The following is a 288358-nucleotide window of genomic DNA, read 5'->3' on the forward strand; positions in this document are numbered from 1 at the left end:
AATGGGTGTCGTGTCCAAACAGGCTGTTTAAAAATACGTGTACAAACTTTTAACAAATACCAATGTAAATAATTCATAAAATCTCAATTTATTTTCTTGAAATATATACCCATTACACCAAATCTTACTTGCTTCATTTTGAAATCTGTGGGTTAATAAGATGCTTTGTGCAGATTGGCTGCAGGTGTCCAGATGTTGTGTTATCACAATTACAGTCAACTCATAACACCAGCCTCTGGTAGGTAAGGAACTAGAGCTGTTTTTTAATTATTTAATGGCATAAGAAATGGGAGTTATATAGGAGCTGGAGAAGATCATACCACACTTGAACATGTTTTTCCATGATATAATGTCTGACCACCTATCTCAACTATACTTTACCATACCATCTCCTTTGACTCCCTCAGTGTCCAAAATCTGTTGGCCTAGGTTTAGAATATGCTCAACTTTGATCAATTGCACAGGAAATTCCAAAGATTCACAACCCTCAAATGTGTATAAGTTGTATCTCATCTCTGTCCTAAATTGTCAAACTTTTAACCTGACTCTACAGGTCAGATGTTCACGACTGAGGTGAATAAATTGAGTTAGGCAATTACCTAATATGGCAGACCCTCCTTGACGTGAAGGGCCCCAACCCACACAACTTTCACTGCAGAGATTCAGAATTAATTTGGACATGTTGCTCCTGGAGGCAGTTCAGGGGTCTAGGCCCGAAACGTCAGCTTTTGTGCTCCTGAGATGCTGCTTGGTCTGCTGTGTTCATCCAGCTCCACACTTTGTTATCTTGGATTCTCCAGCATCTGCAGTTCCCATTATCACAAGTTCTGAGGTGGGCTGGATAGCAGGCTTGTTCTGGTTCTCTGAAACTGTGGACTTGGTCTTTTGAAAGGTTGTTAGGCTCTTGTTCTCCTTCAACCTTATGCCTTCAACCTTACGCCCAGCCTACTCACCCAACAACTACCCCCTCATATCCCTCTCATGCCACTTTATTTCCTAGTGATACTTCCATGTCAACAAATTTCTCTGTGCTTTTTCCATGCCATGTATTTTTTAACCCATGCCCTTTCCCTTACCACTCATCCAGTATCCAGCAGGTCACAGAAGTCAGGGAAAAATACTCTACCACTCCAGTTGAGTTCTCAGCCAAAAACACTTCACACACACATAAAAAACTCTCACTCATGAAACTCTCCAACAATTTTATACCCCCTCATGTGGTTCATCTGTTATAAAACAATTAACCGAAGTTCTGTTCAGTAACCACATCAAAGACAGCTAATTATTTAATATTCTTTCAAAACTGTGAATCAAAAGTTGAGTTCAGCCTCCCTGCTCAGACAAACCAAGAATTCATTATGAGCTCAGGCATAGTAACAGCACATGAGATATGTTAACAATGAACTGCAGAGAAAGATGGGAATTTTTTTAAAGCTATACCAGACAGTTTGTCAATCAGTGCAGTACCTGCTTGTACTTTAATCAAACTGTCAGTGCAACTTTAACAAAGTGTGGAGCTGGATGAACACAGCAGGCCAAGCAGCATCTCAGGAGCACAAAAGCTGACGTTTCGGGCCTAGACCCTTCATCAGAGAACAATTCGGGTCTAGGCCTGAAACGTCAGCATTTGTGCTCCTGAGATGCTGCTCAGCCTGCTGTGTTCATCCAGCTCCACACTTTGTTATCTTGGATTTTCCAGCATCTGTTGTTCCCATTATCTCTGTCAGTGCAACTTAGTGTTTTTATTGTTTTTAAAGGACTGGGAATTTAAATAACTTCAGACTACAACAATTAACAGACCTTATCTAACCTTCAAGGGAATTCATGTGTCCTCCGTAGGTTTGTGGCTCCTGCATTTTTGGTAATGGGGTCTGTTTATACTCAGCACCAGTTTCATGTTTCACACTCTGCAATTCATGTTTCACCCATTTACTGCTACTAGCAAAAATATTATAACCTGGAAATAGGTTGCTGATCTGGTTCCAGCCCACCGTTCTTATGGTCTCCAGAGTTATCTCAAATCTGCAAAAATGTTGCCCTATGATGCCTAGTTATAGACTCTTCAATCAGGGGAAACCGTCTGTCAGCAAGCAACCTACCAAAAATGTCATATATTTCAAGGAGATCATTTCTCATTCTTCTAAACTCCAGAGAATATAGACTAATCCTATTCAATCTCACTGAATTAATGCACTTTCTCATCACAGGGACCAATCTAATAAACATTTGTTAAACTCCCTCAAAGGCAATCTTTCCTTCAGTAGGAAGACTAAAATCGTCCACTGTATTCCAGGTGTGCTATCATCAATGCCTTGCACAATTACATTAAGACTCGCTTTCCATGTACCTCAATCTCTTTAAAGGAAGGGTAACATACCATTGTCTTTCCTTGCTGAGCTTGCCTGTTAATTTTCTATTGTTTGGGTGTAAAGGTCTCCCCAATATCTTTGCATCCCAACAGTAGATAGATAGAATTTTGAAACCTCTTGGCATCCACTACTTCTCCCCATGGATGCCACAAACAAGTTGTTTCTTCCTTGATGTAAGCAACCAAACATGCTTTCAAATCCATTTCCAGGGGAATGAAACAAGAAATGAACTAACACAAGATAACAAAGTGTGAAGCTGGATGAGCACAGCAGGCCAAGCAGCATCTCAGGAGCACAAAAGCTGACATTTCGGGCCTTGACCCTTCATCAGCCCGAAACATCAGCTTTTGTGCTCCTGAGATGCTGCTTGGCCTGCTGTGTTCATCCAGCTTCACACTTTGTTACCTTGGATTCTCCAGCATCTGCAGTTCCCATTATCCCTGATCAAAATGAACCAATACATTTGTCTCTAGGTAAGATATGTGAGTGAGGAGATAAGGGATTTTTAATGGTCCCTTTCCTTGCTAAGAAGCATTCACTAGGCAGAGGAAAGAGCTATGGAAACTCAGGGCACTTAATGTCTTTGCTGATTTACTTTACAGAATGGTCTTGAGCAGGTAACAAACACTTCCAAGCAAAACTGGCAGACTTTTTTTTAAATTCTGGAAATGGAACTCCAATGCCTTTATGGGTTTTAGGATCCTGGTGTCAAACATCTGGGAATAATTGTGAAATTAAATAGAAATGCTAACCTCAGATTTCAGAATAAAGGACTTAAAGGGACAGCTGATGACTGCTTTGGAAAGATGAGACTTTTCTTTATTTTGTCTATGTCTTGTTGTGGACACATCCAGGAGCAACATTGATTCTACTTTTCCCTCATTGTCTCTTGGCAATATTATTGTGTTACTGCCCCTCAGTTCCACAAGTACAAGTTATTAGCTCTCTTTAGTGATTACTCTTCATGAATGAGGCTAGGTAGTGAATTATGTATCAGAGATAATGGGAACTGCAGATGCTGGAGAATCCAAGATAACAAAGTGTGGAGCTGGATGAACACAGCAGGCCCTCCCTACCTCCTCACCTATACTCTCCTCTCTACCTATCTTGTTTTCTCTCCATCTTCGGTCTGCCTCCCCCTCTCTCCCTATTTATTCCAGTTCCCTCTCCCCATCCCCCGCTCAGATGAAGCGTCTAGGCCCGAAATGTCAGCTTTTGTGCTCCTGAGATGCTGCTTGGCCTGCTGTGTTCATCCAGCTCCACACTTTGCTATCTAGGTAGTGAATTATATCTGGTTTTTGGATTGTAGAGAACCTCATAGAACAGCCAAGTCCACTTTCACTTTCAAATCACATCTCTCTGGGTAGTATCTCGGGCCAACTCCAAACAATTTCCCTTGCCCTTGCCTAACAGTTGGTAAAGTTTCGTTGATTTCAGTTAATGCAAAAGTCAACAAGGGCTGTATATCTGGAAACTTGCCATCTGTAGGATATATTCATTTCCCCTTCCCATTTAAAGTCCATTCTGTATCGGAGTGAGAACTATTTCCATGTTGTATTATTAGTTACATTGTAATTCTTGTTATGATGTCGCCCAGGAAGAAAAACATCCCTGCTAGCTATCAGGCACCTCCTTTCCTTCTTGATCTTGTCCCATCAACATACCTCCCTATTCCTTTCTCCCTCAGGTACTTTTGTCAAAAGGTGAGTGTAATAACAATGAGCAAAATGCACACAAAGACCAGAGGCAATCAGTTCTGAAGCCTCTATCTAAGTTGAAAAGAAGGTGACAGAAGATGAATTTATAAGAATCTCCTTCAGGGAGCTTCCTGGGGAAGACTTGACACAAATGTGAAGCTGAAACAAAACCTACCAAATGCTTAACTTCAACAGGGTGTTTTGAATGCCGGTTATGCTTGTCATGTTGCAAAGACTGTCATCTTCCTGCTTTCCATTCACAACTTTTAGCGTATTTCAGCATACCCATTGCAGAATCTTCCAGCAACTCATATTGTGGATTTCAAGCAAATTCTTAATGTCCTAACCAGAAATTACTTTGTTTTAATGATAATCTTAGGTAGGTTAATTAATACTTCTGTTAAAATATTACTGCCCTCCAATAGTGATGCATACGGGTGATCTGATATCAAACAATGAGTTCTTTGAACAGCATCTGGCAAAGACCTGTTCTTTAATCCTGCTATGAGCACTTTGGTTGAAATCGAGCCGTAATCTAAGACAATGATATCCACTTTCCCTGTAATACTTTCCCCTCTTCATGTATTGGTAACGTTATAGCTAGACTTTAGGAGATGGAATACTTTTCATTTTAGTATGCATTGTTAGTATCTTCCACATGAATGGAACAGCAAAGCCCTGGATAAACATTCCTACATTTGGTTCTCTGCCAGCGAGGTTGATCTCCCTCATCACTGGAGAGAATCCAACTCTGTAACTCATGTGGGACTTGTCCATCCAAAGCTTATTCTCACCGGGGGAAAACGATGATTAAATGAAATTAAAATAGCACACTGGTATTTTTGATAAGTTAGGTATTAAGAAGAATCTAAATGGAAATTTCTCTGCATTGTATGATTAAGCATTTTATGGCCAACTCTCGGCTGGTGTAAGATGTTTGCTCATCTTCGAACCAATTTCTTTTAACTCTGCTTCAAAGGATTACTACTATCTAAGTGATGTGTAAAGTTCCCATCAACCATCCTTATGGAGTTTGCCAGCTTATGTTAAACCACTGGCAATTTTGCACAATGAACTTGCAGTTCCTCTGAATCTGGTTGACAATGTCCCAAACACAGCATACCTAAGGCACTTATAACTATTTGAAAAGGGAATCCTTTTAATATTTTCATTGGGTATTGATCAGAAATCGGTAATGGGTAGCTTGTTGACTCATGGCACCACCAGGTTCTGTTTATGTACTAAATCAGGATTATAATAACCCAAATGGGATGGAAGGTAGAGAGTTGGTGAAATGGTGGCAGAAAGAATCTCATTTGCCAAAGGATATTCCCAGAAGTAGGGATGCCACCAACTGGAGGTGGATAGATCAATAAACCAATTAACATTTCTTTCTAAGATAACAAAGTGTGGAGCTGGATGAACACAGCAGGCCCAGCAGCATCCCAGGAGCACAAAAGCTGATGTTTCGGGCTTAGACCCTTCATCAGAGAGGGGGATGGGGAGAGGGAACTGGAATAAATAGGGAGAGAGGGGGAGACGGACCGAAGATGGAGAGTAAAGAAGATAGGTGGAGAGGAGAGTGTAGGTGGGGAAGTAGGGAGGGGATAAGTCAGTCCAGGGAACATGGGCAGGTCAAGGAGGCGGGATGAGGTGGTAGGTAGGAAATGGAGGTGCGGCTTGAGGTGGGAGGAAGGGATGGGTGAGAGGAAGAACAGGTTAGGGAAGCGGAGACAGGCTGGGCTGGTTTTTGGATGCAGTGCGGGGAGGGGACGAACTGGGCTGGTTTTGGGATGCAGTGGGGGAAGGGGAGATTTTGAAGCTGGTGAAGTCCACATTGATACCATTGGGCTGCAGGGTTCTCAAGCGGAATATGAGTTGCTGTTCCTACAACCTTCAGGTGGTTTCCTTGTGGCACTGCAGGAGGCCCTTGATGGACATGTCTTCTGAAGAATGGGAGCAGAGTTAAAATGGTTTGCGACTGGGAGGTGCAGTTGTTTATTGCAAAACGAGCGGAGGTGTTCTGTGAAGCGGTCCCCAAGCCTCTGCTTGGTTTCCCCAATGTAGAGGAAGCCACACCGGGTACAATGGATACAGTATACCACATTGGCAGATGTGCAGGTGAACCTCTGCTTAATGTGGAAAGTCATCTTGGGGCCTGGGATGGGGGTGAGGGAGGAGGTGTGGGGGCAAGTGTAGCACTCCCTATGGTTGCAGGGGAAGGTGCCGGGTGTGGTGGGGTTGGAGGGCAGTGTGGAGCGAACAAGGGAGTCACGGAGAGAGTCGTCTCTCCAGAAGGCAGACAGGGGTGGGGATGGAAAAATGTCTTGGGTGGTGGGGTCGGATTGTAGATGGTGGAAGTGTCGGAGGATGATGCGTTGTATCCGGAAGTTGGTGGGGTGGTGTGTGAGAACAACGGGGTCCTCTTAGGGCGGTTGTGGCAGGGCGGGGTGTGAGGGATGTGTTGCGGGAAATGAGGGAGACGTGGTCAAGGGCGTTCTCGACGACTGTGGGGGGAAAGTTGTGGTCCTTGAAGAACTTGGACATCTGGGATGTGCGGGAGTGGAATGCCTCATCCTGGGAGCAGATGCTGCGGAGGCGGAGGAATTGGGAATAGGGGATGGAATTTCTGCAGGAGGGTGGGTGGGAGGAGGTGTATTCTAGGTAGCTGTGGGAGTTGGTGGGCTTGAAAACCAGCCCAGCTGTCTCTGCCTCCCTAACCTGTTCTTCCTCTCACCCATCCCTTCCTCCCACCTCAAGCCGCACCTCCATTTCCTACCTACCACCTCATCCCACCTCCTTGACCTGTCCGTCTTCCCTGGACTGACCTATCCCCTCCCTACCTCCCCACCTATACTCTCGTCTCCACCTATCTTCTTTTCTCTCCATCTTCGGTCCGCCTCCCCCTCTCTCCCTATTTAGTCCAGTTCCCTCTCCCCATCCCCCTCTCTGATGAAGGGTCTAGGCCCAAAACATTAGCTTTTGTGCTCCTGAGATGCTGCTTGGCCTGCTGTGTTCATCCAGCTCCACACTTTGTTATCTTGGATTCTCCAGCATCTGCAGTTCCCATTATCTCTGATAACATTTTTTTCTGGTCGCTTTGTAGCGCACAGAAGGACCCCAACAATGGCTGCCCTCACAGGAAGGATGGCACAACTGGAGTATTCAAAACCCTCATAGCAAAACCTCAAAATCTCCCCACCCTCTTCCTGTCTCAGCATCAACAAACCTGTCAGCGATATTGTTAAGCTCCAATTATTATTGTTACCATGAGCAAATCCCCTCCAAGGTCTCACCTTTTGCCTGTGCAGGCGAAGGACCCACATTATGTACTGGCAGTGGGACGTACATTTGCCAATAAAATTCCAGTCCTGATTTTCAATAACATTGCATCATAGGCATGGGTTGGCAGAATTCCTCATGGATGATTTTAGTAAACTTTAAACATTGGCCCTGCAGAAGCATAAGATATCCTCGGGATTTTCTTCTGAATTCATTTGTGGACCACGGACATTGCTGGCTGGGACAACACTTATTGCCCATCCCGAGTTGCGCTTGAAAAGTAGGGCCATCTTGAATCGCTGCTGTCCATGTCCTGTAAGTAGGCCCACAATGCCCTGAGGGTGCGAGTTCCAGAATCCTGACCCAGCGACACTGAAAGAAAGGCAATACATTTCCAAGTCAGGATTGTGAGTGGCTTGGAGGGGAACTTGCAGCTGGTGATAATCCCCTACGTCTGCTCCCTTGTCTCTGTAGATGGAAATGGTTGTGGGTTTGGAAGATGCTGTCAGAGGAGCCCTCGGTGCATTTCTGTCGTGCATCTTGTAGATTGTACACACTGCTGCTAACGAGCTTTGGTAGTGGAGGGAATGAATACTGATTGTGATAAATAGGGTACCAATCAAGTATTTCCCACGCCTCCCCCATCTTCCTGAATGTCATGGTAGGCTGAAAAAATGATGTCTTCTAACTGGACCACCAAGGTTAAATCGTGAAGGGTTAATTGGATGTGTCAATGAGCAATTGGAGACAAGCGAAAAATTACTGGCCTAGTATAAGAACAAACTGTTCAACCTGCATAACCCTGATGGCCTGTGGGGAGCCATTTTGTGGTGTTAGAGCCACCTGGGATGATTTTTTTCTGTACAATGGAATGTCTGGGAAACTGCTGAAAGTGCTCAGAATGGTCTTAATATCAGGGACTCTGCTACACTCATTGGGCCTCACCTCAGGCTGCTGCCAGGAACCCAGATCAGCAGAGTCCAGTGGGCAGTAGAGTGTGAGACTCACTGTCATCATATACTTGCTGCTACGAAATGCACTAATTTTGATCACTTAATTGGCAGAGCTGCCATTTTGCAATATCCAACCAGGTCCAATATCAAACTATAATATGTGCCAAGCCCCCTGAGCTGTACACATACAGGCAAGAGAAGGACGTGCCCGCACACTCCTGAACTGTGCCCTGCAGATGGTGAACAGGCAATGTGGGAACAGGAGGCAAATTACCCACCCTGGAATTCCCACTCTCTACCTGCTCCCATTTTCCTAGGTTGAATGAAAAGCTATGAATTTAAATTTAAGTTGATGCCAACTTTTGATAAATTTCTAATAAATGATTCATTATAAAAATGCTGACATTAAAACATCTAATACTATATTCCACTAACACCATTGGTTGGATCAGTAAAAATTTTGTTAAAATGAAATGTTTGCCTACTGAAAGATTTTGCATCTTTCAGTTCTAAAGAATGGAACAGTTTCCACTTTTGACCGGTTGGTGATCAACCCGAGTAAAGGTCACTCTGCACAGCTTCATTAAGTTAGACTAGAGCCAACAAACACTCCCTTGTCAGGGATACCGTGCAGAGTGCTGGCCCCCTTGTTCTGCTACAACCCCCATCCAATATCTCTTCCTGCATCTAATGCAAAGCCAGCCCATATCTGGCAAATACTCTGTAAGGCATTAGCACGGGGCAGCCCTGAATGAGTTTGAAAAGAGGACAAAAAGGTAAAGCGAATGTCTATTGCATGCTAGCGGTAAGTAGAATCCAAAAGGATTTTAGGGACAAAAGGGTAAGTAAGGAGCTGGGTAAACTAGGTAAAAGGTCAGCAGGGCTGTCTATGTGTGGAATTGCAGGAGACTGGGGAGAAATGAGTATTTTGCATCAACGTTTGCTGTACAGAAGGATATGGAAGGTATAAAACAGGGGAAATAGGTAGGGAGATCTTATACAATGTTCATATTACAGAGGAAGAGCTGCTGGACAGCTTAAAAGGCATGAAGGTGGATAAATCCCCAGGACCTGATCAGATGTACCCTAGAACTCTGTAGGAAGTGAGGGAAGTGATTGCCAAGCTCCTTGCTGACATATTTATTTCATTTGCAGCCACTGGTGAAGTGACAGAAGACTGGAGGTTGGCTAACTCGGTGCTACTATTTAAGAAAGGTGGTAAGGAAAAACCAGGAAACTATAGACCGGTGAGCCTGTCATCAGTGGTGAGCAAGTTGTTGGAGGAAATTCTGAGGGACAGGATTTACAAGTATTTGGAAAGGCATGGACTGATTAGGGATAGTCAACATGTCCATGGGAAATCATATTTCACTAACTTGATTGAGTTTTTTGAAGATGTAGTGAAGAGGATTGATGAGGGCAGAGTGGTGGACGTGATCTGCATGGGCTTCAGTAAGGGGTGTGACAAAGTTCCTTGTGGTAGTCTGCTTAGCAAGGTTACATTACATGGAATAGAGGGAGAGCTCGCCATTTGGCTCCATGGTAGAAAATAGAGGGTGTTGGTGGAGAATTGCTTTTCAGACTGAAGGCCTGTGACCTGTGGTGTGCCACAAGGATCGGTGCCGGGTCCACTGCTTTTTGTCATTTATATAAATTATTTAGATGTGGACATTGGAAGTAGGGTTATAGATAATACATTATGGAGCTGGAGGAACACAGCAGATCAGGCAGCATCAGTGGAGCAGGAAAAATGACACTTCAGGTTGGGTCTCTTCTTCAGAAATGAGAAGGGACAAGGGAGCTGGGAAATAAATAGATAGAGGAGGGGTGGGGGTGGGGAAGGTAGGTGGGATGGTGATAGGTAAGTGCAGGTAGGGAGTGGTGGGGATTAGGCAGTGGCTTGGCAGGAGTGGATAGGTGGGAGAGAAGATGGACAGGTTGTGTCAGGTCAAGGAGGTAAGGGTGAGAGGGAGGGTTGGACATGGGCTGTAGGCTCCCAAGGCGGAAGATGAGGTGCTGCTCCTCCAGTTTGAGGGTGGTGCCATTGTGATGCTGGAGGAAGCCCAGGATGGACATGTCACCCAGAGAGTGGGAGGGGGATTTGAAATGGTTCACGGTTGGAAGGCTTTGTCGTTTGTCACGTACAGAGCACAGATCCTCTACAAAACGGTCTCTAAGTCTATGCTTATTCTCTTGATGTAGGTGAGGCCACATCGGGAACAGTGGATACAGGAGACCAGGTTGATGGATGTGCAGGTGAACCTCTGTCTAATGTGGAAGGTTTGCTTTGGGCCTGAATGGAAGTGAGGAGGGAGGTCTCAGGGCAGGTGCAGCACTTTCTGCGGTTGCAGGGAAAGGTGCTGGAGCTGGTGGGTCTAGTGGGGAGTGTGGAGCAGACGAGGGAGCTGCAGAGTGAGTGGTCCCTATGAAAGACAGAAAGGGTGGGGAGGGAAATATATCTTTGGTTGTGGAGTTGCTTTGTAGGTGGCAGAAGTGGCAGAGAATGGTACTTTGAATGTGGATGTTGGTGCAGAGATATGTGAGGACAAGGGGGTTCTGTCTTTATTTTTGTTGAGGGGAGGGGAAGTGAGGGCAGAAGTGCAGGAAATGCAAGAAATATTGTTAAAGGCATTTTCGATCACTGGAGGGACGAATTAATGGTCCTTGAAATAGGAGGGCATCTGGGATGTTCAGGAGTGCAGTGCCCCATCTTGGGAGCAGAAGCAGCGGAGGTGGAGGAATTGGGAGTAGACAATTGCATTCTTACAGGAAAGTGGGTGAGAGGAGGTGCAGCTGTGGAAGTTGGTGGGCTTGAAATAGATGTCAGTTTGGAGCCAATCACCAGAGATGAAAGCAGAGCCATCTAGGAAGGAGAGGGAGATATCAGAGATGGTCCAAATGAATTTGAGGCTGGAGTGAAAGGTGTCAGTAAAGTTGATGAACTGTTCAAGCTCCTCGTGGGAGCGCAAGACAGCGCCGATGACATTGGAGGCGTAGTGGACAGTGAAGAAAGTTACCTCAGAATACAACAGGTTCTTGATTGGATAGGCCAATGGGTCATGGGCTAGAAGATGGAGTTTAATTTAGATAAATGTGACATGCTGCATTTTGGAAAGGCCAATTGGGGCAGGAATCATGCACTTAATGGTAAGGTCCCTGGACAGTGTTGCTGAACAAAGAGTTCTTGGAGTGTAGGTTTATAGTTCCTTGAGAGTGGAGCCGCAAGTAGATAGGATCATGAAGATGGCACTCGGTATGCTTGTCTTTATTGGATAGTGCACTAAGTATAGGAGTTGGGAAGTCATGTTACAGCTGAACAGGATATTGGTTAGACCACTTTTGACTTACTGTGTGCAACTCTGGTTACCATGCTATAGAAGAATGTTGTGAAACTTGAAAGGGTTGAGAACATATTTACGAGAATGTTGGCAGGGTTGGAAAGTTTGAGCTATGGGGAGGGGCTGAGTAGGCTGGGGCTATTATCCCTAGAGTGTCAGAGGCTGAAGAATGACCTTGTGGAGGTTTATAAAATCATGTGAGACATGGATAGGGTAATTAGGCAAGGTCTTTTTCCCCATGGTGGGGGAATCAAAAACTTGAGGCCATAGGTTTAAGGCGAGAGGGGAAAGATTTAAAAGTGACCTAAGGGGTAACTTTTTCACGCAGAGGGTGGTGCATGTATGGAACTGCCAGAGGAAGTGGTGGAGGCTGGTACAATTACAACATCTGAAAGACATCTGGATGGTTAGATGAATAGGAAGGGTTGAGGGGAATATGGGTCAAATGCTGGCAAATGGGACTAAATTTATCTAGGATATCTAGTCAGCATGGATGAGTTAGACTGAAGGGCTTGTTTTCGTGCTGTACAGCTCTATGATTCTATGTTGCTACTCTCCTGCAACAGTGCAGACATGATGGCCTGAATGGCATCTTTCTCAACTGTACAATTTTGATGGTTCAAGCGTTTTGTTGTCATAGCAGGAGACTGTAGAATTGTGTTTGTGGTTGTGTCTCTGATTTTGTTAATTGCCATGGAAAGGAGAACACCAGGACAACAAATTCTGGCTTGTTACTGGCACTTTATTTCACAATTTAATATAGTTTGATGACTTGTCTTTAATCTTCATCGCTGTCTGGGATGACGGTGTTGCAGGAATTCTGAACGTTGCTCCTGGTCCATATTGTAGAAATGGTAAACAGCAGATTCAGATGTTGATCCTGGGATTTACAAATAAAAGCTTGGTGTTATCGTGTGAAGTTATTGAAACAAACTTCCAGGAACTCCCTACCCACGTCCGTGACACCGCCCCACGCCCTCCACCTCCTCCAGAATTCCAATTCCCTGGTCCTGAACACCTCATTTTTACAATGGGCATCCAGTCTCTATACACCTGCATTCCCCATGCAGATGGCCTAAAGGCCCTGTTTCTTCCTGTCACGCAGGTCTGACCAGTCCCCCTCCACTGACATCCTCACCGACTTAGCCAAACTCCTCCTCACCACCAACAACTTCTCTTTCATTTCCTACAGACAAAGGGGGTGGCCATGGGCACCAACATGGGCCCAAGCTATGCCTGCCTCTTTGTAGGTTACGTGGAACAATCCCTCTTCTGTACCTACACTGGCACTAAACCCCATCTCTTCCTCCTTTACATTGATAACTGTATTGGCGCCGCCTCGTGCTCCCACAAGGAGCTCGAACAGTTCATCCACTTCACCAACACCTTCCACCCCAACCTTAAATTCACCTGGACTCTCTCTAACACCTCCCTCACCTTCCTGGACCTTTCTGTCTCCATCTCAGGCAACCACCTAGAAACCGATATCCATTTCAAGCCCACCAACTCCCACAGCTACACTTCCTTCCCACCTGTCTTCCTGCAAAAATGTCATCCCCTATTCCCAATTCCTTTGTCTCTGCCGTATCTGCTCCCAGGATGAGGCATTCCACTCCTGTACATCTCAGATGTCCTCGTTTTTCAAGGACCACAAATACCCCACCGCAGTGGTCGAGAACACCCTCGACCATGTCTCCTGCATTTCCTGCAACTCATCCCTCACACCCCGTCCCCGCAATAACAACCAAAAAAGAATCCCCCTCGTCCTCACATACCACCCCACCAAACCTGCCAGATCCAACACATCATCCTCCAACACTTCCGCCATCTGCAATCCAACCCCAGTACCAAAGACATTTTTCCATCCCCATCCTTGTCTGCTTTCCGGAGGGACCACTCTCTCCATGACTTCCTTGTCCGCTCCATACTCCCCTCCAGCTCCACTACACCCGGCACTTTTCCCTGCAACCGCAGGAAGTGCTACACTTGCCCCCACACCTCCTCCCTCACCCCCATCCCAGGCCCCAAGAAGACTTTTCACATCAAGTAGATGTTCACCTGCACATCTGCCAATGTGGTATACTGCAGCCGCTGTACCCGTTGTGGCTTCCTCTACATTGGGGAAACCAAGCAGAGGCTTGGGGACTGCTTTGCAGAACACCTCCACTCAGTTCACAATAACCAACTGCACATCTCAGTCACAAACCATTTTAACTATCCATCCCATTCCTCAGACGACATGTCCATCCTGGGCCTCCTGTAGTGCCACAATGATGCCACCCAAAGGTTGCAGGAACAGAAACTCATATTCCGTTGGGAACCCTACGGCCCAATAGTATCATTGTGGATTTCACAAGCTTCAAAATTCCCCTACCTCATCCCAAAACCAGCCCAGCTCATCCCCGCCTCCCTAACCTGTTCTTCTTCTCACCTATCCCCTCCTTCCACCTCAAGCCGCACCCCCATTTCCTACCTACTAACCTCATCCCGCCCCTTGACCTGTCCGTCCTCCCTGGACTGACCTATTCTCTCCCTACCTTCCCACCTACACTCACCTTTACTGGCTCCATCCCCGCCTCTTTAACTTGTCTGTCTTTTCTCCACCTATCCATCTTTGATCCACCTCCCCCTCTCTCCCAATTTATTTCAGAACCCTCTTCCCATTTCCTATTTCTGATGAAGAGTCTAGGCCCGAAACATCAGCTTTCCTGCTCCTAAGGTGCTGCTTGGCCTGCTGTGTTCATCCAGTTCCACACCTTGTTTTCACATAGAAAATACTAGCTAATTTCCAAATATGTACACACAGCTGCATGTGCGCCTTTCATGTAACAAAATGTCCCATACCACTTCACAGGAGCACTACCTAATCCAATTTCACTCTCCGCCAAATAACGATATATTTGGTAAAGTGACCAAAGGTTGGTCAAAAAGGGAAGGTTTAAGGCAACATTTTAAAGGAAGAGAGAAGTAAAACATTTGGGAGGGTTTGTGAGTGAAATCCAGCTAGGCAGCCGAGGGCGTAGTGACCATTGACAGAATGAGCAAAAATTGGGTGTTTGCAAGTTGGACACATTCTGGATTCCTGGATAGTTGTAGTAGTGGAGAAAATCACAAAGATAGGAAGGCGTGAAATCCTGGAGGGATAAGAGTTTGTGAATGGAGGCTTTACTTAACTCAAAGTCAGGAAACATGGAGTTACAGAAGAAAGTGAGTGCAAATTAGGATGTGTGTATGCAATCATGGGTACAAAAAACACACACAGATATACGTATCTAGCCCAATGCAAAAGAGAGACTTTCATCTTAATAGGACATTAGGTGACCAACAAGCTTTGTGAAGTTCTTTACAGCTAATTTGCTGTAATTTTGAAAGCAATTTTGAAGCACAGACACAATTGTAATGTAGGAAACAAGGCAACTAATTTGCACACAGCAAGCTCCTACATGTAGCGGTGTGCTAATGGCCAGGTAATCTGCTGTTTTGTGGTATGAATTGAGGAATAAACTTTGGTCAGGAGACAGAGGGTAACTTCACTGAAGTAGTACAATGACATGTTTTAAGCCCATCTGAAAGGGCAGGCAGGACCCTGAAAGATGGTACCTTTGAAGGTTCAGCACTCCCCAGTATTGTATTGGAGTATCACGATCAGTGTCAGACTACAGCACTTACATCAGTAGTTTACTAAACCAGGCTTTCTGAGGTGATCCTGCAACCAAGCGCGACATTTCTCTGGGTGAAACATGAGATGTCTCTATTAATGAATAATGGTTTAAGAGACTGCTTATTTCACAGAGATCAGTTACGGCATTTGTAACTGCCACATCTGACCTTGCGTCACACTATACAGTCATTCCTTTATAAATACTCACTGGTGTTTCTAATCATTGCCAAATGGAGAGGTTATTTCTGTCTGTGAATGTTGATGGCATGACTTCCCAGAAATTTCAACAAAATTCTGTTAAAATATTTAGTTCATAATCAGCAAACTACATGTCAGGCACAGATGTGATGTTGGTAATTGACTTCTTTCATTTTTGCTGAAAGCAACATGAAGGCTACTTAATGTAATATAAATAATGGCAGAATTGGCAACCAAAGTTCCTGGGCTCCACAAACAGCAGTGAATATCACTCCCCATGACCTAGGGAGCCACTTTTTCACACAAATGATGATGTGTGTATGGAATGAGCTGCCAGAGGAAGTGGTGGAGGCTGGTACAATTACAACATTTAAAAGGCATCCAGATGGGTATATGAATGGGAAGGCTTTGAGGGATTATGGGCCAAATGCTGGCAAATGGGACCAGATTAATTTAGGATATCTGGTTGAAGTGCACGATTTGGATCAAAGGGTCTGTTTCTGTGCTTTACAGCTGTATGACTCAATGACTTCTGCTGCCTTACTGAGCTTAACTGAGTCTGAGAGTCCTAGATTTAATTCCTCTAGATTGTGCAGAGGTAGCTCACCTTACTCGGGATATTCTAAGGGGAGCTACAAAGAAGATATGATGTTCCTGGGCTAGAAGCCAAAAGAACAAAATTCAGCCAGGATTCATGCTGCTAATTTTCTCCATTCTATAACTCATTCCCAGATATCTGATACTCTCCATAAACTCCTACATCCCTTGTCTAGATTCTGGTCTGTAATTCATTCCTGGATATCTGTTATTCTACAGTTCACAATCTTCTTGAATTCCTCAATTCATCTCCAGGCCAAAATTCATTCCCTGGATTTGGTCATTCAAAATAAACTCACTGAGCCTCTCAATTAAATTTCAGTCTGTAACTCACTTGGAAGTATTTTTGTTCCATTATTGAAATTGCAAGGGCGCTTTTTCAACTTGAGTTGGATTCACTTCAGCCCCAGTCATTGAAAACGCCTGTGATATTGTTGGCCAGTATAATTCTCACTCTAAAATATTTGGTGCTCTCCATTTGAAACAAACTGTGACCTTACCACCATGGTGCTCATGCCCTGCCAAATCAGGTGGCCCTTCCATAACAGCAACAACAACAACAGCTTGTATTTAGACAACATCTCTAACGAAGCAAGTTGATTCTGGACAGGGTGAGGCCTTGGAGCAAGGATGTTAAAATGGCAGTGTGGTGCAGGAGTGGGAGTCAATATGGAAGTCGTTAAGTATGGGCATTGGGTGAATGAGATTTGGTGTGAGGCAGCAGAAATTTGGATGAGTTGATGTTTAAGGAGGTTGGCGGGTGGGATGCTGGCCGGGTGAGTGTTGGGATATTTGAGCTGAGCTGTGAGAAAGGACAGAGTTGAGGATTTTGACTTCCGCCGTTACCTGTTTGCAGGGGCTGCGGGCTGAGAGTGAGCACGATTCCCCGCATACCATTCGCTGTGCTCACTGGCTGCCGGACATGAGCAGCACAGGATGCTCCCCCCGAGGACAAGGACACAGGCTGAGCCCCAGCCCAGGAACAGAGCATCTCCCAGATCCGTCTTCATGGACATGGGCACCAGTGGGTTATAGAAGTCAGCCACGATTTTGGCAGCAGTCCAGGAGACGGGAATGAGGACACACATTCCTGCCACGATAAATAAAGTCCCTCCGGCTACAATCAGCGAGGCTTTGAGCCTCTCCTCACCCTTTGCAAACTTGGTGCACTTCAAGCCCCCACTCGACACCAACATGGCTAAAATGCCCAGTGCCACGGCCAGGCACATGAGGGCCCGAGCTGTCTGGAGGTCGGATGGCAGCGCCAGGAGTGAATCATATACATTGCAGCTCAGGAGACCTCCACTATCGTTGATGCAGCTCATCCAGATCCCTTCCCAGCCCTCCTCTACTGTCAGAATCGTACTGCCGCCGAGGCTGTGGATCTTCCACTGCGGCATCACCATAGTAACGCAGGCCATGAACCACCCAAGCACGCAAGTGACAAATCCCACCACTTGGAAGCCAGGACTCGCCATTGAGTCTGTGCAAAACTCCGCAGCAACTTCCTACAAATGCTGACTGCTGTCTCGGCAGCACCTGTCTCCCTTGTTGACCTTCGGAGCCGTCAGGGTCACCAGGTTAAAAGGCCGTAACATCAAAAAGGAAGGTAGGCCCCTGAGTGAAAGGTTCTGACCTCGATCCTCTCTCACCAGCAAAGGCACAAAGGAAGTGATACTGTCGGCAGCTCTCCCTGCACGTCCTAAAGGATGGATTTCTGCGTGGGAGGAGCAGAGACAGAGAATGGAAAAGGACTGATATGTCCAAGAGACGCCAATTAGAACTACAACTGAGTAGCAAAGCTAGTGATCATCAAATGTTTGACAGTGGCTTCAAACAGCTCTAATGTTGTAAATGTTCCGATAACTTGAAACAGTGGAAGTAGTATATGGGGTTTGGACAGAAATTTCCCTTTGGCTGATTTCCTGCAATGTTTTGGCTGCATTAACTAAAAGCATGAAATAAGTAACTAGGAACATAAGAACTAGGGGCAGGAGTACGCCACCCACTTGAGCCTGTTCTGTCATTCAGTGAGAACATGGCTGATCAGCTGCCCTGGGATCCACCACACCATGCCTGGACAGTGAACATTAACTTCAAGGTGTCTGATCTTTCACTGACATATTACACAATCAGGACGAATCATGATGATCTATCTCCACGCCATACAGTCTACTCAGCCTCGGTTATCACAATTGAAAGATGTTTGCCATTCACTTAGTACTTATTTGCCCTCTCCGCTGTGTCCTGTCTCAGCAATGAGCCCCCTCCTGTTTCTGCTCCAGAAAGTTGTGGTTTCAAACCCCACTTCCAATTCTTGAGTCAGAGACTCTAGTGCATGCTGGTTTTGTGCAGGAAATGTTAAAACGTGTCTCTGTCAAAGATTCCACAGCTCTTTGATTGGAGAAGAGCAGGGTTCACCACCGCCCCCCCCCCCCCAACACTTTGATCCCAGAACCCACATTAGGAGAACATTACATGGCTCCTTGTGTGATCTTACTGTGCATACATTAGCTGCTGTACTTACTATATTATAACAACCACTACACTTCCAATGGACTTTATTGACTGTGAGAGCGCTGGATAGCCTGAAGTCATGAAATTCATGGTGTAACATCCGTTTTTCATTTATTCATAAAATCCTTACAGTGCAGATAGAGTCCTTACAGCCCATCAAGTCTGTACCAACTTTCTGAAGAGCATCCCATCAAGGTGCAGTCTGCCACCCGCCACCCTCACGATTCCCATGGCTAATCCACCCAGTCTGCACATCCCTGGACACAATGAGGCAATTTGCCATTGCTGATCCACCCAACCTGCACATCAGAGCACTCAGAGGAAACCCACATGTGGACACTGGCAACACAGATAGCCACCCAAGACTAGAATCAAACCTAGGTCCCTGGAACCGTGAGACAGAAGTGTAAACTGCTCAGCCACCCTGCCACTCTTTTCCTTTGACTCTAAGCCAAAGGATCCCTGGCGCCAGAATATTTTAAATGGCCTGTGTTGATGGCATTTTGTTCTTTTGCTCTCAGAGATGGCCTTGTCACAAGCTTGAGAAATGTGCGACTTCCAAAGATTCAACATGGTCTACCCTGTCTCTCATTTTGAATCAAAAGTAAGGTTCATGGATTCATTGTGGCCCTAATTCAGGGAAATTAGCACCTGCTCTGTTTTTGAACCTCTACCTTCAGAAAACATTCATCCTTTAAGGCAAAAACAGAAATTCTCCAGCAATTTCTGTTTTTGTTTCAGATTTCCAGTGTCCATTGTTCTCTGTTTTGTTTTAATCGTTTAAGGGTCAGTTTGCTTCATTGGTAGCTGTTGACCTCGAAATTGTGAGTTCAAGCCCCAAGCTAGGGCCTCAGTGAAGGGAATGCCGTATTGTCACAGACGTTGTTTTTGGAATAAGATGTTCAACAATAAGATATTTGCACTTCTGAGTGCATCTGAGGCGAGTCTAAAACCAGACAGCATAGTTATAAGGTGAGAGGGGAAAGATTTAAAAGGGACCTAAGGGGCAACTTTTTCACACTGAGGGTGGTGCGTGTATGGAGCGAGCTGCCAGAAGAATTAGTGGAGGCTGGGACAATTACAACATTTAAAAGGCATCTGGGTGGGTATATGAACAGGAAGGTTTAGAGGGATATGGGCTGAATGCTGGCAAACGGGACTAGATTAATTTAGGATATCTGGTCGGTATGGATGAGTTGGGCTGAAGGGTCCGCTTCTGTGCTGAAAATCTCTATGACTCTAAGTGAAGCAGAAAATTTTCCTTTGACCTGATGCGTATTTATTCCCAACTGACATCGGTAGTTACTTAATTGGCCATTAACCTTAATGTCGATTGTGTGATCTTGCTGTGCTCAATCTATTGTTACATTTCTCCACGTTGCAACAAGTCCCTTTCAGCAAAGTGCCTCCTTGACAGTGGACCATTTTGGCAAGTCCCAAGCATGTGACTGGAAATGCAATAGTTTGTCTTAAAGAGCTCCATCTTGTGGCAGAGGTGAGAACCTGTTCTGTCCACACAGGAACCGGCAGTTGGTTTGAGAGGCAGGAAAAGTGACAGAAAGAAGCTAATGGAACAGAAAACAAGCAAATTATTTTTCAAGGAGGCACTTTACAGCCTTCTCAACTGAACATCACATTCAACAAATCACAGAATCGTAGAATTTCTACAGCACAGAAAGAGGCCGTTCAGCCCATTATTATCTGAGAGCTCAATGCAAGAGCAATGAGCTGGTGTCCTTACTCACCAGCCCTTCTCCATTTAACTTCCTACATTATCCCAAGTCAGAAAGTAATTCAGCTTCAGAATTCCTGTTCCCATTTTTCAAAACATAAATTCTGCTGTTGACAATTACAGCTCCATCAGACCCATCTTTTGCTTCTCCATTTGGGCCATCACCAAATTCTTTTTGACTTGCATTGCTCTGCCTTTTCCCAGTTAACCACTCTTCACTTCTATCCCATCAAAGGCATCTTCTTTTGTCCTTTTCTTTACCCCTCCTGCTCCAAATCCCACCCACCTCTTGCCCTTCCTTTGCTTTATTGTCCTGTATGAGCTGGTTCCAGTAAAACCTTCAATCTATTCAACAAACAAAAACTCAATGATCTGAAACATTATTTTGATCATCCTCTACCCAGGTCACACCTGACTTGATTATTATTTATAGCAATTATCCATTTTCATTACGAAACCTTTTTTTTCCTCTCATGACTGATGCATGTTTTTAAATGTTGAAGATTGTTGATGCTGTTGATAGTTTACATTGTGATAAGCGAACTTTCCCCAGATGAAGGTGCAAAAGAAACTGATGCCCTCATCTAACCTGCTTTATGAGGACACACCTATGATTGAGCCTCCACCTCAGCACAATAGACAAGGATTCATACTTTTAGTTAAGAAACACGTAAGATGGTGCATGTTTGGAATGAGCTGCCAGAGGAAGAGGTGGAGGCAGGTCCAATTACAACATGTAACTGTCACCTTGAATAGTCACATGAATAGGCAGAGTTTACAGGGATATGGGCCAAATGTTGGCAAAAAAGACTAGATCAGTTTAGGATATCTGATCAGCAAGGATGAGTTGGACCAAAGGGTTTGTTTCCATACTGTATAACTCTATGACTCTACTCACCTCTCCACCTCAAGAATCCATTTGTTGTCCACTTGTTCTTTTCATTTCCCTAATTACCCTGGCAGGCACTCTATGTTCTGCATTAATGAGTTTATTACTAAGTGTCAATGAGTGCAGGTGGGATCGGGTGATCTTGGATAGTGACCAGAACATGTATGATCCAAACACACCGAAAACCACTGAAGCCACCAGAGAAAGAGAGGGTTTTCATATTGGGTGTTTCATTTCAACTCATACTTTATCGCCTTTTGGTCTCTATGTAGATTCCAATAACTTCAAATCATACAGTCCCTGTCCATTTTGTTTCCTTTCTCTTTCCAGAGCTTGGTGCTAACTCAATTTTCTTGTTTCTGCACTCCACAGACAGCTGTTCATGAATCTGTCATTCAAACCTCCTCATGATATAACTTTTGCTACCTAACCCATCACCACTTCATTGGCCGTGTGATCCCAACTCTTTTCTCACCGTATGCCCTCTGTCTTCCACTATCAAATGTGATCAATTTTATTTTTCTCCCCACCTTCTTTCACTTGTCTTAATGATTTACATTTCTAACTTCTCCCAGTTCCAATGAGAAGTTGTCAACCTGGAGAAGCAGCCTCTAATTTGTTCCAGAATGTGTGGCTTTTATTTCATCTGCTAGTACACAGTCTATTTTGCCTTTCTTAGCTGAGATTGCCTGACTAGAAGAGGAAACTGGGAGCCAAGAAAGAGTTAATGCTCGAGTCAGCCAGGAAGGCTGGCATGATTGAAGTGTAGATAACGAAGTGTGGGGCTGGAAGAACACAGCAAGCCAAGCAGCAGCTTAGGAGCACTAAAGCTGACGTTTTGGGCATAGGTTCTTCATCAGAAAAGGGGAGGATTCTGAAATAAATAGGGAGAGAGGGGGAGGGGGACTGAGGGTGAATCGAGGAGAAGATAGGTGGAGTGGAGAGAATGGGTGGGGAGGTAGGGAGGGGATAGGTCAGTCCAGGGAGGACGGACAGGTCAAGGGGGTGGGATGAGGTTAGTAGGTAGGAAATGGAGGTGCGGCTTGAGTTGGGAGGAGGGGATAGGTGAGAGGAAGAACAGGTTAGGCAGGCGGGGATGAGCTGGGCTGGTTTTGGGATACAGTGGGGGGAGGGGAGATTTTGAAGCTGGTGAAATCCATATTGATACCATTGGGCTGCAGGGTTCCCATGTGGAAAATTAGTTGCTGTTCCTGTAACCTACTGGTGGCATCATTATGGCACTGCAGGAGGCCCAGCATGGACATGTCGTCTAAGGAATGGGAGGGGCAGTTGAAATGGTTTGCAACTGGGAGGTGCAGTTGCTTACTGCGAACCAAGTGTAGGTGTTCTGCAAAGCGGTCCCAAGCCTCCGCTTGGTTTCCCCAATGTAGAGAAAGCCACACGTTGTACAGCAGATGCAGTATACCACATTGGCGATGTGCAGGTGAACATCTGCTTGATGTGGAAAGTCTTCTTGGGGCATGGGATGGGGGTAAGGGAGATGGTGTGAGGCCAGGTGTAGCACGTCCTGCGGTTGCAGGGGAAAGTGCCGGGTGTGGTGGGGTTGGAGGGGAGTGTGGAGGGCACAAGGGAGTCGCGGAGAGAGTGGTCTCTCTGGAAGGCAGACAAAGGTGGGGTGGGAAAAATGTCTTTAGTGGTGGGGTCGGATTGTAGATGGCGGAAGTGTCGGAGGATGATGCGTTGTGTCCGGCGGTTGGTAGGGTGGTATGTGAGGACTAGGGGGATGCTCTTTGGCGGTTATTGCAAGGGCGGGGTGTGAGGGATGAGGTGCAGGAAATGCGGGAGACACAGTTGAGAGCGTTCTCGACCACTGCCAGGGGGAAGTTGCGGCCCTTGAAGAACAAGGACATCTGGGATGTGTGGGAGTGGAATGCCTCATCCTGGGAGCAGATGCGGCGGAGGCGAAGGAATTGGGAATAGGGGATGGAATTTTTGCAGGAAGGTGGGTGGGAGGAGGTGTATTAAATTACCTCCCACACTCATTCTGCTTTCACTAGAATTTGAATATACACTTCCACACGTGGTAATAAATTTTCACCCAATCAAGGCATAGAACTAGTCGTCATCCAATGTACCTGAGGAGGCCATGCCTTTGATTGCTGTCACTCCTTTCATACTGATGCTGTGCTGTTTCCACATAGCTTAATCACTGAATAACCAGAAAATGATTCAGTTTCCATCTTATCATAACATAAGGGACCTGCAAATTGCTTAAGAAAGCAGCAATGACCTAATTGAACATATAGTCACTTAGAATAAACTGTGTTTATGGCCTAATTTTGATTTCATGTCACTATTCAGCGTCAACTTCCTTCTAATTTGCTTCCTTTTCACTCTATGATCATGTGATGTTATGATCTGCTTCAGTAAGCACAAACTACCCAACCTTTGGCAGTATGTGCGAATCCAGTATTGGTCTGTATAGGTAACTCAGCAAACGTACCATGGGAGTGGGAAAGAAGTCATTCTCAACCCTGAAAGACCTGTCCATGAAGAAGTATTACAGGGGCTCAAATCCCACAGTGGAAAGCATTATGCACCTTCAAAGGTGCTGACTTTCTGAGGGACGTTGCTGAATTAAAGCCTGGCCAGTTGCCTCAGCTGCATGTGGCTGGACTTCAAAAAAGAAGAGGGGAATTCTCCCCAGTGTCCAGGCTCATATTTACCTCCTAATCATCAATACTAAAAATGCACTACCTGATTCTTGCCACATTGCTGTTTGTGGGGCAGTCCTACCACTGAAACAGTCAATGCACTGTGAAATATACTTCATTGGTTCGGAACTACTTTGAGATCTCCTGAATTCATGAAGAGCACTTTGTAACTGCAGTTGTTTTCTATCATATTTCATTGTTCTTAAACCGTATTATGCCAAGGAATTTTACAACAAAGATGGGGGCTGATGTTATGGTGAAATGGCCAGCACTTTGCCCTCTGAATACACCAAACTTAGTTCAAGTCTTGGTGGGGCCTTTGTTCTGTCTCTATTTAATTCTTGAAGTGGGTCACTCGGTCCATGAATATCATGCCAGCTCTCTAAAAGCCTTTATTCCAAGATCCTACCTTTTTTGGGCCCATTATTTGTTTCTTTTTCAAATAAACGAATATAAGGGCCGAAACAGGCCTTTCAGCCCATCCAGTATAATTCACCATTCCAGATCATGCCTGATCATCTACCTCAACATCACATTCCCATCCTAGCCCCATATTCCTTGATGTCACCAATAGCTAGGTGCTAAATTTTGCCTGAAAGTGACTAAGTGTCCATTTTGGCAAGGGTCGGGAATAGTTCTGGTGAATTTTCTCATTTTATCTTCTCAAACTCGCCTCATCATCTGTGCACCACGCCATTATGGAGCCCTGCTTATTAGATTCTCCCACTTACTACTGGTGGATGTGCTAGTCACTGTGGGGAGCTTCTGGGATTCCTGGATTGGTGCCACTTTTATAGCCCAGCAATCATCTGGTCAATCGCCAGCAGTCCACAGCTGCCCTGCATGGTACCTGTCAATTGTCCCATACATGTTGGACATACGGGACCCTGGCAACAGGCTTTTCTGACAGGAACCTGGAGACGCATGTGAATCCGGGTGCATGTGTTAGCTGTAAATGGAGTGTGGTCTCAGACATCGGTGCTTGATACCCAAGATAGAGGGCTGGAGGAGCAAGCGGTAAGAGTGAGTCACCAGCTCACTGTTATACCTTTCATGTCAGGAATTGTCAGCGTCTAGTTTCTATCTGATGACAAGGAGAATACGAAAGCTGCATCTCAATGAGGTTCAGATCCAATATTAATAAGGATGTTAACACAATACTCACTGCTCGCTCCTGAGAATCTCATCTCACCATTCAACATTTGGTTGGAAGATGGGACTTTTACTCTTGACATTGAGAATCCCCTTACTGCTGATCTCACGCAATTCTTCCCAACTTTCTCACCATTGCCCACGTCATACTGTGGCTGGATAAATTCAGTTTAAGGCTCTATCAATCTCTGTTTTGAATTTATTTACTGAGTTTCCACAGCCCTCTGGGACAGAGAATTCAAAAGGCTCACCAACCTCTGAGTCAAGGAATTCCTCTCCTAATCTCAGTCCCAAATGGCTTGATGTTGACACTGGCACCTACTTCCAGTCCCACAGCCAAGGGGAAAAAACCTTTTCTTCACTGACTTTGCTTAGCCCTTTAGAATGTTGTGAGTTTCTAGAAGATTGTCTCCCCATCTTGGCCCCCATCTTCTTAATCTCTCCTCATAGGATAGTCCCACAATTCCCATCTCAGTGTGAGCCACACTCTCTCTACAACATTAATCTACCGCCCTTTTACATATTGTAAATTCAGCTTCCATCACAGACAGATTTTAACTGCTACTTTAGGCTTAATTCTATTTAATTTTCCCTTCCTTCTATTAGTGATGGTATTAAGCGGATATTCTGTACTTCACAGCTCATGGGTTGGTGAAGATATATTCCCCATTGCTTACCCTTCTCAAAATGCTTGTAAATTCAATGCATTGATCAGATGAGAAAATATTAAAGATGAGGGTCAAACAGTTGGAGCTTGGAAAAGACAGTGAGTTGGATAATGCAGCAACAAGTTGTCCCACTTTTAATTTTGATCCGTCAGTCACTTTCAAAAACCATTCAAAATTTACACATGTAAATTAAACCCTTAAAGAGTGAAAGAGAAAGAAACAGAGTGATAATGAAATAAAAAAAGAGGTATGCACAAGAAATGCAACAAAGGAGGGATAGATACAGACTGAACATTAAAAACAAAGACTGTCTAAAATTATTCTAAACAAAGAAAAGCAAGGTGTGAAGTCTTTTCAGTCTAACAGTCATGGGATCTGGACCCTGTGTCATGAATTTTATTTTTTTGAATTAGTCCCCTTCCACAGACCATATGCACTCTACAATGACCTACCCATTTAATCACCCTTGTTACAATGCCGATAGAGAATCTGTAAACCAGTGTAACCAACCCTACTAAATAAGTTTCAAATTTACAACAATATTCCACTTTTTATAGCTTTAACACAAATCAGATCCAATGCAAAGTGTATGTGAATTAACCAACAAATGATACTTCAAATGAAAAGGTAGAGTTCACTGCAAATAGTTGATAACACAAAAATGCATCTGAAACAAATACAAAGAATTCTGCAGAAACTCAGCAGGTATCATATTGGACTCAAAATGTTTCTCTCTCCACTGTAGCTGCGACCTGCTAAGTTTCGCCAGCATTCTCTGGATTTCAAATTCTGAGCACCTCCAGTACTTTCCTTTTATTAAAGATGCATTTACTGCAACCCCCAGCACATACAACAGTATTTAGCTGTACAGTACCATCATACATTGGTCTTTATTCATGCCAGGGAGGTTAGTGGCCCTATCTGACAATGGCTTTCACCTTCAAGTTTCAAGCATGTGATTTATGTCAGCAAAGCACACTTCCGCAAATGCTCCCCTCCCCGCCCTTCTCTCCTGTCTCTGTCTCTGTCGGGTCTTAAAAGTCCACATGGTGTACCTTTCCAGAAATCCTTTTCAACCACAAACCTATTAACACATCAGACCAGGGTTTGACAGATTCTAGAAAAACACAGATTTCTTTAGTGTTCCTGAGGTATTCACATAGCTTTCCAGGTTTTAATTCCTCATAGCCAGGTCACCTGGTACCTTCAGGAGCTCCTACTTCTTTTCAGCAAAACAGAAAAATCTGACCATTTCCTGAGTGCTTTACTTCTCCTCACAAGAATTTGATGTCTTCCTCTTTTCTGTCTCAGTCTACTTACTCTTTGCATTTCCAGCTTTACCTTTGCCCTGAGCTTCCCTGTATCTGCAGCTCTCTTTTGTATCCGGCCATATGGCCTCTTAAGTTGTTGGCGCTGCTTCCAGTCAGAGTTATCAGATCACAAGGACAGTTCTTCTTATTTAGGAGAATTACAAAAGATACTTTTACAATTGGTGCTAGCTCTTAAAAATCTCTTGCAACGATTCTTACAAAAAATGACAGGCTCCATAGACTTTTCATAGACGTTACAAACTTTCCTTAGAGAATTGCTTTCAGCTCAGCAGTTGTCACATTTTCCACTGACAAACACAATCTTCCTGAACACAGATTCTGAACATTTATTTCATCTTGTTCCCTAGCCTATGATGTAAAATTCCATGTAAACATTTCAGAGGCAAATCAGGCAGAACTCTAGGATGTTCATCCGATCTCACAAAGTACAGAAAACCTTGAAGGATCACTTTTTTCGGCGATAGTAGGAACCGCAGAATCTGGAGAATCTGAGATAACAAGGTGTAGAGCTGGATGAACACAGCAGGCCAAGCAGCATCAGAGGAGCAGGAAAGCTGACGTTTCAGGCCTAGACCCTTCTTCAGAAATAGGGGAGGGAGAAGGGGATTCTGAAATAAATAGGGAGAGGGGGATGTGGATAGAAAGTGGGTAAAGGAGAAGATAGAGAGAGGAGACAGTTCGGTCAATGAGGCAGGGATACAGCCAGTAAAGGTGAGTGTAGGTGGGGAGGTAGTAAGGAGATAGGTCAGTCCAGGGAGGACAGACAGGACAAGGGAACGGGATGAGGCTAGTAGGTAGGAAATGGGGGTGGGGCTTGAGGTGGGAGAAGGGGATAGGTGGGAGGAAGAACAGGTTAGGGAGGTAGGGACGAGCTGGGCTGGTTTTGAGATGCGGTCGGGGGAGATTTTGAAGCTTGTGAAATCTACATTGATACCATTGGGCTGCAGGGTTCCCAAGCAAAGTATGAGTTGCTGTTCCTGCAACCTTCAGATGGCATCGTTGTGGCACTGGAGGAGGCCCAGGATGGACATGTCGTCTAAGGAATGGAAGGGGGAAGTTGAAATAGTTCACGACTGGGAGGTGCTGGGACTTCACAAGCTTCAAAATCTCCCCTCCCCCGACCACATCCCAAAACCAGCCCAGCTAATCCCTACCTCCCTAACCTGTTCTTCCTCCCACATATCCCCTCTTCCCACCCCTATCTCCTAGCTTCCAGCCTCATCCCACCCCCTTGGCCTGTCCGTCCTCCCTGGACTGACCTATCCCCTTCCTAACTCCCCACCTACGCTCACCTTTACTGGCTCTACCCCCGCCTCTTTGACCTGTCTGTCTTGTCTCCACTTATCTTTTCCTTTATTCATCTTCTATCTGCCTTCCCCTCTCTCCCTATTTATTTCAGAATTGCCTTCACCTCCCCCATTTCTGATGAAGGGTCTAAGCCCAAAATGTCAGCTTTCCTGCTCCTCTGATGCTGCTTGGCCTGCTGTGTTCATCCAGCTCTACACATTGTTATCTAAGTATCATTTTTTTCTGTTTTCCATTGCCATCTAGCAAACTCTGCAACCATTTATAAGATATTTATCCAGTTCCCTTTAAAAGATCCCACTTGCCTGCAGCTTAGGAGATTGGGAAAGCAGGAATTGATATTTCTCTAGTGAATAAAACAATGCAGGGATTCTAAGATTACAAGATTCTATGAAATAGGTAGGACCCTGAGGTGGTGTTTGCAGGTGGTGGCCTGTTTATTCATCATCTTTGAGGTTGTTAACCATTTGAGGAAAATTGCTTGCTGCAAAGCTACCAGCACAATTAGAAAGCCCCTCTGGGGGATTGGAGTTGGTATTCCAGGGTGACCATTGCTGCCAAACTTCCTCTCTATGGTGCCCACATCTACAAAGGGCACCAACTCCTGCAAACCTACTATAGCAGTCTCACTGTATGTAGTTGACACTTCCTGAAACCAGTAAAATGCCAGCAGGTACAGAAGGTATTCCTGAAGTGGGCAATTAATTGTCTCAGGTGGACATCTGCTGGATGTCCGTGCCACGGAAGCTTTCCCTGCTGGATAAATGCCACAGCAACAAGAAAATATCAGGTTCCCCTCCTGTGCCCATCTCCACCATACTACCTGGCCTTCTGACTCTGGGACCAGGTGCAGACAACTTAAAATATCCAATCAACTTCTCAGGCCAGTAACTTAGTTGGAAGTAATAAGCACCAAAAATAATGAGGTCTTGCAAGGTAAATTGACAGACAGTGTCACAACAGATGAAATATAATACTTTTATTTTAGTGCAATTTTTGCATCATTACTTAGTTGCTCGTTGTTGCCATCCTAGTAACGGTGTAATTTTGACTTTTGAATTGAATTATTAATACAGCAATGTTTGTCTGCTGAAGGAGTTAAGCTAACACAGAGAGACTGGAAATTTTCCAGAGCTACTGGCGAAAATCTGGGCTTTTTCTCTTGGGTGAAACATTGAGAGGTGATCTCTGACAATTCCCGAGATTATGACATGCTTCTGGAAAGAAAGAATTAATTGATGAGGTGTGGATTGGCTGACAACTGGCAAAGAAACTTGCCCGTTTGTTAAACAAAAAATAATGATTGATGAGGGAAAGGAGTGTGAGGATGATTCACTGTAATACCATGAATTAAGGTATCATACCATAAGCAATAAAGTGAGCCATTGTAAATCAGGAAACACCATGTAACCTCTAAAGTAGAGTGCTACCAATTATCCAGATAGTCGTGGAATATTAAAAATGTTAATAATTAGTCTGCTGGATGCTGCAACAAGCAAATACCAGGGAGAAATTGAGAAAATAAACCAGAAATCAAAGGATGTTGGTCTAACACTCAACAATCATTAATTTGGGTAACAGAAAGTGTCTGTTGCTCTTCCAATTGGTCATGGGAAGGGCTTTGAGTGAGGGAGAGGAGAGGGCCACAAAAACGGCCATGTCGTGTGGCCAGTCGTGAGAGGTGGCACTCGGACGAGGCAGGAAGTGGTCGTCGAAAGTCGGTAGCCATGTGCTGAATCATCCAGGAACCTATCGACAGCCATACCTAACATGAAGGAGAAATGGCTGTACATCAAAACTAATATAATGTTCAACTTTGAAAGTAAAATACAGTTTGGTTTCTTTCATTGATTTTATTTTTCTTTACAGGCTAGGATGTTGTCATCACTGAGGCACGGATAGTTTATTCTGGTAGAATGAATCCAGAGGTAAAGTATGTTGAACACTATATTAAGGAACAAAACCAGGAACTAGACCCTCACTAACCATTCCACTCACTTATCCTCATGCTCTGCCAGTAATTTAAGAAGCCACCAGTGAGGGCTCTTGTGGTGCAGTGGTAGTATCCAACCTCTAGGCCAGAAGGCCTGGGTTCAAGACTCCACCTGATTCAGATGTCTATCATAACACATCTGAGTGGGTTGATTTAAACAAAAAATCAACAAGCTACTATGTTCCACCCTTTTTCAGTTTTGAAAAACCAATGCTCAACAATCATCACTTTGGGTAACAAGAAGTGTCTGTTGTTTTTCCAAGTGGTCATGGGAAAATAACTTTTTCCCAGTGTTGAAATGTCTCATAGCAGAAGGTATGCATTTAAGTTAAGAGGGGTAAAGTTCAAAGAAGATTTAAGGAGCAAAGAATGCTAGGTGCCTGAAATGCTCCTCCAGGGATAGGCATGGAGGCAAGTATGATTGGGGCATTCAAGAGGCTTTTAGATAAGCACGTGAATATGCAAGGAATTGACCAAGGGCCAGCAGAAGGGATTAGTTTAACTTGACATCATGTTTGGCACAACATTGTGGATGGAAGGACCTGCTCCTGTGCTGTCCTGTTCTATGCTCTAAAAAGAATCATATTGCTGTCAAAGCCTAACACTTGTTTCTCTCTTCACAGATGCTGACAAACCTTGTGAGTTCCTCTAGCATTCCCTGTTTCTGTTTTATACTAGTACACTAGACTCTTGACTATGAATGTACTTTCAATCTATAGACAAGGAGAAGAGAAGGGAAACTAAGGAGAGATCCATGAAGGCTGAAGTTTGAATGCACGGTTAAATCTATGTTTTACTAGTTACTACTGCTGGCTTGGAGCCTTGTTGAATAGGACAGCCACATAAAGAACCAAATGAATAATGACAGACAGTTAAAGAGCCTCTGCTCCATCCAACCTTTTCCCAGACTTTTCATAATACCTTGTGTATCATAATATGGTGAAAGCCTGTTATATCATTGTTCAATATAACATGCGTGAAAAGTCTCAGTTATGAGGAGAGACTGGATAGGCTGAGTTTGCTTTTCTTGGAACAAAGGAGGCTGAGGAGTCACCTGATGTATAAAAACACCACGAATGGTATAGATGGTGTAGATTGTGAGAATCTATTCCCAAGGCAGCCACGTCCATGAGCTGAGAGCATACGTTTAAGCTGAGGCGTAATTGGTTTAGGGGAGATATGAGAAACAGCTTTTCTCCAAGAGGGTAGTAGAAATATAGAACATGTGCCTGAGTTGGTTGGGGAGGCAGATGCTCTCACAAAATTTAAGAAACCTCTGGATTAGTACTTAAAAGGCCAACTATGGACCACGCGCAGGTGGATGTAGTTTGATGTTTGTTGGTGGCATGGACATGGTGGGCTGAAGGACCTGTTTCTATGCATCTATGACTCTGTTCCCAGCATCAAGGTTGAGTGGGCCACATCATCTGCATGTGTGACACAAGAGTTTCAAAACAAGCCTCTACCCCAACTTTTGTCACATCAAACTGTTACCAGGGGGCCAGAGCAAATGCTTCAAGAACATCCTTAGAGTTACCCTGAAAAATTGCAACATTCTTGTGGAATTCTGAGAGTCTTTTGCCTAAAACAACCCAAACTAGCAAAGAAGCATCTCCAGAGATGCCACCATGTTGAGTATATCTGACAGATCCAATGGGAGGCCAAGCGCCAGCAGAGAATATAGAGTGTGGAAACCAGAGTGTCTTTCTTCAAATAAACTCAGCCCCTCCCTTTGGCAGGGCATGTTGATCTAGTATTGGACTGTTTTGATGACCCACCATAATGAAGTGGAAAAAAGTCATCCTCAGTTACAAGGCAATGCCTGAGAGAAAGAAGAAATTCACTTTTACAGGAGGGGTCTCATGGTCATGGCTCTAAAAAAAAGATAAATGTTTATTAAAGTTTTCATTTTGCTAGTGAACAATAGGGAAAACAGAAAGCTCTTATTAACACAGCTATAACGACTCAAATAGGGTTTCACTTTTCGATGTCTAACATTCACATTACAACAGACTACCATTGTGTATACACTCTCCATGCAACCCTGTGGTCTTCTGGAAGAAGTGAAAAACCAGATCAGAAAATCCAAATCCATTTCTATTCTGCCTGAACGAATCTTGAAAACCCTGCTACCTCAACATTTTTGATGAGATGCAGAGCTCCATGCTTCTAACTTGCCAACTAGAACTTAATCATCAAAAAAATTGGGAGGGGGGTGAGAAATGAATGAAGTTGACCCTGATAGTGATTGTTCTCCCATTGAGTGATACACTCCACAGACCTCCTAATCTGTAAAGATTGACTCCATGGTGTTTCCATTTGTCAGAAGACCAAAACTTGTGGTCCTAAAGGTAAAACAGTTGCCATTAAATCCAATTAGAAACAGGAAAAATGTCCTTGTTCAGGGTGTGGAGGGTGTGAAATGCATCACCACACACAGTGACTGAGGAGATTAGTATTGAAGATAATAAAATGTAAGGCTGGATGAACACAGCAGGCCAAGCAGCATCTCAGGAGCATAAAAGCTGACGTTTCGGGCCTGCACCCTTCATCAGAGAGGTTTCAAGGCCGAAGAGATTACAAGAGAGTTGCAATGGGACAGAAATATAGGCAAGCTAGATAAACACACGAAAGAGAAATTTCCAGGAGGATACAATGATGGGTTTAGATGAAGAGGGATAGGAAAAGGCTCATGCAGAGCATATGTAGCTGTACAGGACTGACTCTGTGCTGAAAATTCTATGTTATAAAAGAGCATCATGAGTAGGGGATACAAGAAAATTCATGCCTAACTGTAGTGTGGCCTGTCCTCTAATCACTTTCTATGAGCTCTCTAACCTCACTGCTGCTCCGCTTCTCTCTTGCCTCCTTTAGTGTGCTCCTTAGAACATAACTGTTCGATCAAACCAAAGGCAAAATACTGATTGTTACTCCCTTAGAGTGATTCACCCTGCAGATTTTCATGTACTGGAAACGTCAAATACAAACAGGAAATGCCTGAAATACTGAGGAGGCTGGGCAGTATCGGTGGAAACAGAAACAGAGTTAACATTCTAGCTTAATGACCTTTTGAAAGATCATCTGCTAGAATTAGTAACTTAAATCCTTAAAATAGACAGAATGTAAGGAATGTCACTATGGAGAAGAGATGAGGAGAAGTGATTGAGGGACCAAATTCCAGTGATTTTGATTTAAATGCCCGAATGCACGTCTTGGAACAATGGGAACAAATAAAGTCAAGGTTTTCACAAGAAGTCAAAACTGGGTGAACAAGTTTTTGTGCGGTTTTCTTACGAGAAGAATTAACAGAGATAGCAAGGAACACAGCCATACAGGGATTTAAACACTAGCTTGAGAATTTTGCATTTCTGGCATTTTTGGCCCAGGAGGCAATTTTGGTTGGTGCGCAAAGGGTGGTGATTAGATGGGATGGAAAGCAGAGCCTTGGTTGAGCTGAGGGCAATAGATGTTGAGAGTTCACTAGGACAGCATTGGAATAGTCGATATGAAGATAACAAGTGCATAGGTGGGGATGTTCAGCTGCATATGCGTTGAAGTAGAGTTGGAGACAGGAACCATTAGGAAATAGGTGATGGTAATAGAGAGGATTTGTGATCATAAGCTCATCTCAGTGTTACAGAATATTGAGGTTGTGAACATCGGTTCAATTTCAGACAAGTATCAGGGAGAAGGATAGAATTGTCAGCTAGGAAACAGAGTTTGTGGCAAAGACCAAAGATAATAGCTTCAGTCATAGAGTCAGGGAGACACACAGCATGGAAACAGTCTCTTCAATCCCATTCATCCATGCCGCCTAGATATCCTAAATTAATCTGCCATTTACCAGCATTTCCCCTATATCCTTCTAAACGCTTCCTATTCATATATCCATCCAGATGCCTTTAAAATGCTGTAAATGTACCAGCTTCCACCACCTCCTCTGGAGCTCATTCCATATACGCACCAATCTCTGTGTGAAAAAGTTGCCTCTTCTTAGGTCCCTTTTATATCTTTCCCCTCTCACCTTAAACCTGTGCCTGTAGGTTTGAACTGCCCTACCCTGGGGCGAAGAACTTGACGGTTCATCCTATCCATACCCTCATAAAGTTGTAGAGTTACAGTCATAGAGCACATAAACAGACCTTACGGATTAACCAGTCCATACCGATCATAATCCCAAACTAAACTAGTCCCACCTGCCTGCTCCTGGCCCATATCTATCCAAACCTTTCCTATCCATGTACTTATCCAAATGTCTTTTAAATGTTGTCATTGTACCCACATCCACCATTTCCTCTGGAAGTTCATTCCACACAAAAACCATTGTCTGCATAAAAAATTTGCCCCTCATGACTTTTTAAAATCTCTCTCTTCTCACCATGAAAATGTGCTCCCTAGTCTTGCAACCTCCTATTCTAAGGAAAAGACAACTACCATTAAACCTATCTATACCCCTCATTATTCTATAAAGTACACCTCGCAACCACCTACACGACAGTGAGAAAAGTTCCAGCCCATCCAGCCTTTCTTTATAACGCAAACCTTCCATGCCAAGCAACATCCTGGTAAATCTCTTCTGAACCTTCTCCAGCTTAATAGTGCTTTTTTTATAAGCCTCTATAAGATCACCCCTCAGCCTCTGGTGCTTCAGGAAAAATAGCCTCAGCCTATTCAGCCTCTCCCTAAAGCTCAAACACTTCAGTCCCAGCAACATTCTTGTAAATCTTTTCTGAACCCTCTTAAGTTTCATAACATCTTTCTTATAGCTGACGGACCAGTACTGACTTTCCAAATAATTAATTGGAATAAATTTATACTCATCCAATAATGGATATTGAACAAGTAGTGTGGCAATCAGGTCCACTTGAGAGGTGCAAACATGGTTGCAGTTTATGATCTCATCTGAATGACAGCATCTCCCACAGAGCAGCACACTTTCTCTGAGTGTCAGCCTGAATTGTGAGCTTAGGTATAATGGTAAAAGACCTATAATTGCCACAGGCAGAAATGCTATCATTGAGCCAGAGCTAACACAATGAGTGTTTGCTTCAACTCGACAGGATAAAGGTGACTGTATTTATGTGTTGTTTGCTTTTGATTCAGGGATTTCTGGTATTAGTATAATTTGGAATTTCCCGGAATCAGATACACACATGTGGACTGAAAATTCACGTCACTCTGTTTCAAACAACCTGCTAGGCTTCCAGTGCTCAGAACAATACTTCTGAGAATTATCTTACAATGAATCTAAATGCAAAATGCAGGTATGTTGCCTGCAATAATAGACATACATGTATATATGGGTAGATTTGATAGATCTATTCAAATGGTTTTGATATAGTTAATAAAGAGAAATGGTTTCTAGCGATAGAAAGGTGAGTAACCAGAGAATCCAAAGAGCCAAGGTGATGCAGAGAATATGATCCTAAATGATTAGCAAATGCAAATCCAATAGGCACTTTCAAGAAGGAACTAGTAAATACTCATCCTCCCTGCAATTGCAAAGATTAGGCAGAATTTTACCAACTGTGTCATAACTGTAATGTTTTAATTGGAAGCCTGTGAACAACCGTGTATCACAGGTGTTGAGAACTTTGCTTTTTGTTGTGTACATTAACACTTTTGATGTTAAGGTAAAAGTTGTAATTAGTATGTTTACAGATGACACAAAAATTTGTGCTGTTTTTGATAGTGAGGAGTATTGTCTCAGGCTACTGATATTGATTAACTGATAAACTGGGCTGAACAATGGCAGTTGGAATTTAACACCAATAAATAAAAGGTGATACATTTTGGGAGGTCTAATAAGAGAATGACATACACAATGAATGCTAGGGACCTAGAGAATATTGAGGAACAAAGGGATCTTGGCATACAAGTCCATAGATCTCTGAATGTATCAGTTCTGGTAGACAGCGGGGAGAAGAAGGTAAACAGGATGTTTGTTTGCATTAGCCAGAGTGTAGGATATGGGAGCAAGAAAGTCTTCTTACAACATTATAAAACATTGCTGAGGCCAAAGATGGAATACTGTGTCCAGTTCTGATTGCCACACTATTGCAAGGTTGTGATTGCACTGGAGAGAGTGCAGAGGAGATTCATCAGGATATTGTCTAGGATGAGATGTTTCTTCTTTGAGGACAGACTGAATAAACTGGGCTTGTTTTCATCGGAGCAGAGAATGCTGAGGGGGAATCTGATTAAGGAATACAAAATTATGAGAGCAATAGACACAATAGATCATGAGAATCTCTTCCCAATGGCAGTAATGCCTAAAACCAAAGGGTATAAGTTTAAGGTAAGGAGGATGTGGCTGAGAGGAGATTCAAGGGAAATTTCTTTCACCTAGCAAGTGGTAAATAAGGAATGTGCCGCCTGAGACAGTGGTGGAGGCAGATACTTTCACAACATTTAAGAAGCATCTTAATGAGTACTTGAACTGCCAGGGCATAGTAGGCTATGGACCAAGTGGACCAAGTGGAAGTAAATGAGATTCATGTAGTTTGCTATTTAGTGGTCAGCTTAGACACTATGGACCAAAGGGCCTATGACTCTGACCAACAGTTCCCAACTGCAGAACAGGATGTGGGTGTCATTTCTGCCCTCTTTTTCCTGGTTCTTTACTGATTCCCATGTAATTCTAATTGAAATTTAAAATGCTGGCACCGTGCATGTCTGAGTGAGATCAGCAAACATATGTGGGGAATGGACTCCAGTGCTGAAAACCACTGTCAGCTGACAAAGCATCAGGTACAGCAGGCTTATAAACAGGCTATTCGACTAACAGAGAGGTTTTTCATCATAGCCACAATATCTCTGCCCAACTCCATCTCTGTTAACATCAGACTTATTGACAGCACAACAGGGCACAGTGGTTTTGCATGATAAATCTCCCTTATAAACATTTCACATTTTATTGGTCTCATTTTACTCATGTGTACGTCATTGGTATTTGTTGAGACTAGCTTAGTCAGAGAGTTAAATACACTGGCACGCCTTATGATTGGCACACACTGCTTGTTATCAATGAGTTAGGAACATCTCTTTATTAAAACAATAGAGCACAGGAACAGGCCCTTCAGCCCACTATGTCTGTGTCAGCCATGATGCCATTCTAATGTAATCCCATCTGCCTACACATGGTCATTATCCCTCTATTGCATGCCTGTCACTGAGTCCATCTAAATGTCTCTGAAACATTGCGATCACATCTGCTTCTACCATCTCCCCTGGCAGCTCTCCAGGCACATATTACCTATCTCCTTTAAACTTTCTCCCTCTTACTTTGAACCTATGTCACTCTAATATTTGGCATTTCCAGTCCGGGAAACAGACTACAACCACTCATCCTATCCATGCTTCTCATAATTTTATACAGGATGATAGAGTCATAGGGCTCAGAACACAACAGACCCTTCAGTCCAACTCATTCACGCTGCCAGATATCTTAAACCAATCTAGTCTCATTTGCCAGAGTTTGGCCCATATCACTGTAAAACCATCCTACTCATGTACCCATCCAAATGCTTTTTAAGTGTTGTAACGTACCAGCCTCCATCACTTCATCTGGCAACTCATTCCATACACACACCATGCTCTGCATGAAAAAATGATGAATTGTAAAGGACATGGTATGAGATCACTCTTAATGGGGATAATTGCAATGTTGCAGTTGCACTCAAAGTTTTGTAAGGACACTGCCAGCCAACATCCTGAGATGGGCTCACTTGTGGGCAGTACTGATCCTACATTTGGTCTTTCATTTTCCAACCTTGACTGACGCTCTCCACAACTCGGCCATTCCTGTTTCCAGTCCTCTAGCAATCTGAGCTCCTCCACTTGTGGTCCTCCTCTACTGGTTCACCCTTGCCAGTCTCAAGCCTCCGGTCCACATTCTTTTGTTCCTTTGACCCACAGAATTTAGCAAAGAAAACCACTGACTTCAGACACAATGGCACAAAGCTGACAGGTGCATGCCACCTTTAAATGAACATGAACAATGCGCTGACTTTACCTCGAAGATAGAGTGTAATTTTTAAAACATTCGCACTCATGAATCTTTATGGCATGCGATATATTATAGGTGGGAAACTGCCACAGGATGCTGCGAGACGTAATACTCTACAGACCACTAGCTCCATCTTATCATTGCAAGCCAGTATTAGGCAAAAAAAAAATTCAGCTCCCATCTCATTCAATCATCCCAAAAGCCATATTTTTCATTGTTGCAGGCTTTATAAAATCTCTTCCATTTTCTTCACCTCTATCTACCCAACAGCTGCTGGATCACATATAGCGTTCAGGACACAATTTAGAATGAAAGCCCCAGTTCTGAAAGAGTGCTTCTCTTACAAGCCTGTTCTCTTATTGGGAAATGAACTGCACCATCTTTTCATTTTAAGACTAAGATTCCATTCTAAGGTTTGAGAGAATGTAAATGATCCATAAGTGCTTTTTCCTTCGTGTGCTATCCAATACTTATCTCAATATTGTCAACACAGATTATCAGGCTATTTCACTATTACTAGTTGTGGGAGCTTGCTTTAGATAAATTGGCTGCCAAGGTTTTTTATATTTAACGGTAACTATCTCAAAACCGCTTTATTGATTGTGGAAGGTCCCAAGGTTACATAAGGAACTATATAAATGTAATTTCTTTATTCTCTTAAAATTACTTTTGCAAACAATAATAATTAACAGATGAACCTGCTAAAAGAATTGTCACTGATACCTTTCATCCTCTATAACTTGTGATAAGGAAAGGTCTGACATAAAACACAACAGCAACATCATCAGTTTTCAAGTGTTAACCCTGTGATATTGAAGTTATTGACTCAGGATAGATGAGGGTTCGTATGCAGAAACTGAAACTATGTTAAAGCAGAATAAAGATAATTGGGGCAGTCATAACAGTATCAGTGTGAGTACATACAATGTTGCTGCAAGAATTGTCAGTGTTCAACCATAGCCTGACAGTCATTGAGAATGTTTTTGAAAACAGCAACGATAATCCAATAACTTTTTCAGTATCTTGGCTAAGGGAATTACTTTGCAAAAACAGGAAAAAGAGGAGGAGGTATGGGCTGGGCTAGGACACTGAAACACTTTGTGAATGCTTGCTCTCACAACTAATGTTTACTGCAGTAGGTGAAAGAGGGTGGAGCCCTGTAAGGGTTGGTCAAGCAATATCTCACGGGAATGGATGATTTTCACATAGGTTGCAAGGATGTTAATTCAGATTACACATTGGTTGTTTCCACTCTGCTTAAAGGAGAAATACATGACGACACACTTTTAACAAGGAGACCAATACTTTGCAGAAAATTCCCTTGCAATCAGCGTTCAGTATCGGTTACTTCAAAACTTAACCCTAGTATGTCGCTTGCTCTCCCTTTCACACTCACTCTCATTTTGCTCTGTGTCTTGCTTTCTCTGGTTATCCTGTTATGTCCCTCTATCTGTTCTTCTCTCTACATCTTTGTGTTACTGGCCATCTCTCCATCTCCTTCTCTTTGGGGATATTTTATGAACATGAGAACAGAGGACTTAGGAAGATGAAATGGCTATTTTGTACTTTTGAGCCGACTCCCCAAAAGCTTTGACTGCCCTGTCTATCAAATAATCTATTTAACTCAGTCTTGATTCAATTTAGAGACCCAGCCTCCACCAACATTGTGAGAAGAGAATTCTACACTCTAACGATCTTCTAAAAGAGAAAAATTCTTCCCTTACTGTCTCTCGTTCTTAAACAATGTCACCCACAAAAGTAAATGCCCTCCTTGTATATCACCATCCAGTCCTCTCAAAATATTGTGATAAGTTTATCTCTCATTCTTCTAAACTCCCCTGGACATCGGTTCTACTTTTCCTTTCACCCCAGAAATTAATTGAATGAGCCTCCTCTGAACTGCTTCGAAAGCAATTATATCTTTTCTTCAAATAAGGGTGCCAAATTGTATAGAACACTCCAGGTGTGATTTCATGAACACACTGTACAAATGCTGTAAAATTCCCTTGTTTTATATTCCATTTCCTTTGCAATAAACAGCAATGTTAGATTTGCCTACATGATCAGTCATGGTACCTGTATCATAATTTTATGTGATTCATATACCAATGACACCCAGATCCACTGTATGACTGAGTTCTGTAATTTCTCTCCATTTAAATGACATACTGCTTTTCAATTCTTCCTGCCAAAGTGGACAAGATTATTTACACATGTTATATGCTATCTGCCAATGTTTTTACCCACTCTCTTAACCTTCTATATTACTTTGCAGACACTCCACCTCCTCTTGACAACTTATTTTCCTACCTATCTTTGGTATTTGACAAATTTAGCCCTACCTAAGATTCAAGTCCTATTTCCACACTTATCTTTACCATCTCTCTGCTACCTCACTCCCTTAACTTCCTCTACTATACACATGGTGCTCATGGTCTACCACACTCATGATAGCAAAATCTTCCCTCACTCATTCTTACCCATCCGATCATCCTACACCACAAGCCCTGCATGCCATCTGCATTGCCTATTCATCCCTCAGGACATCTCACCATCTTCATCTTCAGAACCAGCACTAACAGCCATGTCACATAATTTCACCTCAGTCAATCTCACCCTTTCTCATTCCAGGAGAATTAATTATTGCCAGACTGTTTATTCACTCCCACCACCCACTTTTGGAAGCTACCTCTCCAACAAGATATTTTCCTGATTTCTTAACTCCTCCATCTGGAATATTCATTCCTCCTGCTGATCTCTCCTGCCCTCCTGACCACTTTGTCCTGCTCCTCCACTCACCAACTACTCACTTCTTTTCAGATCTAAATAAGACAAGTGCTGGCAAAGCAATGAGCAAACATTAAGTCATAGAGTCATAGAAGTCTACAGCACAGAAAAAAAAGGCCATTGAATCTGTCCTGCTCAAAAACCTAAAATAATCTTCTTCTGTGAACAGCCTAAGAAGGCAGAGCAACTCTGAACAACTAGCTGGCCTGGTAAGTGAGAGCTGAGATTCAACATTGGGCATGTCTCAGGCCAGGCACAAATCCATTTCTAGGTCAAGTACATCTTGTGGGTGCGTTTCCATTCACTAACAACATACTGTCAAGGTCATAGAAGGAGAACGTTCCAGGGTGTTTTCCAGCTTAAGGGCAATATGGGCTGAACAAATAGACTTGGAAAGTGTCCAAAGTGATCAGTCATGTTTTAGTTGATGATACATCATGGTTAATGCTAAAGTGTATAATTACAAAACTTTCCCAGGGAGAATGCCCTTGACACCTCTCTCCTTTCAGCCCACACATGCTTACATCTCCCCACACTATGAGTTTCTTCATTTATACTCACTTTCATTATTTCTAATAAAAGAACTACACCTCTCATATTGCTGCATAGAATACATTTATATATGTGAATACGTCATCCATGGATTTCCTTTCTGTATACCCCACTGGTAGCTATTTTGTACTAATTGCGGATATACCTCCTACATCGATCACTGATAAAAATCTTTTCAAAGTCCTTTATTTCCCAACAGACCTTTCTCTTAGTAATGAATGATAATTCTCAAGTCCATCCAAAATTTGATACTGCCCTGCACCTGGGAGGATTACCAAGAACCTCACCTATAAACCATAATATGAGAAAAATTTGTTCTCCAAACTTGTTTGATTCTTGTTCTATATCAATCTTATCAATAATCAGCCTAATCTATTCATCCCTTTCTGGATCTTTCAAAACTTTTAATCAGCCACCCACTTATGCTTCAATCCACACTCTCAGGCCAGGTCCAATGTGGTAAAGCTATCTCTGTGCTGTCCCAACAAACACTCACGGAGCAAATATACACAGGCAAGATACAGAGTAAAGTTCCTTTGACATTGTCCTATCAAGCACTCCTGTAATAGGTACATGGGTTCAATACAGAATGAGATCTTTACACTGTCTCATCAAATAGTCCCAGGGTAAGCATAGCATGGATGAGATGAGAATAAAGCTCCTTCTACATTGCCCCATTAAACTGTCACAGCCCAGTTACTATATGGATTTGACATGGGTAAATCTCCCTCTATACTATCTCATCAAAAACCTCCAGGTCTGGTACAGTTAGAGTAAAGTTCCCTCTGCATTGTCACATTAGGCGTTCCTGATTTAGGTTCGTGGGTTAGATACTGAATTAAGCTTTTCACACTACTTCATTAAATACTCCCAAGGCAGTATAGAGAGCCATGTGGTCACTATATAGAACATAGAACATTACAGCACAGTACAGGCCCTTTGGCCCTCGATGTTGTGCCGACCTGTCATACCGATCTCAAGCCCATCTAACCTACACTATTCCATGCACGTCCATATGCTTATCCAATGACGACTTAAATGTACCTAAAGTTGGCGAATCTACTACCGTTGCAGGCAAAGCGTTCCATTCCCTTACTACTCTCTGAGTAAAGAAACCACCTCTGACATCTGTCCTATATCTTTCACCACTCAATTTAAAGCTATGCCCCCTCATGCTCGCTGTCACCATCCTAGGAAAAAGGCTCTCCCGATCCACCCTATCTAACCCTCTGATTATTTTATATGTTTCAATTAAGTCACCTCTCAACCTTCTTCTCTCTAATGAAAACAGCCTCAAGTCCCTCAGCCTTTCCTCGTAAGACCTTCCCTCCATACCAGGCAACATCCTAGTAAATCTCCTCTGCACCCTTTCCAAAGCTTCCACATCCTTCTTATAATGTGGTGACCAGGACTGTACACAATACTCCAAGTGCGGCCGCACCAGAGTTTTGTACAGCTTCACCATAACCTCTTGGTTCCGGAACTCAATCCCTCTATTAATAAAAGCTAAAACACTGTATGCCTTCTTAACAGCCCTGTCAACCTGGGTGGCAACTTTCAAGGATCTGTGTACATGGACACCGAGATCTCTCTGCTCATCTACACTACTAAGAATCTTACCATTAGCCCTGTACTTTGCCTTCCGGTTACTTCTACCAAAGTGCATCACCTCACACTCGTCTGCATTAAACTCCATTTGTGACCTCTCAGCCCAGCTCTGCAGCTTATCTATGCCTCTCTGCAACCTACAGCATCCTTCGTCACTATCCACAACTCCACTGACCTTAGTGTCGTCTGCAAATTTACTAACCCATCCTTCTACGCCCTCATCCAGGTCATTTATAAAAATGACAAACAGCAGTGGACCCAACACCAACCCTTGTGGTACACCACTAGTAACTGGTCTCCAGGATGAACATTTCCCATCAACTATCACCCTCTGTCTTCTTTCAGCAAGCTAATTTCCGATCCAATCTTCAAACCTTTTCACAAATCTTCAAATATTCTCAACCTATGTAGTCCTTTTCTAACTTTGTAAAGTGGCCTTGGTTTAGAGTGACCAATATTTAACAGAAAATCAGTCTCTCCCTGTCCACTGATGTTCAGAACAATACGTTCATTAGCATCTAAGGCTTCTGAGCCTTGATTACACCCAATTCCATTGTAGCAGAAGTAAAATACTGCGGGTGCTGGAAATCAGAAATAAGAACCAGAAAAGGTGGAAAACTCAGTGTGTGTGGCAACATCTGCAGGGGAGGAACAGAATTGGATCTTTACTCATGTGATCTGGAAGGTGAGATAGGTCAGGAGTATATGGGGAATCCAAAAGTTGGGATTCCAATGCACCATGTGGTGTTAACTCATTGACAAATGGCTTCCAGTCTGGTGGGGAGTCAACTAGATTAGATTCCCCACAGTGTGGAAACAGGCCTTTCAGCCCACACCGTGCCATGGAACATTCCACCCAGATCCATCCCCCTATAACCCACACACCCCTGAACACTGGGCAATTTAGCATGGCCAATCCATCCAGCTGGCACATCTTTGGACTGTGGGAGGAAACCAGAGCACCGGGAGGAAACCCCGCGCAGACACAGGGAAAAGGTGCAAAATCCGCACAGACAGTCACCCAAGACTGGAATCGGACCCGGGTCCCTGGTGCTGTGAGGCTGCAGTGCTAACCACTGAGCCACTGTGCCATTTTGGTGAATGTCACCAGGTAAATGAGCACTTCCAGTTGGTGAGGTTAGGGAGAAGCCATGCTCAGAGGATGGGGACAATTCCAGGTTTCAGATAGGAGAGAAAATTGTCAGCCTTGGTGGCAGCATGTTGTGCAGTTATGTTGGAGGCCGAAGCTAAAGGCAAGTGGGGTGGGGGTCGGAGGGGGCTGATGGAGACTGTCGGGGGAGGGTCACATGCCTAAGAATGGGATAGGAAGCACCTCAGCGGCAATGCGGACACCTCAGATCCAAGGAAAGGTAGAGGCCTCAATGGGTTGGGGGATTAGGCTGGCATTATCAGAGACTTCTACGTGAGTGTTGGAGGCCTGGGACTGGGTGTTGGAATCCTAGAAGGAGGGCTTTCTAGTGAAGAATATGAATCTTGGATTGATCAGTGGCCTGAATGGGAGGATTTGAGCCCTGGGGCAGATGCCCGATCAGGGGTCATTTCGGAAAACCAGTCTGCCTCCAGGAACATTGGAGTGAAGGCACTTTACTTCCTGAACCGCATCCTCCAAGCGCTCTTCTGCATGTACTCAGGAAACTCTGTCAGCTACAACTAAAGTTGAACAGTAGAATAACAACAGAATTTATAAAAACCAAAAGAACTGTGGATGCTGTAAATCAGGAACATAAACAAAGTTGCTGGAAAAGCTCAATAGGTCTGGCAGCAACTGTGAAGGAGAACACAGTGTTAATGTTTCGGGTCCGGTGACCTTTCCTCAGAACATTTTCAGACCCTTCATAATTTCATTATCATAATTAACTCATGCATTTGGTCACGTGCATGCATTCCCCTCTCAGTTGGAGCAGGTTCAGATCCTGAACTTTAAGATTTTAGGTTCCCTTCTCCCAAATTCCCCCACCAGAATCTGGCTCTAAGTCTTTCTTAGCCTTTCCAGTTGAAGTCCCTTCCCAGTTTCAGGTTGATAATGTTTTATCAGAACGGCAAGCAGCTATAAATGTTACAGTAACTGCTGATATTCACCCCACTGTGCTACTTACACTTCCTTCAGATCCATCTTTTGGGTTTCACTTTGCTCACTTGTGCCCCACCATCCAGTTTGTGCTTTATCTCACCTACCCTCTATTCTGCCACGGACTTCGTTTTTCTTTTCCACTTGTCCTGGCTAATCATATTTCATCATTGCTTTTACTTGGCTCGATATTTGCTTCAAAGCTGTTAAATCTCAATATCCTGCTAGCTAACTTTGATGAGAGCTCTTTGAGATGAAGAGTTAATGCATCCACAGATGCTGTCTGACCAGCTGAGGGTCCTCCTGCATTTTCTGACTGCTCCCATTGCACTATATTCATGCAGAAGGAATTGGGTGCAAAAAGAAAACGAATCAGCAGATGTCACATCTTCCGGACTGGCCCCGTGAGTTCGCACTCTCGATCAATGACGTGCCCAAGTTTAGATCTCTCGGTAAATGATTGCCGTTTAAAACACTTTTCCTTGCCCTTTCCTACCATCGACTCTGACAGCAGCAGAATTACAGTAAGGTGACTTTGCGTAGTTTTGCTTTCTCTACTATATAATGCACTAATATTTTCCATTTTATTGAGTTTTATTTCTCTTGTGGCCCTGAGAGCAGGAAAGCCCCCGATAGCTTGTCTTCGCGAGAAGTTAACCGAGACGCCGCAGAATGTTTCCAGGTGTCCTGGCCTGAGAAATGCGCTCTGTGCTGTTGACAAGAAAGTAACAGTGGTCTTGTGCAAGGATTGAACAGTAAATGACGGAGATTGACGTCAGCTGAGAGAGCACCAAGTTATAGATAAGGGTCATCCGGTGCTAGCCCTACTTCCCCTTTCTTCTGTGTTGTGAGGTTTTTAAAGTCTTACTGTGGTAAACCTGCCATGTGTATGTGTGTGTGTCTGGAGGAAATTGCCAGTTCCTGTTCAATATATAACTTTGTTCCATGAAATTTGATGAGCTTATTAGGAACTGACATTTCTTTGTTCAGCAATGGAACGATAGGGTAATTCTATATGACCCTTTCGAGAAATGCAAAAGGTTCTTTTTTTCTCTCCCTCTCTCTCATTCAGTAGAAATTACAATGATCAGAACTGCATTCTGTGTCAACAGCTCGAGAAGATATAATACTTCCTTTGCAGAGTCAGGTCCCCTTCCTGCACTTCTCAAGTTTATTTTAGTGCCAATTTGGACTGCAAGCACACCCTGCATTTTCTCAAGATCGTCTTTCTGATTCCCCTGAACTAATTTCACTCAGTGAATTAAAATAGGGTCATTTGGGTAAAATATAGTGTGCAGTTACAGTGTAGAAGGAGACGATTAAACCCATTTTATTTGTAAAATAACGATCAAGTCAGTTCCACCCCGACTACTTTTGCTCTAGAAAACTTCTTTTCAAGTGTTCATCATTTTCAAAGTTACTAATTCATCTGCTTCCACCACAGGTCAGGCAGCTCATTTCCAGATCATCATAGCTCTCTGCAAAAAAGTAAAGTGTCACATCTCCCATCTGGCTCTCCATTGAAACATTTTCTCCCTATGGTCTCTATTCAAAACCGTCATAATTTTGCACATCTACTAAATTTCCCTCACAGCCATCCTAAATAGTGCCACCCAGAATCAAGACTCATTACTCCAGCTGAAGCCTAGTCTGTATTTGATAAAGGTTCATTCCAGTTTGGTTGATGCCTACATCAAAACTTTTTCTGACAGCGTTTAAACACCTTTGGTGCACGTTGAAAATCTCATTGAAAACCTGAATTGCCAAGTTCTTGTATCTTTTCTTTAGGCATATTGACTCAGCCTGCTGAGGTCCAACTCCAGGCCAGTGGTATCGTGACGAAACAAGGTTAATGGCAGCAAATGTTGCAGATATGAGTGTAATATGTTTTATTAATAAGACATGTAACAAGTCAATTACAATGAATAATTGCGAACCTCACAACTTACATACAGTATTGTCGAGCCACATTGATCAGTCTCAGTCTAGTCAGACCTGTCACTGAGTCCCTGATTCAATGTTCCTCATTCAAGTGTTGGTCCCAGGATTCTCACTGATGGTCATTCTGAGAGTCCAAACCTCATACCTCTGCCTGTGTGACTTGTCTCCTCTGTATGAAATGACCCTACCTTCTTCTTGCGAACCAACTGTTTCTTGATTCAGTGATCACCTTTTTAAACTCAATAACCCACCAGAACATTCGACGCTTTGTTAACCACAAATTGCAAAGCTGGCTCAATGAATTGAATAAGATTTATATCAAGAACCACAAAACTAATGCCAACTTCATTGGCAACACTACAGATTATAATGTGGCCAAATACACCTTGTGACCTTAACAGCATTGGCAGCTCTCAGTAGAATACATATTGGTCCATTCCTTTTGCCTGTTGCTACAATGAACCTGGCAATTCAGTCTCTTCCCCAAAGATCACTGGTAATTTTTTGATTTGTATCTACCCTGCCTCAGCCAGTGACAGCCTTGTCTCCATTCTAAAAGTTCTGTGGGCTTAAGTTCCACTCCATATTTTGAGCGCTTACTCCAATCTAACTCTGTAGTTTTGGAGGCACCATCTTTCAAATGAGATGATAAAGCAAGGGCGCAGCTTCTCTCACATGTAAATGTGAAACAAAAAATCCCTAGCACTACAGTGAGGAAGAATAGAACCGTTCTCCCCAGTCTTCTCGTCAATAATCATCTCTGAACAAAAAACAGATTATGTGGCCATTATTGTATTGAGTCTATGAGAGTGCACAAATTGGCAGCTAGTTGCCTAAATGACAATAGAGAAACACTTCATTTGTGAATAATAATTATTTTAAAACACAATTCAACATTATAAAGTTATGACATAGACTATAACTTTACAATTACATCAAGATATTATTTCTTCAACTATTGTGCTGGTGTGTGACCCATTAGTCATTGCAATGACTGGAGTGTACTGGAGAATACCCACAGGGCTGAAACACCACGATGACATAAATTTCCTGCTACATTGTCACAGGACTGAAGGATCACTGGGCTGGGATTTTGTAACTGATTGAGATCCCAGGGTTTAGAACATAGAACATAGAACATAGAAAAGTACAGCACAGTACAGGCCCTTCGGCCCACAATGTTGTGCCGTGGAATAATCCTAATCCAAAAATAAAATAACCTAACGTCCATTCCCCTCAATTCACTGCTGTCGATGTGCATGTCCAGCAGTCGCTTAAATGTCACTAATGACTCCACTTCCATGACTATCACTGGCAAACTATTCCATGCGCTCACAACTCTCTGGGTGAAGAACCTCCCTCTGACATCTCCTCTATAGCTTTCTCCTAACACCTTAAAACTATGACCCCTCGTGGCAGTCAATCCTGCCCTGGGGAAAAGTCTCTGGCTATTGACTCTATCCATGCCTCGCATTACCTTGTACACCTCGATCAGGTCACCTCTCTTCCTCCTTCTCTCCAGAGAGAAAAGTCTGAGCTCAGTCAACCTCTCCTCGTAAGACAAGCCCTCCAGCCCAGGCAGCATCCTGGTAAACCTCCTTTGCACCCTCTCCAAAGCCTCCACATCTTTCCTATAATAGGGCGACCAGAACTGGACACAATTACTGCATGCTTTTTGGATTGTCAACATTTCTGCATGAACTGACCTTGCTCAGAACAGGTAACTGAAACCAGAGTGGGCAGCGTCTCCATGCCATGTTGAATAGGACACACAGCAGGATAAAAGAGCATTCATCTTTTGGGCCATTGGAATTCTGAATTGACTGGCAGTAAAAGAACAGGCTCAGGCAATTCAATGTGCTCCAATGAAGAGCCAATGCAGGCATGATGGGCCACATGGCCTCCTTCCAAACTATGCTTTTCTGTGGTTGCATGAAAGCATAACACAAGAAGATTGGCTCAAAGGCAAGTCTTATCAGCTTGTGATTAGCCTCAATGCATTTACCCCTTCACCTTTAATGCTTCACAGTTTCATTCCTGATACTCCTAATTCTTCACCACTACCCAGAACTCTTCAAGTGATATTCAATCTGCAGCTTTCAGTATTTAATTATTTTGTCCATTAAACAAGTAATGGCTTTCAGTGAATGGAAAAAAATTCCTCTATGTGCACACAGATCTGTTTTATCATTTTGTCATGTTCCTGGGTGTTTTGATGTGAAACCAGCTTCATAGATACACACACCCCTTTGCATAAATGTCACAAAGTCGTAGAGTCATAGAGTTGCACAGCACAGAAACAGACCCTTCGGTTCAACTCCTCCGTGCTGACCAGATATCCAAATTTAATCTATTCCCATTAGCCAGCATTTAGTCCATATCCCTTCAAACCCTTCCTATTCATGTACCAATCCAGGTGTTTTTTAAATGTTGTAATTATACCAGCCTCCACCACATCCTTTGGCAGCTCATTCTATACACCCACCACCCTCTGCATGGAAATGTTGCCCCCCCAGTTCCCTTTTAAATCTTTCCCCTCTCACCTTAAATCTATGTTTTCTAGTTTTGGACTCCCCTACTGTGGGGAAACGACCTTGGCTGTTCACCCAATCCATGCCCCTCATGATTTATAAACCTCTATAAGGTCACCCCTCGGCCACCGACACTCCAAGGAAAATAACATCTATCTATTCAACTTCTCCCTATAGCTCAAACCCTCCAACCCTGGCAACAACCTTGTAAATCTTTTCTGAACCCTTTCAAGTTTCACAACATCCTTTCTATAGCAGGGAGACAAGAATTTAATGCAGTATTCCAAAAGTGGCTGAACCAATGTCCTGTACAGCTGCAATATGACCTTGCAACTCCTGTACTCACTGCACTGACCAATAAAGACAAATGCACCGAATGCCTTCTTCACTACCCTGACTACCTGCAACTCCACTTTCAAGGAACTATAAACCTATATCTCAAGGTCTTTTTGTTTTGCAACACTCCCCAGGAACTTACAATTAAGTGTATCAGTCCTGTCCTGATTTGCCTTTCCAAAATGCAGCTCCTCATATATATCTAAATTAAACTCCGTCTGCCATTCCTCGCCTCTTTGGCCAATCTGATCAGGATCCCATTGTACTCTGAGATAATCTTATTTGTTGGTCACTATACCAGTTTTGGTGTCATCTGCAAATTTATTAACCATATCCCCTATATTCACATCCAAATCATTTATATAAATGACAAAAAGCAGTGGACCCAGCACTCAGTCACAGGCCTCCTGTCTGAAAGGGATCTCTTCATCACCACCAGCTGTCTCCTATCTTCAAGCCAATTTTGTTACCAAATGGCTAGCTGTCCATGTATTCCATGTGATTTAATGTTGCTAACCAATCTACCATGTGAAACCTTTTCAAACGCCTTGCTGAAGCCCAGCGTTCTGTCTTCATCAATCTTCTTTGTCACTTCCACCAAAAACTCAATCAAGTTAGTCAGACACGACTTCCCCCGCACAAAGCCATGCTGACTATCCCAAATAAGTCCTTGCCTTTCCAAGTACATGTAAATCCTGTCCCTCAGAATCCCCTCCAACAACTTACCCACCCGTGATGTCAGGCTCACCAATCCATAGTTCCTTGGCTTTTCCTTACTATCTTTCTTAAAGAACGGCATCGCATTAGCTAACCTCCAGTCTTCTAGCACCTCACCTGTGGCCATCGATGATATAAATACCTCAGCAAAGGGCCCTGCAATCACTTTCCTAGCTTGCACAACATTCTAGCATACACCTGATCAGGTCCCAGGGTTTTATCCACCTTTTTGCATTTTAAGACACCCAGAACCACCTCCTCTATAATATGGACACCTTACAAGATATCACTATTATTTCTCAAAGTTCTTTAGCTTCCATATCTTCTCCACAGTAAACACTCACTCGAAATATTTAGTATCTCACCCATCCCCTGTAGTTCCACACTTAGGTAGCCTTGTTGACCTTTAAGGACCCCTTTTCAGTCCCCAGTTACTCTTTTGTCCTTAAAGTATTTGTATAATCTCTTTGGATTCTTCTTAACTCTATTTGCCAAAGCTATCACATGTCCCATTTTTGCCTTCCTGATTTCCCTGTACAGTATATCCCTACTGCCATTATACTGTTCTAGGGATTCACTCAATCCCAGCTGTCTGTACCTGACATATGCCTCCTGTTTTGTGACCAAAGCCTCAATTTCTCTAGTCATCCAGCATTCCCTACATCTCCCAGCTTTGCCCTTCACATCGATAGGAACATATTGTTTTTGGGCTCTCATTGTCTCATTTGTGAAGGGCCCACTTTCCAGACACCTCCTTACCTGTGAATAGCCACCACCAAGCAGCTTTTGAAAGTTCCTGCCTAATATCATCAAAATTGACTTTCATCCAATTTTGAACTTTAACTTTTACATCAGGTCTATCCTTTCCCATAACTATTCTAAAATACATATGATTACGATCACTTAGCCCCAAAGTGCTCCCCCACTGACACTTTAGTCACTTACCCTGACTTATTTCCCAAAAGAAAGCCAAATTTTGCTCCTTCTCTAGTAGGTACATCCACATACTGAATAAGAAAATTTCCTTTTTCACACTGAGCAAATTCCCCTGTATCCATACCGTTAACACTATGCAGTGCCAGTCTATGTTTGGAAGTTAAAATCCCCTACCATCACAACCCTATTATTCTTACATGTAACTGAGATCTCCTTATTAACTTGTTTCTCAATTTCCTGCTGACTATTGTGGGTCCTACAGTAGAATTCCAATAAGGTGGTCATCCACTTCTTATTTCTCAGTTCCACGTAAATAACTTCACTGGACATATTCCCTAGAATATCGTTCCTAAGTACAGCCGTACCAAAAACGGCACTCCTTCTTCCCTCTTGCCCACCTTTCTGTCCTTCCTGTAGCACCTATACCCTGGAACATTAAGCTGCCAGTTGTGTCCATCCCTCAGCCACATTTCTGTAATAGCTATGATATCCCAGTCCCATGTTCCCAACCATGCCCTGAGTCCATCTGCCTTGTTTGTCAGGCCTCTTGCAAAGAAATAAATGCATTTAAATTCATCAATCCTGCCTCACTCTTTCCCTTGCGTCTGCCTGCCTAGTCTATTTGATTTGCTCCTTTTCTCAACTGTACCAGCCTTAGACTGCCCTCCTCTCTCACTATCACTTTTGATCCTACACCACCACTTACTAGTTTACAGCCTCCCGAGTAGCACTAGCAATTCTCCCTGTCAGGATATTGGTCCCCTTCCAATTCAAGTGCAACCTGTGCTTCTTATGCAGGCCACTCCTGCTCCAGATGGGATCCCAGTGATCCAAAAATGTGCATCCTTCTCCCTTGCACCTGCTACTCAACCACACATTCATTTGCTCTGTCGTCCTATTGTTACTCTCACAAGGACATGGCATCAGGTGTAATCTGGATTTTACTGCCCTCAAGGACCTAACTTTTAGTCCTCCTGACTATTTTCTTATATTCTCTCCCCAGAACCACATCCTTTTCTCTTTCTATGTCATTGGTACCTATGTATACAATGGCTGTCCCCTTTGAGAATATTCTGTAACGTCTCCGAGGCATCCTTGGAGGTAATACTCCATTCTGGTGTATTGCTGTGAGCTGCAGAAGCGTCTGTTTGTGCCTCTGACTAGAGAGGCCCCTATCACAGTCAATCACTTGGAAGTTGACATACTCATCATTACATTAGAACGAGTTGCTGTACCAGAAACCTGGCTGTCACTGCTACACCCCCCTGACAGATCATCTCCCCAAAACAGCACGTTTGTTTGAGATGGGGATAGCCACACAAGACTCATGCACTACCTGCCTACCTTTCCTAGAGGTAATCTATCTACCTGACTATCTGATTATCATTTTCTGAAGAAGGTTCCCAAACTGAAAAGTCAGCTTTCCTGCTCCTCTGATGCTGCCTGGCCCTCTGTGCACCTCCAGCTCCACACTGTATTATCTCAGACTCCAGCATTGGCAGTTCTTACTATCTCTGACTATCTGTGTTTTTTTCACCTTCCTGAAACTACCATCCATCACACCCATTGCTCCTGTAAATTTCTCATTGCCTCTAACTGTCTCTCTAACCGATCCATGAAATCCAATAGGATTTGCAACTTAACACACTTCCGGCTGACATAATCATCAGAACATTGAAATTCTCCATAATCTCTCACACCCAATAGAGAGAGGACATCTGTCTACTAATGACCATGTCTCTGCACCTTAACAGTTGACAGACCCGGAGAAAAGCACAGTTTTACTGCTCCAAAAACACTGTAAAAACATAGTATCTATGTGTTACATTAAAAAAAATCAATCAAGAGACAGATCTCAGTAAAATATAAAAAGAGCTTAGTAAAACATAATCATTTGTCTTTCCTTCATGAAAACATAGACGGTTAATTCTGACATCTCGCAAAACCAAAAGAAATTCAACATTTTCTGTACATTGAAATGGTCTAAAATACAAATACGTCTCTGGCATTGCAAAGTCACTAATAACTTCTGTGTTACAGAAAGATTAGACAAAAAATTAGCCTGATAGCGATAGTGCACAATGATAGAATAAATTATCTTAATTTCTTTCAACAACGAAGAGCTGACAGCAAAATGGTTTATAATTAACGGCGAAAACTTGCATCTAGTCTCACTCAATTAGGCTAGCTGTTCAGAGTTTCTAATGCAGATCATCTATATATCTATATATAAAATAATACAGCACATCCCCATTCACTTTGGTGTACCGCTAGAATTGAATATTTTGAGATTGTCGAAGAAATTAGAAAAAATAGACATGTGAATTTAAAAAAATCAACATATGCAAGAGAGCTAAAGGCCTGTGGTTTGATCTCAGGTCACTGGAGGGACAAGTACATGTGTGTCTGATGTGCAGAAGAGATTTTCATGGCGCATCAATATCAAAATAGAAGAATTGCATTTGATAAAGGATCAACATCCATTAAATTACTTTTTCCCATCCTGCTAATTACATGGTACATTGATAACAACATTGTCAACTGGGTATGGCAACCAATCCCTTGCTTTACCACGGCAGTGAGCCTCGTGGTTATGTTACTCGTGCCATGAAACAGAGTCTTCCATTAATATTCCTGAGAACATCGACTGTGTTTGACCTCCTTCCACTAGGGTGAGGGTTGGATCCCATAAAATGAACCACATGGCTTGCCCACTCCCCTGCCCCCTGCCCTCTGCCCTAATTGTTTCCCACATTGTGTGTTAGTGGAAAGCAGTTGGAAGCTGATTTGCCCTTATATCTACCAAGGCCTTTCATTGGCTAACTAATAGTCAATTCTGGGCCTCCACCGTGAGAAGACCCAAGCCAAGCATCTAGTCTGACAAGTTTCACTGAACAAACTGACTTTGGGCATGAAGTTAGAAGGCCCTTGTTTTAGGTTAGGACTGGGGGAGGGTTTGTGTACTCACCAGACCCACAAATCCCACCCTATCCCCATCCAGCATCACACCATATTTGACCCTCCACACCAGCTTCTTAAACTTAACTCATCACCCCATCACTGAGGCCTACCAGCCAACTCTGCCAATTGCATGATCTGACCTTAAGCCAGCTTCCATAACCTCCTTCTCTCTGGGTTTCTCCTGTAGTGCCAGCAGTTATCATCACTCAAACCTGCAAGGATGACAGAACTGCTAGCAAAATGGCTCTCCTTGAATGTTAGTGTTCAATCTGCTTCTGTTATTCTTTGCACATGTTGTGTTTGAGAACACGAGAGCCTCCATATTACAGAATGTTTCCTCACCTCCTTATGATTTATTTTATCAATCATATTAAACATGTGTCCTCTGCTGTCGGACCCTCTGCCACTCAAAACAGTTTGTGCTTATTTAGTCCTGCACAAATTTCAAGGATTTGGACACTGTTATCAAAACCCTTCTTAGCCATCTCTCCTTGAAGAAAACAACTTGTGGCGCTGCAGTTGTTACCACTAGAAAGACAAAGGCTGAGGGGTGACCTGATAGAGGTCTACAAAATAATGGGATGCATAGATAGGGTGGACAGTCAGGGGCTTTTCCCAGGGTGAAAAGGTCAACTACAAGATGGCACAGGTTCAAGGTGAGAGGGGAAATATTTAGGGGAGAAGGGCAGGGAAAATTTTTCACACAGATGGTGGTGAGTGCCTGGAATGCACGACCAGAGGAAGTGGTGGAGGCAAACACATTAGCAATGTTTAAGGTGTATCTTGATAGAGACATGAACGGGAGTTGAACAGAGGGATGGAAACTGAGTGTGGGCAATAAATAGCAGATCTAAATAAGATTCAGCTCAGGCTTGGTGGCTGAAGAGCCCCTGTGCTGTACTGAATTGTCGTGTATTGTATCTGCAGTCTCTCCTGAGAACTGAAACCTCTCGTCCCTGCTACCATTCCAGTAAACCTCAGTCGCTACCTTGACATCTTTCCTAAAGTACAGTTCTCAAAGTTGGCCACAGCACTTCAGCTGGGCTCTACCAAATATTTAATAAACTTTGAGCCTGACTCCCTTGGCACTGCACACTGTGCAATTATGATTAAAACCATAACTGTTCCCACAATGAAAATTCACTCTGGGGCCTGTGCCTCTAACCATTTTCATTATTCGTTCAATTCTTGCATCTTGTTACCTGCACATCATCCTTCCTCTGTCACAAGTGACAGAATCGCCAACACTATGAACTACCCTCAGCAGGGAATAAACTACAATCCCAGGAAGAATTGAGTGAACTGGGACTCTTTTTTTCTCCAGTAGAGAAAAAACTGAGGAATGACCTTGGGGATGACTTAAGAGTGATTTCAGGGTCCGTTCGGTTAGACATTGAGCTGATGTTTCCACTTGTGTTACAGTCAAAGGTAGGGTTTTTTTTAACCAAACAGCATGACTTCCTGGTTATTCACATATAACCTATCCGGCATGTTTTTGCCATTCACCTGTCCTGTCTGAGTCCATCCGAACCCTCATTGTATCTTCTTCATAATTGCATTTCCATGTAGTCTTATGTCATCAGCAATTTAGGAAATATTACAATTGGCCCCCATGTCCAAATCATTTGTGAAGATTATGAACAGCTCTGGACCTTTATGGTATCCACAAGTAACAGTCTGTCATCCTGAGAATGACACATTTATTCCATTTTTCTGCTTTCTGCCTGCTAACGAATTCTGAATTCAGGCTGATACGTTATCCCTTATTTTGCTCATTAACCTCCTGTGTCGGCACCTAATCAAACACCTTCTGAAAACCCAAATACACTACATTTATTGGTTCTCCTTTACTGATGCTGTAAATAACATTTTAGAAAACATGATTCCCTTTCATAAATCTGTGCTAACTCTGCCCAGTGTCACAATTATTATCAAAGTTATCATATCCTTCATAATAGATGCTTATATTTTCCTTAGCTTTGATGTCAAATTGACAGGTGCATGGTTCTCCATTCTCATTCTCCCTTCCATCTTAGATTTACATTGAGCAGGTAACAAGATATTGGGCTTAACTGCCTTAACTAACAGACAATCTCTCTGACAATGCAACACTCAGTTATTATAGTACAGGAGCACGTACCTTGATTCCAACTTTCAGCTTTGAGCTGTCAGTTGAGCTAAGCAAACACTTGAGCTTTCATGAAAATACCAGATCAGGCACCACTAACACTTCTGACATCAAAATTAAAATTAAAATTCAACTTGTAGCCAGATTTGTGAAACAAAGAACATTAAGTAAAGCGTTGCCCCTGTCACTGATCTGAGGAAATTCATGGACATTTCCTATGATCCTGTTCATTTGAGCAAATGTGCAAAATCTGTATAAAATAGATCTTAGCATTTAAAGCTTCAGGATGCCTGAGGTGTTCCTCAACAGCACTCTAGGAGGTTTACAAGTAATTCAAACATTGCTGCTGTCTTTCACTTCTCTCCCAAATTTCTTCAAATCATATCGAGAGATAACACAGTGTGGAGTTGGAGAAACACAGCAGGCCAGGTAGGGACCCTTCTGCGGAAAATGGGCCATTTCTGAAGAAGGGTCCCGACCCGAAACATCAACTTTTCTGCTCCTCTGATGCTGCCTGGCCTGCTGTGTTCCTCCAGCTCCACACTGTGTTAAATCATGAGGACCTAAGATAGGGTGCGTAGCCAAGGTCTTTACCCCAGGGTAGCGGAGTCGAAAACTAGAAAGCATAGTTTTAAGGTGAGAGGGAAAGATATAAAAGGAACCTAAGGGGTAGCATTTTCACACAGAGGGTGGTGAGTATATGGAATGAGCTGCCAGACAAAGTCGTGGAGGCTGGTATGATTACAATTAAGAAGCATCTGGATGGGTATATGAATAAGAATTATTTAGAGGGATATGGGCCAAATGCTGGCAAAAATAGGACTAGATTTATCTGGGATATCTGGTCAGCCTGAAAAAGTTGAACCAAAGGATCTGTTTCCATAATGTAAAGCTCTATGACTCTATGGTTCTAAATCAGTAAAGACACCATGTCACATTCTCAGTATTGCATTCTATTGTCTGATCCACATATAGAAAAATATGCTGTTAGCTTGACTGGAAAAAGATGGGCTGGAGGTGTCTGATTAATTGAGATTCCAAGGTTTCACTGCTTGACTGCTGGATCCATTCAGCATCTGTTCATGAAATGCAATGCCAGCGTTGCTGAGACCAGATCAATACTGAAGGGGCACTGTCTCTTTGATGTGTCTGGATATGACCCACAACAGCAGAATTGTGCTTTCAATTATCTATTGGGCCTTTGGGATCTTAAACAGACATATTGGGCCAATCTTCCCAGCCCCTGAATAATGTGAGTAATGGCGAGAACATTAGAAATATTGGGTGAGATTTCCAGCAAGGTGCTTCTCAACTTTGAGAGAAAGCAATCCCAATTCCCAAATAAGTGTTGAATAGCAAGATGAGTTTCTCACTAAAAAGAGGTGAGAGACCTACTTACATGAATTTTCATGTGTTAACATCTTATCATTACTTAATACCACCTCAATGACGTAGATAGAAAATAGATGCTGAGAGTTCCTGACATGAAAATCAAAGCAGTTGCCTGGCATCTCCAGCTCACTACTTGCTCCTCCACCTTGGAAACATGTCATCAATGTCTCCATGGACAGCGACCACACACGTTCCACATCAACAGACTTTGACACCCAACACACAGCCTCACCACACCAATATGGCGCATCGCCGACCCACTTCCAATATCGTTCTGTACATCAATGCTACGCTTTGGAGTGCACCAGCACTTTTGATTGGATCCTTTGAGGCATTCAAGACAATGTTGGATGATTATTTCAATAAAAATAACGTAGAAGGATATGAAGATAAAGCGGGAGATTGACACTAGGTAATGTTGTTCATTTAAATAAGTAGAGGCAGGACAGGTCCTATGGACTCCTTCTGTGCTGTAACACTTCTGTAATTCTGTGATAATGTTATTGTGATGTTTTGCGTGCGGAACAGGCCCCCATTTGATATAATCAACCAGGCTGCATACTAGGTTTTTGCTCACTGTGTGTCTACTGCAATGCTTACAGTCCCTGCCTTGCCATGCCCTTTGGCTTTTTACTCCCTCAGCTGCACCTTAAACGCTCACAGTATTTCTGGCTTGTTGCAAACACAACACCAGGCAGGATGTCATGGTTGGCAGCAGTCATTGGTTAATGGCGTGGACATGTTGAGGTATGGCTAAGGATTAAGGACCTTTGCCCACACAGGCCCATTGGAAATGTGACCAAGGCATCCAGCCACAGCAGAATGTTATTGTCACTATTGTTGTGATGAAACAAAGATACAGAAAGATGGAAAAGGAACAGCAAACCCAGGACCAGCAGCAACATCCAGTGGCCTCTGAACAACCTTCACATGAAAAGGTCAGAGCGGAAAGATGTGTTAGCATGCTGAGGAGGTAACGAAGTCTCAGAGTCTATCATTCTCAAAGCCATCTTCTTCAGATGGGTGAGGCACGGTGTCACTGAGGATGCCACAGGACACTGTCATTGAATGAAAACATTGACTGGAGTGGGATCTGCAATTTGAAGGAATGGATCACCATCCTATCCCAATGATTGCCAGGGTGACAGCTGCATTGAACTTTTATACAATTGACTGCTTCCAAGGCACCATGGGATCTGTGTGAAATCTCTCAGTTGTCCACCCCACAAATTTATCACGGCTGTTACTGATACAGTTTGAATCAGATTGCGAGCTTCAACTTGTTTCTCCATGATGAGGTCAGCGCTTTAGCCTGGTCAATAGGATTCAGTGACATCACTGGCATTTCCAGGGGTCGGGCATGAGAGTGGAGATAAAGGGGCCCTTCTCAGGATGGCAGTGGTGATGAGTGGTGTTTCACAAAGGTTGGCGCTGGGCACACCATTTTTCACTTTGTACATTAATGACCTAGATGAAGGAACTGTGGGCATTCTGGCTGAGTTTGCAGATGATACAAAAATAAGTGGAGGGACAGATAGTATTAAGGAGGTGGGGAGGCTACCGAAGGACTTGGACAGGTTAGCAGAGTGGGCAAAGAAGTGGCAGATGAAGTCCAACATGGGAAAGTGTGAGGTCATGCACTTTGGTAAGAAGAACAAAAGCATGGACTATTTTCTAAATGGGGAGAAAATTCAGAAGTCTGAAGGGCAGAGACTTGGGAGTTCTAGTCCATGATTCTGTCGAGGTAAACTTGCAGATTGAGCCAGTAGCCAGGACGGCAAATGCAATGTCGGCATTTATTTTGACAGAACTTATATATAAAAGCAGAGATGTACTACTGAGGCTTTATAAGGCTCTCGTCAGGCCACATTTGGAGTATTGTGTGCAATTTTGGGCCCCATATCTCGGGAAGGATGTACTGGCCTTGGAGTGGGTTCAGAGGAAAAGCTTAGCATATGAGGAATGTTTGAGGACTCTGGGACTACACTCATTGGAGTGTAGAAGGATGAGGGGGGTTGTAATCAAAACTTTCAAAATACTGAATGGCCTGGACAAAAAGGATGTTGGGAAGATGCTTCCATTGGTAGGAGAGTCTAGGAGCTGAGGGCACAGCCTTAGAGTAAAGGGAAGGCCTTTTCAAACGGAGGTAAGGAGAAATTTCTACCAGAGAGTGGTGAATCTATGGAATTCACTGCCACAGAAGGCTGTGGAGGCCAGGTCATTGAGTACATTTAAGACTGAGATGGACAGGTTCTTGATTAATTAGGGGATCAAGGGTTATGGGGAAAAAGGAGGAGAATGGAGTTGAGGAACTTATCAGCCATGGTTGAATGGCAGAGAAGACTCAATGGGCTGAATAGCTTAATTTCTGCTGCTATGTCCTTTGGTCTTATGATTGACTGTTCTCACGTCATACTCAGAGGTTCAATTCACGACACAGCCAAGTTAATCAATGGAAGAGGATTCCACTCCATCAACATGTTAGTCATCTGTGATCATCAGTTCCACTTCTCAGATATCTGTTCCAGTTATCCTGGGAGCAGGAACCCTGAGATGCAGTCTGGTTGAAGGTTTTAGATGGGTGCCTGTCCCTGCATGCAAAGTATCCTGGTAGCATCATCGCATGATGCTTATATTATTGAGAACTCTCATGTCCCTGCTGTGTTTGAGAGATCAGATGTTTCAAAAGGATGTTTAGTGAGGGCAAGGCCTACTATCTGCAACTATGCTTGATGACTCCTTTACATACCTCCCTGACTGAGTCCAAGCACTGAGAAAATGCTGCTGAACCTTTGAACTAGGCCATGTTGGAACAGACAATAGGCCTGCAAAAGACGTGACTCTCCTGCTTTTGTCCATCTGGAGGGTCGTAACAGCACAGACCTAACAAAGTCTGCCACAGTATCACAGCATACTGTACTTTGCACAACTGGAGCAGGCAAAAACAGGAGGTGATGGAGGTTGATGGGCAGAGAGAGTGGGAGCAGTGACCCACGCCTGCAAACAAGGATTTTGAGCAGGAGGGACATTACCTCCAATGTGATAGAGTGCTGCAGCAACTGATGCTACAAACCAGACTGGACTTCATTGATACCCAGTTGCAGAAGATGTAAGAGATAATGGGAACTGCAGATGCTGGAGAATTCCAAGATAATAAAATGTGAGGCTGGATGTCCATCATGGGCCTCCTGCACTGCCACAATGATGCCACCCGAAGGTTGCAGGAACAGCAACTCATATTCCGCCTGGGAACCCTGCAGCCATATGGTATCAATGTGGACTTCACCAGTTTCAAAATCTCCCCTTCCCCTACTGCATCCCTAAACCAGCCCAGTTCGTCCCCTCCCCCCACTGCACCACACAACCAGCCCAGCTCTTCCCCCCCACCCACTGCATCCCAAAACCAGTCCAACCTGTCTCTGCCTCCCTAACCGGTTCTTCCTCTCACCCATCCCTTCCTCCCACCCCAAGCCGCACCCCCAGCTACCTACTAACCTCATCCCACCTCCTTGACCTGTCCGTCTTCCCTGGACTGACCTATCCCCTCCCTACCTCCCCACCTATACTCTCTCCACCTATCTTCTTTACTCTCCATCTTCGGTCCGCCTCCCCCTCTCTCCCTATTTATTCCAGTTCCATCTCCTCATCCCCCTCTCTGATGAAGGGTCTAGGCCTGAAACGTCAGCTTTTGTGCTCCTGAGATGCTACTTGGCCTGCTGTGTTCATCCAGCCTCACATTTTATTATCTGCAGAAGATGTAAGCTGGGTTCGGTGATTATTCTTTGGTGGAAATTTGTTGTTGCTCCAAAGGCAAGAAGTCCCTTTCCATTCTGAGGGGCAAATTTGTTTCATTTGCTTACAGGATGAGGATGTTACTGGCTAGGCCAGCATTTATTGCCCAACTCAGAGGCAGTTAAGAGTCAACAACATTACAGTCATATGTAGCAGCTTCCTTCCCCAAAAAACATTAGTAAACCAGATGGGCTTCCCCACAGCAATTCTCAATAGATTCATGGTTATTAGACTCTTAATTCCAGGATTACTTTTTTGCATTGAATTCAAATTCCATCACCTGCTGTGGCGGGATTTGAACACAAGTCCTCAGAACATTACCTATGTCTCTGGATTAATAGTATAAACAACAACACCACTAGGCCATCACTTTCCTATAACTTCTGCTAACTGCAGCTTCTGTTTATTTTCTGGGGAGAGATAGTAGGAACTGCTGATGCTGGAAAATCTGAGATAACAAGGTGTAGAGCTGGATGAGCAGGCCAAGTAGCATCAGAGGGGCAGGAAAACTGATGTTTTGGATCTAGACCCTTCTTCAGAAATGGGGTAGGGAAAGGGGATTCTGAAATAAATAGGCAGAGAGGCAGATAGAAGATAATGTAGAAGAAGATAGGTGGAGAGAAGGCAGACAGGTCAAAGAGGCGGGGTTGGAGCCTGTAAAGGTGAGTGTAGGTGGGGCATTAGCGTGGGGATAGGTCGGTCCAGGGAGGATGTACAGGACAAGGAGGCGGGATAAGGCTAGTAGGTAGGAGATGGAGGTGGAGCTTGAGGTGGGAGGAGAGAATAGGTGGGAGGACAGGTTAGGGAGGCGGGGACAAGCTGGGCTGGTTTTGGGATGCGGCTGGAGGAAGGGAGATTTTGAAACTTGTGATGTCCACTTGATACCATTGGGCTGCAGGTTTCCCAAGCGACCTTCAGGTGGCAATGTTGTGGCACTGCAGGAGGCCCAGGATGGACATGTCATCCAAGGATAGAGAGGGAGAGTTGAAATAGTTCACGACTTGGAGGTGCCGCTATTTGTTGCGAACTGAGCGTAGGTGTTCAACAAAGCAATCCCCAGGCCTCCGCTTGGTTTCCTCGATGTAGAGGAGGCCACAGTGGGAACAGCAGATACAGTATACCACATTAGCAGGTGTGAAGGTGAACTTCTGTTTAATGTGGAAGGCCTTCTTAGGGCCTGGTCTGGGGATGGGGGTGGGGGGAGCGGGCAGGTGTAGCACTTCCTGCGGTTGCAGGGAAAAGTGTCGGGGGTGGTGGGGCTGGTGGGGAGTGTGGAGTGGACAAGGGAGTCACGGAAAGAGTGCTCCCTCAAGAAAGCAGATAAGAGTGGGGAGCGAAAAATGTCTTTGGTGGTGGGGTCGGATTACAGATGGCGGAAGTGTTGGAGGATGATGCCTTGGATTCAGAGGTCAGTGGTGTGGTACGTGAGGACGAGGGGATTCTGTTTTTGTTGTTATTGTGGGGAGGGGGTGTGTGGGATGAGTTGCAGGAAATGCAGGAGGCACAGTCAAGGGCGTTTTTGACCACCGTGGAAGGGAAATTGCGGTCCTTGATAAATGAGGACATCTGGCATGTCTGGGAGTGGAATGTCTCATCTCAGGAGCAGATGCGGTCAAGGTGAACAAATTGGAAAAAGGGGATGGCCTTTTTGCAGGAAGGCGGGTGAGAGGAGGTGTATTCTAGGTTGCTGTGGGAGTCGGGCTTGAAATGGATATTGGTTTCCAGATAGTTGCCAGAGATGGAAACAGAGGGGTCCAGAAAGGAGAGCGTGGTATTAGAGATGGTCCAGGTGAACGTAAGGTTAGTGTGGAAGGTGTTAGTGAAGTGGATGAACTGTTGAAGCTCCCCATGGGAGCACGAGGCGGTGCCGATACAGTCAGCGATGTAACAGAGGAAGAGGTGGAGTTTAGGGCCAGTGTAGTTTCGGAAGAGGGACTGTTCCATGCAACCTACGAAGAGGCAGACATAGCTTGGGGCCATGCGGGTTCCCACGGCCACCCCCTTTGTCTGTCAGAAGTGGGAGGAATTGAAGGAGAAGTTGTTAAGGGTGAGGACAAGTTCAACTAAACGAATGAGGGTGTCAATGGAGGGGGAACTGGTGGGGCCTGTTGGACAGGAAGAAGCAGAGGGCACTTAGGCCGTCTGTATGGGGAATGCAAGTGTCTAGGGACTGGACATCCATGGTAAAGATGAGGTGTTAGGGACCAGGGAATCAGATGTTTTGCAGGAGTTGGATGGCATGGGTGGTATCATGGGATAGGCGTGGATCTCCTGGGCCAAGGGGGAGAAAACAGAGTCAAGATAAGTGAAGATGAGTTCGGTGGGGCAGGAGCAGGTGGAGACAATGGGTCGACCAGGGCAGGTTTGTGGATTTTGCAAAGGAGATAGAAACAGGCGGTGCGGGGTTGGGGATGATGAGGTTTTCTGTTTGTTTTCCCATTGCTAACTAAAGTGAATGACTTGAAGTAATTGAAGGCTTTTCTGTATGTGATGGTCCCATATTGAATCACAGTATGACGCTGGACTATGTTGGGTATTTGGGAAATAGTAGCAATAACTTGGACAAGTTAGTAAGATGGACTGAGGTAAGCTGCGTGGCTTGGTACTTAAATAGTAATAGGTGTAGGTATGTGCCATTTGTATGTGCAATAAAGTGTCACTTATATGCCCTGAGAGCATTGGTCTGCAACTAATTGGCCGCTATGTGGATAATGAAGGGCAACTCTGGATCGCCAACACTTCACCGGGTGCAATGCAGTGTTTCAAAGATGGCACAGGGTTAACGGATCTCAGATAACCCAAGAGAGGCAAGCTCTAATGCCTGTGAAGGGTGGAAGAATAGATAAGTGAGGCACCATCAGGGTGTGGTGCTTAGTTAATGAGGTGAGGTTGGAGAAACAGCACAAGAAAGCACATTGGGTATCACGGAATGAAACTTATTGAAAGTGCCACTGTTTCCGGTAAGGTTCAGTTCATAGTCAGGGAACAAGTTTGTGCGAATAGTTTTGAAAGAATCAGGGCAGGTATGATGGATCAAATGGCCTCTTTTTGAGCCGTAAATTGCTCTGATGCCATGGATAGCACAGTGCAACTACATGTGGCCCAAAGACAAACTTTAATATCATGTGTATGACTTCAGTACATCACTCCTTTCACCTTTAATTTTTCAGGTTCATTCCTGCTGCTATTAGTTCTTCACTATCATGCAGAACTTTGAGTAACCTGTGAGTAATATTCTGTGTACATATTTCAGAAGTTAAATGCTTCACCTGTCCACCAATAACAGCTTTTGGGAATTCAGAAGATTCCTTTTGTGCATGTTTCATAGAGGAGACAGATCTATTCAATCAATTTCGGTGATCTTAGATGTTTTGAGGCCACACAGATAGACTTGCGGTCCTTTGCATAAGAGCCTATTCTGTACCCAAAAGTTAGTCAATCTATTTTCACCTCCCCTTATTCAGTAAAACAAAGAAAAAGAGCTGCGTATTTAAAAGTATCTGCTGTAAAAATATGTCCCTCAAATTCTGAAGGTACTGTAAATTTGTGTATGTGGGGAGGTATGCTGTATCATTAATAGCAGAGTGTGTCTTCGTCACTGTTAGTCTGCGGGAGGACAATAATAATTTTAAGTGGTCGTCACTGCTTTGTCAAATAATGAGCTGACAGACAAATGGTCTATAATTAACAGCAAAAGAGCGAGCCTGCTGTCGCTCGGTCAGGCGAGCTGGTGGAGTTTGTATTGCATGTGGGATCAATTTAATTATATAGCATGTTCCTATGTGCCTTGGTGTACTGATAGAATTAAATATGTATGAGAAATTAGAAACAAATAGAGATGTAGATTTGAGAAAAGCAACCCCACCGAGAGAAATAAAGAGCAGTGGTTTGATCTCGGGTCACCATAGGAGCACGTCTATGTTGTGTCTGATATGCAGAAGAGATTCTGCAGGTACACCAGTATCAAGAACAGAAGATTTTCCGGGATAATAAAAGACTAATTTGCCTTTTACCACTCTGGCAGTCATATGATAGAACAAGAACAGTATTGTTGACTGATCATGAGATCTAATCGAAGGTTCAAGTTAAGTGCTTTGAGCCTGAATGTTCCCCATTTTTGGCAGTGTTTCCTCAAGTGATATTCTTGGCACCTGGGGTGCTTTTGCTCATATTATTGATTTTTCTTGTGCAATCTTCCCTGCTTTAGCTAATTACTGATATAACTCTCTCTGTCTCTCCCTTTGAGCTAAAAATAAATGGAATCCACTATTCTGCAGCCTCCAGGTATATGGAGCGTGAGGGACAACTAAGAAACGAAGCTGAGAGCCATAAGATATATCCTTTGTGAATGCGTGAAATCTTGTTTCTAGGCCTCGAGAATCGGTTATTTTCATTTTTTCAGCCTTTTTCCCAACTTTCTCACCATTGACCCTGCTGCTAAAGCAGTGGAAAATTCCACATGGTGCTCAACTAATTAAGACGACATTCCCAGACTTAGTAGAAAGTGAATGTTACGCTGTTGGATTGTCACTTCCAACTGACAGCATCTGGAGGCAACAATTTACATCAATTTACAGGTAGTTTTCTTTGAAAATGTATCAAACCCAATTTTATGCCAATTTTTAATTCCAATTATACTGATAATGTTTAATTGAGTCAACACCCAGGATTGAAAGAGCAATCATGTAAAATGAGATAAAACAGATTGCTAATAGGATTGTTAATTTACACTGTGCACTAACCTACACTTGGTCTGGAGTTTCTTTCATTTATAGACATGGATGCATAGGAATATAAGAGCAAGAATAGACCATTCAGCCTCTCAAGCTGACACCATTCTAGATCATGGCTGATTATCTACCTCATGCCATTCCCTGTGCTATACCCTGTATCCTTTGATCTCATTAGTAACTAGAAATCCATCAAACTCTGCCTTGAACGTACTTAATGACTGATCTTCCAATACCTTCTGGAGTAGAGAATTCTAAAGATCCACCAATCCTGAGAGAAGAAGTTCCTCATCAGCTCAAACCTAAATGGGGCTTTACCTTTATTCTGAGATTTGTGCTATACCCTAGAGTCAGAATTTGATCAATTTATGTAGATTTATTGTCTCTAGGTAAGGCAACCACTAATGATGTAATAAATTTCCCTGACCACATATTCTCTGAAAGCAAGGAGTTTATTCTGATGAAGGGTCACTGGACCCAAAACGTTAACTCTGATTTCTCTCCACAGATGCTGCCAGATCTGCTGAGTTTTCCAGCAACTTCTGTTTTTGTCTCTGATTTCCAGCATCCACAGTTCTTTGGTTTAGACTTGTTTAGAGTTTGTTCTTGCATTTGATTTCAGTTTTGGTGTGTCTTCACACATGAAACAGGAAGAGATATTTGCTGAGTGTAAACTATTATCTGCCAGCTAATCTGTCTCGAAGCAGCATCCATTGAAGACACTGAGTCCTTGAAAGGGCGCTTAGCTGATCTAGCACATGGATACTGTGGGTTTCTGAATGACTTGTCCAATTTTCACAAGCAGAATGAATATGTGGTCACATTGTGAACCCTTTAGGGTAACCCAGACATACACATCTATAAACCTAACAAATTAGTGTAAATTGTGTCGAAAACAAGCATGACTCTATCAACAAAATGCTTGCCATTCTTAATGACGAGTCCAAATTTGTATCTATTGGACTCTCAGCCCATCATGACTGAGCAGCCTGGCTTCACACAAACTAAAAACATTTAGTAGGCTCTTGTAAGAGCGATGCATTGCCAGATGGTTTATATGAGAGAGTTCATTTTCATGGATCACTGCACCTAGGGGAGGCGATGGCCTAGTGGTATTATCACTGGATTGCTAATCCAGGGACCCAATAACTTTCTGGGGTCCCGGGTTAGAATCTCGCCATGGCAGATGATGGAGTTTGAATTCAATAAACATCTGGAATTAAGAATCTAATGATGACTGTGAATCCATTGTCAATTGTTGGAAAAACACATCTGGTTCACTAATGTCCTTTAGGGAAGGAAACTGCCATCCTTACCTGGTCTGGCCTACATGCGACTCCAGACCCATCGCAATGTGGTTGACTCTTAACTGCCCTATGGACAATTAGGGATAGATAATAAATTCTGTCTAGCCAGCAATGCCCTCAACCTGTGAATGAATAAAGAAAAGAAATGCTGTCCAAGATATACAAAACTGGTGTCTGTCCATTCATGTCTTATCTTATCTATGACCACTTCTACACAATGTGACTTGATCAAATGGTTGGGCAAATTGGTATATTTCAGCAAGTTTTCCACATACACAATGAAGGATTTGTGGGCAGCACAGTGGCACAGCGGTTAGCACTGCTGCCTCACAGCACCAGGGACCCAGGTTTGATTCCAGTCTCAGCTGACTGTGTGGAGTTTGTACATTCTCCCTGTGGGTATCCTCTTGGCGCTCTGGTTTCCTCCCACAGTCCAAAGATGTGCAGGTTAGATGGATCTGCTATACTACATTGCTAAGCAGTGTCCAGGAATGTGCAGGCTGCCAGTGGCGATGTTATGTGAGTTAGCCATGGTAAATGCAGGGGTTACGACTTGGCACTGTGATGATCTTTTAGTTCTTTTACAAAGTCACTAATCTCTTGGGGTTATTTGCGGAAATGTTCATTATAATAAAGTTTGGTTATGATTTTGGGATTTCAGTCAGATTAGTATTATAGCAATTGAAAATGAAAAGGTAAATCTGTAGTAATTATTTTTAATGATGATAATATGAGAGTCGTACCCCCTGACTGGAACACTTCCTGTATTCTCCAGCATTCTAATATTAGAGCATATACTTTCGTAAGGAGCCCAAAAAAAGCACATTATTGATATAGTGAGAGTTTGCAGAGCCCTCACGTGTAAACAATCTGAGTTTCCTAGTGTGAGAATTACAAAAGGCAAAATGCTGGTACAACACCAGTAATTAGAAAAGCTAAAAGAATGTCATTGTTTATTGCAAGGGAAATTGAATTCAAAAGTTGAGAGCTTATACTTCAGTTCCATGCAGACCATATCTTGTATACTGTATACTGTATAGATTTCCTTATTGAAGAAAGAATATAAATGCTTTGGAAGTAGTTCAGAGAAAATATAACAGACTAACACCAGGAATGCATGGGCTATACAGTGAGGAAAGGTTGGACAGATTAGCCTGGCACCTGCTGACATTTAGAAGAACAGGGTGACATGGTGGCTCCCAGGGCCAGGGACCTGGGCTCAGTTTCACCTTTGGGCAACTGTTTGTGTGGAATTTACACATTCTCCCTTTGTCTATGTGGGTTTGCTCTGGTTTCCTCCCATAGTGCAAATAGTGTAGGACAGGTGGATTGGCCATGCTAAAATGTGTCTAAGGATGTTTAGATTAGGTGGATGTGTGGATTAGGTGCTATGGGATGGACCAGGGGTGGGTCTGGGTGGGATGCTTTTCGGAGGGTTGGTATGGGCTGAATAGCCTGCTTCCTCACTGTAGTGATTCTATAATAGGGGATGGCTTAATTGAAACATTTAAGACACGTAGATGTGGAGAAGACATTTCCTTTTATGGAAGAATTTATAATCAGTGGTCAATGCTTAAGAATAAGGGATTGCCCAATGAAAATAGAGATGAGGTGAAAGTTTTTTTCTCACAGGATGTTGAGAGTCTTTGGAGCTCCTTCTGCAAAAAGTGGTGAAAGTGTGTCTTTAAATATTTTGAAGGCAGAGGTGGATATATTCTTGCTAAGTGAGAGGGTGAAAGGCTGTTGGGAGTACATTGAAATATGGACTTGAGGTTACAATCAGATGAGACATGATATTTTTAAGCAGCAGAGTAAGTTTGAAAGGTCAATTGACCTACTGTAGGTACTTGTTTGTAGATTTGTATGCTCTGCATGTAGCAGTGGTTATAAATACCAGCCTTCCATCTCGCAGACTGGACATAAATGTCACCAGATTAATAGGTCAATAGCTGCTCAGGAAATAAGGACTATTGAGGATTAATTTGGCTAGAGTTAACATTCTGAGCATAAGTCCATGCTAAATAATTATATCTAGTTCAAACAAAGGAAAACTGTGTGTTTGTACAGCACCTTTTCAAGATGTCAGGATGCCTGAAAGTTCGAGGAAGCGTACTTTCTGAAGTGTTCTTCCTATTCAAATCTAGAGAACATGGCAGCCAAATTGAGTACACAAAGATCCCACAAACAGCAAGATGATTAAAATCTGCTTTCCCTGTGTTATTTGAATAATAAATGGCAGACATTGAACTCCTGTTTTTCTTTAAAGGAATGCTATAAACTGTTTACATTCAGCTGAGATAGGGTCTCAGCCTAATGTCTCATCCAAGTGATGCTTCTACAGCAAAAGGCACCATAGTTCTTGAGACTGCTCCCTCATTGGTGAGGGGTGACTGCTTGTGAGTTTAATCTGAGACTCAGGAGATGGATGAGGTGAAGATGACAGAACTTTCATCGTGACCTTAACTGGTACAGGAATTGAAACCTCCCCGTTGACATCATTCCGTGTTACAAGCTCGTCAACCAGCAAACTCAGCTAAGTAACCCTAAGGCCTAAACATTTCCTTTCCACTGCACTGGACATATTAACTCAGGTATTTGTGCTTATCTTTCTGGACTTGGTGGGTTCAATGTAATGAAATTGACAATCCCTTTATCAATATATTGTAACTATCAGAATCGTAAAAAGTGAACTGGCTGGATATTGGAGTAAAATGAAAGGATGCCTCACTACAATTGTGTCGAACCTTGGTGAGACCACTCCTGGATTGTTGCATGCATGTTTTGGTTCATTCCTGAAGGAAGAGTATCCTTTCCACAGTGGGTGTACAACAAATGTTCAGCTGAATATGCCCTGGGATGGCTGCAGTATTATGTGTAGACTGGGCTCACGTTCTCTGGAAGTTAGAAGAATGAGAGGTGATTTCATTGAAACCTGTAAAACTCTTAAAGGGTTCAAAGCAGCAGACATGTTTCCCCAAGCCTGGAGTGTCTAGAGGCAGAGCGGCCTATCTCAGAATGAGGATCAAGCAATTTTGGACTGAGAGAAGGAGGAACCTCCTCACATAGAGGCTTGTCAACTTTTGGAATTCTCTACCCAGTGGGAAATGGAAAGTCAGAGGTTCAAGACAGGAGTGGATTGATGATGAGGTAATGAGATTAAGGGATAGTGTAGGAAAATGGTGTTGAGGCCATGATCTAGGAAAGCAGAGCTGGCTCCTGGGGCTGACAGTCCTACTCTTGCTCATAGATTCGGATGTTTATCCTTCTGCAATTTCTACAGTCTTTGATGAACCATCATAATCTCTTCTGCACATCAGACACAACTTGTACATATTCCTTTAGTGACCTGAGACCAAAATTTACTCCTCTTCAGGAGTGTTTTTCATGTCCATGCATCAATTTATGAATGATTCCTTGAGCCTAAATGAAATTTCCAGTTCTGTCAGTACCCCAGGTGAATGGGGCATGCTCTGTATTTGCCTCACAAACTCGAACAGTTTGCCAGAGTGAATAAGAGGAAGCACACTCTTCTGAAGTTAATTATAAACCATTTTCCGTCAGTGCGCTACTTTACAAAGAAGCAAAAGATCGCTTCCTCTATTGTTGTGCATTGTCCTACCTCAGACTATCTGTGCCAAAAGGTGCACTCACTGTTAACAGTACAGCAATCCTTCCTGGCAGTACACAAGTTAACAGCAGATTCCTGGGATAAGCTTGAGTTTATTTGTTGCTTATCCCATGTGGCCTGAGGTGGCGATGGTGAGTCTTTTGAAACACTGCAGACAGAGCGGTTTGTTTAGACAACAGTGTGGAGCTGGAGGAACATAGTAAGCCAGGCAGCATCAGAGGAGCAGGAAAGTTGACATTTTGGGTCACGACCCTTCTTCAGAAATGGAGGAAGGGGAAGGAAACCTCCCCTCCCCATTTCGCATCAACTTTCCTGCTCCTCTGATGATGCCTGGCCTGCCGTGTTCCTCCAGCTCAACACTGTGATGTCTCTGACTCCAGCATCTGCAGTTCTTGCTATCTTCATTTGTTTAGACAACACCGGTTTGAATGAGAATGCGGAGTAACAATAGCCCAGACGGGGCAGCAGATATTCTTTACTAGAAGATATGAGAACCCATTGTGGTTTTGAAATACTTTGGGTTTCGATTTTAAAACCCGTTTTGACCAGACAGCTTGCAATTCCCCCTGGGAAGCCAGCAGGCTTGTTCCCCTGTTCAAGATCAGTGTTGCTGGATCTAAAGTTGGGACTGGGGTGCTGGGCACACAAGCTACAGCTAGCTAATTTATCTATTTGTTATTAAGGCCCAATTAAGGCCGGGTCACTAAACTTATACTAACATATATTGTAGAGTGACAGAGATGTACAGCAAGGAAACAGACCATTTGGTCCAACTCACCCATGCTGACTGGATGTTCCACAGGAATCTAGTCCCATTTGCCAGCATTTGGCCCATATCCCTCTAAACCCCTCTTATTCATGCATCCATCCAGATACCTTTTAAATGTTGTAATTGTATCAATCTGCACTACCTCCTCTGGCTGCTCATTCCATACACGCACCACCCTCAGCATGAGAAAGTTGCCCCTTGGGTCCTTTTTCAATCTTTCCCTTCTCATTTTAAACCTATTTCCTCTAGTTTTGGACTTCCCTTCCCTGGGGAAAAGACCTTGACTATTCACCCCATCCATGCTCCTCATCATTTGATAAGTTTCTATAAGGTCATCCCTCAGCCTCCGACAGTCCAGGAAAAATAGTCACAGACTATTCAGCCTCTCCCGATAGCTCAAGCCCTGCAACCCTGACAACATCTTTGTAAATATTTTCTGAACCCTTCTTCAGAAATGGAGGAAGGGGAAGGAAGCCTCCCCTCCCCATTTCGCATCAACTTCTCTGCTCCTCTGATGATGCCTGGCCTGCCGTGTTCCTCCAGCTCAACACTGATTTTTCTGAATATTTTTTTCACAGCATTATAAGCACTATGAAGTATTTTCAAAGCTGAGATACACAGATAGGTATGTTTTTAATCATGGAATTAAGGGATGGGGAAAAGATCAGGAAAGTGGATTTGAGCATCGTTAGATCAGCCATGATCTGGTTGAAAGGTGCACCCCATTTCAATTGACTAAATGGCATACTTCTGCTTCTACTTCTTATGGCCTAACTACAATTTTCCCTTCAGGTTCCAGATCCTTGCGTAGTATTTGATAGCTCCATTGTTCAGTGTTTGAATTTGTGGACTGGCTTTTACAGAGAACATGGTCCCCCACTCAAACTGCCCAACAAAAAAGTTGAGTTGGAGCCTGTCCACAAGAAAGCTGCTGTGTGGCAACCCCTTTACACCAAAAGGGCTAGGCTGGCTCAAGCCTAGACTTCTGTCATCCACCTGCGAAGGAAGATTCACTGTAGGAGCTGGGAGCTGGTGAGTGTGAGTCTTCAGTGACTTTTTTTTAATCATAAGTTGTTGCTCCTTCAATTCAGCAATTAGCTAAATATTACATTTTAAGAGAAATTTTTAATGCAGCCTTAATTTAGGGGTATACCAGCTCTGAGAGATAGAGTACTTAGTTAATGAGTGATTCGTTTTAACCCTGTACTTGAAGCTTGAGTCAGTAGTTTTCAATAAGTATAAACTGAGGCTGTCTTCACTGTTGCCTGCACTGAATGCTGCTGCTTTGGTTGGAAAACAGGATTTTGGTGAGAATGAGAGAGTTTGGTGAGGGTTAAAGGAAGGTGTTCATTTTTCTTCTGTGGTTTTCAGTCAACTGCAATTGACTCTTACTTTGGTACAGGGGAAGAAGTTAATTAAGTACTGGTAAATGTCTGTACTGTTCTTGTGTTATATCTTACAGCTGTGTGATGTACCTTTAAGGGACATGCTCAGCTTGTCATGTCATAGGTGTGTGACTTATTGATGTAAATCCCTTAGCCTCCATCTTACTGAGTTCTGTGCTTTTGGAGCATGACATGCTGAGGGAAGCTTGCTGCAGTACATTGAATTTCTTAGCTTAAGTTCAGACATGCAAGTTCTTGTGATAGTACTAAAAGGCTATGTACAGGGAACAGAAATAAAAGTTTGTTAAACTTTTCAGTATGACATGACCTACATCTCATGTTTATGTTATGGGAGCTAATTTACATATGACTGCTGAATAAATGAAAATCATCATTGATCATGCCATGATTTTTGTTCAATTCATTCATGGGATGAGGGCATTGCTGACGAGGCAGCATTTGTTGCCCATCACTAATTGTCCAGAGGGCAGTTAAGAGTCAACCACGCTGCTGTGGATCTGGAGTCACATGTAGGCCAGACCAGGTAAAAATGAAGCTTTTTGTGCTCCTAAGATGTTGCTTGGCCTGCTGTGTTCATCCAGCTCCACACTTTGTTATCAGGTAAAGATGGCAGTTTCCTTCCCTAAAGGACATTAGTGAACCAGATGGGTTTTACTGACAATTAGCAATGGATTCATGGTCATCATTAGATTCTTAATTCTAGATATTTATTGGATTCAAATTTCATTATCTGCCATGCCACGATTCAAACCTGGGTCCTCAGAATATTATCTAGGTCTCTGGATTAACAGTCCAGTGATAATACCACGAGGCCATTACCTCCCCATTGTAGCAATTCTTATTGTAAGAATAGTTTTTAAACTACAGGATGGTAGGTCAGCCTGACCAAATGGAATGTACATCCTGCAATATGTGTGTAGTCATGGATGCACCATCTGTCCCAGATAAATACATCTGCAGGAAGTTTCAATGGCTACACAATCTTGAGATCCAGGTTCAAATCTTAAACGACAGTAGGCTTCATTATTGTTCATTCAAAAAGCAGAGGACTACGTGGATATCAAGTTTAGGGAATGTGGTCACACCACAGGTAGCAACTGAACAGGCAGCAAGGGAATGGATGACTGAGAGACAATCTAAGAGAACTAGGCAGTCAATGAAGGAGTTCCCTGAGTCTATAATGCTTGCTTACTGGTATTCTATTTTGCATAGTAATGAGGGTACTGATTCCTCTGGAGAGTGCAGCCAGAGCTAAGTCATATATAGCACCATTGGTGGCTTAGCTATTTGGGATGAGGAAGAATAGAAGTCCAATAGTGATAGAGGATCCCATAAACAACAGATCAGACAGGCGTTCCTGCAGCCATTGGCGTGTCTGCAAAGTGGCATGTTTCCTTCCTGTGCCAGGATAAAGGATGTTACAGACTGACTGCAGGATTGGCCAGAGGTCGTGGTCTACTTGGTACCAATTATTAAGTAGGAATGGGTATGAAGGTTCTTGAAAGGCAAAACCTCTGAAGGTGCATTCTCAAGATTTCTTCCAGTCCCATGTGCAATTGAATATTGAAATAGGCAAACACGAGTGTTTGAGCATGTAGTTGAAAGCTGGTGTAGGAGTGTTGCCATTGGAACAATCTACGCATGAACAGGATCAGGTCACACATCCTTGCATGGAGAATTTGTTAGTGCTTCCAGTAAGGGCTGAAACAAAATTGTTGGGAATGGGAACCTGACAATAAATTTCAAAGCAGGGAGATGGAGGCAGAAACTTTGCAAATAACTCCAGAAAGATAGAGGAAGCAGGGGTTATAGATATATAGCATATAAAATAGGCAGTAGTAGAAGGTATGTATGCATATATGAGGAATATAGTGAATAAAAGCGATGAGTTGAGGCAATAGATAGACACATGGCAGTGTTATATCATTGCCATAACAGGAATTGGCAAAAAGAAAGGGAAGGATGGCAGTTTGCAGGCAGAATAGAGAAGAGGCTCAAAATGTGGCCATATAACATTAAAGACAGACAGCAAAAGTTTCTATAAATATAAAAAAAGTAAAACAGTGGCTAAGGTAAACATTGGTCCTGTAGAGGATGAGAAGGGGGATTTAATAACTGGATGTGAGGAAATAGCTGAGGCATTGAACAGGTATTTTGTGTTGGTCTTTGTAGTGGAAGACGTAAATAACATGCCAGTAATTGATGACGAAGGGACTAAAGTAGGTGAGGACCTACACACTGTCATTATCACAAAAGAGGTAGTGTTGGGCAAGCTATTGGAGCTAAAAGTAGACAATTCTCCTGGCTCTGATGGAATGCATCCCAGGACACTAAAAAAAATGGCAGGAGTAAAAGCAAATGCACTCGTGGTAATTTTCCAAAATTTGCTGGCCTCTGTGGGCAGTTCCAGCAGATTGGAAAACCACCTACATGATACTACTGTTCAAAAAAGGAGGAGACAAAAGATGGCGAACTATAAGGCCAGTTAGCTTAACTTCTGTAGTGTAGAAAATGCTTGAATCTATCATCATGGAAGAAATAGTAAGACATCTAGATAGAGATTGCCCCATTGGGTGGACGCAGCATGGGTTCATAAAAGGCAGGTCATGGTTGATTAATTTGCTGGAATTCTATGAAGACAGTACAAGTGCAGTGGAATGGGGACCCAGTAGATGTGGTGTATCTGGATTTCCAAAAAGCTTTTGACGAGGTGCCGTGCAAAAAGCTGTTGCATAACGTTACATGCAATGTATTGGCATGGATCAACAATTGGTTAACTAACAGGATGCGAAGAGTGGGGATAAATTAATGCTTTTCTGATTGACAAACAGTAACCAGTGGTGTGCCTCAGGGATCAGTGCTGGGACTGTAAATGTTTATAATTTACATAGATGATTTGGAGTTGCAGACCACTTGTAGTGTGTCGAAGTTTGAGGATGACACTATGATGAGTGGTAGAGCAAAGTGTGCAGAGCTTTCTGGAAGTTCGCAAAGGGATATAGATAGTTTAAGAGAGTGGTTGAAAGTCTGGAAGATGGAATTCAATGATGATAAATGTGAAGTCATCCATTTCGGTAGGAAAACAGTAAAAAGGGCTATTACTTTAACAGTGAAAAACTGCAGAATGCTGCTGTACAGAGTGACCTCGGTGTTCTTGTGCAGGAATTGCAGAAGGTTGGTTTGCAGGTGCAACAGGTAATTAGGAAGGCAAATGGAATATTATCCTTCATTGCGAGAGGGATTGAGTTTAAAAGCGGGGAGGTTATGTTGTAGCTGTATACAGTGTTAGTGAGGCCACACCTGGAGTACTGTGTGCAGTTTTGGTCTCCTTACTTGAGAAAGGATGCACCAGCACTGGAGGAGGTGCAGAGGAGATTCACTAGGTTGATTCCAGAGTTGAGAGGATTGCTTTATGAGGAGATGCTGAATAGACTGGGATTATGTTCATTGGAATTTAGAAGAATGAAAGGGTACCTTATAGAAACATATAAAATTATGAAGGGAATAGATAAGATAGAAGCAGGGAGCCTGTTTCCATTGGCCGGTGAAACTAGAACAAGAGGGCATCACCTCAAAATTAATAGGAGCGGATTTTAGGACTGAATTAAGGAGAAACTTCGTCACTAAAAGGGTTGTGAATCTGTGGAATTCCCTGCCCAGTCAAGTAGTTGAGGCTTCCTCATCAAATTTTTTGAAAGCTAAGATAGATAATTTTTTGAATAGTAAAAGAATTAAGGGAATGGTGAGAAGGTGGGTAAGTGAAACTGAGGCTATGAAAAGATCAGCCATGATCTTATTGTATGGTAGAGCGGGCTCGAACGGCCAATGGTCTACTCCTGCTTCTAGTTCTGATGTTCTTGTGCTCTAAAATCAATGAGAGAGGGTACAATCCTAAATTTAGTCTTAGGAATTAGGAAGGGGCAGTGGATCACCGTTTTGGAGGTAATATCATAATTCAGTTAGATTTAGCATCATTTTGGAAAGGGATAAAGATAGAACAGGAGGAAATGTCCTATGTTGAGGGAAGGCAAACTTTTCAAAGCTGAGAGATGGTCTGCCAATGGTTACAGTCAGTTGAAGAGATATCAGTCAGAGGCTTTCAAAAGCAACATTCTGTGGGCGCAGTGTCAACACATCCCCACAAAGAAATATGGTGGCATTGCCAAATCTAAAGTTACCTGTTCATCCTGTAGCATACAGTGTAAGTTAAAGGAAAAGTAGAAGCTTATGACCACCTCAAAAACTAAAATACCAGGAAGCTTAGAGTATAGAAAGTACAGGGGTGAAATGAGGAAAGAACTTAGAAAGCAATGAAAAGAAAAAATATCGGTCAGTAAAATTAAGGAAAATTCAAAGATGTTTATATCAGTGCATTAAGTGCAAGAATACGGTTAAGAAAAACATTGGGCCTATCAGAGATGCAGGTAGGAACTTGGGCATGTGTATGGGCAGACTTCTACATTAATATTTTGTCTTTGATACAGTAATGTCTGATTATGTAATTTTGGGTAAGTGGTGACCCAGCTGTAAATGACTTTTTAAAAAAAGTTTAAATTTGAAAAAGCTCCATTTTCATTTAGGGGCACGCTGTTCCCCTCTTTCTTTGAATGACATCCTGCTGCTATTTTAAAATTGGTGGGTCTCTCCTTGGCCATCCAGCTTCAAGACCAACACATCACCTGTAAATTGAATGGGTGACCCTATACCCTAACCCTCTGGCTCCTAATTGACCAGTTGTAGGGAAATGCACACTGTATTGACTTTTGACCCCATTTGGACCTGACTGTGAGATTCAAAAGCTTGTGGTGAAAATCCTGTCCTTGCCCACTTTTATTTACATTCCCTTCTAAATTTATTTTAAACTGAATTCAAATTCACAGGATACAGTATTAGGTTTTGAGATCTTGTCCATTTTTAGACCATGCTAACCCAGTAACATAACCACAACATTACTGTACTCACTACTGTTAGACAAAACACCAGCACAGAGACAATTGGACAACAGAGAGGAGCATGGGAGACATTAGATGAGTAACTTGGAATATTGGTAAATAGAGGAAACCCAGACTAGGAATCCCTGAGATGCTGCACTCAATGCAATGATCACCTGCCAAACAATCCTGCCCTTCATATTGAGGCAGGCAGAGCGAGAGTACTGAAGACTACCTCAACCAAGAGATTGAAAGCACCAGCAGCTGCTGGAAGACCGGAAGGATTGGTGCACCAACAACAAATTTCATTCATGCAAGGGATGCCTGGGTGATGACATTTTCTGTGCACATTTTCTAAACAAGCTTCCCTAAGCATCACCCGCTGCCCTTCTTACACAGTTCCTCAGCTAACATCAATACTTATCCATTATGAAAGTCTTGCACTATTAAATTCAAGCTCCTGTTCATCAAACCAGGTTCATAATTTTTGCCAGACCCTTTCTGGAATTGACAACAAAATCAGAAATTGCTAGAAAAACTCAGCAGGTATGTCCACTTCTGAAGAAGGGTCACTGGAGCCGAAACGTTAACTCTGATTTCCCACCAGTGACACTGCCAGACGCATTGAGCTTTTTTAGCCATTTCTGTTTTGTTTTAATTTCTAGTATCTGCATTCTTTTTTTATTTTTCCTTTCTGGAATTGCTCATTTGTGACAAGGGATTTTATCACTGTACTTCCCTGAGGTTCCAGTTGCCTGCCACTTCAATGCACCACCATGTTCCCTGGCCAACATCCCTATCTCAGGTTTGCTGCAGTGCTCCTGTGCAGCTCAGTGCAAGCTGGAAGAACAGCACCTCATTTTTCACTCAGAGACTCTATAGCCTTCTGGACTCAGTATTGAGTTCAACAATTTTAGGGCTTGAGGCACTTTCCCACACAATCTTACCCAGACCCCCACACATCAGGCCTTGTTATCATATGTCTGCTATTACACACCACCCATCATTAGCCACTAATAGTTCCAATTCATAGCTATTCATTTTCCCAGACTTACTGTTATCCACTCCTTTTACTGTCCAAAGGTCTTCTCTCTCTCTTGCAGTTCCATTTCCACCTATCATTTACTCTTTACCTCCTCATCCCACCCTATCTTCTGCATACAAACAATTTTTTTCCTAGCTACAATCAGTTCTGACGAAGGATCACGAAATGTTAACTCTGACTTCTCTCCACTGGTGCTGAGCTTTTCCAGCAATTTCCATTTTTGTTTCTTTCCCATTGTGCTTGTGTTTTGCTGACTTCATATGAGGCACATAATCTTCTCCAAGCCATCTCTGAGAGGCACTAGGGGTAACGAGGAAATGTCAGTGTTTAAATTTTCACTAACTTCCTCTCCTAGCTACTTCGGTTTGAGAGTTACAGACTATTTTTGTGTAAAGAAATACTTCCTAATAATTAGGCCTAACCAGTCCAGATCTAAATTTAAAGTTTTACCACTAAATTAAAGCAAAGAACTGTGGATGCTGGAAGTCTGAAACATTCAAAAACAAAAGAAAATTCTGGAGAAACTGAGCAGGCCTGGTGGCATCTGTAGAGACAGAAAAGAATTAACATTCTAAAAACTGAAGAAGGATCAGTGAACTTGAAACATTAATTCTGTTTTCTCTCCACAGATGTTACCAGGCCTGCTGAGTTTCTCCAGCGATATCTGTTTTGTGTGTTGATGCTTTACCACCTTGTTCTTGACATCCCACAAGAGAGACTCATCCAGTCTATCTACCTGACCAATTTCTCTAATTATTTTAAACACCTTATTGAGAACACGCTTTAACCTTCTATACATAAGGGAAAAAGAAACTCGCCTATGCATTCAGTCCTCATAATTCAACTCACACATCTCTGGTTTCAAACTAAGAATGGGTCTGCTGGAAGAAAATATAGTACTAGGGCTTAAATTTAAAAAAAAATGAACATTGGCTTGGCCCACATCATATTCACTTCCATCATGGTCATTTACAATAATCCATGAATAACCCTAGGCATCTCTCTCCCCATTGGGGAATTTGGTTATCAAAATGAGAGAAGGCGATAGGGAAGGTATCCATAAATCACCACAGGATTTCATGTATTGAACCCATGCTGTTGGTATAATTCTGCCCCACATTCTGTGCTAATTAATCCATGATGTTTCAATTTTAAAATTTTTAACCACGTATTCAAATTTCTTCATAACCTCACCCTTATCCTTACCTCTGTATCTCCATCAGTCCTACCAGACCCTGGGATTTCTGTGGTACATCAGTTTTGCCCTGCTGTGTGAGCCAATTTTAATCACTTCACAATCACTTCATGGTTTCAGCTGCCTGGGCCCTAAATCTTTGGAGTTCGCCAACAGTCCTGATTGGGACCCAAATCCTCAAAACTAAGACCTGAAACAGTAAGTGGGAGGGAGAGTTGAAGCATTGACAAGGATTAACAATCATCCCAATGCTTCTGGAATTACCCCATGTAATGTTTTTCAAGTGTTACAGTCAGAAATCTGCAGGTCTAATTACTGTAAATGGATAGGAATCAGTGAGCTCTGTTTTTGTAAATACAAAGCAACTCCTGTAGCAACTGGATCACTTTCAGTATTCCCTGGGTATGACAGGGTATCTCCAGTTCTAGAATGGTGTCAAGACTTATCTTGCTTCCTATTATCGTCGTTGTCTGGCAAGTAATCTGTGTGAGTCAGTAGATAATTTTCTTGTGAAATGCCACAAAATGCTTTATCACATTAGCAGAGCTATATAAAATAAATTAGTTGCTGTTGTACTTATGTGTGCATTTGGTGAGAAATGATAAAGAGGGATAATTAAACAAAGGGCGTTTTTTAAATTCTAGGAGTGGTGTTGGGGTGGAAGGATAGAGATGTGATTTAGAAACTCGCTGACTATCCAGGAATGAGAGGGAAAAACTTTGAAGGGTTTGGAGACCAGCTATAATGGAGCAGTTGAAGGTGATGGGTAGGGAGTCAGGTGGTGAAGAGAGTGGGGAGAAAAACAAGTTGGAGATGAGTCTGTTAAATCCCAACGACTGCTCTAATATGCTGGAATTAATAACAAGATGCCAATAGCTAGACTCTCTCACCTGTGATGGCTGATCACATGGGAAGGGGAGCTGCTGGCCGGATGTTTAATTGAATCTGGTTCCATGTCCATTCCCCCTCATTTCTCACACTGCTGCAGGTTTCTCCGAGGTCCATACACAGTAACGACTTCCAAAATGTGTCCACACACTGCCAGTGAGGGCCAAAGCCTTCAAGGGGCTGCACAGCTTAGAGAAAACATTAATGTCTACCTAATTCCTCTGTTCATTCTGAGTAATGGATAAATGTTCACCTATTTGCATGGTGTCATGTCTGCCAGTCCAAGGCTCCAAGAACCTTTCGTTAATATTTCCACCTAAGGAAAGTGGTGGGAAATCTCGCCCCCTCATCACAGTTGAACGATGGGTTAGTTTGGGGAGTGGTCCCATCATTAGCTGGTGAGTGTGAAGGTGGATTCACAGCAGGAACGACCATCTATTGTGGAGCATGGAGGAACTCTCCTCAGTTTCTTTCGTATTTCACAAGGAAAATAGCAATTTAAAATTGTAGCCTTCAAGATGCCTCCTAGCACCAACTCACTCCCTTGCTGGGCTGGGTGTCTCATGTCACCAAGTTATTGACTCAGATGAACCTTTAGGATATCTTCAGGGCTCAACTTAAGCATGTTACAAATAACACACTTCTGCAATGAAAACCGCAGCCGATCAGTTCCAAGCTCTATCAACCTGGGATTGCAGTCCCAAAACTAGATGTGGCTAGAACCCATTGCAATATTTTGTCATGGTTTAATAAGGAAAGGCAAAAGCCTAGCTCTACACCTTGTTAGCTCAGATTCTCCAGTATCTGCAGTTCCTATTATCTCTGATTCAATTACCCCCAAAAGCCTGACAGTTTGGCATTGAATCAGTTCAAAGAGAATCCAGCTTATCCAGTTGTATTACCATTGGAGCAATACTGTCAGCATGGCCAAGCCAAAATCTAAGGCAAGCACTGAGGAGTTAATGTCTTGATGCAAGTAGCTCTACAGCCCAGGCATGGTTCACTAGCTAGCATCGCAACCACTGACTCAGAAGGTGCCAGTTCAAGTACAATTAAAAAAGTACATACAAAGTTAAATCTCTGGTGTCATTCAAAGAAAAGCACTGGATTTCTCAGGTATCCTGACCAATATTTGATCTTTAATCAACTTCTCAAGTATAAATTGTCTGGTCAATTATCTCAGAGTTGTTTGTGGAATCTTGCTGCACAATTTAGCTGTCGCGGAGGCTATTAGACAAAAGTATTCCATCAGCTGTGAAATCTACAAGTTGCCTTGAGGCTGTGAGAGCTGCTAGTGAAATGGATGTCCTTTTTTCAGGATTGTTATACTCTTCAGTCGCAGTTTGAGTTTGTGAATGGTAGATTTGCACTTTGAAAAGAAAGAAACAAATACTTCAATTGAAACTGAGAGTTTCATATGAAGGGGTGATTTTAAAGGAGCAATGTCCCTCTTATGAACCTGATGGCAGCACAACCAAGGCTTTGTACCATTCACGGGGAAACCCCCCAATCTGGAAATGAAATTTCCAGTGGTGAATTTAATGCAAACTTGTGTAAGTACCATAGTTGTTGTCCATTGCTAAACCTGGTGATTCTCCACTGCCCAGCACAGTGGCAGCCACTGCTCACTCTAGTCATGGTCACTGCCCAACACAGTGTTGGTCATTCACAGACAGTGACGGTTACTGCCCACTTGTATGATCATGACTGCCAGATACTGTGATTCCCTACTGCCAAACCACATTAAAGATGGCCTATTGTTCCTCATAAGTGAGTGTGAGTGTGATAATGTGAGCGTCAATGTGAGTGAATGTGTGTATGCGTCTGTGTTTGTGTGTATTATAAAGGACACTATTCCTGTGAAATTGTCTATTGGGTGTCTTTAATGTTTCTATATTTTAGGAATTGCCTTAAAGTACCTGGAATCTGTCCATAAATGTATAGTGATGTGGAGGTGCTGGTGTTGGACTGGGGTGGACAAAGTCAGAAGTCACACAACACCAGGTTATAGTCCAATAGGTTTATTTAAAATCATCAGCTTTTGGGGTACTGCTCCTTCGTCAGGTGAAGTCCACTTTAAATAAACTTGCTGGGCTATAAACTGGTGTGATGTGTCTTATGACAATTGTATAGAACTATTTTACCCACGTTCAATGCATTTTTTTCTGTATGACGCTGAATTATAGGGGAAGAATTTGCTCTGTGTCACACCATTTTTTCACCTGAAAGTATTTTGTGAGCTGTATCCTTTACGTGAAGACCTTAGACTATGTCTGTGCGCGTCAAACAGGTGTGAGGCTTCTTGTCGACAGGGTAGATAGTTGGGATTAGGGGAGGATTCTGCAATATCTGGACAGGAAGGTATGTAATCTCAGAAACAGTTGGTGAGAGCAGTATAACCCTATAAACATTTGGGGAGAAGTGATATGAAGCCACAAGCAGAACACCACTGCAAAAAGAACGAGATCCACAGAGGACATGAGTGGGTGGATTTATGATACATAGAAAAATGATGGTTTCTGCATGAAATTCCCTCAACACCGTGACAGAATAAATTTCTGTGGAAAATTTGCTGATCTCATGAGCAAGCAAAACATATTTCATCACTGCCAGGAAGAGTGCTATGACATATTTTGCTGAATATCCTGCCTTTTTCCCATCCAGAAGAAGAAGAAGCCCTTATCAGGAACACCAAAATTACTTAATGGCTTCTCCCTCTAGCCACACAATTGAAACTGAGCAAGGGTGTGGGAAGAAGCAACAGTGTGTGGGATGTTTAACTCAAAATTCAAAGGAACATTATTCTTTGGATACAGCTCCTGAGGCTAACAGGACTGAGTCACAGTCTAGGGGAACAAGATGCATAGCATATGGTTGATCAGTTGAGTGAAAAATGTCTTTTGTTTCAAAAGCCTTTTTATTTCAAAAATCCATTTTTATATTCAAATACCAGGACTGTCAAGACATTTATGAAATTGTTAAGCCAAAACAGTTTTTAATCTCAGTTTATAGACAATAGACAATAGACAATAGGTGCTGGAGTAGGCCATTCGGCCCTTCGAGCCAGCACCACCATTCATCATGATCATGGCTGATCATCCACAATCAGTATCCTGTTCCTGCCTTATCCCCATAACCCTTGATTCCACTATCTTTAAGAGCTCTGTCTATCTCTTTCTTGAAAGCATCCAGAGAGTTGGCCTCCACTGCCTTCTGGGGCAGAGCATTCCATATATCCACCACTCTCTGGGTGAAGAAGTTTTTCCTCAACTCTGTTCTAAATGGCCCACCCCTTATTTTTAAACTCTGTCCTCTGGTTCTGGGCTCACCCATCAGCGGAAACATGCTTCCTGCCTCCACAGTGTCCAATCCCTTAATAATCTTATACGTCTCAATCAGCTCCCCTCTCATCCTTCTAAACTCAAGAGTATACAAGCCCAGTCGCTCCAATCTTTCAACATATGATAGTCCCGCCATTCCGGGAATTGACCTTGTGAACCTATGCTGCACTCCCTCAATAGCAAGAATGTCCTTCCTCAAATTGGGAGACCAAAACTGCACACAATACTCCAGGTGTGGTCTCACCAGGGCCCTGTACAGCTGCAGAAGGACCTCTTTGCTCCTATACTCAATTCCGCTTGTCATGAAGGCCAGCATGCTATTAGCTTTCTTCACTACCTGCTGTACCTGTATGCTCGCTTTCATTGACTGATGTGCAAGAACACCTCGATCTCATTGTGCTTCCCCTTTACCTAACTTGACTCCATTGAGATAGTAATCTGCCTTCCTGTTCTTGCCACCAAAGTGGATAACCACACATTTATCCACATTAAACTGCATCTGCCAGGCATCCGTCCACTCACCTAGCCTGTCCAAGTCACCCTGTATTCTAATAACACCCTCCTCACATTTCACGCTGCCACCCAACTTTGTGTCATCAGCAAATTTGCTAATATTACTTCTAATGCCTTCGTCTATATCATTAATATATATCGTAAACAGCTGCGGGCCCAGCACCGAACCTTGTGGTACCGCACTGGTCACTGCCTGCCATTCTGAAAGGGACCCATTTATCACTACTCTTTGCTTCCTGTCAGCCAGTCAATTTTCAATCCAACTCAGTATCCAATGTGCCTTAATTTTGTTCACCAATCTCCTATGCGGGACTTTATCAAAGGCTTTCTGAAAGTCCAGGTATACTACATCCACAGGCTCTCCCTTATCCATCTTCATAGATACATCCTCAAAAAATTCCAGAAGATTAGTCAAGCACGATTTCCCCTTCGTAAATCCATGCTGACTCTGACCTATTCTGTTACTGCTATTCAAATGAGTTGTAATTTCATCTTTTATAAATTGACTCCAGCATCTTTCCCACCACTGACGTCAGGCTAACCGGTCTGTAATTTCCTGTTTTCTCTCTCCCTCCTTTCTTGAAAAGTGGGACAACATTTGCCACCCTCCAATCCGCAGGAACTGATCCTGAATCTATAGAACCTTGGAAAATAATTACCAACGCGTCCACAATTTCTAGAGCCACCTCCTCAAGCACCCTGGGATGCAGACCATCAGATCCCGGGGACTTATCAGCCTTCAGACCTAACAGTCTATGCAACACCATTTCCTGCCTAATATAAATACCCTTCAGTTCGTCCATTACCCTCGGTCCTTCAGCCACTACTGCATCTGGGAGATTGCTTGTGTCTTCCCTAGTGAAGACAGATCCAAATACCTATTCAACACATCTGCCATTTTCTTGTTCCCCATAATAAATTCACCCGTTTCTGACTTAAAGGGCCCAATTTTAGTCGTAACATTTGCTTTATACTCATTGAGATTTGGAACAAAACTCTTTAAATTTACAATATGACTACAAATGAAAATAAGCTGGGAAAAAATTTGTTGATGTCTACATTGTGTCATTTCCACAATCCTGTTTAACTGCCATTCCCTGTTTTTATTGGCCTATATCACTTTCTTGCCCAGCAAGACATCAAGTTTAAAATACTTAAGATTTTTATCATTGTGAAATTCCTCCCAGGCCTTATCCCTCATGGTCTCTCCAAACTCGTTCAGCATTACAATCCTTTGAAATGTCTGCATTCTTCCAATTCTGAACTCTTGCGCATGTCCAATTTTAATCACTATAACATTGGTGGCTACGCCTTCAATTCCCATGACTCCAGAATTCCCATTCTAAACCTCTTTGCATTTCTCCTCCTCCAAGACCTTTCTTAGAACCTAACACTTTGACAAAGAGTTTAGCTGTGTGTCGTAATCTCTTTATGTGACTTGCGGTCAAGTTGACACTTGATAACTTTTGAAAGCAGTCTAAAGCATTTTACGTCATTAAAGGAATTGCAAGTCATTTCACCTTTCATCTGTTGAAGCCTCCACAAACGATTGGTCACTTTCCTCCAGTCAGACCCAATACCCTACGGGACTGATGAGTGTGAGCCCAGAAACAAAGCCAGTGATGTTTTCACCCTGAGACCCTGATTTCCACATTATAAGCAGCCTTGTGCTCAAATCAAATAAGGACATTGGATGCCATTTTGACCTTTTCAAAAAGGCAGCAGCCCCTGACCCAACTAGAATTTACTCATAAGTTTGCTAGTTGATGGACCAATCAAGATGTACCGCAATGAATTTTTACTCATTACTATTCCATAATTCTAGTTTAATGCATTCCTGAGGATTTGATCATGTGGCAATTGGTCTCTTTGTAAGTGTAGGCCTATAGCCCATAATTACTAACTTTTACAATTTTATTTCTTTTGCATTTTACTTCTGCTTTGCTCTTGATTTTGGGAGAAATGGTATTGAATGCTTTTCTTAGAGTATGATTTTGTAGAAATGGTACTACCAATCCATTACATAATCACTAATGAATAATATGTAATGGAACCTACGAGACAGCAAGCTATCCTAGACCTAGTCCTGTGTAATGAGACAGGAATAATTAATGATCTCACAGTTAGGGATCCTCTCGGAAGGAGTGATCACAGTATGGTCGCATTTAAAATACAGATGGAGCGTGAAAAGGTTAAATCCAGTACTTATGTCCTATGTTTAAACAAAGGAGACTATGAAAGAATGAGGGACGAGCTAGCTAAGGTAGAATGGGAGCAAAAACATTATGGTGGGTCAATTGAGGAACAGTGGGGGGGTCTTTCAAAATGATTTTTCACAGTGCTCAGCAGAAGTATGTTCCAGTGATAAGGAAGAACTGTAGGAAAAGAGAGAGCCAGCCATGGGTGTCTGAGGAAATAAAGGAAAGTATCAAATTGAAAAAACAACACACACATACATACAAAAAAAAGAGTAGCAGGAAACTAGTAGACTAGGCCAACAGAAAGCCACAAAAAAAGTTATAAAGAAAAGTAAGATAGATTATGAGAGTAAACTAGCTCAGAATATAAAAACAGGCAGCAAAAGTTTCTCTAAACATGTAAATCGTAAAAGAGTGGCGAAGGTAAACATTGGTCCTTTAGAGGATGAGAAAACCAATTTCATAACTGGGAATGAGGAAATAGCCGAGACATTAAACTGTTATTTTGTGTCAGTCTTCACAGTGGAAGACACAAATAACATGCGAAAAACTGATGGCAAGAAGGTTATAGCAGATGAGGACCTAAAAACTATCATTATCACGAAGGAGGCAGTGCTGAGCAAGCTAATGGGGTTAAAGGTAGACTAGTCTCCTGGCCCTGATGAAATGCATCCCGGGGCACTAAAGGAGGTGACAGAGGAAATAGCAAATGCACTAGTAATTATTTACCAAAATTCACTGGACTCTGGGGTGGTTCCTGCAGATTGGAAAACAGCGACTGTGACGCCACTGTTTAAAAAAGAAAGTAGACAAAAAGCAGGTAACTACAGGCCAGTTAGCCTAACTTCGGCAGTGGGGAAAATGCTGGAATCTATCATTAAGGAAGAAATAGCAAGACGTCTGGATATAAATTGTCCCATTGGGAATAATCAGCATGGGTTCATGAAGGGTAGGTCATGTTTAACTAATTTAGTGGAATTCTTTGAGGACATTACTTGCATGGTGGACAATGGGGAACCTGTGGATATGGTGTGTCTGGATTTCCAGAAGGCATTTGACAAGATGCCACACCAAAGGCTGCTACATAAGATAAAGTTGCACGGTATTACAGGTAGTGTATTGGCATGAATAGAGGATTGGTTGACCAGTAGAAAGCAAGGAGTAGGGGTAAATGGGTGTTTTTCTGGTTGGCGGTCAGTGGCTAGTGGTGTGCCTCAGGGATCAGTGTTGGGACCTCCATTGTCTACAATTTACAGAGATGATTTGGAGTTGGGGACTAAGTGTGGTGTGTCAAAATTTGCAGATGACACTAAGGTGAGTGGTAGAGCAAAGTGTGCAGAAGACACTGAAAGTCTGCAGAGGGATGTAGATAGTCTGAGTGTGTGGGCAAAGGTCTGGAGATGGAGTACAATGTTGTTAAGTGTGAGGCCATCTATTTTGCTAGGAATAACAGAAAAATGGATGAAGTTTTACATGGTAAAAAATTGCAGCATGCTGCTGTGCAGAGGGACTTGGGTGTCCTTGAGCATGAATTGCTAAAAGTAGGATTGCAGGTGCAGCAGGTAATTAAAAAGGCAAATGGAATTTTGTCTGCCATTGCTAGAGGGATGGAGTTTAAAAACAGGGAGGTTATGCTGCAGCTGTACAAGGTCCTGGTGAGGCCATACCTGGAGTACTCTGTGCAGTTTTGGTCTCCTTACTTGAGAAGATATATAATACCACTGGAGGGGGTGCAGAGGAGATTCACTCGGTTGATTCCAGAGTTGAGAGGGTTGGATTATGAGGAGAGACTGAGTAGACTGGGATTATATTCATTGGAAATTAGAAGAATGAGGGGAGATCTTATAGAAATATATAAGATTATGAAGGGAATAGAAAAAGTGGAGGCTGAGAGGCTGTTTCCACTAGCAAGTAAAACTAGGAATAGAGGGTATCATGTCAAAATAAAGGGAAGCAGATGTAGGACTGAGGTCAGCAGGAACTTGTTCACCAAAAAGGTTGCGAATCTGTGGAATCCCCTGCCCAGTGAAGTGGTTGAATCTCCTCACTGAATGTTTTTAAGGCAAGGCTAGGTAAATTTTTGAACAGTAAAGGAGGCAAGGGTTATGGTGAGCGGGCGCGTAATTGGAGCTGCGTCTCAAAAAGATCAGCCGTGATCTTATTGAATGGCGGGGCAGGCTCAAGGGGCCGATGGCCTACTCCTGCTCCTAGCTCTTACGGTCTTCTGTTATTAACTGTGGATCCACAGCATCCTCAGTTCATTGTTTTATTATTAACTATGGACATTTTTAACCAAGGGCAAATATACTTACCGTATTCAATAACCCGTGAACTTCCAGCCAGAACAATGAATAGCTTTGCAGATGTGTTGGCTAAGCATGGTGTGGAGTCAGGAGATGGAAATGACAGACAGACTTTCTAACCTGGGAGCCACCAACGAAAGGATGCATGAACAGCCTGAGCTCTGGGGTGCAAGCCTAGCATGCCTGCGAGAAGAATTTGGTAAACCCTCATGGTTTTCAGACTGTTGTTTCAAGAAGTCTGGGTGAGGGCCATGAAAGGTTGGAACAGAGACAGGAATTGGGACTGAAAAGGGAGGTATCCCTCAGCATTCACTGCTGCAGCTGAAGTGGATACGTCAACCAATCAAGACCACAGAAGAAAGAATGTCAACAGTGACTGACCAAAAAGCCCACCCCCATGTTAAATTATTCAGAGACTTGGCGAAGTAAGTACTGAGGGGAAATCCACCACTTTAGGGAGCTCTCATGTACAAACTAATTTGGAATTACCGTTTGCAGTTTAATGTTGTCTTTTTTTCCTTACTTCCTATGTATAGAAGTTTTTATCTTTCTTTAGCTCAGATAGAGCCACCTTGCCTTTCTTCCTCTTTTTATCATTTATAATTGCTTAGCAATTGTATATTCAAATTATTGTTCAAACACATTTGTTGATAATGAGACACTAATTCTATTACATCTAAATTACAGCTCTGAATTTAAGTGAGGATGCTGTGCAGCAGTGTAAAGAATTCATTTTATCCAAAGTATCATCAGATGGAGGGAGCTGTAACAAACTTCTCTTCCAGGCTAATGGGAACTGCAGATGCTGGAGAATCCGAGATATCAAAGTGTAGAGCTGGATGAACACAGCAGGCCAAGCAGCATCTTAAGAGAACAAAAGCTGGTTTCAGGCCTGGACACTTCATCAGAAAAGGGGGAGGGGGAGAGAGTTCTGAAATAAATAGGGAGAGAGGGGGAGTTGGATCGAAGGTGGACAGAGGAGAAGATAGATGGAGAGGAGACAGACAAGTCAAAGAGGCGGGGATGGAGCAAGTAGAGGTGAGTGTAGTTGGGGTGGTAGGGAGGAGAAAGGTCAGTCCGAGGAGGATGGACAGGTGAAGGGGGCAGGATGAGGTTAGTAGGTAGGAAATGGAGATGCAGCTTGAGGTGGGAGGAGGGGATAGGTGAGAGGAAGAACAAGTTAGGGAGGCGGGGACGTGCTGAGCTGGTTTTGGGATGCAGTAGTGGGAGGGGAGATTTTGAAGCTTGTGAAATCCACATTGATACCATTGGGCTACAGTGTTCCCAATTGGAATATTAGTTGCTGTTTCTGCAACCTCCAGGGGACATCATTGTGGCACTGCAGGAGGCCCAGGATGGACATGTCGTCTAAGGAATGGGAGGGGGAGTTGAAATGGTTCGTGACTGGGAGGTGCAGTTGTTTATTGCGAACCAAGCATAGGTGTTCTGCAAAGCGGTCCCCAAGCCTCCGCTTGGGTTCCCTGATGTACCCCACAACAGGTACAGCGGATGCAGTATACCACATTGGCAGATGCGCAGGGGAACATCTGCTTGATGTGGAAAGACTTCTTGGGGCCTGGGATAGGGGTGAGGGAGGAGGTGTGGGGGCAAGTGTAGCACTTCCAGCGGTTGCAGGGGAAGTGCCGGGTGTGGTGGGGTTGGAGGGGAGCGTGGAGCAGACAAGGAAGTTACAGGGAGAGTGGTCTCTCCGGAAAGCAGACAAGGGTGGGGATGGAAAAAAGTCTTTGGTGCTGGGGTCGGATTGTAGATGGCGGAAGTGTCAGAGGATGATGCATTGGATCTGGAGGTTGGTGTGATGGTAAGTGAGGATGAGGGGGATTCTCTTAGGGTGATTATTGCGGGGGCGGGGTGTGAGGGATAAGTTGCAGGAAATGTGGGAGACACAGTTGAGGCTGTTCTTGACCACTGCCGGGGGGAAGTTGCAGTCCTTGTGCTCCTAAAATGCTGCTTGGCCTGCTGTGTTCATCCAGCTCCACACCGTGTTATCTCTCTTCTCTTCCAGGTTCTTGATTGACTGAAAATTATTGCTATTGAGGTATTCGTTCTGTGAAACATACGATTAACTAATGTTCAAAAAATTCCCTTTAAAATGAGCACATTAACCGCAGAAGTTAGAAGCGATTAATTGTCAGTCCTGATTTTAAAAAAAGATGTTGTTATTGCAATGGAGGAAGTGAAACAATGAACAAGCATTTGTTAAGACGTGTGACCTGTTCACTTGAAAGTCAATTTACTTCATAAAAGGGACAGAGAAAATGATGAATGGAAAGAAATATCAATGAGAACAAATTTGATTTATAAAACACTGTTCTCCTCTTTTCTGAAACTGCCCTTAAGTTTCCAAATAAACTAAGTTATTTTGAATTACAGTAATTCTTCTTTCACATGCAAATCCAACAGAAGAAAGACTCAGCGTGGAAATAGCCCCTCTGGTCAACGCCAGGGTTTTGACTCTAAATAAGCCTCCTCCCATATTCCTTCAGCTAGCTGAATCAGCATTATGGTTTAAGAAGAACACGAGAGCTGGAGTAGGTAATTCTACCCCCCAAGACTCCTCCACCGTTTAGCACGAAGATTAGTTAAATTATGAAGATGATGCTCAGATGCTGCCGCCTGTAATAGAGAAGACACCAGAAAAGAATGAGGATGTGTCTTGAAAGGCCTTACTTGGAGAAAGGAGCCAGCAGTGACAGAGACAGTGTGCTGAGATACTCCAGACTGGTAGTTGAATCTGCAAATAGCAATATTTGTTTAATGCACAAAATAACCCGAGTTTCATTTTAATACCCTCTTATGTGCCTATCCAGCTTTCCCTTAAATTTATTAATGACATTCACCTCAGCTGTTCCATATATCAAGTTGCAAATTATAATCATCCTCTGGCTTAAATAGTTGTTCCTCTGTTCTCTGTGGATGTCATTAATTTTGTATTTATGAACCCCTCCTTTTTGACTGCCTCATAAGTGAAAACATTGTCTCTACAATTTTCTTTATGCGTACTCACAGTTTTAATGACCTCTGTCTGGGTACTTCTCAGTCACCTCTCTTCTAAAGACCCTTGATCTATTCACTGTCACCTGATAGGCATATTATGTCAGATCCAGTAACTTCCCTGTAAATCCTTTTCGCTGAATTCTTCCTTGTCATATAAGACCAGAACTGTGCACACTACTCCAAACATAATTTGACAAAGGGTCTTCTTAAGTTTTATATGACTTCTGTGACTTTCAATTCCTCCCCTCCAGAAATGAATTACAGTCCTTTATTGTGTTTTTATTAAGGCCTTACTAATTTGCAGCACTACATTGAGTGATCCACTGATATATATCCAGAAATTTAAGTGATCCTGTAAATGTTTTTGATGGGTAATTTAAATGCAGACAAACTTTGGAAGAATACAGAAAATGAGCAAGATCAATGAATTGAACTTTCTCCATCTGGAGGGGCAGTGGGTAAGGTAGGAGAGAGCAGCATGGTTCCCCAAAGCATTTATGTCCCTGGAAATTGGGAATTGAATCAGCTACCTGTACCATGGTGCAAAAAGCCAATTAACATTGGGGCAATTATGCAGCGTTCTCAGCATTTGACAGTGGCAGAACAATCCACAATGCACCCACTACACGCAAAGTCCACCTGGAAGGACAAGACCAGCACGTACATGGGATACCATCACTGGCAAGTTCCCCTCCAAGCCACTCACCATCCTGACTTGGAAATATACTGCCACTTTGTTACTGTCGCCGAGTCAAAATCCTGGAATTTCTGCCCTAATGGCACTGTGAGTCAACCCACAGCACATTGTCTTCAGTGGTTCAAGAAGGCAACTCATCACCACCTTCCCAAGGACACCTCAGGGCAGGCAATAAACGCTGGCCACTCGATAATGCCCACATCCCACAAATGAATTAAGAAAAGCTCAGTGATGGAGGTCACACTGACATGGTCTCAGGACTGCACACTATGTGACCCTTCCACAGGGCCTCAGCAGTAAAAAGGTTTTATTCCATCCTGATGGACATGTCACCCTTCATCTTGCTTGTTTTTGTACTGCTGTACACAGACCAGAACTGGTTCCACATGAGGCCACCTCACAGTCCTGTCTTGCTTCAGCAGCGCCGATGCTCCTGACCTCATTAACTGGGCCTACAGCACCAAGAGCCTGTCATGAGACAGCCAATTATGATTCTACCCCACTGAGTGGCTCATCACAGTGAAGTGTGAGCTCATGACCCCAATGTGATTGCAAAGTGGATGGGGAAATCTGGTCCAATGAGTACAATGGTAATATTTTACCATGACTAATTATCAGCTTGGATAACATTATCGTCCATGTGTAAAATAGTCTCCTAGTGAGAGATGAATATCTGTGCATATACCAGCCAGCATGCCCAGCACTCTGATGCAGGTCACAGTCAAGACACATCAATGTCCCAGGCTCAGTATATTACATTCTGTATTAACAACTGCTGGATTGCTCCCAAAAATGCCTGACATAGCCCTTCACAGTCTTGGATATTCTCAAGTGGAATGTAAGCTTTGCACACTTGATTAAGTGCAGTGTGTCCTGACAGTAAGAGGTTCTGCATCAGTCAAATTCAAACCCTGAGTGGATTTTTCAGTCAATCAGCTTGAAGCCATTATCTAACACCATACAGAGGAACCATTATTTTGAATTTTGTGAACCATTAACGCTGTTGAGAATGCAATACACTCAACAGTAGCATTTAATGAACTGATGCAATGTATCTGAAGTGTTCAAGGTATTTGTCTGCAGCAATATCCCACAGCCTGAGTCCAATATCCAGTAGCAATTGGGGTTAACGTGATTTGATACCTCATGCACAGCTTGTATCTATTGCTTGAAAGACCAATGCCTGACCCACATGAATTACCATCAATATCCCATACACCATCATTACTGACATAGAGGGGGAGTATTTGAGCTTGACTCTTGATTAAATAGACTTCAACACCTTTAGGCCAGATGGGAAAACATTCAGCCAATGCTGTTGCTCTTGATCACAATTCAGTAACTCTCAAGTAGAAAGTGAACATGTTGAACAGAATTTTGCGATGTCACTGACTAGGCCATCATTTATTTGCCCAGTAAGCAAGTAAGAATCAACCATGTTGCTGTGGACACAGAGCCACACTTAGGCTAGACCAGGTAAGGACAGCAGTTCCCTTCCCTAAAATGTATCAGTGAACCAGGTGGGCTTTTCCCCAAAAATCATTTCATGGTCATCATTTGACTCTTAATTCCAGATTTTTAGGAAATGCAAATTTCACCGTCTGCCATGGTAGGATTGTGAATCCAGGTCCCCAGAACGTTGCTTGGATGTCTGAGTTGATAGTTTAGCAAGAATCCCATGAGGTCACCACCTTCCCCCACTGTGAAGAGGCATTTAAATTTCTTATGGCCAGATCCTGAGACATTTCCCAATTTGTTATATTTACACACAGATGAGATTCTGCAAATCATTAAGGTGCTGATTGATGAAGGATGAACTGAACACACATCATGTGCACACACAAACACACACACGTACAGCCACATGCATACACACATACAGACACACACACACACAACTGCCCTCCCTCATTTGATCACAACAAGATTAATTTAGCAAAGAATCCTTTTACCTTGGGGATGCTTCTTTCCCAAACCCAAGTGAACTTACGTTTTGAAGGCAGTCAGTTTTACTAGGCTTTCTTGAATTAATGAAGAATTGAATTTATTAACTACTAAACAGGAAAAGAAATAATACCTTAATTTGCATACAGATAAGAAATAAGATATGAGTCCAAAAAGATAAAAGAAAAATAAGAAACAATAAATTATTGGTTAGTGTTGATGTTGGCAGTTGAGCAGTCAATTTGAAGATTCTTGCTTTCATGTGCTGGCAGAAATGCTGTTGCTCTGATTCCTTTCGACAGTGTCTGAATTCCATCATCAGAGTCACAAGAGTCTTTATCTTAGCTTTACCTGCAGTGTGCAGATATCTAAAATGGCTGTTTTCAAAACTGCGGTTGTCACAGTACTCTAGCCCATACACTAGGACGTAATGCACTGACAAGTGCTGCAGTCAGTTTTTAATTCCTTTTTTGTACAGGCAGCCCCTGGTATGTGAACAAGTCCTATTCTGCAGTCTGTTCTCAAGCCAATTTGTGTGCAGGTCAGAACACAATGCAGGAGAATGTAAAGATGACATTTGTAAGCACAGGAAATGTCGAGCCCTTAAAGTTACACCCCTGCATGAGATCAAATTTGGAAGTACAAACATTTGTAATTGGATGTTCATAAGTTGGTGGCCCCCTGTATTCTCCTGGAGGGTAAAACACGAGGTTTGTAGCAAGAGGTGGCTTTCTGCTGAAAGGGGGATAGTCAGCCCTCTGGTCATCGCTTTTCATTTAAGTTTCTCTCTGTAGTTTCCTCCACACTTTACAGATGGCACATTCCACGGGCTTCACACAGGACTAACTCATAAACATAGATTTTCTTCTTGTAGCAATCCTCTTTTTGTAAAAAAAAAGTCCACATTTTGAAATAAAAGTTTAAAAAAAGTTCATAAATACTTTGGGGTTATGATTTTTTTCATTTTAACACTTTGAATGGAACGTTTTTCACGGCTGAACAGCCTGCCATTGGAGGGAGGCAGGGGTGATCATTTATAGGAAAGGTGGGGAAGGGAGAAGAGACAAGCCTGGTTTACTCCAAGACCTTGTATTTTTATTACCTATTAATTCTTTTTCTTCAGACTGGCAATTAATATTATAGAGAGATGATTTAATTTCCTTTACGGCCAACTTGCTGGCTTGTGTTTGTTTGTCACCTCATGGCCAAGTGTGCAGGTCTCCATTTGAAGTTATTAATAACTTGATATTTCTCACCTAGTTGACGTTTACCTCCTGATTGTCATCTTGCTTTAAGGCTGCAAGTGCAATTCTGCTCACGAGAGAGTCTAAGAAGAGCATTTCACATCCTCTGGGCAAAGTGTTTCATATCCAATTCAAGTTTGGTCACTATTGTTTTGCAGGCAAGCAGTTTCCACACAGGAAGACCCCATAAACAGCAAATGAGTGGTCACTTGATTTTAATGGAATGTGAAATCAGGAGGTAACAGTTGTCCTTTGCATCGTTCCCTTGAGGCTTGTGTTTCTGGATGTTGAAGTGCGTAAGCTACTTTCCAGCATTATAAATCTAGTTGCTGCTTATTTGATGGTTGCTCAAGAGAAGACCTGACAACATAATGTCAAGCGTGAGCACTGCAACACTTGCCACCCACAACTGAGATGCTATCAGCAAGAAAGCCAATTGAGTTTAAGTTTCACAGTCTTAAAAGACATGGTGCAGAAGATGCAGCCAGCTCTCTGACCCTCTTGCCTCTGATTTTATAGAGCTAGTGGTTAGTGACAGCTTTCTCAAAACCTCGCTATCTGTGTGAAATCATCACAGACTAAAACAATGAAAGGCCTTTCATCCCCTGTTAGATTTCTGATGAACTGTCTCCTAGCTCTGTACCTTTCTGTTTGGCGACATTGTCACCTGGTGCACATCAAGTGTTGATGTGCTGACCATTGTAACTGGATTGGTTAAACTCTCACAGCCAAAAGTGCAGGATTGGTAGACATAGCCTACAGTGTGGAAGCAGGCCATTCGGCCCATCAAGTCCACACCAACCCTCTAAAGAACATCCCATTCAGACCCATCACCCTACCCTGTATTTCCTATTGCCAATCCACATAACCTGCACATGTTTGGACTGTAGGAGGAAACTATGCAGATACAGGGAGAACGTGCAAACTCCACACAGACAGTCACCCAATATTAGAATTGAACTCGGTACTGTGAGGCAGCAATGCCAGCCACTGTGCCAACCTTTCCAGATGATAGAGGCAGGGAGCTAGTTGGGCTTCACAAATTATTTTTAGGCCAACCTTCCCTTTTCATTGATTGATTGGATTGGGGCCTACTGGATCTCCATTAAATGGAAGAATTTTACTTGTTTGCTTTTAGGATCAATAGAGTCACAATGAGAGCAAAGAAACATGTGGGAAATACTCCATTTGCCATTGGATGTAAACAGCCAGTTCATTGCCATTGTATCAAAATCCCTAATAGCTCCCTCCAGAGGAGTAGCTGTGAAATATAAACTGCAGTAATTCAAGAAAGTTACACATCACCTTCTCAAGGGCTATTGCTTGGTCATTAAATTCTGTCATGATCAGTAATATTGAAATCCTGAAAAATAACTTTTAAAAAGCTGACACCTTGGTGCTAATGTTAAATCTAAGCTGTGTGAGAGCTGCAGTTTGTTCCCCACACATTCCTGATAGCTGTAAGGCATAAAGAAAGTAAAAAGGCTGCTCATATGCTCATAACTAGATGGCATTAAAATTAACAGTTTAAAGGAATAAAAGAAAGACTTTCATTCATGTAGCATTTTCACAATCAATGGATGTCTCAGAGCATTTTATAGCCAATTAAATGCCATGTGAAATGAAGCCATATATAGGAAAGACAATTTATGTACAGCAAATTGCCACAGTTGGCAATATTATAGTAACTCGATTATCTCTGTTTAGTAATAGTGATTGGAGAAATATGTACAGGCCAGCATGCTGTCTGAACTAGTTCATGTCAGATTTGTATCTACCTAAAGTGTCATATGCAACTTGGTTTAACATTCCATCTAAATGACCGACCTTTGGCATTGCTGCACTCCCTCTGTACTGCACTGGAGAGCCAACTCTGTATTTTCATGCTGTAGTGAAGTTAAAAAAAATCTAATTCATACAGAAATTATTAGAGGACTGAATCCCTTATATGGTGAAAACATAAAACTGTTTTAGATTATTGAAAAAAGGAGGGAAGGGATTGAGACGGCGTTAAGATCTTAAATCTTGGTGTAAATCAGCATAAGGGTGATTGGCTGAGTGAGGGAGTCTCTTGAGCTCCAAAATATTCCAGGAAAAAGAGGAAAAAAGTCAGAGGGAAGGTAGTTGGATCATCTACCATTGAGAGCAATCCAAGTGACACAAATTTGAATTGAGGTTCAAGTATGAAATGTTGTAGATTTGGGACACAGCACTATGGTGAAGGGGCAGATGCTTTGCTATATAACATACTCATCATCCTTCCTTATTGGTGCTTCTGAGCTGTGGTAGCTGGTACAAATACCAAACACTTGATGATGCACACTTAACTTTCATTAGCTGTTAGCTTTGTGGCTGTCAAAACAAAATTAAACTTCAAACAGCTTTAGCACAATGCTTGTGACAGTGGCTTGGAGATATTAAAAGGAAATGTGATGAGGGTTGGCTGGCCAAGAGGGCTCAGTGGTTATATCCTGTGGTTGCCTGGCCAGGTTCAATCATCCGATATGTCAATTGTCCCCTGCTGCACCCATGCAGATTTTCATGAGCCTGTGGGACTGCATTAGAAAGGGACGTGCTTAATTCCCTACAGGGGTGCAATCATTTGAAATGCAAAGCTTTGGAAACTGGATTGTTTACTAGACTGGTAGAGTTGCAGTGATAGAGTGCTGAGCTTTGAATGACTGAATCATTTGTGCTTGTTGCTGGCATTTCCCATCTCAGTTTAAATCATGACATGGTGGAGGCTTTACAAAAAACAGCAAATATGACCTAGAATAGTGAGGAGAGCTCAGTTAATTTGAGTCAATTGGCATTCCAATCACTGAAGTAATTGCCTGTAAGCAAAAAACTTGACATCCTAAAAGCATGGCTGCGTTTTGCCTGTGACAGCACCGAGCACAACGGACAGCCTTGTGCTGCCAAGCTAGCGGTTAGTGACAAATATGTGTGGTCTCCAGAATGTGGGCCCTACCCTGAGCCCTGGTCACCAGGTCCTTGCGTTGAGGATAAGGCAGTGACAAGAACTTTCACCAGAAGAGGTCCAAAATTGGATGCTGCTTGGCCTGCTGTGTTCATCCAGCTCCACACTTTGTTATCTTGCAATAACAACAACAGTTCTCACCACAATCGCAGCATCAAAACAATGGCATCATTAAAAAAAATTACAGCAGCAACACCTGTAGAGGAAGCTTTATTCTAGATTTAACCAGGATGGGATTTTGTTTAGGACAGTACAGAAGAAATGTTACCCCATACTCAAATGCTGCATATGGCCTGAGAATGTTTACTGAGGCAGTGTAGAGTCAGTTTAGTAATCTGGGTTAAAGCGTCTAAACTGGCAGTTTTTGATTAGACAATGCAAAAGGAGCTTTAGCCTGAATTTAAACCACAATGTTACCAGCTCTGGGAGTGTAGAGGGAGATTAATCCTGAATCTAGTCTGTAGTGAAAGGTAGCCTCCGCAGTCCTACCAGGCCATAGAGCTGCTGTCTGATTGGACAGACAGAGAGCTGGTAGTGGTTTAACCTGAGGGTCACCATGCTTCAGGTGAGAGGAAAGTACGGAAGGAATGCTCTTTGCAATAACCCCAAGTAGTGCAGGAATTGAACCCATGCTGACACCATCACTCTGCATCCTAAACCAGCTGTCCATCCGACTGAGCTACCTTTCCCCCTGCTGTACCAATCCTGGGAGTGTTTGATGGGACAGAGTAAAGTGATCTTTGCCCTGAATCTAATCCATACCATACCTCAACCATGACAGTATTAGACAGACCAACTTTATCCTGCATCTTTCCGGTGAGGTTAATTTGGAGGTACAGTTCTGGTCACCCTACTATAGGAAGCATGTTATTAAACTGGAATGGATGCAGAAAAGATTTACAAGGATATTTCCAAGACTGGAAAAGGTCAGTTATAAGTACAGGCTGGACAGGCTGGGTCCTTTTTGCCCTGGAGCTTGGAGGGCTGAGCAGTGACCTTATAGAGTTTTATAAAATCATGAGGGACATAGATCATAGAATCCCCACAGTGTCTAAATAGGCCATGCAGCCCAGTAAGGCCACACGGAACCTCAGAGAATCCCACCCAGACCCATCCCCCTATAACCCACCTAATCTACACCTCCCTGAATACTATGAGCAATTTAGCATGGCCAATCCATCTACCCTGCACATCTTTGGTCTGTGGGAGGAGACTGGAGCACCTGGAGAAAACCCACGCAGACACGGGGAGAATGTGCAAACCCCACATGGACAGTCACCTGAGGCTGGAATTGAATCCGGGTCCCTGGTGCTGTGAAGCAGCAGTGCTAACCCTGGGCCACTGTGCTGCCCCAGATAAGGTGAATGGCCAAGGTCTTTTCATCAGGGTAGGGGAATATAAAACTAGAGGGGCATAGGTTTAAGGTGAGAGGGGAAAGATTTAAAAGGGACCTGAAGGGCAACTTTTTCACACAGAGGTTGTTGTGTGTGTGGAGTGAACTGCCAGAGGAAGTGGTAGAGGCTGGTACAATTGCAACATTTAAAAAGTATTTTGACAGGTACATGGTTTGGAAGGGTTTAGAGGGATATGGGCCATGCAGGCAAATAGGACTAGTGCAGTTTAGGAAACCTGATCAGAATGGACAAATTGGACCAAAGGCTCTGTTTCTGTGCTGAATGACTCTATGACTCTACACTTGTTTCTGCGTCACTCCTGGCATTCAAAGCTGTATAATTTACAAGGGGGCCTTACCCCAGCACTTCCCTAACTTATTTTATTTTTGACTCCATTTCAGGGCATGAAAGTTGTCACAACTTCATGGTAGGAACTGGGGAACTGAGATCATGAAGGGGCGAATCCAATGTTTCTTTAGAGCTAGTGACCTCAGACATCAGCTTGCAACTCTTCATGGGGTCCTGACCCCTGCTCTGGGAACCTTGCCCTGCCCTTTCTAACACTGTCTCAGGGAAATTGATATTTTGAGCTGTACTCACACGAGTTTGCAAACCAAAGTATAACATTCAAAAGATTAACTTATTTTGACTATTCACCTTTTCATTTCAAAACTAACTGCCCCACACTGTGGCATGACATACATGGATAACTTGATCATGGCATTGAATATTGAATAGATTTACCAGGATTTGAGACTGAACTTGCAGACTCAGCAATTCAATCTATTTTTGACTTCCAACCTATGACACGGCTTTGATGTCACCAGAATTATCTAGTTCCTGTTTATTCACAAATGGTGGGGGAAGAGAAACAGGAAATCAGCACTGTAACTCACAAGAGACAATTAATGTTAGTGAGATGCCTCTAAAGCACAATTATATGTAGGGGGCGGCACGGTGGCTTGTGGGGGGGGGAGGGGGTGGCATGGTGGCTCAGTGGTTAGCACTGCAGCCTCACAGCGCCAGGGACCCGGGTTCAATTCCAGCCTCGGCTAACTGTCTGTGTGGAGTTTGCACATTCTCCCCGTGTCTGCGTGGGTTTCCTCTGGGTGGTCCAGTTTCCTCCCACAGTCCAAAGATGTGCAGGCTAGTTGGATCGGTCAGGCTAAATTGCCCGTAGTGTTCAGGGGTGTGTGGGTTATAGGGTATGGGTCTGGGTGGGATGCTCCAAGAGGCGGTGTGGACTTGTTGGGCCGAAGAGCCTGTTTCCAAACTGTAGGGAATCTAATCTAATCTAATAGGGCGGCATGGTTGTTAGCACTGCTGCCTCATAGCACCAGGAACCTGGGTTCGATTCCAGCCTCAAGCAGCTATCAGTGTGGAGTTTGCACATTCTCCCAACGTCTGTGTGGGTCTCCTCTGGATGCTCCAGTTTCCTCCCCCAGTCCAAAGACATGCAGACTGGGTGGATTAGCCATGCTAAATTGCCCCTAGTGTTCAGGGGTGTGTAGATTAGGTGGGTTATAGGGGGTGGCTGTGAGGATCAGTGTGGACTTGTTGGGCCGAAGGGCCTGCTTCCATACTGTGATGACAATATAAATTATACATATTTCATATACACTAAAATGGAGCAGGAAAAAGGACAACCAACACAGCAATTGGGATAAAAACAAGGATCAGGATAGGAATGGGGATTGGGGTAGAAACAGAAACTGGGATTAAAACAGGGATTGGGATAGATCATGGGATGTGATAGAAACAGGGATTGAGATGGAGAAAAGGACTAGGTTTGAGAAGGAGCACTAGGACTGTATTAGAGACATGGACTAGGGTATGGAAAAAGTGAGAAGGGTTTTAAGAAGTGGCAGGTTTCAGAACACGCGGGAAGTTAAAAGCCCTGGAATCAACATCACACACTGGGATCCTGACAGCTGCCCCAACCTCTTCTGGTTTTCCCCAGAAGAAGTTCTGAGGCAAACATTAGAAGACCAGCGGATCTGGTGGGATACTAATTCAGGCACTTGAATATCTTTTTACCTCTGCCTTTTCACCCAGTTTATCTATGTGTAAACGGTACATAATAAAAACTAATGGATGGATTTCAGTGAAACCTTTTGTGTAGATAGGTTAACACTCAGGGATTATTTTTGGTGAAGCTGCAGATCAAGATCCTGGAAATTTTTAAAAGATCCATTGACATTGAGCAACAGGACTTTTTTTAAAAAGTGAGTTGTTTTTAGAAGGTGATGGATTGTCTCAGCTGTATCAGGGGAATTTGTTATTGCTGTGAAATGTGAGCAGAGTATTCAAAGTAGGTTGTTATATATGGAATGGACCAAAATTTCCTTGGCCAAATGAAAGCTCTTAATGAAAAGCTTTCTTTTTTGCAGAATGTATAGTGAGAGCCAAGTGCTCCCTTTGCCTACCAGTTTGTTCTTTCCCAGCCTTGTGAATGAATTCCATGCTGCGTCTGCACCAGAGGTCATAAGCATTTTTCTGAAGCCTCCTCAGGGCTGTTTCTGCTTTATTTCCCAGTCTACCTGTTGGCTTTTGGAGGTCCTTTTCAATTCTCTTATTTATTTGGTAATGGACTCACATAGTAACAATACCTTCTCCATCTGAGGTAGACAAAGCCTCAAGTTGATATTTTCTTCTAATGATGGTACCTGCACCAGTACAGTGGACATAAACATCCCGTGGCAGTATTTGAAAAGAAACAGAGATCCCCCAAATGTCATGGCTAGCACTTATCCTGCACTCAACCCAAGAGTAGTCATTTTTACACACATTAATCATTTTATGATGGTGGCCCTGGGATCAGGACCTGAAGGAGAGGGGCAGAAAACTTTGTGGAAGCAAAGATAGAGACAAAAATACATCACTTCATGAAGATGTAGAAATTAACATGTTTAATTTAAGTCACAGCTACATATGAGAAATTTAACATAAATAAAATGTAAACGATGTGTAAACATAATTTTACAAAAGGTCTTTCTGTACAAAACACTTCATTTGATACCCAAAGTAAGTGAAGTTGCAAAAAAGAACTATCCTGTAACTTTGGTGCAAATATGTATGTTATTCTGTCCCTGTAACATTTTTGACTTGCTGTTTGATTCAAGTTAAAGGAAGTTGAACATCTCAACTAAGAACAGCCTGATTTCCATCTGTTGACCCCAGATACTTATCCAACAACATTTGGTTTTCTTGAGAGGAAGAGATAGAGGTGCAGTGACTCAGTGTAAACTTCCTCAGCGTCTTTGGGTGGGAGTTGCTTATTTATTGATCAACTGGCTTTAGATTTGTCCCTGCTGTCCATGTCCATGCTGACAATGGTCATTTTCTTTGGGGCAGTCTTTAATGTCCTTTAATCTAGAGTGAAAATGCCAATACTTATGTTCGTACTGATGCAATGCCTGTTGATTCTTTATAACTGCAAGCTAGTACATAGATCATAGAGAAATTACCACCAGTGCTGTCATCAATACCAATATAGGTGTTCATTGTTGCAATATTTAGTGGTAATCCAAATAGCACTTGACCACAAGCTAAAGCTTCATATGGAAGAAGGACATTATATTTGTTCATGCTTCTAAACATGAGGCCTTTTTAACTTAATTGGGATTTAAGTGTGATAAAAACTTAAGACTTATTTATGGAGTAAAGGGATACATAATTGATTGCCTGACACTGGCTGAATGTTACCATTGTTCCTGCAGATACCTATCCAATATGGATTTATCACCTTGCTGCTCTGGCCGTGATTCTGGCACATGGTCCTCTGGGTTTTTTTTCTTTACTCACTATAAGTCAATGATTGCTTGAGTTTTTGGACAGTGCAAGTGAAGGAATTAAAGATATTTTATCTTTTAAAAGACTGTGACTGAATCTTTCAAAGATGCTGTGAATTATTACAAAAAGTATTCGCCTGAAGAGGAAGTAGTCACAGGAAATGCTCCACAAAGCAGAGAGCAAAATGGAATGTTATCATTATCAGATTCATTCTGACGTCTCCTAAGATTCCGTCCTAGTTGTAAGGGAGCTGCTAGCTGCTGTGGAACATCAATCAGCAGATAATAATAGAGGGGCAGGCTTGGGCCTGCTCATACCACACGAGATCATCTCCTTACTGCTGTAAAGGTTAAAACACCATAATCCCACTCTCATTTGAGAGAGATAACAGGCAGTGAGTTTAACCTGAGGGTCTCCATATCTCAGGTGAGGGGACAGGATGAGACGGCAGATCTTCATGGTGACCTCAACTAGTGCAGGAATTGAACCCATATTGTTAGCATCACTCTGCATCACAAACCAACTGTCCCCCAGCTTCTTAAGGATAACAGCTAACTCTGGTGACATAAGTTGGCTCTGAACTTTGTGAACTGATAGCCCTGAGCTAGTTCTGGAAGAACACTGGAGGAATAAAGATAAGGGTAAGAGGTAGAAACTGAACAATCTGATTAATCAGAGAAATTTTTCTTAAAATCTTAAACCTGAGTCACATTTAGTCAAGGAAAAGCTGGAAATCATTAATAATTAATTTTGTGTGGGTTGGGGGGGGGTGGAGGATATACTGGTGACGGTGGGGGTGGATCTGTGTAGCCTACTCCTGTTCTTATACCATGTGTGCAATATGTGGAACAGCTCAAATCAAAAGAGCAGCAGTTCACAAAACAGCCTTTTCAGACTATTGTGCTCCTTATTTTAAAACAGTTCAATTGTTCACCACTAACAATCTGAAGATATTTGAATTAAAGCCCCTATATTGAGATTCTTTAAGATCCCTGATCTTGGCTCTTTGAACCCAGTGCTGAATGGTTTGGAATCCCATACTGCAAAGGGTCAACGGTACATTGTAAACACGTGTTAGGTTCAGCGTAAACCCATGCGGCAGCATATTTCACAGTATAATGGATCACTGGAAAAGAGTCAAGGAGGTTCATGATGTATTTAAGTGAATTCACTGCACCTCTAGTGAACAAATACATCAAAAAGGAATGTTTCAAGTGGACCCAGTTGAAGACAAGTACTGCTTTGGTTTACATATTGCCAGGGCTTTCATTTTGCCATGGAAACCACTGAAGCCGTGGGTCTATCAGAGTTACGGATGCCGCCTGTCAAAAATCGTGTGAAATCATGAATTTCAGAGGAGCCATGGACATTACTTTTAAACCATGAGTAGCCAAGAATACCACGTTAACTCCCTGAAACTGGAAAAAAATTGCAGCGTATTGTTTAACCAGAGTAGACATATGGCCAATAGTAAATCACAGAAATTATGGTTAACAGGAAAACCTATGAAATGAAAGCTGGGAGATGTATACTTTTCCTGTACTTTGACAGAATCAAAGATGAATTTGGACACAACTGTTCAATTATAACGTCTGTTGGATGATTGCTCCCCTGTGTTCGGGTGACAGCATTCCTCTAGTGGTTTCCGTGGCAACAACACTGAAAAACATTCAAATCTAAATCCAGTGTAAAAGACAAAATATAAATTCATGCTCTCAAAGCAAATAGTAAAATTGAGAAATGGAATCCCTTTGTCAGGCTACGAGAGTCAGGTTTAAAGCACAGCGCATGACTATTGGATTTTTCCGTGAAAATGTGTTGAATTTTTCTATTTTTTTTACAAAAACTAACTTCTAATTGTCAAAAGTAGCAACTTCTCTACAGAATTATTTTCAAAAAAAGTATCTTGCCCTGAGCAATCTTTACTAGTTACCTACTCACAATAACTAGTAACATGTTAAAAAACTTATGCTCTACTTTGCCACTCTAGGACTTGCTTAAACCACATTTTGCTGAGTCTAAGCCTCAAAGGTCTGTTTTTTTGGCATTTGTATACACATCTGAAAAATAATGCGTGTATTTTTAATCTTGTTGTTTCTGAATCCATTTTGATTTGACATCATTCAGCCAGCTATAAAGTACTTCAGAGGAAGAAAGAAATCTCTGTTGTAATTCTTGTCATACAGTTAGGTGGTTTCAGCAGATTTTGGCTTTAAAAGGGTGGATGCTATTCCAATCCCTGCCCCTTCTATCTGATATACACTCAGTTTAAGCATAGTAAGCTCTAACACTAATGCAAACCTCACAACACGCTATGTAAAAACACAGGCCATGTACCATAATATGCCCTGCTTTGACAGCGATTTTATAAAGATAAGGAATGCAATTAGTTTCATTTTGCCAGTTTTAGCACTGACTGGCAGCTTGCAAGTGCTTAATGAGAAGAAGCTCTGTCTCATGTCCAACCCCTGTAAAGGCAGAGAAGTGCATAATATAATGGTGGGAGAAGAACACCGGAGAACCAAAAGGACATAAAGATTTAAAGATGGAGCAATTTTGTGTTTCAATTGATACGCACATTTTTTGAAGATATCAGAGGAAGCCTGAATCATTCATTGCAGAATGGTCAGAATGTGAATGAATAAGCTGAATAGGAGGCAATTAACAAAAAAACCCCACAAATATGAAACAAATTCAAACACTGGAGGATGAAGGATTTGACATTAAAATACTTTCCTCTTCCAGCAGCAATCTATCCTCACTGCATTCTACACACACCACACGTTGTGATTTCTCTATTCCCAAACCAAAGAGAAATTTCTTGATTCTTGGTGGGAAAGAAATTAATTTAATAATATCTCAACCCACTTTTGAACTTCACCCTCACAACTAAACTGGAAGAGTTCAATCTGTGAGGCTATAAGTAATTTGCTGGCTGAATTCAGAAGGATCCAATCACTTCCATTCATAGAACCTTCAATCTTCTCATCGTATCTCACACAAATATTCAGACTGAGAATAAACGGGACCATTGGATAAACTCAAAATTGACAGGTAGGGATATCAACGCCTGAAAAACAATTTGTTCCTCTGATGCCTATTTGTCACATTATGTTTCGAAATAATTCAATTTTCTTATTACTAGCATCACAGATGTCAATCAATTATCCCACATTTTAGTCACTGTGAACTTTATTTAAAATAAAAGCAATGCTCTGTGTCTTAATAAATAAGATATAGACCTTAGAAGAATAAACTCATATCTGATTGTCTCTTAACTAATAAAAATATATACCATTTTTCTGTTGCATAAATATATCTAACACACCCTGAGAGAGCACTGAAAGCAGAACTATTACAGCAGAGGCTGGGTCTATATGTCATCCAGACTCAGTAAAGGCCGTGTGTTTGAGTAATTTTTTTGGTCTGACTGAATCAATAGGAGCTCACAAGGACAAGAGAATGGATTCACAATTTATCAGATTCTATAACATAACAAGAGGACAATTAAACTAAAACAAACACACATGCACACAGATATATCTAAAACACAACCAGATAATTACTATTATGACTGGAAGTACTTAAATCACACACAAAAATTTGTGTGATTCAGTTTCCTCACTGCCATGATTTTTTCTTGTAGTTTCCCAAAACAGTCAGCTATTCATATGAGCTCCAGTAGTTAATCCTGTTTACTGTAGAACTCATCATTATTAGTCCTGGCACATGATAACTAATGTGCAATTATAAACTGGCTTCTTGCTTGACCCTGACAGGCAGGCAAGGTGGTGAACTATGGTGGAATAACATTAGGTTTTTGGTCCTCTCATGGAAGCCAATGGATGGAAGATTGTCTCCATTGCTCTTGTGACATGTTGCTTTGAATGGGTCCTCTTTGTAGCCCTTCTCTAGGCCAGCAGCTAGAAGCTGCTCAGTTACCACCTCCACCTCCGTTGCAGTGGCACTCTCATCTAATCTTTCTGCATGTTCACTCATGTCGAAATTATCAATCACATCGTCAATCCTGAGGAGTTCCTCCTTGGATAAGCTGCTCACCGAGGCCATAGAGCAATTGCCTTTCAGGTGGATTTTCAGGCTGCACTGGTGGATGTAGCTCTTGGAGCAGAAGTGACACTTGTGTTGCCGTTCCTTGTTGTGCAGGCGTCTGTGCAGCTTGAGGTGAACAAACTGGGTGAATTTTGCCGAACACTGCTTGCACTGATAGGGCTTTTCCCCAGAGTGGAGACGGAGGTGAGTCTTCAAGTTACTGGTGCTACTGAAACGTTTGTGACACACCTAGTACAGGGCAAGATGGAAAAAGACAGTTAGGCCAACTGGGCCAGTGCATACACAATAGACAAAACACAAAGGAGTCAGACAATTGATTTCTTACATTATCATTTCCAATGATTATTCCTGGCTCTTTGGAAACTTTAACCCAGAGGCTGTTTATGAGTAAAATCCAGGGATGACATCCTGCACTAACCCTACATCCATAGCTGCCTCAGTTGACAAAGACAAAAAGAGGAAAATCAGACAAAGTTGGGATTCAACTCAAAGCTGCTCCATTCCCACTGATATTGATTGGTCAAAAACAGAGAAGCTAAGATTTTACTGTTAAGCATTTTGTGTTCAGTTTTCTGTTTCAAGCTTCATGGTATTAATGTCCTGCATTTTACAGACTTTTTTTTTGAACAATTTCTGCCCTCCTCTGAAGCCTCGGGTCTGTGTTGGGTTTATGAGATCCCCAGGCACCAGCTACGTTCTGGCAATTCACTTAAGTGAGAACTTTGACTATGTGATGTAGAATCTGGTATGTGCTTGGGTGTACAATGGGCATAACACTGGCATTATACTGACAATTTAGTAATGCAGGTGGTCTGGGGCCAACAATGGCCACTGCTAAGTTTGCCAGCCCATTTTGTTAGGCATCCAAGCACTTGTCCATACCAGACTTGGACAAATTCCTTCAGTGCTCTCCTCCCCCACCCTGAGTGTACAGACAATGTTTAGCAATGGAGGGTAACACAGTGATGCTCAGCTGTCACTTTGCATTCAGCAGTCATAACAATGGTCCCAGTCATTCTTCATCATTGAGAATTCCATTGCTTCAATCACCCTGGACCAACTATTGGCATCTTACCTGGCATTGATGAGGCTTTTCTCCGGTGTGCACCAGATAATGCTTTTGGAGATGAGCAAGTTGTGTAAATGTCTTATTGCACGTGTGGCACGAGAAAGGTCTCTCTCCACTGTGGACCCTCAGGTGGACCTGCAAGAAACCATCATGAATTATACTACAAGCTGGTGACTGAATTCCATAGTCCATCAAAATTGTATTGGCACTACCCACAGAGACGGGTAGTCGTCATCTTTATGAGACAGTGATTCATTCTTTCACAGTTTCCGTACTGTCACAGGCTAAAGTCTTTTATGCCGTCATAGCTCCTCATCCAAAAAAAAACTATTTGGCAAATGTCACTTGAAGAAAGAAAGAGCGTGAATTTATACAGCCCCTTTCAAATCCTCAGGACATTCCCAAGTGCTCTAGAACGAATAAAGTATTTCATTGCCAAAGGGAAGAAACACATTAGCCAATCACTGGGGTTGACTGAGAGACAAAGATTGTCCAAGACACTGAGCAGAATTTATCACTTTGCTTTAACATAGCTCTATGAGATCTTCTACATCGTCACTGAGAGAACAGACAGCTTAACACCACATCTGAGAAGTGACACCTCTGACAGTGCAGCACTCTTGATTTTTTTTTGTTGCAGTTTCAATCCCTCACATTGAAATTATTTAATCAATGTACCTCTGACCCATAAACAGAGTCCGTGTGAGTCACTGTGCAGACTGAGATTAATTATAATGAACTTTTGAATTTCAGGTCATTTCAGTTACATCATCTTTAAGTTGAGAAGTAAGGAATGTGCCTCCTGATTGGCTCAGTATCAGATTACTCAAGACCTACTGTGTCAGAAATACTTTGCCAAGCAATAATACTTTAAAAAGCAACATATTTTTAATGCATTCTCAAGATGTGGGCATTGTTGACAAGGTCAGTGTTATTGCAAATTTCTATTTCCAATGAGGCAGCTCAGAGGGTAATCAAAGATCATTCTCTGGATCAATTGGCTCAGTAGTATAGCCACTGTGGAGATGAAGTGCCGTCACTGATTTCTGTTGAACGCAATGAGTTCACTGCGCCGGGGACAGTTTCAAGTTAAATTTTGACATTTCATAGACTCATAAGTCACAGACATAAAGCTATTTGGCTCTTGAGTTTTAAAATAGAATCATATCAGATTTGAAACGTTAACCCTGATTTTTCTCTCTTCGCAAATGATGCCTGGCCTGCTCAGTTTTTTCCAGCATTTTATATTTTTCTTTCAGATTTTCAGCATCTGCAGTATCCTTGCTTTTATTTGGTTTAGCTCATTATCTCTGTGCAGGGTCTTTGAAACAGCTAATCAAATAAACATCTTTTCTATAGCCCTGTGATTATGTTGCCCTTCAGTTATATTTGGTCAAGAAGTCACATAATGGCAAATCATGAGCTGGGACAGACTGACAGAATTTCAGGTGAACATTAATCACAATCTCTCATTACTGAACTGTATTAGCTAAAATTTAGGCCTTTAAGACAGACAGGTTGCAAAGACAAGAGAACTCCAGAAAATCTGAACATAGCTCTAATCACCAAGCATGATGATTGAGAGTGTTTCAACACACGGCTTGTGCTTATAGTTGTGGACAAGGCTGTTGGGAATTAAATGGCAAAATATTTTGTCCATGGACAATGATGCCCCTTGATTTGGGTTAAAGAAATCAGGCCATAAACCACCATCACCAACAAATGTTTACCAAACCAATTTTTGTTCAAGGTTTTCAATGAGCAAAATTCCACTTTCATCTTTAAAGCGAAGTGTAACTGTGAAAACTGCATTGACCATGAACATCAGATTAATCTAAGCACTGTATAACCCTTGCACTGTATTTGTCTGAGTGTTGTATTACTGTCAACACTGCATTACTCCCAATGTCACATTACTCCCAATGCTGCATCACTCCACTGGAGGTTATGCAAAACAATAGATACTAACTTGCTGGCCACAACAATTTTTGGGATGCTGCAACCTAGCTTTCTCAAATATTAGTCATTTATCTTTGTACTATTTTGCAAGTTTTTTTCACAGATTTTATCTTTCTCAGGAGGGGGAAGGAATAGTAATGCACTCCATAGAAGGAGTTACATAGTCCTAGTTAATCCTACCAATGCTAACATGGAGGGAACAAGCTGAATATTTACTGCTGCTAACTCTCAAGAGAGGTCAGAGCTTGAGATCGCTGTCTCTTTTGTAAATATGTTGTAAGAAATACTTACTTTTAGGTTCGATAGCTGACCGAAGGTCTTTGAACACACGTTGCACTCATACTTGATCTTCCCATTCTGTTTCTTCAGTGGGTATGGAAGTGATTTATAACCAGGGGAATCTGCCAGAGAAATCTTTGGTTTACTCAGATTTATTGCTTCCTCACTTGCTGGAATCCAGGAGGTAGTTTTTGGTGGCATCGACAGCTCAGAGGTTATTGAGGTACCAGATGGTGAATGGTCATGAGGACTTTCCTTCAGGTCCATTGCTGGACCTGTGGGTGAAAATGCACTGGTCGGGGCAGGGATAAGGAGGCGCCTTGGCTGCCCAGGGACATTAAGCCTTTGGCCTTCTTCATTAGACAGTGTGACCGGCAGAACATGCTGGCTCATCATGGGATGAGGCAGATGGTCTCCATTCACAAAACTGCCACAGACTGGGGCCATCCTGCCAAACAGGCTAAGATTATTCACATTGTTCAAAGTGCCTGGACTGTTCAGCGTGTGAAAACTGTTGAAAGCAGGTGAATAGTTGGGCAATATTAATCGAGGGTAGTGAGGAGACAGTGTGCTATATGGATACATATACTGATGCTGGACATGACTTGGAGGTGAGTACATTGGGTAAGAGACCAGGCCCTCGGCAAAACTGTGACATCCATTCAAATGTAGAGGGAGTTCTTTCTGAGATGAGGTAGTTGAATTGAGAGACAAAATCTGAGGGCTTTGTTCAACAACAGGACTTTTTGATCTTTGGTTTGGGCTGGTTCTGTATAAAGGGCTGGTTCTCTCCAATGACCTTTCCTTGTCATTAACATCATTTATCTTTGAGCTATTTTCTTCTGGTAGATGTCGGGTCTCTACACTTGGATAAAACTTTTTACTGAAATCCACAATTTGGTCATCAGGAGTGATGGGTGGCGTATCTCTGTCAATAATCTCCACATCCACCTTTTCTTCCTCATTCTTTGTGTCGTTAGCATACTGTTTTTGGCCTTCTTGTATGTCTTCTTGGTTCTGAGGTAGCTGGCCAGTGAATTCAGACACCAGGTCCTTGTATCCCTTGAGATTATGTTCTAGAAAGAAAAACCTTATGGTTAGCATTGGGAAGTGTAAGTAGTAGAATTAGTACTGACAGGTGGAGGGAGGTGGGAAGAAAGATAAAGATCACAGTGCCACAATACTACCAACGTTGAAACAGGCATCGAGGAGAGAAGTTGCTGAAGATTATAATTAAATGAAACCATATGAAGGTTGTAGAAGATAACCATGGTTCAGTGATAACTCCAAGCCTGTGTCAATAAGTTCTGGCTTCAAATTCTACTCCAAAGACTTGAACACATTATTTAGCTTTACCATAGTTGTAAGGGAATGCTGCACTGTCAAAGGTGCTAACTGTCACATGAGATGCTGTGCCAAGGCCCTGACTGCTGTTCCAACTGGACTTATAATATCATGATTTCATATCATATCATCACTACAGTGTGGAAACAGGCCATTTGGCCCAACAAGTCTACGCCGACACACAAAGCATCCCACCCAGACCCATCTCCCTTTAACCCACCTAATCTACACATTCCTGAACACTATAGGCAATTTAGCATGGCCAATCCACCTAGCCTGCACATCTTTGCACTGTGGGAAGAAATCGGAGTACCCGGAGGAAACCCACACAGACACAGGGAAAATGTGCGAACTCCACACAGACAGTCACCCGAGGGTGGAGTCGAACCTGGGACCCTGGCACTGTGAGGCAGCAGTGCTAACTACTGAGCCACCATGCCACCCTTAAAAGACCCCTGGTACTATTGAAAGAGGATTGGGGTGTTCTTCCTGGAGTCCCAACCAAAAGTTCATCCCCTTAACCAAAATCATAAGAACAAGTGACCTGATCAATGCTACATTGTTACTTGTGGGATTTTGCTGTGCATAAATAGATGACTGCACTCTCAGACGGCTGTAAAGTAATTTGAGATGTTTGCAAAGCAAACTTGAAGAACTTAACAATTTGTGGTTATTTTCAACCTTGATGTGGTCCTGCACTGTAGGATTTACAGTGTTTTTTTTGTATTATTTCCAGTGATTAAAGGGAACAAGATAGGTGGCTAAAAATCAGAAAATCGCAGTTTCAATGCAAACACGAAGGAAATTGCTTTTTCTTAATTACCCTGGGTCATTAAAACCTCCCCTTCACATAGATGAGCTTGATGGGTACAATTTTTCTTCTGTTTAATATATTTTGCCATTCTCAGTCATATAGTTCCTAGCTCACTCTTGCTGCTGAGGTTGGAAGTTCAAACCCCAGTCCTCAGTTATGTTTGTCCCAAGGCTGACAGGGCTATGTGAGCAAGGGTTGGATTATCTTTCGAAAACTTAATATCTAGAATCACGGATGAATGGCATCGGCAGGGCAGGAGCACATCTAGAAATCAGCTTCATCAGAAGGTGGTGGGTGGCAGTGGGGTTGGTGAAGGCCAGTTAGCAATTCAAAGATCTTCAGTCACTTCACTCAGGAGGTAAAAAATGACCAAACTCCTCAAATCACATGTAGACAGGGTGGTTAAGAAGGCATTTAGCACGCTTGCCTTCATTGCACAGACCTTTGAGTATAGGAGTGGGGACATCATGTTGAGGCTGCACAGGACATTGGTGAGGCTTCTTCTGGAGTACTGTTTGCAGTTCTAGCAACCCTGCTATAGGAAGGATATTAGTAACCTGTAGAGGGTTCAGAAAAGATTTACCAGGATGTTGCCTGGAATTGAGGATTTGAGTTATAAGTAGATGCTGGATAGGCTGGGATTTCTTTTCACTGGAGCGTAGGAGGTTGAGACGTGGCTTTATAAAGGTTTATGAAATCACTAGGGCTATTGATTAGGTGGATGGCAGGTATCTTTTCCCTATGGTTAGGCATTTCAACACCAGGGGCATACTTTTAAGGTGAGACGAGAAGTTTTAAAAAGACATGAGGGCGACTTTTTTTTAAACTCAGAGAGTGATTTGTGTGTGGAATGACCTTCCAGACGAAGTGGCTGATGCAGGTACAGTTACAACATTTAAAAGACATTTGGATAAGTGCATGAATAAAAAATGTTTGGAGAAATATGGGCCAAGCACAAACAAGGGAGACTAGTCTAGTTTGGGAATTTGCTCAGCACGGACTGGTTGGGCTGAAGGGTCCACTTCCGTGCTGTATGACTCTACAACTCTAAAAGTATTTCTGCTTGTTACTGCTGCTTTGCACCAAAGAGAGAGATTAACCGCACTTTGATCTGTGACCAAAGATGAGCCTCCAGATAGGAGGCAAGTTGAGGCAAGACACAGTGAACCAGAGCTTCCTCTTTCACTGGCCGAATCATTTCTGAAGAGCTTCAGGTGGGTGGGGTCTTGGTGTAAGGGGCTGACTAACTGTGGACAGATCACAGTCATTCTGAATTGTGCTGAATCATATATTGCAACTGCGTGGAATTCAGTGACTGAAGGCAATGAGTTTGATGCCTTAAAAAATACTGACACAGATAGTTTTAACACAGAAACAAGAGAGAAGTGAGAAAGAAACCAATTATACTGAGTCATTAAATCTCAATCCCCCGCACTTTCAACCGACAAAGAGTGTGACAGCTACAACTTTTATTCAGGCTGAAATATTTTACTTGAACAGGTTCAGCAAGATAATTTTTAAACAAGGAATCAATCTATCTCAGATAATTATCAGATGAAGTAGAACACTTCCTGTACTGAATTAATCTGTAAGGCCATGTGCTGGTACATTGTTTTCAAATCTGTGCCACAGTCTCAGGGGTAAAATTTCTCTTCAGGACTGAATGGGCTGTGTGAGTGGAGTTCTGGAATATAAATCCGTGGTCTGAATCAGGCCAGGGTTACTCCTGTGCGGGCTAATGGAAGAGCACGGTTGCTGTCACCCATTGTGGTTGGTCACCTTATGGATGGGATCATTCAGAATAAGAGTAAAGCAATCTGCAAAGCTAAGCTTACAGAGAATGGGAGGGGATCATACAGCAAACAGGGCTATTCAGTTCTTTGCACCTGTGGAACTATCCAATTAGACTCAGCCCCTCAGACTTTTCTCTAGGAGCCTGCTATCTTCTCTCCTTCAAGTAGTTACCATATGCATTTTCCATTTTTAAAAGATATTTGATGTGTTCCCACTGCCCTTTCAGACAGTGCATTCTGGATCATCCTAACTTACTGCTTGGGAGGGGAATAAAATCACCCATTCGCTCCCTTTGATCCTTTTGCCACAATGATCTTAAATCTGTGTCCTCTAGCAATTGAATTTTGTGTCAGTGGAAACTATTTCTTGATATTTACTCTAATCAAACACCCTTCATTACTTTGAAGTGTAGATATCAGAAATATCAGTCAGGTAGACCGCACCTGGGTAAGGGGTAATTGGGTAGCCTTTCCATTACTTCACTGTTTCTGTTACACACAATTCAATTTTTCCTGAAAACTTCTGGATTGTGGTCAAACGACCTCGATGCCTCAGTGAGACCCTGATCCTCTGAACAGATCTTTGCGTCAGGCCAACAACAGAGCCTCTGAATGAAAATGGAATGAAGCACCTGTGTCTGAATCAGCTGAGTTTCTACACACAGCCCTGGCATGAGATTAATTCTTTCTGAAGCTTGTCAAAGCAGGAATGACGTGAGCAAATCAGTCATTGCACGTCAACCAACTCTGGGCTGAAGTTCAGTTGAGATTGGAATGCTACAGAACTGCAGATGCAGTTCCAAAAAAATAAAATGCCTTTAGTGCTGGAGAGGGCAGTATGTTTGAAAAGTCTGTCACGCCCTGTCATAGGTTATGCAACTGTGTATCCTAATTTGACCCCAATTTCATTCATCTACTTCCATGTGTTCAACAAAATGCACTGACTCCCCATCCAGAAATGCTTCAATCTTACAATTCTCTTCCTCATCTTCAAAACCCTCAATGACCTTCCTCTCTCTCTATATCAGTAACCTTCTCCAGTACTACGATTGTCTTCATTCCTATAATTCTGGACACTTGCAAATGCCCAATTCTCATCACTCCACTACTGGTGACTGTACCTTCAGCTGCATTAGCCTTTAGCTGCGTAGTTCTCTTCCTACCTCTCCTACTGCATTTAAGGTGCTCCTTAAAATCTGTCTCCTTAACCAAGCTTTTGGCCACCTGTTCTATTATCTCCTTGTGTGGCTCAAATTTCCAGTCTTGTCTGGAAACAGTCCGAAGAAGCACATTCAGATGGTTTACTACACTAAAGATGCTGTATAAATAGATGTTGCTGCGTCAGTCAATGTGCAGGATTATTTTCAACTTGCCACGTTCACCTTAAACATGAGTCACTGTTTTCTCAAAGTGAGAGTCAATCTTGTATGCTCTTTGCTATTTATGAACTTTCAGTAACTGCCTGCTAGTTCAAAACTAATTAATTTCTATCGTATTTTATAAAAATAATGCTTTTATTAAAAACAATATAAATAAAGGGGCATGTTGGGTAACAAGGCAGACATGTGCATAATTCTAAAGCTTAGCATCAAATTTGACTCAGATTGCTGAGTTTAATTTCTTCTCCTGTCTTATGTCTGTAAGGATTTTGCAAAATATTTTTGATGTGACATTAAATAGAGGCCCCATGTGTGCACCGAGATGTTTGTAAAATGTACTCTCTTTCAAAGAGCAATAGGCAGGCTCCCTCTAGTTACAGGCTAAAGTTCATCCACCAAACAACATCACGAAATACATTGAACATTATCTTCAATGCTGTTGTAGCATCTTGCCGTGCATAATTTGATTTCTGCATTTCCTACGAGGGTGTTCACACTTCAGAAATACTTCATTGGGTTTAAAGTGCTTTTGGTGTCCCAAGGCAGTGAAAGGTGCTCTATTAATGCAAGTGTTTTACATGATGAATTCAGGATGGAGTTGGAGCAGGCAGTGACCAACAGTTCTAAGTAAGAACCAGCACATTGCATAAAAGTGACCATGAATTAAGAACTTCGTCTAGTGAGTACTTTAGTATAATTGATGGAGGAGCTGAAGAAATTTTACACTGATGTAATCCAAAATAGTGCTCAGTCAGACAGATTGGGGAATGAGCAATGAATTTAAAATATGGCTTTTTTTTTAAAAAAAGCAAAAAGGTCAATTCACTTCATTACGCCTCTGCCCTGTGCTAATATCTGAAACAACACTAGTCACAGACAGTTTACACCAACTGACACCAACTCCAGAAACACAAGCCCACATGTGCCTGAGGTCATCATGGGTTCAGCCCTTTCGAGCCAACATTAGCACTGATTTCCCTCATTGAGATATTCTGCCGTTAAATAACTGAAGGCGCTATTTGAGTCAATTAAAACCTCAAATTGTTTTTGGATTCTATAGTGATATGGACGCAACTCACTGACATTCAGGGCTGCTTTCTGTTTCACTTTGAATGTAGTGAAACTGGGGACAGCGGCAGGAGGGAGAAGGACTATATTACTGGAAAGGATCAATACTGCAGTTTTCTGCACTGAAAACATTGTACTCCAAGATTCACCTCCTTAGAATGTGCAACGAGCACCTTTTTCTTCCAGAACTCTGTTTAGTTATCCAGTTCCCCTCATTCTGCTTTGGTGGGAATTGAATCTTACTGAGGTCCAGGATACAGCAATATATTGGTACACCAGAGTATAAATGCATTCAACATTTCATTCAATGGAATATTATTGTTGTGCAAGTCTGGTCAACAACTTAGATTTACATAACCACTTTAATATAGCAAATCATCCAAAATGCTTTACATTTCAGTTATCACTCATAATTTGATATTGAGCCACATAAGGAGACATTGAAAGAAGGTGACAACGCATGGTCGATGAAGTATATACTAAATATTAGATGAGGGTAAAGATGCAGAAAGGATGGAGAGGACATTCCAGAGATTATACCTCAGACAATGAAAGACACAATCACCAATGGTGGAGTGAAGGGATGCAGATGAGCCAAACCTCCAGGAATGTGGAGGTTTCAGAAGGTTGTTTAACTGGAAGCGACACGCAAATAAGCATGGGCTGAGAGCCACGGACGAATTTACAAACAAGAATTAGAATTATTAAGATAATAAAATGTGAGGCTGGATGAACACAGCAGGCCAAGCAGCATCTCAGGAGCACAAAAGCTGACGTTTCGGGCCTAGACCCTTCATCAGAGAGGGGGATGGGGGGAGGGAACTGGAATAAATAGGGAGAGAGGGGGAGGCGGACCGAAGATGGAGAGTAAAGAAGATAGGTGGAGAGGGTGTAGGTGGGGAGGTAGGGAGGGGATAGGTCAGTCCAGGGAAGACGGACAGGTCAAGGAGGTGGGATGAGGTTAGTAGGTAGCTGGGGGTGCGGCTTGGGGTGGGAGGAAGGGATGGGTGAGAGGAAGAACCGGTTAGGGAGGCAGAGACAGGTTGGGCTGGTTTTGGGATGCAGTGGGTGGGGGGGAAGAGCTGGGCTGGTTGTGTGGTGCAGTGGGGGGAGGGGATGAACTGGGCTGGTTTAGGGATGCAGTAGGGGAAGGGGAGATTTTGAAACTGGTGAAGTCCACATTGATACCATATGAATTATATTAGAATTATATTAGAATTATTAAGCTGTGCTACTGGAAGACCAGTGGCCAATGCAGGTTAGTGGACAGAGAATCATGGGTGTGCAAAACTTTGCAAGAGGCAGAATATGGGCAGCAGAAATGAGAACACTCAATACTAATATATCTTTAGAGCTTTTGTAGGTGGACGCATATTATGGAGTAAATTCTTCACAATCTCCCCTCTCCTACCCCACTACCAATGTCTACATGTGTATGCTGTCAATGATTTGAAACAGGCACCTTATTTGATTTCTACCTCCCTAAATAGCTGCAAGCTGTAGTGACAAAGCCAATTTGACCATTGTTAAATCAGTTTGTGATGACTAATAAGAGAGTAAATTACTGAGAGGGGGAGCTCGGACTTACTAACAGCCCAGGGTAGGGAGAGTGGGATTGTGAGGACAAATTAATTTTTCAATTTGTGACTGCAACATGTAATAGAAACCTGTTTAGCAAGGCAAACACTTGTCAAACCACATTTCAAGACAAAAGAGAATTGTTGCTTGTTACTCAACCGGCAACAGAAAGGCGCCAGCTCAACAAACTGATATCATAAAGAGAAGGCTGCATGAGCTGGAGTCACCAAGATGTAATAGACTGATGACCACAGGGTGAGGTAAAAACAGGCAAATTAAAACTAGAAGAAGCTAAGCAAGATTTTAACCATGAAATATTTCAAATATATTCTGGACACACACACACACACCACAAATGCTCATGCTGATGCACACTAAGAGCCAAACATACACACACATGACAAATACACAGTTAACATACACACCTTCATTCTTGCAGTGTAAATCATACACACCTTTCCTCGCTCTCAGTCACTCAACTTTACTCACCCTTTCCCTCAATACTGTCACACTCACTCTCACTCTGAGCCAGTTTGAATTTGATAGATTTGGGATCAAAGTTTCTGCTCACAAGTTTCACAAGTGTTAGTTTTTGTAGCTAAATATAAAAAAGGGTAGAAGAAGGTGTGAGCACAGATAGTCCTGCATCTAACAGTTTTAAAAACAGATTCTGTTGAAATTTTAAGTGAACTGTTCTAAAATGACAGTGTCCCCAACCTCTCCAGGATATCAACTACTGACAGAGCCAACAGAAGCACAGTATTCAGACCTGCTCAAAATGTTTCATGGGATTGAAAAAATAAAGGGATTGAAGTTAATTCTCTCTAAAAAAAAACCTAGGCAAGTGGGAGGGATAAATGGAAAAGGAACCAGGGAGGGACACAAGCTGCTAAGGAAAATGTGAAGCAATAGAGATGGATGCAGAGAAGATTGATGAGCTTGGCTCCAGTGTTGAGGAACTTTAATTCCAATGCTAGATTGGAGATCTTGAAGGTGCTTCTCTTAGAGAAGATCAAAATGAGATTTTCTGAGAGATTCAAATTCACAAGGGGTCTGGACAAAGTAGACATGGCAAACTGTTCAAAGTGTCAAGAAGGAGGAGATACAGTGAGCAGTTTGGGTTTGGTGTGCACAGTCTACGAGTGTGGTGGAGGCAGCTTCCATTAAATTATTCGAGATGGCACTAGATGATTACTTCCGTAAAAACAATGCGCAGGGTTATAGGAAAAAGGCAGGAAATTGGCATTAATTGAAATACTAAAAGAGCCAGGGTGAGAAAAATGGGCTGAATGGCCTCCTCTTGCACCTAACACTGCCGTGACTCTGACGAAAGAAACAATGACGAGATGTGGAAGAGTGCAACAAGTCGTTAGGAACTTAAATGCACTGCCTGAAGGTATAGTGAAGGACAGTTCAGTCGAGGCATTGGAGAGGAAGTTAGATTAGTACTTGAAAAGGAAGAGGGCGTAACAACTCCATGGGGAGAAGGTGGGAAACGGGAACTTCGTGAATTTCTCCTTCAGAGAACCAGCACAAGCACCACGGACCGAAAAGCCTCATTTGTCTGCAATAACCACTCTGTGATCCTGTTCTGTAAATCTTCAGAAGTGTCCCTAACCAGCAAACCTCTTCTGATCACAGAAAAAAATTGCCTTGCCCCTCATAAAATCTTTAAAGTGTTTTATAAAGGGATAAGTCTGTCAACAGATGAAAGTGCAAAATGAATACTGTTTGAATATGTACGTAATTGCTTTTAAAGGAAGAACTTACTACCCCAATCATACCTCAAGTTAAAAGGAAAAATTATCAAGCAGTGTAATCTCCTTGCATCCTGCACTGAGTGATCACTAGAATCGGGTTACAATGCAAGCTTCAAATCCCTATTTTCTCCTTGTAAAATCTACATTCCATATTTTACTTCTAAATATTTCGGCAAACGAAGAGAGCCGGATGACCAAGTCTTAAACTGGTCTGCCTGGGTCTACAATGAATGGTTAATTCTAACCTTAACCCATCTCTTTACTCTGATTTCAGAGAGTGCTTGAAGGTCGGATAGTACTTGTCGATAGTGTCCCTTCCTTGGCACTATCGCTGGCAAGGTGTACTCTCACTCTGATGCCAGAATCCCTCCCGGATGGAAGGGTTGGGGGGTTGTGGGGTCGCTGAGTTGAAGCCAGGCATATGGTATCCCGTGTACCCCAAATGACAGAGGCTCGGGTTCCATTCCCCGCTGCCATCCCGGATGCAAAATGCTCACCACCTGGTGATAAAGTGGAGGTATCTGTTCTAGTCCCACAGGTTTATTTGAAATCACAAGCTTTCGAAGCGCTGCAGCTTCGTTAGGTGAAGTGATGAACACAGCTCAGTGCTTGGTAAAGCCTGCAATATTCGAACAAAAAAGGAGCAATGCAAATGAGCAGTTTTCGTGCACACTCTCCGATGTCTGGGAACAGTCTGGGTAGCTCATTGTAAGGTGGTGAAATCGGCCGCTGCTCATTTTAGCCAGCACATCCTTGTTTCATTCCCGGACACTGCTCACAACCTCAACACACTAACTTACTGGTTTCATTTTTGGCTGAAAATATTGCAGGGTGCTGTTATTAAAGCTCCAGTTGTCAAGTTCGGGCTAGAGAAACTGATTGGAGCGAGGGGTGGAGAGAAGAGAGAAGTAGCAACGCATTTAGTTGAAGAGAGACAGAGAAGCATCTAATTCTGAGGAATATATCTCACCATTCCCGTTCCGGGCTCCTCTATTTGCTCTAGGGAGTGTGAGGACTGCGAAAGTGGGGAGTGGTTTGGGATTGAGGATCAGAACTTTCGACGGGGTGGGGGGCGGACGGCTATCCTGTATGCCTTTTAACAACTCCCACAGTAAACTGGAAACGTTACAATCGCTAACATCCCAACGGTGCCTCGATAAAATGTTTCAGGTCTAAATCATGCCTAGGTCTGCAGTTTGCATAGTTGCAGAAGTGGGGTCAGGTCAAAACTACACACAAGAGATCGCTCAACTTAGAAGCAAGACTGATCAAATCTTCTAACAGCCTCCACCAACCCCCTCCCCAAACAGAAAACCAAATCAGTAAAACGTGTGGAGGACTCACTGAGTTTTAGCATCACCAGGTCCCGGGTCGGAGGATAATTCAATCTCTCAGCAAACTCCCGGCTGTACCAGACCAGCAGCTCATTGCTGGGAGGGATTGGCTTCACGGTGTAGAAGTAAATATCGGTGCCATTCTGACAAGCGACTAAATTCTGGTCTTCGGCCGATTGTGCGGGATTTACGTACCGCATCCAATTACTTTTACACACATTATACCCGTCCAGAAAATGACTGAGACTTCCGGAGGAATACACCTAGTGACAGAAATCAAACTCGATTACAATTCAAAAAGAACTTGATCATTTGTTTTGCTTTTTTTTCCCGAAGAAAAGACATCGCTTGTAATTGTGATTCATGCTAAAAATAAAAATGTTTATGTTTGATCAGTAAAGCAACCTGCTCCATGTAAAACCCCCGGCAGCAGTACAATCTCCTCGCTTCAATCAGTTTTCTGAGAATGTAGCCCTCCCTGCTGTCAGTCAGTCAGTCAGTCACTAATAGTTTGCAGACTCTAAATGAAGCTAACACAAAGTCATGATAGCTGAGCTATTTATGACAGCTGTCACATGGTAGCAATGAGCTCATTCAGTGACATCAGGTTTCTGAGGGTTGGATCTTCCTGTGCCTGCCTGTTTCGCTCTCGCTCCCTCTCTCACCGCGAATTTCGCAACTTTTCCCCAGCCTAAGGCATTTCTCTCACAACAAGACCCAATCGCCAGAGAAAGTACAAGGTTTCCAGAGCAGGAAATAGCAGTCACATTAAAAATGCTGCTGTCATTTATTTGTGTTTTTTTTGAATTCCTGGATGGCGCTATGCCAGGGGATTTTGGTTGAGATAGGAATCACGATGCACATATTGATGGGATCAGCGAGATCCCTGCGCCCGATTTACAGTGAAACCGGAAAACTTGCAGGAAGGATGGGAATACCGGACCACACTAGAAACCCTCACAGTCACCACTCTCCCAAAGTAGGGAACTTTGTTGCTTTGTTTTCCCCCCACCCCCCGAAAGTATTCTCTCAGCTGCAATGGGCAGCGCTGTGTAGAAAGGCGCTCCCAATCTCAGGACCAGGAGGCGGACTGTTTCCCAGATTTGTGCAGCACCCAGCTCTGTACTTTCATTTTCAAACAAGGTGGCGAATCGGTACTCCTAACAGGTGCCTTTTCCTCTTCCAGGTTATCTTCACCATTTCATTCTCCCCAGCACACATTGGCACTCTCACCGGGGTATGCTTCCCCCCAGACACTGACCCTCACCGGGGTACGGTTCCCCCCAGACACTGACCCTCACCGGGGTATGGTCCCCCCCAGACACTGACCTTCACCGGGGTATGCTTCCCCCCAGACACTGACCCTCACCGGGGTATGGTCCCCCCCAGACACTGACCCTCACCGGGGTACGGTTCCCCCAGACACTGACCCTCACCGGGGTACGGTTGCCCCAGACACTGACCCTCACTGAGGCCCCATTGCCCCAGACACTGACCCTCACTGAGGCCCCATTGCCCCAGACACTGAAGCTCACTGAAGATCCATTGTCCCAGGCACTGGCCCTCACTGAAGTATGATTCCACTGACACTGACCCTGACCCACACTGGGATAGAGTAACTGTCCCACACTGTCCTGCTTGCATTGACTGAATACCAGGTACAGTATTGCTGACATACCTCTTTGTCCCAGGCAGAAGCTTGTTTGTGTTCAAATTAATTTCAACTTGATGGGCACTATTATTTTTATTTATTAAGAATGCTTATGTAGTACTGAAAGTGATCTCCTCACAACAAGATAGAAATCTATTATACTTGGTCAAAGTGCCCTCTTCATATTTTTAATGCAATGGAACACAGTTCTACAGATACAGACTTTCATTAGAACAACCAGCAATAATACAGCACCTTTGCCACGGTAAAGCATCCAAAAGCACAATGGGTGTAATTTGCAACCAATATTTGACACTTGAGGTAAGGCGATAGCTGGACAAGCAACAAATTGCTTGGTCAAACAATGTAAGCTTTAGTGCATATCTTAAAGAGGTGTGGAGGAACAAAGATGTTTAGGGAGGGAAATCTAGAGTTGAGGTATCTGAATATATGCACACCAATGGAGTGATGAAACTGTCCCTGGAAAGGGAAGAGTGCAGTGTCCTCCTGGTGGAAGTTGGGGACAATTTCACACATGCCTTGAGCCTTCACATGGAGTACCGGTAGTTTCTTTGAGTGGGTGGCTGTCCCGTCCTGACTTTCCACGTGGGATAGAGCCTATTGGCCAATTGTATGACAAGCAAGGCCAGGAATCATATTGGAATTCTAATCTCAGCCCCCCTTCTTCCACCTACAGCCGATGGCCCATGAGATCCTTTGGAATATAGTGACTGGGATGAGGATTGTCCTAACACGCCTCAGACTATGAACCAGTCTCCAGTCATGGCCTCCTGGATGACTCCACGTTACCTGAGGCACATCCACTATCAATAAAACGTGTGAAAAATTAAAAGCTGTCAGATCCGGCTGATACAGGCTGTTTGAGGGGTCAGAAAGAAACCTACAAAGCTTCCCAGAAACTCAAACAGTGAGCACAGGGCTGGATTGGAAACAGATCTGATTGTTAAGTTTACACATCACTGCAGGCTGAGCTGTTCAATCTCAGGCATCCTGTAAGGAGCAAGCTCCCTGAGTGAGGAAGACATCCTTTGGATCAAGAAATGTGAAACACTCAAGAGTCACCAATATGTTCCTCTGGCAAACCACATCTCTCAGATGACATGCAATGAAACAGAGCTGTTGCAAATTCCATCACTGAGGCCTGATTACAAACCTGTTCAGCGCTAGGAAGACACCAAGTGTACCACTCATTACTGAGGATGTGTCTCCTGTGCAGAAGTGGATTTTGTGGCACAGTGGAAGTGTTGGTTCAATTTCGAATCCTACTTAATATCCCAGAGGATATCCAAACAAATTGTTTTAAATAATTGCAGCTCCCAGTAATAATGATCAATAACCGCAGATCACCTTAAATTTTGCCTGTCGCCTGCCTTCAGGGATTTGTTTCAATAAAGAAAGCAGTACCCTTCGATCTGCAACACTGTGGACCTGATTGTGTGACACACATTCTCAAAGGAGGAGAAGATGCAGGAATTACCCCTAACAATATTGTTTGGAAAATGAGGAACATCGACAATTGCAAAGAGCAAGAGAAATGGAAAGCACAGAAGCCGAGGGGGCGCCACACTTTGTGTGATGTTGGATTCTGTTGGTCCCGTGCTACCCAGTGTATCAGCATTGAGACGCCAGAACCTGATCCAACTCTCCCGTCCACTCACAACAAAGCCAATCCAAACCGATTGTGACTATTATTGCGTTCAAGTTTCATATTGTTAAAGTAAAACCATAACTTACTTGCCTCAAATGACAAGGTAGCAATTTCGAGATTATTCCCGGTACAGACGTCACCAGAACTTTTTGTAAGCGGATTGTACTGCACAGAGTTTATTCCGAAAACTGCAAACGGTCGGGGGTCACTGCAGCTAAACACGTGAGAGTGTTCCCTAAATTGGGGTTGTGCTGTTTCGGCTCAGTTCGTGTAGAATATTACGAGATGTTGTTAGCCGCTGACGTTTCATTTCTCTCTCTCTCACATACACACACGACGCCTTAAACCTGATTTATAATATTGTGAGAATAGGATTGGGACTGTGATTCCTCCTACAGTCAAATAGCTTGTCAGCACTCACCATCGTGACGCACCCACGTGAAGATTGGCCACTTGGGCGGGGTGATAAGAGAAGCTGACATGGCCTGCTGACCAATTTTTTTTTAAATCAGAAGGGCGCAGGAGAGAGTGAAGAAAGTGAAAGGAGAGAACTGGGGATTAAATGAGGAAGAGGAAGCAAAACTGCAACACGAAACAAAACGTGAACTTTCTCAGCGCCTAAATCCAGAGAGCTCGGATCACCACTGAAATGGTCAGGCACATTACTGTGCAAACCCCTGAACGGGCACGTATCGGATTTCCGCAGTGATGCTATTTGCAGGATAGCACACATGCAGCAACGCTTCCGACAGGACAGAGAGGAATTGGATGCGAGCGCTGTAAAGCAGTCTACGTTGACATTCCTGGTGCGCCGTTTAGAAGCTGGGAGGAGTCAGTCTCAGATGAGCGAGAGTTAAAAATTTAGCGTGTGTTTGTTGTGGCGGGGTTGGGGGTGCGGGACTTTTATTGGGTCCCCTTTCCAATCCGATCCTCCATTCTGGTGCGATGGAAGAAGGTTAAAGCAGAGCGATAATTAATGAGGGAATAATAAATGTTTCCACAGGCAGTTCGGGGGAATTATTGAAAAGCAGCAATAAAACTTTGAAAACACAATGGGCAATGTTGTCCCGAAAAAAAAATGCATTTCGAGGAATCTCGTTGAGAAAGCAGAGCGACAAATGGGTGCAACAGGACAGAAGGATGTGGTGACAGGGTGGGTAGGTTGGGGTGGCGTGAGGGCGTTCAAAGATGAGGAACATGTTTCTAACAATGAAAATACAAGAGAGAAGGTAGTTTGACAGGTAAAGAAAGGTACATTTAGAAGTAATCCCGAGTATATCCACCAGAGGGCAGTGAGACCGAAGTCTGAAAGAGCTGGATCACAGTCACTTCATAGGATTTTGCAGCAGAGAGGAGGCCATTCTCCACGCTGGCAGTGCTAGCCCTTTAAATGAATTTACTAATGAACTTCCACAGCTCAGCTTTGTTCCCTACCGCCGCTTTCTGCCCCCGCCCCGCCATTAACTCCATCAACAATATCAATCCTCTTCAGCATTGGCCCAGTTGCATTTTGAAAGTTCTTGTGGTATTCAACTTCAGTGTGTTAAAAATAACATGCATGAAAGCACCTCTCATAGCCCCTCTTTATTGCCGATTGTTTTAAAGTTATGACCTGTGTTTGCCAACCCGTTTGCCAAAGGAACCAGAGATGACAAGGTGTGGAGCTGGAGGAACACAGCAGGCCAGGCAGCATCAGAGAAGCAGGAAAGTTCACATTTTGGGTCAGGACCCTTCTAAATCTTTATGAATTTGAATACATTAACACTTCCTACTCTAAAGAGGTTAATTTCAGCTTTTCCAGTCTTCGTGGAAAATAAGGTTCCTGGCAAGATCAGTAGTTGCTGCCCATTGCTAACTGGCTGCAAGAAGGACACGTCCTGCGAAAGAGGAACTGACACTGAAAATCAAAATAAAACTGAGTCAGACATGAAAGACAGTCAGTGAGTGTATCTTGTATGTCTGCGCATCTTCCTATCCTACAGGATGCTGGAGGTGTAGTGGTTGTGAGTTGTGCTGTTCTCAATCTTTCAAGCTTAATGTAAAGAAACTTGAAAAAGTCCCTCCCTCCCATCCCCCACCAGCCTGCTTTTGGTTTGTTGATCTCATTAGGCTGCTACCGTGCAATTCAACACATAATTCTGCACTAATTCCAAGTCCCATCAACATGGGAGGGTGGAGGTGGTGGTCACGGTAAGTCTGTAATCTGTAGCTGCTCTGAACTCTCAGTCCATCGTGTTCCTCTTGTTACTTCACGCTCATTATCCACAGGATCGCTAGGAAGAGTGAAAAGGTCAAGAGGCTCGATAAGGAGGAATTCCAACCCTCCAGGTTTTCAGGAATTTAACATTCATCTCTAGGACATTCCTGCATGCAACCCTAGAGAAAAGTTACAGGGGCATCTCCTTTGGACAATTCTCTTTTTCAGGTTTAAAAGGTTGAAAGGGGGGAAAAATGATGTTTGACTGACAAACAAACATCATCCGATCAGGTAATGAGTTTCTTTGTTGGCACAGGAAGGCAGTGCATTTCCAATGTTGACTGTTGATTAACAGCTAGACAGTAGGAGCAAACAAGGTGATGAAACCTCCGAGAATATCATTATTCACTGTCAAACCCCATTGGATTAATCTCAACCTCCCTACTTCCTCATCGCAACTCTTGTCCTCTTGTCCTACCCTATCTTCCCCTCAAAGCTTTGGGAGGGACTGCTCGAGGCCAACACCAGAAAGATTTTTTAGGATCCTCTAGAGGCCTAGAATTGAAACCCAATTTGGCAGGAAACTCATGTCAAACGTAGCCAGAGGCCAAAGATTTAATTGCCTATCATATTCTCCCGTTAATACTGGCAAACCAATTTTTGGACCCTTTATATTCATGTGTCAGTATTAATATCAGTGAGTTATTGAAGGACTGCATATTGACATACTGCTGCTCAGCTGAGTTGATGTCTATTGAAGACAGACAGAGCCATGACCAACCAAGGACAATTATCATGGAGCAGGAGTGGATGAAAGTTGCCAGGTTCCTTGTCTCTTGATCTGAGCAGCAGTGCATGGGAAGAAGTCTCAGACAGCGTGATGCACCTTCCAGTGATAAGGGTAAAGACGTAATCCCTACAATTGTGTAAGGCTGATATCTGCCAGACTGAGTGACTGTTTTATAAGGAGCATTGTAGTTTGGTGCTGAACAGTTGTATTCAGGGATCAGCTGGACAGAGCCAGCCCAGCCTACGATGTCAGCTTTGCCATTGGCATATTATTGATTTCAACATCTCCAAGATGACAATATCTGAGCCATTCTACACTTTGTACCAAATACCCCGGATCTATTCTCTCACCAGAAGCAGATTCAACTGTCTGTTCACTCACATTTGCACTGAATGTTCCTCCCTGATAACTAATTCCATAACTCACTTTGAATGAAAAATTTCCTCCAACTTTCTTTCTTACTTCTAACTTCCTCATTTTTAATCGGTGACCCCAAGTTTTGAACTTTTGCCATGCTGTACAATCTACCCAGATCAGCCTTGCCAAAACCCTCCAGAACCACAAAAACCTCAAAAAGCTTACCCCACCTCCTTGCCAAAGACAGTAATCTCAATTTCCTGAAAAAATCGTCAGAACGAAAAATGACAGATCCCAAGGATCAATGCTTCCGTCTTGACTCTTTCAAAGCTAATAGTTTTGTTTAAGAGTTCAAAACTGATCACCGTGTCCCTGAACAGTACCTCATACAGGGGCAATATATCACATTGGATAAATGTGGAAGGGTCACCGGACCCGAAACGTTAACTCTGATTTTCTCCTTCACAGATGCTGCCAGACCTGCCGAGCTTTTCCAGTGATTTCTGATTTTGTTCCCGATTTGCAACATCTGCAGTTTTTTTTGGTTTTTAGACAATATAGCACGTGTTCTGCTGGTATCTCATTGCCTAAAGACAATGCCGAGAGTTTCATAGACTCATCTGTAACAGCATTGTCATATCATAGTCCATAACTTCTGGATCAGAAGATCACGGGCTTGAAGTCCAACTCCAGGGTTTTGAGCACTGAATCCAAGCTAACATCCCAGTGCCAGTACAGAGGGTGTGCTACACTGCCAGATGTGCGGCATTTTGAATGAGATATTAAACTGAGGGACTGTCTGCTCTCCTTCAAGCGAATGTAACAAATTTCACAGAACTGTTCTGAAGGGGCAGGGATCCCTGTCTGGATGCTGGCTCAAATTTAAACATCTAAATCAAGCTGAGTATCCAACCATTATCACATTCCTGCCCAAGGAAAGAAAGGTAAGCTGTGCCTTCAAGTATCTGGTCAGTTTCAGTCAGTGACCTTGAAGAACTTACCCTCCAGAAATATTTTCGGTTTATGTTCTTTGGGACATTGTCTTTGGTGTAAATATCCCCAACCAATGGCCCAAAACGTGTCCCTTGGGGGATGTATTCCCTGCTAATGACTCCAATCACCTATAAGTAGAAAGGAAAACCACTGGTTAGAAATATCATGCTCACCCAAATCACTAAGACCCTTGACATTTTCACCCCATGGTTCTTACAGCCAGACTATCAAAAGAGCGAGAAAAGGAAACTTCAGGTTATAATGCCAAAACACCAAGCTTCCCATGTGATTATATCTTCAAAGGTATTTCATTGGCACTTTGGAATATACTAAGATCATGAAAGATACTTTATAAATGCAAGATTTTATTCAAACAAACACACGCCATTGACACTTTTTCAGACTTTGTGATGTGAGCTAAAATGTAAACTTGAACAAGGTCAGAAGTCAGATGATACCAGGTTATAGTCCAACAGATTTATATGAAAACACAAGCTTTCAAAGCGCTGCTCCTTCATCAGGTGGAGTAGCGAGAAGCACCAGCCTTCACTCCACCCGATGAGGGAGCATCGCTCCGAAAGCTTGTGATTTCAAATACGTTTATTGCACTATAACCTGGTGTCATGTGACTTCTGACTTTGTCCACCCCAGTCCAACACAGGCACGTCCACATTACATAAACCTCAACAGCAAAGGGACTATAATCTGATCCCTGGCCAGTCTTGAGCCCACCATTCTGAGGAGTATAGATAATAAGTGTGCTGGAGTTGACTCCCTCTTCTGGAGAAGCTGATTGTGAAATCATTTAGACCAAATCTGCTGAATCTGAAAAAGTCAATGGATTCCAGAAAAGAAAAACAATCTTTTTATTCCGAGCTTGCTGTGCACAATGTGGGTGAAGGATTGTCTACGTATTGAAAGTGACTACAGAAGTAATTCATGAAGTAGCTTGCGATGTTTGGAGGATTTGATAAGATGTGACAGAAATACAAGTGCTTTATTTTCTTTTTACTTTATATGCCTTAAAAAAGAGCAATTGGGGACAATGACCTTCCATATTAAAAGGTAAAATTGAACACATCATTGACAACAAAATGTCAGGCTGGATGAACACAGCAGGCCAAGCAGCATCTCAGGAGCACAAAAGCTGACGTTTCGGGCCTAGACCCTTCATCAGAGAGGGGGATGGGGAGAGGGAACTGGAATAACTAGGGAGAGAGGGGGAGGCGGACCGAAGATGGAGAAAGGAGAAGATAGGTGGAGAGGAGAATATGGGTCGGGAGGTGGGGAGGGGATAGGTCAGTCCAGGGAGGCCGGACAGGTCAAGGAGACGGGATGAGGTTAGTAGGTGGGAAAGGGAGGTGCGGCTTGAGGTGGGAGGAGTGGATAGGTGAGAGGAAGAACAGGTTAGGTTGGATTGTAGATGGCGGAAGTGTCTCTAAGATTCTCTTAGGGCGGTTATTGTGGGGTTACTCTGCAACACATCCCACACCCCGCCCCCACAATAACCGCCCTTAAAGAAACCCCCCTGTCCTTGCATTCCACCCCACCAACCTCCGGATACAATGCATCATCCTCTGACACTTCCACCATCTACAATCCGACCGCACCACCCAAGACTTTTTCCATCCCCACCCTTGTCTGCCTTCCGGAGAGACCACTCTCTCCGTGACTCCCTTGTCTGCTCCACACTCCCCTCCAACTTCAACACACCCGGCACCTTCCCCTGCAACCGCAGGAATTGCTACACTTGCCTCCACACCTCCTCCCTCACCCTCATCCCAGGCCCCAAGATGACTTTCCATATTAAGCAGATGTTCACCCGCACATCTGCCAATGTAGTATACTGCATCCACTGTACCCGGTGTGGCTTCCTCTACCTTGGGGAAACCAAGCGGAGGCTTGGGGACCGCTTTGCAGAACACCTCCGCTCGGTTCGCAATAAACAACTGCACCTCCCAGTCGTGAACCATTTCCACTCCCCCTCCCATTCCTCAGACGACATGTCTATCATGGGCCTCCTGCAGTGCCACAATGATGCCACCCGAAGGTTGCAGGAACAGCAACTCATATTCCGCTTGGGAACCCTGCAGCCCAACGGTATCAATGTGGACTTCACAAGCTTCAAAATCTCCTCCTCCCCCACTGCATCCCAAAACCAGCCCAGCTCGTCCCCTCTCCCCACTGCATCACAAAACCAGCCCAATCTGTCTCTGCCTCCCTAACTGTTCTTCCTCTCACCCATCCCTTCCTCCCACCCCAAGCCGCACCTCCATTTCCCACCTACTAACCACATCCCGCCTCCTTGACCTGTCCATCCTCCCCGGACTGACCTATCCCCTCCCTACATCCCCGCCTATACTCTCCTCTCCACCTATCTTCTTTTCTCTCCCTCTTCGGTCCGCCTCCCCCTCTCTCCCTATTTATTTCAGAACCCTCTCCCCATCCCCCTCTCTGATGAGGGGTCTAGGCCCGTCAGCTTTTGTGCTCCTAAAATGTTGCCTGGCCTGCTGTGTTCATCCAGCTTCACACTTTGTTATCTTGGATTCTCCAGCATCTGCAGTTCCCATTATCCTTGAATAAATCAATGCCTGCTTATCCCTCTGACCACAGAGATCAACTCAATGTCTTTGTGTACTTGTCAAAGCTTTATACACTGCCCCTACGGAGTTACCACCAAGGTCAACATGTAGGAAATTGACTGTTTATGGCATTTTTTTCCCCTGTTAATCAGCCATTACTTAAGTGCAAAAGTAACACAGTTTGATTCTGAGCAACATACTAACATGTGCAAATCATGTAACTCCCTGTTTCATGAAATAAGAGCTGTGATATGGAGATGCTGGTGTTGGACTGGAGTGGTCAAAGCCAGAAGTTTCATGACACTAGGTTTATTTGAAAGCTTGAGTTTTCTGGCATTGTGTGACTTCTAACTTTATGAAATGTGAACAAATTCATTTAAATTCTTATTTGATGTGAAAAGTTTCTAGAATCATAGATGTATAACTGATTTTTCACAAGCGATTTTTTTTGTATTCCCTGTCTGAGAGCTAGTTGTAGGTTTGTGTATAGGTGTTTTGGTGTCATGGCTCAGAGACTAGTAGTCATTCTGCCCCCGGGCTTGCTCTGACACCCAATTAGAGCATCTATTTTCAGTCCATTCACTTCTTTTTGTTTCAATTTCCTCAATACCCTTACCCAATAAATATCTACCAATCCCGGTCGGCACTTCCAAGTGATTGCTTGCATTTCTAGTCTTCCACAATCCTTTGTGAAGCAGTTGTGATGGGCATGATTTGGAAATTTGCAGACGACATAAAACTGGCTGGGTAGCTGTTAGTGAAGCGAGTAGCTGCCAACTGCAGGAAGATATCAATGACATGTGTGAGTGGGCAGAAAAATGGCAAAGGGAATTCCAGCCAGGAAGTGTGAGGCTATGCATTTGGTAAGTGCAAACAAAGCAAGAGAATATTGCAATGAATTGGAGGGGGTGGATGATGTGAGAGATCTTGGGGTGCATGCCCACATGCTGCCTACCAGACCTGCCACCTTCAGCAACCTGGCAAAGAATACATACAGGATACTCTCCTTCATCAGGCAAAGTACTACATTCAAAAGCTGGAACCTAATGCGGGAACTATAGAAGCCAACTGTTTAGGACACAATTAAAGGTCGGTGTACAATCTGGGCACCACATCATGGGAAAGATATTCTTGTTATAGACAGAACACAAGAATAATGACAAGGCTTGAAAACTGCCGCAATGAGGAAAAAAATTGGATAGCCTGGTGTTGTTTTTCCTTAGAACAAAGGAGGCTGAGAGGTGAATTCGTTGAGGAGGACAAAATAATTAGGGGCTTAGATCAAGCAGACAGGGAAGATCTGTTTCCTCTATCAGAGAGATCAGTTACCAAGGGGCTCAGATTTAAGACAATTGTAAGAAGGATTAGAGGAGACAGGAAGAAAAACATTTCCATCTAGGGGATGGTCGGCATCTGGGATGCACTGCCCTATTTAGTTGTTGAAGCTGAAACCCTCAAGTCATTTAAAGGGAGCCTAGATCTGCACCTGAAGTGTGGTAACCTGCAAGGTTATAGATGAGGTCCTGGAAAGTGGAATTGGAATGATCAGCTAGTTTATTCAGCCAGCATAAATACAAAAAGGCTGAATGATCTGATTCTGCACCATAACTTTTCCATGGCTTGAAATGCTTCCTGATGTCACATCTGAACGGCTGAGCTCCAACTTTAAAGTAATGCCCCACTCCTCGACCTTCTCAACTGAAGGGAATATAAGCCATGTTCATGAATATCGATTTGGCTAAGTCCAATCTGTTCATGGCATTTAGGGTTTTCAGCATCTGGTTGCTCAGAAACTCATTCTCTTTTGCATCTCTCTGCAGATCCAGCAGGGCACCAGGATCTACTTGTATCTCATCCTGTGATAAAACCCAGGAGAAGGACCCCAGTCAGTTATCCTTCTCTTCCCACTACCTCCACCCTGAAAGACAATCTGGAAGGGCCTTCAATCACAGATAAATGAGGCCATCCCAGGGTGACTGATGGAACCGTGGTTGACAGTATGGTCCTAAAGATGCAGAGGCCTGAGAGGACTCTGAAGTGGGTGAAGTTAAGCAGAGAATCACACTCCCCAGCAGTACAGAACAAATACTAATCCAGTACTGAAACCTCTTTTTCCAACAGACCAGCCACGACAGCACCATCTATCTAAGGCTGAGAGGCAGGCAGGCTCCCACTCAGGTGACAGTAAGCTTTCAGGCAGATTCAAGGAACAATTATGATTACAGAGATGCTTCCAGACTGAGGGGATAACAAAGTACAGCGAGCACCTTGAACATCTGAAGAAGGGTCCAAACCTGAAACGTCAGCTTTCCTGCACCTCTGATGCTACCTGGCCTGCTGTGTTCATCCAGCTCTACACCTTATTATCTCAATGAAAGGATGATGTTGCTTTATTCAACGAATTGAAAGGAATACACCAAGTGGGAGGCTGCCAGCTGCTATTTTTCCAGTTGTTTAGGGATGTGATTTGGCTGTTAAAGAAAGGCTACTTTAGCCTTTATATAATAGTATAGAGGTGAAAGCAAATAATTTGTGCTGAATCTTTGTAGATTACTGGATTGGCATTTACATGAGTAATGTGTTCAATTCTGGGCAGCACCATTAGGGAGAGGGTGCAGAGGAAATGTAGCAGAAATAGCAACAGGGATGTGCGGATTCAAGTATACGCAGAGACAAGGAAGTGGAAATTGTCATCCATGAAGGAAAAGTTAAAAGAAGATTTGATAAGGGTGACCAATATCACAAGGATTTTTGCAAAAGTGAATTGTGACAATTGTCAGAAGGGTCAGGAGTCAAAGAGCACAAATTTACAATAAACAGATTATATCCAGGGGTGACTCTGATAAAATTGTGGCTGACTGTATAGTCCCAATGTCTGAGGCAGCTGAAGAGAAATTTTCTAGTTATGATGGGGAATGCATTGCCTGAAAGCCTGTTGGAATCAGATTCAGAAATAACTTCTAGGAGGGGTTCACATTAATACTTGAAAAGAGAGGGGAAGAAATGTCTATAGGAGTAAATGCAGATTGATTAAATATAATAAAATGTGAGGCTGGATGAACACAGCAGGCCCAGCAGCATCTCAGGAGCACAAAAGCTGATGTTTAGGGCCTAGACCCTTCATCAGAGAGGGGGATGGGGAGAGGGTTCTGGAATAAATAGGGAGAGAGGGGGAGGCGGACTGAAGATGGATAGAGGAGAAGATAGGTGGAGAGGAGAGTATAGGTGGGCAGGTAGGGAGGGGATAGGTCAGTCCAGGGAAGACGGACAGGTCAAGGAGGTGGGATGAGGTTAGTAGGTAGGAGATGGAGGTGCGGCTTGGGGTAGGAGGAAGGGATGGATGAGAGGAAGAACAGGTTAGGGAGGCAGAGACAGGTTGGACTGGTTTTGGGATGCAGTGGGTAGAGGGGAAGAGCTGGGCTGGTTGTGTGGTGCAGTGTGGGGAGGGGACGAACTGGGCTGGTTTTGGGATGTGGTGGGGGAAGGGGAGATTTTGAAGCTGGTGAAGTCCACATTGATACCATTGGGCTGCAGGGTTCCCAAGCGGAATATGAGTTGCTGTTCCTACAACCTTCGGGTGGCATCATTGTGGCACTGCAGGAGGCCCATGATGGACATGTCATCTAGAGAATGGGAGGGGGAGTGGAAATGGTTTGCGACTGGGAGGTGCAGTTGTTTGTTGCGAACTGAGCGGAGGTGTTCTGCAAAGCGGTCTCCAAGCCTCCGCTTGGTTTCCCCAATGTAGAGGAAGCCACACCGGGTACAGTGGATGCAGTATACCACATTGGCAGATGTGCAATAGTTGTATAAATGGCAAATAGATGTATAAAAAAGCAGGTGCCAGGATGACAGGCTGAATGGCCTCTTTCTACCCTGTGCCGTTTTATAATTTGTTTTAATCAAATAGGTGAGATTTTAATGGATTCAAAACCCATCCACATAGGCCAATTCAGAATCAGGCCCAAAATGTCAGCAATTAACAGGTGACACCTGAACTTACAAATCAGGGCTGGGAGTAGGCCATTCAGTCCCTTGAGCCTCCTTCACCACTCAATAAGATAATGGCTGATCTGATTATAACCTCAAATCTACATTCTCAGCTACCCTGATACCCTATAGGCCCTTACTTAACAAGATCCATCTACCTCTGCCTTGAAAATATTCCAAAACACTTCTTCCCCTGTGTTTCCATGAAAAGTTTTTAAGACTCATGAAAAGAGTTTAAAGACTCACAACCCTCAAGAGCATATATTAAGATTTGGCAAATTGATTTAAAAAATGCTTGTTCTTTGATTTATCCTTAATCCTTCTTTTGATTTTTTTTTCCACGCTTTTTTCTGCACACTACACTTTCTCTCCTTCTCAAGACGATTAGGACCTTAGAATTCAGATTCTGCCTCCATTTGACAGGCTAAAAATGGCCACCTAAGTCTCCAATATGGTGGGTGGCTTGTAATGTAGATATTCCATGCAGAAAGGCTGCCTAGTCATTAAGTGCACAGAAGTCGTGAAGCTTTGATCAGTATCTCCAATCCGAGCCACAAGGAGCTAGGAAGTTACCGTTCCTCCATCTCCATCTTCCACAAAACCATTCACAAATGGAGTTTCAGAAAATTGAGTTTATCTGCTTTTTTCAGTTCGACACAGTGGGCTGGCAACCTTCTAGAATTGTCTTGAAGACTCCAAGAATGGAAGTTAAGAGTTCAGTTTACTACTGAGAGCAAACGGGGAGAAGAGTCATAGATAAGAGATAATGGAAACTGCAAATGCTGGAGAATCTGAGATAACAAAGTGTGGAGCTGGATGAACACAGCAGGCCAAGCAGCATCTCAGGAGCACAAAAGCTGATGTTTCGGGCCTAGACCCTTCATAATTAGATTACAAAAAAACTTTGTTGATCACTTTGGTTGATTCATCATAACAAATATTTCAACAGGCAATCAAGAATCACTGAATCTGTTTATTCTAGAAAGTAATAGGATCATAAGATGTTGGAGTAGAAGGAGGCCATTCAGCCCTCAGGTCTGCTCTGCTTTCTATGAGATCATGGCTGAACTCTTTTCTTGCCTTTTCCCCGCCTTTTCCCCATAACCCTTAACATTCACCAATTAAGAATCCGTCTATCAGCCTTGAATATGCTTAATGACCCAGCTTCAACAGCCCTCAGAGAGGAAACTCCTCCTCATCTCTGTATTAAAATGTGCGAACCCTTATTCTAAAGTATGTGCTTTGTTCCTAGACTCTTCCACAAGGGGAAAATCACCCATTTTTGTCAAAATAGAAACACTATTTTCTGTTGTTTTGCTGAAGTATAATTTATTGTTTTAAAGGTCTTGAGTCTTTCAAACTCTCTTCCTGTAAAGATGATAGAATGGGAGTCCTGAAATAGATACAAGGCGGAAGTAGACAGATTCTTGTTAGTGGTTCTAAAGGTTTAATGTTGGTGTTGCACTGATTCCATCCATTCTATTGATATCACATACAGGCCGTGTGTGCAGGCAAGGAGTTCTGCTGTAGCTTTCAGAAGGAGCAGACATATCTGTGTCAGCCCCCGAAGGTAATCATTTCTGAACATATGTAGCAATAATAGATAACAAAGTGTGGAGCTGGATGAACACAGCAGGCCAAGCAGCATCACAGGAGCACAAAAGCTGACGTTTCGGGCCTAGACCCTTCATCAGAGAGGGGGATGGGGAGCGGGTTCTGGAATAAATAGGGAGAGAGGGGGAGGCGGACCGAAGATGGAGAGAAAAGAAGATAGGTGGAGAGGAGAGTATACTTGGGGAGGTAGGGAGGGGTTAGGTCAGCCCCAGGAGGATGGTCAGGTCAAGGAGGTGGGATGAGGTTAGTAGGTAGGAGATGGAGGTGCAGCTTGGGGTGGGAGGAAGGGATGGGTGAGAGGAAGTGCAGGTTAGGGAGGCAGAGACAGGGTGGGCTGGTTTTGGGATGCAGTGGGGGGGAAGGGGATGAGCTGGGCTGGTTGTGGGATGCGGTGGGGGAGGGGGAGATTTTGAAACTGGTGAAGTCCACATTGATACCATTGGGCTGCAGGGTTCCCAAGCGGAATATGAGTTGCTGTTCCTGCAACCTTCGGGTGGCATTCTTGTGGGACTGCAGGAGGCCCATGATGGACATGTCATCTGAAGAATGGGAGGGGGAGTTAAAATGGTTTGCGACTGGGAGGTGCAGTTGTTTATTGCGAACCGAGCGAAGGTGTTCTGCAAAGTGGTCCCCAAGCCTCCGCTTGGTTTCCCCAATGTAGAGGTAGCCACACCGGGTACAGTGGATACAGTATACCACATTGGCAGATGTGCAGGTGAACCTCTGCTTAATATGGAAAGTCATCTTGGGGCCTGGGATGGGGGTGAGGGAGGTGGTGTGGGGGCAAGTGTAGCACTTCCTGCGGTTGCAGGGGTAGGTGCCGGGTGTGGTGGGTTTGGTGGGCAGTGAGGAGCGGACAAGGGAGTCACGGAGAGAGTAGTCTCTCCGGAAAGCAGACAAGGGTGGGGATGGAAAAATGTCTTGGGTGGTGGGGTTGGATTGTAGATGGCGGAAGTGTCGGAGGATGATGCGTTGTATCCGGAGGTTGGTGGGGTGGTGTGAGAGAACGAGGGGGATCCTCTTTGGGCGGTTGTGGCAGGGGCGGGGTGTGGGGACGTGTTGCGCGAAATGCAGGAGACGCGGTCAAGGGCGTTCTCGACTACTACGGGGGGAAAAGTTGCGGTCCTTGAAGAACTTGGACATCTGGGATGTGCGGGAGTGGAATGCTTCATCCTGGGAGCAGATGCTGCAGAGGCAGAGGAATTGGGAATACGGGATGGAACAGCTACCTAGAATACACCTCCTCCCACCCTCCTGCAAAAATTCCATCCCCTATTCCCAATTACTCCACCTCCGCCGCATCTGCTCCCAGGATGAGGCATTCCACTCCCACACATCCCAGATGTCCAAGTTCTTCAAGGACTGCAACTTTCCTCCCGCAGTGGTCGAGAACGCCCTCGACCGCGTCTCCCGCATTTCCCACAACACATTCCTCAGGCCCCGCCCCTGCCACAACCGCCCAAAGAGGATCCCCCTTGTGCTCACACACCACCCTACCAACCTCCGGATACAACGACTCATCCTCCGACACTTCCGCCATTTACAATCCGACCCCACCACCCAAGACATTTTACCATCCCCACCCCTGTCTGCTTTCCGGAGAAACCACTCTCTCCGTGACTCCCTTGTTCGCTCCACACTGCCCTCCAACCCCACCACACCCTGCACCATCCCCTGCAACTGCAGGAAGTGCTACACTTGCCCCCACACCTCCTCCCTCACCCCCATCCCAGGCCCCAAGATGACATTCCACATTAAGCAGAGGTTCACCTGCACATCTGCCAATGTGGTATACTGCATCCACTGTACCCGGTGTGGCTTCCTCTACATTGGGGAAACCAAGCGGAGGCTTGGGGACCCCTTTGTAGAACACCTCCGCTCGGTTCTCAATAAACAACTGCACCTCCCAGTCGCAAACCATTTTAACTCCCCTTCCCATTCTTCAGATGACATGTCCATCATGGGCCTCCTGCAGTCCCACAAGAATGCCACCCGAAGGTTGCAGGAACAGCAACTCATATTCCGCTTGGGAACCCTGCAGCCCAATGGTATCAATGTGGACTTCTCGAGCTTCAAAATCTCCCCTTCCCCCACCGCATCCCACAACCAGCCCAGTTCGTCCCCTCCCCCCACTGCACCACACAACCAGCCCAGCTCATCCACTCCCCCCACTGCATCTCTAAGCCAGCCCAGCCTGTCTCTGCCTCCCTAACCTGTTCTTCCTCTCACCCATCCCTTCCTCCTACCTCAAGCCGCACCTCCATTTCCTACCTACTAACCACATCCCACCTTCTTGACCTGTCCGTCTTCCCTGGACTGACCTATCCCCTCCCTACCTCCCCACGTGTACTCTCCTCTCCACCTATCTTCTTTTCTCTCCATCTTCGGTCCGCATCCCCCTCTCTCCCTATTTATTTCAGAACCCTCTCCCCATCCCCCTCTCTGATGAAGGGTCTAGGCCCGAAACGTCAGCTTTTGTGCTCCTGTGATGCTGCTTGGCCTGCTGTGTTCATCCAGCTCCACACTTTGTTATCTTGGATTGTCCAGCATCTGCAGTTCCCATTATCTCTGATATGTAGCAATAAACCTTCTTGTTATTTCAGAACAGTGCCTTTTCTGGAGATATCCTATAATGTTGTATCCCTTTATTTCAAAAGTATACTTTATTCATAAAAATAGCTTCACATACATCCATAGACGCTCAGGCAGTTCAGTTCTGTACAGTAGCACATGAAGAAACAAACAAAGATTGAAATTTATCTCTATCCACCCAAGAAGCCAAAGGTACCCATTACTTGTACAAGATTATATTTACATGCATTTGAGGCACCGGGTGTCCAATAATTCAACAGGTCCCATTTAACTTTGGCAGAAAGACCTTACACAGTGGTCTTTCCCCATTGCACCTTGCAGCAGCTGCCCCAAGCTTTAGTGAGTCCCTCAGCAAATCGTCCTGAACCTTGGAATGTACCAATCTGCAACACTCATTCAAGGTCAACTCCTTGCTCAGGCAGACCAAAGAGGTGTCTCACAGAGTTCATGGTCCTCTAGATGTCGCCAAACTTTGTCTGAGTGTGCGTACTGAGGAACAGTCCATTGAGCACAGAATCCCGTATCTTGCAGCTGCTCAGGGTGAACCTTGACAAAATGCATTATATCTTTCTGCAGGGTTCCTTTGAAAGGGTACAATCCAGCAGGAGATGTGAGAGAGCCTCCACCCGCCGCAGCCTCTTCAAGGGCAGCATATGTGGTACAGAGAATCCTGGGATACATGAAAGTTTTCATAGGTAGTGTCCTTCTCACCACCAGCCAAGTGATGTCTAGGTGTTTGTTGGAAAGTGATGAGACATTCTGCCAATTGATTTTGACAGTCTGCTCAGGTAACAACACTTTACTTTCCCCCAGGGCCTTGAGGACACTATGCGCTGACCAATTTCTGATGAACTTGTCATCAAAGGTGTTTTTCTTTGCAAATTTCTCCATGAAGGATGGGCAATACAGAACTGTCCAACTACTTAGAGTGTTCCAAGGCAACAGGCCAGTCCCATCCTTCACGACACCAGGGTCAGGTAGAACCTCAGTACATAGTGACACTTGGTGCTTTCATATCAAGAATCTATGCATAGTATGATGTAGCTGGTGTTGGGTACATTCTTCCCCCACTTTGATATATCATCTACCGTTATTCACTAGACAGGCAAAAACAATGGAGGATTTGTGGCACAACCCTTATTCTATAGCACATACTGGTAGAGGTGGTGAATATCACGAGATACCAGAAGAAATCATCTGGGAAAATATCAGAGTGTTTGCTTTAGGGTTGGTCAGATGAAGATGAGATGGCATCGGTGTGGCCAAGTCAGTCAGTGAATGGTGGCAGATGTAGGGTCAATGTAGTTTGAGGGAGGAGACCAGGTAATAACACAGAGGTACAAACCGGAGGCTGGAAGAACACAGCAGGCCAGGCAGCATCTGGAGGAAAGGAGCAGTGAATGTTTTGGGTATTTCCTGAAGAAGGGTAATACCCAAAACTTTCACTGCTCCTTTCCTCCAGATGCTGCCTGGCCTGCTGTGTTCTTTCAGCCTCCTGTTTGTCTACCTTGGATTCCAGCATCTCAGTTTTTTTTGTTTCTATAAAAACTCAGAGACTTGTTCAGACAAACTTGGCAGCTCTAACCACGCCAGGCAGAGGAATCAGGACTCTCTCTTGATCAACTGACATGCAGTTAACTAATCACAAAAACAATTAGACACTTAGTAATGGAATAGACATACAGGAAAGGAGCTGACTCATCCTGGTGTTATTGTGTAACAGACAGTCTGTGAATATGTAAGCCTTTTCCCTTTAATAAGTGACTCATCAATTGGGAACTCCAAATAGAATATCATTTGCAGAATCCAGAGTTCTGTTTCATTTTTAAACATTGTGGTGTAATGTTTTCAATTTAAACAGTAGTCATGCCTTATTTTAATCTACACAGACTAGGCAAACCACATTAGCCATAAAACTAAAAGATGTGATAACACAGCATTTAGAAACAATATTGGATTATGCAAAATCATTATAGATTTATGAAAGGGAAATCATGTTTGATAAAATTTCTGAATTTTTTGAGGACACAGCTGTGAGAATAAGTGGAGGTGAACAAGTGGATGTGGTGTGTTTGAATTTTCCAAAGTCTTTAGATAAAGTTCCACACTAAGGTTGGTGGTCAAAATTAAAGCAAATGAGATTGGGGTTTACATATTGGCATAGATTTACAATTAGTTAGTAGACCTGAAACAAAAGTGAGAATAAATACATCATTTTCAGAGTGGAACACAATGACTAGTGAGGTGACAAGAGGAATCGAGTATAGGAACAAAGAGGTCCTTCTGTAGCTGTACAGGGCCCTGGTGAGACCGCACCTGGAGTATTGTGTGCAGTTTTGGTCTCCCAATTTGAGGAAGGACATTCTTGCTATTGAGGGAGTGCAGCATAGGTTCACAAGGTCAATTCCCGGAATGGCGGGACTATCATATGTTGAAAGATTGGAGTGACTGGGCTTGTATACGCTTGAGTTTAGAAGGATGAGCGGGGATCTGATTGAGGCATATAAGATTATTAAGGGATTGGACACTGTGGAGGCAGGAAGCATGTTTCCGCTGATGGGTGAGTCCAGAACCCGAGGACACAGTTTAAAAATAAGGGGTAGGCCATTTAGAACAGAGTTGAGGAAAATCTTCTTCACCCAGAGAGTGGTGGATATATGGAATGCTCTGCCCCAGAAGGCAGTGAAGGCCAACTCTTGGGATACTTTCAAGAAAGAGATAGACAGGGCTCTTAAAGATAGTGAAATCAAGGGTTATGGGGATAAGGCAGGAACAGGATACTGATTGTGGATGATCAGCCATGATCATAATGAATGGTGGTGCTGGCTCGAAGGGCCGAATGGCCTACTCCAGCACCTATTGTCTATTGTCTATTGACACATGGATCAAAGCTTTGATTCTAGTTACTCATAGTTTATAATTGATGATTTAGATGAAGAAATCATCGGTAATGTTTTTGAAGTTTTATAAAGATACAAAAAGTTTTAGGCTTGTGAGTGGTAGGGAGGATGTAGAGAGGCATCAAGGTAAGTCAGACAAGTTGGGGGGAGTAGGAAAACATGTGGAAGATGGAGTGTAACATGGAAAGGTGTGAAGTTGTCAGTTTTGGTGCAAAGGACAGAATAGCAGAATATTATTTACATCGAAGGGAAATGATGGACAAAGGGACATGGTTATCTTCGTATACAAAAGCAGGCTTGTGGGTGCAACAGGTAGTTTGGAAGGCAAATGGAATGTTGTGTTTCACGGCAATATGCAGACACTATATTGAGCAGATAATGCAAACCTGCCCAAATTGAATTTTACTCCAATGCTGGGACAGTACCATAAGCATTGTATCTTTTATACTCCGGAGACAACTATGTGGTCTTGACAAAATAAAAGGCTTCACAGATCAAGGATTTTCAGGTGAAGTTTGAACAATTGAAAACAAACAGTAAGGGTCAGAAATTAACACGTTCAATATCATTTCAGTTGAGTAAGTGACTTGCTTTATAAACAATGGTCTTGTTAAGTTCACTGACTGATTTCTCGGCTTAGACATATATATAACTGCGTCCATTTTCAGTATAAAATAGGTTTCCCAGGCCTAACCATCTTCAGCTGCTCCATCAATGACCTTCACTCCATCACAATGTCAGAGAGGGGATGTATGCTGATGATTGTACGGTGTTCAGCACCATTCGTCACTCCTCAGATACTGAAGCAGTCCATGCCAGAATGCAGCAAGACCTGATCAAGATCAGGCTTCTACAAAAACAGGTAAGTAACATTCATGCCACAGAAGTGCATCTGCAGCATGAGAGAATATAACCATCTTCCCCTGACATTCAATGGCATTTTCATCACTGAATACTTCACTATTAATATTCTGGAGGTTACCATTGTCTAGTCTCTGTAGCAAGAAGCTGAAAGTCAGACACTCCCTGTTGACTGTCCTTGCTGGTTTCCCTATCTTGCACCCTCCATCAAGTCCAACAAACTCTGCTGCTTGCAAATTAGCTCAAATAACCATCCTCATCTCGCACTCACTTATCTACATGCCTCTCAATCTGGCATACTTAAAGTTCCCATCCTTGTTTTCAATTCTCTTGCCCCTTCTTCTGAATTTTTTTCCAGACTCTGAAAATCTCTGTGCCCCTCCAGGTTGGGCTTCCAATAATAATTGTCATGCCTTAGCTACAAGGGCCACAGCTCTGGAATTCCTTCCCTAAACACTTCCGCCTCTCTTTCCTCCTTTGAGATGTTCCTTAACACCTATCTCTTTAACCAACAAGCTCTAATGTCTCTTTATGGAGCTCAGTGACAAGGAGCGCACTGTTAGTTTCACAAACTTGTCCAATTACATTCTGAAGTGCCTCAGGATATTTATAGTATGTTGATTAAGCTAGATAAAAGTTGTTTGCAGGACATGATATAGATTAATTGAAAAGAAAATCCAAGGGGGCAGAACATCGATTTGCCAATGATTTTGCCAATATCATTTCTTGACCACTTGACCACATTTTTCTAAGAAGCATCACTAAAAAGGGGAAGTAGACTCCTGTAGAAACATCAATTGAATTGTAGCAATTAAAAATTCCAGTCAGTCATTCTGGATGACTAAGTGTTGCTTTTCATAAGAAGATATATCTTTCAGGGTATTGAGATCTAGCTTCTTTTATGCGTTAAACTGTGGCTTAACTATAGGCTTTATTACGAATGGTAAATTATTTTGTGGACTTTCTGTTGCTGGGTACATAAATTATGTGCAATCTTACACCTGCTGTTTTAACAATGACGTAAAATGAAATGTTAACCTGAGCTTCCTTGTACAAATGGTGTGACTTTGTACACATTTCATCAAAATGCTCAGCCTGACATGTAGTTTGTTGTAAAGTCTGAAATTTTGGAAGGACATGGAGTAGTTTTTAATAAGGTAAGCCTTTGCTTGAAGTTGACACACAGGACTAACATCACAAAAGCCATCAATTCACAATCTTATAGTTACAGATGACGAAACTTAGTTCAAATAGATTTGTAGTTTATGCACCAAAAACAGGAGGAAAAAGCTTGAAAGCCATTGACTGGCTCACTAATGTCCTTCAGAAAAGGGACTTTGCCATCCTTAGTTGCTCTGATTTACATGTGACTCCAGTGCCCCAGCATGTGGTTTCCTCTGATTTAGGTCAACAGAAGATGGATTTGCCAATGTTGCCAGATCTTGATAACCAATAATAAAGTGAATAGGATCCTTTTTCTATTTTGAACACTCAATGTTCCAAGAAATGCTCGAAGATCTGGCGCAGCACAAATTATATCCAGAATCAAGTTCTGTCTACACTTTCCCTCTAATGTCCCAACGTGTTGCACGTAGATTGGACCAGAATAGGAAAATATCATTTCCTGTGCATGGATTTCATCCAATGTAATAGATACATGATTAAGAGTGTGTGCTACAGGCAAGTGTACAGCAAGCAAATATCTAGAAGATTGTGAGACACTGATAACGACCATCATAAAAATGCACCAGCTACAACAGAGAAGCAAGTTGGCCAGAAACGTCAGCCTTCCTGCTCCTCTGATGCTGCTTGGCCGGCTGTGTTCATCCAGCTCTACACCTTGTTATCTCCTTCAACCAAAGCAGTTAGTGACAGTATTTCCCCTCCACATAAGAATCACATCACTATTACTTCTAACTGTTAATCTACCTATCCTACTGAATTTGAATGTTGATGCAGTTTCTGCCTCAACTACTAATCTCGGAAGAGAATCCCACAGTATCGTAATTCTGTGTAAAAAATTTCTTCTCTCTCTGTTCTAAAATTCTTGTTTAATTTTCTGTCTACAAATTTGTGTGCTCAACTCCTTAACTGGAAGTAACCTGCACTCTCTGAGTGGTTCAACCTTCCATGATTTTAATCCACATTTTATTATATTGTCCTATAATCAGCATGGGTCTGACAAAAAAGGCTCAATTGTAAAACTGTGCTGTACATGTTGTAAAAAAGCCACATCTTCTTAAGTAGGTCGGCATGATATTTAATCCTCTAAGACAGGTCTTGCTGTCATTTTTTTAATCGACTCAGGGGACATGGGTGTCACTGGCTGGGCCAATATTTATTGCCAATCCTAGTTGTTCTTGAGAAGATGATGCTGAGCTGCCTTCTTGAATTGTTGCAGTCTGTTTTCTGCAGATAGACCCATAATGCCATTGGCAGAGAATTCCAGGGTTTTGGGCCAGCAACATTGAGGGAATAATGATATATTTCCAAGTTAGGATCGTGAATGATTTGGAGGGGAACTTGCAAGTGATGGGGTTTCCATGTATCTGCTGCCTTTGTTCTTCCGAGTGAATGTGGCCATTCATTTGGAAGATGCTGTCTCGGGATCTTGCGTAAATTTCTGCAGTGCATCTTGTAGATCATACACACTGCCACTACTGAGTGCCGATTGCGGGGTGATTGAATGTTTGTGAATGTGGTGCCAATCATGTGGGCTGTTTGTCCTGAATGGTGCTGAACTTCTTTTGTGTTGTTGAAGCAGTAGCTTTGTGCTTTGTAGCTGGTGGACAAGCTTTGGGAAGTCAGGAGGTGAGTTATTTGTTGCAGTATTCCTAACCACTTACCTGCTCTTGTAGACACGGTGTATTTATGACGCACGTCCAGGTCAGTGGTGGTTCTGGTCAAGGGTAACCCCTGGGATGTTAATAGTATAACATCACTGAATGCCAAGAGGCAATGGTTAGATTGTCTCTTAATGGAGGTGGTCATTGCTTGTTATTAAGAGACACAAATGTTACTTTCCATTTTTCAGCCCAAGCCTGGATAACGTCCAGGTCTTGTTGTATTTGGACATGAAGGTGGATGAGCCTAGGACACTTCCCTGAGAATCTCCTATCAAGATATTCTGCAGCTGAGAAGTCTGAGATTCAACAACCACAACCATCTTTGTATGTGTCAGATATGACTCCAACCAGCAGAGAGTTTGCACTATGATTCCAATTGACACCAATTTTGCTTAGGCTCTTTGATGACACATTACATGGAAAAAAGTGCCAAGGGTGGGTAAATGTGGAATACTCAATCACAAAATATGTTGCGTCTATAATTTTTAACAAAACGTTTTCAAAAACTGCTCAAAAAAAGAGAGGAACATCAAACTGTTAAGGGACCAAGCAGCAATGTGACATTTGCCTACATTTTGGGAGAAGTAAATTGCTAGCTTTGACTGGGTGGGAGATGAGGAGTCAGTAAGATTGCAAATTTAGAGTCAAAAATAATTTATTCTGTCTGGGATAAGGATACCAACTCCAATTGTATGAAGTCCTCAAGCTTTCATTGCCTGATTTCCAGCCCCTTTTCCCATCTCTAAAGTTATACACAATAAGTGAATGTACGCAAAGAAAATGATACTACTCAAATATTTTAACACCTCCAGATCTTTTCACCAGGATTGCTCGTAGCCGATTGCTCTTCAGTTACTGGAGGCTGTCGGATGATACTGGTAAGCTCGCAACCCTTGTCTGAAGCTGTGCATATGTTAAAAATGGTGTGGAATATGTTGAAATTTAAATGACAGCAGAGCTCTAGTCTGATGTCAACTGTTTCCCAGAGGAGCGCAGTCTCATTTCTGCATCTGATCACGACCCACTCCAGGAACTTCAGTCAAAGATCCAGGATGACCACTTCCAGGGCCATAATGGTTGCTGCTCTGTCTTAGGTACCATTTTTCAGTTACGACCTGAAACCCAGGCGCTGCCTGCCTGCTCAGGTAGATGCTAAAGATTGCAGGGTGATGATTAGTAAGTTTCTGCAGTGTCCTGACCAGTACTACCCCTCAATCGACATCACTAAAACAAGATTATGTTGTGCTCTTTGTGGGACATTGCCCTGTGGAAATTGGTTGCTGTATTTTTGCGGAACACAGCAATAATTGTCCTTCAAACTTGCTTGGTTTTCTGTGAAGTGCTTTGGGATGTCCTGAGATTGTAAAAGATGCTATACAAATGCAAAGTTATTTCTGTTTTCCTGTGGTTAGCAGCCCAAGAATGTCAAACACGCATTGAACCTACGTGGATTGCGAATAGGAAATACTGTGGGATTGTGAGTGCTTCAGTGCCAGTAACCCAACAGCAGCTAATGCTGTAGTGAAGGAAATCCCCACGCACAGCAACAAACAGAAAAACTGACGGGCCATAGTAGCTATATTAGTCGAGTGAATTCAAAGGAACATGCTGCTTCCTGTTTATTCTCCAACTAACTGGAGCCCTCTATTTTATGATACAATCAGACTTCTGAGAATTTCATGCTTGTCACAATCTTTGAACATTGTTTACGACCTCCTCTGGCAGTCCCTGACACCTGGAGTTTCTCATGCTGACCGTAGTCCAACTTCAAATTCAATGTCATGCTACACGGTCTAAATATTTTATACACCCTCCGTGCAATATAAAATCGTATAACAGTACAGCACAGAAAGAATTGATTTGATAGTGGATCTTTCAAAGGGCAATCCAGTTAGTCCCACTTTCCCACTCCTCCAAGGACAGGTATTTTTCTAACAACACGATAGCTGCATTCTTATGTGACCCTGTGCTTTGGAAAATCGCCAGAGAAAAACCGCTATAGCAGTACAGTGGAAAGTTCGCATAATCCAAACAATATACACTGTTCAACATCAATCACATTACAGCCGGTTCACGTTAATGAAACACGCGTTATAGCAGAAATACCTGTATTCTTTTCTATTTCGAAAGCTACTGCTGAATCTGCTTCCACGACCCTCCCAGCCATGTAAAAAAGCTTTTCCTCACCTTGCCTTTGGACGTATGTCAGTCTTCTGAAATCTCTCCCCTCTGCCCTTCAGCCACTGAACAGTTTATTTTTATTATACTTCATCCTTCATGATTTTAAACACTTTGACTAGTTTTCCTCTTAGCCTTCTCTGCTCCAAGGAAAACAACTTCAGCTTTTTCAGTATATGCATGCAATTGTACTTCTGTATTGCTGGTAATATTTTTGTGATTCTCTGCCATATCTTCTTCACACGTTTCCTAAAGCTTGACAACTAGAATGGAACTCAATACTCCAGTTGGTGCTGAACTTTTTCCAAAAAACAAGGCACAATATACCTTTAAGAGATTTCTATTCAATCGTATCGAGTCAAAACGTTAACTGTGTTTTGGTTTCCACAACAACACTCAAGAAGCTTGAAATTGTTCGAGACAAAGCTCCCTGCTTGATTGGCACCACATCACAAACATTTCAGTCACTCCACCACCAACGCTCAATAGCTGCAGCAGGTACCATCTACAAGATGCACTACAGAGATTCACCAAGTCTCCTTGGACAGCACATTCCAAGCCCTGACCAATACCATCTAGAAGACCAAGTGCAGCAGATACATTCCAGTACCGCTAACTAAATGTTCCCCACCAGGCTACATATCATGCTGACTTGGAAATATATCACTGTTCATTCACTGTCATTGAATCAAGATCCTGGAATTTCCCTCCCTAATTGGCACTGTGATCCACCAACACAAAATAAACAGTAGAGGTTCAAGAAGGCAGCTCACTGCCATCTTCTCAAATTCCAACAATAAATAAAGAAAATGACATCGCCAGACCTGCTGAATTTCTTCAACATTTTCCCTTTTTCTGTTATAGCCAATGCCTTTGTTTAGTAAGCTCAGGATCTCCATGTGCTTTATAAATTGCATTGTTAACCTGTTCAGCCATCCTCAAATATTTTTGTACAAACACCTAGCAATCCCTATCCTCACAATTCTTTGTGTTCCTGCACATCTATCCTTATTCTTCCCATTAAATATGCATCTTCTCACACTTTACTACATTGAATTTTATCTGCCATGTGGCTGCTCATTCAAACACCTATACCTCTTAAAGTGCAGTGTCATCTTACTATTTACCACAGCCCCAAGGCTTTTTGACTTCCCAATGCAACACAACATATGCCCTGATTTAAACTGGGTGGGGATGGGAGAATATGGTGAGTGGAAGGTCTAACTTGACTTTCATCTGGCTTACGAATGTGTAGTCCTGACTGACTTCAGGCATTATTTAAACAGGTCCAGCCCAACTCCAGTGACAATTCTATGACAACAGTAAGTGAATGCAAGGTTGCCACTAGCAACCTTCAGAAGTGGCTCTGAGAAGCTATAATTGGGAGGGTGGGGATAGAACGGTAACCAGGAGAAGAAAGCCCAGGGGAAGGGGAAGGCCAAGGTTTTTTCCCCTCTTGCATAACATTACCCATCTCTCCTCTGGCCTCACCTCATCCACTGCTGAAATCCTCATCCATGTTGTTTCTGAGATAGTAGGAACTGCAGATGCCGGAGAAAATGAGATAACAAGGTGTAGAACTGGATGAACACAGCAGGACAAACAGCATCAGAGGAGCAGGAAGGCTGACGTTTCCGGCCTAGCCCTCCTGCTCCTCTGATGCTGCTTGGCCTGCTGTCTTCATCCAGCTCTACACAGTGTTATCCTTATCCAAGTTGTTGCATCTTCCAGATGTGACTACTCCAATGTTCTCAACCTCATCTTCTACTCTCTGTAAACATCAGCACACCAGAAACTGTGCTGCCTGTACTGTCTTTAATGTGGCCCTGGTAATCTTCTGTACTCACTGACATCATTGTTTTCCAGGCTGAAAACAAATCTATTTTAAGTTTTCATCCTTGTTGTCAACTCCCTCCATGAGCTTAGCCCTGCCTAGCTCTGCAACCTTCTCAAGTCCGACAAACCTCAAAGATCTTTTGGCTGCTATGATTCTGGCTTCACGTATGATCCCAGTTTCCAAGGTTCCAAGGTCATCTTTCAGCTGCTAAGTTTTGGAATTCCTTGCCGAAACAACTGTACCTACCAAATTCTCTCTTATTTAAAGACCAATTTAAGGAGTTCAGTCTCAAATCTTGCCTTGTAACTTTTCTGTGAAGTACCTTGGGACAATTTATTAATTTAAAAGGTGCCATATAAATGCAAGCTGTTTATTAGCTTTACTTTGTATCTAACATGTGCTGCACCTGGCCTGTGAGTATATAATGGGACCATATAAAGGTTATTTTGTTTTTATGTCTAAATTGTGCCTTAAAAGCATCTGATTGCCAGTATAGAGGGATGTTTCATTTAAAATGCCATGAGAAAAATCACTCAGTCATTGTCTGAAATGCAGAGATTTTTCTTTGTATACTTTGCATTCCGCCTAGGCTGTGGGGCTAGCCAGACTATAAGTTAATCAATAGCCAGGGTTGTGTCACAAAACACTATGAATGAGTGTCACTCTAAGATGCACTGTGGATCTCATTTTTACTTATTAAAAGGTGAGCGTTGCTCTCTTTGTGTTATTCAGGTGGCGTCCATAATGGTCTGTCTTCATGACTCCACTAGCTGTGCACCACTGACAGTCTGGGGAACAGGCTACAGATTACATTACCTCCAGGAAGAATCTCTATGCTGTTTTTTTAAAAATTTACATTAATGTCTATCAGACAACTGAGCGTACACACCCATGGGTGCAGTAAACCATGAGTAAGTATCGCTATAATCACAAGGATTTTCAAAACCAAAATATTGTTCTGTTCATCTTACACATTGAAAGAAATACAATGAAACTGCAAATGATGGCCCATAGTTAATTAGATTTTGTTTTGAGAAGTTTAGCTCAAACTTTTGTGGCCTAACCTACTGAAACTGCAACTGACACTTGCCCTAGGCTTTTAGACTCTCACCTTGGTCATAACTGTTTTAATTTGAGTCACATTTAAGGGGAGCACACATTTTTCCTTTTTGGACTATAAATAGAAATGATTGCTGAAATACCGGGAGGGTCTTACAACATAGAAAAAAAAAGTGAATGGTATATGTTTTTAGCTGAGTACACCATGTTGCCTTTTAAAAGCAGTGAGATTCTTATTTTGATACAGAGTGGTGCAGGGAGTCTTTAAGTTAAGTGTAGGTAAGGTGCATAGCAAGGGTCTTTTCCCCAGGGTGGGAAAGTTCAAAACTAGGGGATATATTTTTAAGGCGAGAGGAGGAAGTTTTGGATAGGAGGGGCAACATTTATATAGAGAGAGTATTTAGTGTGTGGAACGAGCTGCCAGGGGAAGTTGTGGATGCAGATACACTTCCAACATTTAAAAGACATTTAGTAAGTACATGAATGGGAAAGGATTGGAGAGATATGGGCTGAACACAGACAAGTAGGGCTACCTTAGTTTGGGAATGTGGTCACTGTGGTCTAGAATCTGTTGCCATGCTGCATGATTCTATGACTCTATAAAGGTATACTTGACAACAGTCCACTGATGCAGTTTGCATAAAAGCTGACTCTGTAGGCTAGACAGGGACTTCCAGAGCCATCAAGCTGAAAACATCTCTCTCTTTTCCCCTCCTCTCTCCAGGTGGTGAAAAGACACAAGAAAAAGACAACAGTGAGTTATCATTTCTGAAATAAAAAGGAATTGGGAGACAAAAAGCCACCATTGAGAGCTGGACTTTTAATCTGAAGAATTTTGCTTTCACTGTATATAGTTTTTCCACCCAAATGTATGTTAAACTGTCTGCATTTGTATATCATAACCATGAATGAGTGCGTGTGAAATTGATGTTTTTAAAACAGGTATAATTTAAGTTGTGTAATAGTAGATTCAGAAAGCTGAATCGACTCTTCTTTCAATGTTATTTAAGTGTGTTACAATAAATAGGGTTGTTTCCTCTTACTGAAAAAATCCATTGTGAATTGTGGATAATAAAATGTGAGGCTGGATGAACACAGCAGGCTAAGCAGCATCTCAGGAGCACAAAAGCTGACGTTTCGGGCCTAGACCCTTCATCAGAGAGGGGGATCGGGTGAGGGTTCTGGAATAAATAGGGAGAGAGGGGGAGGCGGACCGAAGATGGAGAGAAGATAGGTGGAGAGAGTATAGGTGGGGAGGTAGGGAGGGGATAGGTCAGTCCAGGGAAGACGGACAGGTCAAGGAGGTGGGATGATGTTAGTAGGTAGGAGATGGGAGTGCGGCTTGGGGTGGGAGGAAGGGATGGGTGAGAGGAAGAACAGGTTAGGGAGGCAGAGACAGGTTGGACTGGTTTTGGGATGCAGTGGGTGGAGGGGAAGAGCTGGGCTGGTTGTGTGGTGCAGTGGGGGGAGGGGGCGAACTGGGCTGGTTTAGGGATGCGGTGGGGGAAGGGGAGATTTTGAAGCTCGAGAAGTCCACATTGATACCATTAGGCTGCAGGGTTCCCAAGCAGAATATGAGTTGCTGTTCCTGCAACCTTCGGGTGGCATCATTGTGGCACTGCAGGAGGCCCATGATGGACATGTCATCTAAAGAATGGGAGGGGGAGTGGAAATGGTTTGCGACTGGGAGGTGCAGTTGTTTGTTGCGAACCGAGCGGAGGTGTTCTGCAAAGCGGTTCCCAAGCCTCCGCTTGGTTTCCCCAATGTAGAGGAAGCCACACCGAGTACAGTGGATGCAGTATACCACATTGGCAGATGTGCAGGTGAACCTCTGCTTAATGTGGAATGTCATCTTGGGGCCTGGGATAGGGGTGAGTGAGGAGGTGTGGGGGCAAGTGTAGCATTTCCTGCGGTTGCAGGGGAAGGTGCCAGGTGTGGTGGGGTTGGAGGGCAGTGTGGAGCGAACAAGGGAGCCACGGAGAGAGTGGTCTCTCCGGAAAGCAGACAGGGGTGGGGATGGAAAAATGTCACGGGTGGTGGGGTCGGATTGTAGATGGCGGAAGTGTCGGAGGATGATGCGTTGTATCCGGAGGTTGGTGGGGTGGTGTGTGAGAACAAGGGGGATCCTTTTGGGGCGGTTGTGGCGGGGGCGGGGTGTGAGGGATGTGTTGCGGGAAATGCGGGAGACGCGGTCAAGGGCGTTCTCGATCACTGTGGGGGGAAAGTTGCGGTCCTTAAAGAACTTGGACATCTGGGATGTGCGGGAGTGGAATGTCTTATCGTGGGAGCAGATGCGGCGGAGGCGGAGGAATTGGGAATAGGGGATGGAATTTTTGCAGGAGGGTGGGTGGGAGGAGGCGTATTCTAGGTAGCTGTGGGAGTCGGTGGGCTTGAAATGGACATCAGTTACAAGCTGGTTGCCTGAGATGGAGACTGAGAGGTCCAGGAAGGTGAGGGATGTGCTGGAGATGGCCCAGGTGAACTGAAGGTTGGGGTGGAAGGTGTTGGTGAAGTGGATGAACTGTTCGAGCTCCTCTGGGGAGCAAGAGGCAGCGCCGATACAGTCATCAATGTAACGGAGGAAGAGGTGGGGTTTGGGGCCTGTGTAGGTTTGGAAGAGGGACTGTTCCACGTAACCTACAAAGAGGCAGGCATAGCTGGGGCCCATGCGGGTGCCCATGGCCACCCCCTTAGTCTGTAGGAAATGGGAGGAGTCGAAAGAGAAGTTGTTGAGGGTGAGGACGAGTTCGGCTAGGCGGATGAGGGTGTCGGTGGAGGGGGACTGGTCGGGCCTGCAGGACAGGAAGAAGCGGAGGGCCTTGAGGCCATCTGCATGCGGAATGCAGGTGTATAGAGACTGGACCTCCATGGTGAATATGAGGTGTTGGGGGCCAGGGAATTGGAAGTCCTGGAGGAGGTGGAGGGCGTGGGTGGTGTCACGGACGTAGGTACGGAGTTCCTGGACCAAAGGGGAGAAAATGGAGTCCAGATAGGTGGAGAAGAGTTTGGTGGGGCAGGAGCAGGCTGAGACGATGGGTCGACCAGGGCAGGCAGGTTTGTGGATTTTGGGAAGGAGATAGAAACGGGCCGTGCGGGGTTGGGGAACAATGAGGTTGGAGGCTGTGGGTGGGAGGTCCCCTGAGGTGATGAGGTCGTGAATGGTGTTGGAGATGATTTTTTGGTGCTCGGGTGTGGGGTCATGATCGAGAGGGCAGTAGGAGGTGGTGAATTGTGAATTGTGTTTGTCCAGTATTTCAGCTAGTCAGGCAAATTGATCACCTAGACAATCTCATTGGGATTTTGTGACATCTTGTGGAAGAGTGGGGCATGGTTATCAGTGCACTTTTCCCAGTTATGTTGTGACATAGAGACCTATGTTAGCAAGCGCTACATTGCTCCCTGTCCAGTTGAATCTCAATGGTAGTGCAGGTCTCCTATTCTCTAACTCATAAATGCTGATGAAATCCCTTTAGGCAATTTGTATCAGCCTTGGCAATTCGTGAGAAGTTGACCAGAATCCCTAGATACTAATATGGTGTTCCGTCATTGAATGTTACAGCTTTTGGATGATATTGTAATCCAAGGCCCACCTACCCACTCAGGATGATACAAAAGACTCCACAGCAAGATTCAAAGAAGAGCATAGAGTTCTTCCTGGTGTGCTGGTCAGTATTTACTCCTCATTCCCCAGAACATGCGAGCATTTATCACAGTCTTCTTCATGGGACCTTTATTATACTATCTGCATTTTCCTTGATTGTAAAATGCTTCATAACATCCGGAGATCCTGGAGGCATTATATATAATTCTTCAGTTTAAAGTTCTTTATCTCTTTGTGGACAATCATAGAGAAAAAAAGTTGATTAAATTTTCAGTTGATAGACATTATTTCTCTCTCAGACTTTCAATGCAGGCCAAGGACGCAAAGCCAATAAGCACTAGTTAAATTAATTAGCTAATCAGAAACCTTGACTGTAACTTACCAACCTACTTTGAGGCTCATTCTCAGCAATTAATTGCACCAGCTTTGATTGTTTTTGTTCTGTTAGACAGAGGTCTTTCTGCAGTAACATTCGGTAAATTTTCAGTGTGCCTTGGTTGGAGCATGTGTTTGGAGCATGCCCTTCAAATGAACGTCACCAGAAAATGACTCACTGGCACTTACTCTTCCTGGCAAGGAAATCCCACACCCAGATACTTACATGGTTCGCAGGCAATCAGTTTCCATCTGCCTTCCATTCCCGATTCTCAACTGGGAATTTCATAAATGTTCACTTACAAGGCAGTCACAGGATGGACTGTTGGGCTCAGAAATCCCCATAACAAGAGTAATCACACTCTCACATTCACTAGTGAGCTCAGCTACCTCATGACGTGCAGGATTGCTATTTAGATTTAAAACTGCTGCAAGTACAGATCTGAGTAGCTGTCTGTTATGGTTTACATTTGTTTGGAGGTTGGTTAGCTCAGTTGGCTGGACAGCTGGTTTGTGATGCAGAACGATTGGGTTCAATTCTTGCACTGGCTGAGGTTACCATGAAGGTCCCACCTTCTTGACCTTGCCACTTGCCTGGGGGATGGTGGTCCTCAGGTTAAATCACCACCAGTCATTTCTCTCTCGTGCAAGAGAGTGGGATGAAGATGACTTTACATTAACCTTTGTTAGGAACCCCCGACATGTTGGTGCCTTACATGGTAACATACACTTGCATACAAAAGGCACAGCTGCTCTCAGTGCTATCTGAAGTGCAAAGTGAGGGCTTTCCATATTCTAATCACTCAGCTTCTGCACCAAACTCTCCAAACATCATAGGTTACATGCAAAGTTAAGCTCCTTCTACACTGTCCCATTAATACACCAAACAAGGCCCAATCTCTCACTATCCAGTCTGAGATACCACCACTGCACCACAGTTCCATTTGCAAAATCCAATCCTCCCTTTCTCCAAGTCTCCCTGTGAGAGATTGCTTCCTTGGTGCTAGTTTTCACTTGAAACATTAGAATTTGAGAGAAACATTCAGTCCAGAGGCTTGCTTTAATATTAAATTATAGCATGACTGATCTACAATTCAAATGCATTTGCCTGCCTTTGTTCCATAGCCCTTGATAACTTTCCCAACAAAAACTTACCAGTCTTACGGCCCCAGAGATCCAAATCTCCACTACCCTTTGTGTAAAGAAATTCAAGATTTGAGGGTTAACTTTTACCTAGTGGCATACAATTCAACCCAGACTAATAGCCATTGGTGCAAAAACTAAGTTACTGGAAAAGCTCAGCAGGTCTGGCAGCATCAGTGAAGAAAAAATTCAGAGTTACAGCATCCGCAGTTCTTTTGGCTTTAATAGCCATTGGTCCTAGTTTGGTTCCCTTTTTGTACTTGCCCACAACCCACTATGTTTATAGTTTGCATCATGGCCATTTGTGTTCCCCATTGGGAAAAAAGTCCTAATTTTTAAACTTACTAATTTCACTCCTTTAAAGCCTAGCTTCAAACCTAAGAATATAGAGTCATACAGTCATAGAGCACAGAAACAGACCCTTTGGTCTAACCCATCCATAACAAAAAGGCTTCCCAAAATAAACTAGTCCCATATCCCTGCATTTGGCCCATATCCCTTTAAACCTTTCCTATTTCTGAATCTGTCCAAATGGCTTTTAGATGTTGCAATTATATCTGCATCTACCATTCATCTGGCAGTTCATTCCATGTACATACCACCACTGAGTGAAAAAGCTGCCCTGCAGGTCCCTTTTAAATCTTTCCCCTTTCACTTAAAATTATGCTGTCTAGTTTTGAATTCCCCTACTCTGGGGAAGAGGCTTTTGCTATCCACCTTATCTATGCCCCTCATGATTTTATAAACATCTATAACGTCAACCCTAAACTTTCTACCCTCTACTGAAAAAATGTCCCAACCTATCCAGCCTCTCCCTATAATTCAAGTGCCATAATATCCTTAATATCCATAAATCTTTTCTGTACCCTTTCCAATTTAACAATATCCTTCCAATAGCAAGGTGTCCAGAATTGTGTGCAATACTCCAAAAGTAGCCTCACTAATATCCTGTACAGCCTCAACATGATGTCCCAACTCAAATGTTCTGACCAATGAAGAAAAGTATACCAAACACTTTCTTCACCACTCTGTCTACCTGTGAAGCCTCTTTCAATCAACTATAGACCTGAACCCATAGGTCTCTCTGTTCAATGACACTTGCCAGGGCCCTAACATTAATTGTGTAAATCCTGTCTTGGTTTGTTTTACCAGACAAAATTTTTCTCCATAACTGGTCATAACTTTTGACTCCCCCTTACATACTTTGATCAGATCAGCCTTCAGTCATTTAAACTCAAGGAAATATACCAAACCACATTTATTTACCTCTATGATTGAACGATCGACTGCACTTTAGGATTTTAGCACATGACCTAGGCCAATGCTCCTTAATGAATGCTGATATTGACCACTCAGATCAGGTATTAATACTGGGGCCACGATTTGGGTTAACATTGAGACTCTCATAACCTTATTGGAAGAAGAACAGGCAATGCTTCCAATGGGAGCACAAAGGTTTATTAAAAAAAATTAATTTCATAGCAAGCTGTGGGCACACACCCAAAAGGAACCAGACTATGACCAATGAGCATCAGTTTGGGTTGAATTGTTGCCAACAGTTAAAGGCTAATCCTCAAATCTTGTTTGCTCATCTGAAACAGTGTGTACACAAACATGAACATACTTCAGCTGGAGATGATTCGGCTGGTTCCCTGCGACACAAATACCAACAAATGTATGTCAATTCAGAGATGATGCTGTGAGACATTGGTCCCAAATGTAGATGGAACAGCAGAACAGTTGCTACCAGCAGTGTAAGCTGTCCAGCGGCTGGATGCCTTATCATACTCACATGCAAGATAACAAAGTGTGAAGCTGGATGAACACAGCAGGCCAAGCACCATCTCAGGAGCACAAAAGCTTACACAAATACTCACATGCAGTTATTTAGGTGAAACTCTGAATCTTCCACTCAGTGGAGTAAAGTCACCCAGGCCAAAATCCCCTCAACAGCGTCATCAGTTTGTGTTTGTGTGTGAGTCTTCTCCTGTCTTGCAAACTGCTGACATGTAGGCAGTGATTTTCCCTCACCTCTTGGAGTGAGGGGTTTTCAACCGTCAAAAAAGTGGTCGAAGCATTGGTCAGAGTTAGTTTAACAAGGGGTCCCAGCAAAGTCTGGGATCTCCACCTGCAAAGAGCCCACAAAAATGTGAGCACTGACATCCCGTCCCCAATTACTGGGTTTTCCATCTTCACAGTTCTACTGTAATCCAGGAACAAGGTTCAGAAGTCAGGAAATCCCACAGGGTTTTCATCATTCTTGGTCCCCAGTCACTCACTGGGCCTTGTCTGTCCAAGACCAACCTGATGCCCATTTCAATTTTCATACGTTATTTAACATCTCTTTCAATCAACAAACATAATAGTAAGCTACCCTTGCATTTCCATAGCACCTTTTCCAATCACATTATATTCCAAAGCCCTTTATAGGCATTGAAGTATATTTGAAGTGTAATCCGTGCTACAGCATTGACAGAAAATGTGGCTTTGTGTATAGCAATGAAATAATAGTTAGATAATCTGTCCCAAATGCTGACTGAGAGGTCACTGGCCCTAAGAAATGATGGAGCGCTGCCCTACTGTTTTTAAATTGTGCCATTAGATCTGTTATGTCTACCGAAGGCAGAAGAGTAGTGTGAAACACATTGCAGTATTCCCTTCATATTGCAACATTAGAGGGCAGGTGATGTGATGATGATATTCCCAGCAAACTAGGGCCATGGGCTCATAATACAAAATGGCAGCTGGTGGAATTTAAATTCTATTAATTCAAAATTAATTAATTGAAGCAATCTGGAGTTAAAAGCTGGTCTCAGTAATGGTGATCAGGAAACTCATTGTCATAAATGAATTGTCAGCTGGTTTACAAACAAACTTTAGAGGGAGGAAAGTGCTGTCCTTATTGGGCTGAAAGGAGACTGGATCCAGACTCACTGCAACATGGCTGACTCCTAACTGCTGCTAGGGAATTAGGGATGGACAACAACTGCAGGCCTGGCCAGCAAAGTTCCAGAACTTTCATACGGATACAGCTATGGATTTCTGAGCTCAACCTCAAGAATGGAATGTGAACCTACAACTTCCTGTCTCAGAATGTCACAGCTGCCATTTCCAGTTACCTTTCTAGCAGAATACATATTCTGCTTATTATACCAGGCATTCAGTGGTCTAATGTGCAATCCCCTTATTTCTGTGGGGACGGGGGAACAGGGGTGTTTCTCCCTAATCCACAAGGAAATGATACCAGCCTACATGTGGGCCTTGCCTCCTCCTCCTCCCTACCTTTAACACCATCCATTCCTCTGAAATCTGGCAGAACATTTGGGCCAATACAGCGTGACCAGTCTGGAAATGTACAGCAATCATACAACACAGGATGAGATCGTTCAGTCCATCGTGCTGGTGTTAATTGTTTGCAACAGTTATCCAATCAGTTTCACTCCCAACTTTTTAAAATTGGAAAACTTAACATGCTTTGTTCTCAAGTATTTATTGAATTCCTTTTGGAAAGCTTGGTTCAATCTGCTTTTACCATCCAGGTAGGCGGGAGATTTCTGATCACAGCAATCCACTCCAGAACAGTTACTGTTATCCTGCCTCTATGTCCATTGCTTTCATTTTGTTTACAATGCCTGTCTATACTTCATGCTTTGGATGTCACACTGCTTCCAATGAAAATACAAGGTGGTCCTCTATGCAATAGCTTTGACCTTAGACAATAAACAGAAAAGCAATACACACTGCTCTGCCAGTGACCAATCCCAAGAATAACAATGAGTAAGTCCTTCCAAGTGGAAATTAACATAGTATGACACATTTATATACATTTGAATTTATTTTTGTAATATTACTTGACATTATTGAGTGGTGCTCAGAGATAATGAGCCAGTTGGGCCGAGAGGAACTTACCTCATTGGTAGCTGTGTACTTGAAGGTAAGGTTTCGGGGTATGGAAGCTCTAGCCAGAGGGTTCTCAGCATATTTCGCTGGGTCCACCGGTTGGTCATTTACAATGTAGGTGCACTTCTCTTCCAAATCCACCTCTGTCCACTGGCTCATATCTGAGATCTCAGCTTTCATCTTTCTACCTTCTCAGTGTCTCACTCACTCCAAGGTGACAGGACCATTATCATCAGAAAACCTGCAAACTGAATAACATGAGAAATATATATACTTTTTAAAAAAATGAAATTGTGTTCATATAGCAACTTTCACAACCACAGGATGACTCAAAGTGCTTCACAGCCAATGACGTCCTTTCTGAAGTTTAACAACTGAGGTAACATAGGAAACAATGGCAGCCAATTTGCACACAGCAAGCTCCAATAAACAGTAGTGAGATAAACTATCTACTTTAGAGAGTTAGGTGAGGGATATGTGCTTCCCAAAGCTAGCAGCGAGTACTCCCATGTTCTTCTTCCAAGAAACTTCGTGCAAGCTTTTACAACCTCCTGACAGGGCAGATACAGTTTAAGGGCTCATTGACAAGAATGCATCTTCAACAGTATAGCTGCACTGGAAGTTTCAGCTTTCTATTAGCTGCTCAAATACTTGGATCTTCTGACTGAGCCAAGAGAAATATGTCCACATGATTAACAAATAGTTATTATTACTGTTTGATGTGTGGCACAACTTAGCATCGACAGTTGTGCAAAATGCAGCATTTTTCATGAAAGAGGAGAGCAAGAGAAAGATAAATAATGCTACAAGACGTTGTGAAAGGTGACAGCTATCCAGCGACTTCATCAAGACTGCATATGCCTACCGACCTTAAGGAGGGTAGAGAATGAGAGTAACTGATTAGATCCCACCTCAACATCTTTCCACAGTTTGATGCAACACCATATCTAACAAAGGGAATGATAGAGTTGGAAGGCCAGTACTGCATGATCAGGGAATGGGGCAGGCACAAGGGATCAGAGCTTTAGACTTGATATTGCCAAAAACAAAAAAAAAGCAATGGCCCCCATGTGTTTTGTAGACAGCAGTGGAGATCCATTTGATGTATATTTGCAGCCCCATCTCAAAGAGGACGCTCTAGCCCATAGGTATTTGCCCCTTGGTTTAGAGATAAAATGGTTGGGCGACCTCATTATAAAAGTAAAAAATCTCTCACCTCCACCCCAAATTGATTTCTAATTTTGCTTTACTGACCAGCCAATGTTTGGAAATAGAACATTTGATTGGGTGATATCTATATCGACCAGCAAACATTAGAGACCAGAGATTGTCACTACAATACAGCATCTGCCATCACAATTTTTTAATAAATCAATTCTGTGACAGATGAGAGGGAAGCATTGGAGAAGCACATGTCTAAGCTAACCAGAGTCTTCTGCCCTCATTTACTGCAATTCTTTGTTGAGCAAGGATACCTAGCAATCTCAGTGTGGGGCTGACATTTAATCAAAACTGGTCTTTTCCATGGAATTTCATGGATGGTTTGTCTTCCTGAGCTCTAGTGAGTTATCTCAAGCAGTACTCTGTTGCTCACTTCATTAAGTGTGTGCCATGCCTCCCTGTCATCACTCTCATGCTAGTATGCCCTCAGCACCATTTAAATGCCAGGACCTTCTGGAATTTATGCCATGAGCATCTTATTTAAATACCAGCTGCATACTATGTCAGACACTGCCAGCTTGGTCTGAAGTTGCCACCTGAGTCAATACAGTCTCCACGGCCTGGATGACCACCGAGCAATACTGAAAAAACGTCAATAACACGTTCTTTTTAAGGGTCACCAGATTCAAAACGTTAACTTTGCTTTCTTCCCACAGATGCTGCTAGACCTGCTGAGGTTCTCCAGCAATTTCAGCAATAGAAGGTGTCAGGTGAGCTCCAAAATGTAGTATCATAAGTAGCCCAAATGTGCCATGATGATGAGATGGAGGTGGTGCTCTGTCAATGACAACCCACGGTAATAAAGTCAGAGATAATGGGAACTGCAGATGCTGGAGATTCCAAGATAATAAAATGTGAGGCTGGATGAACACAGCAGGCCAAGCAGCATCTCAGGAGCACAAAAGCTGACGTTTCGGGCCTAGACCCTTCATCAGAGAGGGGGATGGGGGGAGGGAACTGGAATAAATAGGGAGAGAGGGGGAGGCGGACCGAAGATGGAGAGTAAAGAAGATAGGTGGAGAAGGTGTGGGTGGGGAGGTAGGGAGGGGATAGGTCAGTCCAGGGAAGACGGACAGGTCAAGGAGGTGGGATGAGGTTAGTAGGTAGCTGGGGGTGCGGCTTGGGGTGGGAGGAAGGGATGGGTGAGAGGAAGAACCGGTTAGGGAGGCAGAGACAGGTTGGACTGGTTTTGGGATGCAGTGGGTGGGGGGGAAGAGCTGGGCTGGTTGTGTGGTGCAGTGGGGAAACCAAGCGGAGGCTTGGGGACCGCTTTGCAGAACACCTCCGCTCAGTTCGCAACAAACAACTGCACCTCCCAGTCGCAAACCATTTCCACTCCCCCTCCCATTCTCTTGATGACATGTCCATCATGGGCCTCCTGCACTGCCACAATGATGCCACCCGAAGGTTTCAGGAACAGCAACTCATATTCCGCCTGGGAACCCTGCAGCCATATGGTATCAATGTGGACTTCACCAGTTTCAAAATCTCCCCTTCCCCTACTGCATCCCTAAACCAGCCCAGTTCATCCCCTCCCCCCACTGCACCACACAACCAGCCCAGCTCTTCCCCCCCACCCACTGCATCCCTAAACTAGTCCAACCTGTCTCTGCCTCCCTAACCGGTTCTTCCTCTCACCCATCCCTTCCTCCCACCCCAAGCCGCACCCCCAGCTACCTACTAACCTCATCCCACCTCCTTGACCTGTCCGTCTTCCCTGGACTGACCTATCCCCTCCCTACCTCCCCACCCACACCTTCTCCACCTATCTTCTTTACTCTCCATCTTCGGTCCGCCTCCCCCTCTCTCCCTATTTATTCCAGTTCCCTCCCCCCATCCCCCTCTCTGATGAAGGGTCTAGGCCCGAAACGTCAGCTTTTGTGCTCCTGAGATGCTGCTTGGCCTGCTGTGTTCATCCAGCCTCACATTTTATTACCACGGTAATAAAGGTGTTGTTGGTCACTATGCATGGAGAGAGCACTGAGGTATTGGGGTAAGTTGGCCAAGATCGATACCCTGAGAAGAGCCAGCAATTTGTAATTGCCAGATACCTGCTCAGGCTCTCTTGTTGGGCATTGTTGCCGTCTTGTTTCTCTCCTCTGAGAAAATGGTAGATTGTGTACAAGTTAGGTAAAATTAGATAATAAGGAAATGCTAACGCCTTGCAAATAGGCCTCTCACCATTTCCTAATGCGACTCCCAACTCACAGTTGAAGCTTTGAGAGAAAAATCTGACTTTGTTTCCTCAAAATTCAAAAATCTCATCTCATTCCATAACTGTCATATTTTGCCAACTGATACTGGCAAATGGAACTAGGTTAGATTGGGAAGTCAGGTCAGCATAGTTGAGTTGTACTGAGTTGTATTTCTGTGCTGTTTAGCTCTATGATTGCCATTGTCTATGTTATTCAGAGTCTGGGAAGATTCTGTCCTTGAAAACTACAAGCCTATCACTTGCTGATTTTACTTATGGACAACGTCAATCTAGTTTAATGATTGTCCTGATTTGGTTACTATCTTTTACTAGAAGTTATCTCTCTGTGTCGATCCTGTCATAACCTTTAATTTTAAGCACTCAACTGAATTACTGTTATATGTATTACATAGTAAACAGAGCAATGTGCCATTACATAATGCCTTTAATGTATAACAAATTAACCAAGGTGCTTCACAAATAGATTAGTAAACCTAATTTGAAACCAATTCACCTAAAGAGCTATTGCCTCACCTGACTAAAACCTTGAGTTTAGGTTTTAAGGATTGTCTTAAAGGCAGAGGGATTGAGAAACAAAAGGCTGAGGTAGCTGATCACCAGTGACGAAGAAATTCAAATCCAAAATATGGAAGAGGTTGTGACAGGACAAGTGCAGAGATTTCTGACAGTTATGGGCAGGATACAGTTATTGAAATAGGGAAAGATGAGGGATTAGAAAACAAGGATGAGAGTTCTAAATTCATGGTATTGGTTAACCTGGGGCCAAGGTAAATAAGAGAGCACCAGTAGTAAAGGGTGAACAAGACTTGGTATGAGCAAGGGAATGGACAACAAATTTTAGGTCAATATGAGGTTTCATCCTTGGAGGAGCCAGCCTTATTATACTGTGCTCCACCCAATAATGCATCAATGAGGAACATTCTAATAAGGGATTCCTACACAACATGCTATCAGCCAGTTCCCTCTACAATGTACAGGCTGACCCACTCAGTAGGTGGACAAGGTCCCTCCTAACTGGATGGAAAGTAACGATCAGGTGAGATTTTCTGTAAGACGCTTTAATGTTCAATCCAACAGGTAAATGCAGTGACTGATCTGGATTTAACAAGGATTGGCTACTTGATCCGGCTCCAGCTTTCCACTCCAAGCCCTTATGGGATTTCTCAACTCGGATAAGTATTTTGTTAAACAGAGTACTGCTCCAATAACTTTCTAAATAAATCCAATCCTACTTACTTAAACAAAGCAGGTATCATTTTAACCTGAGCTGCCCAGTGGGTGACCAACTGGATTGGACTGTACTTTAAACCCCATCAGAATTTACTTTTCATTAAGAATAACTTACATTTATAGGGGACCTTTGATGGCAGCGCACAGTTAGAATTTGTTGCTGAGGCATATAAGGTGAATCAAAGCAGAGTCAAAGAAATAGCTTTTAAGGACAACCTTTGAGATGGAGTGAGGAGAGATTTAGGGAAGGAATTCCAGACAACTCCAACTGTCTCACACACACACACTCGGGTGGAATCTGCTAGCTGAGTTCCGACTGGTGACTGAACATAGGGTCTTCCTGTTGTTCGCGGCTCAATATCAACAGCAGGCAGTGTATTTATCCAGTAGGTGATCCATTTATCCATGTTTATCGATCAAAGCAATGCTTAATTCTATTTTAAAGAGGGCAAGTCTCTGGAACAGACCACTGCGCCACCAGCTACTGTTAAACATTACTCACTCATGTCAGATCACAGAACAATTTAGCACAACTTCCAAGAGCCTATCTCTGAAAACATATTTTACATTAAGACTTGACTGCAAGCATTCTCCTGTACCAAGGAATTGCTCCTGCAATGAAGTTTTGGCTGATTAGGCCTCAGGAAAATACCAATTGTTCACCAACATACTGAACAGCATGCAGGTGAGGGTGTCCCTCTGGACACTGCATTCACTGTTCTCACTCTGTTCTCGCATTCAGCTCTAGCCTCTAATCACTCCACACCACAGTGCCACCATTGATTGCCCAACATGCCCACCTTCATGGTGCCCACCTTCCCATGGTCAATCAGAAGATGGACAGTCTTTTCATTACCTGACAAATAAGGTGTCAAACCCCCTTTCTCCGCTTCTCCAATATCAGGAATAATTTTTTTATAATTCAAACTCTAATATACAGAGTTTCTCTCAGGGAGTCGAGTCTTTGGAATTCCCACCTTCAAAATAGTGGCCGAAGCAGAATTTTTGAATTTTTTTATGGCAGGGCTGGATAATCAACAGAATGAAAGGTTTGAGGATAAGTGAGAATATGGAGTTCACTTTAAAACCATGATCTTATCAAAATGGTGGAATTGGCTGAAGAGGCTAAATAGCCTACTCCTACTCCTGACTTGTAGGTTTATTTGTGATTGTTCATTTTATTGTGAAAGTATTCTTAATAGTTTTCTTCCCCACCAGTTTAACAATTGAATTGCTGTTTCACCGTAGTTCTTAATATAGCATGAATCATAATGAAGGCCATGCCCCTTATTGTGTCTCATAAAATGCACAAAGAAGGTGCTGGAAAAATAGATCAGATTACCAGCACCTAAAATCTAGAACAATAGATATCTCAAGTGGGAAAATGTTTCAATTCTGTTATGGGTTTCACTTGCAGTAATATTATCATCATCCATCCATTCTTTTTTCAGGATCTGACTTACTGTTTGTGCATTTTCAGCTGTTGTGAGTTTATTTTCCATCTCAGGAGAGTCAGGAACTTCACTAACAGACAAAAGCAAAATATACACACTGGTAACAAAATGTGAGGCTGGATGAACACAGCAGGCCAAGCAGCATCTCAGGAGCACAAAAGCTGACGTTTCGGGCCTAGACCCTTCATCAGAGAGGGGGATGGGGAGAGGGTTCTGGAATAAGTAGGGAGAGAGGGGGAGGCGGAGATCTCTGATGAAGGGTCTAGGCCCGAAACGTCAGCTTTTGTGCTCCTGAGATGCTGCTTGGCCTGCTGTGTTCATCCAGCCTCACATTTGTTGTCTTGGATTCTCCAGCATCTGCAGTTCCCATTATCTCTCTCCTATACACACTGGTAGTTACTCAAGTGGAGTCAAGCCAATTTGCTACTGTTAGTTTTGCGTTGCATATTTGAGAGAAAAAAGTCCGGTCACCCAAACATACTGTACAGGGAGTCTTGATATTCTGACATCTATTCTAAGAAGTCTTTTTAGAACTTTTTTTTTAAAGAAACAGAGGGAGCCTTAACACCAGAAACCCATCTGACCAGAACTGTCTCTTTGTAAACATGAGGTATCTCCACCAAGGATGTATTGATTGGATCTGATCTCCAGCTACTGCATGTCCACAACTTATCTATAATGTAATCATAACAGAACAGTGAAATGAAGACAATTTCACAGACATTATGGGCCAATCTACCTAAAATAGTCTGCAGTTCAAGAAAGCAGCTCACCACCACCTCCTCAAGGCCATCTAGAGATGGGCGATAACTGCTAGCCCAGCCAACAATGCTCAAGACGTTTATTAAAAATACGACGGTGTTATCCCTACATTGTCACTGGATTTGTCCACTAGTTGTACTCTGAACAACAACATCATAGAGATTGTGTTACCTACTAGCCCAGACTAAAAATCTGCATACATCAGTTTAAACACAGCCATAGCAGATTGTGATTTGGAATTCAGTTAATTAATTATATCTGGAATTTTTAAAAAATGGTATAAGACCATAAGACATAGGAGTGGAAGTAAGGCTATTCGGCCCATCAAGTCCACTCCGCCATTTAAATCATGGCTGATGGGCATTTCAACTTTACTTCCCTGCACCCTCCCCGTAGCCCTTGATTCCTTTTGAGATCAAGAATTTGTCGATCTCTGCCTTGAAGGCATCCAAAGTCCCGGCCTCCACTGCAATCTGCGGCAATGAATTCCACAAGGCTACTACTCTCTGGCTGAAGAAATGTCGTCTCATTTCAGTTTTAAATTTACCCCGTCTAATATTAAGCCTGTGCCCACGGGTCCTAGTCTCCCCGCCTAATGGAAACAACTTCCTAGCGTCCACCCCTTCTAAACCATACATTATCTTGTAAGTTTCTATTAGATTTCCCCTCAACCTTCTAAACTCTAATGAGTACAATCCCAGGATCCTTAGCAGTTCATCATACGTTAAACCTACCATTCCAGGGATCATCCGTGTGAATCTCCGCTGGACATGCTCCAGGGCTAGTATGTCCTTCCTGAGGCGTGGGTCCCAAAATTGGACACAGTATTATAAATGGGGCCTAACTAGAGCCTTATAAAGCCTCAGAAGCACATCGCTGCTTTTATATTCCAACCCTCTTGAGATAAACGACAACATTACATTCGCTTTCTTAATTACGGACTCTACCTGCAAGTTAACCTTTAGAGAATCCTGGACCAACACTCCCAGATCCCTTTGTACTTCTGATTTGCGAATTTTCTCACCGTTTAAAAAAATAGTCCATGCCTGTATTCTTTTTTCCAAAGTGCAAAACCTCACATTTTCTCACATTGAATTTCATCAGCCATTTCCTGGACCACTCTCCTAAGCTGTCTAAATCTTTCTGCAGCTTCCCCACCTCCTCAGTACTACCTGCCTGTCCACCTATCTTCGTATCATCAGCAAACTTCGCCAGAATGCCCCCAGTCCCTTCATTCAGATCATTAATATACAAGGTGAACAGCTGTGGCCCCAACACTGAACCCTGTGGGACACCACTTGTCACTGATTGCCATTCCGAAAAAGAGCCTTTTATCCCAACTCTCTGCCTTCTGTCAGACAGCCAATCCTCAATCCAAGCCAGTAACTCGCCTCGAACACCATGGGCCCTCACCTTGCTCAGCAGCCTCCCGTGCGGCACTGTATCAAAGGCCATTTGGAAGTCTAGATAGATAACATCTACTGGGTTTCCCTGGTCTAACATACTTGTTACCTCTTCAAAGAATTCTAACAGGTTTGTCAGGCATGACCTCCCCTTACTAAAACCATGCTGACTTGTTTTAATCAGACCCTGCACTTCCAGGAATTTAGAAATCTCATCCTTGACAATGGATATCAGTAATTTTCAGCATGAAACGGACTGGATTGTTGCAAAAACCTATCTGCTTCAAAAACATTGTTCAGGGAACTTGACCTGCTTACACAATATGGCCTATCCTTGATGCCATACCCTTAGTATCATTTCAGTGCCTTATGAAATAGCCCAGCAAGTCACACGGTTGTATCAAACCATTTAAATAATATTCATTATGAGTGTACGTCACTACACAGACAGCAGTGGTTCAAAAAGGAGCTTTGCCTCTAGTTTCCACAATAGCACTTAGAGATGGCCAATAAATACAGTTTTTCTGGCAATATCCACATTCCATTATTTAACAATAATCAGTCCTAGAACCGCAACAGGAATACGGAGGCAGGAATAGTATTAGCCAGATTAACTCCCAAATCAGTGCTCTATGGTGTAAAGTCAAGGACTGTGATTTGGCTTTTTCACGCAAAAAAAAAAATCGCACAGAATCATAACATGGAAAAATTTCCCCTATTCCTTAATCCTCCTACAATAACAAGAAATAATGGTTTTGTTCAGGCTCCTTATCTCAAAAGCAGTATTTATAACATGCCTCAATTGCAGGTTATCACTAATTTAGAAAAAAGAAGTTCAGTTGTTCGTCAGCAGTTGTTAAAATGCAGTTTATTTTCACAGTACATTCTGCCACGTGTGTGCCTTTTGTACATAACACTGATTGCTTATCTTACAGGTTAATACTGAAATTGGGGTAAATAGCACATCTCCCTGTGTCCCCTGAACCCCTAGCCCCAATGACAAGTCAGCAGTGAGCTAACACATGAAGAACAAGCCTGTTGCACTGTCATAAAAGCACTGCAGGTGAGCTAACTGAGAGCAGAGAGGGATTTCTGCCCCTCATTGAAAGGGAATTCAGCTTCTAGAGTTGGTGACTAATCTGAAGGGGATCCAGCAGTCCCAAAGTTTCACAGAGGACACTGCTAGAACTGCAGACAATATCCTGACAGAAGCCCAATCGAAGTATGGACCTAGATAAGTCAGGGGCGTTGTGCAGGGGACTTTTGCCATTGAAGGGAGGGAGCAAGGAGGCTGCATCAGCGTTTGTAATTTAAAGATCATGTGATTAGGAAGGAAGAGAAGGTACCAGCTTCTGTGGGAGGGGAGGGCAAGTGTCCAGGATTGGGCTAACTAAGCTTTAAATAAAATCGATGGACCCTAAGCTATTTATTTGAACATAGTGGGTGAACTGCTCATTTAGGTGCCCACCCACCCTCTGCATTATAGGGCTAAGCTCAGGTTGGGGGTGAAGGGCAGTGAAGGTGGTAGCCTGGTCACATGATGATCACCCGATATATTTTACATGCATCTTCACCACCCCCCCCCCCCCGCCCCCCACCACACCACCTCCCACCCATCCCCTTCCTGCCAATGGTGGGGGGGATGTAATGTCCAGTGATGAGACTTTCAAACTACCCCCATTAGCAGAATATTTGTCACAAACGTACCTAATTTCAGCCACTGTCTCAATGTTCTTGAATAAAATAATCAAAGGAGTTGTATGCTAACTGGGCCACTGTAATGAGAAGCCAACACCATTGTGAAAGTCAGGCGGCAACAATAAAGGAAACAGAAACATTTAACTTATAATAAGCGGAGAAATGTAACCAGGCTCGATTACACTAACAGCACACACAGATAATGCACACAATCAGTCACTGGCCTTTCCAAGCATAAGTGATCTCACTGCACAGAGGTGATAGGAAAGAATGGTCACAAATAAGGTCTCTTGATCCTCCATCAGGACAATGGTCTTGACAAAATTCTGATTCAGCAAAGTTGCCTGAGGATGCATACAGTTAGCTTAGTTGGGTGGACAGCTGGTTTGCAATACAGACTGATGCCAGCAGTGAGTTCAACTCCTACACCAGCTGAGTTTACCATGAAAGACTCTCCTTTTCAACCTCTCCCCTCACTTGAGGGGAGGTGACCCTCAGGTAAAACCACCACTAGTCATCTCTCTCCATTGAGAGAGCAGCTGTAAGGCCCAGTAGGACTATGGCGACTTTACCTTATGTTTCAAACCCACCAAATGCGCTGAAAATTTCATTCCACAAGCATCACCATTTACTCAGTGGTTAACTCTTTAGTCTCTGAGTTAGAAATCTATGCAAGTCCAACTCCATGGATGTGATCACATAACCTAGACTGACACTCCGAATGCAGTACCAAGAGAGTACTGCGACTATTGGAGATGTCTTCTTTGAGAAGATGTTCGAACTTGGCCTTGTTAATTTATCAGGTGGATGTGAAAGATGCCATTTTGAAGAGGACCAGGGTATTTATCTTGGTATTCTGGACATTTTATCCATCAACCAATTCTGTTCAGACCGCTCATCTGCTTATTATCACAATGCAGTTTTGAGAGCTTGCTGTGTAACTATTACATTACTTTATACAATAACAGTAACTACATTGCAAAAAGTACTTTGTTAGCTGTACAACCTTTTGGGATGTAATTATATCAAGAAGCTTGCTGTGTTAAAATGAATTATTTATTTATGATGTAAAACAACTCCATACAAAGTGCACTTGCACCCATACATGAAACTCCCCACAGTACCAGTGCAGGCAAAAAATACATAGGCCACTGTGCACTGACTGAATCTAAGGCACACATGGGTTGGTTTGATTAATGAGGAGTCTACACAGCACCTAGGACATAGCTGTAAAGCAGTGATACACAAACCAGGGAAATCCTTTCAATTCAATGCAAGAAATTGTCCCAATCCTGGATTTCAAATTTTCCAACTTTATTTGTTGGAACTAGAAATGATCAATAAGATGGATCTTGCCTGAAGGGGTAGTGTCTACGTGAGGGATTATAAGTGGTAGGGAACGGTGGAGTTAAGTGTCCAGCAATTGTTTTATTATTTAAAGAGAATGTATAGCAGCAAAAGGTAAGTGGCACTTTGTTCATATTGAATAAGATTAAACTCCATTTTACATCATTCCTTTTTGTGGCCATAAAAATTGTTGGAAAAGAAACTCAAGTTTTTACAAAACTAATGGGCCATTATAAGAGCTACATTAACTTCTTGTTATTAATTGCTCAGTCGATCAGCTGAGATTTAACAGGGAATTATTTTTGGCTTATCAGATAGCCTTGAATCCTGTATCAGCGTTGTTTGACTTGAGCATAGGGCAAAAGTGGCTGTTGAATGCAAACAAACCAAAGGGATTTCAGACTTCCCAATTCTTTATTTCTTGATTTGTGCAGAGTACAAGTTTTTAGACTCCAAACTTGACATTCCAGAATCATTATTCTTCCACCCGCCACTGTCCTGTTCTTTGGCATTTCACCCTTTACCAAAACTCTTCATTAAAACAGGCATTGCCCACTTGTGCCAGTCTCAAGCCACAATGACTACATGCACTATGATGCAAACTCTGCAATATCTGTAAAGAATATTGTTAAAGAATGTTCTTGTTTCAGATGAAAGGTACTTACATTCCAAGCTTTGCCTCTACATTGCTGTAATCAACCTCCCTTCCATACCCCGCTTCCTGCTCGAACAATTTAAATCCTCATCCTTCCTTCGTGTTTGGAGTCCTCTCAAAATCAGCTTCTCAGTCCTGGGCTTCCAAAACTTTAGGCAGCACAAGGTCAGTATCCTCACTCATTCATTGGGCCAGAGTCACCCAATCAAGGCAATTCTGTCAACATTTAGTTTTGCAATAGGCTGTCATTGGTCCCAACCATCGATAGATTATTTCAGATTATCCAATCAAGTGGGCATTAATGATTTAGTCTGAGGAAGCTGTTCCTTTTTCTCCCCACCCCCTCAAAAACCAGAACAAAAAGCAGACGCAAATTTAGCACTTGGACAGTGTTAAGTCTGATTGATGCTGTCAGCGACCTTGTTTCACTCAATCAGACAATGATCTTAACCCATTAAGTACGAAATGCCCAGAGCAAACCAGCAAGCAGGAGCTGACCTACATTCAAAAACAATCAAAACACAATCAATTATCATATTTAATAATCTTGGATTATTATTCCTCAGTAATGCACACAAAAACACAGCATGGTGCTGCCCGGCTCTGGAGGCAAGCAACCATCTGGAGGCTAATGAGGAGCCCGTGTGTATGTTTTTCCTGTTTTTTTTGCTCCAATGTTGTCGGTTACTGTGTCTATCTTATTTCTCTTCCATCACAATTGTCTTCCCTTCGTTCTTGCAAGCAGCTTCACTTCACTGTGATAGCACAGGTGTCAGTCACTATCCCCTACCTTACCCCAGCACAACACAAGATAGCTACAGTCAGTTAGCTATTTAATCACCAAATTTCACACCACAGCCAGATCTTGTCCTTATTCCAGTATCTTTACCAAGCTTGGGGATCTCTGTGTAACAATCAGCTGCATGTATCCTGCTGAAACTTCCTTTTTGTAGCCAAGAGGGCCACAATTGTTACTCAAGCTGCAATCAGCAAACTCACAATTCAGTTTCAGTTCTGTAGCAGCTCACACACTTACTGGCTATGGGGGTGGGGGAAGTAGCTGGAGACAGGTCCTGGCTATTGTAGAATGTGCCTTTGTTGCGAACAGACATACTCTGAATCAGCTCTTTTACAAAGTCCAAATCAATCGTAACAATGTTTTTTTAAAAAAATCAACATGTCTGAACAGATCACTACACATGTCTGTGGCAGGTGGGATTTGAACCTAGTCTTTCTGACTTACAAGTCAGGACGCTATCACCGTACCACAGGAGACCAGTCATAACATTATGTTAACTGTGTGCATAAGCCTCTCCTCAATTCCTTTCGTTAGATCTCAATTTATAATTTACTCCAGCTATCTGTTACTCTATATATAAACCACCTGCTCCTTGATTAGATTCTATCTGTAATTGTTATTATACATATCTGCTAGGCTCAGGTTTTTGGAGGTGCGAGTAAAATCTTGAACAAGTTAGACGTAATCCCCATCCTTTGCCATCTTAATGCATGCCCTGTCACAGATGGTGGGTGGTTGTATCTGTAGCCCATGTGCTGGAAGCTGTTGCTCATAAGGTTGGGCTTTCCTGTCTTACTATTTACTGTTCAGGCACTCCCTCCTAACCGCACACATTTCTATCAGTTGAATTATCCCTTTCTCCTGAAACTGCACAGATTTTCGAACCACAAACCTCACTGCATCACAGTTACATTTTCCTGTGGCACTTGTATATATTTTGTGTCCTGCCTGTGTTGCATCTCTTAAGTAATATTACTTCTTCACCTCTGTCACACATCTGGCTTCTCAGTGGGGAGATACCTTGCTACAAGTCTTAATATTTCAAGTGCAATGAGAGGTGCAGAATGAGGGTAGTCATGGAGAGGGACTGGTGGGAGGGTGCTGACTGTTGCACAAGAGATGACTGAACGACACCTGAGGAAGAGAGTTACTAACTTAGCATGTGGTAACAGATGTGCATTAGCAAAGGTTCTTCGAGGTGGAAAATTGTGACAACTGGGAAAGAGTTAGGAGACAACTGGACTATGCAGGAACTGGTAGCAGAAGAAGACTACAGTCAAAAGATCAAAGGATGTTATCCAGAACATTTTTTGATTTGATTTGATTTATTATTTCCACATGTACCCAGGTACAGTGAAAAGTTTTGTTTTGTGTGCAGTACAGGCGGATCAGAGCATACAAAGTGAAGACAGGTAACAGAACAAAGCGAGGAATAAAATGCTACAGCTGCAAAAAAAGGTGCACAAAGAGCAAGATCAGCATTAAATTTAAAGTTTGAAAGGTCTATTCAGTGGCACCAGCACAACAGAACCAGTAAAAATCATCACAGAAAGGTGATGAGGATGATAAGATACACAGAGTTCAGCAGTAATGATGACAGATCCATTGATATTGGAAGAACACAGCACTGTTTATTGGCTGTTTCCCCAGAACATCATGGCAATGTGTCAGGCAAGATCTGAGCTTGACACAATAGACCAGTTATCTGTCAGCAGTATCATGGCTCAATTGGGAACCTTGTTACCTTGAAGTCAGGAAAATTGTCAGTTCAAAGCCAGAGACTGGAGAATGTAATGAAGGCTGAAATTCCCTCCCGGTGCAATACTGAGGAGTGCTGCATTGTTACAAGCACAGTCCTTAAGATGAAACATTAAACTAAAGCTGTGCCTGCCCTTGCAAGTGGATGAAAGAACAGCAGGTAAGTTATCCTAGTGCTAAGAAAAACATATTTCCCACAAACAACATCAAAATTAGACTATCTGATCATTTGTGGCATCTTACATACTGATTTCCATGTTTCTCGACCTTACAGCAGTGACTCAACTTCAAAAGTACTTCATTGGCCATAAAGTCGCAAAAGACACTGCATAAACACCTGCTGTGTTGTTTTAAAATGGAAGTAGAAATATCTTTGCACCTTGTTCCAAGGGCGTCTATGTGAACCAAATCACAGACAGTCAGAGTTTTGTTCATTTGACCTTGTTTCCAGACAAAAACAGCATCACCTGTAGATTTCTGCTGCCCAAAGATGGAACAGTGAGGTACTTTTGTAGGGAATTTTTTCAAAAATTCAGTAAACTCAGACATCACCATTCAGTGTTCCATCTTTCAGTGAATAAGCAGCAAGAACAATGGTTGATTGGGGACAAAGTCTTGCAATGTAACATGTGGTGATAGAGGGCAGGACAGCTACTACTTTGAATGGAGACGGCCTGTGACCCACAATCACCTGTTAATAAGTAACCTTGGGGATTGATTCAAGAGGCAAGTACTCGGTTTAATCGCCAGGGAGTGAGTAAACCTAACACATGCAGTTCATTTGGCGCTAAGAATACTAAGGTGCCTGGTGCTGATACAAGTTCCCAATCAAACTCACTGTATATGTTGAGGAAACACTGTAAAAACTTTGTTTGAATTCCTCTTGGGTTTAGAAGGCCGTGCGTTATCAAATTAAAACATTCAATGTAATAAAGGATTTCTTTCCAGCGGATAAGGAGAACCTCTAGCCTCTGTTGTGGGGGAGCTGAGGCAGGGAGAATCCTGAACAAGCAGAAATATAACTTAAAGTTTTAGCCAGATGACTCAGGACAGTGAAAATCTAGCAATCGCTCCCCAAAGGGCTGTGAAAGAGGATCAACGGGAGCTTTCCAGACTGAAATTAGTAGGTTTTTGCTTGATATTAAAGGATATGGAGCAATGAATTAGGAGCAAAGAAATGGGATACAGATCAGTTATGGGCTAATTCAAAAAAGGAACAGATTTGAGGGGCTAAATGGATGCTTCCTATTCATATGCTTTTGACCGTGGAGGTTCTGACCATTTCAACCCCACTGTTGCAAACTTGCTAGCACAAGGCCGAGGCCAAGTCAGTATTCCAGGGGACAGAGTCTGGTCCTTTAATGGACCCTTGACAGGTAGACACTGGGATTTTGCCAACTTGTCAGGCAACCTTGCAAAATAATGCTCCTATGGCTCAGTTGGTCCTAATCAGACACAGAATGGAAAACACAGGAGTGGGCTGTGATTTGATAAACAGCGCAGGTTAATTAATTGCAGTATTTTGGTACAATTGGGGAACCATGAACATTCACTCTGCCATTCTGTCCCTCTGCTGTCTCTGAATGTCTCACTACAGAAAAAGAAGGACTAACTATTTGATGGATTAGAATTTAATTGTGATGATACAGTAGGTTCACAAATTGGCTGACACAAACAAAGGGAAAGACTGAATATAAATATCTTAGCAGAATACCAGCAACACAGTTCAGGAGATAAGGATCCACTGTGGATAGTCAACAGTACCGTCTGTTTGAATCATTGCCCAAGGATTTCTCATCCAGATTATAGATCTTATCTCTAAATCCACTATGTTTAAGATTGTTATTTTATTATTATGTAAACTCACTTCTACATTCTCCAATATAAAACTGTCACCATGGATTCATTCTATTATTTCCCCACAGTGCACTATTCCTGAAAGTGCTACAGGCAATCATACGTTATTTAAAAAAGCTTGCATTTTTTAAAGTGACCCGCATGCCCTCAGGAAGTTCTAAAGTACTTCACAGTCAACAGAGAGTGTTGTGCAGTCAACAACAAGCTGGTAGGAAGTGTAGCCTGCCTTATTGTGCAGCTGGCAGCTTTTCTACTTCCATTGATCCATAGAGCCTACAAGGTTATGGATGAAGAGCCAGAAAATTGGCTTAAGCTTGACGGGCCCTTGTTGGCTGGCAATTGCCATGTAAATGGCCTCCTTGTTTGATGTTTCATTCCAAATGTTTGTTTCTATAACCCTTGCTCGGAGTAACCAGCTGCCTGGTAAGGCCGGTTCATCATGGAAACTATCGGAACTATCAGGTTCGCTCCCTTGTTCAGTCTGAGGCAGTTTTCCTGAATGGACAGCAAATTACACAGGATCAAGTGTACAGAAATAGCGTACTTGGTGCCTCAGATCTATCGTGAAAGTTATATTTTGAGTAAGCCTCCTCCATATTTGATGAGCTCTTTCTGTTTTTCCCTTACACTGGGATGATAGTGGTACAGTGGTGATGTCCCTGAGCTAGTATACTAGTTAGCCAGGCTTAATCCCTGGTAACAGCATCACAGCATCTGGTGGAATTAACATTCAATTAATAATTCTGGAATGGAAAGCTATTCTCCTCAAGGGGACCACAAAACTATCACTGATTGCCTTTAAAACTCACACTGGTAACAGGGGTTCTAATTGCAGACTCCAGACTGACAGCATTGTAGTTTACTTTTAAGTGCCCACTGAAGTGAACTAACATGCCATGAAGTTCAAGGATGGGCAACAGATACTAGCCTTATGAGTGAAGGCAAATTCTCATGAAAGAATAACTAAAGATTAATAAAATCCCTCAATTCCTAACTGTATGTGTATTCAAGACTTCATGCTCAGTGCTTCAAATGATTGATGAAGCAGCAATGCCTACATGCCTGTGACTCTGTAAAGAAATTCTTTTGAAATCCTTTATTTGATTTGTTAGTGACCATCTTATATTAACCCCACCCTATTCTGCTCTCACGAACAGGTGAAAATACTATTTCCACATCTTCGGTATCAAAGCCCTTCATCATTTGGAAAATCTTTATGAGTTCTCCTTTTAGCCTTCTACTTTCTGGAGATAAAGGAAAAGTGGCTAAGCAGTTCAAACACTCATTGCGGAACAGTGCAATCAACACAGTCCACATTTAGAACAAGAGCTATTTTAGTCTATCCTGTTGCTGATTGATGAAGTCTTCAATATCCTCATGCATGCAACAAGCCCAGTTCTGAGCAATAAATCAGGCAAGATGACTGTTTAAGTACCTTGGGTGAGAAACATACAAAGTCATTGTGCTCGAAAAAAAGCTGAATTTGTTACACTCGGGATTACAGGTAAATACAATCTACATACCATCATTATAGAATTAGACAGAAATTACATGACTGAAACAGGTTGATTGGTCCATTCGCTTTGCAATGTTGCTGACTTTCCATGTGATCATCAGCTTTAATCCCTTCTGCTTACTTTGTTTCCAGAGGTGCTTTCATAATGGAGGAAACTGTCAGCATTGTCATATTGGAAAGTTGGCAGCAATTTGTCCACAGTAAGCACTCACAAATGGCAAATTGATAAAAACCAGATAGTCTGGGTGTTTTTAATGAGGTCCACTGAAAGATAAACAGTGCTGGACACCTGGAAGAACTCTCCTGCTCAACTTTGAAAATCCTGTGAAATCTTTTCCATCCAGCTAATTTGGCAGGCATCTTATTCTGAATGATGGCACTTCTAATAATGCATGACTCCCTCAATGCCTCACAGGGAATTTCAGACAAAGTATGCGACATGAGGCTTAAAACTACAATCCTTTGACTCCAAGGTATATTACCTGGATAGAATGAATTATCCTCTGTGCACTAACCGAGCTAACACTAGACTTCCCAACCAGGAGCCAATCCTTCGCACTAATGCCTAGCCAATCAAATATGAAATGCAAGAAACACAGAGGAATTGCCCAAGATTTGGAAGTCATTAAATTCACAGCTAGCAACTTAAGAAGTGGCTTGATGAAAGCTACCATTTACAATGAAGAGCATAGAAAGTGCATTGAGTGATGGCGTTCAAGTCCACTAGTGTAACACCTTATCCTTCCATTCTAAAGATCATTTCAGCTCTCTTCAGCATTTACAGTTCTTTTAATTTGAGAGAGACATGGAACTGGGCATTTCTTAGTCAGCTGTGTATGGGACTTGGATACAGGTGGTTCTGAAACTCCAGGCAATGCAAGCCGATAGTGGCAGGTGTGGCTCCATGGATACTCTCACGTGAGCCAATATTTGTGAGCTCAAGCCCTATCCCAGATACTTCACTACCTGAGCCAGCCAGATATATTCACAACTTATTAAAAAGGGCTCCATAATCATTTAAGAACATTTCAAGTGTAAACACTGTTATAATGTGGGAAAAGCAACCAATTTATACACACCTAAGTCCCACAAATGACCTCATAACACTGATCTTTTTTAATAGTATTGGTTGAGGGATACTTGTTGACCTAAGGATATTGAAGTTAACACCACTGGTCTTCTTCAAATAGAACAACAAGACCTTTTACATCCACCCAAAGAACATATGGGACTCCAGTTTATCTGCTTTTCAAAAAGACAGCGCCTCCCTTCAGTTCTGTTCAAGAGTGGCAACCTGGACTAAGCCTCTGTAACCTCCACCAGCCCTTTGACCCTCTGATTTTATTTTACTGTTACTTTGTATTAAGTGAGCTTAGCAGCAGTTGTTGCCCAGCCTTATTTGCAATTAACTCAAACTGCTGTCGTCCATCCAGCGCATGCATTTTCACAATGGAGGAAAGTCTAAGATTTTGTCCAGAGACCAGGAAGAAACACTGTTTCAGATCAGGATGGAGTACAACAAGAGGGGTGCTGGTATTTGGGGTCTCTTACATATCCTGATTTTCACTCCCCTACCACTGGTAATGTGCCTTTAGCTGTCCTGACCCTAAACTCTGGAATTTTCCCTCTACCTCTCCTCCTTTAATAGGCATCTATAAATACACACATCTTTGACCCCACTCTGTTTGTTACTTGGTGTTGAATTCTACCTGAAAACTCTCCTGTAAAGCATTTTCTGATACTTTACTCTGTCAAAGATGCATGGTAAATTTAAAGCTTTTTGAGACACTAAACAAATCAAGGAAAGTGCAAACATAAAGTTGAAATGGTAAATCAGCATGATCACCATAAATGGTGAAGCAGCCTCAAGTATCAGATGACCTAATCCTGGTCCTATTTCTTATGCCTTATAATGTAATTGGTCTTGTGGTGTCAACAAGTAACTAATAGGTAGCAATAATAGGCAACCTTTGCCAGCAGGCTGGCATCTCAGCCACACATCCAAGAATGTGATGAGTTGTATCTGAATGGAGATGTGCTATTTCTTTTCGAAGATACATTACTGAACTTTCATAATAGATTAATGGTAAATGCAGCACAGCTCAACCAGCCAGTCTTCTTTATTGAACTATCTTCATTATATGTGTCCTGCAGTCAAATCTATTGATATTCTCTAATATGCTCATCTATTACCCTTCAGTGCAACCGCTCTATTATTCCCATACTCTTGCTCCCTTTACTCCTCACTGCCATAAAGCTGGCCCCTAAAAATTTTGATTAGTGAGTGACGATGGAAACACTCTATCTGGAGTCCCAGATGGAGGATATATATCTACTTTCTGTGCCAGCAATACATCTTGAAAAAAAAGGAAGTGTTCCAATCATGTATCATCATTCACATTCTCAAAGTACTTTACAACCAATGAAATTTTACTTTTGAGGTACAGTCATTTTGTTTGATTTAATTCAGTATTTTATAGCAGCTCAGGGCAGGCTGACTCTCAGAGAAGTTCTGCATCGTCCGAAATGCTGTAGTGCAGATGAGTTGTTCAAAGACAAAGATTTACCTTTAGTAGTGCCTTTCTCAACTTGAGGATGTTTAGGAGCATTTTACAGCCAATGAACAGATCTTGAACTACAATGTACTACAATGTTTGCGAACAGCCAGATCTCATAATTAGCCACGTTCCATAGTGATGTATATTGAGGGGTAAACATTGGCCAGGAAGATAGGGAGGACTCTAGTTCACGCTCTTCCTCAAAAATCATGCTATAAGATCTTTTACATCCAACCAAGACTAAAAAAGTAGCTGCTCTAACAAAGCAGCACTCCCTCAATACTGCACTGGAATATTAGTCTAAATTTTTGTGTTCAAATCTCTAGAGTAGCTGAAAGATAGATCTTAGCTAACAAAGAAGCCTTCTATTAAAGCCTGTTTATTGATTTGCTCCAGTTTCTCCGCTTTCTGCGGTTCGTGGCTCTTGTTCCGTTGATGGTCATGGTCCACCATCTCACCCAAGCAGTTATTTACTCGGTGTGTTTACAGTGAGTTACTGCCCTCTCCTGATCCCCAGACACCACAGCAAATTTACTTGGATGTTGACAATAGTATTCTTTTCTTTCATGTGAAACCAACATTGACAGTTTGTACCTAAACTAATTCTGTAGCCAAGATCAGCTAAATTTTTCAAAACTCAGCTTCAAGCCTCCTTTTTGGACTCTCTGGCTGACAGGATAGGGCTATTACAGGCAAGGTGCCTGGAGAAGGCTCTCCTGCACCTTTTCCTTCACTCTTGCAGTGCTTATGACAATGGTGGTACACACCATGTGAACTGCCCTAACACGTGTGTTGAAGTAAGAGCAGTTTCAGGCTTACTTTCTTTCTTTCTTACTTTAACAAACTAGCTGGCTGTTATTTTTTTTTCAGTTAACAGATTCATGGAGTTCCATTTCAAATTAGGATTTGCATTCTTGGCCTTTGGGTTACAAACTCGCACTTACACCCAGCCCCTGGGTCATGCTCCTCGTCGCTGAACATTTGCACCACTTATTGTCAACATTTAACAGTGTGGTTACCTATAACACTTGCAGCCAGGCAATGTGTTTATGAAATACGCCTTCTCCACTCAGTCCAAGTGATCTAGAACTGGCTTGTTCCTTGTCAAGAACATTCAAAATAGGAGAGGCTAATTTTAGTGTCTTCACCTTTAATTCAGCCACTAATTTATTTCAATGAGAAGATCTCTTGGGTTATCGGCTTCTTGTTTTTTTTAACTTTCTAATTTCCCAGAAATTTATCTAGCATTAAGAGGAAATTGAAGCTGCATGATGTAATGCAGGAAGTACATTTCAGAATGCTGGGAATTACAAGTTTAAACCCATACCTGACATGCAGTGGACGCATTACCTGTGACATCACAAAACGAGTGTGTATTGTCTGTTATACCACCTGAACACAGTTGCCATTTTTATTATCTGGGCATGCTCCCTGTCACATATTTCTTTGATGGTGCTTCCATAGCATACCTCTGGTCGCCACCCCAACTTTCTCAGCTGGTGGTTCTTCAAAGAGGACTGCATCACTGCCAGACATCCAGCTACAGACATTCCCACTTCACCACCTTTCTGACAGGCTGCTCATGAACTGCTGTACTGCTGATAAGCATCCCCAGTGTGTGGTGATGATTGCAGTTTGATCGGGCAAGTTCCAGTTGGGTCGAACCCAAATTGCATTTCCTCACACCAGCACAATACATGAGGCCGAAACCCAGATGGAAAACCAAACTATTCAAGAAAGGGTGGTAGAAGCATATTCAATCATAACTTCCAAAGACAGATTTGGATGAATGAGAGATAACAAAGTGTGAAGCTGGATGAACATAGCAGGCCAAGCAGCATCCTAGGAGCACAAAAGCTGACGTTTCGGGCCTAGACCCTTCATCAGATTTGGATGAATACTTGACTTGCAGTTCAGTGAGGAACAGAAACAGGTAGCAGAACAAATTGGATTGCTCTTCTGATGAATTGTCACAGAAATGATGGGCTAAATAGTATACTTCTACGATTCTGCATCAGCACAGTATACCTCAACCAGGTTTTGAGCAGCAAAGAATCTATATATTCCCCTTACAGTTTTTGGTACAATTGAATTTATTTTAATGTCATGTTATCTTGTTCCACTTTCCCCAGACGAGTTCTCCCTCACCTCCAGGTTAATAGCATCCAACGACCTTAATCCATAGAAAACTCCGTGGCCTACTTCTTATATTTAAGCTGCTTCTTGATAATCAAAGCTTAATCTAATTCCTTCTATCTCCATCTGGAGATCTCCATACTGTAAGCGGAGGCTCCCTGCTCAGAGAGAGCGCACTGATCCTACACAGACTGTCGAGCCAATGTAGACAAAACCTCCTTGTTAAAGCTAATCAGTCCATGCTCTCTCAAAGCAATATTTCATTCTGCAACACAGAGACTTCACTTAATCATTAGAGCCATTCCTCGTTAATCCCAGTTAACAGCTCTCCTGCCAGACTGCTTCCAAAGCCAATCTGAAACAGACGGGTAAAATAAGACAAAGCACTGTGGATGCCGAGATCAGAAGCAGAAACAGAAATTGCTGGAGAAACTCAGCAGCTCTGGCAGCATCTGTGTAGACAGGGCAGAGTTGACGTTTTGAATCCAGTGACCGTGCTTCAGAACACGCTTGTTGAGTTTCTCCAGCAATTTCGGTTTTTGTTTCAGAACAGATACTTGGTAAGGAGAACACTCTAGAACCAGGCAGACTATTACAGTTTGCACTATTACCCCATTTGCAGCAGTAAGGAAAAGGAATGGGAAGACCATTAGGCATCAGTGTCAATTTATACTGAAGGTGAATGAGTGGGTAGGACTCTCCCTCTGAGTGCGAAAACTACAAGGATCTGAAACAGTATTGCTAATGCTGAGTTAGGCTGTCTGAGGTGTTGTCTCCCAGGTGACTCATTAAGGCCGTACCTGCCCTCTCAGGTGGGCATGGTAGATCCAATGGTACTAGTTTGAAGAAGGATTCTCTCCAGTGACTTGAGGACAGTAAGGACTGCAGATGCTGGAAGCCAGTCAATCGATGTGAAGCTGGAAAAGCACAGCAGGTCAGACAGCACTGGCCCGAAATACTGACTTTCCTGCTTCTCGGACACTGTCTGACTTGTCGTGCTTTTCCAGCTTCACACGCACTGCCAACACGTATACCTCAGTCACTGTCATTAAAAAAGTTTATTTGATTATTACAATATGCCTGCTTGTGGAAGCTTGCTGTGCACTGTTTGTATTGGCTCATTCAACTACAAAGATTTATTTCAGGAATTAATATCTTGGAGTGCAGCATGCTTACTTTGGAACATGATATATGGCAAGTGCAGTGAACTAGCAAGAAACAGGTAACTTTGAATTTATGGTTCCAAAGTTCTCTGGCATCAAATCGAATGAGACCAAATCTCCATTAACGCTGGATGATGTGCCAGGTATGTTGGAAGATTCTTTGTCCTTTCTCAAGCATTGTAGTCCTATGTTTCTGAGGACCACCACTTTCACTGTATGTTGCCTATAACAATATCTACAATTATTACAATAAAAGTGTACTTCCTAGGAAAGCACATGGAACTCTATCATCTTTATCCTTGTATCATCAGCCCATCTCCTGCTCTAACTCAAACCTGAGAAGCTCCTGAACTCCCTCAATCTACTGTTTCCCAGCTATCAGAGATGTTTCTTTGCAATGGCACTAATGGGTCAGGTGTCAGATCGACTGTGAAACTAACAACACCTTACTACAATTGTTTTATTACATGCCTGAGGATCTGGGGGAAAAAATGCTCTGTATTGCTAACTCAAGTCACAAGAGAATTTTTGTGTTCAAAGCACAGGACACTAGGAAGCATGTGGGCTTTGTGCTCTAACCAATTGCTGGCTACTTTATATCTGAATATTCCATTCAACACTCACTACATTAAAGCAGGAGGGAAAAAGAACTATAAAATAAAGAAATCATCAGAGCTGAGAAAACCTGTAGTTCCAAAGCCAGTCAAAGAAATGGACTGTGAGAGGGAACTTTGTGCCAGCTTTAGCTCTGTCATGAGACCAGACAATCTCCTCCTTTGGGCTGGGACTGGCAAAATGACATCTTCATTCTCCAGCCAACTTTCACCTCTGGCACTCACTGTGATGTATCCTAATCTGGAGTTGGCTTCAACCCAGGTCAGATCCATTGGGTCATAGAGATAAATCCCAGGGCACGAAGCCAATCTGACTGCAGGAAGTTTGACATTTTCAGAAGGCAGCTCTGCTCTGGTTTATAAACATATTGATCCACTTGGGTTTTAGCAGAGATGCGGAGTTATAATCTTTATGAGACAGATGAGTCTGAAAGGTTTAAATCACCTGGTGGTGATGAAATTGGCATGGATAGAAAAATGGGTGATAGACCAGGAGGTAAGATGAACAGACAATTAATTATTTTCCAATAATGCCTGAGAATAATTTCATCCTACTGAGATGCAGTTACAGGGTCTTCCTTCCCCTTAATTCAACCATACTCCCATTGTGAAGGTGTTGACTTTTATTGGAGTATGATTCCCAGGTGGTGGGGACCTCGTTGAACTTCAGACACATGATCATTCATGATGCTTGCGCCTGAGAATTGGAACATTGGCAGATTTCCAAGGAGGAGCATCAAAGTCAAAGCCTTGCTTCACCTAATTTTCACTGTCATATGATTCTCCTACCTCTGTGACTCAAAATAAGTTCTTTTTGAGCTAAACCAAATGTCACAAAGCCCAAAAGTTCAATCACAAAGTGTTAACATAATTCATCACATGATAATCTCACTTGAAAGATACCAAATGACTAATTAGTGCAGAGTCTGGAAAAATCAGCATCCTGGGGTCCTTCCAAAGTTGGCTTGAAGATTCACTGAAGGACAAATTAAATCTTTGTCTAACTATTCCTTATCTGGGAGTGCATGCTACAGGGACAGTGACTGGAAAGGTAGAAAATCATCCCATTCTTTGTAAAGGAGTGTACAATGCCCTCAATGAACACGAAACTTCAAAGAGAAGCATAGTTAAATGTATCTGGAAATGGTCTTTCATTTTATTATTGCTAATGATATGTGTAGTATTACAATAAAACTTTCATTTATATAGTGCCTTTAATATGGTAAAACATCCCAAGATACTTCATAGTAGTGTCATCAAACAAAATTTGACACCAAGCTCCATAAGGATACATTAGTGCATGTGACTAAAAGCTTGATCAAAGGTTTATGTTTTAAGTCTTATAGGATAATTGACAGTTAAAGAGGTTGAGGGAGGGAATTTCAGAGTTTAACGTTCTAACACATTAAGTTCAAGTCTGCTCAATAGCCACTAAATACTGACTACTGCTGAGTGTGCAGCATTTGTTTGCCAGTGACAAATAGCATTCAGCATTCTAAGGAAAAGACGTTTCATTATTTGCATCACAATGCATGAGTACAGAACAAAGCAGGAGCTGTAATAAACATCACGGGAGGTCAGAGCTGGATGTGGCAAGACTGCTGTACGACACACTGAATAAATCTTGTGGTGGCATCAAAATAAACAGCAACTTCCACTCTCTACATGAATACCTGCTGAGAAAGAACAGCTTCAGCTGGACAATTCACCCAATCAACCAAAGTTTAAGCCCCATCATCAGCCCAAATGCTGCATTGCATGCTGACAACCAGGGACCTGTCGATTTTGACTCTGGTCAGAAGACTAGCTGCCCATGTTAGCAGCCAGATACTTTAATGTTCTCAGTAAAGGCCTGTAGAACTCAGATTTAAACCCTTATCTTACTGTTCTACGCTCACTGTGACTCCACACCTATTTGCTGCACAGGACACCGGTTAAAATTGCAACTAATTGCCACACAGCGGAGATCTGAGAAATAGCAACAAGTTGAATGCCCATATAATCTGAATGATCTTGGTCAAGAGATAAAAATGACAATCTCATACAGGTCTTTGAATATTGCCATGGGACCTCTACATCCCCCTGAGAGAGGAGGTGAAATTTCACTTTAACTCTGCATCCTAAAGATACCACGTTCTTGCAGTGCTGCACATTCTCAGTGCAGGACTGGAATTCGAGACCTGGATTTTACACTCAAGTCACTGAATACGATCTGAGGTGCAGAGCTGAGAATGCTATCCATTGAGACACAGTTTGTCAAGAAAACAGATGGCTCCCTCTCACTCCTACTATCATTACGATTATCAGTTTTAGCTGTATTGTTGGACTCTAGGCTTACGGTAAACGGGAATTTGAGATTTTCCTGAACAAAACCTTATTTATTTTGCAAAGTGAAACAAAATGCAAGAGTGGGGCATACAGTTTAATTCAGTGCATCAAGGTATGAAGAGTAAGGAATGCGAAGTGTACTAGGAGGGAAAATGAGCCAGGGTTCATGCTTCTGGTAGGTAAAGTCATCAATAGGTGTGAGTGCAAAGAGCTGAAAGATCCTAGAATGGATCGGCACATTCAGGGAAGAAAAGGAAGGGGACAACTCAGATTAAGTGTAATGTATATGCATTGTCGTGTTTATATCAAAGTTTGTGTATGTGACAGATGTTTGTATCTGTGTATGCATGTATATTTGTGTGCGCATGTAGATGAGTACATTGGGAAGGTAGTTCAAGATCATTGCTTTGGCCGACAGCTCACTCAGTCCCAAGCATGTCTCATTAATTTCCCCCGTGCCTGCATTGTCCTGTGTTTTACTGACCAGAAGCTGCGGGCAGACAGCTGCCACCAGTTGCTATCTTTAATTAGTCTGGCTTGGCTGCCCACTGACATGGTGAATCGTGGCAGACAGGAATTACTACAAGCAACACAGATTAGCGCCTCTGGCCAGTGATGAATTGAAGCATTGACAGTTATGACAAGTGATTAAGTCTTTCTGCAGACTTACACACAAGCCAAGGATAATACAAAGCCCTGGGTTCCCTCCCTGGATTAGAGAATTAAATGTCAAAATGAGTATTTAGTACACTACATTCTCCTTAAATATAATATTTTTCACAAATGTATATAGGGCAGACAGTCAAATTAGAGCATTAACATCGTCAGAAAATCTCTGCTTTGAAGATCCTAAGGCTTGTTGTTTATCCCACAGACTCTTGTCTTCCACTCTCTTGATAGTGGCACATGTCTGTTTGGGATTTGAATCCTGTTCCCTTATCTGGGCAAATTCTCCTAGCATGTCTGATAGTCCTTGAGCAGCTTTGAGAGATGCCTCGTTTCCCTGCTGACAAACCCTCTCACACTCCGCTCTACCAGTACCATGACTAGTGCTAATTTTGAATTTTTCCAAAGCCTTTATGGTGATGGTGTGCCTCTATCCCTAAATTGCTGCTTTGACTGTGCTGCTGCTCCTCTGACACGTTCTCATCCTTTAAGTATCGCACCTTGTTCCACCCCAATTAAAACCATAATTCTTCACCAGTCCTCTAAGCATGGTACTCAGTTCCTCACTAAGATACCTTCAGGGCTTTCCTCCCTCAGGCTCTCCACTGAGCTCTCCTTATAAACTCCTTCTGTATAAACTCTCCAATACATGTTCATGACCACTCATGGATCTTGCCATCTCACATGACCTTGCTACTGCCGTAAACTCCCAGCTAAGGCCATTTCCGATCACTTCTTTTTATTACTCTCCACTCACCTTTTCTCTCCCCACCAACTCCTTCCGTATTGGCCCCTTTTCTCCCCAATTCAATCAATACTGCACTCTCAAAATCCATCCTTTCAAAATCCAATTGTCCAGCCACAGTCTCTTCAGTCACTATGATACTTCTGCGGCTGCTGATCTGCTCAACCACACACTCACCTCTACCTTTGATACACCAGGCCCCATTAAAACCATTACATTCAAACCCTGGTTATTCCGCTTGGCATGGTAAAGTCATCAGACCATAGGGTTGCTCTCTCATTAGACAGAGAGAGAGAAAAATAAAACTGGTGGTGGTGAGGGTCACTACACCTTAGGCAAGGGGAGAGGTTGAGAAGGTAGGACCTTCATAGTAACCTCAGCTGGTGTGGGAATCAAACCGTGCTGTTGGCACTACACTGCATCTCAAACTACCCATCCAAGCTAACTGACCTCTGCCTTTGGTATGACCTGCACCTCTGCTCCCATAAGTCCAAGGGATGCAGACTTTGACATTTATGATGAACATCTGGTTTAGCCTTTCATTGCCTGATCTCATTGCATCATCAAGTCTTGCTATGATTCATGAAGACAATCACTTTTCCAGAATTATCAATAAAAAATGATTTACAGCGTCCTTTTTCTGCTGCAAATGGTCATCTCAAAATCTTCTCCCCTGCTTCCTCTACCTAAAGCCCAAAAAGTCAGAAAGGCCCATGAATATCTTTGGGATCAGCTTCTGCTGCCACTTCCTTCACTTCCCCTAGCTCACCAAGCTAAACCTCAGTCATTTCGCCTGGCCCAAACCAGCACAAGTATCTTTCTCTAGTTTCTCTCCATTTGTGTCTTGTGTCCTCTCCAAGTTTAATTTGTCCATGAGACCCATTTCCTGCATCCTTGACCCAATTTCATTTAAACTGATGACCACCACCAACGCTTCCTGATCCTCATGTTGGTTGGCATTGTTAACGCTTCTCTCTTGTCAAGTACTATCCCTCTCCTTTACAAATCACTGGACTGACCCTCTGAAGAGCCTCCCATCCAATCTAATCTCTATAACACTGCATTCCCCCAGGCTAATCCACTGAGCCTGCATATCCTTGGACACTATGGGCAATCTAGCATGGCCAATCCACTCTATATGCACATCTTTGGACTGTGGAAGGAAACCAGATCACTTGGGGGAGACCCATGCAGACACAGGGAGAATGTGCAAACTCCCCACAGACAGTCACCTGAGGCTGGAACTGAACTCAGTTCCCTGGCACTGTGAGGCAACAGTGCTAACCACTGGGCCACCATGCCACCCAAGTTCTATCATTGTGGTACACCATGCTCCTCTGCCTCACACGTGCACCATGGCTTGTCTTCAACCAGCCTGACATTCATTGCCTATCTGTAATTGCCCTGAAAAAAGTGACGGTAAGCATACCTTTTCGAACCACCAGTCTTTGGGATGTGAGGAGGGAGTTCCAGGATTTAGACCGAGAAACCCAGGAATATTGTGTTGCAACTTGGAGGGAAACTAACGGCATTCCCATGCATCTGTTGCCAATGTCCTAACAGGTGATAGAGGTTGCTGGTATGACCAATATTGTCCAGGGGGCCTTGGCAGTGCGGGTGCCACAGTAAGTCTTGTACCTGGCTCACAATCATGCTACTGAATGTTGCTGCACTGTGCAGTCAGTCACTCTGAAGGGCATCCCCCCATTAGCCTTCTGTTCAACTAAATGCAGGTTTAAAAGATTTATTGAAATAGTTGGGCTCTTGTGTGGCAGAACCATGTTAAATCATACCAGGATCACTAGTTTCCTGAATTTTGAGCCTGCCTTGACGTTGAGCAAAGCGAATGGGAATATATTCTGCAGATCTTGAGGGATTGATCATTTTGGTAGAAAGCAGCAATGTGCTTCTGAGACTTTATAAAGCTCTAGTTAGGTACCATTTAGAATACTGTGTCCAATTTTGGGCCCCACACCTCAGGAAGGACGTACTGGCACTGGAGCGTGTCCAGCGGAAATTCACACGGATGATCCCTGAAATGGTAGGACTAACATACAATGAACGGCTGAGGATCCTGGGATTGTATTCATTACAGTTTAGAAGGTTGAGGGGAGATCTAATAGAAACTTACAAGATAATGCATGGCTTAGAAAAGGTGGACACTGGGAAGTTGTTTCCGTAAGGCGGAGAGACTAGAAGCTTTGGGTACAGACTTAGAATTGGAGGGGGTCAATTTAGAACAGAAATGTGGAGACATTTCTTCAGTCAGAGAGTGGTGGGCCTGTGGAATTCATTGCCACGGAGCGCAGTGGAGGCTGGGACGTTAAATGTCTTCAAGGCAGAGATTAATAAATTCTTGATCTCGCAAGGAATTAAGGCTATGGGGATAGTGCGGGTAAGTGGAGTTGAAATGCCCATCAGCCATGATTAAATGGCAGAGTGGACTCAATGGGCCGAATGGCCTTACTTCCACTCCTATGACTTATGGTCATCAACTATCTCCACAAAAACAAATTGATACTTTTGCATGCTAGCATTCATCTCCAATGTCCCTTTCCTCTCCAAAGTCCTTGAACAAACAGTTGCCTCCCAAATACATGTTCAGCTTTCCTGGAACTTCATTCTTGGATCTCTCCAATTCAGCTTCAGCCCCTTGCCTCAGATCAACTTCTTCAATCAAGATAGCAAATTAAATTCTATATGAGTGTGAAGTCAAACTATTCCTCCTTGTCCTTTTCAAACAATTTTCAGCCTTTATTGACAATACACTCCTCCTCCAACACCTTCCACAATCATTCACTCATTCTCATCTAGTTCCATTCTCACTCATCTAATCCAATAAAGAATGCCTACAATAGCTCCTCTCCCTATTCTGTACCATTAACTCTGGTACTCCCCAAGAATCCATCTATACATTTGCCAAAACTCAGCTGCGCATCTCTTAACTCATGTCAAACCCATTCATGCATCAACAATCTGCTGTGGGCACACATTGCATCCAGGCTAAGTATTGCTTTGATTTTATAATTCCAATTCTACTTTTCAAACCCCACGAGAGTATAGCTCCAACCTATCTATCTGATGCCCTCCAACCCTACAACCATCTAAGATTTCAACACTCTGGGCTTTCGTGTGTGAGAGATAATGGGAACTGCAGATGTTGGAGAATCCAAGATAATAAAGTGTGAAGCTGGATGAACACAGCAGGCCAAGCAGCATCTCAGGAGCACAACAGCTGCCGTGCCTGCTATATTCATCCAGCTTCACACTTTATTATCTGGGCTTTTGTATGTCCCTGGTTTTAATTTCTGTGCCATTGGCAGTCATGGAGAATTCTCTCTCTATACCCTGTGCTGCTCTATCTCCCTATTGTCATTTAAGGCACCTCCTTAAAACATATCTCTTTGACCAAGCTTTTAGTCTAATTCCCCTCACAGGACACCAATGAGCTGAGACAGTGAGTTGCAAGGAAATTCACATGGAATGTAAATATATAACAACATTAAAAGAAGGAGGAGAAGGCCATTCAGCCCCTCAAACCTGCCCTGCCATTCAGCAAGATCAAGGCTGTTCTGCCCCATATGTCAATTCCTTCTTCATACTAGCTCATTATAGCTTGATATACCAAAACTCTACCTCTTCACTTTCATACTTGCAGTGACCTAGCCTCTACGATTCTCTGATCTTGAGGATTCTAGACATTCCCTGTGAGGTTAAGAATTCTAGAAAATCATTCTTTTGCATCTTAATTTTAATTGAGTATCCCCTCATTCTATAACTCTGGCCCCTAGTTTGAGGTTCCCCACTAGTGGAAATATCTTCTCAACATCTACCCTGTCAAGCCCCCTCAGAACCTTGCATCTCTCAATAAGATTACGCCTTATCCTTCTAAACATTAATGAATAAAGACTTAACTTGTTTGTCCTTTCTTCAATAAAGAGTAAAAAAAATTGACCAAAAACTGTCAACAGTCACTGCAGATGTGGCCTCACCAATATCTTGTCCAGTTGTAACAAAACTACTCTATTTTTAAGCTTCAATCCTTTATCAATAAAAGCCAAAATACCACTTGCCCTTTTAATTACTTGCTGCACCTGCATGCTACATTTTGTGTTTCACGAACAAGAACATCCAGATCCTCCTGTGCCACACCATTTTGCAGAATGTCTTTTGATTCTTCTTATCAAAGTGCATGAGTTTACACTTCTGTAATTTAAACTCCAAAAACTCAAGGGTTTGTCTACTCTTTCAGCCTATTTATATTCCTTTGGAGATATGTTATGACCTTATTGCAGCATTCCATCTCACCTACTTTTGGATCATCAGCAAATTTAGATACATTACACTCTGCCCTCTCCTCTAAGTCATTAGTATAGATCGCAAATATAAGACTGATCCTTATGATACTCCACTAGTTATATATTTCCAACCTGAAAAAGACTCATTACTCCCAACTCTTTGTCTGCTCTGTTTTAACTGATCCACAATCAATGCTAATATATTACCCCCAATATCATGAGCTACTATGTTACGACATAATCTTTTATGTGCAAACTTACTGAATAGCTTTGGGTAATTCAAATACACTATGTCTACTGGTTCCCCTGAATCAATTCTGCTTATTATTGTAGTGATTATAACAAAGTCAACCATAGATGGTGAGCTCCCTGACTGGGGCTGTTAATATGGTCCAATCAGGGAGCCCTGGCTGACAGATATAAATGTGTCAGAGGTTCTGCTCACTCTGAGAGGTGGCTCTGAGGGAGCAGGGTCATTGTCAAGGACTCTCCATGTGTAACTAAAGGGTTACTTGCTGATGGTATACCGGACCCTATGGAATTATTTCAGATATAACCTCAAAGAACTTTAACAATTTTGTCAAACATGATTTCCTTTTCACAAACCATATTGACTTTGATTGCATTATGTTTCTCTAATTGTCCTTCTATTTCCCCCAAATAATGGACTCTAACATTTTTCTAATGACAAGTCTTAGTCTAACTGACCTATAGTTTCCTGCTTTCTGTCTCCATCCTCTTGACCAGGGGTGTCACATTAATGGTTTTCCCATCCACCAAAATCTTCCTAAAATCCAGTAGGTTCTGAAATATTTGGACCAACGCCTACACTTCCTTAGTAGCCACGTTCTTCAAAACCCTTGGCTACAGACCATCTGGCTCTGGTAACTTGTCTATCTGCAGTCCCATCGAATACTTTGCCCCAAGTGATAGATACTGTTATAAGAGCTTTTCTCCCATTAGGGATGCTTAGTGGATATCCTTTTGATGTTTATAGTGATCTCCAGAGAAAGCTGATGCAAAATATTAATTCCCCAGTTGCATTCTTCATGTGCACAGGCAGGCTTGGACTTGAATGATCAGTTCTGTTCAGTTTATGCTTTCTACACAAATTCTATCAAAAGGACTCTGTTTGCAGGCCAGAATGTGAAACATCATCATAAGTAAATTTGTCCTAAACTGAAAGACACAGCACAAAGAATTAATCAAGAATTGCAATTAACTAAGAAACAGGCACCTAATGCATTGCAGACCTTGTCAGATTTCCATCTTGTTATGCAATCAGGCACTGCTTAGCAAACAAATGGCGCAGATTAATTTGACTGGGCCATTGTGGTTTCTTTTAATTTGGAATGCTGACAAATCCTAATGGGGTTTTGAGTGAACGAGCTACTCTGAGCACATGATATCAGCGTAAGGCAAACCTGCAGCATTAGAGAGCTGTGACAGTAATTAGCAGTCAGCACTAAACATGCGCACACACACATACAATCACAAAATCACTGATGGACAGCCAAACACTCATTCACACACTCACTGAAGGACAGGCATACACTCATGCACACACCCATTGCAGCACACATACACACAAGACCACACACACACACTCATTAAGACACATAAATGCACAATCAAACACTCATAGATGCACCCACAGTGATACACATGCATATAATCACACACCCACTGAGAAACACAGGCAGACAATGACACACAGAATCACACATCCATGATCAAACAACCATTGAGACAAACACATACACACGCCCACTAAGACACGCACACACAATCACACACACACACACACATTCACTGACAGACATGTACATGCACATTCATTGAGAGACAGACACAGTCATACACCATGCACAAACTTACATACACCCACTAGCAGAGATGCACACATACATACTTATAAATTGTACTCAATGAAAAATTCATATTTGTTCACTACTATATATATCCACATTTACATACAGTCCTATACACATTCCCTTGCAGACATACACACATATCTAGTCACACTGCTAAGCATCCACATATCCACACTTACAGAAACCATTACTGAGACCTGCAAGCATGCAGACACACACATACACCAGCACATGTTCACAAACACAGACAGGCAAACACACACATAAACAGACACACATGGGATCATTTTACCTGAATCAGCCCAGCAAGTGCCTGACTGGATTGAGTTGCTACCACCACTGCAATTTATACCATCCATTTTCAGTTCACACTCATCTTCAATTTTCAACCATCTCGGGCCCTCTTGGGGCACAGTGTTAGTGTCCCTACCCCTGAACCAGGAGGCCTGCATTCAAGTCCCACCTGCTCCAGAGATAATATAATAACATCTCTAAATAGGTCAGTTGGAAAAACAGGTCAAATAAAAAAGAATAGCCTCATCTAATTTAAATTGCAGATTACCAGCCCAGCCAAGCTGACTCTCTATTGAAGTCAATGGAAAGTCCGTTGGGGTGGGAGTAAAATAGTCTGATTCCTTCAGTTTCTCACTGAGTGAATTAGATTAAAAGTGCCCACCTGCACTCACTGGCACTCATGCCCACCACACTCAATCCTGCACACTGTCTTACACATACTCACAACTGCATATCCACTGTGCTCACACATTATTCAGGCAGTGCATTTTACCCTATAATAACAGTCCTGGCCAAGGCCAGTAGATGCAGCTACAAATGGGATCAGACATGTCTAATTTCAATCATTTTGATCTATTTGAAGGTTTGGCAGGCTCAGGGAGCTGACTCACCTCCGCCTGCTATTATGTAGCTTGCCACAAACAACAAATTAGCTGCTCATTCATTTCTTGTTTAGCAGCAAGTTATTGCCAAGGACAGTAATTCTTTGGTTGATGTTTGCACGTTATTATTAGGGACAGCAAAAATAAAAGGATTCCTTTTCCTCTCCCACTGCAGACTATAAACTGATCGTTAATTGGATTACCTCAATTATCTTCACTGCATGAATTAAGATTGGTAACATATCAGCAGTGCCAGCTGGAGTGGGCATTTAGTTCTGCATTGGAATCACAGACTACTATCCATTTTCAGCCAACAATGTTTTATCCTGAATGTAGTCAGCAATGTGAGAATGACTAGACTGTTTCTTTCTTGTGATGGTGATTGAGGAGTAGCTCAAAGGACAATGGGTTAAATCATTTGATATGGAATCCTCATAAATATGCAGATGGCACCTCGGTTTAACATCTCAGCTGAAAGACAACACCTCTGTCAGTACAGTGATCGCCCAGCACTACAATGATTTTATTATCTTATTTTATTTTATCTTATCACATTTTATTATCTTGGAATTCTCCAGCATCTGCAGTTCCCATTATCTCCTCTACTACAATGATTTACCAGCCTTGTGTTTTTTAAATGCTCAATCTATAGAGTGATACTTGAACCAGGAGCTTATGGCCTAGTGGTGCTGCTGCCACTAGCTGAGCTGACACACATGGGCCTGCACACCCCAAAAGATTCAGCTTGGAAGAAAATGCACGCTTGAAAGGGTCAAGAACCAGAAGACATAAATTTAAGATGAATGGCAGAAGAACCAATGGTTACAAGGAAGAATGCTTTGTCTCCACAGCGAGTTGTTTGGATCTGGAATGCACCACCTGAGAATGTGTTCATTCTTGGCTTTCTCAGAAAACCAGATTATTATTTGAAGAGAAACAATTTCCAGTAACACAGGGAATGAGTGGGAGAATGTGACTAGCTAAGCTGTTCTTGCAAACAGTGGGGTCGTACACAACAGGCCAAATGGCCTCATTCTGTTTCCTCACTATTCTGTTATTCTATGATGCTTTTCCAGGATTTCAAGATGAAGAAAATTGTGACCTTAAGGGATTTCCTCCCTTTGCAGTTTACAGAATTCTGAAACTCAAGCTTAACATCGCTGAAGTCTCAAGTTCATGTTTCTCTTCTCTCTCTGAAGGTGTTGAGTCCTGCAGTTTGGCCCTCCGCATTGAAGCAGACACCAGGATTCTTGTTGGCATAAAAATGAACTAGGGCAAAGCAGCAATGAGCTGAACATTTGGACTAAAGAGGTGTCAACCGAAGCTCAATGGATAGCACTCTCACATCTGAGTCAGAAAGACCTGATTACATAGTGCAACTCTGTCCACAAGGGTCTAGGCCTGAAACGTCAACTTTTGTGCTCCTAAGATGCTACTTGGCCTGCTGTGTTCATCCAGCTCCACACTTTGTTAACCAAAAGCCCAATCTACCTTCTCAGGTGAAAATTAAAATAAATCCCATGGCATTCCCTCCAGTCCCTGCCCAATACCTAATGCTCAACAAACATTCAGTTTTATAGGTTATTTGGTCAATAATACCCGGTAGTTTGAGGGAGAAAATTGTATCTAAATTGACTGGATCATTGCCTATATTGCAACAATGACTATTTCAAGAAGTTCTTGATTGAATGTAAAGTGTTTTGTGGTGTACTGAGGTTGTGAAAGATGTGACAGAGATGTAAATTCATTTTGCTATTTCCTCTTATAGTCCAGTTCTGTTCTCACGCTAACCCTAAGTAACACAGTTTCTGGAAGGGGTCACTAGGAGAGCTGGGGGACAAAGATCTCTCACCTCCCCAGCCAGCATCAGAGACGCTGAAGCTAATTGCACAGTCCAAGCCTACCTTACTCATCACAGCCAGAGGATAAAGAATACAAGGGTGTGAAAGGGCTAATGCTGAAGTGAGCTTTAAGCATAACCAATTATGATGTTGCCATATTGGCCTAGGAGCAAACAGCTTTGTATCTCGAAGGAGTTAGACCTGCCATTCATATCTTTCTGAAAGTTTCTGTAAGAATGTCTACATATCAGTGTAACTTCTAACTAACTTCAATCACGCAATAAACTGCATCTCATTGAAGTCAGGAGTCTTTTCTTGCTCATCTGCCATGTGGATTTCCCCTATTGTACTCAGCCAAGCAGCCTACCTTGCTCCCTATCAGGAATGAGGAAGGTGACAGCAAATCTAGTCCATAGTGATCAACAGTACAGGGAGCTCATACAACCCTGCGACTTAACCAGTCTCATAATAATTTCCCATATACAAGTGGCATTTAGCCTCATACAGTATTGATATCTTTTTACTTCTGTAATCTGTATCCCTAACTACAATAAGTAACTGGTCTTTTAATACCTGCACTTGTTGCCATGGTTGAGATTATTTGACTCAACAAGTGCTGGCGCCTGTCTGATTCTACACAAATGGCAGTGGACATCTAAAATGTTATCTCTCATTAAATCAATGAGGATAGGGAACAAAAGCAAATCTCAAAACTGAGATTAGTGGATTTTTTTAAGCAAAGATATTTAGCATTAGAGAACCAATGGTGGGTAAAATAGAACAAAGACTCTTTACTTAATTGAATAGTGAAATAGGTTTGAGTGGCTGGGGGCCAACTCCAAAATTCTTATGGTCTGAAACATTTCACATCACACTGGGTGGTACTTTACATTTTGAGGGGACTGGTGTCTAATCGAAATAGACCAGGATGGGGGTGGGGGGGAAGGAGGACCTGTTTGGACACAACAGAACAGCAGAGGTCAAACTCACTCTGTTGGTTGATCGGTAGGATCCCTTACTCCACTGAGCACATTGAAAAGGGGCAGCAGATTCTGCCATCTAGCAAGTTTCTCCAGATTATTCCTCAAGAAGTAAAAGTATCCGTGGCCTGGCAAGGAGAAAAATATTGTAGGGAGAAGAAAGAACTCTGAACAACTTGTTTTGAAGCTCAAGGTTCACGGTGGAGTGTACTCTTGATTTCTGCCAATTGTTTTACAATGGATGAAATCCACGTTAACACCCTGGTGGATAACAGCATTGAGCAACAATGCTCTACTGCCTGTTTGAATCATAGAATATGGTTGAATTTAACATGTCCTCTGGAGACAGGTTTTGGTGAAGGGGGGAGCATGGGAGATTAAGGATGCATTTCAAAGGTATTGGTTTGGAATGACATCAGTGACCCACTTCATGGACGGGGATAAATAATGAGGGGAATTTTATTTTACTTGATCATGGGATCTGGACGTTGTCAGCTAGATCAACATTTACTGTCCTTCCCTAATATACCTGGAGAAGATGGTGGTGAGCTGCATGCTTGAACTATTGCAGACCTTTAGCTGTTAGGAAGGGAATGTCAGGATTTTGACTGAGCACCAGTAAAGAGACTGCAAAATAGCTCCAATACAAAGTTGGGTCCATCTTCCAAAGGAGCCAACAGTATCTCAGCATGAAATGGCAGCTGTTGAGTGCGCAGCACAGCCACAGCTCCTCGAATGCAGCCACCAAACTCCAAGCCGGGAACATCATTGCACCCACCATTCTTCAAAGAAGACACAGCCAGGGCGTAAGGCAGCATCCATGGTCATCCCACCCCAAAGACACACACACACACACACACACACACACACACACACACACACACACACACACACACACACACACGAAGCATCTTCATGTTGCGTGCCCTCGCAGTCATCTTGTTGCCTCAGCAGAGCCCTTCTCTCCCCATGGGACTGGTAGGTATCCTCTGCTGCATTCTGATTGGGACCTCTTCCTCAAGAACTCCCTCACTATCCTTAGAAAGCCGATGCCAAATATAGAAGTGGTCAATTAGAAGGTTATCTCCAAGATGCTTGAGAAAACACCTGCCTCTTAAGATTCATGGGCAGGGGTTTCGGCTGAGGCTCAGGCCTGGACATCCCCCTCTCAACAACATTGAATTCCTGCCACCTGCCAGAAAATTCAGGTGATTGAATCTTCCAGCACAGGCAGCCGTTCAGCCCATTGTGTCTGTGCTGGCTCTTTGAAAGACCAATCCAATTTAGACCAATTGCACCACAGCTTTTTGTGATAAAATTGCAGGTAGATGCCCAACTGCCTTTTAAATGTTCCTATAGACTTGGATTCTCTTATCTGTTTTGGTAAAGACTTTCAGTTTATAACAACACTGCAAAACAAAATTTTTCATTTCTCTTCTAGTTCATTCGAGAAGTATTTTGAGTCTGTGATCTCTGATTACTCATCCTCTTGCCAGAGGATTTAATTGTTCTGTCAAAATTCCTCATAACTGTGAGGTTCTCTGGAGGGCCTCGACAATATCCTAAAGTGTGCTGCCAAGCCCTTTACATAATATTTGAAGTGAAGCCCAACCAGAAATTGGTAACGGTTAAACACAGCTGTCTTATTTTTGTACTCAATGACCATATTTTCAAAGCTAAAGGCTCCATATATTTTCTTGGTAGTTGAACGGGAGGCTGAAAGAACACAGCAGGCCAGGCAGCATCTGGGGGAAAGGAGCAGTCAACGTTTCGGGTATTATTCTTAATTACCTCCTCTATTTGATTTTCCAGCTTCGAAGACATGTGAGTGCACACCCTGAGGACGCTCCCAAGCTTTGCATTTTAGTTTATTGAATTGATCCTGCTCTGCTGTAAAAAGAAAATGATTTTAGGTAAGCACCACTCTTGTCCTGAAATGTATTGGGTTTCCCAACATCTTCATACCTGTTTGTGCTATATAATAAAATTGTGCTTTATCTGAGAGTCTGTGTGAGGTTGAACCCAAACGTGATGGAAGGACAATTCAAAGAAATGTCACTCATTTAATTCTTGGGGTTCCATCTAGCCATGGGGTTAGTGTGGTGACATAAGTTGATACATTGCTCTGTCATTTTTAGGGCCCATGGAGTTGCAGGTGATGTGATTTTAGGGTAAACTGTGACCCTGTAACATGGACAAATCCATAGTGTAACACCATAGTGGCCTTTAACCCAGTTTTACAGCATTGTCCAATCTGAACCAGACGGCCCTGATTCAAATCCCTGCTCCAATTGTCCTGCTGAGTGAAGATCAGACTCTGAATGATGTTGAGTGGAATACCTGCATCCAGTGGTTATGAATGGCTCCCCTACCTCAGTTCAGGGGCTATAGGAGCTCATAGAAGCTCACCCATCATTCCCATGGGACTAATGTCCCCCTATTGATTAATATAAAGATGGCCACAGAATACTTGTGTACATCACGACCTGGCAGCTTGCGTATGCTTTCTCAGTTTCACATTACTCTCCAAGGGAAGAGTGTGAAGGTATGGAGTGAAATTTTTCACAGTGTCATGTTGATCTCAGATGTTCAGAGTCCATTTACAGATCAGCAGTAAATATCCTTCCCCTTCCAGTCTCTAGTAAGCGCCTCACGGACACTGTGAAACCCAATCACTCCTATAACATATACAAAGGTGTGAAAGTAATAGGTACAATACCCGAAGCCTCTGCTTACCCTCATCCAGGCCAAATGAACTGTGCAGGGCATGAGTTCTCATGTTGCTGGTAAACTGAAAGGGCTGCAGTTATTTTTAGCTATTTTATTACATACAATCCGAGAAGCTGTCATCATCAATCAAAGTCTGATACCAACAGTTCTTGTGTTCAGCACCATGTCTGAGCTGTTCAGTACGTGAGAAATTATTGATCAGATTGTTTACATAGGCCAAGTGATCAGGTTGCCATAGAAGTGAGTCATCTTGGACTCAGCAATCTTGTGCTGTCACCAGCTCTGACACATGAGAACAACTGATCTCTTCCCAAACAATGAGTCTTGAGCCCACTGACAATAACGCTGAGCGTCTGGTGTCAGAAGCTGAGGTCGTCTGTCACTCTGCGTCTTTTCTTGGAATACTGAAGCTAATCTGTCAGTCTATGGAAAGTTAGATCAGATGGACTGACAAACAGCATCTCCATTTTACAGCAGTTCTGCATTCCCCTGACTGCCCTGTCCACTAGAGCTGAAAGAAAGAGCCAAAATCTATCACATCTTTCACAAAATCCAGATGTCCCAAGGCATTCGTAAATGTTTGCCATTGTAGCAATTTGGAAAATATGCAGCTAATTTACACGTAGCCAGGTGTTACAAAAAGCAGTGAGAACCATGACCCATGAATTTTGTTATAACAATGATGATGTAGGGAGGAGTACCTTTCCGTGTCTTTGAAATTATGTCGTGGGCTCTGTCACAACTGTTTGCGAGATCAGATGAGGCCTCATTTTAACGTCTCATTTGAAACATGGCATCTCTGACAGTGTAGACCTCCCTCAGCACTGCACTGGGTGGTGTCAGTCTGGATTTTGTGCTCTTCCAGTCTGCGGGGGTGGGGGGGGGGGGACCCGGGGGTAGATTCTACATGACCACTATCACCAAGGGTAGATGTAGATCTTTACTCTTAGATGAAGCCTTGCCTATGATGATATCCCCTGAAGATCAAAACAGATGGAGGTAACTGGTGACCATCCTGGCTACTCATTCCTTAGGAATGATTGCAAGATACTCATTTATGACTTGAGTTAGGTCCTGCCTGAGGAACAAAAACACAACAAATTCCATTTATACAACAACTTTAATGTAAAAAAAGGACCATCATCACTCAAAATTTACCACATTATGAGGTACTAAGACTGGCGACCAAAGACTAGGTCAAAGCAATAGGTTTAAAGGAGGATAGAAAGATAGAGAAGCAGAGATGTTCAGAAAGGGGATTCCAAAGACTTTTTTTTTTAATTCTTACACAGGATGCAGATGTCAATGGCAAGGCCAGCATTTATCGTCATCCACAGTCTCCCTGGAGAAGATAGTGATGAGCTTCCTCTCTGAGCCCCACTGCAATCTGCGTGATGCAGTGACTCTAGCTGTACTGTTCGATTGAAGCTGTAGTGGTAAAGGAATGACAATATATTTCCAAATCAGGAGGGTATGTGTCATTCAAGGCCAGCTCGCATATGATGGTCTTGCAAGATGCCTGCTGCCTGTGCCTTTCTGTATAAACTAGGGCTGATTCCACAGTCAGAGATACTTCATCACACAGACTGCAGTGCTTGGAGGAAGCAGTTCGTTGACACCTTCTCAAAGGAAGTTAGGGATGACAATAACCTTGCCGGCGACATCTGCATCCTGTGAATGAATAAAATAGCCATATTACCATGTACACTAAAGTGTAATCACTGCTGTAATGCAGAAAACACTGCAGCCAGTTGGCGTATAGCAAGTTCCCACAAACAACGGCTAGATAATAATCAGAATGTCTATTGCAGCAACGTTGCTTGAAGGGGTTAAGTAAGGCTAACAGTGCATGGGGTCTTTTACATCCACCTGAGAGGACAGACAGGAATATTTCAAGCTCTGACAATACTAGGGGTGTAAAACTAGACTATACGGTCAGGTTTCTGGAGTGCACAGCCTTCTGATTCATGCATTCATTTTTCCTAAAGAATTGATGCATCCTGTTTCAATCTGGTTTGATACTGAGAATTTCATATGCTAGCTGTCTATTTACGTAAAGGATCATTTTTGGATAATTCTTTTGTTTTTGAAATGATCTTAATTTATCTTATTCTGTAATTGTGGATGTCTGTAGCAAGGCCAATATTTGTTACCCATCCCTAACTGCCCTTGGTAAGGTGTTAGTGAGTCATCTCCTTGAACTGCTGCCAATTGACTGGTGCAGAGAGTGCTGTAGGAAGGGCGTTCCAGGAAGTTAAACTTCTTTCCTTGACTCACTGATCAGTGAAATCATCCGTCACTAATCTACCCTGCAGTAACTCTTAACAATCTTGAACACCTCTCATAAAATCAACTCTAAGCTCTCAGAGTTCTCTGAAAAAAAAGTCTGTATTCTCAATGATCTACACAAGTGTAACTGAGGCTGAATTAGATTGAGGTACAATAAGACTTGACCAGATGAAGTTTAGCAACAAGTTTTAATTGTGTAAGAGGTTTTGGTAAAAGGCCCCCACCTCCGACATCAGCTTGTGTTGTTCTATGTTCAAAACTGTCTGTTACACAGTTGCAGCAGTTTCAGTTTGAAAAGTCATTGTGCCTTTGTCAACAGAATTGCTTACGCAATGCAATAAATTTGGTGGCATGATTTGTGTTGACATATCACTTGTATGTGACACCTAGGATAAACACATTTTTGCTGGACAAGAGACCTGGAGTTGCCATCGCGTAAACATTTACCTTCAGTTGCCCTGCCCTCGTCATGTGATATTGATTGTCCAACACACAGCTCAGTGCCTTACCTTCCCAAAACAATTCGAGAAATGAATGAGATTCCTCATTAATTAATTGGATTGTTCTTGACTGTCAATCAAGTGGCACTCCCTTTCTCAGCTCAAATATCTTTATAACTGAAAAATAACAAAGTGTTCAAGAATATTTCAAAAATAGTGATTTTTCTCCCCTGTACAGAAGTTTATTCTTTAATTCTGGGAAAGGTGACAACCTGCTATGATATGGTCAGAGCAAAATAAATCTTTTGATTTCTCACCCAACTCCAAATAAAGAAAAAAAAATGTACTAATCATTTTATTCTTGGAATTAAAATCAAAAGTTGTAATACTGAGCACATAATGCCCAATAGCAAGCCAGTTCAGGTAGCTAAATCATTTACATGTCACTAAGAAGAACCAAGTTGACTAGTCCTTCAATGGATTCAGACTTTCTCTGTACCAGCTGACCACCAAGTAGGACAATCCAACAGCCTGCTGTCCTCTCAGTTCAAAATTAACTTCTACAGTCAAACACAAGAAGATTAAGCACATTCAGAGATAACACAGTGTGAAGCTGGAGGAACACAGCAGACCAGGCAGCAGAGGAACAGGAAAGTTGGTGTTTCAGGTGAGGACCCTCACACATTCTCAGCCATGGCCAGCATCTTCTGGCACTACATTCAACCCTACCCCAGCTCAGAGCATCCCTCTGCCAGACCTGCAAAGGACCTCTTCTGTTTTTCATTCTGCACACAATGCACAACCTCAACCAATGCTCTCCTTTCTAAAGTATAACATTCGCTCACGTTTCAACTCTTGTACTTGAATTTAGTGATGTTTAGCTACTCAGAATCTCTCAGTGACAGAGCAGTCCTTTTTAAGAGAGAATAAGAACTGCCGATACTGGAGTCAGAGATAAACACAGCAGGTCCAGCAGCATCAAAGGACCAGGAATCTTGAAGTATGATCCTGCTTCAGAAACAGGGGAGGGGAAGGGAGCTCTGAAATAAATAGAGAGGGGGATAGGGCTAGGGAAAGTAGGTGGGATGGTGATTGGTGAGTGCAGGTAGGCAGTGGTGGGGATTGGTCAGTGAGGTGTGAGGAGCAGCTAGGTGGGAGAGAAGATGGACAGGTCAAGGAGGCGGGGATGAGAGGGAAGGTTGGTCATGGGATGAGGCCGGGGCTGGGGAGATTTTGAAACTAGTAAAGTCCACATTGAGACCATTGGGTTATAGGCTCCCAAGGCGGAATATGAAGTGCTGCTCCTTCAGTTTCTGGGTGGCATGGTCGTGACATGGGAGGAGGCCCAGGATGGACATGTCATCCAGGGAGTGGGACGGGGATTTGAAGTGGTTCTCAACTGGAAGGTCTTGTCGTTTGTCGCGAACTGAGTTCAGGTGCTTTACAAAGTGGTCTCCGAGCCGCCACTTGGTCTCACTGGATGTCCTTTTTAACCTTTGTTGAGGGGAGGATGAGCAGTGCAGGAAAAAAGCATCAATGTACATTTCAGACACGTGCTATAAGGATGAAGGAGAAACATTGAACTCAGGTTAGATGTAGAATAAAGCACCAAACTCAAAAAATAGCAGGCACAGCACAGATTACAAACAGAATAAAACTTGCAGTATGCTGTTCAAGCACCAACATATGTCCCTTCCCAAAATCGACAAACCTGCCTGCCCTGGTCGACCCATCGTCTCAGCCTGCTCCTGCCCCACCAAACTCATCTCCACCTATCTGGACTCCACTTTCTCCCCTTTGGTCCAGGAACTCCCCACCTACGTCCGTGACACCACCCATGCCCTCCACCTCCTCCAGGACTTCCAATTCCCTGGCCCCTAACACCTCATTTTCACCATGGACGTCCAGTCCCTATACACCTGCATTCCACATGCAGATGGCCTCAAGGCCCTCCTCTTCTTCCTGTCCCACAGGCCCGACCAGTCCCCCTCCACCGACACCCTCATCTGCCTAGCCAAACTCGTCCTCACCCTCAACAGCTTCTCTTTCGATTCCTCCCACTTCCTACAGACTAAGGGGGTGGCCATGGGCACCCGCATGGGCCCCAGCTATGCCTGCCTCTTTGTAGGTTACGTGGAACAGTCCCTCTTCCGCACCTACACAGGCCCCAAACCCCACCTCTTCCTCCGTTACATTGATGACAGTATCGGCGCCGCCTCTTGCTCCCCAGAGGAGCTCGAACAGTTCATCCACTTCACCAACACTTTCCACCCCAACCTTCAGTTCACCTGGGCCATCTCCAGCACATCCCTCACCTTCCTGGACCTCTCAGTCTCCATCTCAGGCAACCAGCTTGTAACTGATGTTCATTTCAAGCCCACCGACTCCCACAGCTACCTAGAATACACCTCCTCCCACCCACCCTCCTGCAAAAATTCCATCCCCTATTCCCAATTCCTCCGCCTCCGCCACATCTGCTCCCACAATGAGGCATTCCACTCCCGCACATCCCAGATGTCCAAGTTCTTCAAGGACCGCAACTTCCCTCCACAGTGGTCGAGAACGCCCTTGACCGCGTCTCCCGCATTCCCCACAACACATCCCTAACACACTGACCCCGCCACAACCGCCCAAAGAGGATCCCCCTCGTTCTCACACACCACCCCACCAACCTCCGGATACAACGCATCATCCTCTGACACTTCCGCCATCTACAATCCGACCCCACCACCCAAGACATTTTTCTATCCCCACCCCTGTCTGCTTTCCGGAGAGACCACTCACTCCGTGACTCCCTTGTTCGCTCCACACTGCCCTCCAACCCCACCACACCCGGCACCTTCCCCTGCAACCGAAGGAAATGCTACACTTGCCCCCACACCTCCTCCCTCACCCCTATCCCAGGCCCCAAGATGACTTTCCACATTAAGCAGAGGTTCACCTGCACATCTGCCAATGTGGTATACTGCATCCACTGTACCCGGTGTGGCTTCCTCTACATTGGGGAAACCAAGTGGAGGCTTGGGGACCGCTTTGCAGAACACCTCCACTCGGTTCGCAATAAACAACTACACCTCCCAGTCGCAAACCATTTCCACTCCCCCTCCCATTCTTTAGATGACATGTCCATCATGGGCCTCCTGCAGTGCCACAATGATGCCATCCGAAGGTTGCAGGAACAGCAACTCATATTCCGCTTGGGAACCCTGCAGCCCAATGGTATCAATGTGGACTTCACCAGCTTCAAAATCTCCCCTTCCCCCACCGCATCCCAAAACCAGCCCAGTTCGTCCCCCTCCCCCCACTGCACCACACAACCAGCCCAGCTCTTCCCCTCCACCCACTGCATCCCAAAACCAGTCCAACCTGTCTCTGCCTCTCTAACCTGTTCTTCCTCTCACCCATCCCTTCCTCCCACCCCAAGCCGCACCTCCATCTCCTACCTACTAACCTCATCCCACCTCCTTGACCTGTCCGTCTTCCCTGGACTGACCTATCCCCTCCCTACCTCCCCACCTATACTCTCCTCTCCACCTATCTTCTTTTCTCTCCTTCTTCAGTCCACTTCCCCCTCTCTCCCTATTTATTCCAGAACCCTCACCCCATCCCCCTCTCTGATGAAGGGTCTAGGCCCGAAACGTCAGCTTTTGTGCTCCTGAGCTGCTGCTGGGCCTGCTGTGTTCATCCAGCCTCACATTTTATTATCTTGGATTCTCCAGCATCTGCAGTTCCCATTATCACTCACACTCAATCATATGTCCCTAAACATGTCTTTCCCTGCTGACAAAAGTCTGTCCCAGGTCAAATGTTTTAGGTGTAATTATCAGTAAATTTACTTCCTAAAGCTGCTGCATGCCTGACTGTGTTAACTTCCAGAAAGCATGACTCAGCTGCACATGGCACCCAGCCACAAGACAAAAAACTGGTTACATTCAATAGATTACTCATAGATATGAATTCCATTGTTGTCTAAGGAACTTGTACTGCCTGAGGCTGTGGGTTAGATTGGAGTTCGAGCCCATCAGACACAATGACGAAGTTTCATTGACAGCCAATAGGACTGCAATTCTGAACAGGATGTGTATTACCTACTGCCTATCAATAGACTGCTGCGACACACGTGTCCAGTCTTTAAAAGGAATTTATATCTTCTTCCAATGTGTAAGCAATATCAGACTATCAGACGTTGCTGATAATACCTTGCTGACATTTAACCATAAGCAGTTTTACTCACTATTACCAGGATTGGCTAAGCAAAACAACTTTAATAGGGCCAGTAAGGTTGCTGATTTACATGTTTGCTATTCTTTCAGTTGAAGCCTAGCAGATCCTGATCACTTCTTGAAATTTTAATTTAGTCAAATTGAACAATGCTCAGTATTATTGAAGTAGCAACTCAAGAGGGTTGGCTTAAGCCATGTGGACATGGGTTTAACTCACACTACTACAGCTGCTGAGATTTAAATTCAATTAAGTTAGTTTTAAAAACTTTGGCTTGAAAGCTAGTCTCAGTAGTGGTGACCTCCATCACGTTGTGTGGCATTATCACCATGCTAAATGGGACAAATTTCAAATTGAAGCAGCAACTCAAAACTGGCCTCCATGTGGTGCTGTGGGTCATTATTGGAATTCTATTCAGCCACAATCTGTTACCTCATGGCCCAGCATACCTCCCATTCTACCATTACCACTGCGATGGAGATTAACATCAGCTTACCAAGAAGTGCAGGAGGGCATGTCAAAGGTAGCACCAGTTATATCTAAAAATGAGGTGGCAACCTGGTGAAGCTACAGCACAGGGCTACTTGTTCATCAAGCAGCAAATAATAGTCAGGGATATGTGATCCCACAGCTCACAGGTCAGATCTAAGCTCTGCAGTCCTGTCACATCCACTTGTGGATGGTGGTGGGCAATTAAACAATTAATAGAAGATGCTGGCTTCATCACTCTGCCCATACTCAACAATGGAAAACTCAAGCTATCAATGTAAAAGACAAGGTTGAAGCCTTTGCATCCACTTTCAGCCTGGAGTACCAAGTGCATGATCCCTCTCAGCCTCCTTCTGAGTTCTTCAGCATCAGAGATGCCAGGCTTCAACCAATTCAATTTCCTTCAATGCAATATCAAGAAACAGGTGAAGATGCTGGATACTGCAAAGGTTGGGGGTCCTGACAACATTCTGGCAATAGTAATGAAGACTTGTGCTTCAGAACTAGCCAGGCCTTAGGCATGCTGTTCATGTATAATTACAACACTGGCATCTATCCAATTTATCCAGGTGTGTCATATGAAAACCAAAGCACAAATACAACCCAGCCAATTACTGCCCCTTGAATCTACTCTCCTTCATAAACAAAATGATGGAAGAGGATGTCATCAGAGTGTCAAACAACATTTGTAAAGGAATAACCTGGTCATTGATAATGGGAACTGCAGATGCTGGAGATTCCAAGATAATAAAATGTGAGGCTTTTGTGCTCCTGAGATGCTGCTTGGCCTGCTGTGTTCATCCAGCCTCACATTTTATTAACCTGGTCATTGATACTCAGTTTGGGTTCTGCCAGAATCATTCAGCTCCTAACCTCACTAAAGCTTTGCAAACATGGAATATAGAGCTGAACTCAAGGAGTGAGATGACAGTGGCTGCGCTCGACATCAGGCAACATTTGGCCAAGTGTGACATCAAAGAGTCCTCTCTGATGTCAATAGAAATCAGGGAGAAAACACTGTATTGATTGGAGGCATACCTGGAACAAAGGAAAATGGCTGTGGTTATCAGAAGTCAATCACCTCAGCCCCAGAACATCATTGACAGATTTTGTCATAGTACTGTCCTTAGCCCAATCATCTTCAGCTTTCTTCCATCACAGGATCAGAAGTGGGGATGGTCAGCTTATTTAAACACTCCTCAGGTAGTGAAGCAAATGCAGCAGGTCCTAGACACTATCCAGGCTTAGGCTGGTAAGTGGCAACCCACATTCTCATCATACAAGTGTCAGGGACTGAAAAGAAACTAACCAGCATTCTGTGATTTTGAGTGGAATTCCTCATTAGTATCCTGCATATGATTATTAAGCAGCAAGTGAGCTGAACTGGCTATCAATAGAATCGCTACAGTGTGGAAACAGGCCCTTCAGCCCAACATGTCTCCACCAACCCTCAGCACCTGGCATCCCACCCAGACCCATCCCCCTATAACCCACCTAATCTACACATCCCTGAACGCTGTAGGCAATTTAGCATGGCCAATCCACCTAACCTGCACATCTTTGGTCTGTGGGAGGAAACCCACGCAGATACAGGGAGAATGGGCAAACTCCACACAGACAGTCATCTGAGGGTGGAATCGAACTCAGGTTCCTGGTGCTGTGTGTCAGCATTGCTAACTGAGTCACTGTGCCACCCCAAATCTGACATGTCATACTGCTGTATAACTAATCCTAGTCCCCATCATGTACAATGACATCTGAAACTGACTCAAAGACGAATTTGAATAAAGTGGGTTACAGTTGCTGCGGCACCGACACAAGTGCTGGGGAAGTGGTACCTGCACTACTGGGAGGGTCAACACTCGAACCATGCAAAGATCAGTGTTCTAGTGAGACATAAATAGGGAAGGAGACAGAGCCTTAAGGTAACTTAAAGAGTTGCAACATTTCAATACAGCAAAGGTTGAACAGAGGAAATTATGTAGCAGTCAGTGGTAGGAAGGGGTAAACAGTACAAATCTGAAAGTAACCTAACATATAAAACTTATACTTAAAGAATAAAATAAAAAACTAAAGACTGTTATACCTGACTGCACATAGTATTTGGACGAAAACAGATGAACAGATAGTGCAAATCAAAAGAAATATGTTCTGATAGATATGGTAGAGATAGACGCATTCTGCACTAGAAAAACCCACCACACTGGACTGACCCTCCCAGGACCCACCGACACACATCTGCAGTTCCAACAGTGCTCATCACTGCAGTATAAGGGGTGAACCCAACAGCAACCATCAGCACAGGAAACAATACAAAACTCACCACATTCATCACTGCTATAGTCCAGGGGCAGTCCCACCAATGAAGCCAAGAATTAACCTTATCTTGTGACATGATACATGGAGCAACACAGCCTGCTCTGTGGCCAACTCCCAAATGCGCAACCCCAAGAAATCAACACAAAACATCTCCCGAACTGTCCATCCAGACCACAGTCACCGATGCTATCCCTTCAGTCCACGCGCAGATCTATATCCCCAGTGACAATCACTGGACCCCTCTTTTAACAAGCTCCCCCCATCCACCTCCCCACACTCCATTTCACTGTCTATTCACTCTCCCAAGATTACTGGTGCAGGAATATTGAAGTGTGTATATCTAGAAAGGACAGGAACTGAGAAAAAGTGAAGGATGGCTCTGTGAAATTAATGATAACCTGCACAATAGAGAACATAGAACATAGAACATACAGCACAGTACAGGCCCTTCGGCCCTCAATGTTGTGCCGACCTGTCATACCAATCTGAAGCCCATCTGACCTACACTATTCCATGTACGTCCATATGCTTGTCCAATGACGACTTAAATGTACTTAAAGTTGGCAAATCTACTACCGTTGCAGGCAAAGCGTTCCATACCCTTATTACTCTCTGAGTAAAGAAACTACCTCTGACATCTGTCCTATATCTTTCACTCCTCAATTTAAAGCTATGCCCCCTCGCGCTCGCCGTCACCATCCTAGGAAAAAGGCTCTCCCGATCCACCCTATCTAACCCTCTGATTATTTTATATGTTTCAATTAAGTCACCTCTCAACCTTCTGCTCTCTAACGAAAACAGCCTCAAGTCCCTCAGCCTTTCCTCGTAAGACCTTCCCTCCATACCAGGCAACATCCTAGTAAATCTCCTCTGCACCCTTTCCAAAGCTTCCACATCCTTCTTATAATGCTGTGACCAGAACTGTACGCAATACTCCAAGTGCGGCAGCACCAGAGTTTTGTACAGCTGCAGCGTGGCTTAAGTGCAGAAAACCAAAATATGAAAGTGATATGGGGAGACATGAGAAGTGATAAAGGCAGGAATTCACTTGGGAGAATGCACAGGCCCCTGACAGCAAGCGTACTGAGTATAAAGAAGAAGAAAAGAAGAAAAAGAAGAAAATAATGTGAGCCCATCAAAAAGGCTCAGCAACCACCACTGAGGACTCCAATCCACGCATGGACTAGGAAAAAAAATCACACGAGTGAAGGTAATCTAGCCAAACAGCTCAAAAGATGTCCCATGCCAGCCCCCCAGAAGAGCACATGCAGGAGCCTACCAGAGAGCAGGCCACATCATTCCTTGTATCATGCAAAAAAAATCAATTCATGACCTGACAACTAAAGGTCTCTCTAGACTACGCTCTACACTATTTCCTGCGCTGATAAACACCGTCCAATCAGCACAGCACGCAGTCAAACCAACCACCATGCTCCCAATGCTGAAACAATACGCATGACCAAAACCACAGATGAGGGTGGACAAACCCGAAGAAAGCCAATCCAAGTATTTCTAGCGTAGAATGGGCGATCACATTCCACCTGCTACATGCAGGTATACTTTAGACATATACTTTACCTTCAGTTTATGTTATATCCACTAACATTTCTATACAAAATATAGAAACCAACAGGATTTTGCTTTTTTTGATGAAGTGTTAATACAAAATTTCTACAGAGAACATTGCTAAATGTTAATTTGTGCAGGACAATGGAAACCAACATCAATAGATCACATTCAGCAAAATCTTGGATGTTGGGAAAACTCCTTGTGTATTTACCAGACAAAAAGGACAACACAAACTCAGGAAGCTCCATTTAATCTTTTTAATAAATACTGTAGCTATAAGAATAAGACGATGCCAGTGCACTAGTTACAAGGCACAAATCAGGAGCATCAGGGAATACTCTACTAGGCTCAATGGGTGCTGCTCCAACATCGCTCAACACCCCCTCGGACAAAGCAATGTAATTGATTGACACTCCAAACTCCACTTTCAACATTCACCTATTTTCACATTCGACACACAGTGGCAGAAGTGTCATCCGAAATCTACAAAATGTGTTGCAGAAATTCACAAAGGGTCCTTTAACTGCCCCTTCCAGATCCATGACCTCCACCATCTAGGAGGTTAAGGGCAGTAGATGCAAGTTCCTCTCCAAGTCACACATCATTCTGACTTGCAAATATGTATCTTTCCTGCAGTGTTGATGCATCAAAATCCTGGCATTCCCTTCCTAATAGTACAATCATTGTCCCTACACCCCAAATAATGTAGCTGTCCTAGAAGGCAGCTCACTATCATCTACTCAAAGGGCATTCAGCGATAGGCAATAAATGCTGGCCTAGCCAGTGATGCCCACATCCCATGAATTAATATTAAAGAAAAATACAAAGCTTTTAACAAACCCATCTGGTTCGTTGATGACCTTTAGGAAAGGAAATTTCCAACCTTGTCTGGTATGGTCAACATGTGACTCCAGATCAACAGCAATATGAGTGACTTTTAACTGCCCTCTAAATGGGCCTGCGAGCCACTCAGCTGTATCAAACTGTTAGCCCTGTGAATGTCCCTGCAGTGATTTAAGAAGACATCTCAATCTATCTTATCAAGAGCAATTAGGAATGGACAACAAAGGTATCCTCATCAGTGACAGTCACACCCCATTAAAGAATTTACCTTCCTCTCATAATCACACTGCCTTTCAAAGGTTGGGTTCTGATAATTTAGTGCCCAACATTAGTGTTAATTTCTGTAACCAAGACAGAGAAATATAGGAAGAGGACGCTCACCCTTCATCGGCTCTTTCACCGTGAAATCAGATCATGGATCATTCATACCACAACTCTACTTCACATCTATGTTCCACATCCTTTGATAGCCTTACCTAATTCTGTCAAAGAAGCTCCAGGTGCCTTTGAGAGTGCACAGACTTTTGAAGGAGCCCCACATTCCATTACTCTTTGTGTGAAATCCCTGTCAAATGTTTTCGCTAGTCCAGTGTTAATGATATCATAACATCGTAGAACCCCTAACAGTGTGGGAGCAGGCCATTCGGCCCATCAAGTCCACAATGACCCATCCAGACTGGCCCTCTACCCTATTCCTGCATTTCCCACCCCAGACAGTATGGGCAATTTGGCATGGCCAGTCCACCTAATTTGCACATTTTTGGGCTGTGGGAGGAAACTGGAGCACCTGGAAGAAACCCACACAGACTCAAGGAGAATGTGCAAACTCCACCCAGGCAGTCGCCTGACACTGGAATGAAACCCGGATCCCTGGTGCTGTGAGGCAGCAGTGCTAACCACTCTGCCTCCGTGTTGCCCCAGAAGAAAGGTGACAATATTTGAAGATATAATTTGTAAACTACTTCAGTGGTGATATAAGAGATCGCATCTTGGAGAGACACCAAAGAGTTTCTCTATTGTGTTGACCTTGTGCTGAGTCTAAAAGTGTTAATACTTCACAGAATGTTAAATTAACAGAAATCTTGAAGAGACCTGAGAATCCACAACCTCTCTTAATAAAGGTAGAGTACTGAACCGCTTCCAAGACTATTGTGGTAATAAACCCATAACCATTGACCATTAGAGGGGAGGTCACATCGGCAGCTGTCATGCTTCTGGACAAGTATCTTGTGGACTCCTCAACTGCAGGTGGCCTCACACTAAGCTCAAACAGCCCTCAAAGGACATTCACATATATAAATATCCCAGGAAGATCACCTGGCAGTGAAGGTGATACAGTGAGCACCATCTTCAGCTCTAGCCATCATATCTCTGGAAGAATATACTATCCTGAGGGGATGCATTGCAAATACATTAGAATAATGTCAGGACTAAAAGGTGTTAAATTATGAGGAAGTTTTGTGTCGACCAGGTCTGTATTTTTTTGAATATAGGAGATCAAGGGATGACCTAACAGAGTTGAAATAGCTCCACAGAAGCCAATATCCCATCGCCAAGACACCCTTTCTTTATGTGTGGAGAATCCTTGACACTGATCCATGTCCCTCAGAGCCAGCTCTCAGAGTGAAAAGGACATTTGACATTCCTGTTCCTATCTGTCAGCCACGGCTCCTTGATTGGACCAGATTAACAGCCCCAATCAGAGAACTCATATTCTATGAGGCCCACCCGGCTGACCTCATTATAATCATTCCAAGTGTATTTCAAACACTGATAACTAGGGTAATAAGAAATTATTGAATTTACTAAAGGCTGAATATCTGAAACTTGGGTGACGAACAGGAAAATGCAACAGAGATCACAATCAGAATAGCCATGACCTTATTGAACATGTGACAGGTTTGATGGGCCAAATGGCCTTTTCCTGCTTCCAGGTCCTATGAGTTATTTCTTCTGGCAAAGGAGTCCAGAACAATGAAGCAAAACCTGAAAGTTAGTGCCAGACCCTTGAAAAGTGATTGTCAGGAAAGACTTTTTCAAACAACGGGCAGCAAAAATCTGGAATTCTTTCTCACAAGAAGCTGTGGAGGATGGAATTAAATTGAAACTTTCAAATTTGTGTTTGTTAGATGTTTGTTAAGCATGAATGTTAAGGATTACTGAACCAAGACAGGTAAATGGAGACAACAGCACAAAATAATAAATTGGACATAATCATAAAAGAAGGGATGAATGGCCTCCTTCCTCTGACCAGAAGTGTTAGATTTGCCAAACTGTTTCTCTTCCCTGGGTTGGAAGGGATAGAAGTAAAATTAGAAGCAGGAGTAGGCGAATAAACCCCTGTGAGCCTGCTTTGACATTCAATAAGATCATGGTTGATCTGCCTGTGGTTTGTTTTCCACATTCCAATTTCACAAAGAAAGCCATCAACAAACACACAGAACTCGACCCCATACACACTCCATAGTGAAGGAAAACCGGAAGTGAGGTAATCCAGCTCAACAAACTCCAGAGTTTAAAAACCAGGAGGGCAAACACAACAGCGTTTCATCGGAGGCTGCACTGGTGATGTTACCCAGCAGGGCAATGAAACGTCAGTGGAACAATGAACCAGCTCGGTGAGCCAACCAACCACGACACATTCCTGTCTGCCCCTCCTTTGGTAGTCAAGGATCTCTCTACCTCTACAATGAAAATGTTCAACCGTGCTGCCTCCACTTCTCTCTGAGGAAGAACTCTCCAAAAGCTGATGATCATCCCAGAGAAAACAAACTCGCAATTTTTGCTTGAAATAAAGACCCCTTATTTTTAAATTGTGTCCCGAACTTAGGGCTAGGGTCCTTTCTGGCTGCACCACAATGTGATTATCACTGAGCCATTCTGTGAGTTAGAGGCATCTGTCCAAAGGAAAAAATATAAATTCTGAATTTTCAGTAGAAGACAAGGAGGTAATTGGGTAAAGGGATGTTTGAATTGCTGAGAGTGAGTGCATGGGGTCAGGGCATGAGGGAATGGTAAGGATCCTTTAAAGGATTTCGGTGGAAGGCGTAAAAAGATGGAAGATGCCATTAAGCCAATTTTGACACTGGAATGATTCTAAAATAGCTCCACAGAGGCCAATATCCAGTCATCAAATCACCCTGTATTTACATGTGGAGAGTCCTTGACACTGATCCAGCTTCTCCTCAGAGCCAGCTCTCAGAGTGAACAGAGCCTCTGGCACGCCTGTTTGTATCTATCAGCCAGGGCTCCTTGATTGGTCCAAATTAATTGCCCCAGTCAGGGAACTCATATTCCAAGGGGTCCATCTGGCTGACCTCATTGCAGATTCTACTGAATCCACGATTCACCCCATTTTGGACCACCTTGCCTGAGGTATAGTGTGCAGAGCTGAACATGGAGAGGCAGTATATTCCATTCCGTCCATGAGTTCCCATTAGACTTCTTCAAATAACATAGGTAAATTAAGCAATGAACATTTCAATATGTTTCACTAAGCTCCACCAATAGAGTATTATGAGAAATATTATAAAATCTCTTTTAATAATACCAATTACATTCCTCCAACTCAAAGGAAACCAAATTGGTATTCCCCACACACCTACTATTTCGTTATGTTGAAGTTATATCTGTGTACTGGAATATTAAGTCATTCACTGCACTAAATGCCAATTTAAACCAGCAGATTGAAGAATCCAAACTAAGGGCACCTTTCTCCAAATATTCCTGTTATGTGTACATTGAGATATAAGAAAACTATTTCATCAGAATTAAGCATTCTTGTGTTATGCTTTGTGCAGTCATGTTTAAAGAGTTTATTTATCACCAGCATTGATAGCCCATTATGACCAACACATACAATATATATTACTCACTGGTATCTAAAACACGCAAGACAAACTGGCTGCGAATGACCAACTCCATCTCCCTACATTCATCAACTTAGAAAATCACTGGCATCTTGTAACTCTAAATAAACCCTATCTTCTTTTTCCTCTCAAGTTGTTTTTGGACAATTTGTACAAAATAGTTCATACTAGAACTCAGTTGTGAATATTCACATTTAAATATTAACACAATTTCACCTCACTTCCCAAAATACATAGGTCAGGGTTCAACTCCCTCCTGCTCCAAGGATGTGTAATAACATCTCTGAACAGGTTAATTAGAAAATGTCTACGCATGGACGCTAACTTTTCCTAAATATAGATTTGTACTTACACAACGTTTTTCAAAACCTCTGTTCCCCAAAGCACATTACAATCAATTTAGTGCTTTTCTTTGTAGCATTCTCGCTATAGTAATGTACAGAAATGAGCAATTTGCACACAATGTCTGACTGCAAGGATTGAGGTAAATGATCAGAAACTTTGATCTGAATCAACACAGTGCAGGCTATGTAGATACATTGATCAGAGATTTTGTCAGGAAATTCTCATATCCAAACTTCCTCAGATGCTGTAAAGCTTCGACCCTACAGTGTGCTACATTTTAATTTAAGGGTTTCCACACTAGAATTCAACCCAGTTGACAGGTATGGCTTCCAGGTGGACAGGAGCCGCTCTGGAGCAGACCCCAGCCACTGGCAAATTACCTGCTGCAGCTGGGGGGGGGGGGGGGGTGTGGCTGGAGGTCAGAGGTGGGGGCTACCTGATCTCTTGAATAGATGTGGGAGCAAGCCTGGGGAGACAGACAAAACATTTAGCTTCTCCCTGAAGTTTTCGTTGTCTCTCCCTTCACTTGAAAAGATTCCACTTAGCTGGGGAAAGACAGGCAGGTATGGTTAAACCTGCAAATTAAAAGCTAATAGCTTTACTGAATTACTCAATTTGCAACACACCTCCTGGGAATGCGTTGGTTGGGGCCAGGTTTGAGATTTTCAAAGTCATAATATCTCACCTGACCGTAACGCTTTTTAGTGAGTTTAAAACTTGCCTTCTGTTCTGGTTACGTTTGTGGAAGCAATGCTCAAGTGGAAAGATTGCTGGACTGTTAATCCAGAGACCTGGATAATATTCCGGGGGACCCGGTTTAAATCCCACCATGGCAGATGGTGGGATTTGAATTTAATAAAGTATCCGGAATTAAGAATCTAATGATGACCATGAATCCATTGCTGATTGTCGGGAAAAACCCATCTGGTTTATTAATGTCCTTCAGGGAAGGAAACTGCCATCCTTACCTGGTCTGGCCTCCATGTAACTCCAGACCCCACAGCAATGTGGTTGATTCTTAACTTCCCTCTGGGCATTTAGGGATGAGCAATTAATGCTGCCTGGTCAGCAAAGCCCTCATCCCGTGAATGAATAAAGAAAAAGAAATGATTGGTCAAGTGATAAATACTGGAAGAAAACTCGACAGTGCCCTTGCTCCTCATTGAGCCATGCAGTGAGAATCTTTACATCCATTCTAGAGCTTTCATGTTGTATCTAAAAGATACATTTCAACAATGCAACACCCCCAACGTGCTCCATTGGAAGGACCAGCATGGATAACCTAGTAACATTTCTCAAGAGGGATTCAAGCCCACAAACCCCAGACCCAGAGGTGAAAATGCCAACCACTCCGTCAAAACTGAAACATATTACTCTGATTACTTTTACAGTAACATTAACTTTCAGTTGACTTGTCAAATTGACTGGCCATTGAGGCAGATGTTAAAGCCAAATGGAAAGATTCTGTGTTGAAATTGTAGAAGTATAAGATCTAATGAGAGGCTAGATCTTTTTCACGAAAAGTTTACTAACAAAAAAAAACTTTTCTTCATAAACCTTGCTGCTGATACTTTTTCCTCTTACCAGTTTGAAGGATTCCTTAATTTCAACAGAATCAAAATAAATTACTTGCCCAAACAGCTTTTTGCTGTTTTACAGTGGAGGCCTTGGCCCTTGACTTGCTAACAAACAGGAAAAACCAGTGGAATGTGTAGGCTGCTAGGGTGAATTATCTACCTTCCTGAGGAAATATAGAGAACAGAGATATATAAGGACTTGGCTGGGGGTTGAGGCATGGCGGTGAGGATTTCAGGCCATTATGCCTTTGAAGTACAATAAAATCTGCATTTTAGGTGTTCCACTCAACTCACCATGGTTGATCAGAGATGCAGAATCCCAAATTTCCACAAGTGACAACACAATACTTTAGACAATATAAACTCCGGTGCTCTCAACTGCTCAAGTTGCTGGCAATTTTTTGTTATCTTCACTGGTAAATGCAATGTTCCCATTGTCAACTACTCATCTACATTTTGAAGTAATTCATTCTGGTTGAAGCACATTGAGACATTTGAGAGTGGTCATAAAGTGCAATGGAAAATCGCATCTTTCCTGTATATTAACCATATCCCATTGTTGTTGGGAGTGGCACGCTTCAATTCCAACATTCCAATTATTTCCCTGGAGAAGCATTGGCAATAAGCATAAACTTTGATCAAAGTATTGTTAGGAATCCTGTCAAACTAAAATCAGCACACACATTCCTCCCTCCAAATGAATTGGCTCTGTTCTAGTATAGTTCTAGTATAATATCCGCAGAGTCCCAGCCTAGCCATTAGCTGACTGGCGGGCACTTTGGCTCACTGATTTTAGGCACATTTTGAAAACTATTTGGTTTCCTCCATAGAAAGGACTCTGAGACCATCATCATCCTCAGGAAGTCAACTCACTCACCAAAAAGTAAACAGGGAATCAGTGCACATGGATTTCCCCTAAACATGATTCAGCCGCAGCAGGGCATGTAGCGCCATGCAGCTTGTTTACAGCTTCATTCACACTCTTGATTCTTTCAGACTGTTGTTGGTGAGACAGCCCAAAGATGAAGACAGTTCCCCTGGGGATTTTGCTTCACTTAAAATATTAGTAATCTACTTTCAATATTTCTATTTATTTCTGTGAGATGGGGCAGCAAGGGAAAGACTATCTTAGCCACTTTCAACAAACGTGTGGCAGTTGATTCCAAGGAGACGAAATGAGGCCAGGGATTCCAGAAGAGCTGCAATTCTCCTGCCCAATTGCTTTATGCTTCCATAGCTCTTAAAATGATAGAAGTTACAGTGAAGCCATTTGGTTCATGCACCAATGCCAAGGCTCGTCTAGTACCCTGCACTGTTCATGGGACCGCAGTTTTGAAATTTTCATGTGACACCATCCTCCCACCCACCCCCGACTGAGGCTCAATGTTCCACAATTGCAAAGAGACTTGAAGGTCCATGTATGTGAATTAGCACGTGGATGTACTGACATCTGTTTCCATAAATGTCTACCGCACACCACCTCGGAAGTCCACCCAGAGACAGAAACAATTAGAGGGAACGTAGTTCCTATCCCCTTGTCCCTGTCCCCAACCAGCCTTAGTATTTTGAGGGGGAGATTTCCAGATTTCTGTTCCCTACTCTATGGATAAATGTTTCCTGGCATTACATGAATAGCCCAGGCTCATTTTAAGGTTATGCCCCTTTCATCCTACTAATTAATCAACTCTTTTATCAGTCTCCCTACTGGAGGAAATATGGAAAACAGAGAGAAACTTCTTTAATCATCTTAAACACCTCAGTTTTGTTTTGGGTGAAACCCTCACTATTACCCATCGAAGGAATGATTGAAACCATGTAGGTCGACCTTTGTATTGTATCGAACCTGTTCTGTAGCTGCTCGAACAGTATTTGATGGAATAGCTTGGAGGGATCTTTACTCTATATCAGACTTGTGCTGCAACAGCCCTGGGAGTAGTTAATGGAAAATTGGAACCACAAGTGTAATGTTTTCCATTCCCTTGAACTGTGATATTTCATATCATTAATAATAAAAAGTCCCTACATTATAGAAAAACAAGCTCCACCTAGTCACCTTGGGCATTTTAAAATATTGGGTCAAATTTATCCTTAATTAGGGTAATTTTATGAGCTTGTATTCTGGGCACGGAGCCATGCCTACTGATGTTAATATTGGTACTCCTGGTTGACAGTCCATTTCCCAATAAGCTGCATTCACTGGGTGGAACTCCATGCCAGAGTATAAACTCACTAAATTACTTCATAAGTGTTTCCTTCACCACTGGTATGATTAAAATATTATTACTAATTTCAAGGAATGTTGCTCTTTAAAAGTAAAAATCATATGCATGCTCGAACTGAGAAAATGCCCTCCAGTTAAAGCATTATATCTGCTAATTAAACCCCTGCTTTCCAATTTAATAATTTTACTCACGGATTGATTTCCTTCCCTTTTTGCTCCTCTCTCCAAGAGTGTACTCTCAATCTCCTGCCTTAGGGATATTAAAAAATAATTTTAATTGTCATCCAAAAGCACAAGTTCAGTTCTTAAACTTGCTGAGCTTCTTTTTGAGAAGCTTGAGAACATGGGAGTAAGCTAGCTAATAGAGTCAAAGTAGATTGTAAGAGAATTTTTACATGAATGCATGATTTTATTGTCACGTGTATTTTGCAGTGAGAAAAACAGTAAAATACAGTGAAAAGATTTTCCACCGTTGCCACAATTCAGTGCCATTTTGAAGTTTTAAGAATAAAAAACAAGAAAGGCATAGCTTAAAGAGAATCAGAGAGGCAAATGTGGACGTTCTAAGACTGGAAAATGAGGTTGGATAAGTAGTATTGAGGAACAAAGAAACAGCAGGTGAACTGAAGATATGCTTTACTTCAGTTTTCACAGTGGAAGGCACAGCAGCATATCAGAATTTCAAGAAACTCAGGGACAGAGGTGAGTGTAGTGACCATCACCAAGGAAATCGTGTTGAGGAAGCTGAAAGGTCCGGAGATGGATAATTTACCCGGACCAGGTGAACTACACCCCGGAGTTCTGAAGGAGATAGCTGGGGAGATTGTAGAGGCATTAGTGGTGATCTTTCAGGAATCACAGAGTCAAGGAGCATACCAAAGGACTGGAAAATGGATAATGTAACATCACTGTTTAAGAAGAGAGGGAGGCAGAAGAAAGGAAACTATAGGCCAGTTAGCCTGACCTCGATCGTTGGTAAGAATTTAGAACGCATTTTTAAGGATGATATTGCAGAGTACTTGGAAGTGCATGGTAAAATAGGTCTGTGTCAACGTGGGTTCATCAAGTGGAGGTCATGCCTGACAAATCTTATTGAATTTTTTGTGGAGGTAATGAGCAAGTTAGACAAAGGAGAGCCAGTGGATGTAATCTATTTTGATTTCCAGAAGGCCTTTTGACAATAAAATAAATAAGCTAAGAGCCAGAGATAATGGGAACTGCAGATGCTGGAGAATCCAAGATAACAAATGTGGAGCTGGATGAACACAGCAGGCCCAGCAGCATCTCAGGAGCACAAAAGCTCACATTTTGGGCCTAGACCCTTCATCAGAGAGCCTCTTTGATGAAGGTCTAGGCCCAAAACATCAGCTTTTGTGCTCCTGAGATGCTGCTTGGCCTGCTGTGTTCATCCAGCTCCACACTTTGTTATCTTAATAAGCTAAGAGCCTATAGTTTTAGGGGAAAGGTAATAGCATAGAGAGAGGATTGGCTGAAAGGCAAAAGGCAGAGAGTAGGGATAAAGGGGCCTTTTTCAGGATAGCAGCCAGTATTTATTGGAGTTCCACACGGGTCAGTACTGGGGCCACAACTATTCATTTTATATATTAGTAACCTGGACAAAGGAACTGAGAGCATTTTTGTTAAGTTTGTAGCTGACACAAAGATAAGTGGAGGGTCAGTTGTTGAGGAAGCGGGGAGGCTGTAGAAGACTTGGACAGGCTAGGAGAGTGGGCAAAGAAGTGGCAGCTAGAACACATTGTGGGAAAGTGTGAGGTTATGTACTTTGGTAGGAAGAATAAAGGGATAGATCATTTTCTAAACAGGGAAAGCACAAAGGGACTTGGGAGTCTACTTCAGGGTTCTTTTCAGGTTACATGCAGGTTCAGTTGGCTGACAGGAAGGCAAATTCATTGTTAGCATTCCTTTCAAGTGGGTTACAATACAAGAGTACAGGTTGTACTGCTGAAACAGAATAAGATTCTTGTCAGACCACATTTGGAACACTGTCAGCCAATTTGTGCCCTCATTGTAAGGAAGGATGTGCTGAAATTGGAGAGGGTGCAGAGGAGGTTTGCAAGAATGATCCCGGGGATGAAGTGCTTCTTATATGAAGAATGGTTGTGGAATCTGGATCTGTAGTCTATGGCATTTAGAAGGATGAGGAGGGTTTGATTAAAACCGGCAGAATTCTGAGCGGCCTGGATGGGGTAGATGTGGGGAAAATGTTTCCACTAGTCAGAGAGACCAATACCGGAAGGTATAGCCTCAGAGTAAAGTGACGGCCTTTTAGAAGTGAGATAAGGAGGAATTTCTTCAGGATAGTTAATCTGTGAAACTCATTACCCACAGAGGACTGTGGAGGCCAAGTCATTGAGTGTATTTAAGGCAGGGGTAGATAGGTTCCTGATTAGTAAGGGGATCAAGGGTTTTGGGGAAGAAGGCAGGAGAATGGGATTGAGAAGGCAGCCATTATTGAATGGCAGACCCGACTTTATGGGCCATATGTCCTAATTCATCTTCTATATCTTACAGTCTTATGTTCTTTGTAACTGCATTGACTAGGCTGCCTTTAGAATATTGTGAAATGTAAGGGAAGCCAATCCGAGGAAGAATGCCAAAGCCCTCATTCAAGTGCATTTAGGTATTCATTGAGATTGATAACAAGAGAGGAGAGGCTCCAGTTATGAAGAAAGGCTAGAGAAACAAGGTAAGAGTTACGATAATGGCAAATTAGACACTTGTTTTACCGCCCATCACATTCTCATTCCAGTTGTAGAAGTGACATTCATTCAGTTTCGCCCACAATTCAAGTGAAAATTAAACCCTTAGTTCTTCTCATGACTATGACTACAACAAATATTTAAGAAAAGATGTTGAGGTTTTGATCAACTCAAAAGAAAAATGGTTAGTGTTGCTGGTTGGTGAGTGGGTAACTAGAGGTCATAAATTTAAGACCGCACCAAAAGAATACAGGAAACTGCTGGGGAATTTATTTTCTTTTACTCAAAGTGTGTAATATGCGGGAAGTTCTATGAGATGCGATGCTGGGAGCAGAATTCATGAGAACCTTTAAAAGGGAAGTGACATTTTAAACCAAATAATTTTAAAAGGTATGGGAAAGAAGCAGAGGAATGAAACTAAGTGGGAAACTCTTTCAAAGAGTGAGCACAGCAACGGTCAGCTGAAGGGGTAAAACACCTAGAGAACGGATTGTTCTTCGAGGAGGTTGTAATCAGCCAAATGGCATCCATCCATGTTGGAAAATGCTTTGATTCTGTGATGGCAAAATTCATCTTGGATCTTAGCAAAAAACAGTGGTTGAGAAGCAAACTGTCGTTTCTCACGTGTGATTTTATTTTCTGTTGTCACCCATTTTTTGAATGGTGAATATAACGGACATAAGACGGTTGAATCTCAGTCCCCAACTGGTTCATTTGGTTCAAAGTTGTTTCATGTGATCCTATTTTGTATGGTGGTAGGAGACAAAACAAAAGTATCTTCAATGTCAATCACAATCCGGTGACAATCAAGCTCCATTCAAGAAGAATTTAAGCCTTGGAGGTAAATCATTTTCATTGGGCCCTACACCCATACACTAAGTTTTGTTGATAATTAATACTCCTTCAAAGTCTGCTATCGATTATAATGAAATGAAATTTAGGAAATAAACATTTATAATATTTGTCATTTACTAAACTCATTTCATCATTACAAATAAGGCTCAGTTGTTAGTAGGGGAACAGAGATATCTAAATGGTTTGTGCCTATACCAGCTAAATAGGCTAAATGACCTCTTCTGAATTATAACAATTCTATGATTCATTTATTTTAACGTTACTGTTGAAACGGGATTTGATGCAAATATACCAACCCTGATATATAATTTCTAAACTACTGTATTGCTTTGCAATCATTTTCAGCTTTTTAATTTGTTAGTTAATCCAAGAACAGATCAAGACAGAAATATTAATCTTTGACAATAAATGAGGCATATAAAGAGAACAGGGCACAATACTTCAGATCAAAGTCACGCATTGTACATCACTTACACTGAAGACTGTGATATAACTTACATCTTCAGAGTTAAAATTAGACCCTATATAAAGTTTTCTACTCAAATGGCACTTTAAACCAAGGTTCCATCTGTCCTCTCTGCTGAACGTAAAAGATCTCAATGTACTTTTTCAAAGAACAGCAGGAGAGGTCTCCCAGTGACCAGGGTACTATTTGTCACTCCATGTTACCAACATGACTAAAACTGATTATCTGCTTATTGCACTTTGTGGGTCCTTGCTGTGCAAAAATTGCTTGCTAAGTTTTGCTGTGTTACTTCACTTCAAAATTATTCATTTAGCTGAGAAGCACACTGGCATCTACTGAGCTCATGATAAGTTACAAGGAGGTAACTAACACCTCCTCAAACTCATTCTTTCCCAGGATCTCAGTACTATTTACCTGCCTCAATGGCTAGTACCTTTCAATGTCTGAGATAATGGGAACTGCAGATGCTGGAGAATTCCAAGATAATAAAATGTGAGGCTGGATGAACACAGCAGGCCAAGCAGCATCTCAGGAGCACAAAAGCTGACCTTTCGGGCCTAGACCCTTCATCAGAGAGGGGGATAGGGAGAGGGAACTGGAATAAATAGGGAGAGAGGGGGAGGCGGACCGAAGATGGAGAGTAAAGAAGATAGGTGGAGAGAGTGTAGGTGGGGAGGTAGGGAGGGGATAGGTCAGTCCAGGGAAGACGGACAGGTCAAGGAGGTGGGATGAGGTTAGTAGGTGGCTGGGGGTGCGGCTTGGGGTGGGAGGAAGGGATGGGTGAGAGGAAGAACCGGTTAGGGAGGCAGAGACAGGTTGGACTGGTTTTGGGATGCAGTGGGTGGGGGGGAAGAGCTGGGCTGGTTGTGTGGTGCAGTGGGGGGAGGGGACGAACTGGGCTGGTTTAGGGATGCAGTAGGGGAAGGGGAGATTTTGAAACTGGTGAAGTCCACATTGATACCATATGGCTGCAGGATTCCCAGGCGGAATATGAGTTGCTGTTCCTGCAACCTACAGGTGGCATCAGCCATGCGCCGGCACCTCCAGGCACTGCAATCCAGCCTGCCCCAGCTCAGAGCCTCCCTCTCCCAGACCTGCAAAGGACCTCTGCTGTTTTTCATCCTCCGCAGGATCCACAGACTGAACACCCAGTTCCACTCAGCTTTACTGGACACCAAAAATCGTAAGTACAACCAACTCACGGGCCCCTGCCACCCACAAGAGGATTCCTGCGCCTCCCAAATCCCGACTCTGTCCCTGCCCCTCCCCCACCATGCACCCGCCGCCATTGACCATGAGGACACGGCCGGAGACCCCACCGATGACGTCACATCCGCCTCCGCCGGCCACAGAACTTCCGGAACCGCTGCTGCAGTCACCACCTCCACGTCCAGGTACAACACCTCACACACCACCCTCACCTCAGCTGCTGCCGCCCACCCCGATCCTCCAACCGCCGACGCAACCCCGCCCACGGTCGACGCCGACGGAACCCCGCCCACAGCCGACGGAACCCCGCCCACGGCCGACGTCGACGGAACCCCGCCCACGGCCGACGCCGGCGAAACCCCGCCCACAGCCGACGCCGACGGAACCCCGCCCACGGCCGACGGAACCCCGCCCACGGCCGACGAACTCATCGCTCCGCCCACAACCTCCACAGCCTGCAACCCCAGAGGAGACAGCCACACTGAGCCCTGCCGCATCTTCACCATCCCCCCAGACCTCCCACTGACTGAGGACGAACGGTCAGTCCTTAGCAAGGGGCTCACCTTTGTCCCCCTACAACCACACATCAACGAATACCAGTCACGGTCGGACATAGAGCAGTTTTTCCGCCGTCTTCGCCTCCATGCCTACTTCTTCAACCGGGAACCCAACCCTCCTTCCACTGACCCCTTCACCCACTTCCAACACAAGTCCTCCTCCTGGACACCACCCCCAGGCCTCCTACCCTCCCTCGACCTCTTCATCTCCAACTGCCGTCGAGACATTAACCGCCTCAACCTCTCCACCCCTCTCACCCACTCCAACCTCTCCCCCGCAGAACGGGCAGCCCTCCGCTCCGTCCGCTCCAACCCCAACCTCACCATCAAACCCGCAGACAAGGGTGGCGCAGTGGTAGTATGGCGCACTGACCTCTATATCGCCGAGGCCAAACGCCAACTCTCCGACACCACCTCCTACCGCCTCCTCGATCATGACCCCACACCCGAGCACCAAACCATCATCTCCAACACCATTCACGACCTCATCACCTCAGGGGACCTCCCACCCACAACCTCCAGCCTCATTGTTCCCCAACCCCGCACGGCCCATTTCTATCTCTTTCCCAAAATCCACAAACCTGCCTGCCCTGGTCGACCCATCGTGTCAGCCTGCTCCTGCCCCACCGAACTCATCTCCACCTATCTGGACTCCATTTTCTCCCCTTTGGTCCAGGAACTCCCCACCTACGTCCGTGACACCACCCACGCCCTCCACCTCCTCCAGGACTTCCAATTCCCTGGCCCCCAACACCTCATATTCACCATGGACATCCAGTTCCTGTACACCTGCATTCCGCATGGAGATGGCCTCAAGGCCCTCCGCTTCTTCCTGTCCCGCAGGCCCGACCAGCCCCCCTCCACCGACACTCTCATCCGCCTAGCTGAACTCGTCCTCAAACTCAACAACTTCTCTTTTGACTCCTCCCACTTCCTACAGACTAAGGGGGTGGCCATGGGCACCCGCATGGGCCCCAGCTATGCCTGCCTCTTTGTAGGTTACGTGGAACAGTCCCTCTTCCGCACCTACACAGGCCCCAAACCCCACCTCTTCGTCCGGTACATTGATGACTGTATCGGCGCCGCCTCTTGCTCCCCAGAGGAGCTCAAACAGTTCATCCACTTCACCAACACCTTCCACCCCAACCTTCAGTTCACCTGGGCCATCTCCAGCACATCCCTCACCTTCCTGGACCTCTCAGTCTCCATCTCAGGCAACCAGCTTGTAACTGATGTCCATTTCAAGCCCACCGGCTCCCACAGCTACCTAGAATACACCTCCTCCCACCCACCCTCCTGCAAAAATTCCATCCCCTATTCCCAATTCCTCCGCCTCCACCGCATCTGCTCCCACGATAAGACATTCCACTCCCGCACATCCCAGATGTCCAAGTTCTTTAAGGACCGCAACTTTCCCCCCACAGTGATCGAGAACGCCCTTGACCGCGTCTCCCGCATTTCCCGCAACACATCCCTCACACCCCGCCCCCGCCATAACCGCCCCAAGAGGATCCCCCTCGTTCTCACACACCACCCTACCAACCTCCGGATACAACGCATTATCCTCCGACACTTCCGCCATTTGCAATCCGACCCCACCACCCAAGACATTTTTCCACCCCCTCCCCTGTCTGCTTTCCGGAGAGATCACTCTCTCCGTGACTCCCTTGTTCGCTCCACACTGCCCTCCAACCCCACCACACCCGGCACCTTCCCCTGCAACCGCAGGAAATGCTACACTTGTCCCCACACCTCCTCCCTCACCCCCATCCCAGGCCCCAAGATGGCATTCCACATTAAGCAGAGGTTCACCTGCACATCTGCCAATGTGGTATACTGCATCCACTGTACCCGGTGCGGCTTCCTCTACATTGGAGAAACCAAGCGGAGGCTTGGGGACCGCTTTGCAGAACACCTCCGCTCAGTTCGCAACAAACAACTGCACCTCCCAGTCGCAAACCATTTCCACTCCCCCTCCCATTCTCTTGATGACATGTCCATCATGGGCCTCCTGCACTGCCACAATGATGCCACCCGAAGGTTGTAGGAACAGCAACTCATATTCCACCTGGGAACCCTGCAGCCATATGGTATCAATGTGGACTTCACCAGTTTCAAAATCTCCCCTTCCCCTACTGCATCCCTAAACCAGCCCAGTTCGTCCCCTCCCCCCACTGCACCACACAACCAGCCCAGCTCTTCCCCCCCACCCACTGCATCCCTAAACTAGTCCAACCTGTCTCTGCCTCCCTAACCGGTTCTTCCTCTCACCCATCCCTTCCTCCTACCCCAAGCCGCACCCCCATCTACCTACTAACCACATCCCACCTCCTTGACCTGTCCGTCTTCCCTGGACTGACCTATCCCCTCCCTACCTCCCCACCTACACTCTCTCCACCTATCTTCTTTACTCTCCATCTTCGGTCTGCCTCCCCCTCTCTCCCTATTTATTCCAGAACCCTCACCCCATCCCCATTTTTTGATGAAGGGTCGAGGCCCGAAACGCCAGCTTTTGTGCTCCTGAGATGCTGCTTGGCCTGCTGTGTTCATCCAGCCTCACATTTTATTACCTTTCAATGTCTATTAGTTTTTAAGTGAGGTGACACTTATCCACATTTATTTTCCAATTTTGCCTAACCTTCTTTTCACTCTTATGTCCTAAATAATGGGGATACAGCCTTCACTTTGGTTAAGCAAAATAAAACATTGCAGAGGATACAGTCCAACATATCAGAAGACAGCATTTCCAAAATTGTATAAGGTAAAGTGTGTTTCATGGCAGTTGATTTCCCACAACTTTGCTCAAAGAAAACTCGCGATGGGGAATGGTCAGGGAGAGGGGTTTGTTAAACTCCTGTTAGTAAGCAGTGAAGGAAGAATGAGAATTAGTCTTCACTTGGAATGGATTTATTCATGGAATGAAACATTACAGGCATAAATCTCTTGACTCCACTCTCCTTCTGTGTCAGAAAGTATCACTGTATATGTGCTCAAATAACCATCCAATCAATGCTCCTCTCCAGATAATCATCTTGATCTGAACTGATTCAATTTAATAGGGTTAGTCAGAAGGCAGGTCAGGAAGCAAGGTTTTCCTGAAGGGTGATGGATTTAAAGTTAATGGTATTAACTTTATAACAGATTGACATAGCAAATGTATTAATTGAACTGGATGAGTCAATGTGTCTACAAGAGAAGGTCAGAGGCTATGAATTCTGAACTGAGAAAACTGCCTCCTGATTCTCCAAAGCACGTCAATCATCTACACAGCACAAATCAAGAGCATGGTGAAACATCCTCCACCTGCTGACAGATACAGCAATATTTAAGAAGTTTTATACCATCAATGCCAAAGCAGCTTCATTAGCATCCCATTCATCAATTTCAAAAATGATACCCTCCACCACCGACACACAGCAGCAGCTATAAGCTGAACTGCAGTAACTCACTCATTGCTCTTTCCATGGGACCTTTCAAGTCCACGACCTCTACCATTTGGAAAGACAATGGCAGCATAATGCATTGAGACATCACCAACTGCTGATCACTGGTTCAAAACCCTGGCAGTCCCTTCCTTACAGCACTGTGGGTGTCCCTACACCCAAAGATCTGCACTAGCTAAAAAAAAAGGTGACTCACTGCCATCTTCTCAAGAGAAAACAGAGTTGGACAGTAAATGCTGACCAAGGCAGCACTACCCATGATCCATGAATGGAGAAAGTGTGACCAAATCTTGTCAGTAAACATTATAAAGTTATTATGTGAATATAACTTTGCTTTAAGTAATATCAATATTTTTCCGTAACAGTAGTTGACCACAAATAAAAGTAAAATTTTAATGTTTCAATGAAGATCTGTAGCTTGGACTGCAGTGGGAGTTGTTGGTTGGTTCACCAAGTTAACTGGTTTTCATGCAAACATTCCATCTCCCTTCTAGGTGACATTGTCAGTGCTGTGTAACCTCCAGTGAAGCGCCGTTATTCTGTCCTGTTCTGAAGTTATATGTTACGGTCTGTCATGGTGAGCAGTCTTGTTTCTGGTTTTGTACCATAATACAAATTGTAGATGGGGTTTATTTCAACATGTTTGTTAATTGCATCGGTGGTTGAAAACCAGGACTCCAGGAATTCTCACGTTTGTCTTTTTCTTGCTTGTCTGAGCACTGTAACTTTTTCCCAGTTAAACTGATATCCTTCTATGTTGGAGTGTATTGGGATGAGGGAGAGTTGATTGTGTCATTTTGCTGCACATTGGCGTTCACTTATCCTGGTGGCGAGTTTCCTGCCCGTCTGTCCTGTGTAGTGTTTCTCACAGTTGCTGCATGGTATTTCACATGTCACATTTGTTCTGCTCATTGTGGGTCTGTGGTCTTTCATCTTTCAGAGTAACAGACAAAGTGTGCCTGTTGCTTTGTGTGCTATCATTATTCCAAGAGGCCGTAGGAGTCTTATAGTCAAGAATGAACAAACGACAGTGAATTGCTTCCCAGCATATACAGAAAAACTACACACACAGACCAAATGCTGAATTACAACAGTAACTACACAAGCATCCACAAACAGAGCTGTGTCAGGACTCTGTTTAAATGATAACTCACTGCCACACCCCAGAGCTGCACAAAAATAAAGAGAAACACCTATAAAGAGTCTTTACAAATGATAGTTATCCTAACAGTTTCATCCACCAATCCCTGGCAAACAAACACTAAGAAGATACTGTACACCCCAACACACTGGCCACCCTACCCTATACTAGAAACAGACCAGAACTGACTACAAACTCCTACAACCTCTTGGAATAAGGATAGCACGCAAACTTACAGCCACACCTTGCCAGTCACTCTCAAAGACGAAAGACCCCATACCCACAATGAGCAGGACAAATGCTACATACCACTGTGATACAAAACTCAGAAACAATACTGCTCACCGTTGCAGACCAGACCATATCAATTCAGAGTGGGATAAAACAACAGCACTTCAATAGAGGCTATACAGCACTGATGATGTCACCTAGAAAGGAGAAGAAACATTTGGATGACAACCAGCCAGCTCGGTGAACCAACCAACAACTCCAACAAAATATTGCAGATGCTGGAAATTGGAAATAAGCGCAGAGAATGCTGTAGAAACCCAGCAAGTCTGGCAACATCTATGGAAGGAGAAAAACAGAGATAGTGTAGCAAGTCCAGTATAACCCTTCTTCAGAACAGAGTTGACCTCAACATTTTTTCCCTGGAGCATCAGAGGCTGAGGGCTAACCTTATAGAGGTTTATGAGGGGTATGGATAGAGCCAAAAGCCAAAGTATTTTTTCTAGGGTAGCAGAGTTTGAGGAGAGAGGGCAAAAGGTTTAAAGTGAGAGGGGAAAGATTTAAAAGGAACATAAGAGGCAACATTTTCAAACAGAGGGTGGTGCGTGTATAGAACAAACTGTCAAATGAAGTAGTAGAAGCAGGTATGATGACAACATTTAAAAGGCATCTGGATGGGTATATGAAACGGAAGGATTTAGAGGGAGATGGGCCAAATGGGATTAGATCAATTTAGGTTATCCAGTTGGTACTGACATTTTGTACCAATGTGTCTGTTTCCATGCTGTATAACTCTATGACTCTACCCTGTTGACAGTAATTTGACTGCGTGGACCCTGTGCCACACATTAGCAGGTCTAGCAGCGTAATTCCATCTTCTGACAGAGCAGCCCCGCCCCTAAACTAACATGAACCATCTCTGACCACTTCACAAAAATGAAACAATTGGAGGAGGCTTTCTGCAATTATTGTAACATCACTGTAATATTGTAACAGAAGACAGGGTAAGTCATGACAGAAATGAAAGTATTCTGGTGCAATCATTTCACAATCTCTCTAATCAGGAGAATGACTAAGGACGAATGTGATCGCACAGTCATTACTGAGGGTTGCATGACGACGGATAATTCAACGTAAAGGTCGAGATGCCAGAAGGTAATAACTGTGAACAATAAGACAAACATTACAATAATGTCCGCATTGTGTGTGAGTGTATGAGGTTGGCGATGTATCCCCTATACTCGCCAATCTAATGGAGTCTTATTAGAGTCATCACTGAAGGATTTGCTAAATTGCCCGTATTTTCTTTTTAAGAAATCTCAGATTTCGTACACTGGTTTTTTTTCATTTTCCGTTGTCGTTCGTTTCTAAACACCTGATTTGCTTCTTAATAGGCCCCGAAAGTGTGTTATTCAGTCGGTCCCGTTAGATTTGTTGATGGTAACGCAGCAATGGGTAAGTTTAGCCGAAATCTTGGAAACACCGGGGGAAGCGGCAAGATAATTTTTAGAAGTTTTCCCATGCTATTAAAACTGAGGGCGAACCACAATAATAAAACAGAGGCCGCTTATATCTGGATAGAAGCCAAAGAAATTAAAGACAGAGATCCAAAAAGAATCACTTAACATCACACACAAAAACATTTAGATATAAAATGGTTGAATAAAATAAGATAATAATCATTGCTCGTACAAATTTGTGTGGATTAAATTTTTAGGTATTATGTTTCAAAGTTTGACCTGGCAATAATTAACGTTCCACTAATTTAAGTTCTTTTTCTGAGTCATTTGTAATGTTCTACGCACAGCATTGGAAAAGTTGGGAGGATTTAGAAAGGACACTGTAAATGTACCTGTAATTTCCAGCTGGATGTTGGAAATATTGGGAAGGAGTTCCAAGTTGTGAGGTCTCGACGGTTGCCAGTTTCCCAAGGAGCGCAGTCTAAACACAAACAACCCTGGCAGTTGTAGGTGTGGAAATGACAAATCACACTTAGAAACTGGTTTTCGCTTCGTCAGATCTCGCGAAAAAGTTTGTTGTGTTTCGTTTGTTGGGAGATGCCTCTTGCTTCTCGACGACACGCAGCGAGTCAGGTGTAATTTCGGGGTTTGTTCTTGGTCAATGTGGCGTGACCAGGTTGAGTTCCCGCCCTCAGTGGTCAAACACCTTGGGGCAAAATCTTGCCATATCGACCCACCACCCCCTTCCTCCCAGCCCCACAGCATCCATCTCAATGTCTTCCCCTGCCAGAAGGCATTCAAACAACAGCCCATCTGACTGGTAAATAAGGAGAAATTGTTCTCAGTCCGGGAAGGGCTCATCTAGATTTTAGGTGATTATGAAAAAAAAATCCATGAGGAAACCTTCTTTGACCCATAAAGTACTTTCAACCCGGAAAAATCACTGCAAAGGTGACACATTCAGCAGAGCCATTAAGATGTACGGCACGTCAAACAGACTCTTCGGTTCAACTCATTATGCCGACCAGATATCCGAAATTAATCTAGTCGCAGTTGCCAGCTTTGGGCCCGTATCCCTCTTAAACCCTTCTTATTCATATACCCATCAAGTTGCCTCCACCACTTCCTCTGGCAACTCATTCCATAGGCACTACCCTCTGCGTGAAAATGTTGTTGCTAAGGTCCCTTTTAAATCTTCCCCCTCTCACCTTAAACCTATGCCCTCTAGTTTTGGAGTCCCCTACCTCAGAAAAAGACCTGGACGATTCACCCTATCCATAGCCCTCATGATTTTCTATAAGGTCACCCCTCAGCCTCCAACACTCCGAGGTAAATAGCCCCAGTCAATTCAGCCTCAAACCCTAGCAAAATCTCTGAAAGTCTTTTCCAAACCTTTTCATGTTTCAAAACATCTTTCCAAAGCAGAGAAACCAGAGTTGAATACAGGATTCCAAAAGTGGTTTAACCTATGTCCTGTATAGCTGCAACATGACCTCCCTATTCCTCTGCTCATTGCAGTGACTATAAAAGCCAAGTATCCCAAGTGCCTTGTTCTCTATCCTGTCTACCTGCAGCTCCACTTTCAAGGAATTGTGAACCTGCACTCCAAGGTCTCTTTGTTCATCAACACTCCCCAGGACCTTACAATTAAGTGTGTTAAGTCCTGCCCTGATTTGAATAGACTTGAACTGAATTAGCTTTATTGTCACATGTACTCAGATATGAAAAATTTACAGTCGCTACATTACAGCACTATCTTAGATACAAAGGTGTTTGGGTACAGAGACTTAAGATCATCTTCTTAGGAAACAAAAAAGGAAAGAAATTTTGCCATACCAAAAAAATTGCGCAACTAAAATGCTGCACCTCACATATATCTAAATTAAACTCCATTGATGATTCCTTGACCCACCAGCCCATCTGATCAAGGTTCCTTTGTACTCTGAGGTAACTTCCTTGCTGTCTGTTACACCACCAATTTTGGTGTCATCTGCAAACTTACTAACCATACCTCTTATATTCACATCCCTAGCTGAGGCAAATAGCACAGATGCATTTTAGAGTAAGCCAGATATTCACATGAGCTGGAAAGAATGAACTCATTATGTTGGTAAATAATGAATTCTCAAAAGTGATTGGGGAGGCTATTTGCAGGTAAATGGATGGTTGGAAAGTGGGAGGCCTTTAAAAATGAGATCATAGAAACTTTACCACCCCTCCGCAAAGCATCCGACCCAGACCCACCCCCAACCCTATCCCTGTAGCCTTGCATTTACCATGGCCAATCCATCTAACCTGCATGTCTTTGGTTTGTGGGAGGAAACCAGAGCACCCAGAGAAAACTCACACAGACACAGGGAGAACATGAAAACTCCACACAAGCAGCCACCCGCGGCTGGAATCAAACCCTGGTCCCTGGTGCTATAAGGCAGCAGTGCTAACCACTGAGCTCCATGTCACGCTGCACTGCTCTGTCCTGTTTTAACAGAAACAAGTCTATGCAGCGGTACAGGGTATTGGTGAGGTCACTTTTAGATTATTGCATTCAATTCTCTGGTTTTCCTGCTCCAGGAGATGTGTCGCTAAACTTGAGAGGGCGCAGAAATGATTTACAAGGATGTTGCCAGAGCTGAAGGGTTTGAGTAATAGGAAAGGTTGAATAGGGTGGGACTTTTTCCCCTGGAGCATATGGTAAGGTTTCTACGATTTAATTTTTAAAGGCCTCCCACTTTCCAACCAACCATTTACCTGCAAATAGCCTCCCCCAATCACTTTTGAAAATTCATTATTTATCAATATAATGAGTTCATTCTTTCCAGCTCATGTGACTATCTGGCTTACTCTAAAATGCATCTGTGCTATTTGTCTCAACTAGGGATGTGAATATAAGAAGCATGGTTAGTAAGTTTGCAGATGACACCAGAAGTAGTGCTGAGGCATGACTTTATAGAGTTTTATAAAATCATGAGGGGCATCGATTGGGTGAATAGTCAAGGTCTTACTCCTGGGGTGTGGAGTCCAAATCCACAAGACATAAGTTGAAGGTGAGAGAAGAAATATTTAGAAAGATCCTGAGAGGTTACGTTACCATGCAGAGGGTGGTGCGTGTATGGGTGGAGGTGAATACAATTACAACATTTAAAAGGCATCTGGATGGGTATATAATTAGCTTGGGTTTAGAGGGATATTGGCCAATTGCCGGTATATGGGACGAGGCCAGATTGGGATGCCTGGTCAGTATGAATGAGTTGGACTGATGGATCTGTTTCCATGCTATCTCACTCTATAACTCTATAACTCTATGGGCCTATGTCAGGGAGTCTCATGGACAGACCAATTGTACTGAAAGGACTGATACATGTACAACCAAGTGGCAGGAAAAGATCACGCAACCCATCAACCCTTCTCTACCATTGAATAAAATCATGGATGATCTGATTGTAATTTCAAATCCACATTCTCACCTACCACTGATAACTTCTCACCCCTTTGCTTAACAATAATTTATCTACCTCTGCTTTTCCAAAATAAAATGGTGCTGACACTTTTATGTAGGTGTTTCAGTTAAGACCCAGAAGGTGTATCTCAGTTGGGGGAATACTCTTTGGCTGTCTTTTCACAGATATTTTCAAACTGTTGTTAATAATTGTTCCTATCCAAACTGTAGCTGAACCCAGTCATTCTGGTTTCTGCATTAATCTGAACAGAAATAACTGGTTCTCACATCTCAGACTGAATTTAGGTTAAAGAGGACTGGGTGCAACCCTATCCACCAACATTTGAACTCATTCTCCTGCACACTGCCACATTTTAAGATTGTAAGGTCTGGGAAGACATATTGATGGAGGTTCCACACATGCATTTCCTCCTCAAGACACCAGCTGCTCTGGCCATTAGTCACCTACCATTTGCATTCTGGCAGTTCCCCATCCTCCCACACAAATTGGAAAGCAAACTGCTCTTTTGTTACCCAACTGGATACTTCTTTATTTTCAGTCAAATCTTTTACTCCCCATCTTTGATATTTTTGTAAGTGAAACATTCAAAGAAAATAAAAAATGCTCTCAGCACCAACTTATGAAGTTTAATCAAGGATGGCCAGTAACTGACAGTGAAATCTTCGTTATTTACTTCTGTTGCTTTTATGATTATGTTGAGTTGTTCATTAGATGTAGGCATTGCTGGCTATGTCAGCATTTAATGCCCATCCCCCAGGCAGCAATTAAGAGTCAGCAACATTGCCACGGGTATGCAGTTATATATCAGACAGAACAGGTTAGGATGGCTGATTTCCTTCCCTAAACAGAAGGAAATATGCCAGATGGGCTTTTACAAAAATCAATAGTGGTTAAGTGATGTCTTTTTTTTAAACCAACGTTTATTGAAATCAAATTTCAGCATCAACTACACTGGGGGGTTTGGGCCTTTATCCCCAGGATATTTACCTGGAATTCTAGATTGCGAGCCTAGTAATGTTGCCACTGTGCCACCCTTTCTGGAAGCCAGGTTATTTGTAGCATTGTGTAGGAAAAGAAAAGGGCTTAAATTTATCAGTACGCTTTGGAACCCCAGGACATCCAAAGAGATTTCTAGACAAGTGGATTACTTTTTGATTTGTTGTCACTGTTGTAGGGAAATGCAGCAAGCTTCCACATGCAATAAAGTGATAAAAACCTTAATTTGTTTTTGTGATATTGATAATGAGATAAATATTTACCACGATATCATGGGGAATTAGTTTTACTTTCTTTAAAATAGTGCCGTGGGATATTTTATATCAATGTGAGAGGAACCATTGGGACATCTGAAAAACAGCATTTCTGCTCAACATAGCGCACCGAATACCAGATCAATTTGGATCATATGCTGAAGCCTCTCAGCTTCTCTAAAGGAGGGTTATGTTATAATTTGTGGAGACTTCAGGACCACCATAGAAAATTGCTAACCCACCTAAAGGAAAGGATATTCTGCTCTTCAAGTGGAGATTTGAAGAAAACTAGTGAATGTCTAGAGTCCTAACAAAAAGCCTTAAAGTAGCTTAAGTGGTCATTCATCTCAGTGCTGCTTAAAATTTGTAAATGCACAATCACAAAGCCTAAAACTTAGTCAACACATCACATAAATGTATGAACAAGGAGCAGGAGTAGGTCATAGAGCCCCTCAAGCCTGTTCCACCATTGAATATGATCATGGCCAATCTGACTGTAACCTCAAATCCACATTCCCACCTACTGCTGACAACTGTTCACCCTCCTGCGCATCAACAATCCATCTAACTCTACCTTAATAATATCTAAGTACTCTGCTTCAACCACATTTCAATTCCAAAGATTCAAGACCCTCTGAGACACAAAAAAACCTCATCTCTGTTTTAAATGATGACCCCTGATTTTTAAATTGTGACTCCTAATTCTATATTCTTCCATCCTCTCCATGTCTACCCTGTTAAAATCTTATGTGTTTTAATTAAGTCAACTCCTACTCTTCTAAACTTCAGTAGACACGAGCCTTGCTGGCCCAGCTTTCCTTTACTCATTTCAGTTATTAGTCTAACAGACCTTCTCTGAATGACTACTAATGTATTTACTTCCTTCCTTGAATGAAATGATCAATATTGTGCTCCAAATGTGGCCTCATGGCTCATTAACTGAAGCATAACTCCTCCACTTTTGTATTGAATCCCCTTGCATTAAAGGATAACATTCAGTTAGCTTTCCTAGTAAAATGCTGTACCTCTTGCATCCTAATCTTTTGTCATCCATGCACAGGAATAACCAAATTCCTCTGCATCTCAGATATCAACAACCTTTCACTGCTTAGATATGTTTCTTTTCAACTCTTCCTTCTAAAAAAGGACAATTTCACACTTTCTCACATTATACTTCATTTGACCCAATTTTGCTTATACACATAAACCTTTTCTCTTTGCCTCTTTAAGGGCTCTTCACAAAGTACTTTCCTGCCTATGTTTGTGTCATTAGCAGATTTGCCAACATTAGCTTCTGTCCCTTCTTCTAATTTATTTGTATAAATTGTTAAATTTGAGATCCCTGTGCCATTCCCTGTGATATGCCAATTTGAAAAAAAAGTACTACTTATGACTAAGAATAGTCAGAACTGGAGATTCTGGAGTCAGAGATAAAACATTGTGGAACTGGAGGAACTCAGCAGGTCAGGCAGCATCAGAGGTACAGGAAAGTTGGCATTTCAGGTCAGGGCCCTTCTTCAGAAATGTGCTCATTTCTGCAGAAGGTTCCCAACCTGAAACGTCTGCTGTGTTCCTCCAGCTCCACACTGTGTTATCTTCTACTTATGACTAGTTTTATTTCCGTTTACCCAAACAATCTTTTTTTCTTGAAGGCCAATTCCAAACCAGGGCTTGATTTGACTTAGTCTCTGAGGGTGTGTAGAGCTATTTCCATGCAAATTCCATGATACATGGATTGAATGTTAATTGAAAATGCTTGAATTGGAAGCGTATGGGTTAATTGAAATGTCTGGATCTTCTAGGCACTAAACATTAAATTTTAGCTGTCAGCGTACACATGCTCAGGTGTAGGAGAATTGGAGTTGCAGGTGGGTATTCTGTACAAGACCCTGCAACTAATTTTAATCTTATCTGTCCCAGATAAAAACAATAGTGTTGACATTTCAAAGTCATCTGTTCTGTGTAATCCCTTTGAGATGTTTCTGTGACTCAAATAGATGTCATATGAAGATATGTTTCTTTCATAATTTCTGGGTTTTTTTTTCAAATTTGATATCAACTTGATAAAATTTAGTTTCAGTATAATGTGTCAAAATAATAATTGGATCTCTCTTATGAAACCATAACAGTAACATCAATTTTTTTCTGTCATTGTTCCATCATGGTTGCAATGTATGCCATCTAACAAATCACCGAACATGACTCACCAAGGTTACTCGAATAACACAAGGAGACTAAGAACCACCTAGAAGGACAAAAGAATCAATGTCATGGGAACACCAGATCGTCCAAGTCTTATACTGTCCTGACTTTGAGATATACTGACTGTTCTTTTACCATTGTCGAGCCCAAATCCCAGAACTCTCTATATAACAACAATTTTAGAACACTTCCATCACATTACTGCAGGGCTTCAAGTAGGAGGCCCAGCACTGAGCTCTTGAGGGGTAACTCGAGATGGACAAAAAATGCCAACCTTGTCAGTAATGCTCACATCTTGAGTTTGTCCCAGTGCCTCATCGCTATAACAGAGATTTATGAAATGCCTATTTAAGTAAGTTGAGTTTCACGAAGCCCTATAGTAGGAGAGCTTCTGATGGAATTAGGAACATGGGAGTAGGCCCTTTGAGCCTACTCCACCATTCTAATCATAGTGGATTATTGACCTCAATGCTGTTTTTTTGCCCTGTCCCCACAACCTTTGCTGTCATCAGTAACTAGAAATCCATCCGTCTCTGTGTCGATCTTTGTGTCAATCTGTCAGTCAGAGTGAGACTTGTCAGTGTCTGTAAAGGGAGCTACATGTCAGATGTTGATTTCTTAGGGAGATAATTAGATTGAATATTCAAAAATCTACACACCATTCAGTGCAACCAATTCATGTCAGCGTTGTTGTCCATAAGCCCCTCCTCTCACTCTCTTCCTTTAACCCTATAAGTATATCCTTCTATTCCTTTCCTTTTCATGTGCTTTTCTAGCTTCTCCTGAAATGCATCTATACTTTCTGCCTCAATTATTCCATGAGTTCTACATGCTAAATATTCTCTTAGAAAATACACTTCTCATGAATTCCCTATTGGACTGATGAGTGTCCATCCTAAATTTATGACATTCAAATCTGATATGAATGGAAATATTTTTTGTTTCTCAATCATTTTAAAGACCGTTGTTAGGGACTCCAATCTGTTCAGTCCTTTCCATTAGTTATAACCTCTGAGTTCTGGTAACATCCTGACTGCACCAGTCTACCTGTGGTTGAGACTGATGCTTTCATGTGTATTTTTAGTACTGGTGTGGGATGCTTATCTGTTTTTCCACCCCCTTATCACTGATAGTCAGCTCCATGAAGCTTGCAAAACATACTCACCAGCTGATAATATGTGTTTAACCACCAATCTGAATATTACTCATCCAACTGCTCAATTTATCTTGTTCAGTGTGTTGTAAATGCATAATTACCTCTTGTAAATAGTGTGCCTTGTGCACAGAGATGTTATTCAAAGAGACCAATTGTTAAAGACAGAATGCTTAAAATACACAACTGGATTGTCAGCATCTGAAAGAGCAGATTATCCAATATATGGAATTCTCAGTTAAGAACAAATCTAAACTGGTCCTGGCCAGTTTTAGGCCCTACACAAGCATCACCAGCATGCCTTCCTATTCCTATTCACCTTCATGTATTTATCTAATGTCATCTTAAATATATCAAGTCAGATGTTTTATTAGAATTAATACATCTGACTTTTTCCTTTCAAAGGTTCTTTGAACTAATTCTTTTTATGTCTCGTCATCTGTTGGTTACAACTAGCTGTCACCCCTGTAAGTATTGAATTGATGTTTAAACTATTCGTCGCTGAGCTGTATCAATGAAAAATTAGAAGTTTTTAAATCATTCAAACTAGCGATAAATCAGAACAACTCAAATTAAATTAAACGCAAGAATGTTTTATCTTTGATGCTGACTGAGAATGTCTTAATGTGAGGTGAACTTTGAATTCTGATACAAATACTAGACTGCACAACATCAATTTAAAATGGAAATTGCTGGCAACTGTCCTGAGGAAGGGTCACTTGACCTGAAAAGTTGACTGTAATTTCTCTGAACGGATCCAGGGCCCTCACCAACTTCTACAGATGCACCATTGAAAGCTTACTGTCCTGGTGCATAATGGCCTGGTATGGCATCTGCTCTTCCCGGACCAGAAGAAACTACAGAAAGTGGTGTGCAAAGCCCAGACCATCATGGAAGCCAAACTTCATTCAAACTGCATTACGTGGCTTGTCGCCATGGAAAGTTTGCCAACATCATCAAAGACCCATCACACACCGATAATGCTCTCCCACAACTTCTTCCATCAGACAGAAGATACAGAAGCTTGAACACAAGCACTAGCAGGTCAGGAACAGCTTCTTCCTGGCCATTATTAGATTGATGAATGGATTCTCCAACTTCAAATAATGCTGATCTTGCTCATGTTGATCTTACCTACTGCACGCCCTGTGCAACACAATGTGTATGCCTCCATCTAGTTTTATTTTTCACCCTATTATCTATGTCTTTGCTTACTATGATCTGCCTATATGGCTCGTAAACAAAGCTTTTCACTGTGCTTAGGTACACATGCAAATAAAAATAAAAAATAAATTTGTTTTTATTTCTGATTTACAGCATCTGCCATTCTTTCCGTTTTTGTGCATCTAGTGTCTCCTTTAAGGTGAATGGGAGTTTTGGAAGGGAGAATGGTGCGATCGTAAAAGACACCTCCATTCAGAGGCAAGCCTACATTGCCTGATTGCCATAGGAGTAAAATTCGAACAAAAACCTACTGAAATCAAGCTACAGTTTTCATACCTTTCCATGGTATTCACAGTAAAAGAATAGCTCCAACTGTGAGGAGCAGGCAGAGAGAGACAGGTTGAGAAGCAGCAAAAATTATTTTTCTGTTTAAAGGAGAAGGAACAGAATCAATTGGACTTCTAGAAATTTGAGAAACAAAGAGATAGGTAAATGGGTGTTGTTGATCGAAGTTGGAGTTGGGCTATCCAGGCTGAGTTGAAAACCTTTCATACAACAGCGACAATTTCACTCTAATGCAGCAAGAGAAGTGAGCCTGCCGGAGTGCTAGCCCATTTCTGTAATACTACACATCTGCTACAAGTAAGGCCAAAGACAAGGGAGCCCCCGAAATGTCCATCTTCTTCTTTAACTGAGGATTCCCCAGCGACATAGTTGACAGGATCCTCAGCCGGCTCCAAACCATCTCCAGCACTTCAGCTCTCACCCCCTGTCTTCCCTCCCATGACAGTGATAGGGTCCCCCTTGTCCTCACCTACCATCCCACCAGCATCCATATTCATAGGATCACTAGCCACCATTCTGTCACCACCAACAAGATGCCACCACCAGACAGATATTCTCCTCCCGTCCCTTGTCAACCTTCCTCAAGGGCTGTTCCCTCCGGGACAACCTGGCCCACTCCTTCTTCATTCCCAGCACTTCTCCACAGCCCCACAGCAACTTTTTCTGCAACCTCAGAAGGTATAATACCTGTCCATTTACCTTCTTCCTCCTCACTATTCAAAGGCTCAAACACACCAACCAGGTGAAGCAACACTTTACCTGCACTCCACTCAATCTAGTCTAGTGCATCCGTCACTCACAATGTGTTTTCCTCTACTTTGAGGAAATAAAGTATAAAGTAGGTAACCACTTTGTAATACACATGCTGTCTGCAAAGACGACCCTGAGTTTCCAGTTGCTTGCCACTTGAACACACCGCCCTCTTCCTTGGCCAACATCTCCATCTCAGGCTTGCTGCAGTGCTCCAGTGAAGCTCAGCTGGAAAAATAACATTTCATTTTCTGCCTGGGAATTCTACAGCCTTCTGGGCACAATATTGAGTTCAACAATTTTAGGGCTCGAAACACCTCTCCCATGCCCTTTCCCCAAACCCCACACACCAGGTCTTGTTAACACATGATCTGCTGTTACATAAAACCCATTGTTAGCTACTAACAGTCCCCAGTAGCGAATATTTAATCTCCAAGGCTGACTGTTATCATCTCCTTTGTCTGCCCAACTGTGTTTCTCTCTCTTTGGGCTCTATCTCCACCAATCATTTACTCCGTAGCCCCTTCCCCGTCCTATCTTCTGCATAAAGAACAACTTTTTTCCAGCTACCATCAGTTCTGAAGAAGGGTTCTTGGACCCAAAACATTAAGTCTGCTTTCTCTCCACAGATGCTGCCAAACCACCTGAGTTTTTCCAACATTTCTGCTTTGAAGTTAATGAAGTTGCATACGCACTTTGACTGGGCTAGTTCATTAATGGGAAAGTACCTTTTCATTGGTTGGTATATAAGTTGTCCGTCAGTTAATGTTCTGAGGAAGGGTCACCAGATCTGAAAAAACTCTGATTTCTCTTCACGGATGCTGTCAGACCTGTTGAGATTTTCTAGCAACTTTTGTTAATGTTTTAACTGTGTTGACTTAGGTTTGTTTGTTAAAGCAAATTCTTAAAACATGCATTCTTGTCATTCAAATATTTTCTTTGGTTATTTAGGAAATTAGTTTTTTTTTACAAGTTATACGTTTCTATTGAGATCATAACAAATCCTGGAAATGAATTGCAGTGATATTAGTGAGAAACGTGATCCAGCATCCTCCAAAACAAATGTATAGAACTGAACCCATTGTCTGAACCTTACATTCTCACATGATTGAAATGTCAGGGACTTGAACATATGATCCAAGTGGACACTCCCAAAGTCAGTATTGAGGGAGTGCTGTACTGTCATAGGTGTTAACACTTCAATGAGGCAATAAAGTGAAGCTACCTTTGCCTGCTCAGATAGATACAGAAGATCCAATGTTATTGTTTAAAGAAAGGCAGGGAGGTTTTCTCTTGGGTCCTGTACATGATGCTGTAAGTAAATTATCGGTCATCTTTCCTCAAAAAAAGCACAGTGACTATACTTCAAAAACTAATTCTTTGGCTGTAAGATACTTTGCGTTCTCTGAGATCATGAACAGTTCTAACAAATACAATTGTTCTTTGTTTGGTTGTCTGATGTCTGCTGTGAAGTTTACACATCTGAAACTTGCAGTAGATCAGACCTTCTACAATTGGGTATAAGGCAACACATATGTCAGAAATCTGAAGGATGGTGAAATTACGACTTTCTTCCCATACCAGTAAAGAGAGCATTATAACCATCCAACATTGTGCATGAATTTGATATAAATGTGACTGGTTTTGATATAACGTATATGTATCTTAAAAATAAAAATATGTTGCTTATAGTTTAGCAATTCAATACTGTTTTAGTTTCTTATTACGATTCTGGAACAGTCCTGCTGATTTTTGTTTCTCATGTCCTAGTATTAGGTCTAAAGTCAATGTGAACAATCTGGATATCCATTAGAAACAGATTTGTATTCAAACTTCAAGCAACTAAGAGAATAAAACAGACAGTTACGCCCATCCATCTCTTCTAAATATGGCGATTGTAATCCTCTTGTGGCCAAGAGCTTTCTACACTCAGTTCACTCAAAATGCTGCTATCTTCCTTCTAATCCATACAAAGTTCCATTTACCCATCACTACTTTGCTCGCTGATCGATATTGGCTCCATGTCCAGCAACACCACTAGTTTAAAACTCACATTCTCATTTTCAATTCACTCTATAGCTTCATTTCCTGAATATTTCTGTAATGCCCACCAGTCCTGCAAGCCTGCCAAACACTTGCACTCTTCCAATTCTGGCTTCTTGTGAATCCACTACTTTGATGATAGCTATTGCCTTCAACAGCTTAGGTCTCATCTCTGGAATTCCATCCCAAAGCTTCTCTACCTCTGTCCACATTGAAGACATTTATCAAAATCTACCCAGTCATCAGTCCTAGTAACATACATCTCCTTAATGGCTCAGTTTCAAATTTTGCTTGATAATAGCTCCTGAGAAAAGGCGTGAAAATTTTATGATCTTAAAGACACTATTTAAATGCAAGTGCTGAAAGAGACTGAGGGCAGGAGGGCAAATGGTGTGTTGTCCTTCATTGCAAGAGGATTCAAGTACAGGATGAAGGATGTCATGCTGAGGCTACATGTGGAACATTGTTGAGCTGGTTTGTTTCTCCCTGCCAGAGAAATTTTACATTCACCATAGAGGTAATACAGCACAGTTAACTGAGCTGTTTCCTGAGATTGCAGATTTGAAATTCAGGGAGAGATTGGTTTCAGAAGGCTTGCATTCACTGGAGCTTAGAAAAATGAGACAGGATTTCATTGAAAGGTGTGCAATTCTGCCAGGGCTGGGCAGACAGAATTTTGGCTCCTGTTGGGGAAAGGAAGGGAGGTTGGCAATGGTGGTGGGAGGGGGAGGAGGGATACTGGGTTGGCCATTTAGGAGTGAGATGTGGCTGTCATTCGTGGCATGGTTGAGGACTCGAGGTCTGCACTCGCTGGAGTTTAGAAGGATGTTCACAGAACACTAAGAGGTGTGGATAGAGTGGATATGGAGAAAATGTTTCCACTAGTAGGAGAGACTAGAACCTGATGGCATAGCTTCAGAGTAAAGGGACAATCCTTGAGAACTTGGATGAGGAGGAATTTCTTCAGCCAGAGGGTGGTGAATCTGTGGAACTCATTGCCACAGAAGGCTATAGACCAAGTCATTGAGTGTATTTAAGACAGACATAGAGACATTCTCGATTAGTAAGAGGATCAAAGCTTACCAGGAGAAGGCAGGAGAATGGAGCAGAGAAACATATCAGCTGTGATCGAATGGTGGAGCAGACTCAATGGGTTGAATGGCCTAATTCCGCTCCTGTATCTTATGGTCTTATGCTCTAGTGTGGTGACTGGCCTCTTTAGTCTGCTCTGGCATTCAATAAGGTCATAGCTGATATTTTTATGGGCTCAGCTCCACTTTCCTGCCCACTCACCATAACCCTTAATTCCTTTACTGTTCAAAAATCTATGTCTAACGAAATAACGTCAGCTGTTTCACTAAGCAGGGAATTCCAAAGAGTCTGAGCGCTTTGGATGAAGCAGCTCCTCCTCAGCTCATTCCTTAATCTGCTCCCCCTTTTTCTGAGGCTATGCCCCCTAATTCTGCTTTCACCTGCCAATGGAAATACTCACCCTGCTTCTAACCTATCCATTCCCTTCATAATTCAATATGTTTCTATATGATACCCTCTCATTCTTCTAAATTCCAATACTCAATCTCCCCGCATAAGGCAACCTCCGCAATTCCAGAAGCAACGTTGTGAACCTGCTCTGCAGCTTCACCCCCCCCCCCACGCCACCCCAGTGCCATTTTCAAATAAGGAAACCAAAACTAAACACAGTACTCCAGATGTGTCCTCATATCCACCCTATACAGCTGCAGCACAACCTCCCTTTTTTAAAAAAACGAAAGAATTGCGGATGCTGTGAATCAGGAACAAAAACAAAGTTGCTGGAAAAGCTCAGCAGCTCTGGCAGCATCTGTGAAGGAGAAAACAGAACTTCTGAGGAAGGCTCACGGAACCTGAAACATTACCTCTTTTTTTTCCCTTCACAGATGCTGCCAGACTTGCTGAGCTTTTCCAGCAACTTTGTTTTCTTTCTCCGTATTTTGAAACTGCATCCCTGCGCAGCTCTGTACCACACAACACAGCGGAGGTCAAATCAGAGAAAGAATTATATTTTTGGTCATTAAGAGGCTCGAGGAGAAAGTGAAAGTATGGCATTGAGATTCCAGGATTGCCAGTAATCACATTGAATGGCGGAGCAGTTTGGATGTGCCCGATCCCTGTGTTTCTATGACCAGGGAACAGGGAGAGGGATGAAAAAGGCTGAGCGGGAAATTCGCATAACACACATGTAATTGGATGGTGGCTGGACTTGAACAAGGAATATTAAAGTGAAAGACGAACAAAGGTTCTTGTCACTGGGACCACTGTGGACTTTTCGACTCAGCAACACATTGAAACTGCCTGACTGTTGATAGTGGGAGTGACTCGTCGCTTTTCCTGGTAGTCTCGTCATTTCTGGTTTCCCGCCGGTTGAGCCCGTGTTCTGGAACTTGATGCTGAGTGTACTTTCTGGGAATAATAAAAACAAGTGATTTTTTTTCCCTCTCTGGTGATTTCGCCTACCCCCGACTATCGAAACTGCCACGAATGAACCGAGATCTCGGAAGGAATTGTCGAAGAGTTAACGAGATATGGAACGGCTGGTGTTCCTGCTTTTTCCCCACCCCCACAGCCCTGGGTTTCAGTTTCTGAAATTCGGCCACTTCAAACTTCACAATAAAGTTGTCAGCTGTCGTTCCCGGTTATTGTGACCCGGGGACTGCGCGTACGGAATCAGAAATTGAACAAAGGCAACTTGAATATTTCCCCACCAGGGTTTCACATTATCGAGCTAAATTCAAAATCAAAACGAAATTCCCTTCAGAAACGTCAATACTCCTTTGACACTGTTACACCGCTAAATGCGCTGCTCATGTTTAAGGAAAACATTTTGTTCACGGCTATTTGAATGAAAGGAGCTGGAGGGGGGGGTAGTGGGGTGCACTGCTGAAAATCTGAAACGGGGATTGTCTGGAAACGTTCAGCAAATCTGAGGTTTACAAAAACGATTTAATCGTATCCCTCATCCGGAAGCGCCCTCCCCAACCACCGCCCTTACCATCCAGCTGTTATATTTCTCTTAATATGTAGATAAGTTTATCACGACAACCAGCACGAATTAGGGGGGAAAAACTGGGTTAAACGAAATTTTCACAAGCTGTATGTTCTCTGCATCACTCTTCCAACTAGTTATTTATTTAATGCTTTAAACACCTTCAGATCCTCACATTCACCCCCCCAAACAAAAACTCCCCTAGCCTACCCCACATTGAACTCTTGTTTATATCACTGCACTTGTTTCTAAATCAAGCAACGACGAATTTATTCATTTCGGTTTGCAGTTCTGTTGATATCATCGCTTATTAATTCTCCCATATCAAAGAGATAAACTGTGAGGCAGCAACGAAGGAACAAGCAAAGAAAAAAAAGGAAGCATACATTAAGTCCAGACGGCTGAAAACAAACGAAGCTTTGATAGAACATTGGGAAAGTAGGACCAATCTGAAACTAGGAATTAAGAGGGCTAAAAGGGGGGATCATGAAATATCTTTAGCAAACAGGGTTAAGGAGTATCCCAAAGCCTTTTATTCATACATAACGAGCAAGAGGGCAACTAGAGAAAGAGTTGGCCCAAAGGACAAAGGAGGGAAGTTAAGTGAGGAGTCAGAGAAAATATGTGAGATTCTTAATGTGTACTTTGCATTGATATTCACTGAGGAGAAGGACATGACGGATGTTGAGGTTAGCGATAGAAGTTTGATTACTCTAGGTCAAGTCAGCATGGGAGGGGGGAAGTGTTGGGTATTCTAAAATGTATTAGGGTGGACAAGTCCCCAGGTCTGGATGGGATCTGTCCCAGGTTGCTGAGGGAAGTGGGAGAGGAAAAAGATAGGGTCTTAACAGATATATTTGCACCATCCTTGAGCACAGGTGAGGTCCCGGAGGCCTGGAGAATTGCTAATGTTGTTACCTTGTTTAAGAAGGGTAGGAAGGATAATCCAGGTAATTATAGACCGGTGAGTCTGACATCAGTGGTGGAAAGCTGCTGGTGAAGATACTGACAGATAGGATCTATTTACATTTGGAAGAAAATGGGCTTATGAGTGATAGGCAGCATGGTTTTGTGCAGGGAAGGTCATGTCTTACCAACTTAATAAAATTCTTTGAGGAAGTGACAAAGTTGAGATACAAGGGAAGGGGTGTAGACGTCATATACATGGACTTCAGTAAGATGTGTGATAAGGTTCCCCATGGTAGACTGATGGAGAAAGTGAAGCCACATGGGGTACTAGCTAGATGGATAGAGAACTGGCTGGGCAGTTGTAGTGGAAGGGAGTTTCTCAAAATGGAAACCAGTGGTGTTCCACAGGGATCCGTGCTGGGACCACTGTTGTTTGTGATATACATAAATGATCTGGAGGAAGGTACAGATGGTCTGATTAGCAAGTTTGCAGATGACACTAAGATTGGTGGAGTAGCAGATAGTGAAAGGGACTGTCGGAGAATGCAGCAGAATATAGATAGATTGGAGAGTTGGGCGGAGAAATGGCAGATGGAGTTCAATCCAATTCAAGAGCAAACTACACAGTAAATGGAAAAGCGCTGGGGAAAAATGATGCACAGAGAGATCTGCGTGTTCAGATCCATTGTACCCTGAAGGTGCCAACGCAGTTCGATAGAGTGGTCAAGAAGTCATACTGCATGCTTTCATTCATCGGATAGGCTATTGAGTACAAGAGTCGGCAGGGCATGTTGCAGTTGTATAGGATTTTGGTTTGACCACATTTGGAATGCTGCATACAGTTCTGGTCACCACATTACCAAAAGGATGTGGATGCTTTGAAGAGGGTGCAGAGGAGGTTCACCAAGATGTTGCCTGGTATGGAGGGCACTAGCTATGAAGAGAGGTTGAGTAGATTAGGATTATTTTCATTAGAAAGACAGAGGTTGAGGGGGGACCTGATTGAGGTCTACAAAATCATGAGAGGTATAGACAGGGTGGATACCAAGAAGCTTTCTCCCCCCCCCCCCCCCCAGAGTGGGGGACTCAAATATTAGGGATCACGATTTTAAGGTGAAAGGGGAAAAGTTTAAGGGACATATGCATGGAAAGTTCTTTATGCAGAGGGTGGGTGCCTGGAATGCGTTGCCAGCGGAGGTGGTAGAAGTGGGCATGATAGTGTCATTTAAGATGAATCTGGACAGATACATGAATGGGCAGGGAGCAGAGGGATACAGATCCTTGGAAAATAGACAACAGGTTTAGATTGAGGATCTGGATCAGCAAAGGCTTGGGGGCCTGAAGGTCTTGTTCCTTTGCTGTAATTTTCTTTGTTCTTTGTTCTTTGTAAGATAACAAATTATTTAGCGAACAGCAAGAGCCACACTTGCATGTGTTTGAGATAATTACACACACTGAATAGTATGGATGCTATAAATCTGTGACAGGACCAGAACTGCACAGGAGTCCTGCGGTATGTGAAATATGGGAAATAGAATCCAGGGGGCTTGTGAAATTTTGAACAGTCATTGTGGTATGGTGTTTGAAGTAAAGGAACCGGGAATCAGTGGCTAGCCTGGCGTTTATTTTCTCTTTCCTGATTAAAGGGGCCAGTCAGCATTCTACCTTAAGGAAATAAAATGTGTGAGGGGAAAAATGCGAGAGAGAGGTGGGGGCGCAGGGAAATTGCCTTGAAGGGAATGCAATGTGTCGGTTATCATCCGCAGAATCATGGAACCAGTCAGGAGCGTTAATCACTGGCAGCGTGGCGGTAATGTCCCTAACTCTGAGCCAGGATGCCTGGATTCAAGGCCCATCTGCTGCAGAAATGTATCATAACATTTCTGAACGGATTGTTTAGAAATCAAATCTGGTAGTAACCCCCTCTCTGATCTTGAAGTCCTAGGCCCCACCAACTGTAGAGGTGAGATAATATCTCTGAGTAGTTTGATTAGAAAATAGCTTTATCACTGGTAGTGTTCCCTACCTGTAGGCCAGGAGGCCTGATTTCAAGTTACACTTGCTGTAAAGATGTGTGCTAAAATATTGATTAAGAATACCTTCTCACTGGTGAATAGGGTTTTATGGCATAGTGGTAGCATCTTCTCGGCCTGAATTCAAGTCTCACCTACGCCACATGTATTTCATAACAGGATGATTGAGATATATCAGTTAATAAAAGGCCTCTTGTAGTACAGAGGTAGTGTCCCTTCTGTGGAACCAGGAGGCCCTGGTTCAAGCTTTAATCTAGATGTGTGTCATGCCACATCTGAACAGGTTTATTAAAGAATATCTTATCATTGCTGATTTGGTGATAGTGTCCCTACTTCTGAGCAAGGAGGTCAGGGTTCAGGTCTCATTTACTCCAGAGGTGTGTCGTAGCAGCTTGAGTTTTTTTAAAATGCCTGGCTTGGTTCCACATTTGTAAGATCTGGTTATTCTTCCAATATGCATGCTTGTCTTGCGCTTGATAAAAACCATTCACCACTATTTCTAAAAGAAAGTATCACTGGTGAATAGGGTTTTGAGGAACAGTGGTAATGACCCTATCTCTGAGACATGAGGAATATGTTCAAGTTTTACCTGCTGCAGAGATATGTAATACAGGATGATTAGAAAATACTTCCAGACAGAGACATATAGGTTATATTGCACAGGGCATACACAAGACAAGATCAACTTAGCAAGATCTGCATTATTTGAGGTTAAAGAGTCCATTCATCAGCCTAATAATAGTCGGGAAGAAGCTGTTCCTGAACCTGCCAGTGCATGTGTTCAGGCTTCTGTATCTTCTGCCTTATGGAAGAGGTTGTCGGAGATCATTATCCAGGGTGTGATGGGTCATTGATGATATTTGCAGCCTTTCCATGGCAGCGAGCCATGTAAATGATCTCCATGGATTGAAAATTCACTTCTGTGACGGTCTGGGCTGTGCACACCACCTTCTGTAGTTTCTTACAGTCCTGGGCAGAGCAGTTGCCATACCCGTCCATTATCCACCCGGATGGCATGCTTTCAATGGTGCATCTGTAGAAGTTGGTGAATATCCTTATGGGCATGCCAAATTTCCTGAGCCACCTGAGGAGGTAGAGGCATTGTTGTGTCTTCTTGACTGTCGAATCTACACGGGAAGTCTAGGACAAGTTGTCAGTTATCGTCACTCTGAGGAATTGGACAGTCTCCGTACTCTCAATCTCAGATCCATTGGTATCGATGAGAGCATGTTCTCCTCCTTTCTTTCTGAAGTCAATGGCCTTGCTGACATTGAGAGACAGGTTGTTCTCATTGCATTCCATCACAAAGCCCTTTATCTCCTTTCTGTATTTTGATAAACCATTGTTAGATATGTGCCTTACTAGAGTGGTGTCATCAGTGAACTTGCAGACGTGAGCCGAAGGGCCTGTGCTGTGCTGTATTGTTCTATGTTCTATGACTTTCATTCAGAATGGGGCAACACAGTCATGGGTTGACAGGGAGTACTGTAGGGGTCTGAGGACGCATCCTTAGAGAGCTCCATTGATAAATGTTATTGTGGAGGAAGTTAGCTATCTTCATTGATTGCGCCTATGGGTCAGAAAGCTGAGGATCCAGTTGCATAGGGTGGAGTCAAGCCCAATGTCTCGGAGCTTTGAAATCAGTCTGGAGGGGATAATGGTGTTGAAGGCAAAACTGTAGTCAATGAGCAGGAGTCTGGCATAGGTGTCCTTGACTAGATGTTCCAGGGATGAGTTCAGGGCTAGGGATTTGCCTATGGAGTTGTAACCCAGTGTTCAATTAAAATCCGTATTAAGGTATTATATCCAAATGCACTTGCTGTGAACTTTATCCACCCTTCGTTTTAGGTACATTCGTCACCTGCCCAGGAGAAGTGTTGCAGCACCACTACTGGCTGAAGGGTGTAATTACGGTGATAGTTGAAATAAAACCAGGCACTTTGTCATTGATAATAAAGTGTGAAGCTGGATGAACACAGCAGGCTAAGCAGCATCTCAAGATGCTGCTTGGCCTGCTGTGTTCATCCAGCTTCACACTTTGTTATCTTGGATTCTCCAGCATCTGCAGTTCCCATTACTTCGTCATTGAAACTGATTTCTTAAAAATGTCCGAATGTGCGATTTTAAATGGGATTAACTATAAGCATTGTTTCAGTTACTGATGCAAAGACATAAGTGTATACCGTCTCACTTGAGCAGGCTCTGGTCCAGTCACTGCTCTTGGCCAGAAGACCTGGGTTGAAGTCTCACCTGCTCCAGAGGTTTTTCATGATCGCCACTGTTAACTGAGGGTCAGGAAGTTGTTGTTTGTAATTGTTGTTTCTTAAGGATTGGGAAGAGGCAGGGAATCCCAGAAATTATTAGAGGGAGGGACTGGGGTGGGAGGGGAGTGAAGGTGAAATGGATAGAGGTAGGGGATTATTGTGGTTAATCAGTGGTTTGGATGGAGCAGATAGGTGAGTCAGAAGATGGACAGATTGGGACGGAGAGATTTTGAAGCTGGTGAATTCAATATTCAGGCTATTGGGCTTAAAGATCCCAAAGCAAAATATGAGATATTGTTCCTCCAGTTTATGTCTGGCATCACTCTGACAGTGGCAGAGGCCAAGCATGGACATGTCACCAGGCGATTGGGAGGGGGAGTTGAAGTGGGTGGCAACGAGAAGGCTGGGCTGTGTGCAGAGTGCAGGTGCTCCTCAAATTGATCCCTGAGTCAGCATTTGGTCACCCAATATAGAGGAGACCACATCAGGGGCAACAGACACAGTAGATAGGATTAAGTGAAGTGCGGGTGAATCTCTGCCGGATTTGGAAGGATTGTTTGGGATCTGGGACAGAGGTGTGAGGGAAGGTGTGGTAGCATGTGTAACACTTCCTGTGGTTGCAGGGAAAGGTACCAGGTGTGGTGGAGGGGTTGGTGGGGAATATGAGGAAGCCACGGAGTGCAAGGTACCTTCAGAAAGCAGACAGGATGGGGAGAGAAATATCTGTTTGGTGGTGGAGTCCGATTGTAGGTGGTGGAAATGTCGGAAGATGATGTGTTGTACTTATAGGTTTTGGAGTGGTACGTGAGGATAAGAGGTCTCTATTATTGTTGTTGGGGGAAGAGGGTTTGAGGGCAGGAGTATGGGAAATGGGAGAGATCCAGTTGAGGGCACCCTTAATATCACAGGAGTGGAAGCTATTGTCCCTGAAGTAGGAGGATATCTAGTAAGCTCTAGAGTAGAATACCTCACCCTGGGAGCATATGTGGATGAGGTGGAGAAATTGTGAGTATGGGATAGCATTTTTACAGGAGGAGATGGGGTTAAGATAATTGTGGGAGTCAGCAAATTCAAAATGGATATCAGTGGTGAGTCAATTGCTGGACATGGAGACAGAGAGGCCCAAGAAGGGGAGGGAGGTGCCAGAAATTTTCCAGGTGAAGCTGAGGGTATGGTGAAAAATCTTGGCAAAGTTGATGGAATTCCTCCCAGGAGCACAAGACAGCACTGATACAATCATCAAATTAATGGAGAAAAAGGTGAGGGATGGTGCTGGTGCAATTGTTGAAGAGGGACTCTTCCATGAATCCTACAAAGAGGCAGGCATAGCACTGGCCCATGCGGGTATCCATAACCAGCCCTTTGGTTTGTAGGAAGAGGGAGGAATCAAAGGAAAGGTTGTTGAGAGTGAGGTCCAGTTCCGCCAAGTGACTGAGAATGTCAGTGGAGGGGGACTGGGTCGGTCTGTGGGAGAGGAAGAACTGGAGGGCTTCTAGGCCATCTTCGTGGGGGATGCAGGAGTATAGGGTCTGAATGTCCATGGTGAAAATGTGGTAATGGGGTCCAGGGAATTGAAAATTTTGGAAAAGGTGGAGGGTGTGGGTTGTGTCCCATAAGTAGGCGGGGAATTTCTGGGCCAAAGGGGAAAGAAAGGAGAAGAAGTAGAAAAAGATGAGCTCAGTGAGGCAACAACAGGCAGAGACAAGAGGTCGACAGGGGCAGTCAGGTTTATAGATCTTGTTTGGAAGATAGAAATGGGTGGTGTGGAGTTGGGGGACTATCCGGTTAGAGGGAATAGACAGGAAGTCTCCTGAGGTGATGAGGTTGTTGATAGTCTGTAAATGATGGCTTGGTGATCAGAGGTGGGGTTGTGAATGAGGGGATGGTTGGAGAAAGTGTCAGTGAGTTGTTGTTTCTGGGCTTCCCTCCGTTTCCCCAGTCCTGAAGAAGGGTTCCAACCTTAAATGTTGACTTTCCTGCTCCTCAGATCTGTCTGACCTGCTGTGTTTTCTCAGCTCCACATTTTCGGACTTATCTCTTCCTTCATTGGGTTGAATTCAGTTCTAAATAAAGAAAGCAAAATGATGAGTGAGCATAAGTTAGAAACTCTCTGAATGCTGCACTATTACTACTTTAGAGTCTTGTTTCAGAGTTAGCTACAAAGGTGCCTTTAAACTGCCCTTTCCTAGAAAAATGGCTCAACACTGAACTCAGATGTGTATCCTTCCTGTAGCAGGACCAATTCTGCCACCATCTAGGATCTAATCACTTGGTCTTTCAAGTGTTAGATTGCCCATCAAGTACCAATCTTTACCACATTCTGGATTTTCTTGTGCTGTGGCCATACCCTGTAGGGCCATTTAGTTTCATATAGGACCCTTACATCAAACAAAGCGAGAAGATTTTCATCTCAAATTTAGATTTAGTTCTAAATCCCAGAGGCGAAAGGATCCAAGTTTTTTTCCTAGGGTAGGGGAGTCCAGAACTAGACAGCGTAGGTTTAAGGTGAGAGGGGAAAGATTTAAAAGGGACCTAAGGGGCAATTTTTTCATGCAGAGGGTGTTGCATGTATGGAATGAGCTGCCAGTGGAATTGAAGGTTGGTATAATTACAACATCTAAAAGGCATCTGGATGGGTACATGAATAGGAAGGGTTTAGAGGGATATGGGCCAAATACTGGCAAATGGGACTCGATTAATTTAGGCTATCTGGTTGGTATGGACGACTTGGACCGAAGGGGCTGTTTCTGTGCTGTACAGCACCATAACCCTATGACAGTACGATGACTGCAACACCACATGGCATTCCTTAACATTATTTTATTCTCCTTCTAGTGTCTTGCTTTCTCAACTTTCTTCAAGACTTATTTCAATCAGTAACAGAGTCGCAAGAACAAAAAATTTCTTTTGTAGTATTGCAGACATTCCTCAAATCAAACAAGGAAGTAAATTGACAAAATTATTACCATCTGCCCACACAACAACATAATTCTCAATCTTTTCAGACATTAGCAGGATATAATATCACTGTACAACTGTGGATATGCATAACCAGGTTATCAGCCAATGAACTACACATCAGGTTGCTTGACAGGAATGAATAGCGCAACTTATCCTCCCTCTGGTCTTGGACACAACAATGCGACAACAACTTATACTCCATACAGACCTCTTTCCACCCACCATCATTCTAATAACTGTCCTTCTACAGTTCTTCCAGTACCTTTTTATCATTATAAAGATTTAGTTTCACATTCGGCTCAAGTTAACACAAACATTTTCACTGCAGAAACACTGATGGGGAAAGATGCAAGTCGGGAAACAACAAGATACTGACAAAAAATGTTAAAGATAGATCATTAAACTACATTAAAATAGTTAATAACCAGTATATAAACAAAATACATTGGAGAAAAGAACTTGTTTTGATCACATTTATGTGTAAATGCAGTGTAATGTTCTGGCTTCCATTTTGTAGGTTGCCTTTTCTCCCATCCTTGTTTCTGGGGGTTTGCCCATGGACTTCCATTTAATGCTTCCACCCTTTTGGGGAAAGTACGGCTGTGGTTTGTCATTGGCTTTTGCGAGAAGCCTGACAAAAAAAATTCTCGCTTTCCTACCACTTTCCGGCAGTGTATCAGAAAGATATACAGGCTGGCAATCTACCTGTTTGAGCATATTATGAATGCACTTTGCCTGACCAGCAAGCTGTGGCATGGGGCTCAAACCCTAAACATCTGTCCTGGATATAGGTCCGCTACCATTATGTCACTAGATTTCTTATTCACTAGATCTTACTTATTATCCAATAATATAAAGACAACTAGCATTTATTACAGAAAATTGATCAGAACAGGATTCTCTTCTCCAGAAAATGAAAATGATAAGATGATCTGTCAGAATTCTTTGAGACTAAGAAAAGGTTTGATAGGGTTGACAAAGACAACATGTTCCCCTTGTAGGTGAAATGAAAATTGCACTACAATGTGTGAAACAGTTGAATTATTCTGCTGAGCAGGTTGAACAGAGTAGACAGGTAGAAACTGTTCCCACTTGTCAAAGGAACAAGATTGAAAGGGCTTAGATTTAAAATGACATGCAAATAAAGTAAGGGCATTGTAAGGGAAAAAAGAGCTTTTCATGTAATGAGGAGCTGAGGTATGGAAAGCATTATCTGGAAATGTACTGGAAACAGGTTCAACTGAGCCTTTCAAGCCAACATTGGGTGGTTATTTGGATGGAAATAGTGTGCAGGGGTATAGGGAGAAAGCAAGAGACTGGCACTAGGTAATGAATCTCATTTGAAGGGCCAGTGATAAATGATGGATGAAATGGCCTCCTTCTACGCTATGAATATTCTGTGATTCTGGAGCATCTGTATGCAACTTTTGCAACATTGGATAAAAGCCAATTATGTGACATGTAAATGTTAGGCAATGATCATAGTGTGTTGCTCCATACCAAGACATGCTTCATAATATGAGATTTTATTAGTTTTACACCTTATGTAACTATCAATTAACATTATAGATGTAAATACTCAAGATCAGGGCTCCTGGACTTGAGTTTATATATTTGTATCAACAGAAGATTCACTAAGAGACAGGAAGCAAAGAGTGCACAAACAGAGCATTTTCAGGTTTACAGGCTGTGACTAATGAAGTGCCACAAGGATAAGCGTTGGAGCTCCAGTTATTTGCAATCTGTCTAGTGAATTAGTTGAAGAGACTGAGACTAATGTATCTAAGTTTGCTTACAATAATAAGCTAGTTGAAAAGGTAAGCTGTGAAAATAAATACAATAAGACTGCAAAGGATCATAGGCAAGTAAATGAGTTGGCAACAAGGTGACATAAAGAATATAACATTGAGAAGTGGGAGATTATCTGATTTGATAGTAATAAGAGAAAAGCAGGATATTTTTAAAAAGGCATGAAATTTGTAAATGTTGATGTCCAGAGGGATTTGGTGTCATTAAGAAATGCAAAGATATCACTTAAATGCAGAAAGCAATTAAGAAGGTAAATGGCATTGTTAACCTTAATTGCAAGGGGATTGGAGTGTAAGAATATGAAAGTGTTGTTACAATTGTACAGGGTTTATTGAGACTACACTTGGAATACAAAGTACAGTTTGGTCTTCACATTGAAGAAAGGATATGCTTACATTAGAGGCGGTAAGTGAAGGCTCATTAGATTGGTTCCTTTGATGAGAAAATTGTCTTAGGTTGAGAGTCTGAGTAAATTAGGCTGATACACTTAACAGTTTATAAGAATAAAAGGTGATCTCATTGAAACATTACATTGTATATGGGGCTGCAAGAGTGAATACTAAAGAATGCCATAAGCACCACTAACTATGATGATACCATGTGGACTGAACAGCTTTGGGTCACAAAGGCATGAGACCTAACATCTGATCCTCTTCACAGTGACTCTAACTGGTTCTATCATTTTAATATATCCTGTAACCGGTTGCTGATATGCAATAAACCATAAACAAACACAGAAATTGCTGGAAAAGTTCAGGAGGTCTGGCAGCATCTATGAAGAGAAATCAGAGTTAACACTAACCTGACTGTGAGGAATGGTCACCAGACCCAGAATGTTAATTCTGATTTCTCTTCACAGATGCTTCCAGCAAGCTTTGTGTTGGTTTCTGATTTACAGCATCTGCAATACTTTCAGTTTTTTATGCAATAAACTATACTTTGTTAACTGCAAGAAACTCTTCTAGTTTAGAGCAGGAAGTGGTTTTCCTCCACCATCACTAGACCCAGCAGGCCCTGTAGACTCTACACTAAATGGTGAAAGTGGCATCAACCTTTAACATGAACAGCAACTTATTCAGTATAGTGAATTGGCCTGCTCATATAACACATAAAGAATTGTGAAGGAATTCGATAGAACAAATATGAAGAAGCTGTTTCTTCTGGCTGGAGGAATTCAGAACACTAGGGTACCATCTCAGGACAAGGGCTCAATCGTTTATAATTGAGGTAAGGAGAATCTTTTCACTTAAAGAACTGCAGATCTTTGGAATTCTGCATCCCAGAAAACTGTGGGTGCTCTATTATTGAAAATATTTAAGGTTGAGATAGAGATTGATTATCTCAGGGAATCAAGGAACGGTGGGAGTGAGCAGGAAATTTGGAATTGAAGCCAAAAATCAGCAAAGTTTGTTTGAATGGCAGTGTAGGCTCAAGTGTTCACATGGTCTAGTCTACCTCCTATTTCTTATGCTTTCTGTTAAAGCCACTGATTTCAAAAGTTTTTAAACAGCCTTCACAACTTGTCCAGTCAAAAAAAGTTTGCCTTTAAAGTTGCATTATTTGCACGATTATCCCTCGTCATTCTGCCTAACTAAATGCATCACTTTATGTTGTTTCTGCATGAAATTCCATCTGCCATGAATCAGCCTGTTTTATCTGTCTGTCCAAATCCTCTTGTAATCTAATCTTCCTCCTGTTTTGCTGTATCTCCAAGCTCTATATCGTTGGCAACCCTTGAAATTATACCTTGTCTAGCCAAGTTCAGGCCATTAACTTTATAAAAGCATAATTGCTGTTAAATTGTAAGAAATAGGGCAGCCAATTTACCCACAAGCAGCAACAAATGGCAAGATAACTTAGTCTGAGAATGTAAAAAGCTGCAAAGGCCTAGTCAGCCTCACAAACTTGTTTCACCATTGCACGTCTGTGTGTCTGTGTGTGTGTATGTGTGAGTGTGTGGTTAGAGATGGACGAATGATTCCTGGTTTCCGTGGAATGGTGACCAAATAAGATAAGGATTTTCCTGAAGACGGAGAGGACAGTAGACAGAGAGAACGATTTGCAGTACGTCACCATTCAGAGTTGTCTGGTGGCTTGTAAACCTTAGTGAATGGTTGGGTTGCTGTTGCACAGCTGTTGTAGGAGGGATGTTTGCAGTCTGAAAACCTCAGCTGTTAGATAATGTTGGTTGCTGTTCCATCCACTCTTTCCGCACTGGGTGGTCGGTTCATGTGTGATAGTATCTTATCATCAGACATGCTAATGAAGGCAATCAAATCTCATCACCCACATCCCGGAAAGTAAGATTCAGTCACCTTGCTGAATTCTGAATTCCTGTACTTCTTGAATCAGAAATTGACTGGTAATTATAGTCTGGGGTAAGGCAGACTAAATAAAGAGCAATGCCAAATGATGACAGTATCAAGCCTCAACTCGAAATATTGGAAAGGTGCTTTGGCACAATATGTTAATACAAGTGCTAATTCTTTTATTTTAACTGGGTTATGGCAATATACTGCTTTTGTTATCAGATCAGTAATTCCTAAATATATACAAACAAACCTATCGAACATCAGCTCAATTCCCTTGATGACATGTTGAGAATTCCAAAACTGATAATGTTACAAATTAGTTCAATGCAGTCCTGAGTGACCCTTCACCTTCCCAATCATCCCATTTTCCAGTTTTTGTAAGATCATCTAAAACGCTGCTGTTCATCACTCATCGATTGCATGAACCCCTTACCACTGTACTCTGGCATCTGGTTGAGGAACACCTCAATTTTAAAATTTTCACAACTGTTATCAAATCTCCACATTATCTTTCTCCTCCATGACTGTATAATCTCCGCCATTCCTATAACCAGGTCTCAATTACTGGGCCTATGTTACCAGGGGGCTCACTGGCTTTGGGTCAGGATCTGATAGCCAAGAATCAGGGCTAGCAGCAGCATCAGGCCCATGATTCTTGTTGCTATTTTACACTGCTGTAGTTTTCAACCAGCTGGTGCCAAGGGGTATGGACAAATAGTTGCCAAGACCATCTGATTTGCCTGTGGGCTAGTGATGGCTTATCAATGACAAAAGCTTTCTGTCTATCTGATCGGCTCCCAAGGAAGCTGAACAGTTTAGTTCGTAGAATCCCTAGTCGGCCTTTTCACTTATCGAATCCACACAGACCCTCCAAACAGCTTCTCACCCTGTCCCAGCCCATCCCTGTAATCCTGCATTTCCCTTGACCACCCCACCTAACCTACACATCCATGGACATTATGGGCAATTTAGCGTGGCCAGTCCACTGAACATGCACCTTTTTGGGCTGTGCGAGAAAACCAGAGTACCTGGAAGAAACCCAAGCAGACACGGGACAATGTGCAAACTCAAGACAGACAGTTGTCCGAGGCTGGAATCAAACCCAGATTGCTGGTGCTGTGAGACAGCAGTGCCAACCACTGAGCCACCGTGCCACCCTGTTTGCTGGTACATATTCCCTTTGTGGGCTTGTGGCACAACAGTAGGGGTCTGACTCCACCTTGTGGGTGTGAATGTTTAAAGGAGATGCGTTTGCATCTCCACAAGGGATGTACCTATCCCTTCTCTCTACAGTGAAAAAGACTTTGAGCCTGAAGACAGCCCATTTATTTTTCTGTCACCAATTACAGTGGGTCGTGGCTCTTAAACAAAAAGCAATACCTTTTGCAAGTAGAGATACTGGGAACTGCAGATGCTGGAGAATCCAAGATAACAAAGTGTGAAGCTGGATGGACACAGCAGGCCAAGCAGCATCTCAGGAGCACAAAAGCTGACGTTTCGGGCCTAGACCCTTCATCAGAAAAGGGGGAGGGGGAGAGGGTTCTGAAATAATTAGGGAGAGAGGGGGAGGCAGACCGCAGATGGATAGAGAAGAAGATAGGTGGAGAGGAGAGTTTGGGTGGGCAGGTAGGGAGGGGATAGGTCAGTCCGGGGAGGACGGACAGGTCAAGGGGGCAGGATGAGGTTAGTAGGAAGGAAATGGAGGTGCAGCATGAGGTGGGAGAAGGGGTTAGATGAGAGGAAGAACAAGTTAGGCAGGCGGGGACGAGCTGGGCTGGTTTTGGGATGCAGTTGGGGGGAATGGTGATGTAGATTTTGAAGCTGGTGAAATCCACATTGACACCATTGGGCTGCAGGGTTCCCAAGCGGAATATGAGTTGCTGTTCCTGCAACCTACGGGTGGCATCATTGTGGCCCTGCAGGAGGCCCATGACGGACATGAATCTGGAAAAGGTAAATCAAGAAGAAGGCAAACCCACTTACCAAACAGCACCTTCCTCTCATATAGAATAAATGATGGTTTTCCTCTTGAAGTAGTATTTCTCGCAAATTGTTCTAAGCACAAGACAAAACGCTTCAACAAAAGATGTCTATTTGTTTATTTGATGATTTCCTTCATTTCTTGGGTCTTTGCAATTCAAACCTTCTCCCGATTAAGGCAATAGTCATATGGCCCATTCTTAGATTTATTAAACTCATAAGACAATTAAACCCACTGCTGGTTTCCTTGTAAAAATTATTGAAGTGCTGGTACATCTCCCCTTTCTCTGGCACCCTCTTCTCCAATCTTTGTTTGTCTAGTCTGAAGACTTTGCAATCTCCCAGTTCCCCATTTCAATGCTAGGTTTGCATGTGCTACTACATTAGCCTGCTTCAGACTTTTACAGCTGATAGCAGTCTTCAAGTATATGTAGAAATTTTAATTAGATTGCACAGTGTGACATCATTTCTGCATTAATTGCCTACCTATTGTGAATGGGAGGGTTTCTGTCTGTTTTTAGGAAAAGCAAAGATTGGGAATTCCAGTTGGATGCATTCTATAAGATTTCACAATATGTTCTTCCACTTCTATCCAATCTTGCTACTGATCAACCAACATGCCTTCCAATTGAGGGTTGAACATATTCCTCATTACTCAGTTGGCTGATTCTTTCATCTCATCTCCAATAACAAATTAATAAGTGTTCAAAGAAAATACAGAGTTAATTTGAAGCCTACTATAATCTTCACCTGTCCACAGCCCACAACCCCACAAAGTTTTCAGGAGTATTCAGAAAATTAAAAGGCCTTGATGGATTATTTAAAGTAAAATGAAGATTTCAGAATGTGTTTAATTTGTGCCTTATTCAGTCATAACTTTGTGAATGTGTGCAATTTCATGCAGAAGGAGAAAAGGATATTACAGGTATTTTATATCTTAAAGGGATATTTTCTTATCTGATTAACATACCCCTTCCTGCCTGAAGAATGGTAATCCCTTTTGAAATTACCCTTATTCCTCCTGCTCATAGAATGGGTAAAACATTCACACTAATTTCCTAAATTACACTAGTGACTGCACCTTAAACAGTAATTTGGGGCTCACCCCTGAGACTACAAAAGGTGCAGCCAAAATTCACAAACCTCTTTCTTTCTGGAAGACACTGCAATGTCCTAAACCTTCTCCTTAGGAAAGTAATTTTTCATTTTATCCCTTGTTATTTGCACTGCTTCTAAATAAGACTGTTTTTTTGAAGACTGATTTGCAACATTCCAGACTGCATAGTTTACCTGTCTGTGTTCTGCAAGGCAATAGTCCTGTCAGTAAAGTTGAAGCATCGTTTTCATTTCCTTGCTGTTATTGTCTCACTTCCCCCTTGCTGGACAGTGAATATGAGTAACAATAACGCTATTTGTTAATATTTTGAGAGGGTTACGGGAAGCAAATTCTTCTCGACGTGCTTGGTGAAGTGTGTCATCTGTGGTACAGTTGATAACATACGTGCCTCTGAGTGACAAAGGTCCTGGTTCAAACTAGCTCTTTAAGACTAGAATATTAAAAGTCGACATGGACACTGATAGTGTAGCACTGTCAGAGATACCATCTTTTGGATGAGATGTCAAACCAAGGCCCTGATCTGTGTGCTGACAAATTCAAAAAAAAAATTCTGTGTCACTGTTACAGAAAAGAGCAGTGGAGTTCTCCATAGTATTTGAGCTGTTATTTTTGGCCATTATCATATTGATGTTTGGGGGAGTTTATTGTGAGCATAATAGGCTTCTGTGTTTATTACATTAGACTAATGATTACACAAGTACTTCAATGTCTGTAAAGTACTTTGAGACTGTGATGGTTATGAAAAGGACATCATCAATGTATTTTTTTTAACTGCGATGAAGACCAGAAAATAAAATCTGATGTTGTTATTGTAAGTTGGAATGATTTGTGGGGGTGTTTTGATGTAAAGGGTGAAAGCTGACATTAAGAGAGTGCCATGCCAATGAGACACACCTGTTGGAAAATCTAGTTCTGGCGTGCAATTCGGGTTTTAATTGCTGATTACCAGAACTTCAATCTGCCTGAAGGCATTCAATCAGACACCTGCAAATTTAGCACTCATGCTGATTAGTCACAATTTTAGTGGACGAATGTGCATAGGCTCGCACTTGCATTGAAACTGTGAGCTGTCAGACACTGGCAGGCTTCAGAATGTCTCCAAGACAAAAGAAAGGGATGAAGAGGTTCTCTGATACAAAAGCAGAGGTCCAGAGTCTCTATTTGAGGGGGAGTGAGGATGAAATGTCCAACTTACCCTCCTCATCCTCTCCTTTATTGGAATAAGCTGTCTATCTTTCCTTCCTCTTCCAGTGTCCTGTGTTGGGGGTAACCGTCCATCTTGATCTCCTCTTCCTTTCTCCTGCAGCAGCTAGTTCTTTTCCTTGCCTAGCCTCATCCCTCACCAAGCTATGCCTCCCTCATCAACACCCCAATTCTATGCCTCCCCCCTGCACAATACCAACCCCCTCCTGAAACCATTCTTCCCCCACATGACATTTCTACTGTAAATAAATTGGGTGCCTAACAAGTTGTACTTCCTTTCTTCTGGTGACATGGGTACAGCACTCACTCTTTCTAGGTGAAGTTCTCAGGGAATTTCCAATGTATATATTGCTAGAGTACGAGAAAATTCTTAACAAAGTGTCCCGGAAAGTTTCCCACTGTTTTTCAAAAATGAAACCTCCAGTAGCACTTGAACTGTGGTCAAAGACAGACCGTAAAGTAGGCCAACAAAACATAGACCTCTGCCTGGCTAGTTGATGCTAGGGGAGGTCAATAAACTAAGTGTTCATTGCCCATCCAGTTGTTCTAGACAGCGTTGTCCAACCATTTCATGTTCAGTACGGAGAGGACATTTCAATTTTTCTCCCACTTGGGACATCAGAGATCACATTTCAGAAGGACAAGCTAACAGTACACATGAATTTCAGAAAAAAATCAAAAGCAACAATTTAAATGAACATCTAATCAATAAAGATTGTCATCAAAAAGCTGAATTTTTGTTTTGCTACCTCATTTTAAGGAACAGAGCTAGAAAGTGAGACAAACTAGGCCCCAAGTCTGATCACTAGGGAAGGGCCTGGGGAATGGGGCTGAGCTTATTTAGTATTAACCAATACCGATCTTACATTCACTTTAATAATGTGCACTCAGAGATAGCCTTAGTGGAATTCTTAGGAAAGAAGAGGTGGGAAGTGGTTCACCTTTTGTCTGGATTTTCATTCTGTCCCAGCATACTTTGGGGATAGGGTTTTGGGGAGGTAGAGGAAGGGAAAAATGATTCGGTGTCTAGCTCACTAATGTTCAGTATTCACACGCTCTCTCTTACACCTTCATACCCCACTCACTCCCTCCCTCCATGATCCCCATACACTCACTCACACATATCCTCCTTCTCTTCCATACACACACACTTCCTTCTCCTGTGCACCTTCCTCTCATGCACACACTCCCTTCCTCCCACACACTATCTCACTCTGCCTCACTGTGTTTCTCCGGCATACACACTCTCTCCCTTAGCCCTCCCTCACACATCTCTCTCCCAAGAACTCTGTCACACACACACACACACTTCCTCACTATCCAACACAAAAACTCCGTCACTTTTTGACACTCTCTCTCACTCCCTCTCACAGGCACCACCAGCTCCTATTGCTCACTTTGCCATTTCAACCACATTCTCCCAAACCACTCACCACATCATCCCCACTCACTTGGTGATACCCATACATATCCCCTCCCCTGCCCAGAAGGTTTTTTTTATCTATTTATGGGACATGGGTGCCCCTGGCCAGGCCAGCATTTATTGCTTATTCCTGGATGATTGCCCTTGAGAAGGTGGTGGTGAGCTGCCTTCTTGACCCACTGCAGTCCACATGCTGTAAATTGACCCCAGAATGCCAGTAGGGAGGGAATTCCATGTTGATCTAGCCACAATGAAGGAACTGCAATATATTTCCAAGACAAGATGGTGAGTGTCTTGGAGGGAAACTTGCAGGTGGTGGTGTTCCCATGTTTCTGCTGCCTTTGTCCTTCTAGATTGAGGTTTGGAAAGTGCTGTTTAAGGAGTCTTGGTGAATTCCTGCGGTGCATCTTGTAAATAGTACACACACTGCTGTTACTAAGCATTGGTGGCAGAGTGAGCTTATGCTTGTGGATGTGGTGTCAATCAAGCAGGTGCATTGATCTTGATGGGTGTCAAGCTTCTTGGGTGTTGTTGGAGCTGCACCCATCCAGACAAGTGGGGATTATTCCATCAGACTCCTGATTTGTGACTTGTTGATGGTAGGCAGGTTTTGGGGAGTCAGGAGGGGAGGTACGTGCTGCAAAATTCCTCGCTTCTAGCTAAGCAAGCCTCCATCTTCCAAAGCTTTTGTGCTCCTAAGATGCTGCTTAGCCTGCTGTGTTCATCCAGCTCCACATTTTGTTATCTGGGATTCTCCAGCATCTGCAGTTCCCATTATCTCTGATCTCCATCTTCCTTTCACAGCCTCGAAATTGGTCGCAGACATCAGTGGAGCATGGCGGGGTTGGCAGGGGGTGGTGTGTTGCAGGTGCAGGGTGCTGCTGGTGTACTGAAGGTTGGGTCATTCAAACAGTTCACTGCTCTTACATTCTGGGGCTGCTTCTCTGATGTGTTTATTGCTGAAAGGTTCACTGTACTTAACCTATTTGGAACCCAGCTCCAAGGTTGGATAGGATTCCTTGGTAGGCTGCTATAGGAACCAGGGCTGTTTGGTGGACTAGCCTGGTCTAGAGATACCTAATGGCTGAACTTTCTTAAAGAACTTTTGTGAACCAGACAGTCTTTTAGAAGGATCAATGATAGTTTTATAGTCAATATTAATGAAAGTAGTTTTCAATTCTAGATTATTAATTATATTTTAATTCTGCAAGCTGCCATTGTCTTACTACCTTACTGAGTCCTTAAATGCAGGCTAAATTGGCATTGCAGCTTAAGGTTCGGTATTGCCTATGTCCTTACCTCTTTTGTGTTTAAAATATTTGACAAAATCTTGCAAGCCCAACCACACCCTACTCAATTCTCAGTAAGTGAGACTGAGTTAACAGCCAGATGCTGTGCAGGAGTTTGCAAACAATTGGCAACAAGGTGCTCATTTGGAGAATTGAATTCAATTCCAGGGAGGCTTGATTCATAGCTTGTGCCCATTTATTTTCTAACTTTGAACAAACATAAGAGCAGAAGAAATAGGAACAGAAGTAGGCCATTCAGCCCTCAAGCCTGCCACACCACTCAACAAGGGCACAGCTGATGTGCCCCAGGCCTGGACTTCTCTATTATGCCCATTTGGAATGGCCATCAACTCCATCATATTTTTTAAAAAATCTATCTACCATTGAATCCCCACAATGTGGGGACAGGCCTTTCAGCCCAACAGTGCTAACCACTGAGCCCTTGTGCCACCCTTCCTCAAATACTTTCAGTGATCTCACCTCCACACCTCTCTGGGGTAGACAATTTTGAAAAGTGTTTTTGTGAATGAGAGGCAAGTTTTTTTACACGTAAGTAGCTGGAATATGCTGCCAGAGGAGGTAGTGGAGGCAGATTCATTACCAATATTTGGGAAGCATCTTGACAAGTACATGAAAAGGCAGGAATAGCGGGATATGGATCGTATAGCAGCAAAAAGTTTCTGGTTTAGAAAGATATCATGTGTCAGCACAGTCTTGTGGGCCGAAGGGCCTGTTCCCATGCTGTACTGTTCTTTGGTCATTTGCAGGAATAATCTTTGGTGTTTATCATGAGTGCTACACCAATATTTAATGAAGAATTGTGATGCAATGGCTGCAAGATCTTGAAAGATAAACAATTGTACAACAAGATCTATACCATAGCATTTGACCACAGCAACACTTACAGTTGCCATGCAACCCTAACAGCGTCTATGTAAGGACCATTCATTCATACAAATACCAATCATACTCATACCATTCCTATTAACATAGTCATACCAACACAATATATATTAACACCTTTCATTGCATTATTTGATGTTTGAACACCATCCACAATAATACAACTATACAAACATCAGGATGCAGATACGAGCACAATCCCCAAATATGAATGGTATCAGTAACCACACTGCCACACCAAGCAGACCAACATATTCGCTTTGATACCGTGTATGCCTCATCTATGACAGCATAACCATGCTGAACTTAACCAAAACAACACAAACCTTCCCTCAGTAACCGCAGGAAACAGTTTCACAAACAAAATTGTACACAACTAGGTTGCCAAAATGTTTTCTCTGTATAATTGTCAGAATATCTGTGCATAAATTCTTGAAAATTGCAGAATAATTTAGTAATCATTGGTATATAATGTACCTATATGCTTACAGATTACTGTTCCCAGTGGCAAGAGGGTCAATATCCAGAGGACACAGATTTCAGGCAAATAACTAGAGGCAGCATGATGGAATAATACATTATCTGCTGGGTCACTACGATCTGGAATGCAGATCCTGAAAGGGCAATGAAATGAGATTCATCAGTGACTTTCAAAATGGAATTTGATAAATATTCGAAAGTAAATATAAAAAGGGGTGAACTTTTTCAGATTAAGAGGAAAGAAGTGGGGGTGGGATGAAGTGAATAATTTGCACAGAGAGCAGGCATTGGCATAGTCTGATAAGTGGGACTGAATTTAGCTCCTGCAATTCGGGTCCCCATTTCTGCCAGTGTTGGAGACCTGATGAGAGCACAATGTTGCTTCTGTCGGAGGGGCCTGAGGCTGTTTAACTGCACTCAGCTTTTATTGGCCAGGGTTAAGCTTGGCATGGCAGAGGTGATGGCCTAGTGGTATTATCGCTGGACTGTTATTCCAGAGACGCAGATAGATTCGGGTTCAAATTGCACCGCAGCAGATGGTGGAATTTGAATTCAATAATACCATCTGGAATTAAGAATCTAATGATGACCATGAATCCATTGCCGATTGTCAGGAAAAACCCATCTGGTTCATTAATGTCCTTTGCGGAAGGAAACCGACCTACATGGACTCCAGACCCACAGCAATGTGGTTGAGTCTGAACTGAGCAATTAGGGATGGGCAGTGAATACTGCCTGGCTAGCAATGCCCTCATCCCATGAACCAACAAAAAAAATGTGATCATGACCCAGAACGGAATTGGTTCCCAAGAGTCTGGCAGCCGTCAATGGTCAGAAATGTCACTGTGAATAGAAGCTGTTCCTGCGACCGTGAGTGTGAAGTAAATACACCTGTCCCTTTCATTATCCCTTAAGGATTGGTCCTAATCTTTCTAACCTGTCTTCTCATTGATACTGGCCAACACAGGGGAAGAAAATCAACTCTACTGAGTCCATGTGCAAAAGTTTCAGCAGGTATTAATAAGAACATGAGAAATAGGAGCAGGAGTAGGTCATCCGTCCTCTCACAGCTGCTTTGCCATGCAGTATAATCTTTTTCATGGACTTACCTCCACTTACTCACCCGTTCACCATAATCCTTAATTCCTTTACTGTTCAAAAATCTGTCTTTGTTTTAAAAACATTCTTAAAAACAGATAGCCTCAACAGTTTCATTGAGCAGGGAATTCCAAAGAGTCACAACACTTTGGGTGAAGAAGTTCCTCCTCAGCTTTTTCCTACATCTGCTCCTCCTTATTTTGAGGCTATGCCCCCTAATTCTGCTTTCACCTGCCAATGGGAATAACCTCGCTGCTTCTATCCTATCTATTCCCTTCATAATTCAATATGTTTCTATAAGATACCCCTTCATTCTTCTGAATTCCAATGCATGTAGTCCCAGTCTACTCAACCTTTCCTCATGAGCCAACACTCTCAACTCCGGAATCAACCCAGCGAACCTCCTCTGCACGCCCTCCAGTGCTAATACATCCTTTCTTAAGTAAGGAGATCAAAACTGCACACATTACTCCAGGCGTGTCCACACCAACAGTCTATACAGCTGCAGTGTAGCCTTCCTGTTTTTAAACTCCATTCCTCCAGCAATGAAGAACAATATGCTGTTGGCTTTCTTAATTACCTGCTGCACTAGCAAACAACTTCTTGTGATTCATTCTGTGCTGCAATTTTTCACCATTTAAATAACTGTCCATTTTGCTGTCATTTCAATCAAAATGAATAACCTCACATACTCCATCTGCCAGACTCTTGCGCACTCACTTAGCCTATCGATATCCCTTTGCAGACTTTCAGCATCCTCTCTAAACTTTGCTCTACCCATCATCGTCGTGTAATCTGCAAGCTTTGACACATTACACTTGGTCCCCATCTCCAAACCATCTCCATAAATTGTAAGTAATTGCAGTCGAAACTCTGATCCATGCGGCACACCACCAGCCACTGATCTCCAAACAGAAAAATGCGCATTTATCCCCAGTGCTTGTGATAAAGTCCCTATCTCTGAATTAGTCAAACTTTGAAGGGCTCTGCCTTACTTTCCATGGCAAACTATTCAAGTGAGTAGAATTAAATACTGCACTAACCCCAGGCGAACCAAGAAACAGATGCTGGACTTGCCACCCTAACCCGTTCCATCTACCTTATGTCTTGGCACACCACTTCCTCTCAATGACCTTCTCTTAGCAGCTGCTAAAGTTTATGAGTGAAAATGTGTCAAAGCTGTTGCCAACAAATCATTTTATAAGCCCATATGTCTTAGGAAAGTGCTGCATATTTTGCAATTCAACAGCCAGGAGTAGATCATATTTCATGTATCAAATATGCATGATTTTCACAGAATGGTCAACAGGTCAACTAGCTTTACTACTCACATATCGGCACGTGAAGTGCCAGCTTGATTTAATCGGTAACATTCCCATCCCTGAGGGCAAAAGTTTCTGCAGGTGTCAGATCACAATATGGGGTACATTCCAAGTCCCACTTTAAGTTAGTCATCATCCTGATTTGAAAATATATCACCAATTCTTTACTATCTTTGTGACAATGCTAAATGACTAACTCGTTATCCTGAGTCTATTGGTGATGATTGGTTAACTTGTATGTGGTGCAAAGTGATGCCAACAATGTGGGTTCAATCCTCATCTTGGCTCTAATAGTTAATGCCTCCTCACCTTGCCCCATGCTTGATGCACAATGATTCCTCTCAACTGGGTCAGACAGAGAAACCCTGAGCTCTAGTGCTTCCCCTTTAACCACCAATTTCTGTAGACCACCTTCTCAATGCACTTTGTGTCACACAGAATACTGCTTCACAGGACAAAACCTTTCAGCCCATCAGTTCTGCAAGAGCTCTTTCAAAAAGATGTCTAATCAGTCCCACCACTGCCCAAAGTCGCTCCCCAACTCTGCCCCAATTATTTTGTTTCCAACTATGTATCCAGTTTCCTATCAAAAACTATATCAGTGATAATGGGAACTGCAGATGCTGGAGAATCCAAGATAATAAAGTGTGAAGCTGGATGAACACAGCAGGCCCAGCAGCATCTCAGGAGCACAAAAGCTGATGTTCGGGCCTAGACCCTTCATCAGAGAACTCTCTGATGAAGGGTCTAGGCCCGAAACGTCAGCTTTTGTGCTCCTGAGATGCTGCTGGGCCTGCTGTGTTCATCCAGCTTCACACTTTATTATCCCATCAGAAACTAATTTGAATCTGTATCCATCTCAGTACAAGTGACTGCATTCCAAATCTTTACTAATTTTCATGTAATTTCTTTTCCTCATGTTATCGTTGGTTCTTTTGCCAAGCAATTTAAATGAGGTTAGATCTGGGCCAGTTGATTATCCATCATTCTCTCGAGCTGTGTAACCACAATGGCTGTTGTGGCACAGAGGTAGTTTCCTTCCATCTGAACCAGGAGACCCAGGTTTAAGTCCCACCTGCTCTAGAAGTGTGTAATAATATAAATAGGTTGATTAGAAAACATCCATTATAACCATTTGTAACAAACACAGAGAATGCTGGAGAAATTTAGTAGGACTGGCGCTATACCAGACTTGAAACATTAATTCTGCTTTTCTCTCCCCACAGATGCTGCCAGATCTGCTGAATTTCTCCAGTATTCTCTGCGTCTGCATCAGAATTCCAGCATTTGCAGTATTTCTGCTGTCCAACTAGAGAAACCAGCTTATCAGCATCAATGAGAGTGGACACAATGAGAGTATTTAAGAGCCAGGCTGCAAACTGCTGAGGGCTGCAGCTATTACATAAACACAAGGGTTACATCAACTGAACCGATTTCCCGTTTCATGAACAGAAGCAGTTCCTCTCATGGCAAGTATAATGCAGCAACATAACGCACAAGGTCTGCAAACACTCTTGGAGGTTCCTGAGCTCATACATTGATAACAACTAGAGAAGAGAGCATTAACCAATGGGAATCATTTTGATAGCTGTACAACTTTGTCAGGTTGTCATGCAGAAACATGTTCAAAGAGCAGATTTCAAATAATTTCAACTGCTGCAGACTTTCATCTAAACAGAATTTGAACTTGAGACCTGTCTGGTTAGAAGACAGGTACAATAATGAGCGTACATGAGTCACGTACATGGAATATTGTAGGTTAGATGGGCTTCAGATTGGTGTGGCAGGTCGGCACAACATCGAGGGCCAAAGGGCCTGTACTATGCTGTAATGTTCTCCGTTCTATGTTCTATGTACATTGATTGGTCCACACAAATACATATAAGTTGCATTCTGCTTGAGGAAACTGCTATTGTGAAATCCAATTCAGAAAGATTGAACAGTACTGCCTGCAATCCTGGTCAGCCAGTCAAAAGAAGCATATTCATAACCTTGTGAGAGAACTAAAGAAGAAAGTGGAGGCAACTCCAGGAATTGGGAATGAAGGAGGGTGAATGAACTTTTTGGAAAACATAGGATATTTCAAATATGCCCCATGGCAGCTGTGAGAAGGTAGGCATTATCCTATTCTTTTGCCCCATCCCCAATCCTGAAAATTGCCCACATGGGAGACCAGCTGACTGCTGGTGGAAGAAAATGGTGAGCCAGTTCACCTTGTGTCCTACCTCAGCAGCCATATAAAACTCAGCATCTTGCAAAAGTCCCAATCAACGACCCCCAAAGCTCAAGGCAACCTTAAACCTCATCCACAGAAACCGCAGTGGATATGGATACATGATACATAAAGGAAAAATTAAAAACTCTGCTGTATACAACTCTGGATCCCCAGAACACATTACAGTGCATCAGTGACCAATTAACAAATGTAGAGAAATATCACAGTATTGTACTTCAGTACTCCTCAATTACCTGGTTTCAGGAGTGAATTATCTGACTGTTGCTCTACATCACATCAGCGTTAAGAAAGAATGAAAGGAAATGGTATGATAATACAGACAATAAAACATAAGTGCAGTTCACACATTTGGGCTGATTTCCAAATGTTTTACAATACCTAGAATTTAGTGTTTGTTCAGTTCTAACCATGACCAGTTTAAATCTGCACAATACCTCACTGGAATAAATTTCATTCCATGTGAACATGAAAACTGAATACCAACAAAATAAGTGTGATTATGAACCATTACTTTAATTGTTCGAGTTCCAGGTTTGGCTCTTACATTCTTGGATCCAGAGGAACTCTGCTCCAAGAGATCAGGTGGCAGATTAGAAAACCCCTACTAGGGGTCACTTTCCACCATTATTGCTATTTTGCTGAAGACAGTGTGTCATGATGAGTCTGCTGGTTAAATAGAGCTGGGGGCCAGAGTCTAGGCCTTCCCGTCTGTCTTCATAATCATGTTTCCAACATTCGGCCTCATGGTCTTTTGCCTGGCACAGCTCATGGGCAGCAGCAATGATAGACTTGGGAGGGGCTGCTAGTTCTCAGGAGCCCGGCAAGTTCTGAGCAAGAGTAATATCTGACTCGAACCGGGAACTCTGTTTTGTCTTCCATAGACGCCGCCAGACCTGCTGAAATCCTCCACCACTTTGTGCTTGTTTGAGGCAATCCACATTGAAGACCCAATGCCCTCAGCAAGATTTGGGGTGGGGATTTTGGGGGTGACACATTGCACAGTGGTCAGCTCTCGCCTAAGGCATGTTGACCCCTCAGGTTAAAAAAGCACCAGTCGTCGCTCACTCTTTCTGATGAAAAGGCACCCTGCAGCCCAGTTGGACTATGCTGACTTTAACTTTTTACACAAGGAAACCTTTGGGCCAGGATTTGTATACCTGAGGAGAAAAGTAAGGGAAGACTGGGGAGAAGGAAAGGGAGTTTACTGAAGAGATAGAGGCAGCTCCTTTTAGCAACCTGCCAGGTTCTGAGGGCCTTATCTAATGATCTGCAGCCTCCACTGGGACATGTGGCTCAGAGCAATATTATCATGGAGAGTTGCATCATTTTCTTTAAATGCAAGTACGTGCCAAAACACAGAGACAAACGAGAGTTGACTTATCAACTTTTACCAGACACTTAACTGACTGAAGAATTATATTTATAGAGTGTGATGATATATCTTGGAAATGGCCCAAAGTGCATCACATAGAAAAAGTCACATTGAGGTGTAGTTACTGCTTCAAGGTGATAAATGGAGAAATTGTTGGGTGTTAAGGATTATCTATTTAAGATAGAGGTGAGTTTTTTTTCTCACAGAGTGTCATGAGTTGTTGAGACTCAAAATGTAGTGGAACAAAGTCTTTTAATATGTTTAAGGCCGATATAAACAGATTCTTGATAAGCAAGGAGTGACAAGCTATCGGGACTAGGTAGGATAATGAAGTAATCAGATCAACCATGATCTTATGGAAAGGTGGGACAGGCTGGAGTGGCCAACTCCTGCTTTGAATTCACATATATGTATCATCCGGGGACTTTCTAATGCTGTCCATCTGGCACATTGAATGCAGGTCACACCTAATGTATCACACTCTTATTTATTCTCCACTTCGGCTGAAATCATAAACCCCACAGGGGTTCAGCTTCTGTTGTGGTTGGCCACTCTTTGACATCACACTTACATATAGCCGTTCTTCACAAGTGCTTGTTGTCAAGGTGTTCCAGTACTACAGCGATATAGTCCTACCAAACCCTGTCCTCATTCACCTTCTGCAACTACTGAATGGGGTTCAGAATTGGGAGCAATAATCTTGCTTTTGTTAGAGGGGCTGGGATCACACAGTTTTTCAATTTAGGTGCAAATATCAGCTCCCCTGGCTAAGAAGAGATAAAGTTGGCAAGACCCAGATTCATTGTGCTTCAGTAGTACATTCATTTACCAACTGAGTCATTGGTGGCCAACTTTAACCCTTAAATGTACAGAAAAAGAATTAATCATATGGGATGAACAATTGATAAATGGAATGATTCTTGCTGGAACAATGCCAAGGAATTCATTTTTTTCTCTACATTTACAGACATTATTATATTCTGGCAGATTTCCAGCTACGATTTCATTATGGCTCTCTGCCCTGTCTTATAAATCACTCCAGACACAATGAAAATCCCCTCCTTGACTGCAGACATGACTGAAAAGTACAGCTTGCTGCTTTTCCTTTCTAATCAAATAATAGTGTGGGGGAAAGAAAAATCTGTATTGCAAAATATACAGGGAGTGCTGACTGATGTCAGATTTCCGCACTACTAGTGATAAGGCTATCTGTTAAATCCCAATTCCACCGAAACCCACATAAATCAATGATTGAACACCTTCAGTGCATCCTAAACAGTGAGAGGTAGATGGGATGAGGAAAAGATCAATGAAACGAGGAGGAGGAGAGTTAGCCATTATTGCCTCAGGGCTTGTGACCTCAATATTTCAGCTTCTGTGACCCCACTTTGGAAAGCCCCGATCTACATAATTGCTCATCATTTTGGTGATACTGATTTACTTGATGATTTAAAATATTTTCATTGTTCAAACAATGATATCATTTCTCACCTGATGGCCTACAGAGAAATACTTTCGTCTATTGGACGTTAAGTTACATGGCACAGAAATTTCCAGACTCTTTAAATCCAATCATACTTATTCCAGGCAGTACTGGGATGCTGCATTAGCAGAAAAATCACAGCATATGAAGAGCCCATTTGACACATTAAGCAGGAATTTTGTGGCCCTGCGAAGGTGCAGCTATTGACACAGGGGAAATGTTCAATCAACTTGTACTGGACCAAATCTGTAATGTCTTCCTGTTCTGTGCATTTTCCTGAAATGTGAACTCCCAGCAGCAACAGGTTCCCACCTAGCAGTGTCAGGTAGCAAACATCCTTCAATTCAACCACCATCTCAGCTTGGAACTGTATCACCATTCCTTCACTGACATTGGATCAAAATCATGGAACTTCCTCCTTTACAGCATTTTGGGTTTCTTTACAATCCAAAGACTTCAGCGGTTCAAGAAGGTATCTCACTGCCACCATTCCCCAGAGCAGTTAGGAATGGGAAATGAATGCTGGCGTAGCCTGTGACACTCACATCCCATTAAAAAAAAACAAATTAAAGCAATTATTCCCCACTGGTTACCCTTGTTCCAAGCACATGGTCTCCACACTGCATAGGGAATAGAGCAAAGACAGCAATGCATTGGGAGGTCTGAGTCATGAACCATGTGATGACTTCTGCAAATTTGCCAGCAACAAATTGGGATGCTCAGGTCTGTCTGTTCAGGAGGCAGAATATTACAACTACTTCATGAAGACTAATGTCACCTTTAATGTAGCTCTCACTGCAACAGTGCCACTCTCATCTCCTGTACCAGTGGCATTGTTGCTGGCCTTCGCAGCTTCACCCACTCAGCAAAAGTGCTGACAATCCTTCCTGTAATCCATTCTGAATGAATCTTCCAATGTTGGACCCCAGCCACTGTTCCGAATCACACAGGTCTCCTGCAGACAAGCTCTTAATTGAACATTTCTGATGCGACGTTGACAGCCTTCGCTGGCCACTTCCCAATTTCACAGCAGGCATTGAGGTCAATGTTGGTATTGTGGTCAAACTGGGAAAATTTAGCTAATTGTATCTGTGCCAGTTTTTCAAAAGAGCCATGCAGTTAGTTCCACTCTCCATTGCTCTTTCTATCCTTCAAGTATTTATCCAAGTTTCTTTTTCAAAAGTAATTTTTAAATCTGCTTCCATCACACTACATTCCAAAATCAAAGATAGGCATCAAGTGCTAGTCTAAACAGCAATGCCCATATACAATTAAAAATATATTGTAGAATTGTAGACATAAAAACTCATAGTGTGCAAAATAATTCTTATTTTTTTCACATCCATTTACCATTTGATTTAAGTTTACTTCCTCAAGTTATTGATCCTCCAGCTGGCAGAAACTTATTTACACTGTCAAAGCCCTTTATGGTTTTGAACACCAAATTAAATCTCTCTTTAACATTTCCTGTTGTAGAGAAAAAAACACCAACTTTTCTAGTTTTTCCAAAAGACTGTTTGTTGTCATCCTTGCTGTAAGAATCTTGGTTTTCTGAATATCACAGACACAGAAGAGTTCAAAAAATTAGAATCAGAAAATTGTGATTGGGTTGGAGCTCTGTTATAAATCTAGGCTGGTGGGGAATGGGATCAGTTCATTTCCCAGTATTGGAGATAAACACCCAGTACCTCTAGACTCCTTTCCCACATCAAAATGTGTCAACCATGGCTCAGTAGCACGCTGAAACTTAAAGGTTGTGGGTTCAAGTTCTTTTCCAGAGATAATCCAAATTGACATTGTAGTGGATACTACTGGGTGGGTGGAGGGCTGAGATGTTAAACCAAACGTCTGTTGTGTGGATCTAAAAGATCTCACAGCCTAATTTCCTGGCCTCTGAGCCAATAGCCAATGTGGCCATTAACTATGTTAATGATTGTGAGAGAATGTGATGTACAAACTGGCAGCCATATTTCCCACATTGCAATAATGACTACACTCATTATGAGTGTAATGAAGTGGTCCATTGACTATAATGCACTCTAGGTGATCAACCAGCATTAATGTGGTTTAAGATCCTGGATGTGCACAAAATCCTGCAGCACTAAAAATATTGTTTGTCTATTTTCATTTACTTCAATTACATCCATTTATTAATGATAAAAGTATTAAGATTCTGAGAAAATGCTGTTCAAATGAGACAAGAATCACATGATCTAAGAACAAAGTATCTGTCCACATTCCTATTGGCTGTTGGATGCATGACACTGCAGAGGTCGGTAGGTTTGGTCATCATTGCAGGAACAGTTGGAGTGGGGGATCAGGTGAGGAAATGTCCTCAAAGACTTGGCAACACTGGTTGAAAGGGCACCTGGAGCTAAGTGGTTAAATGACTGGTCTTCAATTCAATCATCAAGCCTTTGGATTGCTGCTGGCCGGGGAAGTTAAAGACAGGAACTGTATTCAGCATTACAGAGAAAGCCTGGGAAATAGAGCACGTGAATGTGTTGATGGAGTTTGGTTTCCCTCCTGTGGACCGATGGTGATTGTCACTTCCTGAGTTGTCAGCTCACATTGCCTACGCAGTGCATGGGAAGAGTGACTTCTAATCAACCAGCTTGCCACTTCCTCTTCTGCAGTAACCTCAAGGACAAGGCCCTCATCATCTTCCTTAAGTGTTTCATGTTGTTTTTGGAAAAATAACGTCACTGGAAATCCTACCAATTTCAAAGAGGGGAGAAAATGCCCAGACATCCTGCTACTTGCGACAGAGTTGATCAGCTGCTCTCACAGGATTTGGCCATGAAGGTAAATTTGAAAACACCAAATCTACTGTCTACCAAACACCAGAAATCCTGACTGGGGAGGAGATGCAGAAATACTGCCCCAGTTTGCCCAATCCAGTTTACCCTTACTGTACTTTGTGACAAAGACGGTCAGGAGACATGTGTTACTAAAATAGGGAACTGAATAAGTACTGAACGGGACAGCACTTTCACAGTTATGAGGATAAGGAGTAAGCAGTAAAGATAATTCCTACAGTTTCCACAATGTAACAGAAGCAGCAAGGCCTTAGAGGTCTTTCATTGGCTGTGAGGCATTTTAAAACATTCTGAGTTTCTAAAGGGAAAAGTGATTGAACGGTTTTCATAGAATCACAACAGCAGGTACAAGGTCACTGGAGGAGGCGATGGCCAAGTGGTATTACTGCCGGACTGTTAATCCAGAGACCCAAATAATGTTCTGGGGACCCTGTTTCAAATCCCACCACAGCAGATGATGAAATTTGAATTCAATAAATATCCGGAGTTAAGAATCTAACAATGACTGTGAATCCGTTGCCAATTGTCAGGGGAAAAAAACTCATCTGGTTCACTAATGTCCTTTAGGGACAGAAACTGCCATCCTTACTTGGTCTGGCCTACATGTGACTCCAGACCCACAGCAATGTGGTTGAATCTTAACTGCCCTCTGGGCAATTAGGGATGGGCAATAAATGCTGGCCTAGCCAGCGATGCCCTCATCTGTGAATGAATTTTTAAAAAAAGACTCATTAAATCGATGCTGGCTGTCTTCCATCTCCTTTTGATAGTTGGCCAACTGGAGAGTTTATATGTTAAAAAAAAACTGTGGATGCTGGAAATCAGAAACAAAATCAGAAATTGCTGGAAAAACTCAACAGATCTGGCAGCATCTGTGGAGAAAAGGCAGAGTTAATGTTTCAGGTCCAGTGAAGTTCTAAAGGAAGGTAACCGACCCAAAATGTTTACTCGGCTTTCTCTGCACAGATGCTGCCAGACCTGCTGAGCTTTTTCTGGCAATTTCTGTTTTTATTTCTGGATTGTTCACATTCTTGTCGTTGTTTGAGCTTGACTAGGGAGGAACTTCAATGCAAATAACCAAGAAGGATCTCAAAAGATTGAATCAGTACCATTGATGTTGGTGGGAGCGTTGGGGAAGTGGAGGGAAGGGGAGGAATACTGTGGCTGCTGGAAATCTGAAGGAAGCACCGAAAATGCTGGAGAAATTCCAGTATGACTGTCAGTCAGATCAGACTCAAAAGATTAATTCTGCATCTCTCTCCACAGATGCTGTCAGACCTGCTGAGCTTCTAAAGGAATATTAAACCTCACCTATTGGTGGGGTAACATAAATAATTTTAAACCAGGAGAGTAATGCCATCACCAAAGAAGAAGCTTTTAGGTTTCAACTTTCACACAAATGACAAGAGCTTCCAAAGTAATGATAAAGTACTCTCATGAAAAGTCACTGGACTCGAAGCATTTGTAACTCTGCTTTCTCGCTACAGATTTCTTCTTTCCTTTATTCATTCACAGGATGCGGGCATCGTTGGCTAGGCTGGCATTTCTTGCCCAGGGGATAGTTGAAAGTTAACGACATTACTGTATGTCTGGAGTCACATGTATGGCAAGAATGGCAGTTTCCTTCCCTAATGGACATTAGTGAACCAGATGGGGTTTCCCTGATGACCAGCAATGGACTTATGGTCATCATGAGACTCTTAATTCCAGATATTTCCTGAAGTCAAATTTGCAGCACAAATTGAACCCAGCTCCCCAGAACATTGCCAGGTTTCTGGATTAACAACCGAGTGATAATACCACGAGGTCATTGCCAGCAGACCTGCAGAGTTTCACTAGCAATTTCTGTTTTTGCTCCAAAATAATGCTTCAGCTCCCCATATATTAACACCCCGTTACAAACGTTCACACCTTGTACTTTCAACTGCATCACTGTGTCTGATGTTATCTTAATGCAGGCAGGCAAATGGCTTGATGTTAGAATACAAATTCACACATTCTGATCATTTATTTCACACCTTTTTATAAAACATGTCCACCAGCACAGAGCATACAGCAGGAGAAAAGCATCTGCACACAGGTCCCCTGCACACAATGAGCGGAGTTAAATCATAGCATTAGGCCGTCTGTTTGTTGGCTCTGTCCTCTGTGAGTTTTACATACATGAGTTGCTCATATATTAAGTATTGCAAATGAAGTTAACCTACTTGGATCTCATAATGTCCTCCATTAGTTGGAGCATTTTCCTTCAATTCTAAACCCCAAAAAATATTTTCATCCACAAATTGTTGGAAATGCAATCTGGCAACCACATCCAACCAATCTTCCAGACATTCACAACCCTTTCTGAAGAAATGTTTTATCATGTGACTCCTGAACAACCTGGCTCTCGTTTTAAGATTATGTCCCCTTCTTCTGGTCTATCCCGTCAAATGAAATAGTTATATTCAACTTATAAATCTTTTAATGGGTTAAACAGTCCTTAGCCCTTACATTCATGTGAACACAAGTCTGGTTTACATAACCTGTCCTCATGTTTTAACTTTCTAAACACCAGCACCATCCATAAACTTTACTTATGGGGACCAAATAAACTCTGCTGCATTATCATTGTTCCTCGTGAGCCATTTCTGATTCACTTCTAATCCTTTGTTCCTGAGTCCTCACTGCCAGTAACTCCCATCAAAACTCAACATCAATCTTTCCTTTGAAAACTTCTACACCATAAGACCAACATATGCCAAAAGATTTCCCTTTTCTTGCTGTGCCACCAGTCACTTAGTGTCCTGTGCCTATTCCATTGCAGAACAAATGCCATATATATGAAACAGAAAAACTAAAGAACCGCGGATACTGGAAATCAGAAACAAAATCAGAAATTACTGTTAAAAACTCAGCAGGTCTGGCAACATCTGTGGAGAGAAAGCAGAGTTAATATTTTGGGTCCAGTGACTCTTCTTTAGTCATGATGCCATATATATGAAAGTCAGGAGTTAATATTTTCTGTTTAGGTGTTAAAAATAATGATTTCTTTTCTAACTTTTGACAGCAAGCGATGCAACAGGAAGCCAAATATCCTCATTGTGCAAAATTGTGACCTTTTGGTTTGAGAGACAGTTGAACAAGCTATAGTACAAGAATTGCAATCTGTAAACTTTTGGCATCAACAAAGTTAAAGCAAAAAAAAACAACTTGTATTTGTAAAGCACCATAAATATAGTAAGACAATTTGAAAGGCTTCACTGGAGAAATGATCAACCAACATTTGATATCAATCCCAAGAAGAAGATTTTAGATTTGTGGCCTGAACCTTAGCCCAGGAGGCAACTTTAAGGAGAAATTTGGAAAAGAGTGGTAGTTGCAAGTTTAAGGGAGGGAATGCCGGGGCTGAGGGGCAAGGAAATGGGAGACATAATTGCCAAGACAGAGTGATTGAAAATCTAGATTAACAACAGATCAGAAATGTACAAATGCAGAGGTTTTAGAGAATTGAGGGGCTAGGAGAGGGTACAGAAATAGGAAGGGATGGGTCTTACAGGAATTTGGAAATAATAATGATAATTTTAAAAGAAGAACATTTTAAAATATAAATCCTAAGCACAATTTTTGAAAGATCCCTGACTCAAAACTTGATCTGTGTAGGACCCATTATATGACCATATGTTGGAACTTTTAAACTTAAACAGTCAGTCAGTTTAAATAATTTGGTCCCAATGAGGATTTTTTTGCTGAGGTGTAAAGTCATGAAGTATTTTTGCAAGTGCGGTATGCGTTGCACCACAATCCTGTGGTGTGGTGTCTAATAGTGGTTAGATCTATTTGATCAATGTCTCTGTTACAATATCTAGACTGGAGCCACCATAAAAACCACCTGGCTCATTGTAGTGTGCCATCATCACATTCTCCTGTACAATATGAATATGTCAAACAGTGGTGGTGGGAGTCAGAAAGGCAGAGATAGGTGAGAAGAGGAACAAAGGAGATGGTTGGGGCTGCTTCACATCTTGGTTGAGCATGTGGTTTCGGTGGAACAGTTGCTTGTGATTCGTATTCCAATCATGGCCAGAGTTACCACATGGTTAGGACAACCTGTGTTTGATGAGACTGATCTGCCTCATTCTGAAGAAAAAGAAATGAAACAGAAAATAACAGTGGCCTTGTCAACACCAAACCTTACAATCAACACCTGTGCTGGGAAACCACTGAGGATGTTGTGTGAAAGAAACCGTGACCCTCCCTTGTAAAATAAAAGACTTGAATGTCATTAACTGGACCTGCTGTTGAAGGAAGACAATTATTGGTTGATCAGTGAGCCTTTAATGTACTGGCCTATTAAGATTGACACATCCAAATTGTTAATGTGCATAATAAACAGCAAGGATCCCAGCATCAATCCCAGACTTCCAATCTGTCATCCTTTGCCTTCTATTTGTAAGCTAATTTTGGATCCAGTTATCCAACTTGCCTTGGATCCCATGGGTTCTTCCTTTTGAACTAGCTTTCCATGTGGGACCTTGCCAAAAGCCTTACTGAAGCCCATGTAAACCATATCAACTGCTCTATCCTGATCAATGTATTTAGCCACCTCTCCAAATAACTCAATTAAATTAATCAGACAGGATCTCCCTTTCATAAATCCATGCTGATTTTACCTGATAAATCCCTTCCTTTGCAAAGGTTGATCAATCCTGTCCTTCGGAATTTTTTTTGGCAATTTCTCTAACGCTGACAAACTGGTCTGTAATTCCTGGGCTATCCTTTTTGCCCTTCTTGAACAAAGGAATACATTACCTATCCCCCAGTCATCTGGTACTCCACCAATCATCAGTGAAGTATTAAATATCTCCACCAGGGCCCCAGGAATCTATCGCCTAGCCTCCCATAACAGCCTCAGATGCATCTCATCAGGCCCTGGGGTGTTATTCACCTTTATGCTTCCCTGTCCTTATTAATCCTAGTATAGTCAAGAACCTCACCACCCTTATCTGAAATCCTAGCAACAATGCTTTTTTTCCTCTGTGAATACAGATGGGAAATATCCATATAAAACCTTATCCACCTGTCAGGTTCAATACAAATACATAGTCTCTTTGTCCCAAACAGATCTTATTCCTTCTCTTGTAATCCTCTTACTCTTAAAATACTTACAGAACGCCTTGGGGCTTTCCTTGATCCCATCTGCTAAACGTATCTTGTGGTGCCACTTTGCCTTCCTAATTTCCTAAGCAACCTCCTGCACTCTCTCTATACTTTTGAAGGGCGGCCCTGTTTTTAATGCACTGTGCCTGACATTTAGGCTGGCAATGATGCCTCACAGCACCAGGGACCCAGGTTTGATTCCACCCTTGGGCGACCGTCTGTGTGGAGTTTGTACGTTCTCCCCATGTCTGCGTGGGTTTCCTCCGGGCGCTCAGGTTTTCTCCCACAGTCCAAAGATGTGCAGGGTAGGTGCATTGGCCATGGTAAACCTCCCTGTAGTGTTGAGGGATGTGTAGATTAGGTGCGTTATAGGGGTGTGGGTCCGGGTGGGATGCTGCAACGGTCGGTGTGGACTTGTTGGGCCGAAGGGCCTGTTTCCACACTGTAGGGATTCTACGATTCTATGATATGCTTTCTTCGTTTTCTTTATCAAACTCGTGACATTCCTTGACATTCAGGGTTCTCTGGATTTACTGCCTTGTCCCTCGTTCTTAGAGGAACGCACTGGCCCTGAATTCTCACTGTACTAGTTCTATAGCACACGCACTTTCCAAATGTTGACTTATCCTCAAATGTTTGCTCCAAGTCTATGTTTGTCAGGCTCTGTCTCATGATATTGAAGTCAGCATTCCCCCAGTTTAGACACTAAAGTTCTGCACCATCCTTATCCCTTTTGAAGTTTGCAGTTATGGTCACTCACTGAAACTTCAACCACTTGA

At 43.0% G+C, this 288358-nt stretch overlaps 2 protein-coding genes and 1 long non-coding RNA gene across 7 annotated transcripts; 1 reads left to right on the forward strand and 2 right to left on the reverse strand.

Moving 5' to 3' along the window:
- Nucleotides 1-8397: 8397 nt before the first annotated feature.
- On the reverse strand, nt 8398-17573 carry LOC125464891 (claudin-4-like). Its single transcript, XM_048557757.2, has 3 exons — nt 17006-17573; nt 11144-11365; nt 8398-8531 (listed from the first exon to the last, which is right to left on the reverse strand). Exons 1-3 carry the CDS (start codon nt 17571-17573, stop codon nt 8398-8400), a joined length of 924 nt encoding a protein of 307 aa, XP_048413714.2.
- Nucleotides 17574-45815: 28242 nt separating this feature from the next.
- On the forward strand, nt 45816-105505 carry LOC125465193 (uncharacterized). Of its 2 annotated transcripts, none has more exons than XR_007250188.1 (3): nt 45816-45930; nt 73362-73601; nt 105383-105505. It is a non-coding gene; the product is annotated as an uncharacterized LOC125465193 (long non-coding RNA). The 2 variants fall into 2 exon arrangements; XR_009447182.1 differs by having other exon boundaries at nt 45816-45925.
- On the reverse strand, nt 104574-175186 carry LOC125465192 (PR domain zinc finger protein 1-like). Of its 4 annotated transcripts, none has more exons than XM_048558441.1 (7): nt 175031-175186; nt 163045-163276; nt 131569-131688; nt 123914-124166; nt 112846-113909; nt 110602-110730; nt 104574-109754 (listed from the first exon to the last, which is right to left on the reverse strand). In XM_048558441.1, exons 2-7 carry the CDS (start codon nt 163213-163215, stop codon nt 109203-109205), a joined length of 2289 nt encoding a protein of 762 aa, XP_048414398.1. In that variant the 5' UTR covers nt 163216-163276; nt 175031-175186; the 3' UTR covers nt 104574-109202. The 4 variants fall into 4 exon arrangements, with proteins under 4 accessions (XP_048414398.1, XP_048414397.1, XP_048414400.1 ...); XM_048558440.1 differs by having other exon boundaries at nt 163045-163283; XM_048558443.1 differs by lacking the exons at nt 131569-131688; nt 163045-163276; nt 175031-175186 and adding an exon at nt 127310-127451.
- Nucleotides 175187-288358: the final 113172 nt, after the last annotated feature.

This window comes from Stegostoma tigrinum, chromosome 24 (assembly GCF_030684315.1).
Source record: "Stegostoma tigrinum isolate sSteTig4 chromosome 24, sSteTig4.hap1, whole genome shotgun sequence".
Taxonomy (NCBI): domain Eukaryota; kingdom Metazoa; phylum Chordata; class Chondrichthyes; order Orectolobiformes; family Stegostomatidae; genus Stegostoma; species Stegostoma tigrinum.

Coding starts and splice junctions, on each gene's coding strand:
- LOC125464891 (XM_048557757.2), bottom strand. CDS start 17,573: ATGGCGAGTCCTGGCTTCCAAGTGGTGGGATTTGTCACTTGCGTGCTT. Junction 11,366..17,005: donor CTGCTCATGTCCGGCAGCCA/GTGAGCACAGCG, acceptor TCCATCTTCTAG/CCCATGACCCATTGGCCTAT. Junction 8,532..11,143: donor TGGCTCTGCTTTCATCTCTG/GTGATTGGCTCC, acceptor CACCATCTGCAG/GGCACAGTTCAGGAGTGTGC.
- LOC125465192 (XM_048558441.1), bottom strand. CDS start 163,215: ATGAAAGCTGAGATCTCAGATATGAGCCAGTGGACAGAGGTGGATTTG. Junction 124,167..131,568: donor ACCGAAAATATTTCTGGAGG/GTAAGTTCTTCA, acceptor TTCTGTCACTAG/GTGTATTCCTCCGGAAGTCT. Junction 113,910..123,913: donor CCTGGTGATGCTAAAACTCA/GTGAGTCCTCCA, acceptor TTTTCTTTCTAG/AACATAATCTCAAGGGATAC.